Source organism: Oppia nitens, unplaced genomic scaffold (genome assembly GCF_028296485.1).
Source record: "Oppia nitens isolate AA-2021 unplaced genomic scaffold, nextdenovo-longstitch-racon4-pilon3 scaffold9_pilon_pilon_pilon, whole genome shotgun sequence".
In the NCBI taxonomy this organism is placed as follows: Eukaryota; Metazoa; Arthropoda; class Arachnida; order Sarcoptiformes; family Oppiidae; genus Oppia; species Oppia nitens.
The window spans coordinates 1,437,528-1,674,012 of record NW_026533253.1 but is presented as its reverse complement, the minus strand read 5'-3'; the positions used below and the strand labels follow the sequence as shown (position 1 = coordinate 1,674,012).

General features: G+C 23.0%; 23 protein-coding genes across 27 annotated transcripts; 13 read left to right on the top strand and 10 right to left on the bottom strand.

The window, feature by feature from the left end:
* Positions 1-18,611: 18,611 nt before the first annotated feature.
* Positions 18,612-19,430, top strand: LOC128964603 (uncharacterized). The gene has a single exon (XM_054311231.1). It carries the CDS (start codon positions 18,733-18,735, stop codon positions 19,315-19,317), a length of 585 nt encoding a protein of 194 aa, XP_054167206.1. The 5' UTR covers positions 18,612-18,732; the 3' UTR covers positions 19,318-19,430.
* Positions 19,431-26,764: 7,334 nt separating this feature from the next.
* LOC128964716 (casein kinase I-like) lies at positions 26,765-27,735 on the bottom strand. Its single transcript, XM_054311351.1, has one exon. The coding sequence runs from the start codon at positions 27,686-27,688 to the stop codon at positions 26,765-26,767; it is 924 nt and encodes a 307-aa protein (XP_054167326.1). The 5' UTR covers positions 27,689-27,735.
* Positions 27,736-27,921: 186 nt separating this feature from the next.
* On the bottom strand, positions 27,922-29,168 carry LOC128964865 (THO complex subunit 3-like). The gene has a single exon (XM_054311517.1). It carries the CDS (start codon positions 28,923-28,925, stop codon positions 27,960-27,962), a length of 966 nt encoding a protein of 321 aa, XP_054167492.1. The 5' UTR covers positions 28,926-29,168; the 3' UTR covers positions 27,922-27,959.
* Positions 29,169-29,403: 235 nt separating this feature from the next.
* LOC128964864 (E3 ubiquitin-protein ligase RMND5A-like) lies at positions 29,404-31,029 on the top strand. The gene is made up of 2 exons (XM_054311516.1): positions 29,404-29,738; positions 29,892-31,029. Exons 1-2 carry the CDS (start codon positions 29,594-29,596, stop codon positions 30,938-30,940), a joined length of 1,194 nt encoding a protein of 397 aa, XP_054167491.1. The 5' UTR covers positions 29,404-29,593; the 3' UTR covers positions 30,941-31,029.
* A 622-nt stretch (positions 31,030-31,651) lies between these two features.
* On the bottom strand, positions 31,652-34,964 carry LOC128964862 (putative pre-mRNA-splicing factor ATP-dependent RNA helicase PRP1). Its single transcript, XM_054311512.1, has 9 exons — positions 34,797-34,964; positions 34,585-34,740; positions 33,668-34,490; positions 32,914-33,427; positions 32,652-32,843; positions 32,454-32,576; positions 32,194-32,384; positions 31,929-32,098; positions 31,652-31,848 (listed from the first exon to the last, which is right to left on the bottom strand). Exons 2-9 carry the CDS (start codon positions 34,629-34,631, stop codon positions 31,734-31,736), a joined length of 2,175 nt encoding a protein of 724 aa, XP_054167487.1. The 5' UTR covers positions 34,632-34,740; positions 34,797-34,964; the 3' UTR covers positions 31,652-31,733.
* A 1,625-nt stretch (positions 34,965-36,589) lies between these two features.
* On the top strand, positions 36,590-39,074 carry LOC128964504 (E3 ubiquitin-protein ligase RNF103-like). The gene has a single exon (XM_054311116.1). The coding sequence runs from the start codon at positions 36,774-36,776 to the stop codon at positions 39,036-39,038; it is 2,265 nt and encodes a 754-aa protein (XP_054167091.1). The 5' UTR covers positions 36,590-36,773; the 3' UTR covers positions 39,039-39,074.
* Positions 39,075-42,461: 3,387 nt separating this feature from the next.
* On the top strand, positions 42,462-43,617 carry LOC128964715 (UDP-glucose 4-epimerase-like). The gene is made up of 2 exons (XM_054311350.1): positions 42,462-43,313; positions 43,393-43,617. The coding sequence occupies exons 1-2, from the start codon at positions 42,462-42,464 to the stop codon at positions 43,615-43,617; spliced, it is 1,077 nt and encodes a 358-aa protein (XP_054167325.1).
* A 6,062-nt stretch (positions 43,618-49,679) lies between these two features.
* On the bottom strand, positions 49,680-53,460 carry LOC128964713 (RNA polymerase II-associated protein 1-like). The gene is made up of 4 exons (XM_054311349.1): positions 51,041-53,460; positions 50,302-50,575; positions 50,067-50,232; positions 49,680-50,000 (listed from the first exon to the last, which is right to left on the bottom strand). Exons 1-4 carry the CDS (start codon positions 53,391-53,393, stop codon positions 49,680-49,682), a joined length of 3,114 nt encoding a protein of 1,037 aa, XP_054167324.1. The 5' UTR covers positions 53,394-53,460.
* Positions 53,461-76,371: 22,911 nt separating this feature from the next.
* Positions 76,372-142,618, top strand: LOC128964712 (probable serine/threonine-protein kinase DDB_G0282963). Its single transcript, XM_054311348.1, has 5 exons — positions 76,372-76,890; positions 119,190-119,316; positions 136,057-136,299; positions 137,554-138,189; positions 139,377-142,618. Exons 1-5 carry the CDS (start codon positions 76,615-76,617, stop codon positions 142,616-142,618), a joined length of 4,524 nt encoding a protein of 1,507 aa, XP_054167323.1. The 5' UTR covers positions 76,372-76,614.
* A 2,155-nt stretch (positions 142,619-144,773) lies between these two features.
* LOC128964546 (dentin sialophosphoprotein-like) lies at positions 144,774-147,427 on the top strand. Its single transcript, XM_054311169.1, has 2 exons — positions 144,774-144,908; positions 145,018-147,427. The coding sequence occupies exons 1-2, from the start codon at positions 144,845-144,847 to the stop codon at positions 147,375-147,377; spliced, it is 2,424 nt and encodes an 807-aa protein (XP_054167144.1). The 5' UTR covers positions 144,774-144,844; the 3' UTR covers positions 147,378-147,427.
* Positions 147,414-149,168, bottom strand: LOC128964549 (cytoplasmic polyadenylation element-binding protein 1-B-like). Of its 4 annotated transcripts, XM_054311175.1 has the most exons (4): positions 149,018-149,168; positions 148,524-148,948; positions 148,376-148,469; positions 147,414-148,315 (listed from the first exon to the last, which is right to left on the bottom strand). In XM_054311175.1, the coding sequence occupies exons 2-4, from the start codon at positions 148,886-148,888 to the stop codon at positions 147,446-147,448; spliced, it is 1,329 nt and encodes a 442-aa protein (XP_054167150.1). In that variant the 5' UTR covers positions 148,889-148,948; positions 149,018-149,168; the 3' UTR covers positions 147,414-147,445. The 4 variants fall into 4 exon arrangements, with proteins under 4 accessions (XP_054167150.1, XP_054167148.1, XP_054167147.1 ...); XM_054311173.1 differs by having other exon boundaries at positions 147,414-148,469; positions 148,524-148,951; XM_054311172.1 differs by having other exon boundaries at positions 147,414-148,469.
* A 2,985-nt stretch (positions 149,169-152,153) lies between these two features.
* On the top strand, positions 152,154-179,439 carry LOC128964711 (multiple PDZ domain protein-like). Its single transcript, XM_054311347.1, has 5 exons — positions 152,154-152,618; positions 174,759-174,969; positions 177,485-177,594; positions 178,583-178,657; positions 178,858-179,439. Exons 1-5 carry the CDS (start codon positions 152,154-152,156, stop codon positions 179,437-179,439), a joined length of 1,443 nt encoding a protein of 480 aa, XP_054167322.1.
* Positions 179,440-184,899: 5,460 nt separating this feature from the next.
* LOC128964710 (ventral anterior homeobox 2b-like) lies at positions 184,900-189,270 on the top strand. The gene is made up of 5 exons (XM_054311346.1): positions 184,900-185,138; positions 186,802-186,893; positions 187,425-187,612; positions 188,966-189,196; positions 189,259-189,270. Exons 1-5 carry the CDS (start codon positions 184,900-184,902, stop codon positions 189,268-189,270), a joined length of 762 nt encoding a protein of 253 aa, XP_054167321.1.
* Positions 189,271-189,566: 296 nt separating this feature from the next.
* On the bottom strand, positions 189,567-191,817 carry LOC128964548 (THO complex subunit 5 homolog B-like). The gene has a single exon (XM_054311171.1). The coding sequence runs from the start codon at positions 191,711-191,713 to the stop codon at positions 189,581-189,583; it is 2,133 nt and encodes a 710-aa protein (XP_054167146.1). The 5' UTR covers positions 191,714-191,817; the 3' UTR covers positions 189,567-189,580.
* A 364-nt stretch (positions 191,818-192,181) lies between these two features.
* On the top strand, positions 192,182-193,687 carry LOC128964554 (receptor of activated protein C kinase 1-like). Its single transcript, XM_054311180.1, has 2 exons — positions 192,182-192,913; positions 193,095-193,687. Exons 1-2 carry the CDS (start codon positions 192,365-192,367, stop codon positions 193,530-193,532), a joined length of 987 nt encoding a protein of 328 aa, XP_054167155.1. The 5' UTR covers positions 192,182-192,364; the 3' UTR covers positions 193,533-193,687.
* Positions 193,688-195,385: 1,698 nt separating this feature from the next.
* LOC128964709 (dolichyldiphosphatase 1-like) lies at positions 195,386-196,457 on the top strand. Its single transcript, XM_054311345.1, has 5 exons — positions 195,386-195,554; positions 195,626-195,726; positions 195,789-196,060; positions 196,151-196,282; positions 196,370-196,457. Exons 1-5 carry the CDS (start codon positions 195,491-195,493, stop codon positions 196,455-196,457), a joined length of 657 nt encoding a protein of 218 aa, XP_054167320.1. The 5' UTR covers positions 195,386-195,490.
* Positions 196,458-198,504: 2,047 nt separating this feature from the next.
* Positions 198,505-199,934, bottom strand: LOC128964551 (calcium-binding protein 39-like). Its single transcript, XM_054311176.1, has one exon. The coding sequence runs from the start codon at positions 199,885-199,887 to the stop codon at positions 198,508-198,510; it is 1,380 nt and encodes a 459-aa protein (XP_054167151.1). The 5' UTR covers positions 199,888-199,934; the 3' UTR covers positions 198,505-198,507.
* Positions 199,935-208,061: 8,127 nt separating this feature from the next.
* Positions 208,062-213,117, top strand: LOC128964552 (uncharacterized). Its single transcript, XM_054311178.1, has 6 exons — positions 208,062-208,368; positions 209,656-209,839; positions 211,174-211,364; positions 211,455-211,970; positions 212,277-212,427; positions 212,547-213,117. The coding sequence occupies exons 1-6, from the start codon at positions 208,329-208,331 to the stop codon at positions 212,782-212,784; spliced, it is 1,320 nt and encodes a 439-aa protein (XP_054167153.1). The 5' UTR covers positions 208,062-208,328; the 3' UTR covers positions 212,785-213,117.
* Positions 213,118-216,421: 3,304 nt separating this feature from the next.
* Positions 216,422-219,262, bottom strand: LOC128964547 (engulfment and cell motility protein 1-like). The gene is made up of 5 exons (XM_054311170.1): positions 219,106-219,262; positions 218,866-219,016; positions 218,345-218,778; positions 217,003-218,279; positions 216,422-216,943 (listed from the first exon to the last, which is right to left on the bottom strand). Exons 2-5 carry the CDS (start codon positions 218,932-218,934, stop codon positions 216,465-216,467), a joined length of 2,259 nt encoding a protein of 752 aa, XP_054167145.1. The 5' UTR covers positions 218,935-219,016; positions 219,106-219,262; the 3' UTR covers positions 216,422-216,464.
* Positions 219,263-221,239: 1,977 nt separating this feature from the next.
* LOC128964553 (mitochondrial chaperone BCS1-like) lies at positions 221,240-222,548 on the top strand. The gene has a single exon (XM_054311179.1). The coding sequence runs from the start codon at positions 221,241-221,243 to the stop codon at positions 222,477-222,479; it is 1,239 nt and encodes a 412-aa protein (XP_054167154.1). The 5' UTR covers position 221,240; the 3' UTR covers positions 222,480-222,548.
* LOC128964555 (60S ribosomal protein L35a-like) lies at positions 222,541-223,335 on the bottom strand. Its single transcript, XM_054311181.1, has 3 exons — positions 223,117-223,335; positions 222,883-223,035; positions 222,541-222,794 (listed from the first exon to the last, which is right to left on the bottom strand). The coding sequence occupies exons 1-3, from the start codon at positions 223,248-223,250 to the stop codon at positions 222,620-222,622; spliced, it is 462 nt and encodes a 153-aa protein (XP_054167156.1). The 5' UTR covers positions 223,251-223,335; the 3' UTR covers positions 222,541-222,619.
* Positions 223,336-223,670: 335 nt separating this feature from the next.
* Positions 223,671-227,217, top strand: LOC128964516 (mediator of RNA polymerase II transcription subunit 24-like). The gene is made up of 2 exons (XM_054311129.1): positions 223,671-224,508; positions 224,583-227,217. Exons 1-2 carry the CDS (start codon positions 223,789-223,791, stop codon positions 227,121-227,123), a joined length of 3,261 nt encoding a protein of 1,086 aa, XP_054167104.1. The 5' UTR covers positions 223,671-223,788; the 3' UTR covers positions 227,124-227,217.
* Positions 227,218-227,337: 120 nt separating this feature from the next.
* Positions 227,338-229,398, bottom strand: LOC128964517 (cyclin-T1-like). 2 transcript variants are annotated; one of them, XM_054311130.1, is made up of 5 exons: positions 229,123-229,398; positions 228,948-229,029; positions 228,322-228,441; positions 227,961-228,245; positions 227,338-227,896 (listed from the first exon to the last, which is right to left on the bottom strand). In XM_054311130.1, the coding sequence occupies exons 1-5, from the start codon at positions 229,275-229,277 to the stop codon at positions 227,468-227,470; spliced, it is 1,071 nt and encodes a 356-aa protein (XP_054167105.1). In that variant the 5' UTR covers positions 229,278-229,398; the 3' UTR covers positions 227,338-227,467. The 2 variants fall into 2 exon arrangements, with proteins under 2 accessions (XP_054167105.1, XP_054167106.1); XM_054311131.1 differs by having other exon boundaries at positions 227,339-227,896; positions 227,982-228,245.
* Between the last annotated feature and the right edge of the window lie 7,087 nt (positions 229,399-236,485).

The window sequence follows — 236,485 nt, the reverse complement described above, 5'->3', positions numbered from 1 at the left end:
ATTAAGAACTTAGTTACCATAAGGGGCGACCATTTCTAATGGATAGACTATTAGGAGAGAGAGAGAAAAACAAGACATTGGGATTCAATGCAAAAGCACTGTCTTATGGCATATCTTTTGCTAGATTTTGGTTAAACACGTATTGCAACGAAAACGGAGGGAACGGCAATATACTAAGCATTCAACAGGTGATGACTATAGGGCTTAATAGGTACGTACGGGTGCGTAGGTGTCCATCACTGCCAGCACTGGTTTTTCTTTGAGAGTCAATAAATTGGCCGTAAGTTTAAATACTGTCTTTCATTACTTATTGCATTTGGTTTTTGTATCGCATTTTAACAATTTAAGTATACATTTACTCTATTCTCAATATTATAGACTGTGAATAATATTAATATTAAAATTATAGCATATATGACATACAATTTATTATATATGACTTAATTGTGAAAATTCTATGATTATAATTACTTTATATTCTAATATTTTCTCATATAAATAATTTTTACATATATATATATGAAACGTTAGATATTGTAACTAAATTTTGCTTAATTATTGAGTGTCCAATAAGTTAATTATATTTGGAAAAACAATTGCCTTATTGATAATTATCAATAAAATCTATTTTTTAAATTTTGTATTTTATGAGATGAGTCGTTTAGTAAAATGGTTGCAATAAATGTTAAAATAGCAAAATAAATGGCAACTTATGATATACTGTAAGCCAATCCCAGCCACAAATGGTTAAAAGGCGTCAATGGTTTTGCTATTTTGTTATAATTTTTCTATAAAAGTCTTTAGTATAACTCTACCCTTTGGTTATAAATAAATAACAAATGATTTTATAATTTAGTGTACATTTTTACAATTTATATTAAATAAAATATATACTAATACTTTTTATTTTTATAAAATATTTAAATAAATAATTTACAATATAAATTTATAATAAATATGTTAAGATTTATTATTAGTATTAATTATAATAAATTAAAACAATTTTTATTGAGTTAATTTTTAAAATTTTCTATATTTGATATTTTTTAAAAAGATATACAGTATATATATATACAATTTGATTAATTATTAAAAGTATTTTTTATCTAGGTAGTTTTCAAATGAAAATATTGCAATTTTTCATACTTAGTTTATTTTTCTAAGTTTCATATCATATAAATATATTGAATTATACTTATTATCAAATGATTAATTTAGACATAGCATAGAATCAGACGTTTAAATCCCTTTTCAATACCGACTATTGACTCCAAATGTTTTAATACAAATCATTGATACAAGAGTTGATAAATTATATTATATTATAATAGTAATGCATAATAATAATAATAATAATAATAATAATAATAATAATCAATAATTTAAATATTTGTAATTATTGAATATTACGATTATGTTTAATCATAAGGCTTTATCTTAATATCAAACTCTCGACTCATGATTTATTTTGAATATCTAGTAAACCATATTTTACATATATAAATGACCAAATAATGTCAATATTATTAACAATTTATACTGTTTAATTTTTTATTTGATTATTTTTGTATTTAATTGTAAGATTAACTAAATAATTGCATCCGACCCCTTAAAAGTAGTTGAATGTAATTATTTGGTCAATCATACAAGTAAATAAAAATTAATTAATTTTAAATATATTCTGTTTAAAATTGTCTATAAAATTGTTATTATTAGTCATTTTTATATGTAAAATATGGTTAACTAGATATTCAAAATAAATAATGAGTCGGGAGTCTGATATTAAGATATTTCCTAATTATGACTATACATGTATTCACTGTATTATCTTTGAATTTATTATTTTTATTAAAACTTTTAATATAATTTAATTAATATATATTTTTCTAGCTAAATATTTATATTATTTTTTAATAAAATTTAGTTTATACGATGCTATAAATATACATTTTATTTTCATAACTATTTAGTACTGTATGACTCATTTAAAAATAATTTTTTTAATAACTCATTTAATAAAAAGTAAAAATACTTAATATGACGTTGACATTGGTAGTGGGGCTTTTAAAAAAAATATTTTTTTAATTTAACTTTAAAACAAACTAAAAAATATAATTGTAAAAAAAGATTGTCAACTATTAAGTCTACTATATTAAATAAAATCATTTTCTAATAAATTATGAAATGTAACATATTTTGACTTTTTTTGTGTGTAATTTAAGTTATAAATATATTTATACTTTATATGCCATTTTGAAAATAAGATGAAAAACCTGAATAAATTGATAGTCTTTTCTTGAATTTATGAGTCATAACCTAATCCACAGATACATTATAATTGAGATCCAGCCCTAAATGATATCTCTGATTAACATTACATCAAATCTTTATATTGCTTTATATGGTCTAATCTTTATTGTATTTCATGTATGATAAACAATCATTTATAATAAAATTACATGAATAAAATTGATCATTGTTTTGTAATACTGTTTTTTATGTATTAATACATATAATGTATAAACATGTTTATCAATAGATTATTCATAGTTACTATTAATAAATTTATTTAAAAAAACATCATTAGTAAATTTCAATATATTATTATTTTTATCTATTAATAACGGTTTGAAATTAATTATTGATTCATACGTTTACCTGTTTAGTTGTCACTCATATATAAAAACTATTACAACTTGTATTTTATGATTGTAAATAAATAAAATAAATTTAATGAATGAATGAGTAAATGAGTGATTATAATGAATGAAATTGTTGTAACTCATAGTAATCATATTATAAATACTGTATATACTGTGTGTATATATATATGAATAAAAAGATTAATCTGTAATAAATTGAGGACAAACTGCTTTTAAAAAGTAATAAAATATTGTATTTATTGCTGCTTTTACAGTATAATATGTAAAATAATTTGTAAAATATTATAACTAAAAACCAAATTAATATATCACTAAAAATATATACCATTTATAGTATTGTTTCATTTGTTTAGATACTGTACATCAAAATAGGTTAATATAACGGAAATTGTTTTGGAGTGAAATTAATTAAAAGAAAGAAAGAGATGGCAAGGGATTCACGGATTCGTTATTCAAAATTACATTATTATTCAATTGACTCATATATTATACACGCCTTTACTTTTTAATTGAAATATATATCATATGTTTAAAGAAATCATTTGATTATTAAATCATTAATTGTTACTTTCTTTTTAATTTTAGTCACATTTATTATTATTATTATTTTAAATAATAATAAAAGCTTATTATTTTCCTTAGTTTAATGCAAATATATATTTTTTTAAAACTTTAATTATGATTATTAGAAAGTAAAATAAAAAATAATAATTTTAAAAGTATTATACATTAATCGGCAATTATCTAATTTATATTTTAAAAATAAAAAATAATAATTATTTATTATAATTTCGTTATAACAACAAATAGTAATATTTTAATATGTTTAACTATAACCTAATCTATTTGTTTTATTTTAATAATTATACATTTATTTAATATAGATAGCTTATTTATAAGTTATTATATAAGTGATAACTAATAAAATTGAAGTCATAAAAATAAAGTTTTTTTTAACTATATACATGGTATAGTTAAAGTTTAAATGAATTATAATATAAATTAAAATACGAAATAATATAAAATTTGTATACTAAAATTTTTCTAAATAAAAATTATAGTCTAAATAGAAATAAAGTATCCAGATAAAATTAATAAAGATATAATAAAAATATAACGAAATCAATGTTTATCAATATTATACAATACATGAGTGTTAGACAACACATTAAATGGTAAATCATTTGAAGTCAACCCACGTCTTAGTCAAACATCACTATATATGATATGACCGATCATTTATCAGTCAATGAATATACAGGTATAGTATTTTGATGAACAAATAGGTTCATAAAAACGTTCAAAATTTTTTGTTAATTTTTGTCCCCCTTATCACTTAAACCCATATTAAGTCATTTTATAAAAATTATTTTACAATGCTTTAGATTTTAACGACATTACTATACAAATATTTATAAGTATTAGTATTTATAAGTTCTTTAAAGTAACTTATAGTTTTTCTACTATAAATATTTTATTTATTAAATTTAACAAAATAAGTTTATTTTATAAAATAAAACTATATTTTAAAGAAATAACAATATTATATTAATATTAAGTAAATTATTCTACACATATAAACAAAGTAAATATTTTATTTTATATACTTTCAAATAATATTACTTTCAGAAAATGTTTTATAAGTATAAAATAATTTTACTTTATTTTTGTTTACTATTTATATACAAATTATTTCATATTTAAAATAGAGTCAAAAATAAAATATAGTATTAATAAAACTAAAATATTGTTAAAATAATAAATCAAATGGTAAAAGAGCAACATAACAAATTTGTTTACTACATAAGTTTAAAAAATAAATTTAATAAATCAATAAATATGTATTTTTGTTGAATCAATGTCTATATATATAAAAAAGTTATCAAAACTTCCGTTTGTGTTGTGATATACTTTCAATCATTGAGTTAGACCCACACAACACAACATTAAATATCAATATTTAATGAACACTTAAATAAATGTATAAAATTTAACATTTAAAAAATAACATTTATATTAATTATTGTTCATAAAATAAAAAGATTTTCATTTAATCAATGTATATTAAGTACTGTAATTATTTTAAAATATGTTATGTTGATACTTGTACAATATTAAATATAATAAATTTTAATACATAATAATTTGTATTAATCAAATTAATCAAATAAATGTAGATTTATTACAGTATTAATATAGTATTACTATAAATATAGTATTATATTAAATCAATTAAAAAAACATTATATACTGTTTATAATTTAAATATGATATAATTCATATTTAAAAAAACAATTAAATAATATTGGGAAACACATTTTAAGTGTCTTACTAACCCATATAATAATAAAAATTAATTTAAATAAGCATTTAACTTGAATTCATCACATGTTATAAATTATTATATAGAGTTATACAATGAATTGTTGCTAATATTGATTTTATAAATTTTTTGTAGGTGTTTTGAGTGGGAATACTATTTATTAATTTTATGATATATCGATTATTTTTAAATATATCATATTATTATGATTTTACCTGTATTTTAATATTTTAATAAATATAATGTTAATAAAAAACTGTACAATATTTAATGTTAATATTGTAAATAAAGTCTTTAAAAAACATAATTAATTTTGTAAAATTAAATACAAATAATATATCAGGTTTTGACTTTTTTATATAATAATAGTTGATTTTATTCAGTATTTATTATATTATTTGTTTTACTTTTAACGTTGTTTTACATATATTATAAATAAAATTTTTAATTAATTTAATGATATAACTAACTACTTATGAATTTGATTTTTAAACAAAATATGTATTTAATATACATTTTCTATTATATAGTTAAAAAAAATACAAATTCTTAAAACAGATCTGAATTCGTTTTGTGTGATTGTCTGACTCTTTGTATCCATTTTTAAAATATATTTTTAGATTTTGACTTTGGATACGAATAAAGATAAAATGAAAATGTTTTTGAAATAAAAGTTGATATTTTTAAAGACTAAATGGTAAACAAAATTTGAAAATTAATATTTCAGAGAATATTATATGAATTAAATATAGAATTTTATAATTTAGTAAAATTGTTAAGTTTGTTTGTATTGACTAGAGATGTGAAATTAGAAAGTTTCTATAAAATTTCTCAGGAATAAATTTTTATAGAAATTTAACTTTATTGTTATACTATGGGATTCCTATATCTATAGCTATTTTAAAACTATATTAATAATGAGAAATAATACTATCCATATAACATTATACAGTTTATGCCACTTAAAAGTGTTTAAATTTGAGTAATATTATGTAATACTTTAGCCAGGGTACTTTATATAACTTACCTAATATTAGTTAACTGTATATCAAGTTACTGTACACTATATTACTCAAATTTAAACTTTTAATTGGCATTATCTGTACTATAGAATGTAATACTAATACTAATACATTACTATACAAAATGGGATACCTATATATAATAATTATAATTATTTAATAATAATCAGTTTTGTAAAATTTTAATAATCATATTATTGTATATATAAGAATTTAATGTAAAGAAAAACAAAATTAACATGGACATACGATAGATAGAAATTTTTTTTTGGAAACTTTCTAGAAATTTCTTTATTATTTTATAAATTTCTCTTTTTTACCAACACTAATATTGACCCTCTTTGACAAAATTATACTTTTTAATTAACCCCATTTGGAACACTTGACTCTTTTAAAACGACTCAACCCCTGACCTTATGCCACCCTTTGGTCACCTCAACCCCTGTAACAACTGATTCTATTCCGATACCTTTGACCCTTTCATCCTAAGAATATATGTAAACAACATTTAAAATGTGAAATTAAATTGATTTATTATGAATATGAATCATATTGTTAAATATTAAATATTAGACATTTTGCCATTTAATTAATTTTAAAATTTAATTTGGATAATATATTATGTTACACATTTGAATTTATAATATTAATGTTATTTAAAATTAGTTTTTTTAAACAAATTAATTTTGTCTCACATACTGTATAACATGTATATATCATTATATAGCGTTATATACACATACAATATAAAGTTTGTAAATAATACAATAATATAAAATAAAATTAATTATATATTTAAAAAGATCATGAAATATGATGTGATTAAACATTTACATTAAAGAATAAATTGTTGTATTAAATATTAATAAACATTATATAATTTTCATATATCATATAATGTTAGTTATATAAAATATTAATCACCATTTAGCTGAAAGCTATATATACAGTACTGTACTGTATATATCAATATATTAAAAACATTTTTAAATGTCAAATAGATTTTCAATGAATGAATTATTTTGTTTTACTTACTATGAAATTTCCCTTGATACTTTTATTTATGTTTTTATATAATAGTAACATTGACATTACAAGTTAGTTCTAAAGGTTATCAAATCTTTTATAATTTAAATATTTATAAAATACATTTTTTTCTTTTGAAAAATTGTTTGATTTATAAGTTTATAATATCAAATAAAAAAATAATTTTACTGATGTTTTTATATTTATTGAAAGTTAATAAAAATAATAATCTAATCATTTATTAACTTTATAAAAAAATTGTTTTCGATGTTTTTTTAGTTAAATTTTAATAAGATCTTAAAATTAATTATTATATACGTACAATATAATATTAAATTTTAAAAGTAAAAATATTTTTTGTATAGTTTATATCAATACTTAAATATACTTTTAAAATTTATTTTTTAAAATTTATTTCTGTAAACGTTTGACATTTTATAGTTAGTCTAATAGTAAATTTTTATACCTTAACAATTAAGTGAAACATTTTTGAATAATTAATGCTAAATTTGACAGTAGGATATTTGGATTTTAAAGTAAAGTAATTATACAATTATTTTTAAATAATATCTCTTAAAATTAAAATAAATAAATAAAATCAATGTTTGATTAGCAATTTCTTAGATTTACTTATTAAATAAAAATATATAATAATTATAAATATTTAGAAATTAAAAATATTTCTTTTACTCATAATATTTGAATAACTTTAAATAAATTAAATTTTTCTATTAATTAAAATTGTCTATATTTTGATATAAAGTACAAATTAGTACATCTATTTGAAAGTAATACTGTATTTCTCACTATTATGTTTATTATAGTATGAATTATAACTTTAATTTTTTAAAAACATATTTGCAATTATTTAATACAGTATATAGTATAGTAGTATAGTAAACTGCTATTGAATTTGAATAAATTAAGTAGATTTTAAATAAATAATTAAAATTGCAAATGTTTTTTAATAATTTTAATTTATTTAATAATTATAATTAAATTTAGTAAGTTCACCTTGGTATATGGACGCTTTTTTTGTATGATTGCTTGTATATTCTACCAAAAAATATACAGTACTTAAAATAAAATGTAATATTTATTGACAATCACTTAAAAGTTTTGGTTTAAAAATTAAAAAAAAATGATTTTATAAATTGTGTGATTTATACCTATTAGATAATAATACACGATATTGTATATTATAATATTGTAAAATATATATAAACAATGAATATTTAAAATATTTTACTCATTGTTTTTAAAATTAAACAATCAATTACATCGTGTTTATATATACTTATATTGTTAGACAATAATTTTTTTTTATTAATAGTACAAATTTTTAGTTCATACTATTAGTTCATACTATGCTATATACATGTATTTGTTGAACTAAAATATAAAATTATTATATTATAGATACAGTATTATCTATATAGCATTAATATACTGTATTTTATAATCTTAATATTAAATAAATTGCAATTAAAATACTTATAAAAAAGTTTTTTTAAATAAAAATAATTAGTAAATTATTAAATAATTATAGCAAACAATTGTCAAAACATTCACGCAATAATTTTTATAAATGTTGATATAATATTATACAGTATATATATACAGTCATTGAAATACTATATATTACAAACACCTGTCCTTTTAGTTAGTGTTTTTAATATTTCAAAATTGATGGAAAGTTTCAAAAACTATTTTATAAAGAAAGGTTATAACAAATGAAATTAATTAAAATATATTTTAGGTTTTAAGAATAATACATCTATTAACTTCATAATAGTTATATGTAAACTATAATAGTATTACATTTTGTGTAATAGAGTATATTAAAACCAAAGTAATTGTTTATTTTAAATTAATAAATACATTTATAGCATTATTAATAAATTAATTAAATAGTAGAATTTTAAACTAAAAATTAAATTAATAAAATAATTATCACATAAATATACAGAAAAATAATTAAATTAACAAAAACAATAATTTTGCCCTTTATATCACAAATAAAGATGAATTTACATTGTATGCTATATTCAACAATCAATTTCATTAAACATACAATTATGTTAAACAGTATTTATTTGGAAAATTATAAATTATTACATTATATACTGATTTAAGTGTTGATTAATAATATCATATATAGTACACTACAGTAAATACCGGTATATTGTTTATGTAAATAAACTGTTTTTACAATTTATTTTATTTAAAAGCATTATCTGATATTATACTGTAAATAAAAATCAAATTTTTACTATAAAAATTATTTATGAATATATTTTATTACTATCATTGAAAATGTTATGTCTAGTGTCTAGTATTGCCAAATAAACTTTTGAATGATATATTAATTATCATCTCAATATTATAATTTATAAATACTATAGAATTATTAAACTAAACATAATAAATATTTTATTAGACTATTGAAATGATCTTGGAGAGTAAAAATTTAATTTGTAAAGGTTTAAGTAAATCAATAGGTCAAAGGTGATCAAGGATTACCATAAAAAATCTAAATCTATAATATTTTAAATCTAAATATTTCATAAACTAAATAAATTTCACAAAAACTTCACATATTCGTAGACATAATTTTACATAAAAGTTATAGGACTTAAATATAATAGTAATATAATAACATTTCTATTATACATTTTAAAATTCTATATATATATAAATTTTTAATTATGGAAAATGTAGTCTAAATCTAATTATGGAAACACAGACACACTTAATAAATTCAGTTACGACTCGTTCACAAATTAATGAAAATATTTGTTTGAATAAAACATTTTCTATTTTGTCAACAAGTATTTATTATATTTATAAAAATATTTAAATTATCAACAATTATCAATTCATATGAAAAAGAATAAAATTTTTGTTTTTTAATCACTTTCATTAAAAAACATTTTTGTATAGATTAGGTTACAGCTATTGTTGTTAAAATAGCAAATTATTATTTATTTTTGTCATGAATTGCTTTAGGCTTTTCATGAGTTTTCAAAATCAATTTCATATCCAAATCATAGTATCAAAAAGTGATACACAAATTGGAGTAAATGAGAAAATATTTCAAATTGTTTTATATAGAAAAAAACAATCATCTCATTCACGATCTATGAATTTCATGTTATATTATGGATTGTTTATAAAAATGTATCAATGATTTTAGTTAAATATTGTAGTAAACACATGACATATTTTGTTGATAACATAAAATTAGTATATATTTATGATATACAGGTATATAAATTTATAACACAATTTACATCACAAACAATTACTTATGAATACATTTCATAATAATAAACTTTACTTAAAATGATATTTTATTAATTTTTTATCACATATTGTTTTATAAATATTTTAGTCATAAACTGTATACTGGTATATTGCTTCTTATATATATATATATATATATAATTATAATTAAATACTGATATATATATATATATATATATATACTGTATATATATATCAGTATTTAAAAATATCATATTAATATATTTTTAAAAAGTATTTTTATTATTTATTCTTATTTGTAAAGTTTTATTCAGACTAAGCTTAATATATTTTAATCAAATATTTTGAATAAGACAAATTTGCTATTAAAAATTTTAAATAATAATTTTTTTCTAACTTTCTCAAATTACTTAAAATAAAATAAAGTTAATAAATGGTTTGAATCAATTTTATAACTAATATAAAAATTATATACTTAAATTTTTAAAAAAATATTTATTAATACAATAGTAATATTATATGTTGAGTATTATATCTTAGATTCATAATATTATTGTTATATAAATATATAATATATAAATTATATATGTTTTTACAATTTTGATACTATAATTCCATTTCATATACTGTATTATTATTGTTATTATTATATAAATTAATAAACTAAAATAATTGGCATAAAATAAAACATTATTGACAGTTAATCAATTTATGGATAATTTTATGATGACTATATTTTATTATATTGTTATATTATATTATAATATTAAGTTTCTTTAACAATAAATATTGAAGAAATGATTAATTCACAAATAATAAATATTATTTATAGTTTATTATAATAATTATTTTTTCCTTTAAATCAATATTATAATTAATAAATAAATAATAAAATTGTTATAAATAATATCCTATTATGGAATAAATGCTTTTTTTATTTATTTATATTCTGTCAAAACAAATCTTATAAATAAAATAAAACTATAATTTCAAAACTTACTATTTTGTTGATACTTATAAATAATTGTAATTTATGTAAATTAAATTAAAAATAATTAATTTTTATTAGTACATACCATAAATAGACATGCGTTGAAATATAAACTTTCTATCTCTCATTATAATGTGTTTTTATTTAATAAATAACTTAACATTAGTGAACATAAAATTTAAATTTTCAAAAACATATAAAACATACAACAAATTAAAAACTTATTATTATTCATTTTTTAAAATATTTAATTAATATAATTATAAATTGCAATAATGTTGCATAAATTTATATATATATACAGTATGTTTGTATAATTAGACTCCATTTATTGTTAATCTAAAATTTTTCATAAAGTTTATAATAATAAGATAACATGAAAGAAACATTGGATAAAAGTGAAAGTAATTGTGTGTTTGGGATATATTGTTATGAGAGTAGAGTCAAAGCAATAGTTATGTTTTTTCATCCCTTTTTTGTTTTATATTTTATTTTTTATATTCACACCGCTCTTGTTTATATCATATCATACTATGGGTCCTATGCTATGCTATGCTTTGGGTCAATTCAATTGCAATACACTGCTTGCATACTATAATTTCTATTATCTTATATACAATTATCTATTTGTATGCATGTCTTACCAGATAAGTCTTCTCTCTCTCTCTCTCTCTCTCTCTCTCTCTCTCTCTCTCTCTCTCTCTCTCTCTCTCTCTCTCTCTCTCTCTCTCTCTCTCTCTCTCTCACACACACACACACACACACACACACACAGCGCGTAAGTTATATAACATATAAACAAATACACAATGGTGAGCACGAAATTGCATTTTATAAAAAAATGATAAATTCAAACATAAAATAAATATATTATAATGTATTTGAATTGCATGTTTGATATGTTTGATACCAATACCATAAGAGAGAGAGAGAGAGAGAGAGAGAGAGAGAGAGAGAGAGAAACCTCTCTTACATGCCGTTCATTTGATGTCTGATCCCATTGCAAACCACTGTCTTTAGACACAGGCTTTTGGAGAGTTAATGTTGTCTGTAATCAATCAGCCGTCCAATTGAATGTCAGATATCTTGTTGTTTAAAATAAACACTTTTCATAAATACATTATAAACTGAATCCTCTTTTTTATATTGCATTGCATTAGAACTGCAATACTCTCTCTCTCTCTCTCTCTCTCTCTCTCTCTCTCTCACACACACACACACACACACACATCTTATACAATACATTTCATTCATTATAATAGTGTACAACAAATATGTGGAAAATTATTTTAAAATTATTTTTTATTAAATATAACAAATGATTTTCTTACTAATAATTTCTAATTTTTAAATGATTACTAAAATAAATTTTTTAATTTAAGAAAATAATTTACCAAAAAATATTGCATTTATGATTATTCCGGTTTTTGCTCTCATTATTTTGTATTATACCTAAAAAGTTATAAATATATATAAAATAAGAGAAAAGAGGATTTGAAAGTAAAAATGTATGAAAATCACGATTTTCAAGATGACTATTAAGATGTCAGTTATAATATTGTAAATTTAAAATAACGTACAAATTTTGACTGTAATATTTGAATTGCTTTGCAATATCCATAACTATTTTATTTATTATAATAAATTTTAAAATAATGCATTTTATTATAATAAATATCAACTCTATTCAAGATATTTACAATTTATATATTTTAAAATATTTAATACAATGTTTTAGTTTATCAATAAATCTAAATAACTCGGATAATAGTGATTCTTAAATCAAAATTCATTTATTTTTAATAATTTTATAAGAAATTTTGATTAAGATTTTTAAACATCAGTTCATTTTCCTGTTAAGTCTTTTTATTTGATTGTCATATTGTTATAAATACTGTATAATATGTTTATTAATATCTCTAATATTTTTTAACAAAAAACTTTTTCAACTTTGTGTTTAATCAATTGAATTTATTTAATAATAATTAAATTATTTTATTTAATACATTAGCAATTTTTCCTCCACTAGTTTTAACATTTAATATAATATCATTTGTATCCATGTTAATATTTACAATACAAATTGAAAAATTTGCAATTTGCAATACAAATTTACAATACAAAACAATTACAAATGTATTATACAATAGTATTTATCTACACTATACAGTGTAATTCAATATATAGTATAAACATTAAGTATTAAAAAACATTATTTTTAAAATCAAATATTAGTTAACTAATAATTTAGTTATCTTTAATATTTGTGTGTAATTCAAAAAACTGCATTTTAGTTTATTTTTATACAATATATGTCAATTTTAATATATTTATATTTAAATAAATTTTAACAATATTATAAACATTCATATAACAATATGATGCTAACGATAATAATAAAGTTAATTATTATAATTTATATTTTTAATTAGTGATCTATTCTTGCAGTCTTAAAGTTGTACCATAAAAATAACAACATTTAATATGATAATAGTTTATAAAAACATGATATATTATATAAATAAATTTTATTTATTATGTATAATATATAATGCATTGAAATTTCCTGACGTCTGTGAGCTATATATAAACATAATAGCGTTGTTAAAGAATTGATTAAATGTTAGTCTAAATAAAATTATTGATAATTTACTGATACATACAACTTATAAATATATACTTTTAATACATATTATATGATATCTATAATATAAATTGTTCTCAATTAAGTTAATATTAAAAAAACCAATTATGTTTGCGTCACAGATATCACATAATTTTATATTATATTTTAAATGAGAAGCTATTGAATATAAATATAGATAATTATATTTTTTTTAAATATCTTTTCATAAAACTTATATAATTATTTTTTTCATCATTAGATATTTATTTGTTTGGATTTACTATAAAATGCTTAACAATAACCGTCTATTTACTGTAATGTATACATTTCTATTATTAGATTTAAATTTCACAATAAATTTATTTATTTACTAAATAAAATAATTAATTAAAATAATAAAATTAGATTTTGAAAAATTTTGATTTACACATGATAAATTACTTATTTACTAATAATTTTATTTTAAAACCTATTTATTTGAATTTTATTTTGTCATCTTATATAATTAAAAAATATTTTTAGGTATTTTTTTGCAAAAATTTACTATTTATTATTTAATGTGTTTTTATTGGGAGAATAACATTTATATTTATTTTTTTAATTTAAATTTAACAATATTTTGTTTTAACTGAAATAATTGCATAAATAAGACATTGATTATCTATTGATATTTAAGCATTTTTTGAGTAACTATGTTATTGATAATAGACAGCAATTTACAAAATTAAGTACAAATCTTTGGGGATTAATATCAAACAATTTAATCAAATGACTTAAAACAAAGAAAAACTCTCCAAAATTTTACCATAAATTTTACGTTAATTATCTCTAATAGTTTTGAAATCAAATAAAAAATAAATAAATAAAGTTATACTGTAAATAAAATAAATAATTTGTATGTTCACCAAATTGATATACAAGTTAGTGTTTTTAATTATAATATATTTTTTATTTATTTTAATATAACTACATAACTATTTTAGATAATTATTGTATAATTTATAATAATTAAAACAAATGAAAAATGTATAATCTTTATAGAATTTGATATTTATTTTAATTATTAATATATAATTATAAATAAATATTGAATTATCATGGTTTATTATTAGTATGTATGACATTATTGGATAAATTACAGTATTTCTAAAAAGCTAGAAAAACATTACTTTATTAGTAGATCATTAATTGATATAAATAATAATAATAATAATAAACAATATATCATATTATTTGACAATTGAGTTAAAATAGGATTACATGTATTAGAGTTTTAAATATTTGTTTATCAAAAACATAGGGAATATTCTATTCATAAATAGTTTTTACTGAATATAGTATTAAATTTCATGTAAATGAGTGTTGTTTTTATAATCTCGTTGAAAATATTTACTTTTTTTGCTCACTTTGAACGTCACTTTGACGTCAAATTAAACATTAGGTAAGTCTTCATTAAAAAAGACATACAAAAAAACATCGGAAAACATATTGAAGACAAATAATAATACATTTAAAGGAATATTTTGAATGAAATGTGTAAATATATTTTTATTGGTTTAATATTACAATAACTGGTAAACTATTTACATTTATATACAATATTCTATAATTAATTTGTATTACACAGTAAACAGTAAATATAATTTTATATACAGTATTGTATTAATGTTTGTTAATAATAAAATCTATTTTCTTTATAATATTTGTAATTTGTTTTTAGTCATTTGTAAAATTTAATTCATATAGATACCAGATAATTTTTATTTTTAAAATTTACAATTACAAACAGGAATTATAAAATTTATAAAATATTAAGATTATTATGCAAAATAATATTTTTAAAAATTTAAGATATTTTTAAATTAGTCAAACATAAACAATAGTTATTTTTTTAAAAAAAATATTATGTTTTTTATACTGTATATAAAAAATATATATTTAATATAATATTTTTATTATTGTTTCATATGTTTAGATAAAATTCTAAATCATTATAAATGTTTGTCTCTATTTAAAGACTTCAAACTAAGTTATGAGAAATATTTAAATATTGTTCATTCATTACGTAAGTATTGCTTACGTTTATAAATAAACTTAAAAAACTAAACATAAGTACACTTTTAGTTAAAAGTGTTTTCTAAAAACTCAAATATAACACTAAAATGATTGGTATTTTTATTGTCAATATATTGTTTATTTTATATAATATGTATGAAACGATTTTTAATCATAAAAACTAAAAATTCTGAACTATATATATATAACACTTTTACATCAAATGTTTAAGTTTTACAAAAATAGAAAGTTTGCCAGAATTTCCAGTTAAACGTTATTTTAGTTTCTCTATAAATAACTAAATGTTAAAAACAAAAATAAAACTTATTGAAGTATTTAAATTTATTGAATATTTTGACTTTTAAATTAGTATCCATTAGATAATTTTAAAATATTTGTGTAATCGATTCAATTTTAAGTATAAATTTAACTAACATTTAATAAGAAAATAACAATATCTTTAATTATATATAATTAGTGGTATTTCCTAATAATATTGTAGTTTAATTTAATAAAGTTATTATTTAAAAAATGTTATTCTTATATCTATAAATAGTATATTAACATTAACAGTATTTGAGCAATTTATAAAATCGTAGGCGTTTTGTAAATATTATTGTATGAAAAACCATTATTACTTTGTTTAAATATATACAGTATATATATAATAAAATATTTTTTATACAACTATTAAATATAATAAACAACTTATTTGTAAACTACAACATGCTACTATTATTACAACTACTATTAACCATGCTAAATTAGTATATAATTGTCTATAATTTATCTTTAATTAATAAAAAAAATTGATTTTCTATATAATTTATGTATAAAAAGTTTAAATTAACATTAAATTCATAATTAATAATTAAACATCATGATAAATATATCAAGCTGTGATTACTAAATATAAATTTATTTTAAAAATGCACGCATTGTTTATTATGTTAATAAAAATTTAACAGATAGTTAATAATAATTATTGTAGATTTTAACAATTACTGGGTATCGCCACTTGCACTGTTAGGTATTGTAAAAAAAACTATTACTATTATCATTAATTGATTATTTATGGCAATACAAAACCTTATGTCAGATTAAATTTTTATAATAAATTTTATATTTAACTCTTTAGATTTGTATTATGCAATTTAAAATTTATACTACATTAAATAATTAAATAAATTTGTTATTATATTTAAATAATTATATTATTAAGGAATTTAATAATAATACTAATTAGTGTTATAGTGAATATATTATTTATTATGCTGTTATATTATTTAAATATTTATAATTTTTTAAAATTAACTCAATGAAAATGACTCATATTATATGGATTTATTTTTAATATATTTATATAATAAACTACTCTATAATGTTATATAAATTTAAATTTTGTTACATATTATTAATATAAATTAAATAATTCTTTAAAATATATATATATATTACTAATTTTATCACTGATTATAAATCTGATTGTACTATCACTATTATACCTTTAAATAATAATAATAATACTTTAATAATAAGTGTAAAAAGTTTCAATGTCTCAAAAGTCTCATTAATACTATCAAACATTCACAATATACAGTATATTCACAATAAATATATACGAAATCTTTAAAAGTATAAAAAATATAAATTGTATTAATAGTTAAAAATTAATTTACATATAATAATGTATATAATATTTATTACAAATACTATACTTTACATAGAAATACAATATAAATTATATTATATAATACTGTATATTAAAAGTGTAAAACAGGATCTTAGTCTTGCAAGATCTTGTTTTGGTCATATACAGGACAGGACAGGACAGGACAGGACAGGACAGGACAGGACAGGACAGGACAGGACAGGACAGGACAGGACAGGACAGGACAGGACAGGACAGGACAGGACAGGACAGGACAGGACAGGACAGGACAGGACAGGACAGGACAGGACAGGACAGGACAGGACAGGACAGGACAGGACAGGACAGGACAGGACAGGACAGGACAGGACAGGACAGGACAGGACAGGACAGGACAGGACAGGACAGGACAGGACAGGACAGGACAGGACAGGACAGGACAGGACAGGACAGGACAGGACAGGACAGGACAGGACAGGACAGGACAGGACAGGACAGGACAGGACAGGACAGGACAGGACAGGACAGGACAGGACAGGACAGGACAGGACAGGACAGGACAGGACAGGACAGGACGAGATTTTCGGCTCAACTTACACAACTACTGTCTATATTAATGTACATATTAATATGCAATATATTAAATGCATAGTAAAGTACAGTAAAACAAATATATTAATACATATAATGCCATCTTTTGTTACTTAAGTTATCTATTCTATATTAAAGGCTTTATCTAAAAAGCTTACAATTAATAAAAATCTATTAAAAAGTTCATAACTGAATAAAAAAAACTAAACTATTGTTTTTGTTTAAAAATTTAAAGTTTAGATTAATATTTATAATGAGTTAATGAGTTGTGTTAGTAATGAATTATAAATCTAAATATCAAATTAAAAATAAACTTTTACTCTGTTTTCAACTTAATATGTGATAAATTTCTTTAAAATATTTGTATAAAAGGAAAGATTCAAACACTTTTCAAAACATTTTATAAATTGATACCAATTGAGAAACAAGTGTCGAGTTTTTAATTTCGATTGATTTTTAAAAATAATTCATTAAATTTTTATATTTTATTTTATTTAATTCATTATAAACTTCAAAAATGTTGAGATATATCATCGCTATAATACTGGTTGGTATGACATTAGTGCCAAATATGATGTCAGTGCCGACGCAAAGTCCAGTTAGCAATGATTTGTATGAATTGTTTTCCCAACCGATTGAATCCAACACTACATTATCATCATTGGTGTCAACTATGGCTACACTCATAGAGACGAACCAATTGAGTTTAAACACTGATTTTTACCCAACACTTCACTCGGCACTTATGGCACCGTTTACTTTATTGGGTCGTCTTTTACAAGATTTTCTAAACTTTTATGAAAACAAGTCGTTTACACAACTGTTAACCATTGAATCGCTTCGGTCGACAATAGTATCGGCGCCACAACAACTCATCGCTTACTGGAAAAGACTGATAGACATGGAGTTAGAGTGTATTCACCGAACCATTTGTGATCTCTCGGCCTATCTGTTCCCTCTTTTGCCGCAATGGGTTAACCAATTGTCAGGCGTCTACTTCGGGACATTCAGCGCTGAAAACTCCTATTACAGAGCCGTTACCAATGGTATGCTTAACAGGAATTGCGTCCACTATTATGCCAACTGTTCACTATTAGCTTAATATAATAATAATAATAATATAATTGAATATATTTAATATTTAATATATAATTTTGCATATTTTGTAAAATATATTCATTTCAAATAAAATGATTCATTTTTGTTTTTAACTATTTTAAACTTATTTTTTTGCGATTTTTTTAATTTTTAATTTTATGTATAAAAAAGTCATTAGAAAAGTATTGCTGTGACTACCCTTTTGTATACACAAAACGTTTCATAACATTATTGACCACACAATTGGTGTGTCGTTGGGATATATAACGTTATATAAAAAAAAGTTCACATAATGTGTTGAGAATATATAATCAATATTTGTTACGATAGAGTCGGCATATTTTATCAAATCATTAAATACTTTATAAGCAATTGATGCAAAACTACTGAAAAAAACATAAAACCTATTACCGTATTCCTGTCCCGATGGCTACTATATATATATATATATACAGAAAAACAAAACGCAGAATATATTTTATATAATATACATAAAAAATATCTATTTTATAATTATAATTAAATAAACTTAGATAACTGATAAGTTACTAATAAATACAGATAGTTTCTTTTTTTGTTAATTTAATAGACCCAAACATGTAGCTGATTATATAATATACTGTATTTTTTATTTTGAGACGATTATCATTATAATGAATACAATCAAACTAATTGCACCTATCATTACGTGATTTTGTTGTTTTTTCTAAATTTTGTCCAACATTTAATCAAAATAATTAATAATATAATATATATGTATATCTGAATATTTAATAATTTTTAGAAACTTATTAACAATAATTTTAGATATAGTAAGTGTTATATTATCATATTTAACTAAAGTTAAACATAAATCTTTCTAAAATTTACATATTTTGCACACTGTGAATAAAAATAAGTAGTTATTCAATTAAATTAATATTTTAAAAAATATTTTGTTTTATTTTAAATATTTGATTAGTATATTTACAATAAACTACTGTATTAATTTGTATAATAACTTATTAGCGCTTCAATAAATTAACATTTATATTTTAATAATAGCATTAAAATAATGTATTACAAACTAATTAATAAAAATAAATAATATTATAATTTGATCATTTTTTCATGGTTTTTTACAATAATTTATAACATAAATGCAGTTATTTATTTGACATTTAGCTAAAATATGAAGACGACAATTGTAATAATTAATCAAATTAGGTCTAAATTTTATTTTTTTTTCTTTTAAAAAAATCATTATCTGTTTTAATAAAAAATATATAAATTATTAAAATTTGTGTTTTTTTATAAATAATAATCTATACTGTTATATTTAATTTAGAAATATATTATTATGAAATACATATATAAAAAAATTGATATAGTATTTTTGATAAGTATAGTATTTTGAAATAACATTTATCATAATATAATTTGTATAATACTATAATATATATATATTGTATTTTTTACATAATTTTTATAATTTAATGCATAAACTTAACTGTTTTGTAAATTAATTATAATAAAAGGTTTTTATATTAAAGTGTTATTCCATTTATAGTTTGAATAGTTTATTAAAGCGAATAAAACATGAGTTAATTATATAAAACCATAACTTTATATTAATATATAGTATTTGTATATTTATACTCTTTATACTATTTGATATATATCTGTATATGAAAAATGCAATTAAATTATATTTTGATTTATACCAACTAAAGCTATCATATATTATATCGTAATCATTGTATACTTTTTTTTTACTTATTTTGATTATAAAAATTATTACTTTGTTTGTCTTAAATAAAATTATACTTTTAAATTAATATTGTAATTAAAATAATATGTTATTTATTGAAAAATAATATATAAACAATATTAATATATTAAAGTTTAGTCTTAATTAACTTTTATATATCTAAATATATTATAAATTTTAAAACATAAAATGATTATTAAAAAATAAGATTAAAACAATATGAATTACAATATAAATATAAATATTTGTTTTTGATATTTATGAGAAATAATTAATAATTAATTAATTTTTTGTTGTAGTTATTTTTACATATTTTACTAATATTTTATAAATGTTTGACGTTAATGCTAAATATTAATAGATACAGAATATTATTTGATAATCTCAATTCAATTTTATATTATTTATTTTTTGTATGTATTTTTTCAACTACGCTTTAGTAATTAATAAAATTTTATTAATATGTAACGTTTAAATTGTATTTAGATATTAAATCTATTAAATTATTGGTTGTCTATATTTTATACAAAATATTGTTAATATTATTAAATTTTAAAGTTACACAAAATTACATGACATTTTAATAATTTCAATGTAAACTTATATATGATTAATAATCTTTATGTATAGTTTTCTATATACATGAAAATGGTTTTGATATTTACATTTTTTTCTGGTGATTATAAAGTAATAATTTTAAATATATATATAATTTATTAAAAGTCATTGATGTGTCCGTAAACTGTATTGATATATGAAATGAAAGACAACGAGAGTATAGGGCGTTGTATTTAATATATACAATACTACTATACTTTTTCTAACATGAGTTCAAATATATTTTACTTACTTTTTCTTTACATAAAACAATAATTTTTTTATATAATATATAATGTTTCGCTAATACATATACATTATAAATAGATATATACAGTATTTTTTTAATCCATAAGTTAGCTATTCGTGTCACACCCGCTACTAATGTGCCGGTGCTTTCTAACTATTGTGTCTAATGTTGAGATGAACAAAATATTTTTAGTATCTAAAAAAATTTAACAGAATCTAACTAAAAAAGATGTCATACTCTAGTATATGTAAAAATCTAATGTCATAACTATAATTATTTTTAAATATTAATAAAAAGATTACTTTTAAAATTGATAGTTATGGTATTTCTAATTTCTACAAAAATGGTATCAATATAATATATATATACCGGTAAGGTATTAATAATAATAGTTAAAATTAATTTAAATACTGTATTATTTTATTTGTTAATCTTTTAATAAATTAGATGTCATTTTGTAATTCTTTATATTAAATATTAAATTATATTTATGATCAATATTTTTTCATCTTAAATTTTTAAAAATAAATTAATACTTTATTTAATATTTATAATAATAATTTTTATAATATAGTATTTATATAAATATTTTAATTTAATTTAATCTATTCCTTAGTAAGAATACTAAAAAAATGCAATTACTATGAATTTTTTGTGTGTATAATTTTGAGTGTTTTATCTTTTAGTCTTTTAGTGATTTAATATAACATTTAATAAAAAAAATAATTTAACTATAAATAAATCTATTAAAATATTTTGTTTTTATTTTACAGTATATAAAATTCCATAATTATTTAAATAGTAAATTAGTCAGTGTTGTAAAGTAATGTATTGATATAAAATTTATAATAAATTTAAACTATAATATTACATTTAGTATCACCTGCTCTCTCTCTCTCTCTCTCTCTCTCTCTCTCTCTCTCTCTTTCTTTCTCTATCTACCTATCTTTTACTCATTCACTCACTGTTATACCGATGCTATTGAATGTACCACAGATTCAGTTAATATATCAAACCTATGGTTTGAAACAAAGGTATACTTAACCGATAAGTATTGACATTAATCTAATAGTTTATTCATGACATCAATAGTTTTATCGCACAAAATAATACATTTGAACAATATTTTTGTCACAATTTTCACTTTGTATGTCATTTACAGTAATATACAATTTTTATAATTTATTATTTTTGTTTCATTGTATTTTTAATTAATTAATAATGATATAAAAGTATAGATGTGTTTGTGACTGAGAGAGTTAATGAAAGAGTGAGTGAGTGAGTGAGTGAGTGAGTGAGTGAGTGAGTGAGTGAGTGAGTGAGAGAGAGAGAGAGAGAGAGAGGGAGAGAGAGAAAGAGAGAGAGAGAGAGTTTTAGATAAAATTAAAAACATAGATAATATTGTAGAGAAACTAATGATTATTAGGGATCCATCAAAACTAGTGTGCAATGAATGACCAATGCTTTTATGATATACACAGTATATCTGTAATATAACTAATAGTAATAATCACATAACTGATCGCATATCACGTATTTTGCAAACTCTATGCATGACTTGATATATAACTGCATTGAGAGTGCATTTAATTTCCTTTTGTAACCAAAATATTAGCCCAAAAACTACTTATCCGCTCAATGACTATGACTCCACCGCAACCATCACTAACCAACACCACAACCAAACTAATACTTCAATTGTTTATTGGCTTACGATTAGCTATATATTAATATTATATAATACATATCAAAAACTAATTTTAATGTCTGTCCTCTTAGTTATTATATTATGCCATTTTTGGTTACAATTTGAGTGCTTTGGTGTCCACCAAAATATTATTGCATATAATTAACTATTATTTTATGACTACGTGAGCTTATATATAATATATAAAACTATGTAAATTTATATTATATATTATTGCATTTTTATCATAATATCAGTATTTTTATATAAAGTATATTCATGTATAGGGCTGTGCTTATAATGTATGTGCGCTGTCTAACAAATATTCCGATTACTATTTGCAATACTTTTTATACAATATCTATACATAAAATAACAGTACATAACATTTACATACAAACAAAAATCAAACAAATCGTAGCATTTAAATAACAGATTTGTATTTGTTTGCATTTTGTTGACAACAATACTTAAAACAATACACAAATTTTACTCTCAATATAGCAAATCATACAAACAATATATATATATGTAATCTTATTTCTATATACACACAGTATTTTAGTTTACAAATATAAACTATCTTTTAGAGAAAAAACTTAAAATTGCTAAAACCTTTTTATTAGTTTTAATAATTAGTTATTTTTTGCATAAAGTTTGTTTGACACGAAATATAAATATTGAATATATTATATTGAAAAATGTATATAAAATATGATAATCACTAATATTCTATATATAGCTTTAAATAAATGATATATAAAACTAATATAAAATTATTTGAAGTAATTTTTTAAAATAAATTTCCAATGATTTGAATTATTTTTATATAAATGGAATATAAACTATTATATTATATGTACATTATATTTAGTATGTATTATACAACTAAAATATAATATTAGTTTATATATTAATATTCGATGTACATAACAAAGATGAGTAATCAATATATCATCAGAAAGAGAGAGAGAGAGAGAGAGAGAGAGAGAGAGAGAGAGAGAGAGAGACATTTAATGGGTACATTGTAAAGGTTAGCAAATTTTACTCAATACATCTATTGGTAACCATTTAAGTCACACCCAACTATATATTATTGAGTTTTATATCAAATATGAGCTCATATTTATATATATGTATATATATGTATGTATATAATAGTTAGTTATGTAGAGTTCACAGTCACTCACTCCTCACTTGTGTTTACTATAAGTTTTATGGTTTATATGAGATGTTAGTCAGTCTATCAATTGTTTCACTGATGAGATTTGTCTCACATCTCATCATTTTATATGTCATATGCTCTCCAAATGACAAACTTTAACCAAAAAAGTGTAGTCTTTTGAAAACAAATTTCTAAAAATAAAACTTTCTTTCAGTCGTAATACCAGATTTAAACTGAAGCACAGGTAATATTGAAAACTTTTTGACTTTTTATTGCATTATTTTTTAATTTCATTAATTTTATTATTTTACATTATTTTATCATTTATAAATTATTTATGAATTTAAAATATAAATTTCATTAATAATTGTATAATTAATTAAAATATTATTTAATTTATTAGCACCATATTTTTTAGTTTACTATGGGTTTCTTAATTTAATAATTAATTTATTGTTTTTGTGTAATTTAATTTTTTTAAATTTATTAATAAATTAATTTTTATAATATTTTTTAACTTAATACTCAATGATAATTTTAAATAAATTTATAGCATATTGTCGTATAATTTAATTTATATTTTATAAATAATATTTATCTGAATTTAAAAATACTATTATTTTTATTAGTTATGCCATATATTAAATATAATTATTTTTTCATAAAAATGTGTGAATATTTTTACAACTATGACTAAAATAATTTTTATTAAAAAATGTTAAATACGTGAAAAGTATTTATTGAAAGTTTTAATATATAATTTAAATCATTTCTACCATTTTACTTTTTATATAAATATTATATATAAAACAATACAATCATATAATTATTATAAATTAATTGATTTACAGAATTATAAATAATAGTATTTATAAAATTAATTATTTTCATAATATTATAATTCATACATAGAAACTATTTATTATAATATTATATCTGAAAAAATTTTGTAAAAATTACAATATATATGACATTATAATAAATACTAATTAAATCAAGAAAATATAAATAATTAATTTATATAATTCATGACTAACATTGATTTACAATATTTTTTTGTGGTTATAAATGATAGCAATATATAGACCTTTGGTATTTAACAATGGGTCAAATAATGATAATAATAAAAATCTATTAATGGCACGAATATTCATTAAAATATACTATTAATAAATATAAAGATCAATAATCAATTGGCGTGTCTTCAAAAAAAAACTAACCCAACAAACGGATAGTTAGATCCAGATTTATAGCCATTAAATTGTCAGTTCGTTGGCATTTCATTTTTAATGCTTTTATTTCCCATTTTTTTGTATTATATCATATTATTATTAATGTTTATCGTCTAAGAAAATTATATAAACAACATTACATTTTCATTTGATTAAATTAAGCGCAATTAGTCTACTATTATAACTCTATTATTAAATTATTTAAATTTATTAAAAATATCCTTTTACTATGTTGTATATACAGTATATATAGATATATTAGACAACTTATAAACATTACGTTTATTTAAACAATTTTAAACTTTTATTTAAATTATGTAAATCATTAAATTAGTAAATTTATACTATATTATACTTTAACATAAATTTCCATAAATTATTTAAAGTTAAGTTATAGTTACAGTTAACAGTATACATCAATTTAGGCAATCTATTGCATATTTTTATATTTAAAAATTTCATTTATAGAGAGTAATAATAATTTATATTAAAAATCTTATTATCAAAAGTGCATTTGGTATGCAAGGTATATATATTTGAAATATTTTTTTAATTTGATTTTTTTGAAACGATTTGTGTTGAATACCTTTCTCTTGTTGTCCACTGTAACCAATCAGACCAGTGGACAACAGGATAATGGCGTTCAGCGCCTATCGACCACTAATTTGATTAATTTAATTGATATATAATTTAATTTTTAATTGTTTATTGCAAATGATTTTATATCAACATATAAAAAATTAATAGCAATTGTAAAGACAGAACTAATTTTAATCAAAATTATGACCAAATCTGTCCCAATCATACTTATAGTCAAATTCGTCGATCAATTGACCAAATCTTGTCCTCCAAATCTCATAATTGGGTTCTTCTTTGAAATCTAAATGTTTGCATTCAAAAAGAAAATCTACAAAAACATTGGACGCGTTTTTAAACAAATGTTTCATTGGTGTCGTCTCTTTAATCTCTTGGACAGCTTTTTGTCTGGAAATGGTTTGTCTAACTTTGATGCCCTGCCAGGGAAGTGAACCTAAATGCAAATAAGCCATAATATAGGCCAACGATTCCATATCATCTCTACGGCTCTGTTCATGTCCTTTATTAGCATTGATTGAACAATACCTGAGTGTTCCCGTCATTCGTGCGGTAGTATTAAAGTCGATATGTTGTCCCGTTTGGTTGTCCTTATATGGTTTGGAAAGACCAAAATCAATGATAAATAATCTTTTTGAATGTATACCTGAGCCCAATAAGAAGTTCTCTGGTTTGATGTCTCTATGTATAAGTCCCATACTATGAATGGTTTTCATGATTTCAATCATCTGAAAGGCAATCATTTGGATAGTCTTTTGCGAAAACTTTTTATCACACAATTGAAACAATTTTTCCAAATTAGGTCCTAATAATTGCATAACAATTACATTACCCAACTGTGTTTGGCTACCGTACCAATAGATCGCTGGTATACATGAATTAATGGGTTTTAGATAATCCCTATAAATCGTGATTTCATGCAAAACTGATGATTTTGAATTTCCTGTCTTTGAATCCAATTTGATGGCCACTTTCTCACCGGTTGTCAAGTCCTCACCAGCATAGCAAATACCAAACCCTCCCTTTCCTATCGGTTCGCATATCTTATACTTATCACAAATTAATGATCCCGTTGTTAAGTTTCGTTCATCTGATCCCATTTCTTAAGCTATAAATTTGTCGTCTTTCCAAAAAAATTCAACTTTTTAAAATTAATTTAATTGTTGAATAACTTAATTGTGAAAATTTTTAAATTACCGCTACTATACAAATCTATATATAATTTACATTTAATATCATTTTAATAAAAAAAACAGTATGTTAACAAATTACAAAAAATAAAATAAAAACAAAATGCATTAATTTATTTATAAAAATATCATTTTAATGATTGATGTGAATAAAAATAAAACAAAAAAAAACTAAATTAATTTAACTATTATTAGGAAATCCAAACACTTTGACAGTTCCGGTGTCTCTTTGATACGAGTCTTTGTCATCGCAAGCAAAGGCTAACAAATAGCGTTTCGGATGAAAAGCCACCGTAAAAGTTGGCGCTTCGGTCTGTATTTCGGTAACCCGTTCTCCGGTCTCGACGTAACAAATATCAATAATAAGATCCTCTGAAGCCGAAGCTAACAGTTGTCCGTCGTAACTAAAACTTATGGTACGTGCGGGCCATTCAAGTCGGGACATCGTTCGCAAACATACTAAATGATTTGCGTCCCAAATGCTGACCATAGCGTCGGCCGAACCGACAGCAAAATATTTGCCAAACGAATCAAATTCAATACAAATACAAGTGGCCGGATGTGCGTTCAGTACCATTTGCGGCTGTAATGCGGGATACGACAGCACGTGGACGTGTCCCTGACCTGAGGTCAAGAAAAACAAGTCGTTGTCGTTGTTCCAACTGATTTCATTTACTTCAAATTTGAACTGTTGTTCCTTTACTGTCTTATGTGTTCGCGTGTCGATGAATGTCACCCAATCCTCTTTGTTGCCGACGGCAATCGTATGGCCATCCGGTGACCAACAGATATTAATATTTTCGCCTTTTGTCTGTACAGTCGTAATACATTTGGTACTTCGGGCGTCCCATAAACGCACAGTTCGGTCGAGCGAAGCGGTCGCCAATTGGTCGCCATTGTTCGGGTGCCAACACAGCTGATCCACACTATCTGAATGGCCTTTAAATGTGTGTTCTTTTGTTAGTTTGTCGCTGTTTTGTGTCTGTAATGCAAACAATGACACCGTTTTGTCAAAACTTCCCGAAGCCAGTCGTCGTCCGTCACAATTCCAGTCAACTGAATGTACTTTTGACGAGTGGGCCGACAAATCGCGGACGCGGTTATTGGCCGACAAATGTTTGCGGACTGACTCTACATATTGACACATCTTCGCTAAATTACTTCTTCCAATGTTCTTCACTAAAAACTTGTGACCCAAACCTCTGTTGAAAATAACAACCAAATGTTGGATCAGTTGAAGTGATGGTTAAAAAAACAGATTCAAAAACTATAGATAAAGTAAATGATATGATATTTCAATCAACCAATCAATGCAAACATGTTTTTCCCATTCAATGATTGTTTTAGTTTTATTAATATTAACACTAATATAATGTTAACACTAGTCGTCACTACAAACATAACTATTATTATAATAAAACAATTTATATATAGTCTTAACAAAAATAACATAACATTTTTAACAACTATTTTAAGTTCCCATTAATACAATGTTATTATTATTATAGCATAAATTGAATATTACATTACGTTTGAAATGTAAAACCCGTATGAAATTTAAATAAAACGTAACGTTATATTTGTATGGATTTTATATATTATAAATAGATTTTTAAATGAAAGCACTAATCATATGACGAATGAATTGAAAAAAAAAATATTTATTTATTTATTAATAATAGAAAAGAAATAATTGATTGAATGACTGACTGATTGTTTTATTACTCAATTGTTTGGATCAATTGACAAGTGATTGAGTGGACAAACCATTTAATATTATTATCGACGACAAGACATACTCAGTGACCATACATTATGGCCGATGCAGTCATGAATGTTGAGAAAGATGTGGACAAAGTAGTGATGAAATTCCAAGAAATCAGAAATCATACGGAAAACACTTTGGATGATCTGATCCAACAGATCCAGAGCTATCAAAGAGATCTAATGCTACTGAGCTGTAAGTATTTATTTATTGAAATGTTTTCAAATAACTCTGTTTGACAAATGTTTAAACATTAGGACACATATGAATTGATTTAATTATTATCAATCATTTGATTTGAAAACACTATATATTTATTAAATGTTTTGTTTGTTTGTGTCTTTAAAGCGCCGACTAATGAGTTGACGGAAATTCAATGCGATTTACTGTACGATAATGTTATTAAAAAGACCCGAAACACTATCAGTCAGTTTTCCAGTGAGCACCGGGACATTCACGCATCGGTATCACGAATTGGTAAAGTAATTGACAAGAATTTTGTTTACGATTACTCGTCGGTCAATAACGAAGCGGTCTTCGAGAACCCGGCGAACGTAAACATCTTGAATCAGGTTATTGTCGAACACTTTCTCAGACAAGGAATGCTGGAAATTGCCGAACAGTTGACAAAAGAGGCCAAACTTGATATACCGGACAATAAAAAGAAACCGTTTACCGAATTGAATAACATATTGGACGCATTGAAGTGCCATAATCTTGAGCCGGCACTGGAGTGGGCGATCGCACATCGGGAACAACTAAGACAACAAAATAGTAATACAAATCTTGAGTTCAAACTCCATAGATTGCAATTTATTGAGCTATTGAAGGGAGGCGTTGAAAATCAGATGAAATTGATTTCATATGCGCGACAGTATTTTCAGCCGTTGGCTGACAAACACGAGAAAGAAATCCAAGCACTTATGGGTAGTCTTCTCTATCTGAGGACAGGACTCCAGAATTCTCCGTACAGTTATCTATTAGACTGTCTCTCATGGAATGAAATTTGTGATATATTTACGAGAGATGCCTGCGCTCTATTAGGTCTGAGCGTTGAAAGTCCGCTAACAGTCACCATAAATGCAGGTTGTATTGCATTACCAGCGTTGCTGAATATCAAGCATGTGATGCAACAAAGGCAAGTGACCAATGTTTGGAATACTAGAGATGAGTTGCCCATCGAGATCGACCTGAGCCGCAAATGTCACTTTCATTCAGTATTTGCCTGTCCTATACTAAGACAACAGAGCACTGAAAACAATCCTCCAATGCGTTTGGTGTGCGGACACGTCATATCTCGGGACGCACTCAACAAACTGTCTAACGGCACAAAACTCAAGTGTCCGTACTGTCCAATGGAACAGAACCCCAACGACGCCCGACTCATACACTTTTGAACAAATGCTTGCAAAACACTTTATTTCTCGTTTTTAATTATTTTATTAACATATTATGTATTAAAAAAATATATCTATATATATATCTCAGGACTTTAGTATAAATTTAATAAATTTGACTTTTGTATGATAATTATGATTACTGGTAAGCGTTATATAAAGCATAAAATTATGAAACTATGAAAATTATAATATAAAAATGCTGTTACTGTATAACAATTATTTTGATGTGAAATCATAGACCTATTAAATTATCGGTCAAAATAAAATAATCATTTATTATCTATTCTATCCCAACCCCCATATTCCTCCTAATTGTAAAAATATTTAAATACATTAAATAAATTCAAATGTACAGTAATATAATACGATATTTTCACAAATAATTTTACAATTTATTTAATTGTCATTTTGAAAATTTGATACAAACACATCATTTTCTGCAAATTTTTTGTTTAAATAATTAGCGAAAGTGCACAATATATTTGTTTTACAAATTATAAAATGAATTGGAGTATAAATTAAATAGATTTTTGTTTTTGTAATTACCGTAAGGCTTATCAAAAATTCAAATGATTTAATGAAAGTATGAATTTGAATGTCATTAATGATCATTAGTTAGAATTTCATGAAATAATTTCTAAACAATATCTAATTTTATATAATAAAAAAAACTGTCAAAATTTAATTATGTTTTAGTAAGGAATGCTTTTTTATTCTGCTTTCCATAATTTGTTGATTAAATTAATGACCAAAAAAAATGTAGACAAATAATTTTATCAAACAATTTAAGTCAAACTTGAAATTGTTTGGATTGAAGTTTAGTGATAATAAACTCTAACTGTCTTTTAGCTTCACATTGGGGAAAGTTATCCATATTATAATATGTAGATGCAATTCGGACCAACCTTTAAATTATTAAAAATAATAGTAATATATAAATTGAAAGATAGTTTTATAAATCAAATCAGAAAAAAATAATACAAACCATTCGGGTTTGATGTCAGTTACTGTTCTAATATAATTTTTTGTGGTCAACACAAACTCGTTATATATAACCCATTCTGGTTTATGGTCCAAACACGAGGACGGGTGTAATTGGACGATCTGATTGTCCTTAACCGTCAAATAGTGACCCGTTCTCTCTAAATGTGCGACCTGTTTGAATACATTAAGATAACAAAAATGTTATTTTAATATTCATTTAAAATTATAAATATTTTTTTTAATAGTATTTTTAAGAGATGTCATACTTGCATAAAATAACCAGAAATGAGTGCTTTTCTAATATTAATGTAATATTCTCTGGAAGTAAAGTCTGTTGAAATTCGTTTCAAATTAAATCGATCCATAATTCTGGACAACTGTTGTCTAACATTATCAGCACTTTTGAGTGAACGGAAGTTTATAAAGTTTTCATAACACCAATTGGGGTCGTCATGATCTGGTAAATGTGCAAATCATTCAAATAATTTAGTAAATCAATCAATAAATTAATTAAATAATTACATACTTTGTTTGAATGCATGGTAAACATTCAATAGAGTCAAGTGGTCGCCATCGATGTGCGCGAATCGCATCTTTGCGTCGTCCGCAGCCTTCTTCTGTTCGTTGGGTCGAACAAAGCATTGAGGAACTGGATGTCAAAGAATATGTGAGTAATACAGTATATTGTATAAATACTGAATAAAAAACTGATAAACACACATACCTGACAGCATAGCAGCGATGGATAATATCTCATTAGAACAGTTGTATTCACAAGAAGCGGTCAACATTTTAGACAACTGCGGATCCAATGGAAACTCAGCCATAATTGAGCCCAAGTCTGTCATCTCTCCTTCGTCGTCGAGTGCATTCAAATAGTTCAACAGTTCCAGTGCTCTCATCAATGTTTCGGGTGCTTTCAAAAGAAAAAACAAAATTAGTAATCAAAACTACAGTATATTATCTAAAAATAGTATGTATAATACCCGGTGGGTCCATAAAATCAAAGTGAACCAAATCATGAATTCCCAACTTTTTAAGTTGAAGAACAACCATTCCTAAGTTGGACCGCAATATTTCCGGATAAGTGTTTTCCTGCATTTCAGTCTTAAATGCCTTTTCAGTATACAGTCTAAAACATTTTCCCGGACGAGTACGACCCGCACGACCTGCTCTTTGTTGAGCCGATGCTTTCGAAATGGGAGAGACAAGCAATGATTCGACACGAATACGTGGATTATAGACTTTTTGTTTAGCAAATCCAGGATCAATAACATAAACCACACCATCGATTGTCAATGAAGTTTCAGCTATGTTTGTCGATACGACTACTTTTCTTCCAATAGCACCGTTCGCTTTCTTAGGAGGTGCCGCTTCAAAGATACGTTGTTGAAGATTCGGAGGTAATGTTGAATACAATGGTATACATTTGAGTTCACCGACATCTGAACCTAAATTGTCGATTTCACGTTTAATACGTTTACACGACTCTTCAATTTCCTGTTAATAAAAAAACATTATTTCGTTATTATTATTAAGTTATTATAAAAAATTAATGTTTGCAATGTTTGGTAGTAATATAATTACATTAATTAAGATTAAATACATAAGATTTACATTGAAAATCATTGCATTGTTAATATGTGCTCAATGAACACCATAATACCAATCATAATGGTATCATGACTTCAATTAAGCCATTTATAACAAGATTTACAATTTTATTCCCAAAAACTATACCTCTTGTCCCGTAAGAAATAGAAGGACATCCCCTTCGATTTCTTCACAGATATGAATTTGTACGACTGTCCGGATGGCAGCTTCCAAATAGTCCTTTTCGGGTTCGGGAGTATAAAAAATCTCAACGGCATGTGTCCGTCCGGGAACATTCATTAGTGGCGCGTCATCGAAGTATTGTTGAAACTTTCCGGCGTCGAGAGTGGCAGACATGATAACTATCTTAAGATCAGAACGTTTGGTTACCACTTGTTTGAGTACACCCATCAAGATATCTGTGGAAAGTGTCCTTTCGTGGGCCTCATCAAGAAGTATAATACTATAAGCCTCGAGAAGCGGATCAGACATAGCTTCACGCAAAAGCATACCATCTGTACAGTACTTAAGTATTGTTTTAGGACCCGAACAGTCTTCAAAACGTATACTATAACCAACTTCTTGGCCGAGAACTACATCCATCTCTTCAGCGACACGCGTGGCCACAGACATAGCGGCCACTCTTCGGGGTTGAGTACAGGCAACACCTATTTTGATGCATTTGTTACGGCAATACTCGACACACCACTGGGGTATTTGTGTAGTTTTGCCGGACCCGGTCTCGCCCACCAATACTATGATCTTATGGTTGTCCATCAAATCATTAAACTGTTCTTTATATTCCCAAACTGGTAATTGAATGCGTTTGCGGAACAGTTCGTAATATCGCTGAGAGAATGGCTGTCCGGTGCACGCGTTGATACCCGCGCTAGTCGTTGACTTTGCCGCCGATTTTGCATCTTTAAGAAGTGAATCGATGTCCGCATTGGATGAATGACCATCTGATCGACTGTTAATTTAATACAAAACAAAGAAGTGGTCAAAAATTATTGTCAATTGATAATCATATTCGGGTTTTTAATTAATTTTCAAAATATACAGACTTTTTCTTGGAGTTGGAATCATTCAAATCAATTCTTCGTTTAGACATCACTGGTGTCTTCAGAGAGATGAGTGCTTCGGCCAACTAATTGATTCAAATGGTTGTCCTAATGGACAGCACCTGACAGTCAAACGATGCGATTAATGTCTTCAATGGACTAAACAATGGATTAATTATTAGATAAAAACATAACATTTGTGTTAAAAGTGAGACCAAAATCAATGTCCGCTTTACGTATAGACCGCTCACAGCTCTATATATAACAAATTTGTTGAGAAAGCGCTGAGAAATGCTTTCTATATTTACAATACAATCAGTGTTTTTACAACAATACACACTAGTGGTATCAACCAATCACACATGTGGTATCAATGTAAAGGTAGTAATGACATCATAAGTAAATTAATGCACAAATGTTATATAGTATTAATAGTGCTTTTAGCAATTAATACAAAATATAATATGCAGTGTTACCAAATAAAAAAAATAACAACCCAAATTTTAAAAATTAAAAATATAAACTTAAAAATTATGTTGCTTCAATTTAATTAGGAAATAAATATATATAAATAAATATTAATAATAATTTAATAATAATTTAATAATAATTTAATAATAAATAATAATTTAATAATAAATAATAATTTAATAATAATTTAATAATAATATATAACATATTTATACAAAATTAATTAAAAAAATTTTTATAATATTTAATTATTAATTTAATTATTTATTTTATTTAATCAAATAAAACCAAAATACCTGTCTTGGATGGCAGTTAGATAATATTAGGTTCGAAGAGCGCAAACCGGTACTTAAAATGTCGCAAAGTGATGATAGCCCAGACCTCCCTGAGTCACACCATACTACTTACATACATATCCCTCTACCGCAATTGAGATTTTCGACAAGTTCAAAAATCGAAATTTTTTAATTCACGTTATTTATGCATATGATACATGATTTCAATGTATTTTTAATACTAATGATATATCTGAAAACAAAATATTAATGTCATTTAGTATTCGAAATATTCTACATTAAAATCGTAATTATTTAATGCGTTATTTATGCATTTGATAAATTATTTCACTGTATTTTTAAAAAATGATTTTTATACTCGTATAAACTGTTTTATTTTTTATTATCTTAATATCAAATATTTTAAAATTGTAATTATAATAAAAATAATGAAAATAATAAAATAATTAATTAAAGTAAAATAATTATCAAATATAAAAATAATACAATGTTAATTTCTATAAAGTAGTTTAATTATATAAATACTAAATACTAATTACTTTATTGAAATTAACTGTATTATTTCTATATTTGATAATTATTTCACTTTAATTAATTATTGTATTATTTTCATTATTTTTATTATAATTATAATTAATGTAGAATATTTCGAATACTAAATGACTTATTGATATTTTGTTTTCAGATATATTATTAGTATTAAAAATACATTGAAATCACGTATCATATGCATAAATAACGTGAATTAAAAAATTTCGATTTTCCAACTTTAAAGTTGAATATCTAAAACTGCGGTAGAGGGATATGTATGTAAGTGGTATGGTATGACTCTGGTAGGTCTGAGCTATCATACATTGCGGAATTTTCATTACCGGTTTGTGTTCTTCGAACCCTTTGGATAACATGTTCTTTCATATTATTGAAACAGTTATGTCAATATAATTTATTGTCACTTTATAAGTCTGAGTAAGTTTTCGTGAGTTTTTAATTGTTATTATAGTAATCTTAAAATCATCAAAAATTTATAATATATTGCTTACTAGATAATTACTAGTGTATTACTAAAGTATTATTTGGTCATTCTAGTTATTTCAATAATGACATCACTACTTTACCACTAGTGTGTATTCTACTAAAAACCCTGAATACAATGCATGCAATGTGTGTTCACTCAGTAGTAGAGATGTTGTACTACTCTATAGTAACAGTGTTTATGAGTGACCCATAAATACTGTATAACGCAATACATTCAGTCAATGAATGAATGAAAACAAAACATTGAATGCAATAAAAAAAGTGAAAGTCTTTGTCAATCAAACAAAACAAACAAACAGTGAAAACATCACCAAAAAGATCAACACAAAGACAATCGTTTAATGATTTAAAGACAACAATTAGATATCATATATCATCTAATGATCAGAAATGTGGTTAAAAGTACTTTTGATGACATCCTTTGTCTTGTTTATGCTTTTGTTGTCGCGATTGATGGAAATGACATTAAATGGCAATCAATTGATTTCGACGCAAATCTTTGTCAATACTATCGGTCTTAGTGTAAGACAACTCAAGTATTTGTTAGATATTAGAGGTGTTAGTTATGACGGAGTGTTGGAAAAGTCAGAACTGATCCAATTGGTAGATCAAAGTGGATCTGTTAGCGAACGACAACTAATGGACGCCGAGTATGATATTCAACAGCAAACGACTGCAGAGTTTGACAATAATGCAGACATCGGTAACAACAATGGCATGAATAGTGATGACACTCACACCAGGAATCAAATGTATGATATTGTGGCTAAAAGTGATCGACGATTCAGTTGTGGCGCTCATCTCTATGAAGAAGTTGAGGATACAAAAGATAGCGCTTGGATTCTGAATGTGATGGCCATCGATGGACACAATCGTATTGATAGTAAATTGTGGAAAAAAGTGGTCGACAAGTGTAATAAATATGGAATCAGAACCGCTATCTTTGACTGCGCTCTCGATCCCAAACTCTGTCAACGAAAGTCATGGAATACATCGCGACTGATATTAGCGCTTCCGCGGGAAGGACTTAAAACTAAAGAAGATGTACTTATGATTACCTATTTTATCGGACAAAATACCAAATTTCAACAGATTATTGATTGGATACATAAACAGTTGGTTACAAGAGTGACGTTCATCGAGTCTGAAGAAGAACTTGAAAACAAATGGTTGCAGTCATCGAGCAATTCATCAATGGATGTCTACAATGATATTAAAATGGTGTTCATCTCAAGTTTGAGTGCACCTCCTCTTATACTGTCGGCGTTGGCCATCAAGTTTAGTGGACGCATTAAATTTGGCTTTTTTAAGACATCTGCCAACAAAAAGAAATCGTTGGCCATTAAACTGGATAAACGTATTCCCAGTTATATAATTGTCTTATCCGACAGACATTACAATTATGGCCAAAAATCCGGAGAAAACCTAAAGTATTTAAGTATTGAACTAATGTTACGCACACTTAGACCCGAAACCAATGACGTGTTTCTATTGAGTCTTTTGCTAACAAACTTGAGTCTCGCTCTTCACTTGTTTTGGATGAAGTGTTCAAAATTGTGGAAACATTTAGTTTTCTGGTTTATATTAACTGTTAAATACAATTGTATACTATTTCTTATATGGTTAGCCATTCATACTTTGCTGGCTTGCGATACATTCCCAATGATAACACAATTGTGTACTTATGGACACCGATTCTGTCAATACTTATCGCTTACCGAAATGGCAACAATACTACGCTATGATATCCAATATAACTATAAGTTTCCATTTTTATTGATTTCTTTTATTACATTTGGTCTTCTATTGGCATTTATTCGCCGAAAACTAATAACGAGTGATGACAACGACGATCACCACTTATTCCACGATTGGACTCCTTGGGAGTCAACACTATTGACTTATATATTATTTCGACCAATAAGTATGACTTTATTCCGTTCACGAACTAACACATCCATTGATATTAATTTAGAAGAAGGTATGGAACTGCTTATTGAAAGACTAGCTGTTCCTAACTTATGGTTACAGACTGAGCTCATATCTAGCGATTACATTAAAGAATTGCCAATTTGGATACATCATAATCCTGTTGATGATTGCGATTTGTCGACCAATGAGACCAATGAAAGTGACAATAACTCGAGCTGTGATGACTTAGTGACGAATAGACAAAGTCGTATGCAATGCCAGACTTTGGTCACACAAATGTCATATCAAATGAACTCAAATCAATTGAATTCTAGTCAAATGTCCGGTAATTTTCATCACTCAGATGACTGCCATTGCATCGGGTCTTCCGACACAACAAAAGTAGCTTCAAATATACGATTGAAATCAAATAATGTTAACAGCAATGCCTGTCCTGCGAAGTGTCGTAAAGAAGTCGTTATAAGACACAGATCGCAGAAAAATGACGAAATATTGGCAAATAGTGATCATAACCTCAATAAATGTTTTATACCACAAGGTATGATCAAATGCAATGATTGTGCCATTTGTCTGGAAACATATCGCACAGGTATCTCCATATGTGGACTTCCATGCGGTCATAATTATCATCAAAATTGTATAATGCTTTGGTTATATAGAGACAATCATATTTGTCCGATCTGTCGGTGGCCAACATATAAACAAAAACCAAAACAAGAATAACATTTTTGATTTATTATTATTATTAACTTATAATTATATAATTATTAACCAGAATTTAAAATAATGTTATACTGTATTTTATGCAAAAATTGATAGTTTATTAACTGAATTTAAAATTCAATAAAAAATAAGCAAGGTAATCATTAGATTACTGTAAAAGTTATACATATTTTTTTAAAAAGTAGTTAACTCTAAAAGTTATCAAAAAGTTTTTTTTCAGAGATGAGATGAGATTATAAAATATCTTATTTAAAAAATTATTATTAATTATCGACTTTTTTACTTCAAAATTCAAGTTTACTAACTAATTATAAATATTATAAAAATTATATATAAAATAATAAAAATTAATAAATAATATAAAAAATTAATAAATAATATAAAAAATTAATAAATAATATAAAAATTATAAATATCTTTCAAAATGTTATTTTAAAAAATTGTTACCGGTATTATACAAATATTTATCTGTAAATAATATGTAATTTATGACTATTAATTAAAAAAAATGTAACTACTATTTATTAAGTGACTAATAAAAAGTTTTCATAGCAAGTAATTATTAAAATTAATTTTTGGAAAAATTGTGAAATACATGTATTGTATTTTTATCACTACTTTAATATAAGATAATATGAAAGATGAGATTTTTTGGTGAAAAAAGTTTAATTCTATGATAAATAAGTCAACAAAAAAAAAATAAATTATAAATACTGTATAATAGTTGATATTGAAAAACTTATGACATAAAATTACTTTTGTCATAAACATAATTTTAATGTTAATGTTAAGCATTAATTCAATTAATAATAAAGACAAGACAATGAATTTTGTTAAAATAATTATTATGATTTGCATGTGTGGCACATGTAGTGGAAATATTATAGACAATCGAAAAGATAAGTTTGTAATCAACGGTTCCCATCATTTGATTAGAAATACAACAAAGACTTTGGTGCCGCCGATCAATGAATTGGTGTCACAAACAAGTAGTGATCAGTCATTGTTGTCTACAGTAAGACATGCCTTAAATCCGGTCAATTGGTTGCGATATCTGTTTCAAAGTATACCAGAGTTTGGTTTTTGGTTATTATCCATACATACCGATGAATGCCGTTATCTGGCTGTTTGTGAGACATCAAAATTTATGGTCAATAATGTACCAAAAATGCTATCAAAATGGTTTAAAGGGATGTCTACTGAATTTTTAAGTAAAATTATCGGCGATACTACTTATATGGAGGCCTGGAGTCTGGGAATGATTGGATCACTTGAATGTCCAGTATTTTATAATTGTAATGAACATCCATTTGGAATGAGATTCAATATATTCGGGTTTTAATTATCTATTTTTATATATATTTTTAAATAATTGATTAAATTTTTTTTAATAATTAATATTTTGTATAACATTTAAATAATTGATATTTTGTCAATAAAATAATTTTTGTTGTTTATCATTTTATTTTATTTTTCATTTAAATAACATTAAAATAATGTGTAATATAAATTTACAACTTTTATATTAATAAAAATCAAATAGGTAAAATCGACAAATTGTTAACAATAAATTTGGATGTGATATGCAAAAAAAACCACTGGCTATTCAAATATATACCGTAAGTCACAAAAAAAATTTGAAATTGATAATTTTTACATTTTTGTGTTGTATTTATTAATTTTAAATGCAAAAAGTAGTATACATTATACCAATGATATAACCTAAAGTTCGTTTGAATACATTTGTATATTTATCATAAAATGATTCAATTAATGTTTATTATTTTTTGCACTGCAATTATAAATATATCTTTATTACAATAAACAAAATTATGACAAAATTTTTACATAAATATATCGATAGATAGAATTAGTTAAATTACATGTAATAATAATAATAATTTTACACAGTATTTTTTAATAATTTTTAGTAATTTTTAAAAATAAGTTTTATATAATTTTATTTTATTTTTTGTTTGTATTATGTTAACATTAGTATAGTTTTATTAAAATAGCCAATATAAATTACTACTGTATAAAACATTTTATTTTTAGATATATTTGAATACCTTTCTTTAATACAAAATTTAAAATTAATTTCAAACTCTACTCAATAATCAATGCTTAAAAGTGACATAAGTATCACTAATAGTTAAAATAAAAAATTATGATTATTGCAAATAATATATTAAAGTTTTTTGCTAAGTAATCGCATTTAAAATTTAAAAACATAGATACTTTATTTGTACTCACAAATTTTATTTTTTATAGTGTTTTTTACTTTGAATTTAAAAATAACATCTATTTATTTTAGCTATGATTACCAATTAATTTATTATAATTAAAAATTTATAATACTATATATGGTTTATATTTAATTTATATTTTACATTTGTATAAACCATATACGGTATTATAAATTATTGTAAATTAAATATGATATATATATTTGATATAATTTGTCTTGTTGTATTATTAATATCTATATTAAATTTTTTATTATGCTTAATAATTAATTAATTATCATTTAGTCTATAATTATATTAATTTATTCGATCAATATATCCACAAAAAAATAATAATAATATTGAGTACATTTAAAGTATTTTTGCAAAATATCTTTTAAGCATAAATGTATGAAACTGAATAAAGTTTTTGTTAATTTACTTGAGTTTAGCAAATATTTTTGACCAAACAATACAATGTAATATAAATAGCAAATTATAGTCCTATTATATATTCGCAAAATGTTTCCTATATTTGTATATTTATTGGAAGAGTGAGAAAAACAATACACTATTAACTGCGGATATCGGATATCCCTTTACATTACTATTGAATTGTTGGGTTCACTGAAATAGTAGAAAACCAGGAGTGCTGTCGACTTATATAATAACTTAATTTACTGTAAATATATTTACTTTTTTCAATAAACACAGGTTAGACCAAAATATAAAAAAAAAATATCTACTTATTTTTTAAATTAATTATTTTATTTGTAAAAAATAAATAAATAATAATAATAATATATTGTTTATTTTTGTTATAACTTTTTTTTCAACCAACCCCTCATAAGCCACCGACACGTTAATTATAAAAAATATATATTACTTTTATAGTATTTGATAAATTTAGTATTTTTTGTATTATTATTTTTAAAAAAAAATAATGTTGTTATTCAGCTACACTATAACATTTGAAATTATAAATTGTTTTATTATACAGCAAATAATTCATTTGAAATAAAATCTATAGTGAAATACTGTACTTTTATAGTGAATTTTAGAATTTTTATATATTAACAGTTATATAAACTTTTGTAATTATAATTAAAAATTAATTATTTTGTTAAACATCAAAGTAAAGTTCATAATATAGTATATAAATATATTATAATAATATATAATATAATTAATTTGAAAAATGTGTCGACTAGTGTTAGTGACGGGTGCGGCCGGTTATATCGGTTCCCATTGTGTTCTGAATTTATTATCAAATAACTATGAAGTGGTTGTTATTGACAATAGCAGTACATCTGCATTAATCAATGGCCAACAATTACCGGAAAGTTTGCGAAGAGTGGAACTGTTAGCCAATAATTGTGTGAAAGAATTTATTTTCGGTGATCTCTGCAACAGTGATGTCATTAATAAGATGTTTAAAAAATACCGATTCGATGCTGTCGTCCATTTGGCGGACCTCAAGAATATTACCGAATCTATTGAACAACCGTTAGATTATTATCGCAATAATATGATTTCAATTATCAATTTATTAGATGCTATGAAAAGGTTTGAAGTTTTTAATCTAATATTTGCTTCTTCTGCTGTTGTCTACGGAAAACCTAAATATTTGCCGTTAGATGAGTTGCACCCAACTGGCCAATCATTGACCAGCTCTTATGCCAAAAGTTTATATATGACAGAACAGATACTACAAGATTTATGTACAACTGATCCCAAGTGGACAGTTGTGTCATTGAGAATGTTTAATGTTGTCGGTGCTCATAACTCAGCTGATATCGGTGAACATACCACTGGTGTTCCTAAAAACCTAATGCCATACATCACACAAGTGGCTAATGAAGGTAGACCTGAGCTAAGAGTGTATGGAAGTGATTACGACACACCTGATGGCACCGGTATTAGAGATTATATACACGTTGAAGATGTTTGTGATTTAATACTAAAAGCCTTAAATAAAATAATTTCTGATAACTGGTCGCAATGGTATGCATTCAATGTGGCCAACGGTTCCGGACATTCAGTTCTTGAGGTTTGAATAATTGATAATTAGTATGTCTTTAATAGTTTAAGTAAAATTTAATACGACTTTATGTATTGACTTATTGTAGATCATAGATATTTTTGAGAAAAAGTTGGCACAAAAAATACCGTATGTTTTGGTAGACAGAAGACCGGGAGATATTGGCCATAGTTTAGCTGATATATCATTAAGTAAACAAATATTCAATTGGGAACCAAAACGAGATATTCATCTCATGTGTGAATCAGCTATGAATTGGCAAAAGAAACACATAAATGGTTTTGATTGCATCCATCAAAATGTTAATCAATAATATGAATGACTATTAATTAATTAATTAATTTTTTACTTAGATTTTAATCTAAAGTTTTTAAATACATTAAATTAAACTATAAAATAATTAAATAAACATCAGGTACAGTATATATTAAAATTAAATAATACTGTATTTTCTCTAAACAAATAGACAATTTTACAACCAAATGTTTTGTCATAAATTTTTTATTTGAGAGAAAATAAAAAAAAAATAATGTATTAATTTAGAAATTTATTTATATTATTGCAAAACAAACTTTTGTTTACTGTATATAACATGTAATGTGTGTGTAAATTATGTGGTGTGTATGTATAGTATGTATAATATGATAAATTATAAGAAATATAATTGTTATTAATTCCGCAAAATATTGGATGGATTGAGTATAGTATTTCATATAAATTTATTATAAAAATAATATTTTATTTCGAAGCAATTGTTTCCCAATTTGAAGATTATTTTCCAAAAAATTGCTAAAATAAAAAGTTATCGCTGAAAGAGAGAGAGAGAGACTAAAGTTTTTAGTTAGTAAACACAATGTTTATTACAAACTAAATGTATTCATTCTATCAATGATAATAAGTTATTGAGATATCAAGAATATTGTAAAGAATTTCATTCAATAATAATTAAATGCAAAACTAAAAATCTGAAGATTTGTGATAACTATTTATCATATTTGGAACAGAATCGGTATATGTAACCCATTTGTTGTTCAAGTTTTAAACGCTATTAAAATGACAATTTAACAAGTTTTACATACCAGCCCTCACCTCCCGTTCCTTCCCTCCACATACGCCACTTCCTAACCCTCTACACCCACCCCAACCTAACCTAACCTAACCTAAAGTAATTGATAGCATTTGTCATAAACTTAATGGTTATAACAACGCGCGTGAAATTTCAACAACAAATGGGTTACATATAACGAACTTTAGCCATTTATTGATAAAATATTTTTTATAACAAATTGTTTATTTTCATTATATTATTATCAGTTTTATTTCAAAATAATACATTAATATTCAATTAAATATTATATTTTATTTTTGTCAAACATTTATTATAATTAAATTGTAAAAAATATCTCGAGAAGTGATGTTCGAGACATTGACTCTATTGTTGTCTTCATATAAAAAGCAAAGTTTCGGTTGAATTGAAATCATTTCAATTTTTATTTCTTATTTCGTTTATCACAAAATTCAAATCAACTGAAAAAATGAAAACCATTGCTATCGATGTCGAGTCTGAAGAAAAGACACTTCCGTCTGGAGGTTCGGGAGGAGAGGTAGTAGAGGCCAGACGTCGCAGAAAGCATTCGGGAGGAGGAAAGAGAAGGCGTTCCCGATCCAGAAGAGGCCGATCGCGATCTGGTGGCCGAAAAGGTGGTCACCGTCGCAGACGAAGAAGAAGCCGAAAGAGTTGTGACGACGAGTAAAGAGAAAAGAAAGAAGAAGTGGAAGTGTGTCTCAGATTTCAATTGAAGATTCAATGAATTAAATTTTTGTCAAAATTCTTGTTTTTCTATTATTTATATTTCAAAATAAAACACTTTTTAAAATTGAATTATATTTCTATTTAATTTCATAACTAAATGATAACTAAAAAATTTATTCCTAATATTTGTCTTAAATTATCTTTTAAATGGTAACTGAAGACTGGTTTTGTCGTTAATTTCTTATAAAAAAAATCGTTAATTATATTTTATTAAAACCGTTAAAACATTTTGTAATTCAAATTTGAATTATTTGAAATTTTTTACTACAATTAAAGATTCAATAAAGTTATGAAATAATCGCGCGATAATTCTTTATATTTTAAATAAATCAAATATATATATAAATTTTAAATCATATAAAACTAATTACTTGGTTTAGACTTTTTTAAAAACATGATGAGAGGATCAATGCATAGATTCAACAAATATCTTCAAAGAGATGAAGCCATCAAACCTTTTGATCAAAAAGACTTAGATTGGAATTGCAATCATCTCTTCAGTCAATACAAAGATTCAACAAAACAACAGAATTTACAACAAATATCTGAAGACTATAAAGATGTTGAACACAATGATTGTCTCACTGATTGTGAACTAACGAGTGATGATATCACTTCACAGACATCATCCAACACTTCATCAGTCATTTCGGTCACTTCTGGTGATAGCAAAGACAAAGTTGTTTTCTCAAAAGATTCATTCTCTTCGTTGCCAAACAAGTCGTCTGAAGTGACTATTCAGACAACAGATATGTCTGTTATTTCAGTCAATACTACTCCGGATTTTTCAAATGGCAAGACATCAACAGACAAACCGTGTGACGTTACCCTTAGATCAAGACTTGTGATCAACAACTTCACTAATCAGTTGTTGTCACCAATTAAGCCGTCAGTTGTTTTTGTCAAAATGGAGTCAAATGAAGAAGAAGTCACAGATTCTTCTATCACTATCACTTCGTTTCATACAATTTCTGAAGAAGAAGTCAAAGAAGAATCTATTACTTCGTTTTCTAACATTTTTGAAGAAGAATTCAAAGAAGAATCTATCACTTCGTTTCCTACCATTTCTGAAGAAGAATTCAAAGAAGAATCTATTACTTCGTTTCCTATCATTTCTGAAGAAGAATTCAAAGAAGAATCTATTACTTCGTTTCCTACCATTTCTGACGACTTGCAGAATGATTTGCAAAAAAGCAAATCTGATTTTTCGACCCAATCAACAACTGATCTCTCATTTTATTCATTTTCATCACACAAAACAATCGCTTCTCCAATATATGACTCTGATTTCTGTAAGATATGTGAGAGTCCCGATGGCACTGGACTTCATATTACTGTCCGTCAAATTATGTTTTGAACTAAAATTTAGTTTATCGTTCAAATTATTATTCAAAATTTTCAATATATTCTGTAATAATATCAATACAGTACTGATATTAAATTTAAATTCAATTAAACTTTAAAAAGTAATAATAATCAGTAAACTTTATGTTTATTGACATTAAATGTTATGTATTTTTAAAAATGATTTATAAATTATATATAATATTTGCTAAAAAACTGATTCCCAATATAATTATTTTGGATCCAAATATCGATATTGAGAGTGAGTTAGACTTAGGATAAGTTAAAGTTAAATATTCATTAAACCATCCATTTCTGGCAAATACAGACGATTCTTATATTAGTGATCAGTCTATCTGTTAATACGAGTAATTAATTGAAATATTGATACAAATTTTAATGCAATTGTACGTATAATATAATTTTCATTACATATTAAATGTAATTTTTTTGAATTTAATATATTGAATACAATTTCAATGATATTGATAAGAAAGTGTTGTTTTAGTCTTCATTATTTTTATAAGTTTAGTTAATTAGTTTACTTTTTAAGTAAAAATAAATGAAACTAATAATAAATAATAATAATTCACGATTTACAACAAATAATTAAATTTAAAAAAAATTAGTATAAATAAGTTTGAGTTTGATTTTCAAACGTTTTTCGATTCAAAAGTCCAAAATTGAAATTAGATCTTCAAAATTGTTAACAAAATCAGTGAACAAACAAAATGAGTTTCAACACTAAAAGTATTGCTGACGAAGCCATTGAACCATTGGATCAAAATGAGATCGATTGGGGCAATGATGTCAATGTCATGAAATTGTATCAAAAGACTTGCTCGCAAAAGACATCAGTTTCGGTTGGATCAGTCAAAAGCGATGACTTGTATTCACAAACGGTTACTACAGTTCCCGGACAGTCCTCGCAAATGGACAGTCAGTTCCTAGGAATGAATTCAATGGACACTGAAACAAGTGGTGGACTGTTGTCAAAATCGTTGACAACTTCGGTCATATCGGCTCCTTCGACATCAAATGAAGAAAGGATTACTTCGATGTCTTTATCAAAGAATGCATTCTCGGCTTTGCCTTCAGATTCTGTTGAAGAAACAAAGATTGGAACCAATTCTTCGACCGAAACTTCGGTGATATCCGAGCTTTCGGATGATTTGAGCACTTCATCTGAACAGCCAGAATGCGAAGTCACAGTCCGATCAAAGTTCAAGTGATCCCAAATTCTTGTGGTCTTTAAGTAGTTGAGTCTGAATATCAAACAACAACAAAAATAGTTGAATATCAATGAAATAAATTTGAGATTTGAAATTGTTTTCACTATCAAAATCAAACTCTTTAAACATCAAAATCTTTTTTTTGTGTTGTTTTGATGAAACTGATAAATATTAATTAAATACAAATTCAAATAAATTATTAATATTTTATTTTAGTTTATTATTAATATTTTTTTTAATTTATTAATCAAAACTTATGCAAACATAACATAACAGAGCAAATAATAAGTTATATAAAACTGTAGATAATATCGACAAACTCGAGATTTTGTATAATAGCTGTTGTGTTAAACAATAAGAGTATTGAGAAAAAAGATTTTAATTTTATTTTTATTTTACATTTAAATCAATCAAATCGTTAAACGAAATAAATTAATATTTAAAAGAAAACAAAACTGAAGAAATCGCTACTTCTTTATGGAGAGATTACGTAATTTCATTGATAAAACCAAAAGAAAGTTTCAAAAGAATGGTCGACAGAAATCCAAGACTAAAACTAAAACCAAATTCGATGAAAATCAAAGAAAAAGTGGTAAAAAAAGTTTGATTGATATTAATAAAGAAGTAATGATTGGCAAACAGTTGGCATCCAATAAGTTAGTGAAGCCATCGGTCGAAAAATGTGAAAAGTCTTGTGAAGTCAAGTCATTGAAACAGGAGATTAATAAACAGATTGAATTGGTTGGCAATTATTTCAAGAAGAGTACTCACAAATCAACGGATAAATCAAAAAGTTTACCGATTGTTGACATCGATGACAATAACAATAACATCGAAGAAATTGAAGTACTCAGTGATGAAAGACACAAATCAAATGATGAGAAAAACAGTTATCATTTGAGTTCGCAATCAATTGAATTCAAAGTTCACAAAAGTCCTGAATATTATCTGAAATGTGGTAATCAATTGTACACAACGAGTCCAAAATCTTCATATGAAGAGTTAGTATCAGAGGTCAAAAGTACATCATTTGATTCTCACATCTTGAAGACTGTCGACAATTTTGGTGATTCTTTGAGTACAAGTGATTATATTTTACAATACAACGAATTTAAGTCCAATCATTTAAATGATAATCAGAAATCTGATGGTCAGATCTCAATTAAAGATATCGACATCAAGAGTGCCAAATGTATACTCTGCTGGAAATTGGTTTTCAAAGATATTCAGATAACCAATTGTAGTCATATATATTGTAGTAATTGTCTCAACAAATGGCTTAAGTTTAGTCAACACTGTCCTAAATGTCGTTCATTTATCACTTGTTTTGCACATTCATTGCAAATTGGATCCAATCATAGGATTGCTATTTATTCAGCTGATGACTACAAAGTAACTCAAATCTCAAGAAATGATGCCAATTATGTCGATTCGTTGTGCGCCTCATACTTATGGCATACCTATTGTTACAATCGCGAAGACTCGCAATTCTTGGACAATATTATTGGATCACTCACTTCAAAGGTCTCACAATTGGAGTCAGAATTCTTGCACTGCGAAGACATCAACAAAAAAGCCATCATTAGGTATGCAATCGATGATCACATGAATCGATTGGATGACTGGAGACAAATGAAGATGAAATCAGATGAAAGTCTTAATTATATCTCTGGCGAAACAAAACCTCAAATGATGTCATTTTGGAAACAAATGATTTCCACTAGAAATCAATCGGTTTTGTAAAAAACAAAATTTTATCAATAAATTAAATTATATCACATATTCCACAAAATGATAAAATTTTAATACAGTAATTATTATATCATTATCTTAATCAATTAAATATGTTTTGCCTATAATTTTTTGTTTTATTAAATAAAATAACAATTACAGGTAAATATTAGTATATATATCCAGATATAAAAATATAATTTACATGTTTAATAAAATACAATATCTTAACAAAAACCAAAATTATTGTTAAAATCACAAATGGATTGCTAAACCATTTGGTTTGTTTGGATCAAAATGTGAATATTTAAGTAAATGCTCTTTTAATAAAACATTTTTCGAGTTATGAATCGATCTAATTAGTCGATCAAATATCATATTTTCAGGTTTTTTCATTATTTTATCAGTGATTGTTTGCCTAAAAAGATTATGATTTAAATGATGAATACAAATCAAGTATAATATTGGACTATCATTGGGTTGAAGTGCACCACAAAGTAGTGCTTTCATATAGGACTCCAATGTTTGCGAATCGGATTCAATTGGTGTCAGAAAGTTGTCGATCGGAATCGATATCTAAAACAATATAATTAATTTATACCAAATTATATATAAATTTTTAAATAAAAGTTTATTTCAAACCTCATTGAATGAAATCTTTATTATTCTAAGAGTTGTTAAATATTCTGTAAATAGTTTAGTCCTGAATAGTGAACTACATTTTGTTTGACAAAATACAAGCAAATAATTGATAAATAATTTGTTGCCATAAGATGTTGATTCAAATTGATCCATAAAACGAACAAAACTATTGACAAATTATTTAATTAAAAATATTAAATATATTAATTGGTAAAAACTACGGTATAATACATACAAATCACCACAGGTTTCATAATATGGAACCCTATCTTGGATTTGACAATTGATTCCATCTGATAATAATATCTTCAAAATACCAAACATTAACTTTTGTATCGTTTCATCAAAAAACATTTCTTCTGATGTCAAAAATACGGATGAAATAAAACAAAATAAGACAGAAGTGGTAGAAATCATTTGTTTGTAATAATTATTATGTCGTTTAATAACTAATGACACAAACGTTAGGCAATCAGTCATCTCAAGAATTGTGAAACTTTTGTTTTGAACTGATTTCAAAAGTGGATCAAATAGCCAGTGAAGACAATCAAACTTTGAGTTTTTAATATATAATAACTTAATTGAATCCATTTTATTCAAATTTAAATTAAATTTATCTGTAAGACTCAATTGTGACATATTATCAGTTATTGACAATAAATGAAGTTCTTTGTTAAATATGACACAATTTAACAAATTTTGTTTAAATCTTTCACTCTTTATAAATGGTAACATCAGTATTGAACTGTTTATATACATATTTATGTCTTGATTGATCACCGATGCATTGGATCCAATGAGTCCACACATTTCAGACAATGCATTCAATTCATAACAATCGAAAATTGTAAGCAATGTTTCAAAATTAAGATTATTAATGGTTTTACTTATATAATCATCAATGATATATAACTCATTGGCTAATTTAATATTAGTCGATGTTTTGATTATTTGAATAAATGCCAAATATATACAAATAGGTGATTCATTGTTCAAAATGGGAACTGTATCTAAAGTTTGATTATAGACTGATCCATATGATGGTAGGTTTGATGAATCTCTTTTTCTTCCGCAAGACTGTGCATTTAGTTTAATCAAATTTGAATTATCAATCAATAAATTTAATAATTTGTTTTGAAAAGTTTTAGATTCAAGTATTTGTAAAATAATTGTTTGCAATAATTGTATTTCATATTTGGATATCAATAGGTATTCAATGACAGATAACAGACATAGATTTGCATCAAAATTGGGAACAATAACTGTATTTTTGATAAGAGTTAACCATTTCATTGCTGTCATTAAAATTAATTCATTAAATGCTTTAAATTCACGATTTTGATGAACACACGTCTTAATTGCAAAAACAAGTGTTGATGCGTATTGAAGATCAAAGTTATTTTGATGACTAATCAGATCCAGTGTCGAACAGTACTGAAGTTGTCTAATAATAATTGGAAACATTTGCCAAAAATCATTTACACATAAATTTTGTGACATCAAAGTAATCCAAAGTCGAAGCGATTCAATGGACACCTCAAGAATCTCACGACTGTTCAGACAATTATCGGGATTTAATGTTAAATAAACTTTTAACGATTCAATTAGTTGTGGAAATGTATTCACTAATGTATTGACAATTACTGTATGATTGTCATCACTGGTCAAAACACGTATTAATTTAATGGCCTTTGCATTTGGTTTATCATCAGTGGTATTCGTCAACGACATGACTGTTACTGGCATTAAATGTTGGATACTTTCAAAAAGATAGGGACAGTTCATCATATCATGTCTTAATTCAGATGAATGTCTAGCGATTCGTATTAATATATCCAACAAATCATTGATTGCTTTCAAATCCAATTGAGTTTTCATAATCTCTAACAAATATCTGATCCTCTGAAGCAAAGATGTTCTCTTTACTAAACAGTAAATTATATCCAATTTCAACAGCTCTTCATCACTTAACTCTTGTATTTTTGTTGAATCATACGATGGCTTAAGATTGTCGACATTATTGTCATGTTTAAGACATTGCGTGAATAGCGTAAAACCTCTGTCGAGGAACAGTTCATCGACTTGTGTATTGCATAACATAGCGTGCAATGCGCTGATGGCTACTCTCCAGACACTACCAGTGTTGTCATCGAGACAGAGACGAGTGACCAAAACAAGTGCCGAATTTTGCATCAATTGTTTGTTAAGACTTTCATCAAAACACTCATCATATAAGCCATTATAGGCTTTGGTTAACAATTTAGATAATACTTGAAGACCTAACACTTTTTGTGAACTAAACGTACTCTGAATTAAAGTATATAACTCTTGTATCGTATATCCAGCACTCGATTCATCCAATTGGTGATGAAATAGACCCGAATGGACATCAATATCGGACACACTTTTGTCAATTAGGTTTCCCTCGAAATCAAATCTGGCGTTAAATGTCTTTTCTGTAGAACTTATCACTTGTTTTGCATCATTAATCATACAATTGGTTTCTTTGATATTTCCAATCCACGACATCTTCTTAGGTTCGATGACATCCATGTGAAGCCATTTATTTTCCTCTACATCTGTCGGCTTAATTGGTAAATCATTTTCATCAATAGTATCATTCATCTCGATATCATTTGCCGTTTCATCAATAGTTTGTTTTTCTTCATTTTTCTTAAATTTATTCGTTAAATAGTTAATTGATTTTTCACTTAACTTTGTAATCAAATCTCTTCGCATTTCTTCAATCTCTTTTGAGTCCAATTTATTAATCATTAGTTCATTTTCTTGACGAATGTTATGGATATCATTCTTCCAGTTGTCTGAACCCAAACCAACGCCTGTAACCACACTTTTAGTTGATTTTATGTGTCCAACAATTGTCTTATTGTCTGTTAACTCAACATTGATATTGTCTTTTGAATTACTGCCAAACCGTTTGGCCATTTGCTGTGCAAACAAACTTTTGCCGCTTTTCGGCACTAAATTTCTATCTCTTATCTGTGCTTTCGGGAAACCAATTGACACATCTGTACGGGTCGTATCACTACTACTACTACTACTACTACTACTACTTGTAATAAACTGTTGCCAATTATCGACATTTCTTTCGACAATTGATGTGACAATCTTTGTCGGGATGTCGTGATTGTCTGCAATCGCATCCTTATCGTCGTTGTCTATGTCGTCAATCACTTCATTATCACACAAATGGGTGTCATTTTCATCAGTCTTTTGTAATTTATTTGCTTTGAGAAACTCTTGCTGTTGTTTCAGTATATCTTCAATTGTTTCACTGGTTTTCGGTCTCTTTAATGATGAAGACATTGCTTTTCATTAAATGATTGACAGATCACTTAAAAAACGTAAACACAATGTATTATAAACTTATAATAAACACATGTTTTCAATGTTTACTGCATTTAAATAACAAACATTTAAAACAATGTTTTTTTAAATGCATTCAATAGATAGCGCTATACATTAGTTACAATTTGTAATTTATAATCTATTCAATACTTTTTTTAAAAAAAATATTTTGTATTATAGGTATTGATAATTGATTCACACATTTATTGGGCAATTATTATATGCATTAGGGTCTCAATTATAGCGCTCTCACCTGTAGTTAGGTATTGATTATAATTATTTATAAATTATCACATAATAAAAAACAATAAAAATTGTTGAACAAATTACATCATGTAATTTACATGACATATGTTTTAAAACTAACATAATATTACTTTTTTTAAGACATGAAAACTAATTTTCAATACATGTATATATTTTTACTTTTTTAGTAAATTATAGAGTAATAAATTTATAGCAGCTGATTAAAAAAAAATTGTTACAATACAGTATATAAATATAATAATTAGTATATATATATGTTCATTAGCCAATTTAATTGACCAATATTATCAACTTAAATATCATAAAATTATATTACAGTTTAATAAAAACAATTTTGATAATGTTATAACTATCTATATTTTAAATAATTAAGATAATAAGATATATTAGTAAATTAATTAAAAAAAAACTTTTAGATTAATAACCAATTTGTAATTATTGTATTTACTGTATACAATATTATTATATTTTAGGACAAACAGTTAGTTACTGGAAATTGATGAAAATTACTATTATGATTTATTACCTAATTTTTTGGACATAGTTAAATATGTATTAAATTAATAGATATAAAAGTTTATATAAATTTTTTATATGAAATATTTTCAGTCACTATATTAATTATTTGAAAAGTCTAAACTAAATTTGATAATATTGATACGTTGAGGATATTTGGTAAAATTAATTTACTAATTATAAAAAAAATAATAAAATCAGACAATATGTAATTGTTATAAATATTGGTTGTATAGTTAGACTACAATTATGTTGAATAATATGTTTAATCCATTGAATGTGTTTGAAAACTGGTGTCCAATATATAGCAATCGCTTGACTGGTGTTTGTGCCAAATGAAGCACCACTTGCTATACCAATAAGTATTGCTTTAACTCTTTGATTGTCTATAGTCTCGTATAGGACTAAACCGGCACCGGAGTCACCCTTTGAAATAAAATTGTTAACTATTGAATTGAGAGACAAACTTTAACACTACACTACACTTACATAACAAATTGTAGTCACATTTTGTGGCCACCGATCAAGTCGGGCGCATAACATATTGAACCGACACTTACTTATGGCTTCAATTGAAAATTGTTGTCTTTGTAATACTCTTTTATATTTATGATTATAATTATTACTAAAACATTTTGCTGAACCCCAGCCATACATTGAAGCTAATTCATGATTAATATGTTCAACAGTGGTATTAGTGGGCAAACAAACCATATTTATTATATCATTAGTATTAAAGTTAATATGACCCACAAATATGTCGAAATTTATATCTTGTGTCAACTCATAAATAGCAATATCGTAAACACATAATAATTTGTTTGAATTGCATTTATTACTATAAAACGGGTGAATATAGATATTATTGACTGCAATGGTGTGTCCAGGCTTTCCATTGCCAATGTCACCAATTATTACATTTATATCTGATTTCACTCTCTCATTAAATCTAAACAAATGAAAACATTTAATTAAATTGTATACTATAATTATACTACTGTTACAGTACATTAAACATTTACTAGCCATACATAGACATAGTCAGTCAAACATACCTGTGCCGAGTACAATGGGCAGCTGTGAGCACCCATTTGCTTCCAATAATACTACCGGTACAGCGTTTATAAACTTCAAGTGAAGTATTATGAGTAGTTTGCGGGTAAATATGATAATTAATATGAACTGACCATGGTGACATTGGTGACATTGATGATACTAGATTTGATACACCATTTTTCGCCGTTAATACCATTTTATCCCTAATAAGCCACTTATTAGAGATCCCACAGTATTGTTGTAGTATTTCAGTATTATTATCATAAAATTTTACTGAAATATTATTAATAGATTTGAAATTTAAAACTAAATATACTATTATTATCAGTATTTTAATCATTGAGTAGATTTTTGTTTGTTTGATATTTGTTATGAATATTTGAATATATTTTACACATTATATATTTGTTATAACAAATTAAAATTTTTGTCAACAATCAACTGAGTTATTAATTAACAATTATTAATATAATAAAGAAAATTAATAAAATAATCATTTTTTATTTTTCAATTTCCTATTTTTATTAATTTTCTTAATTTAATTTATAAAAAAATTATCAGACAAAAAAAATACTAAAATTTTTAATAGAATTTAATTAAATTATATATACAGTTTATTTCAATTTAATAATAATAATAATAATAATATTTGAAATTTATTATTTAAAAATTAGAAAGCAATGCATTGTAAGTAATGCATTATATTGTAAATAATATTTTATCTCTCAAAATTTTAGTCTTAAATTTTAATAAAATGTAATTTATATTCATAACTTAATATATTAGATTTTTAGATACAAGATATTGTAATTATGATATTATTATAATATTATTTATGTTGTGTATGTTAGGGTCAATACATTTAAAGAATTGTATAAAAATATGTTTTAAAATGATTGACCGGAAAAATGATGCCAACGACCAATCAAATGGATAAATGACTAAAATCTCTCTCTCTCTCTCTCTCTCTCTCTCTCTCTCTCTCTCTCTTCAACTCTCTTTGTGTCTCTTTTTATGAGCCATTCACTCACTTTCAATATACTGGTGCACTGGTACACCTCAGCTCCACAACACAAACACATTAGAAATCGGTAAAAATAAAGTACATGATAGCACTGGGAGGTCTAACGTTTGATTCATATGCCATGTCATATAATGGCAAATGAAATGTTTACGAGATATAACATTGTGTTTAAGTGAACCATAGATTTCATATATACAGTCATCGGTTAGCACTGGCTTATGGAGAGAAAGAGAGAGAGAGAGAGAGCTTTCAATACCAGTAGGGATTATATTGAGGGAAGAGATAGACATTCATCTATAGTATGGGTTATAATTATATTTGATATTGTTTTAGACGAATATTAGATAATAAAATTATAAACGTTTTTATTGTTTTTATTAACTTATATTTTTGACATTTAAATGTTAATAGCATTCAAATAAAACAATTAAGTTATATTGAATGTTGAATGAAATCACGAATTAGTCTTAAATAATTAATTAATTATTTTAAATGAATAAATTAAATAAAAAATATTTTATAGTTATATTTATTAATTTATTAACATTTAATCATTTATACACTATGTTAATTGATTAATATTTTTTATATAATATCATTTATAAAATATAATGTATTATTAATAGTCTATTATATAATTAATATTTAAAAAATACATTATATTTTCTATTCAGTTAATTAATTTTAACATTTTTTAATTTTTCTTTAAGTATTATATATACTGTATATAGAAATTCTATATAAAAATATACAGTAACCTTATATGACAAATATAACAAATAGTTTAATGATGTAGTTTTGTTGATGTAATATTTTTTTAGGTAAAAAACATAACCAATAAAATAAATATAATATCGTTGTTAAGTATTGGTATTGTTATAAAATAAAAGATGTATTGTTTGTCAAATATAAATTGATATAAAATATATACTGTACTTTATATACTGTACTTTATTATTTATATATACTGTACAACACTATATATATATATACTGTAAATATACTTATCATAAAATTAATATTTGTCTAAATACACGATAAGCCAATTCACAAATATATCTATAATATTTATATATATAATATAACCAGTGATTACATTAGTTGTAACGAAAGCTACATTTTCTTTTAATATTGTGCTCTCAATGCGCTCTCAATTAAATTATTTCATATATTTGGTCCAACAAGAAGTTAGTGATAATTATATATACTGTATATACAGTATATATAGACTATACTCAATAGTATTGTATAGCAAACGATGTGTGTGTGTGTGTGTCTCGTCAACTGTCGCACCAATGGTACTGTAGGTCTGTATTGATAACAATGGAAATATGGGAGAGAAGTAGTCCATTGATATCGGCAGCAGAGGACACGACTTCACCAAATAAAACATACATTAATATACAGTACGGCTGTATATAGCACTGGCACTGTTCGTACTGTTCTCTTATTTTATCTCTAAAGTACTGTATATGACTCGTGTGTATAATTGGTAGTATATGTAAGCGTAGGGATAAAATACTAGTCAAGTAGTAATGTACTAACAAAACATTTAAATACTATTGAATAGTTATAATTTTTTTGTCTATTAATAGATCAAATTTATTATTCAAATAATTTTTTCAAATCTAATTATAATTAAAGCATAAAAATTACAATTAGTGTTTTTTGTTAAGAATAATTTCTATATATTAAAATAAAATTTTTAAAACAATAATACATAATTTTGAAGTTATTATAATACCAGTATAATTAATAGTGTAATAATATTAGCGTTGACGTATAAATTAAATCAGTTTTATTTTTTTACAAATCAATTATAATTTTTATGATAATAATTGATAAGTAAATTATTTCAAATTTAAATAATGATTTGTATCAATAATTAAATTGATTGTCCTATATATATGTGAAGCAAATAGTTATATATCTGCGTTTACATTCTCTAATAATAAGGATCCAATTCACGGCTTTTAAGCGAATCACTTGAAGGGAGGGGACATATACTTTGTGAGGGGAAACTTGTGTTTGGCTTATATACCAAACAAAAAGCTTATTATTAGACAAACATTTGGAAATTATTTTTTTTATCGACAAACTATTGAATTAAAAAAGTTATTATCAAACAAAACTAATTGCAGTAAAAAAGCTGTGGTTTTTGTTGTTGTAATAATATATACAGTGTTGTGTCAGTCAGTCATGTACTGTACAGTATATACTGTACTTAGATATCGTAATATTGATCTATGAATTAAACACATCATATTTGATATATAAATACACTTTATTATACTATATATGATATCACACAGTATATAGTTTATATAATTTATACTGTAGTATATCAGTGCCTCAATAGAGACACATTAAATGAGGGACCATTAAGACAAATAACTGGCTAATAGTGTACATTACAATCATAGACAATAAAATTGTTTGCATTAGAAGCACAAGTAGTCTAAGTCATGCAAATGGATGTTCAATATATTTGAATAAACTTATAAAATGATATTTTGTTATATTATAATTTGAACAAAAAAAAAAGAGAGAAGATATTTTATATTCAATGCAATGAAATTTGATAGAGACTTAAACAAATAAAAAAGATAAAAGAATATTATAGTAAATAAGTTTATAATATTTTGAATTCACTAAAAATTGCATTTATTTGAATACATTTGATTGCATTACACATTCAATTAGAGCACTGGTATGCGTGGCGTAGACACAGACACACACACACACACACACACACACAACATAATACAATACGCATAACATAAAATTAATACAAGAAAGCATTTTACGTAATAGTTAGCCCTATTGTAGCACAAAAATGTTGATTTTGTTAAGACAGTCATATCTAAGTATGCATTTGTGTGTATTTATAAAATATGATAATAATAAATAAGAGAAATATATTTTATGACACCCTTTAATTAAATCCACCCGTTTTTCTTATATCATTTAATGTGTATTCACTATATTTACTGAATATAAAATGTTTAACATATTGTATTGTATTATATTGCATAAAATATTATATTACAGTGTATTGCATAGATATTATACATATTATGATAGTATAGCCTATTATTTTTAAATCCAATATAAAAATTATAGTAAGCATTATAACAAAATAAAAATGGAATATTCTATTAATAATAACAATAAAAATTTCAAAAAATAAAATACACAAATAATATACAAAAAATGTATTAGTTTTTTAAAAATAACACACTTAATAAAAACATGTTTGTTCATAAAATGTTCAAAATTAGGATTAATTTTAAATGTTTTTTTTTGTGTTATAAACAGAAAATTTAATTTTATTATAGAAATAATTAAGTATAATATACATATACATTATAGAGTTTATTGTAAAAAAATAAATGATTATAAATTGTGTGTATAATAATAATAATAATAATAATATAAATTGAATTTTTTATTTATTTATTTGATAATATTTTCAACAATAAATCCCACGCATAAGTCACACCATATTTTTCAGCATTTATTAGTAACTGTAAAATCCAATAGTATTTCTATATTATTCTATACTATTCTATACTACTCTATGACATACCATTCCATATGATAAGTATATACAATATCTTTTGTCAACAATAACATAGTGTACTGTTTGTAACTACAGTCGTATACATCTGTATAGTTAAAGACAGCAATCACTGCTGAGTGTACTATTGGGTAGCAATGGTATGTCTTTTTTTTGAATAATGGTGGGCACAGGGATACGTCACTGATTAATAGACAGATTGCTCGGGAAGGGAGATCTCCTATCATGTATTAGTTCAACAAAAATATAGTCAAAATAAATACCTAAAAGCAATCACTAGTAGTGAAGGTTCATATGTTACAAATTCTTGTTATTAAGATATACATACAATTTATATATGATATATCATATTTATAAATATATATAATATTATATGATATATATACACACATAATATATATATATTAATATATACATTGTCTATATGTAATATATTGTATAACGAAAAAAAGACAGACAAATAAAAGGCCACACAATATGTTATGATTGGAAAAATATCATTAATATTAATGTGTTGACCAAAATTATGTTAATATAAAACTTATTTTAAATTAAATATGAGATCTACTCATTAATTTATTTTAAATTTCATAAACATGTTATTAATATATTATGCTATTAGCATATTAGTTGATATATACAAAATAAATTATATATGAGTTATTTTTATATCATTGTATAAAATTTTCATTAATATTTATATTTATTATTATGTATACAGTAAGATATTGTTTACTATTTTATTTATTATTAAGAAATATATTGAATTTTTTTAATAATTGAATTTTACTTATTGTTGTTGATAAATGTTTTTACAAAATTATTGTTTGAAATTAAATAAATAAACCAATTTTTATTTGCTTAAGATTTAGTTAGTAATAAATATTTAATAATAATAATTTGTGCTTATTAATTATTTTATAAAATTTAACTTATCATTTATATTATGCACTGTATTTCAACAACAAAAATAATTAACCATAAATTAAATTCACATTTCAAAATTAGAAACAAGTTCTTATATTAAAAAATAAAATAAATTTATATTTCATAATTAATGAATATATTTAGTTAGTTTTTTTTGCAAATATAATAAATAAGTAAAACATTTCACTTTTATGGTGTGAAATATTATATAGACTCATATGTTTTCATAATAATAATGTTTTGTGATATAAAATATTTTTGTGCACATCTGCTTTGACTCTAATCTCTACACTACAGCTAACTATGTATTTAGTAGTACTATATATACAGTATATATATATATATATATATATATATATTTGCAGATATCGTTTATAAATATGTTTTGACAAAAAAAATATATTACAAATATAAGTAAAAAATTTTTCCGGAGAGATAACTGAAAAGGGAATGAGTGGGGATTATCTGATAAAATCTTATTATATGATAGGATATCACAAATAAAACACAAATAAACATTTACTCATTTCAATAAAAAATAATATTTAGTTATTAACGTCTAATGATATTATTATTATGATTGTTGTTCAAAATATCATTTTTAAGCACTAAAATACGATAATTTATTTGATATAAAATGCATTAAATTTATATATCAAATCTAAAAGTTATATTATATAATCTGTTAAATTATTAAATTTATTATAAAAATATTAAATTTAATAATTTTTATTTAATATTCAAAATAAATTGTGATACTGGTATTAAAAATTATATATTGTCTATTATAATAGTAATTTATAAAATTACTGTATAAAAAATTAGAATTATAATTTCAAAATTTAATAATAAAAACAAATATATAAAAATAAATTAGTTATTGCTTTTTTGGCTATCAATATGAAGAATAACAATATTGTTAACCATTATATATATATATTGAATTTTTTACAGAAATTTTAAAGAAAAATTACAGTAGTTTTTAGATATATAGTTATATAGATATAGCGGCACTTTCACTACAGTGTTGAGTATAACAAGTCTGGTATTCATATTTAGATGTTGTTGTATATATGAAACACACACTTCAATACATTCAACACAGACTACAGTAATATTTTCACTCATTTTGATATACAGTACGAGTGAATGACTGAGTAAGAGAGTCAGGGATTGAAAGACGGGAAAGAAAGAGAGAGAGAGAGAGAGAGAGAGAGAGAGAGAGAGAGAGAGAGAGAGAGAGAGAGAGAGAGAGAGAGAGAAGAGAGAGAAAGAGAGAGAAAGAGAGAGAAAGAGAGAGAAAGAGAGAGAGAGAGAGAGAGAGAGAGAGAGAGAGAGAGAGAGAGAGAGAGAGAGAGAGAGAGAGAGAGAGAGAGAGAGAGAGAGAGAGAGAGAGAGAGAGAAAGAGAGAGAGAAGAGGGGAGAGAGACTTATAATAAGACTTTGTTGAGTGAATTTACAGTATTTTTAACTACATGTGCATAATATTAAATAAAATGTTAAAATCATTGAAAAAAATAACAAAAAGCGCTTCTTTATGTTTATCTACTTGTTTATTACAAATTAGTATTAATGTATTTTTCTAAATACAAATATTATTATTTTAAACAAGAGATTAAATAATTAATTTATTAATAATAATTATATTAATTTATGTTAAAATCAATTTTGTGTCTAATTTTGATAATTATTATTTTAAATTATATTAAATTACTTAAACTCCTATATGATAGCATCAAATATTATTTACCATATTTTCTAGAAAACATTTTAGTAGATTTTGAATTATATAATATAATTTATATTATTTTATAATATTATATTAAATAAAATAAATGCAATTTTATTTATACAATACTTCTATAATATATTGTCTATTATACAATACATAATTTGTCGAGTAATTGTATAATTATAAAAATTATGATTAAAATAATATCAATTTTATTTCACTATTTTTAATAATTATAATATTTTAAAATAATTATATATAAATTTAATTTGTAAACTTAAATTAATGCATTATTAAAAAATACTGTACAAGTACTAGAATATAATTTATATTATTAAATTAATTTTATTATACTACTGTTAATACATTAATAATAATAATAAATTTTTATTGACCCTCAAGCAATATCCTTGTGATTAACTTATCCTTAGAAAAACAAATATTTAAAAAAATATTAATTAATGATATATCATATATAATTGCATTTATAAATATTATTTTTATTAAATAAAAAATATATAAAATTATTTCTATTATTATTATTTAATATTACAGTAAACTTTATTACTTACAAAGTAAATAATATCAGTTTAGATAATTAATTGATTGAATTGTAATTGATGTACACTATAATTAATACAATACAATGTTATGCTACTGTACTCTACTATACTGTATAATATGCTGTAATCTACAGTACTTTATGATATTGTAGAGTATACTGTATATAGTAGTGGTTACTACAGTATAATATATATTAGTGTTATTGAATGTGAATAATAGCTTTAATAAAGTATATACAATATATATATATATATATGAATGTCCAACATTTTATAGCCTATTTAATGCTTGGCTCATACACTACCTGTACTGAACTGTATGTATACAAACACCGTAAAGCATATGTCATATATTATTAACACTAAAATTATGGTATTTATCTCTTCAGCAGAAGTGTAGATCCGGACTCAATAAAAAATAAAATTAACAAAATATTATATCATATATATATATATAAATTATGTGTATATTGTATATTGCTTTATATTTTAGTTTTTCATGTGATAGACATTATATATATATCTATTTCTATGATGGTATTCAGTAAATGTAAAGTAAATAAAATAAATCGAGTAAATGTTATTTTATTTTTCAAAATAAATCTATAGTAAAATGTTATTATTTGTTTGTTTATATTATTACAATTTATATATAATGTTTTAAATAGCACAAAATAATATTAAATGTTAGCACAAAAAATAGATTATATAATATACAGTATTATTACATATACCGGTAATAGTAATATTAATACAATTATTGTACAGTATGTGCATTACATTTAAACTACATTTTATATGTATATCAAAATAATATTGTTATATAATAGTTATTATCTTTAGTTTTAAAGTAAAATAAAAGTTTAAAATGAATATAATAATTTAAATAAATAATTTATTTAAAAATAATAAACTTACATACATAAATACATGCATAATAAATAATATAATACATTATAGTATTATATTTAACCTTAAAATATATATTTTTATTTTATTTAAAATTTTATTTTAGTATAAAAAACAATAAGAAAATAAAATATAAAATATATTTTTTCATTGCCCACATACAGTACGTACAATATATTGTAAATACTATATATTTACTATATATACAGACATACACTAAAAAACAGTCAGAAATTATTGATTATAAAAGACGTACGAATTGAAAGATTATATATATATTTATATATAAAGTTATATACGATATATATATAGAAAAATATCAAAACTCGTGAAAATGTCGTGTAATTTATTGCTTAACACAGATTTCGTATAAAAATCTAATCAATCAATAAAAACGTTGCGATAAAACAAAATGTTAGTCCTGTTAGCCCTCGCTATAGACATTTACTCACTTAACCCCAGCCTATGATATATAATATAAAAAAATATTAACAGACAAACACTTGATTTTAAAAACTTAAGATTTAAAATTATTTATTTTTATTTATTTTTATTTTTGTGTTTTTACTTTCATTGGCAAAAAAATATCAGACATTTATATTTATCGCTCTTACTTAATATATTAAATATTCATTAATATTAAAATTGTTACTGTATAATGCATTAAATTTAAATATAGCTAACTTAAATTATAAATTACATGTCTGAAATTACAGTGCTAACAAAATAAATTTTTTTTTTATAATAATATTTAATTTTAAATATTTACAATTATTATTATTAAAATAGGTAATTAAAATGTTTATTATAATTATCATTAAACATATGGGTAAACTAACATTCATCTGTATTGATTTTGTTAAAATCAAAATAATTTATATAAAATAATTAGTATAATGGTCATCAATATTGCTAATCAGTACAATATCTACTGTATATAAATTATATTAAGCATTTTCAACACATTATAAATTAAATCTATTTACATTCAGTAATCTTATATTGACCTACAATTAGAACCCCTATTTAAATCTATTATATATATTAAGAAAAATTTACTAAATTAAAACAATATTGATTTATTATTTTAATTTTCTAATGTAACAAAATATGATTGCAAAATTTCAATATGACTTATAATGTATTTTATTTATGTATTATTAATATTTTCAGAAAATTTAAATATTATCAAAAATAGTTTTGTACAGTATTGTTTTAAATTAATTAAATGCTATATACAATAAAAATATTATTATTTTTATATAAATGTTAAATAAATATATTATTAGTGTATATGATAAAATACAACATTTTATAATATATCTCAAACATTATATAATAACATTATAAATATAATTTATATATATAGTATAAACAATATGAATAATGCTATATATAATACTAAATATAGTAATAGAGTAATCATTTTAAAATATAGTGTAAATCATAAATTTATATACAATATAATTGTTTGTTTGACTCACAATAGTGCTTAACAATGTTTTCAACATTTTAATTAAAATGTTTTTGACAATTATAATGTTTGATAATAATTATATTTTACCACAATTTGAATATTTTATATATCAAACTACTTAACTAATTAAAATATAAAAATTTTTGTTGTTGAAAATACGCTTGTTTATTATTCTTTAAAAATTATATAAAACAAATGGATAATAATAATAATTATATAATTATATACAGTAATATATACTGTATAATGAATAACTTCCCTAATAACTAATTATAATGTCTCTATTGGATATTATATTTATATTATTTCAGTACAACCAGTAGATGTTAATAATAATATTTTTAATAATATTTACAGTAATAAGTAGTAAATTACAATACTAGAAAAATTATAGTAGATAAATGTCATATATTATTTTTTAAAAATATTATTTTACTATACTTTAGATTTTTACAATTATCTAAAGTTTTACTATTGAAACATTATGTTATAAATTAATAAACAAACAAAAAACTTAGTGATAAAAATCAATCTCAAAGTCATTGAATATTTATAAAAACAAAATTGTCGGCATATAATAATTTTTTATTTATAATATTATAACTTATATACCGTAGTATATGTGTACAGTGTTTGCTTATTTCAATTAATAATTTATGACAAATGGTGAACACATTGAATAAACATAATATCGTAATTTTGTTTCATTTATTTTGAGCACAATTTCCTTTTTATTTCTAAGTAATATCTTTGTTTATTTTACTAATAACATACAAAAACTATTATCAATATTAATCTAGTCGTCTATTTAATAAATAATAGCTTCAAATTACTACAAACTTTGTTGTAGTACACAGTTATTCAAAAATACTTAACTATGTTTTAGTTGTAATTATAGTTTTTTTAAATAATAAAAAATTATTAATTAATTAATTAACAAATCTTAATATAAATTAAACATTTGCTAATGACTTAATTAAAAGTTAATATAGCATTGATTTGGATCAGTATTTAAAAAACAAAATTGCTTTATAAAATACTTTTAAAAATCAATAAATAACATTAAAGTAAAAATTGCTAAAAATAGAATTTATATTACTTATTAAAAAATTTTTGTTTAAAATTATATATATACTGTATATCTAAAACAAAAAATGTCAGATATTATTTTAATTTAAAAACTACAATAATTAAAAAATAAAAATATGTGACTATAAAATCATTATCAATCGTGTTGTGGTCTATAAATAAAAATGTTTTTAAAAACATTCTCATATTATTATTATAAATAAGATTTTTATTATCCATTTTATTATTAGCTAATGTTGTTTTACAATATTATATTTGATATGTTGTCATACATGAAGCCAACAAACCTGTCTAACGATATATTTATTAAAGAAACAAAAAAACAAAAATATATACAAATGCAGTATATAGTAGTATAGTATATAATTTTATTGAAATAAAGAAATAAATAAAGAGAGAAAGAAAGAAAGAGAGAGAGAGAGAGAGAGAGAGAGAGAGAGAAGAAAGAAAGAGAGAGAGAGAGAGAGAGAAAGAAAGAAAGAGAGAGAGAGAGGAGTGATAGATCTGATTCAATGGTTATAACTTATGTAATAAATATATAAATATATGGTTAATATTTCTGAATTTTTTATATGCTATTCAAATAAAAATATATTAATAATATGATATAATAATAATACTGGTTTCACATAAAAGAAAATAGTTTAATATATTATAACATATAAAGAGTGTACATTTGTTATAATAACCACTAAATAATAGAAAATAAATTTTATTTTGTTAGTTAATAAAAATGATTAGTATTATAATAAAATATTCAATAATTTAAAAATTCAATAAAGTTTTAATAAATTAAAATTTATTTAATTGAAATATATTATATAAATAAATAGATAAAAAATAATTTAAATATAAATTTTGATTATATTATATATATGTTATATAAAAGCAATCTATTATATATTTTTATATACAGTATATATATATATATAGATTTTTCAATTTAATCTAAATATTTATGAGCAATATTTTGCGGTCAAAAGTTGTTGTGTCACTATTACTAACTACTTACTAGTAATACTGTAAATTTGGTTTATAAGTTATAGACTATAACTAACACAACAAAATAATATTACAGTATTTAATGTTAAAGATTTTAGTGTTATGTTAAACACAGACTCCGTGTTTCAATGTTTAACAGTTGACTGTGTATTCAAGTGACTGCCCTATGGTTTGCACTGTATTTTAAGCACTAATAGGATATAATATACCGTATATGTTGTGTGTATTGAATTAGTAGACGATATGAAACATAAGTCCACTGAAATGCGAGAGTAAGAGAGTCGTCATTGAAAGCCATATATATATATATATATATATATATATGCTATTTATACAAATAAATACATAGATATTCTCATTTTTACTATTATACACACATTTTTGTTATTATTTTACTTCGTTTGTCTATAATATCCGCTCTCTTTTTCTCTCTCTCTCTCTCTCTCTCTCTCTCTCTCTCTCTCTCTCTCTCTCTCTCTCTCTTTCCACTCTTTCCCTCCCCCTCTGCATTCATCCCTCCATTTATCTCTGTTTTGTGTTTAAAAAATAAGAGAAGAAAAACACATTACTATTATAAACTATTGTATAGTAATTTAGGTTTTGCAGTCATTTGCTTGTTTAGACGTCAACCCAAACAAAATAAATAAAAATACTGATATATTGACATGAATTACATGCAAATTAATTAATTGAAAATCATATACTTAACCTATTATATGGTATATGAGTATAGCAATAATAATATCGATATATTATTTTTACTGAATTAAATATTAATTTTTAAAACTTTATATTTATAAATAATAAACTAAAAATATTTAAAATATAAACACCTGTTTAAGATAAATAATAATAAAAATATAATATTATTATTCAAAATATAATAAATATAAAATATATTTATAATTTATTCATAAAGTACAATATTAAAATTATAAACATCTATGTCAATACAAATAATTAAGATTTAATTAATATTCTGTGTACTATATAATAAATATTTAAATAGTCTATGACTTAATTTTGTTGAATAGATTAACAATTTTAGATATTCAAAATATTTAAGTTTATTATTATTATTATTATTATTATTATTATTATTATTATTATTATTATTATTATTATTATTATTATTATTATTATTATTATTATTATTATTATTATTATTATTGTATAACATAAATATATATTGCAAAGAGTGGGAGAGTAAAGCTTAAGTGCAGTTTTAATAATAGTAAATAATTTAATCGATTAGAGTTTGCTTAGAGTTGCCACACAAGCAGTTAATGTCAATACTATATAAAATAATAACAAATTCGTCAAACAATTATTGTCTATCAAAAAAAAATTGTAACAAAGCTTTACTTTTTAAAAAAAGATTATTAATCGTTAAATCTTATATATATAAAAAATATATATTAAAAATTGTATAGAAGTAATAGTTTGTTAAAAATCTATATACATGTTTATTAGCCCTAAGCAGTTTTTTAAAAGTTAATATCAAATTTGTACAATTTATAGATTAATACTGTAAACAAGTTTTTATTAGATTTAGTACTTCAACACACAAACTAAAGTCTAAACATTTAATCTATATCTCTATCATTGTCATACAATATAAAGTGTATATTTAAATTATTAAAATAATAATAATTAATATTTAACAATATTTAAATGTGTTTAAAAATATCGCTTTATTTTATTATTTTAGTTTATTTGTTATAATCTTTGTGTTAACATTAATTAAATTATTAATTAGTTAAAACTTTAAATAGAAAATTTAATTATAATTTAATATTGGTTTTGCATTTAAAAATGATAAATATGATATAACAAATAATTGATAAAAATATTTTATAAATTATTTTAAATATATGATATGTATAATACATGATAATATATAATTAAATTACAATTTATTCATAACTATAAATTATTGATAACCTAAGGATATTACTAAAAATTAATAATATTTAAATCAAACTAATTGTATTAATCAATTTTATGAACAAATATAAATATAATATGTTTTTATTATAATTTTTATAGAGCTTTAAAATTTTATCAAACATAATATAATTTTAATTTTTATATCTAAATTTATATAATAAATAAAAAATATATATTTTAATTAGGATAATTAAATAATCAATTTTGTAATATTTAATGTTTTATTGTTTGCATGTGATTACAACAACAAAATTAATTTACTGTTTCCTCAAATTTTAACATAAAATTATAACATGAAATGCGAATATTGACTTAAAATTGTTTTTTAAAAAAATAAATACAGCATAAAAATGTTTGCCAAAATATTTGCAAAAAAATGAATATATAAAACACAAGTGTATGTCAAGATTTAAATTGAAATTTTGTGAATATATTGCAGATGTTTGCGATATTATTTCTTTATATTACTTTCGTATTATTTATATTATGATATTATGTCAGACATCGATCAAATTGGATGCCATCCAAACATATAAACAACTAAATAATATAAATATATAGTATATAATAATGTATGTCTTATATATATAATATAATATTATAGTATATTAATACACAAAATACAAATGTATTTAATATTAATACATAATAATATCAGGTGAGAGTTGAGATGAGTTAGTGTGTAAAACAAATTATATTTGGTATTTATATAAAATATTTATTATATATTTATTAATTTTATAATTTAATAATAAATAATAATACAGTCATGTAATAAATAAATATTGTATATCATAAATAAAATGTAATGCATGACATGCATTAAACCAATCGCTAAATGCCTGTATATATATGTTTTGTTTGTTAAAAGCAATAGTAAAAGTCTATCGATTTGTTATATCAATGGCTTTTACTATCATTTTAGTTGTTGTATAAAATTTATAAACACATTGACTAACCCATGAACTGGTATGAGTTAAATCTAGTATTTAAAAATTGAAGTTTTCTTAGTCGTCAACACATATATACACAGTCTATCATATTATGCCATATATGCCTATCTGTAGCTCATATACAGTATACACAATATGTATGGTCTATCAATCCTACAGTTCCCCTAAATTTCACAAAATTTCAATTCCTTTTTTCATTTTCTGTTTAAACTTTGTCTTGTGTTTAGCAAAATGTTTAAATCCCCTCAAAAAATAGTCGCTTTCCAGTGGATGCCTCCCCTTCCTCTTTGTTCACACAATACTATTACTACTACTATGACGTCTATACAACATAATCTCCCATACCTTTCAATATTCACTCACATATATTTTATACAATAATATTCAACTAATAGTACAGTACTATATACATGTATATATATATATATAATAATAAATATATAGTACTATATATAACATTTATTTTATATTCACAAAGCATTTACTATTATATAGTCAAATATTATAAATATATTACTCAACGAGTGATATTTTTACAAATATATATATATATATATATATAAAGTGATGGCATTAAATCAATATTTTATTTAGTTATTCATCACATTTCTAACAAACAATAAGCTTAGATATAATGGACTAATATATATATATATATAAAATATGTGTGTATATGCAAAATAAAGATACAAATAATGGAAATATTACATAAAAATATAAATAAATATAACGTTATATATATTAATAAAAATAAAATAAATATTTATTTGAATATATGACAATATAATTCAGTACATATTAGTAATATAATATAAAAAAATAAATAATTTATAATAATTAAATAATATTAAACAAAATGTTTTATTTATTTATAAATTTAAATTTGAATAAATAATGTATTTAAGAGCATTATATTTTTGATTATAATTTACTGAATCTACTGTATTTTACATAAAAGCAAATTAATTTTTAAATTAATAAAATAAATTAATAAATAAATGTTAAACAATAAATTATTTTATTTTTAATAGACAAACAATAATAACAAATTATTATATTATAATATTATCTTTTATTGCATGAAAATAGATAATAAAAATATATATATAATAATGTTTTCATACATATACAGTAAACATTGCCGCTTATAATATATAATTTAATACAATACTTATATAATAAAGCATATCATAATATATAAATTTATATTTCTAGCATATTTCTATATATTCACTTATATACTAAACAGTATATGTATATATATATACTGTACTTTATATATATATATATATATATATATGTGTGTGTGTGTTTGTGTGTGTGTGTATTGTACAATATATACTGTATGATAATGCATAATAATGATAATTTTATGTCTACTATATCTTACAATTTTTCTTAATATCTGTCTATCTATCTATCTGTCTGTTTATCTGTCAATAAATAATATGTTTTAAAAGAACTGGTGTTTCACTCATGTATTACAGTATATTATAGACTATATATATATACTGTATGTTTGAAACACACATCCATTAAATAATGGGACTCATTGTAAATACAGTACATTGTATTACCGTAAGAGTAAATATTGTAGAAAAATATGGCAAACGTTATACAGTATTATATATAAATATATATATAAATATATATATAAATATATATATAAATATATATATAAATATATATAGTATATTGAATCACAATTTCCATTTGTATTTATATTTAAAGCATTAAACTATAGTCAACATAAACTTAATTATTGCTGTTATAAAATTTTCTAAATTAATATTTTAATTAGTTTGTAATTAATTAATAATAATAATAAAACACATAATAATTAGCTTTATTATTATTATTATTATATATAGAGTATATTACACTAAAATAACTAATTAAAAACAATAGTGCTAACATTAAATTTTAATTGTTTATGTCGCTTAATTTAAAAAAAACTATTTTTATTATTTAAAAAAATATAAAACTAAAATTATCATACAATATTATAAAAATAATCGTTTAAGCAAATAATTTATATGAAAAAACAATATACTATCAACATTTTAAATATTAATTTGAAAAATCAAATAACAAGTTGACATTAATTTTCTATTAATTTATAAACTGTCAAATTTAATAGAGTCTAGAAAATATAATTAAATTTTTTTATCAAATAAAATAAATTAAAATCAAACCATTTATATTATATATATATATATATATATCTATAGCTTTATATTAATTGATATAAATTGCAAGTCAAGTGTCATTTGAATTATAAAATAAAATTATATATAATATAATATACAATATAAAGCGTTTTTTTAAACGCAATAACAAACTGAATATAAAAAAAGAGACACTAAAACACTACATAATATATAAACGACACAAAATGTGAACACAAATCAACCATATATTTGCTTCACAATCCCATTATGTTTACAACAACAACAAAAATTGTTATTTTAAAATCAAATTTTGAAACTCTCAGTATTGTATACTATTGTAAGTATTTTGTATTGTATATATTATTTGCAAATATTTACAAATATTTTTTTGGAATAATAAATAAATAAAAAATATTTTATAAAATAAAAATTTAAAAATTTAAATAATTAGCATACTAAAACTTTATATTTACATTAGATAATAATTACTATATTAGATAATAAATTATTGTTTTAATTATATAATTATTAATGATTAATACAAAATTTATAATAATAACAAACAAAAAGTATTAAATTTAAAAAAAATATTATATTACATTAAATTATTTGAATTGTAAATACTTTCAAATATAATTATTTAGTAGTTTTCAATATATAAAAAATATCTAATGTCTTTTTTGTTATTTTATTTATTTATATATTATGAAAGCTATTTCAATGTAATATTATACATATCGTATGTTTTGTCAAACAACCTCCACATTAATATAATGACTGTAATAGTCATCGCACATAAATTATATACAATACTAATCTAATAATACAATATATTATACAATAAATATAATAAAATATTTTTTTGTTGATATACGCATTATGTATATAATGTTGTGTAAAACATTTATATATTTATAAATATTAGTTGTTTTTAAGATTATTATGTAATATAATATATAAAATTGTAAATTTAATTAGTTATTAATTTTTAGCATAGAAAATTATTAGATAAGCAAATCAAAATTAATAAAAATAATGATAACAATTTTAAAAACAATTTAATACAAATAATTACTTTCTTTTTTGCTGTATAATAAATAAAGTATATAATAAATTTTAATATTAATTATAAATAAATTGCATGCATTATTTTCAAAATATGTCATTTAGTATACAATTATTATACTAAATAATATAAATACTGTATATGACATAAAATACAGTATAATATGAATAATACATATAAATTGTATTAAAACTGTTATATATTTTATTAGTGGCTTTTCGTTAAGTCCTTACTTTTATTGCTCTCTAACTTATTGGTTATAACTTCTCTATAATAAACTACTGAACTGTATTTATCCTCAATCCTAATGTATACTGAAATTACTGAATAATATTTAATATCAAACCGTTTTGAATAATTTACTGCTTTATCAGTGTAAATATATATATATATATATATAATATAATATAACTATTTAGATATTAGTCAAGTATGATATAAGCCATTTTGTGGCAATCATATTATAAAAATGTATTATGTTTTCAAAAAATGTACATGATTAGTACTCTATTTTGTATAATAAAAATAAATATATACATAAAGTCATAAATATTTTAATTTTAAATAATATTTCATTAAAAAAATGTTTATATATAAAATCTAATAAAATATGATATTATAACTACGGTAACTTTAATATGTTACATATTATTATTATAAGTTATTTTATTAATATTAGTTGTATAATTTCAATTGTATTTATGTTAACATTTTACTGTATGTTTGCAAGACATACATACTGTAGTAATATGAATAACATGTCTAATATATCAAATATCCACGAACTTAGAGATAGAGAGGAAAATGCGTGTATATATGTATGTGTATGTATGAGTGTGTGTGTGTGTGTGTGTGTGTGTGTGTGTGTGTGTGTGTATGAGTGTGTGTATTAGTGAGTGAGAGAGGAGAGGTTATTGCAGTGTAAAAGGATAAGGAGGGCAACGACAACAAAGTTGATGGCAAACCTCATATCCCCTCAACATTTGTTTGATGTCTATTCGCATATTTTTCTATATAAGCGTAACTAAACTTAACTAATCACATATATATTAAATATTATGGACACAATTTTTTTTGTCTAAATTTATATTTTAAAATAACACATAAATTGCTTAACGGACTATATGTTGTTTATATTATATTCATTATAATATTTTATATTATAATCTCTTTCGTTAAAAAAAAATTATGCAAACGATTAATATTTAATATACTGTATATTTAGCTATATATACAAACATTTATAATTTACTATAATTAACAACAAGAAAAAATCTAAATTTATTCATTTTTTTATTATTTCTTATTTATACGATTTTTATTACATGTGCTGCTGTTATAAAAAACATCCAAAATGTGATAATCGAAATAAAAAATTTCTTTAAAATTTAATCTCATATGACATATCAAAGACTCATATTTTATTGATTGCATCTTAAAGTCTCTCTCTCTCTCTCTCTCTCTGTATTTATTTATTTAATTTTAAAAAATTGTTTAAGTGCTAAATATGAAAGGCGTTTAACTTTTTTTTCGGGAAAAACATTTTATAAGTACTACTACTACTACTACTACTACTATACAGTATATTACTATATATATATCCTGATGTGTTAAATACGGATATATGTGTGGCTAATAACCTAATATTAACAATAAATAAATTATGTGTTGTTTTGTTCAACAATTTATATATCACATCCGATAAACAGATTTAAACCTAATTTCAAACAACAATCACAAGATTTTAATATGCGCTTCAATATGTAGTAATTTTATATATCATATTATATATTATATGCTATATATATATATATACTGTATATATATATATATATATATAGTATATATATATATTTAAGGTGTAAATAAAATATATGACAAAAGCTATTAATTATTTTTTTCTGTAAATAATTATTATATAAATATTAATCATTTGCTTAAATTTATTAAACAAAAAAATAAATTATTTATGACTTATGATTTAATAAATATAGTATAGTATATATACTATAGTAGTGATACTAAAAATTTAAAACAAACAACAAAAAAAGCACACAAGGCTTGTGACTCTCTGTTTGTCAAATTGACACTAATTTAATATAATACCAGAGCTACCAATATTACAATAGAGGGCACTGTTAGATGTTTAGTGGGGGACAGTCATGCAGTGTGTGTGTGTGTGTAGTGTTGAATGCAATGCAGTCCTACAACCAGTTTGTTGTATGCGTTCGCTCACAACGTATCGCAGCATTACTTTACAATCAAACTTGTGTTTCATTTACTGTAATATCGCTTTAATAATATTAATAATAAAATAATAATAATAATAATACTAATAACTACTGTGCTATCATTGGCTATAATAATATTTCGATAATAATAATATTTAATATCAATAAAACTGAATAAAACAATATTTAAAAAAAATTATTTATTAATATTAATAATATTTGTTATTAAATATTGGGAAAAAAATATTAATATTTGTTTTATTTTTTTTCTCTACAATATATACCAACAATTTTAGTGTAATTTTATTGATAATATTAATATTAAAATAATATATGATATAATAATAACAACAATAATAATAATAAATAAAATATTTGAAAAAACTTTATATGACATTAAAAAATAGTTTAAATAATAAAAATTTGTGTGGATTATTTGAAAGCAAACTGAGCATGATCATTTTGGGATTATATTATTATTATTATTATTACTATTGGACTATTGATAAATTGGACTAATAAAACTATATATAAATGATAAATGAACTTGATCAATATTGACATTTGTCTATTTTTTTAAATAAAAAAATTTGACAAAAATAGGAAAATATTATATATTGATAATTGAATTGACGGACAGGTATTAGTTAACTTTTATCTGTGGCAATGATACGTCCATCACTAGTGGGCGACCCGTGTGGACAACACGGAAACTATACCTTCTATAAGGCATTTCGGTATCAATTGAAAGGTGATTCTCGTATTAAAATCCTATCGTTGGGAGAGTTCTTCTTCTTGAGGATCAGTCCTCAAGACGATCCCTGTATTGGAGAACTACAGCTCCTATGGGATGACAGAAACAGTGATCAACTGTTGTCGTCCACTCGGCTCTACTTTTTGCCCGAACAGACACCTGAAGGACGACTGTCCACTCACGGAGAGGTATGTGTCTGTTATTATTACTCTATTACTGTATCATTAATTTGTAAACCCATTGCGCGCTTCAGCTTATATATCATATATAGTTTGTGTCAATATTTATGCCTCTATTTCACTGCTATATAAACTACAGTATAAATTTATATATAGCACAGTACAGTCTTGTATATACTATATATATATATATATATATATATATATATATATATATATATATATATATATATATATATATATATATATATATATATATAGCTATATTATATACAGTATATATTGTATGTATAAATATACATAAATAATATATAAATATATATATATATATATCGTATATATTCAGAATACTATATACAGTACAATGTATACAATACATGTATACTAAATATACTGCAAATATATAGATAACATATATATATACAATATTTATAGTAAGTTATACTGTATGTGGGTTTATATAGCATAATATGAGTGGTGAACGCTATCGTCCATATAATGTATAGTTTAGTGTAGTGTAAGCTATAATAATTGAATTGAATTAATGTACACCCTTTGTATTATCATATCACTCACGTTCAGTGCCTTATAGTTTAGTTATCAGTTATTATATAATTTATAAATAAAAATCATTTTATATTAATTATTAAAATACTATATAAATATAATTTATAAACATTGTGCAATTAAATATGTTGAAAAACAATTTTTTATTAGAAAAAAAATTTAATTTAAAACACATATGGTTTGTTGAGATGGTAGCTAATATATTGTATTAAAATAAATAATTCATTATATAATAATTTTAACTATTATAATAGATAAACATTTTTGATATAATAAAATCGATATTCAATATTCCAAAATAATAATTATAAAATGTTTATTTTTATAATTGTTTATTTTTTGAATTAAAAATATATTTATAATTTATTATTTTAAACTTATAAAATCTAAAAAAATAGTTAATAAAGCTTTTCTTAAAAAAACAAATATTTACACATTAGATGAGTTTATGTGCTATAATATCTATTTAAAGATTTCCTTGTAATGATATTATTATTATTATTAGTATATAATATAATGTAATATAATTTATTTTTTAGTGATGTTATATAAATAGTGACTTTTTCACAAATCCTTTGAGATAAATATAATATTATTTTACTCATATTTTATTTGATATTTTAGTCAATTTTTTCTATGTATTTTATTTCTATATGTTATTTTTATATACATTGTTTATATTTTATACATACAATAGTTTACACTACATTTTTATTTGAAAATATGCTTTTATTTAATGTAAACTTTTTTGTTGTTGTATTTCTATGACTATAAAACATAAAGATAGTGAGAAATAACAAAAAATACAGTTAAAAATAATAGTAAATTTATTTATTAAAATGAGAAAAATAAAGAAAAAATAAATTTATTACACAAAAACAATGAGACAAATAAAGGTTTAAAAATCAAACAAACAGTTAAACATTTTTATTGTGTCACTTAATTAATTAAGTTGTTTAAACTTTGGATATCTCACGGGAATAATATTTTTTAGATTTCCACGTTATATATAATATTATATATTTAGTATATATACTATATTTATATATATTTATTATATTATATACATATATATTAAGAACATATAATTTATTTTTAATGTATAATTTTGCCATAACGAAAATTAGTTCATACATATTTTTTTTATTATTAATAAATGAAACAAAATTAATAAATTAAATAATAATAATATAATAAAAAGTAATAATACTTTTATTTTATTCAGTAGTTGATATAATATCTTTATTGATATATATATATATATATTTATATTTATACAGTACTATAATTAATAGATAAATAAGCAATTTTAGTGATTAAATTAATTGGTAATTTTTTTTAATTTAAATATTTTGAAAATAAAAAAAAGCATTGATAATTTCTATGAAAAGCATCGCCTCATTATTAATGTTAACTTATAAAAAACAGTTCAGTATTTTATTTTATAGCTTTTAATAATATTAGACTCAAAATAATACACTTTTTATATTCATTTATATTATACGTTATATTTGATGATTCAATAAACTGAATATTTTATTTGATTATTATATAAATATAATAACTAAATGTTTGGCAAATTATTATTTACTATTTATTGCTTAACAAACTTATCATACTTTCGCTCAATTATATGAAATATATTTCTTAAGCATTAAACCACACAAATAATATATATATATATATATATATATATAATATAAGTAATACTTTAATATAGCACATGACTGCCAGTACTATACTATACTATACTGTATATAACATATCATAATAACCAATGTATTAGTCATCGAAACCTTCATTTGTTGATACGATATGCCGGACCTAACTATGCTGTGCAACGACTCATCAATTGATGTGACAAATGCTATGCTATTATTTTTGTTATAAGTATTTACGGCCAAAAAAACACAACAAACACAATAATGAAATTAATTTTTATTTGATCCTTAATTGAATTTTTTGTATTTATCTTTTTTTTTAATACATAGTATCTGATAAATTGCTTATTTTGATTGCGATTCTCTTACTATTAAAACAAATTATAATAATTACACAAACATGAGTTCAATAATATTTATTATTTATTAACTGACTTACAATATAATTTTTCTCATAAATTATTTAACATTTTCAATGTGACATTGTATTTTAATGCATGATATTTATTAAATATTAATTAGTTAATTATTGTTATTTATAATAATATTATAATAAGTTTGAATATGATATTTAGATAATAATTTTTGAATATTCATTATAATTAATTACATAATATATATATATATATAAAATATTACTTCAAATGTGTAATATCATACGGTATAATAAATATATATAATTAATTTATCAAATCATATATATTTAACTGAAATTATTTTTTATCTAAAAAAGTTTATATTGTATAAACACTTTTAACTGATAATTAAAATTATTGATTATTTGATGAGAAAAATATATATACATATGTTATATACATAATTACATATATATTTTTTTATTATTATTTAACTCTAAATGTTGAATATTTTTTACAATAATCCAATAAATTTAATTTACTAAAAATAAATAAAAGAGCATAGCTTTAGAAAAAATATAATAATAATAATATATTATCAGCAAAAATGTTTCAGTAAATGTTGTTTTTCTATCACTTGCTTTGAGGATTTCCTGACAAATAAATAATTATATTATTATTTTCAAATGTGTTTTATTTTATATATAAATAGTATTATGTATTATTGCTATGCATGAATAATGGGTACTGTTTTTTATATCATAAATTTTTTGTATGATTTCTATTTATTATGCGATTAATCAGTGAAAATAAATGCCAAACGTATAATATTATTATTATTATTTTATTGAATTACATTACGCTATATTTATAATATTTATTTATAAAATAATTTTTATTATCGTCAATATATTTATGACATAACAATAAAAATATGAAATATTATTGACACAAAAATAATCCAACAATATAATAATAATAATAGACTACTTATGATATATTATAATTTTCAATTATCAATTTATATTAATATATTTGTGATATATTATAATATTATTTAAGTGAATTGATTGTTTTATTTGTAATGAATTATCAAAATTAATTGCTTTTTTGTATTAAACATATGATAGTTAACAAAACAAAAAATAACTAATAATAAGTCAGTGTTTATATAGCGTGTCTATAGTAGCGTATTTATCAAATTATAATAACAATTGTATCAAAATATGTTATTACGTATGTATATTACAATATATATATATATATTATACGATATTTATAACATTTATAAATATGGAGGATACATTTATAATATTGATTAAAAAATATTAAAAAATAATATATATATAATATTAATATTAAACTTATTTTGTTTTTGTTGTTGACTTATTTGATTGTATATTTTGACGATTTTGAAGCCATTAACTGATAATTTAATATAACAATTGAATCACTTGAATGGACAACAATTTATTTATTATTTTTTTGTTAGTTTAATAACATGTCATTATACAGTATATTTTAGTGCATTTAACTATTTGCTGTTTTTATTGTTTTATGCATAATATACTATCTTTTATATATTTTTTCTTTAAAAATTTATATGTAAATATTATGTAGACATAAAAAAATATTATAGAGTAAAATGTATAGTTTATTATATATGAATATATAGGGAATTATATAGATATCTCTGTGATTTGTTAGGAAATTGTTTGAAATAAATGAAAAGAGTTGAACACAAATTGATTGATGTATTTATTACAGATAACAGACCAACGATTGCATTACTAGACATTATAGCAGTATAACAGACAAAAAATATATAACAAAGAATTTATGTAATGATTAACAGCACATATACTGTACTCTTATATACATACATATAATATTGTAGCCATATATACATTATATGTGTGTATATACGAGGAAAGGGAGGGCAAGTTAAGCTAAAAGGGAGCACTGGCAGTGCATTTGCGCTGATTTAACATTTATTATTATATTATATTATATAAACAACGTTAGTAGTCTTATTATTGTAAGAAATATATTTTATTATATACTGTATGTGCAGTATATTGATATATAAATTTATATATAGGAATATATATATATATATATATATCATAACAAATATATTTATACTGATAACAATTATTGAGAAATTTAGATAAAGAAATATTTAATTTTTAGTATACATTATATACTATTTATAATATTAAATATATAAGAAATAAATCTTATAATATATATATATATATATATATATATCTAGTTAATGGTTTATTACTAGTTTATATGGATAATAATAATAATAATAATAAAAAATAATAATAAATGGATTTGAATAATAATTTATAATAATTTAACGCAAAAATGGATATTTGGAGCACAAATTGGTTAAATAATAAATTTTTAACACAAACACCACACAAAATAGTATATTTTATAAAAAATAATTTTTATAGTTAATAAAAAATAATAATGTGCAGAAAATTAATAAATAACAACTTGAAAAAAATTTATCTAATTCATGTAAAATAAAAATTAAAAATAATATTTTTATAATCATTGGGTTTAACCACTAGTTTTTCATTAAGGAGTTGTATTGTTATTATGTTTTTTTTGTTGATATGAATGACTGAATGAGTTTGGGGTAAAAATATATACTAAGTTAGAGCATAAATAAAGTAATTTATTATTGAACACAACAACTACTACTACAACAACAATCAATATTTTGTATACAAAACGAGTGAAACAAATGAAATATTATTTCCTATCCTATTATTTCTGTGCCTTGTTTTATACATGTATATAGTTATTGCTAGCGATTGATGTATTATTTGATTTTAAAAATCTTATTATTCACATATAATATCATTAAATAACAGGTAATATTTAGTGTCATTGAAAAAATAAGCTAAATTCTAAAACAGGTTTATATTATTATTATTATTATTATTAATAACAAATGTTTTTGTTTTATATTTATTTATAAATTATAATACTGTATAGTATAGAGTGTTTAGTGATATACATGTATATTGAAGTTTATCGATAAAAGACTGCTATCATAATTGGTGTGTCCTTTTCAATAGTTTCAATAAAAACCAGATAGTATTTGAAGTTATAAATAATAGCTATATATACTGTATATACAGTACAGTAAAATGTATAAATTTGTTGGGTCAAGTTAAAATTGAGATAATTCAATCTTTAATTGATATTCCCATGATAAATAAAATTTTCAATTAAACATTATAACTGCCAGTATATATAAACAGTATACACTGTATATGATGCCTATATTAGCCTATTTCTAATGATTGGCAACATTACATTGTATTTATAACTTAAATTGGAAAGGGCTGTAAAAGCACTTATATATAATAATAATAATAATAAATTGTTTTCATAGCACTCCATATGTGCCATATTTTGTAGTTCAATATACTATTTATATCAGATTATTATTATTATTAGTATTGTTTTTTTCAACAAATTAATACTAAATAATAATAATAATATTATATTGCACAACAATAGATGTTTATTTAATTTGGTGAAATTTAAAAAAAATAAAGAAAATTAGTTAGAAAATAAAATATGACCGCAATTTTTATTTTCATTAGCTAAGTATATTAAAATAGCAAATATTATGGGAATAAAAGTATTTAAATATTTGTTGTTGTTGTTGCTGAATATGTATAATGAAAATTTAAATATTTTTTTTTACTAAAAACGATTAAATAATTTTTTTAATGAATATGTTGAAATTTACTATTACGTAATGTTTGATAACAATTTTATTGCAAAAAATTATGATAAGTCATTCATTTGTCTGACACATTATAAGAGTAATTAATTTAAGCACAAAGTAAATAATAGATAATTTATATCATATAACAGTATTTCATGTATATATATATATATATATATATATATATATATATATATATATATATATATATATATATATATATATATAGTAATAAAATATTTATTTTTAACTAATTATACAATACTACATATTGGATGAAACGATTGAATAATAAGTATTATTTAAATTAATTAAATTAAAATTAAATATATGATCGATAAGAAAAAAATTATTTATAGTTAATGATATTATCACAAAATGATTTATAATTAATAAATAATAAAACAATTCAATTTACTCAACATTTATTTTTGCTATAATATATACTATATTTTTATTATAGTTAAGCATACATTAATGCCAAAAATTTATATATGAGATCAGCAATAAAAAACAATTTACATTTATATATATAAAGAAAGTGAGAGATATTATAAGTTCACAGACAATTCATAACAATATATAATTTTAGTTTCAATTTTTGAGTCATTTTTTGATGTGAAAAAAATAAAAAGTAATTTATTTTTTTATACATATTAAATATATTATTGTGAAGTGTATATAAATAAAATAAAGTTTATAGTGAAGTGTATACAACAAGTACTACATATACACACAGTAGATATATTGTACACAAAATATTATTCACAAATACCACATACAGTATATTGAATAGTGAAATGTCTGGTTCTCTCTCTCTCTCTCTCTCTCTCTCTCTCTCTCTCTCTCTCTCTCTCTCTCTCTCTTTCTTTCTTTCTTTCCTCTCTTTCTTTAATTTTTCTACATTTCCAAAGTCTTGGTGTATATATGGGTGTATAATATAATGCTATATAGTTTATATATATAACAGTCACACACACTTACACACATACATACACACACTTACACTGGTAGGGACTGCAAGGCATACATAAATCAATTTAGTTTTTGTATTTGGTTTACAACGCGAATCCCAAACTTTTTTTTCTCTGCCAGTGTCTGAACCAAAACCATTGACGATGTTTTGCAGATGATGTCGATGTCTAAACACACGGGTTTTTATCCCTTTTATTATTGATATTGAAGTTCAATACAATTACTACCTCTTAGTTACTGATGATTTCTTGCTTATCTTTAAAGTAATAAAAGTCTATTACGATATGTTAACAATTTGTTTGATTACTATTATATATAGTATTAGAATGTAATTGAATTGAATAATATTAACAATGATAACTTAACTTTATATATTTTCTAATAAAAAATATATTATCTTTTTATATATTAATAATTTATTGTTAATAGTATCAAAGATTTATACAATTATATACAATATTTTATTTTTAAACTATAAAATAATGTTTTTTATCTCGACATTTATGTTATCGGTTATAAACTATATTATTATTATTATTGTATCCTTTGTTATAACAAATTACAAGTAAACCTAATTATGCAAAAAAATTTCCTCGTTATATACACACACATACATACAGAGATACAGTATATACAGTATATGTTGAATATATGCTCACTGGTTCTCCCGGTGCTGCTGGCGCTCAGTCAACGACTCCAATATATATATAAGTAATTTTTACTGAAAAGTCACACACAATTCAAATACTTTATTTCATAGTTTTATTTTCAAATTTCTTTCTCTCTCTTTCTCTCAAAATTTTTATCATTCATTCATTCATTGAATTTTAGTATATTTTAGCGATAAAACTTTTAGTTTGTATATTAAATAGTATTAAGGGATCATTTTATAGAGTGAATCGATGGGTCGACACAATAAAAATTTGAATAAATTGTTTTTTTCTCAATCCTCTCATTCATGACTCGGATATCAATTCATTTAATTTTCTGTACTCTCAATAGTATAATAACAGAGAGTTTGATGAAAATTATTTTTATTATTTTTTCTGTTTATATTGTATATGATATACTACACGATATTTAATGAGATTTTGTTTTTATTTTGCTATTATTGTATATAACAATAAAATTAATAATAATGTTTGGAAACTAATTATTTTAAAAATATTCTTATGATAATTAATTTTATAGATTTTATATATTAATAAATTCATTTTTACAATTTACTAAAATAGTTGTTTTGAAGATAAATTGTAATAATTTTGATATTAAATATAATTTAATTAATAAAAACAATAATAGTAAATTTTATTTAAAATTTTGAAAAAATTATTTATATTATATTAGTTGATATAAAATATATTCACTCATTTCCTGTCACATATTAATATTTTTGAAAATATGTTTTTTTATATTGAATTATATTTTGTACTACAATGTGTATACTTTTTACAATATATACCGTATATATATATATAGTTCAGATAAAGTACCCATACAAATGGTGAGAATATTTTTACTATTTTATATATATATATTATTGATATTATAATCAAAATTTAAATTAAAATATTCATATGTTAATAATTTGGTATTTAAAAAATTGATAAATATTCTCAAATATTAAAAAAATATTTTAAAAAATAATTTTATTAATAGTAATCCTCATATCTTTACACAAATATATTTATATATAATAATATACAGTATAAATTGCGTACATATAAAATGTTTATATGTTATGTATTTTTATATTTTAAAGACTAGGTTTACAAAAAAAAATTATTTACATTATATTTTGTGATAACATTTTTTGCAATGAAATGCCAGGAAATTGAAGTAAAAGGAAAATTGTTGGCGCTTTGAATGCATGACTGCATATAGTGATGGACCGATCGCTCTCACTCTCACTCACTCACTCACTCACCCACTCTATACTACAGTATATATCACTATAAAGTTAGGCTTTCAGTCATATACAGTATATTATATATTAGTTAATAATTTACATTTTTATGGGTTGTGTGACTTAATTTGATTGTATTAGCCATACGATACTTTTTAAAAATTAAAGCAAAAATATTATTTTTTAAACGACATTTAATTGGTATAATTATCTAACGTTGATAATGTTGTTAAATTATAATTACATTAAGTAAATATGTAATTATTTAAGTTTTTATCAAGTTGTTTTTTTGTATCATTTTAATTTTGAAAATTTGTTGAAAAAGACTGATATATATATATGTATTAATTCAAAATAAAAAAAAGTGGTTTAAATCGGTTAAATTGTTATAAAATATTTTTTTTATAGATTTATTATTTGCTGTTGCGATAAAAAATATTTAAAACAAATACGAAATAATAGAAACGTTTGAATGAATGATAACTTTGTGTGTCATTTATTGGGCGAAATCGATGCCATTTTCTATGAAAATATATTTGAAAAGTTAGATAAATAAAAAAAATCGTTCAAAAATATTCACATATATATATACATAATATATATATATATATTGACATAATATGATCTAAAATATGAAAAATAGTTTTCAATAAATACAGTACATATTATATAAATTTATATATAGTGTGTTGTGTGTACTTTATATATTTATTTTTTGAAAAAAATATTGCATAAATTCAATATTGTATTACTAAGTGTACAGTATATAAATATAATATACAATATATTGTATGTACTATAAATTTATATACTGTATATATATATATAATACAGTACTGTATGATATGAATCAAGTATTTTATTTATCTATTGACTTCTCTGACTAATCCTGTTTAAGCTATTTTCCTATTCATATTTTTTTGTGACTAAAATTAGACTTTATTTTCTAGTAATTTTCAATTGAAATACTTTATATTTATTTTTAATAAAATTGTATGGTATGTCAAAAAAAATTGTTTAATAGGACTAACAAGTAAAATAAGAAAATAAAATTATTTAGATAATAATTTTTATTTAGCAAAAAAAAAATATTATAAAACAATACAAACATAAAACATTTGTCACGTTTTTCGTTGTTAATCATTAAATAAATTATGTTATTTAAAAATAAATTTTTAGTTAATTAATTTTTATTTATTTTTATTAATGAATTTTATTATTAAACAAATGCAATAAAATCTGCTAAAAATTTTTCAACTTAAATTAAAAGTATTTAATAAATAAATAAATAAATAAAATAAGATTTGGTAGGTAAGTTGGTTTGGTTTGGTAGGTTAGATTGCATGATATCCACGTACGTGGAGGTCATGGCATTGAGCCCATCCTTAATCATCTACACACACACACACTGTATACACAATTACACAAACAGGCAGATGACTGTATATACTGTATATATATATATATATATATTCAAAATGAATTAATCACTCCATAAATTTGGTGAAATAAAATATAATTTGTTTTTCTTTCTGTCTTTAACTGTAGTAATAAAAATGTAATCGAGTTTTGCTGGCACTCAATATTATGTTTAAATAGGCGTTTACTTCATATTGTTTTGTTGTTTTTAGATATTGGTCTGTATGTGTATGTAAGTGTGTGTGTCTGTGTATATATATATATATATATATATATATATATATGTGTATGTATGTATGTGTGTGTGTGTGAAATTGTTTTCCTTCCGTTGACATCCGTTTATATAGTTATTCACTGAATTGAATGCAATTACTTTTTAATTAAGATATTTACTCATTAAAGTCATTACTGTACAAAACAGTATAGTTTTTTATATATAGACATATACTGTATACACATGTATTAAAATTTACTACAATTTTTTTAGAGCTACAACTTTGGATTTAGGATTATTGACTTAAATATATATATAAATTAACAAAAATAACTATTAAAGACAATACATTAGAGAGTGTTGATCACAATTATAGTAATGAATACATTGTATGTTTTTTTATTAGTTATTTTAATTATATTACAAAAAACTATTTAATAGATTAGATTTGACAACAATATAATTACAATGCAAGTATTGTATAAGATTATATTTTAATTTTGATTGCCTATAATAATAATATTTAGTGTTGTTTTAATATTATTGTTGTTATAGCTGTGATTAATTTGTTGTTTGCTTCCAATGAAAATAATACTGTTTTTTGAACCGTATTTCGTGTACTCATTAAATAAATAGAGAGAAAACAGTAAAACAGAGAAAAAGTTTCGGTCACTTCAAAAGCTATTACTTGAATGCCAGCTCTCTCTCTCTCTCTCTCTCTCTCTCTCTCTTTATATCACACACATACACACCTCACTCACTCACTCAATGGTTTAACTTTATCTGCAAACTAATCTGAAACACTAGAAAACCGGCCAAAAAGATTGAGTGTAAACTGTTTTTAGCTGAAAGAGAGAGAGAATCGGTAAAAATTGTTGAAATACCACATATAAAACACTTAAATGCCTTTTTGTTTGCAAAATGTGTTTATATTATACAAAAACTCTTTATTAGTTTGAAATATACCCCAATTATATTCAATAATTTTTTTATTTCTAATTATTTTAAATGATTTTTTACGATAATATAACTCTCATATATGTATAAAATAAAGTTTATTAATTGTATTTTTTTATTTGATTGTCCAAACAATAAATAAAATAAAAATGATAGTTAATATTTATTGTAATAAATATAACTGTCAATATGGATTTTCCTGTGAATTAAATGTCAATAATCATAAACACTAAATATTATTATTTATCAATAATATAATATACAGCACATATCTTCTCGCAATATTAGTTAATAATATTAATAATAATAATAATAATAAACATATAATTATGATAAAAGTGATTACTCTATATGTGATCACATGAATAGAGCTGATGATTATTATTACGGAGAGTTGCCGTAAAAGTCTAGAAAGCATACAAATTTTGGTTTGCCTTTTGTGTTAAAGTTTATTACTATTTGTTATGACTTTCATTAAGCACTTTCCTCTGCAATCTATATACAGTATATATTCCCTTAACTATATATATATATATATATATATATATATATATAAATATATATTCAATAAAAGTATTGGGAAGAAAGCATAGGACCCATAGTATTGCCATTTTATAATATATCACTACTAATACTACTACTACTACTACTAACACAATCAGACGCTCTACTCTACTATACAACAAAATACACTCAAAAATTTTGTTGTATTTTAAATATGTATTTATGTTTTTCATGGATATATTAGACAGAAATTTGAAAGAAAAAGACAGCCGAAGACGAGACAGGCGTTTGTTATGTTGAATGTTGTCTTCGCTTATATACTTTACACCAAATCTCTCTCTCTCTCTCTCTCTCTCTCTCTCTCTCTCTCTCTCTCTCTCTCTCTGAAAATTTTTCGCTATCTTTATATTCAAAACAAAGTATTGATTTTTGTAAACCTATTTTCTGGAGTCATAGACATCGAGAGGAGTGGAGGGGAAAGGGAGACGAGAGGCGAGAAAAATGAGGTTTTCTTAATCGCATAATTTATACATACATACCATATATATATACAGATATCTAATGCATACATATTGTTACTATGACTGACTGGTGGCCGACAGTCCTCACATGCGATACCAGTATATGTATAATGCGTTTTGTTATACAAAAATATTTTTGTCACACAATAAAAACTAGTACACAATGTCAATGAGTGTCGAAACAAAATGTTTTTTATTTTTGTTACATTTATTTTGTTGTTTATTTTAATAGCTTTTAAAACTTTTTAAGAACTTTATATTAAACCTGAATATTATATTAAGTAAATAAAATAATTATGAATATTTTAATTTAATATTTTTTTATTATTATTATAAAATAAAAAATAACAAAAATAAGTATTGTTTATGCAAAAAGTTATTATTTATAAATATTGTATAAATTTAGTTTATAATAATAAATGATAAATTTTATTTACTAAGAAAACTTGATTTAAAATAATAAGTATAAATAACAACTAATTATTAACTAAAATAATAGCACATATTTGTTGTTTTTATAATATTTATTGCATTTATAATACAAAACACCCAACTCTTTGAGGTCAACCCTAAATCTAGTAAACATTGAGAGATTAAACGCCAAAAATACCACAAAAGCGGATATTTATAAAAGATTTAAATTTTCAATGTTTAATAAATTAAGTTTATAATAAGTTAACTTTTTTTTAAAAATATATAATATTTTTAATATTTTATTAATTAGATTAATAAAAATAAAATATTTAATTGATTGATAATTTTTATAATGAAAGCGGAAATGAAATATTTTTTATTATTTTTACAATACATTCAATCAAATATGTATTCACAATATTTTATTATATTAAATGTAGTAATATATTGTATATACTGTATTTATATATAGAAATAAAGTATATATATATATATATATACTTTTTTATGTCATTTTTGTATAAACAGTAGTTAATAATAATAATGACAATAAAAAGACTTATTATATTATGACATTTGGTTGGGACTTGAAATGTATTTTTGTTATATAATGTATACAAAAATGGTTCGCTTGAAGGGAGAGGTAGACATTTCACAGCGACTGACAATAGTATCTGTCATTATAATAGGGATGTCATATATGCGATACACCAGACATGGGGTCAGGAACTAGGCTTAGAATTGAATAAAAAAATTATGAATTATTTTTAAGTCTATGTATATTATATAATTAATAAATAGAAAAAACAAATATTTATAATAATTGTGATATATTTTTAAATATACACATATATATTATACTGTAATTATAATATAATTGTTTTTAACATTGCTATTTATTTCTAATAAAATATTTACCATTTTTGTAATGATAAACATATAGCACAAGATTTATATTATATAAGAAAGTGTTTGACTAACAAACCAAAAAAAAAAATCAAATTTCAAAAGAAATATTGAGTGCGAAGGGAATGGAGGAGAGGGGACATCAACCCCTAAACCAGTCCTAAATAATATAAAGGGCCACAACTTATATACACTATAAACCCATAAGACTGAACTTGTATAACACAATAATCACAATAATAGACACATAACCTGAATGTATTACATAATATATATATATATTAATAACATATCAACTTATTTATTTTTCATTTTTACCAAAAAAATATTGAACAAATATTTTTTGTCAAAACTTATTTTTATTATTAATATTTTTTGTCAAAACTTATTTTTATTATTAATATTTTTTTAGTATTTTGAAGAATATTTTTATTAAATATAATTTAATGTCATTTAATTATTATACGACCAAAATTATAAATTGCATATTATTAATTTAAAAATTCAAATTTATTATGACATAAAACTGATAATTTATATTTCAACATTTATTTATACAGTATTTTTCAATTTAATATCATTTACGATTTCATAATATATATAAAACTTTTTTTTTAGTATTTTTATTAATATGATTTATGTCATAGATATTGGTTGAGAGTAGAGTAAAAAAGCAAAGTAACAATAAATGTGTGGAAATTTTATTTATGATATTTTCTAAATAATATATTATAGATATTTTATTATACTGTATATTTCAATTTAAAATAGTAGCTAAATTAGTGCAACTCAACATTATTTACTCATCAAAAGCTATATAACACTTATATAATATAGTATTTTTTAAAAAAATTTATGAAATTATTTTTTTCCTAAAACATGTTTTACTTGATTTTTTTTATTGTTTATCTTTGTTTTATAATAAAGAAAATTTATGAAAACAAAAATATAAACGGAATAAAATTAAATTTATATAATATTATGTTTATATTATATATATATATATGGTTTTAATTTAAGTTAACATACAAATTTAATCTGATTTAATCTGATTTTGAAATTCATAATTTTTATTTATTATGTGTTTATAAAAATTATTTTTGTTAAATTTTCTTTATATTATACATTTATATTATTTTTATGTACTGTATATTTGTGTTTATGTATGTATGCGCGCTATTATATAATTAGGGATAATAATTTTGAAACTGTTATTACTAAATATTGCATTCATAGAAGTTTATTATTATTTTATTGTTATAAAAATACTATATATTTATATATTATTTAGAAATCTATTATATGACTTATAATAATGTTACACTGTTTTATTTATATATATATATATATTTATAAAATGTTGAGACATATGAGTAAATTATTATTTTGAATTTGAGGCTAATTTTATTTGTTATTATGATTTTTTGCCAAAAGGAAGGATAAAATAATTATGTTTTTTATTGTAATATAAATTATTGAAATTATTATATTTATCAAATATATAAAGTTAAAACATATAAATAACTGATAAATTATATAACAATAAGAAAAGGAAAGATTTATATGTTTTTATATAATGGACTACACAATAGATTTAAAAAATAATATACGAGTTTTATTATTATTATTTTATTAAGTAATATTTAATATTGATAAAACAAATATCAAATTATTATATATTATTTTTAATTTATATGATAAAGTTGATTTGTCTTTATTTATGTGTTTATTTATTTTTTTATATTTATTTGACAAATAATATTATAGTATTGTTTGTTTGTTTGCGTTTAACAAATATATTATAATTTAATTAATTTAGTTTAAAATTTCTTAAGACAATTATAAAAAATATTATGTAATATGTATAACCAGATAGTCATTATCCGGTTTATGATTCATATCAAGTTATTATAGTTATAGTTAGTGTACATTAAAAGTCACGCATTTTACACTAATATCTGTTGTTTAACTCTTTTTTGCCTCCCTTTCCATTTGTTTATAATATAATCAACAAAAAAAAGTTTATTTTTAAAAATTTTTATTTCTTATATTATATAAGTCTTTGTGTTTCGTTTTGTTTCACACTCTATTCGCTTCTCATTTTTTGACTACAAAAAAGACATTTATTTCTACAAGTCTTAAGAGAGAGAGAGAGAGAGAGAGAGAGAGAGAGAGAGAGAAAGAGAGAGAGAGAGATTGCGAGGGAAAGGGACGACAGTACTGTGCCTTATGTTATACATAACACTGTATATAAAAACATTAGTGTATAAATATATTGGGATATGAAATCTCATATTATTTCCTGTAATCTGAAATCTATAGCAAATCTCAAATTGAAAATAAAGTTAAGAAAAAATAACTGAAAAATTTTGTGAAAAATAAAATGTTTTTCAATGGCTGCGGATGTTTGGCTTTTAAGTGTTAGCCATGTTTTGTGATAATTCACATCAGAAATAAAACAGTAAAGAAAATACTATTTTTATATAAATTTATATATAAAAAAATTGATATAAATATTAATGTATATCACACAACCCTAAAATACTGTATATTTAATGATAATAATAATTATTATCTATGATAATAATACAGTACTTAATAACTATATGTCAGATCTTTTTTAATATTCAGTAACAAAAAAAACATTAAACTCAAAATGTGATCATATTTTAAAAATATATCTATTTTTTATAAATATATATTTTTTCTTTAATTAATTTTTAAATAAAATGATAATTTAATATTAAATTTAGGCGACTTATTATTAATTTTATTTTTCGCGTAACGGAAATTATTATTTATTTATTTATTTTTAATTTATTTATATTTACAACAAAAAATACTATTGATTTATATCAAGCATTTTGTGTTTGAAATTTAATTGTCGCTTAAAAATTCTTAGTCTTTTTTTGTTGTAATATAAAACTAATTGAAAATATAGTGTTTTACAAAATGAATTAATTATGATTTTGACTGACTCTCCGTGGGCTTTATATTATTATATTATAGTAAAGTTTGTTGAGCACTACTACCACTAAAGCAATGGCATCTCGTTATTATGGCAATGGTCTCTCTCTCTCTCTCTCTCTCTCTCTATCACACAAACAGTATAATATGGTGTATGTGCTTACAATGCCTTACAGCCATATGTTATTTATATAACACATAATTTATTCAAAATAGTAGCAGAAAAACACATAAGCAATGAATGAGAGAAACATTTGCAGAAATTATTCATCGATACTATTCCTCTATAAATACATTTATATAACATATATATTTCATATTATATAATATATATATATATATATATATATATAGTCGTCTAATATGTTTATGTTAATGTCTCCATTTTATGTTTTATTTTTTCATACACTGTATATAAAACAACTATCATATAGTATTAATATAAAATTATTTTTTAATGCCAAAAAGCTAATAATTTTAAATATATGTATACAGTGTTTGCAGAGTTCAAAAGTACAGCAAAATTTTATTAGTAATATATTTATATATATATAAGTTGTCAGAAAATTATTATATTAAAAAACAAAATTTTTAGATTTGTTATACAATAATTATTATGTATTTAATCTATTATATTTTATAAATGAAAAACTACAATAGCGTTAATAATAATAATAATAAGCAAATATAAATAATTTTATTGTACATAAATAATTGACAAAACAAAATGTTTTAATTATATTGTTATAACTTATAAATATTAATTTAAATACATATAAATATTATTATTATATTTATGTCTCAAAACAGATTAGTCTCCGAAATATTTGTCTTTACTTTAGTGATAATAACATGAGATAAATATGTCGTTAGAAATAACGTCATTATAAGCTTATATATTATACATGTTGTTCACTAAATGAGTGTATTTTTTTATTATGAAAATCTACTTATTTATAGTTATTATTATTTTATTAAATGTATACATAATGTATATAAAGAGAAAAATTCAATAAAAATGTTTGAATTTTGGGAAAACACAAGAAATATCTTTTGATTGTGAGATAAATATTTTTTATATAAATGTTATTTTACGTTAATTTTTACGTTTATTGAATACTAATGAATTTGGTTATCAAATAATTGATTCAATAAATTTTTAAATAAGTATTTGTCGATTATTTATTTATTTTTATTTATTGAAAAAGCATTGATTATTACTATGAAATGTAGTTAAATAAAACCCAAAAGAGTGTTACTGTTTGTTCGTATGTTTATTATGTAAATATAAGAGACGTGTCTCTCAATTGTATTTAATAAGTGAGTGTAATCTCATAAATTGGGTCCGATTTAAGCATAACTTTAGCTCATATTATACAGTAGTCATATATACGGTAGACGTGTTGTATATCATCTCTCTCTCTCTCTCTCTCTCTCTCTCTCTCTCTCTCTCTCTCTCTCTCTTTCTCTCTTTCTGTGATTCATTTGTTCAGTAACTCATTCATTGAGGTTTTGACACAAAAATGGGTGAATATTATATTGAGAGAGAGGTTAGTGTGTGTTGTGTGTTAGAGAGAGCCATATGATTGCAATTGCGCTAAATTTATCATTTGATGAATACTTAAAATTGTCAGCATTTGGGTTCACATAAAATACACTTCAAAAGCCTAATCCGAAAAAATGTATAAATATATGATTAGAAATCAGAGGGAAACGGGGGTTATATTGTATATATGGATATATGGTATATAAAATAATAGGATATATTGTCGATATTGAAAGGCAAACACTTTCTTTCAGAGCACTGATAGTCACAAAAGTGAACGAACAGAGAGAGAGAGAGAGAGGACAGGGAGGAGAGTGAGGGCAAAGCAAATGCTTAGATTTTAAGCGATAGTCAAAGTGATAACAAAATGAATGAACACATAAAACGACTTATATTTTACTATATCTAACTTTCCCTCTCCTAACTCATAAATATTTGTTAGTACAGTATTATAAGCTTTCAAAATATCATAATTGAAATAATAATAATTTGTTTAGTGGTTTAAATAACATTTTTTAATATTAAATAAAATAATAAAAATAAGAAAAAAATTTATAAATTATAAATTTAACAAAACATATTGCTAAAAAATGTTATTTTATTATGAAATATCTTATTTATGTTAAGCACACATTTTTAGTTTTTTAGGGAGGGAAAGGTAGCCCAAAATATACTGTATATCTGGGAAATGGACTTTTTTTTATAAATAAAATGGCAAAAATTTATTTATGTTTAATAACCATACTATGTGCCAAACCCTGTGTTTTGTGTTGTAATTTTAACACACAAACACTCACACATACACACAACACACACACACGTAGAGCACCTGAAGGCTATCCGTTTATTTTTTCTCAATTCTCTCGCCTCTACTTCACATGACTTGTGAGGTAATTGTTGGCAATACTTGCTATTGAATTGTTAGAAAATTAGACGATAGTATAGATTAAAGAGGATATGAAAAGTTCAGTATTCACTTAATATGTTGTTTATTGTGAACATACATATTAGTCGTGCTATTCATTCATATTTTTATCTAAGTTTTTAAAAGTATATCTTATTAAACATTACTATATTTTTTTTTGCTAATATTATATTAGTAATATATCTAAAATATAATCTAATAATTTGTATTTAATTAGAATTTGATTGGTTTTTTGTTTTGCTTTTATTTGGATATTTTATTATAAATGTTTACTTGAATATTAAACATTATAAATACGAATATAAAATAGCTTTATTTAATTTAATTTTTATTTAATTTAATTTTTAATAAAGCAATATTTGCATATAAAATATAGTTGATTAAATACAATAAGTAAAATAAATATTTATTATTATTTTTTGTTTTAATATAAACGATATCTGATTAAAACAAATAAAGTGAAATGTATTTTTTAATTTAAAAAAAATGTTTTCAAATTTAGCACATAATTATTTATTAAATTATTTGAATAAATTGTGTATCACACAACTATTATCATTTACTGTTTATTATTATTATTATTAAAATTATTATTATTATTTTATCATTAATGTTACTTAAAGAATGACACAATTAATAGTGTAATAAATTAGGGGAAATATTTAAAGTTAATAAACTTAAAGTACATTTCAGTATTAAAACATAATTTTTCTCACTTGTTCTCTACTATAACAAAAACAAAATGAAAAATATAAAAATGTCATTTCATTTAATTTTTAAAATATATATATATCTTATTATTTGTTACAATAGTCACATAAAAAAGTAGGCCACAAATAGTTTTTTGTTGTTGTAATATAACGTATTTAATATTTTAAAATTTTTTGCTTTAAAACTATTTGATATATATATATATATATATATATAGTATATGTTTGAAAATATGATATTGTTTAATAATTTATTTTTGTTTTCTTCATATTATAACATTTAATATGTTTTTTGCACTTAATTTATTATTTAAAAAAAAATAATTTTCGTTATTTTCTCATAAAGACAAAAAAAATTAAATTATCGTTAATGCTATAGTTATTAGTATACAGTAATTAAATGTATAGTTTTTTATATATTATATATAATTAATATGTAATTTATTAATTAAGTATTATATGTATGAGATTTTAACGATAAATTTTTTGATAATGACAAATATCCCGTATTATAGTAGTATGAAAACGCATTTGATTAAAAATTATTGAGTTTCAAGTAAACAAATGTTTAAATATCATGACTTAAATTGTATAAAAAAATAAAGAAAATTATTATATTATTTTTTTTATTAACGTTAGGTTAGATTATAAGCGCATATAAAATGTTTGTAGTGCCATAAAACCTCAACAATAAAATATATTATAAATTTATATATATATTAAAATTAGAGATCATGATTGCGTGCAATTTCTCTAAAAAAGAAATTATATTACATTTATTACATACAATACAAACCACTGATATGCTAAGCTATAACCAGTATGTAATATACAGTATCTAATAATATAATGTTGTATACTGTATACTGTATTTATATATAACAGGCATATCTACTTCACATATGTAAACCCTGTATGTGGTATAAAATGTACACAAATTTTTATAAAAATGTTTGAGAAAGAGAGAGAGAGAGAGAGAGAGAGAGAGAGAGTATGAAAAGAAATATATGTATATATAAATAACTAAATAATATGTTTACGAGATGTGGAATTTCGATAAAAGCATTTCGTGTATTATAAATGTATTTATTTGAATGCAATTTTTATCATAGCATTAAAATTCATTTTATACACACAATATACAAGTGATTTGTTTGTGATTATATATATATATATATATTTATGTATTTTCAAAATATATTTCTGTATTTTAATTTAGTTAAAAAAAATAATTTAATATTATTTATGTATAATTTTATCAATAAATTAATTGTTTGTCAATTAATATCAAAATAAATAATTATTTGACACATTTTGTGGATTTTTTTGGTTATATTAAAATTATTTATTATTTATTTATTTATATATAGATCAAATTATCACTTGTTTCTAATTATATTTGTTTGCCAATTGTGTTTAAAGCACAAGTTAGGGGTAGGAGAGAGGGGATAGTAAGCAAAGATAAATATATTTTATGTAACTTTTTTTTGCCTCTTTATATTATACACTATATAGCATATATTAAAGAGACAGTATGTGTCTGTATATATATATACAGTATATACTGTACAATATATAGTGGTTCTCCACTAACAATAGAGTCCCATAAGAATTTATGATGTATTTTATTATTATTTTTCTTATTATACAATTTATATACAGTATATATATATATATATATATATAAATTTATATCAACTGTATTTTTTCTCTATTCTTTATTTTCCTATAGTCTATACTCGCCATATATTTTGGTATAATTTGTGTTTTCACTTTGTATTTAATATAAAAATTGTTTCAAAGCTATTTTACGACTAGTGTTATCAAAATAACTAAACAAAATAAAACATAATATAATGAAATATACAAAGAGAAACATTGGTTATAATATTGAATGTACCATGATGATTTTGTTATTATATTTATATATTGTTATAGTATATATATACTATATATTATTGGTAAACTAAACTGGTTATCGGTTGACTTGTTTTACCTAAAAACTAATATCTAACACAATTTCTAATATAACCTGCATTTTATGTTGTAATCAAAACTATATGTGATTTTTAATAGAGTATATATTTTACCACTTATTTCTCTAACAAAAACATAAACTGTTTTATTATTTTTGTTTTATTTATTATTTAACATACAGTAATAGAAGTATAAAAGTTTGATATTATTTAATGTAATTTTTGACACAATTTTCCGTTTGTCTTTCACTTACTTATTATATATATATTGTTAACAATAACTATTTTTTATAGATTTATATCTATATAATAAACGTTAAGAAATATATTAATATCTATAGATATTTTACACTAAACGTTGTGAAGGAAAAAGATTTTTCACGACATATCATACATTGATTTATTGATTTGTCTTTTTATTTTATTTTGTATATATATTGTATTATTTGATATAATTTTTATACACATGTTAGATGCTTATAAACACAATATTAACATAAAGTTAAGTATATATATATATATTATATAATTTATATATAATAAGTATATTTAAGTATATATGTATATATTAATATTTAATGTGCGAAATTTAATTAATATCGATTTTTTAGTTGTTGGTTAATATTAAAGAAATATAGTAAATAATATTTATATAATAATAATAAACAAATTTATAATTTAAAAAGCGATTTGACATAAAAAATGAAAATAACATAAATTACAATAATATTAATGACGACAATGTCGTTGGTGTGTAAACTATGCAAACAATTTACATTAGTATCTAATAATAGCGTTAAACCAATATATTCACTCTTCAATATAATATATTACATTTGTATACATTATATACCACATTAAATAAATCTATTAAAATATAAATACTTTTTTTAGTGTAAATGTATATAATATTTGAAAATAAATTGCTTTATAATATATACAATTTAAATATTAATATGTTATTATTTTTTATTTATTAGGTCGCTTACTAGTAGTGTTTATATATATTTAATTACATAGCAAATAATACAATCAATATAAATGAAAAATATTTTAATTTTATTAACACAGCATATAATTTATTAAAATAAATAAAAAAAATAAATATTGTGTACCCCCATACTAATCAAAATAGTGATTATACAGTAAATATCTAGTATTGAAAGAAACATTTAATGATAAGTATTAAATAAACATATAATTAATAATTATCTAAAATAATAAAATAAATGAACACAAAAGTGGTTTTATTTTATTTATGATTATATTATTATTATTATTATTATTATTATTACTTAAGCAACAAACTTAAAAACACATTATTCATTGTCTTGTGATTATTATTTTTTCTCTCTTTATAATAATATAATATAATTTCCACTTTTCAATACCATTTACTTGTATGTATAAAAAAAACATAGTATAAGGCCTATCAAAGGGAAGGCGTGATTGAAAATAATTAAATTGCATTAAAAACACATTTAGAAATCACGGGAAATATATCTGTAGTGTTAGTGTTTAAACACACGATATATAATCATATAAATTGTTAGTCAATAATAATAATATAATAATAAAAGAAATATTATTTTTTTCATATTATATAAATTAAATTTTGGCCAAACATTTCTTTAATATACTCTTTAAGTAAATGTCACTTTATGTTTGATAAGACAAAATTTATTATTATATCGCAAAGAAATTCATTAAATCATAGCCTAAACATGTTTTGTAAAATTAAAAAAAAATTGTGTAAATTATTGCCTTTCATTAGTTTTGCTAAAATGACGTTTGATTTCATGTATTTAATGCTCAACTAAATTATTTTATCACTTGTTAAAAATATAATATTTTTTTATATAGCAATTTAACAAAAATAAATTACAATATTTTTAAAACAATTTTATTGAATTAGTAATATAAAAATTATTAAATAAATAATGTTTATATAAATATTTTTAAAATATATATATATATATATTTTGAACATTTAATTTTTATTTATTAAAAATAATTAAAAAAATTATAATTATTATATTTTTATTTTGATATAACTTAAACATTATTTAATATATGTTAACAAATAAGTTATTTTTTGGCTTTGTTTCAAAAAAAGAAATATTGACTATAAATAAATATGTTTTAGGTTTTTGTCATTTTATGTGAAAATACTAAATATTATATTAAATATTTTGAGAGAAAACATTGGAAACTATGTAAACTAATAAAAAAAAACAAAAATAAAATATGATTTAATATTTAATAAAAAATTATGTATTTTTACAGTGATATCTATTAACTTTAATAGCTATTATGAAATTATATATACATTTTTATATTATCGTATATACAGTAATATATAATTAAAAATATATAAAATGCTGTTTAGTTTAGGTTTATTCATAGATATTATGAGAGAGAGAGAGAGAGAGAGAGAGAAAGAGAGAGAGAGAAAGAGAAGAAAAAGAGATACAGACATACAAGCAATGGAGTGGTAATTGCAATGGAAAGGGAGATATGGGGGATACGGCTCTGTTCACTGTATGTCAGGGGGAGAGGGATATTCTGTTTAGGATGAGACTGTGTTTTGGCTACCAGTCGACAAAAATTGCGAGATATTGTGAAATACATGTGCATTAAAGTGTATGGAGTGAGTGATAGGGAGGGTTTGCAATGCATTTGAGTTTTATTGATAACTACTGTGAATAATGTACACACTTATACGTTATGATGTTTTAGCGCATATTTTTACAAATAAAAACAATTGTGTTATATAACAATAATTTTGACTGTCTAAACGATCTAAATGATCCAGGCCATATTATACCATACCATACTATAATATGTTATGTTATGCCTCACTGTATGCTAATGTATGAGCATTGAAGCGCAAACGCATTTGCATTTTATTAATTATGTATTGTATTTATATATTTGTCAAATACTTTCAATTCAATACTGTTTGAAGTCCTAAATATAAATGCTAAAAATATTTATATATTAGGCTTTAGTATTATTATTTTTTTTTTATTTAAATTTTAGTAAAATTATTTTTCAATATTTTTTTATATACAGTATAAATATATGTTTACAAAATTTTCTAATATTTTTGTTTTATCTGATATTATAAAATAGATAACAATATGACTTATATATATATATATATATATATATATATATATATATATATAAACACAGTATATATAAATTCTGTGAATAAAATACAATTTAGAGATAAATAAGATACGAAAAGGAGAAACAATTTTTTTATACATATATTTCTTTAATGTTTTGCTTTATATTTTTCTGGTGAAACAAATTTTATTATTGTTTTTCTCAGTACTTCACTAAATGTATATTTCTTTATTCACCAGAAAAATCAATTCACACAACATTTCTATATATAAATAAAAAATATTCAAATATTCAATCTTTTTGTTGTTATATTTCACAAAAAAATACAAAGTTTAGTCTCTCAAAGGCAAGAGTTTACAAAAAAAAATATATTTATTTATTTATTTATTTATTTATTTATACAATAGTATATATAACTTATTATACTATGTTTAATGCCACTATATATATATTTTTTTTATTTGTTAATACTATACAATGATATCTAAATTTTTTGTCAAAAATTATCAATTGGTAAAATAAAAATAATTTTGTATTTACAATATATATGTAAAACACATTATAAATAAATTTTATTGCATTTATTGCTTCTCTATTTTATGTGGTTTTTCGTCATTTTTAGACAAACACTCATCCATTTCACTGCCATTACTATAGTATATATGGTATACACTGTATATCCATTTAGGGAGAGGGAGAGAGAGAGAGTATGAAGAGAGTCGTGAGCTTTGAGCTCTACATAAACACCCGGTGCTCTCTCTCCGCACAGTAATAGCTTAGGCTTTTTTATCTGTCTTTCCTTTATGTATACAATATATACAATACACAGACAAACCACACACACATACATAATATGAGAATAAATGATATTTTTTTCGATTACACACTAATTCTTGACTGTATTTGCTATAACTAACCTTCAGATTAAATTAATGGAAATATTTTTCACTTAAAATATTATCTCTTAATAAATATCATTATTATTATTATTATTGTAATATTTAAAAAAAATGTGAAAACATATTTTACAATAATTTTAAATATAAAATAACAAATTGCTTTTAACTTACTCTAAAATAGTTGACTAATGAAATACATTTTTATTTTTATTAGGATTTTGATTTTTTTCTTTCGTTGTTTTGTTTAAAATTTTTTTTATTGTGAAATAATATCTTTATATTGTTAATAAAACTATGATTTTATATGCCATTTTATTGTTGAACAGGTTTATAAATGTAATAATGATATTATAATAAAATAATATGGATAAAATTTCAATAAAAAATAATATTTAAAAAATAAAATTTTATTTAAAATTAATGAATATTTAAAAACATTGTGTTTTTTCCATTTTATACATTATTTAAGATAATAATAATAAATTATTAATAATAACATTATATAATATTTATATTATTAATTTTTAAAAATAATAATATTTAAATTAATGAGGAAAAATATTTAGATGTTTACAATTTGTTTAAAGATTTAAATTTGATACTTTATTATATAATTAAATTCAATACAAATTAACTGTTTATATATTATAAGAGATTTTTAAATATTAAATATGCTGTTCATTGAAAAATATAAAAGGGATAAAATGTATGTATGTTTGTATGTATTTGTGCTCTGAGTGTGTATTAGTGAGTGTTTGTGTTTAAATTTACTATAATTTAAATGCATTGAACATTCATTCAGTCACTCAACATGTCTTTGTCTGTATATTTAGGAAAGTTTACTATAGATTAGGCAAAACATTTAAATATGATTATCATTGGAGAGACAGTGAATAACAAATTATTTATATTATTGTTGTTTTGCTTTATATTCACTGAATCTCTCTCTCTCTCTCTCTCTCTCTCTCTCTCTCTCTCTCTCTCTYTCTCTCTCTTTCCTCTTCACTGAAGCCATAATTATATTTCAAGAGATATTATGACTGAGTGTTAGAGGCAGTCATTGTGAGACAAATAGAAAGTCGTTGAATGAAAACTAATATTTTGTTACAAAATACTAAATAACATTAAACTGTATTATATAATACTGTATATAATATTTTGAAAGTATGTTTCAAAAATAATGTAATACCAAACAGCAATATGTTAGCAGTCATACATATTTTAGGGTGTGATCTAATTAGACAAATATTTTATAATGTATTATTATTATTATTATTATTGATTTTTAACATATTTAAAATAGAATTTTATAATATAATTTAATATTAATTTTTTATAATATTTATAAAAATTGGCTATAATATTTATGAATATAACTAATAAATTATATTTAATACTAGTGTTATTAGTAATAACTTATTACTGTATATAAAATAAAAGATTTTGTTAGACAACTGGTTTTTAGCTAACTATGGATACACTCTACACACTGTTAACAGATAATTTATTACTTGAATGATAATTTAATTAAAAAATATAAAAACATATTTATCATAAAAAAATTTTGTTTGCATTTATTAATACTAATATAAGAAATTAACGGCAGAGAAATTTTTATAAATAATACACAAAATTTCTATTAAGATAACTACGAATGTTTGCAAATTATTTATAAATATTTTATTTAGTTTATTTGAATAATATTATACATTTTCAACATTTAGTCATTGAATTTTTATTTTATTTACACTTATTTTTTCCCGTTATATACATTATATACTGTATATACAAATTATTGAGTAATTAATATCAAATAATAAAACCGACTCTATTATCAAAACTAGTTTATAATTTAATAAAGATATTGAAAAGTTATATTTATTTTTACAATGTATATTATTGACTAACTGATTAAATTGCTGTTTGAACGTATTGAATAATTAACATATAAAATAAGTTTAATTAACAAATTCAATTTTAGTCACAAAAAACTATTTCAATATTTGTTTTTAAGTTTAGAAAATATTTTATTATAGAAAAAATAAATAAAAATAAAATTTTTATCTATATATAACAACTTAACAGTTGATCAAAACTGTGTAACAAAAGATATCGATTTTTTGTGGTATAAAATGAATTAATTTTCCGTCAATTTTCTTTAATTATTTTTTAGGATTTATAGGTTTTTATTTAAAAAAATGTTTTGTTGAATAAAGTTAGTGAATTGAATAATAATTTATATTTACATTAATATATAATATTTATATTTAAATTTTATAAAATTATTGTAAACTAATTTTAATTTTTTAAGTGCTATAATATTTATGTATATAAATATAACATCAATTTTAACATACATAACATATTTTTTCTAAATATTTGAGATGTTTACATTTATTAAAATAAAAATATTTTTGATATTAAAAAAATATAATTTTATATTATGACATTAAATAAAATAAAATTTACATTTTGTTGAAGAAAAAGTATTTTATTTGATAAAGCTAATATGTTATAGTTATTTATAAATAAACTATTATTATATATTTATTTTTTTCATGAATATAATATAATGTATATTCAATGGTTATATGAAATATTGAACGAGCTTTTTATGTGAACGACCCTATTATGATCTTATATATGCATTATATACAATATTATATACAATTTTATATACACACAGTTTATATATGATATTATATTTAACTATATATTAAATACTGTATATACAGTATATAGAGTCGGTCTCTATATTTATAGTGATATTTGTCAGCCAAGCAATTATGTTTGTGTTGCTTATGTTTGAATAATATTGAATTATGTTATTTTTATTTTGTTGTTATACAATTTATAGATATAAAGTATATATATATATATTAATTATATATTATTATCTCATTTATATTTAATATACAATATCACACTATTATCACTGGCAATTTGAGACATTTTTATATTTATAATTTTAAGTGATTAATTTTATTTATTTATTTTGTTATTTCTATAGTTCACATTCTCATTTTTATAATAATAATAATTTATTATAATATATAAGTTTATTGTAATAACTATTTGATCATTAATTTTTTACTTTTATATTGTTATATCAGACTTAGTTTATTATTATTATTCCTTATTCGTGATAATAATATAAAATTAATTGAAGTTTTTATTTTTATTTGTAGTTTCATTTAAATCTTTTTAAACAATATTTTTCAATTAATATTTTTTTGCTTGTTTAGTGTATCAGTAATGAATACGTAGTAATAAATTATAAACAAAAATATTTTTAGTACTTTATTATTATAAACAGTGTATATACTGTATACTATATATCGTATATATAAAATAAAATAACAAAACATTTGCCAAACACACAAATTTGTCGCATAACTGACTTTACGACATCTAAACTTTCTTTTTACTAACAAAACTCAATATTCAATGCAATTAACGTCAATTGTGTCTAACATATTAATACATTAGTATATACCGTATATACTGAATATATATCATAAATAATACAATTGAATAATTTGCTAATTATTATTTACATTATAATCGATTATTTTAAAGTATAAAAAAATATCGTATGTTATACTGTCTTTGACAGGTTTGACAAATACAAACCAATGTTTTTATGCTTTTATATACACAATATATATATATATATTATTTGATAAGTCTATTTATATATCATTACATTTGATTATTTAATAATAGACACATGAACTCAATGGATAGTTAGTTAGAAGTAAATTGTATATCTAATAGTAATTTACTTTTTTATATGATGTTATAGATTTATTTGATATTATTTTAGTAGATTTAATAGGGTAAATAGCTATAATTTATAACATAAATATTTTATAAATTATGATTATAATTGCATAAAATATTTTTGAGATTTACAATAAAAAATTTTATTCAATAATAGGATTTCACAATTCAAAATGATAAACAATTTTAAACTAATGTAAATATCCTTGAATACACATTTAAAATGTTTTATGTTTATTGAAATTTATTATTTTAGTTTTACTTGTTTATATAAAACTTTATAGTAAAGTGTTAATTAAGTTTATGTTTTGAAACAAACAATAAAATAAGGTGTGATTTTTATAAATAATATTTAATGCAAATAAATTATTAAATTTTAAAATATGATATTTTATGCATACATTTAAGCGAGTAATGGGTTTATTTCTAATTATTGTTTATATTAAATATATTTATTAAATAATATATATTTTAACATAATAATTATTTATTTTTTATTTTATAGGTATGTATTGCAAAACATTTTTCAATAAAATACATTATATGATGGTTGAGGGTAATTAATTTGATTAAATTATTTGATAATTTTTTTGTATTATAACAAAACTTTCAATTATAATAAAAAGTTAAATATAGCATTTATCAATTGTTTTAATATATATATAATATAGCATACAGGATATTCCTTAAATCAGTTTTATTATATTATATAATTTATATATATATAATAATATTTTTAACTCCGGGTACTGAATAATAATAATAACAAACGCATTATATAATTAATATTCATTAAAACACAACATCAGTATATATAATATAATGTATATATAATACTATATATATGTAAAATGTTTATGCAGTAGTGTTAGTATAGTTTGTATTGAAAATCTCAGGGATTGCTTTGTCATGCGTTTCACAACAAAAATTATTAGCTCATAATCTCATCCTTCATGTAATATGTTTTTTCTTTTATTTTTTTATATTATTATTATTACAGACTTATATTATATTTAATATAATAAATATAATAATAATAATAGCACTATTGATCACATAACTAGATAAAGAAAAAAAGTTGTTTAATGTTAAATATATTTAGAGAGAGAGAGAGAGAGAGATTTAATATTATATTTTTTCTCACTTCATTGATGACACATTTAAAAGACATGATGGGTAGATCTAATTAATATTGTATAATAAATTTATATACATATATATATAGGCTATAATATAGCATCAATGTAGAGATTCATTGATTTTTTTGTTGGAAAATAATTACATTAAATGTTTGACTTAAAAGAGGGTTAGAGAGAGAGGGGAAAAGGCATAACTTTACAGTCAATACAATTAACTATTTAATGTTTATCAATATGTTAGAGAAAATATATAATGAATTAATAATAATAATTAATGATTAGATTATTTTATTATTATTATTAATTGTTAGTTTATAAAGTAAATAAATATATAATATAAATAAAATTATTTTATCTAATTTTCATTTTAATTGAATGATACAACTGAAACATGTTATTAATAAACTTTATTTACTTGTATTAGTAAATTATATACAGTATATAATTTATATTATATATATAGTATGACTACAAGTTGTATATGAAATTTAGATATTTTAAATACAATTTATTTAATTAACATTTACAGTATTATAAGTATATCAGCAATTATAATTAGGTATAAAAAATTTTAAAAATTAAACTACATTTTAGCATATCAATTATATTATTATAAGCAACAAAAATTTTAAATATAATAATATAAATTAAATATCACGTAATATTATCTTTAAATATGTATAAAATAATTTTTTATGATTATTTTTCATTTATTTGTATTATTATAATATTCAACTTATTAAATGTAATGTTTAAGCAATTTATACTCATATATTTTTTTACTAAAATATACTATTGTTAATAATACGATTCAGTGATTTACTAATATAATACTTATAAGTTATATATATATATATATATATAATTAAATCAAATTAAACATAATTTATATTTTTAATATTGTCTGACATATTTTACTTGTATACAAAAGAATTACAATTGATTATACTATATGTATATATTTTTAATTGTTGTGTTAGTTAAGTTTTTCCCATGAAATATATACTTATATACAGTATATATACAGTATATATACAGTACTGTATGTAATAGTACAACACATACATACTATCATATATATATACGCATAATATACTGTATGTATAATAATATACAAACAGATAATCTAATAGTGAAATAACAGTGTCTATCGATCCACTCGTTTGTATTTTTATTACTTGTATTTCATTTCTATTTTCTTTTCCCTCATATCTCTAACCGATAGCGCTATATATATATATATATATATAATATGAGTAATATATACTATTTATATACAAAAAGGTGATTTAACTTTAAGTCGAGATCTCAATGTTGAAAAAATCTTGTTTTATATATAATATAAAAATCGAATAAATATATTGAAAAAATGAATGAATGCATTGTATAATAAAATATGAAAAATATTAAAATAAATGTTTGCCATTATATTAATATATATTTTATACAATTTGTACAATAGTTTTATATATATTAATATATACTATATATATATTTCCTGAACTGTTTTGGAGTACTTTTCGACATAAATTAAATGTCATTCCAATAATTTTTTTGAAATATATTTGAAATTCAAAAAATAACTAAAATATTATTTAATATTTTTTTGAAACTTATTATTTTTCTTATTACATATTTATCACGAATTTTGAATTTAATGTTATATATATGTTTCAGTGTAGAAATATTTTTGCAAAATGTTCAAATATTTTAATATGTTATCTCATCTTTTATTTAATAATATAATTTTATATTGTTTTGTTTTTTATCTGTATAAAATATTTTGTGTGTATTTTTTTGTAAAATATATTACTATCAATAAAACACTCAATAATGTTAGGAGAGAGAGAAAGAGAGTTCATATAATTGTATTATATGCTACTAATCGATATTATATAGCATTATATATAAATATGAGAGGTTTTTAGTAAAGAGAAATAAAATAAATTAAATGAAAACACAATATAACAGAAATTATATTTGATTTTTTGTGCTGTTTCTCATAAATCAATATAAAAAATTATTTGTCCATTTATTATTATTTTTATTTTTTAAAAAAACAATATAAATAATGTAATTTAATAATATTTAAAAAGCATATATTATTTTAACAAAAATGAATTTAATCAGTTAGATTATTTTAAGTATATTTATGATTTTAATTATAGTTAATTAAAAGAGAAATAAAAAATATTTTACTGATACATAAAACTATTTTATTTTTATTAACTAATTAATTGATAACTACAAACAATATATTATGTTTTGAATTATTATATATAATAGATTTTTATGTCTGTGAATAAATTAGCATAACAAATTTTTTTTAAAATTTACTATACATATATAATAAAAAATATGAATTTTAATTGTTTGTTTAACTGATTTATTTGTTTAAATAGGTTTAAGTTAATATACATATACAGTATTTATATATATATATATATTATGAAATAAAATATATTATTCAATTCACTGTATTTTTATCGATTCAAACGTAGGGGAAAATGTAAACGAATAATACACCTGATCTGGAAATTGACAAAAATATTTCAAATATTATATTATATATACATTTTTTTTGCGAACTCGAGTTCTATTACTATAAGATTATATTCAGAGTATATAACATACAGTACATAACATTGCAATATATATATAAACATATACTTATGCTATACTTCCCAATATTTTTTATTTGTTATATGTTTTTGAGGCCAGAATTTGGGTCAAAAACGACATTTTCTTTAATATAAACTAATGTATTGAATAACAAATTGTTAGAGAAATTGTTTTTTGTTATACAATAAAATAATAATAACAATAATTCTGCACCTATTGGCTATAGTTTGCGAACAAATTTTGTTAATTATGTGGGATTTTGTTTATTTGCTTTGCTTTTAACAACTCTTTCAAATTAAATTTACTTTAAAAAAAACAATATATATATAATATTAATGATTAGCAATAAAATTGGTTGCAATAAAAAAATTATAAATCGATTAAATTGTCTTTTAGTTTTTTTATATATTAAAAAATATCATTATAGATTTGTGATGAGAGTTGAAAACATCAAATATTATTTTATTTGTTATTAATATTATTATTGTGATTATTTAATTTTTTTCAACTAAATATGATATCTTATTTATCATATTTTGAGTTATTATTCATTTAATGAGAAATGAAATTATAATTACACATTTTTTATTACTCGAAACTATTTATTGAATTACATTATAACAATTTGAGTATACATTAAAAAAAATAAATTTAAAATTTGACGTCAATTTTTTCTTTTCTTTTTCATTTCATTGATTTTATTTATTTATTTTTTATATACATTTTAAATATTTTATAAAACATATATTTGATTAAAAAAATTATTGACAAATTATAAAATATTATTATTATTATTATTATTTTACATTTGCATGTTTGTTTATAATCACATGAATGTATCATTTTATTGTTTATGTAATTTAATTTATTCCCTTTTTCTTTGTACTTAAAATTCAATAATACCTTATATTCTCTTCAATAGTAACAAAAACAGCATATAATTACTATATAAGGTTTATACAGTGTATATAGTACTGTAAATACAGTATTATTATTATATACAGTATATTGTATTATATTATAGTGCTGTACACTATTAACACACGTTTATTACTACCAGTACTCGTCGTTTGGAGAGATAATCAAATAAAAAGCAAAAACACATTTTTATCAATAATATCGTATGATATATATATATATATATATATTGGAGTAATTTAAATGATAATTAAAGTTAAAAATGAATTTATAAATAATAAAAAATAAGAGGGTTTAACATATATTAAATTATAAAGTATTATAAAATATTATAATTTTAACTTAATTATAAAAAATATATGATTAAAACATTATTATTACATTTTATGCAACATTATATTAATTAATTTTAATAAATATTTTGTGACTTTAATTATAATATAATATTATTAATAATGTATTTATTTTGACTAAAGTATAGTAATAACAAATGTTAGATTAATTATTTCTATTATACAATATATTAAGTAATATAATAATAAAAATAATTTTATATTAAGGTTATGAAATAAGACAATATTGAACTGATATTATTTGTCTAACATTTGTATTATCAATAATATTATATAATGTATAAATACAGTACAAGATATTTATTGAATAGTGTTGTAGTGTTATAATACATAACTATGTTATGCAATATTATATGAGTTGATAAGCGAGGCTTAAGCCGTCTGACTGACCATTGAGTACAAGGCATGAGGTTTTTGTACAGACAGACACACATAAAACGGTCGATCCTTTTATTGATTCATATATTGTCACGAAAAACACGACATATTATGTTAGATCTAAAAGTTTGTATCAATTTTTTTAAGTCTTCAATATCTTCAATATTGTTATATCAAAGTCTATTTATTATATATAAAAAGTGACTAATAATATATATATATAGCTGTGTTTATTATTTATATACTATAGTATTAAATACTTTTATCTAATACATATATATATATATATATATATATATAGTATCACTATATTTGATTGATTTGACGACAAAACATATATTTAGACATTTAGTCTTTCTTTACTTTTATTTATGAAAAATGTATTTTATATATAGTATATCTATTTTTTATATTATTTGTTTGGCAAAATGTATTATTTATTGATCAGTTTTGTTTTATTATTATTTCATTGAACAAAAATAAATTTTTATTAAATATATTTTACTATTATTATTACTATTATTATTATTAAACATTTTAGACACGTCAACAATTTTTTTACTATAATATAAATTATAATTTATTATAAAAGCTTAATTTAATAATACTAATTATAAAACAATAACAATTTTATAAACTCTTAAACAATGAAAATACAATATATTTATTGTTATTATAAAAATACTTATAATTTTATTGAATATATTAAATATAATATAAGACGCAAACAATTATTTATGATATCATATATTTATTGACATAAAGATATTAATCACAATAATATACTATTATTGCAGACATTTTGTTATAGACCCTGTTTACACCATTTAATATATTGATATTTACTCAACCAAAACATACATTAATTTTATAATAATAATAATAATAACATTTTTTAATAATAAAAATATTGTCATTGAACTTATACAATTATACAATTAAAATAAAATAAAATAAAAATGTTGAAAACATATCACTTTAATTAAGAAAAGTCAAGAAATGTTTAATTATTTACAGTATTTTTAATGATATATAAAAAAATAATGAATAAAACATATATTGACGATAAAAAATAAAATAATGTATAATAAAAGATATATTTTGCAAAATATTATTTGAAATTGAAATGAATGGACAAAATACTAGTATATAAATGTTATTTTTTATAAGCTTATAAAAAGAGATTTAAAAACAAATTTCAATGTCTTTTCAATGCATTCAAGTGATTGTCTACTGATTTATATCTCTCAAAAAAATATTTAAAAAAAATTTGGTACTGTTTTTGAAAAGACTGAAAATTTATCTTAATATATAACTTATTATTTGAGAAATGAATTTTCATTTCAAATATATTTTATAAAATAATAAATAATAATAATATTATTTTTTTTAATAAACAGTTTAATGTTATGCTATTTATTAAATTGCATATTCATGTGATATTTGCCGCTATTTAACAAATCACATATTAGTTTATATATTACTTTATATATTACTTTATTTTTCAATACGACGTTTTCATTATTAATATAATTATTATATAATGATTTTTATGATATGATGATATCTCTCACATACAGATATTAATACATAAACTGCATTTTAATAAACTAATTTACAAAATTTATATATCAATGAGATATATATATATATACAGTATAAATGAATCAAATGAATGTAAATTCAATACATTGTGAAATGAACTCAATTTATTAAATTATAATCAATTTTAATAAAACTATTTATTTAGTTATTTGTTTTGTCAAGTATTGTAATCAATGTATATTTGTTTTATAATAAATAAATAATTTTCATTGATTTTAATTACACACATATATATATACTATATATATATATATATAGTAGTTTAATTCAATGATTATTTTGTTTTTTAAAAATTTATATTTTTATTTATTAAAGTCAATTAGCGTATATGTAGTAAATTCAAATTAATTAGCTTATTAAATGTAAGCTTTTATACAATATATATATATAGTATGATTATTATATTGTAGTATTACGTAATACATAGTACTATCAATAGATATTTATATAGTAGACGTATATAATTATTTAAAAATGTTTTATAAATATATTTTAAACATTTGTATAAATATATTTTAAACATTTGTATAAATATTCACTAATGTATATGTAATTTATTTCTTTATCTTAGCTAATAATAATAATAATAATAATAATAATACAGAGAATGAATTGCAAAATTATTTGATATTATATATGTTTTGTTTCAATTTTAGCATTTGTACGATATATTATATAATATTATTTATTATACTGTATATACTATTTGACTACAAATAATAATAATATTATTATTGTGCGAGTGCTAAAATTATATATGTCTGTAATATAAGGTATATAAAAAATATAGTAAAAGACAAAATTATTATTTTGGGATTTAAAAAAAATCATTTTATATTATGTTCAGTGTATACATATTTTTACTGTAATTTTTATTTTAAAAGTGAGTAACAAGAAAATACAACATTGATAGTAAATGAACTGCAAAAATGGTTAAAAATGGCAGAAAATTGCATATAATATGTAGAGTTGAGAAGGAAAGGGAGGACAGGCAGAGGGGAAACGTGTAATTATTAGCCTAAGCACTACTACCTGTTAATAAACGTATATTTTTATAGTTAATATCAGTGTCGTAATTATTAATTCAAGGCTAGAAATGCATTAAAATATATTTATTTGAATGTAAATGTTATTTTTATTTTTTTAATTTAATTTACATTTAATATTTTTGAAATATTATTTTCAAATATTAGCTATTTTTTGTCAAAACTAATTTTAAAATCAAAATTATTTAAATTAAATTTATTTTAATTCAAAATAATAGACAAAATAAAATATAATAAATTGTAAACCAATACTACTGTATTAATTTATTTTTATAGTATTATTCATATAAATTTGTTATTGAATTGAAATAAATGTAAATAAATTTTATTATAATTTCAATAAAAATATTACTTTATTTTTAAAATTAGATTTAGTTAGAAATATAAAAATTTATATTATCATATACTTAACAAGCATTTAAATTTATCATATTTAAATATAAAATGCATTTAGTAAATTACTTCATATTTTATTATTATTAAATACAAAAAAAAACATTTTCAGCTACTATAAAACAAATATTTTCTAATATATTATTTTATTATAGTATTTTGACATGACATATAGTATTTAATGATAATAAAAATAATTTAATTTTAACAATTTTTAAAAGTTAATGTTTTAAAAAGGATATATTTATTTAAAATAGTTTTTAATTAAATAATTAAATTATTATTTTTATGTCTTTTATAGTTTATATTTAATTATAGATAAAATTAGAAATTTTATTATACATATGTAAGTGAAATAATATAAAAGATTATTATTATATCTAATTTTTCTATATAATATAAAATATGATAAATAATAAATTTAAAAATTATTGAAATATCATATGAGTAAAAAAGTATTGTATTGAATTATAATCATATTTAAAATTTAATTAATTTTAAGTAATTAATAGTTATAAATAAACTTTTTATTTAATTACACAGTTTACATGTCTAATACTCAAAAATATTAAAGTTATGCAAATAGTTATATTAATTTAAATTTTAAAATCATATTTTATATGTCAAATTTTAAAAACGGCATTTTATTATTGTGAAGTGCAGTGATATTTTAAGTTGAATTTTTCACAATAGTATTAATAATAAAACTATTTTGCATTGAATTTTATTTATTGACAAAATCTTATTTATTTTATATTGAAAACGATATATTACTTTAGTTTGTATGACTTGACATACAACAGGATGTGATTATTTTAGAAATTAAATTGAAAATATAGTAATATTATATTTTTATTATATTATTTAATATGATAACAAAAAAAACTTTTTAAGTTTATTGAACTGACTTTAGTTTTTGGTATAACTAAATTTTCTATACTTTTTAAAAAAAATAATTTATACTTTATAATATAATACTGTTATATAAAATTATATAAAAGATATAAAATTAACAATAGATAGATGATAGAGATTAATAATTAGCAAATATTTGTATTGATGAATATATGCTTAACTAATATATATGTCGATCATATATAACCACCCCTTACTAACAATCCCACAGTTGTATTCAATTTAGTGACTCGTGTGTCACTAATAAAAACAGTATTTGTATGGATATGATGAGCACCAGTGCCTGTAATAAGCGCACTGTCAGTCAGTCAGTCCCCCACATCAGTAGTGGTAGTCATTGGCCGACCGATGCATTCAATAACTAATTCATTTGGTCTCTCTCTCTCTCTCTCTCTCTCTCTCTCTCTCTCTCTCTCTCTCTCTCTCTCTCTCTCTTTGTGATCCAATATTCACATAAGTAGTGCTTATATTATTAGTTTTAACACATAAACTGAAGGCCTAAATACCAGATGCCTTACAGTCTCCCCACTGCAGCCATCACTGAAAAATACATAACATTTGACATATAATTCATTGCCTCAACCAAAAAGGTCTGCCGTTTTTATGAACCATTGGTGACGTTCAGACCCTATTTCAATAGTATCATTGGTACTCAACATTAGACTATACTGTATGGCTGTTATTATGAACCAAATATTCAATTTTAAACAATCATATCTTTCACTAAAATATAAACTCCACCCAAATTATAGCATCTTTTTTATCTTATATTTAAAAAAATATTACTACTAACATATTAAACAAATTTATAGCTTAAAGTATTAATATTAAATGTTTATTACATATTTTATTTTAATATTAATAAGAAAATTATTTAAATTTTTGGTCTTAACTAATATGTTATATAATCAGTAACTTCATATAATAGGAAAATTTTGTTTTCTATTATTATTATTATTATAGATAAATAATTTAAATAATATTAATGTTTTAGTAACAGTATATTTGGTAGTTTTAGCATACAAACTATCTAATATTTGCATTAAATTGTACATTCACTATAAACAGTATAAATACAGTAAAATATACTGTACTGTACAAACTATATAATATAATATAATTGTATACTGCAATTAATATAATAATACAGTATTTTTTCCTTAAAAAATAAAAATTAAAAAATTATAATTAATATAAAATTATAATTACAAAAACAATTTATTTAGCATGAATTTCTTTTGGAATGTTTTACAACTTTTCATTTTTATTACTATTTTATTACTGATAAATGTGTAATATTAAGCATATATTTTTATTGAGTCACTAGTTATAATCATAATATAAAGGTTTGATTATTATATAATATAAGCATAAAGAGAGAGAGGGCTTATCATTAGATATTTTTTGTTATAAGCATTTAGCTATCAATAAATCTTAGGCTTATGTCTGCAAATAATTTTATTGTTATAATATAAGGTTTTTTGAGTCATACAAACACAGCACCGGGTTATAAGTGCCACCAAATTATTGTCTAATATTTCTTTTCTATTATATTTTAATGCTGTGTTGATGTTATTGTTGTTATTATTGTTGGTTATGTTAGATCTGCAGGAATCAGATCATAGGAAACAATAATTTTATCCTTAAATATAATATATATTTGTCTTTTAGTTTTGTCTTATATTCCTTGTAATAATTTTGTGTTTATTATTATTATTTTACTTTTTGTTGTTGTTTATGTTTTCATAATAATAATTATTTTTATTTTTATTACATAATTTATTATATTTTTAATAATTTGATTAATTATTTTTATTATTTCTAAATATAATAATAATATTAGAAATTAAAATTTAAACAATTATGTTGCTATTATTATCCATAAAACATAAATATCAATTATATTATATCAGTAGAAATTTTGTTTTTATCAAAATTTTTAATTATTAATTATCGTTGTGCAAATTTTTATAAACTCTATTATTATGTTTAATTTATTTAGTAAGATTATGTTTTTGTTTTTATTAATATTTATTTATTTTAAAATAATATATTAAACAAAATAATAACAATAATGAGAACATTTTTTTAATATAAAATTTTTGTTGTTTAATATATATATATATATAATTTATAACAGAAATGTATTAAAAGTTTTTTCAAAAGAATTTTTTATTCAATTAATTATTTTTTTAATGACAATGCATAAGGAAAACCTCAAAACCAGTTATTATGAAATTTAACACTTAGGGGGAGGACTTACTTATGTGAAAGAGAGAGAGAGAGAGAAAAAAAATGAAGTTTTATTTAAAAAATTTATGTAATTAATGTTATAAATAGAGTTATTTATCATATTTAATAAAAATTAAATTTTAGTTTTAAATGTTATTTTTTTAATAGAAATTTTATAATTTAGTTTATTTATTTTTTTGTATTTATTCTATATTGTATATATTGTATGTTATTATTTATGATAACAAAAAAATAAAACTAGATATAATCAGATTATACTGTACAGTACATCGACGACTAATTAGAAAATTAAATAATTTGCATGAAATTAATTAATTTGCATTAATTTATATTTATTGAATATACAATAATTAAAAATATTATGTTAAAAACTGTATATATAATTATTTTATTACATGATTATTTGATATATATATTAATAATTTAAATATAGAGCCATTTAAAAATACTGTATCTAATTATCAATAATATTTCATTAATATTATTATTATAAAAACTATGCTTTAATTTAGATATTATTATTTAAAATAACATATTTTCTAAATGATATTAATGTTGATATATTTATTATATAATTAATAGCACGAAGTATTGGCCGCATCAGAGAAGGTGATCCTTAGATTAAATGATTTGGTTTCGTGGATCACAGATCAGGTCGATTGGATGACTGGCCTCAAGACATACAGTTCATACAATAATAAAAGATCGGGTAAGACATCATTTTTTATTCATTTATTCATTTATTTACTATATTTTTAAATTTAACATTTTAACTAATATTATCAATTTTTATAATATATAAAATATAATGTATTTTTGAATAATTTATTTGAAATGTTATTTTATTTTATTTATCTGCAAATGTAATATTAATAATAATATACGCGTAATACTAAATTGAATTATCAGGAAAGTGATTTATCATAAACTTATTTATTGTATATTAATAATATTGTTTAAATAATAAAAGGAGTTATTATAAGAAAGCATACTATATTTACAAAATATAGATTTAATACAATATATTTTTATCTAAAAAATATTTTTTTAAATATATAAATAATTGGCAATACAGTATATACTGTATTAATATATATATATATATATATATATAATAGTAATACTTATATATGGTATTTTATTATTATATATTTAAATATTTTATGATGTATTTACTATAAGTTAGTGTAATAGAGAGAGAAATACATAAAAACATGATTTAATATATTAATAACCCACTGACCTATATAGTGATCTTATATAACAATATTGCATTAGTTCTAATACTTTATTTATATTGTAATAAGTAATAAAAATAAATTATAATGCATTAGGTATTTGTAACATAACAAGGATTTTTTTAAATTTTATTTTTAACATAAAATTTTATATTAAATTACATCTTTTTAAAACTAAGCTTTATTATATTTCTAATTATATATTAATAGTTAAACGTTGTGTTTAAAAATGTTATTATATTTTATTTTTACGTGAATGAGTGCTCTAAAAAATACAGTATTTGCATATATATATGATATATTCAAAATACATATTAATTATTTAATATTATTATTTAAGTATTAGACTAAGTACTTTATTATAACTATAATACAATAATAATAAAATGCTAATATTTATATATTTATATATTTATATGGTTATAATTTACTCTATATTATCTTTTTGCTTATATTTATAGAAATATTAAAAGCTATCATTATTTTATTGAAAGACATTGTTTTTTTTTATTATTATTGTTTTATTATTCATTTAAATAGTGTTGCAAACATAATTATATTTTTATTAACAGGTTATATAATATTGTATATATTTATTTGCAAATGTTTAACAAAATATCTATACAATTCTATATAATTATAAATCTATTCATTATATTTATAGTTTATTGTTGTAATTTTAAAAAATATAATTTGATTTATATTTGACACTTTAAATTTTCAGTATTGATATAAATAAAATCATTAATGTATTTTATTATTATTTATGATTACAACTATCTCTATAATTATATCTTATAAAATTTTGATATAATTAATATTGTAATAACGTATTAAACATGATATAAATTAAGTTAATAAATATACTTTCATTAACTATCATTACTACTAATATTTATTAATTTAAAAACAATATTTTATCTAATATTTTATTTTATTTTTTTTGATTTGGGGTTAATCAGTGATTACATTTTAAAAACCATATGTTAGGCTATATTATGAATCAATATAAGGTATTTTATACTAAATAAATATACATTATTTCTAATATATTTGTTATGTCTATTAATTTTTATGAAATGAGTACGTGTTATATAAGTGTGTGTGTATTGCCATTAATAATAGTAATAATAGTAATAAATAACAAGTTATGGATAAATGGCAGTTGTGTTGTTAGTATAGTATTTATATATTTTGTAGTTATTTTTTAAAAAACAGCTTTAATAATAAAGTGGTGTCAATTCACTTACATTTATTTAATTTATTTTTTTTGCTTTCGTTAGCAAATATATAATATATATATATTATATTTAAAATATTAGAAAAATATATATTTCATTTATGACTAGTGATAAATTTTTATACTAAATAATAAATGCATATTTATTAAGAAATCATTTTAATGTTTTTTATTTATAATTTTATAGCAATTTTATTTTGTAAATATATAATTTTTTATATAATATTGATATTGTACTGTATAGCAGTTATATACTTTTTATAAGAAATTATATATCTTTATTTTAAAATATTATTTTATATTATTTTTTACTTTATGGCAATTTATTTGTATTTTTTAAAAAATAAAAATTATTTATGAAAATGGAGTAAATTTATGTAAAATAATATTTATGATAAACTTTCACGAATGCCATAATACTGTTTTTGAATAATATTATGTGTATTTTATAATTTGATAATTTTAATTTAAAATGTTTTTAAATTTTTACAAAACTACTACTACTACTACTACATGGAAAAAAGTAATAAAATAAATATATATATATTATATTAAAGATAATAAACTATTACTACTGTATGTTACACATGTTTAACGGAATTTTTAATGACTTGCAGTTTTGAATAACTTTTTTAAAATGTTATTATTGTTAGTGATTTTTTTATATTAATTACATTTAATTTAATTACATTTAATTTTGAGAAAGTATTAGTCTGTTTAACTGAACAATAAACTATCATTTTTTAATAATATAAAAAATAGTTTTTTTAAAAAAAATAAATATAGTTTTTTAAAAGGCATTCAACATTTTATTTGGGACACTTCAACATTTAATTTAATTGTTTTGACATTTGTTATTTCAAGATTATTATTGAATATATATATATATATATGATAAACACATTATAAAATTGACTTTATAATACCTAAACCTTTTATATAATAGATTTCAATAAATATAAAATGATAAATTGTTAATAAATTAAAAAGTTGTTAACTTATTTGAATATAAATAATATAGCTTTAAGGTATATTTATATATTTTTTTTAATTAATGCGTCAAAAAAATAAATAAAAATAAATAAATTTAAAATGAAATAATTTTTATTATATATATAAAAAAATATAATTTGCGTTTGAATGCTTTTAGAAAAAAACAAAACTATCTAAACTTATATACATTATTATTTATGCCACATTGTGTATAAAACTATATTTTTATTATTATTATTAGTTTTTATATAAATATTTTTCTTTTTTGTTATTTTCTCAACTTTTATTTGTATACCAAAAACATATAAATAAATATACATTTAGTATATATATATATATATATACAATACTGTACTATACGTATACAAACATATAATAAATAAATATAGTACAGCTGTCACAATATCTAACTTTAGCTATAAAACAATGACTGAAAAAATTATGTATATATGTTGTGTACAATTTTTAATACAAATTTAAATTTGTTCTATTTTTTATAGATTAGTTTTAAATATTAATTTAAAAGATTAATTTTGTATAAAAATATAATTTTTTAAAAGTAAATATTGATAACATAATATGTAATGTTAATATTGATATTTGATTTTAGTTATAAAATGGCATATTTTATAAAAATAATATATATATTATAATAATAATTTTAAATAACATTTAATATTAAAAAATAATGACAAGTTTACGATTTTTATAATTTATAAATTGGGTGTTTATCTACAAAATAGTGTACTATATAATTGTTTTATTTTTTATATTATTTTTTAACTTAAAATAAATCTTGTATATAGTAGTAGTATTATGTTGTTTATTATAATAAAAAGGTCACAAAAAAAGTTTATTAATTTTTAATATTATTATTCATGCAAAATCATAAATTTAATTGTAAATAAATTTTAAATAATAATTGAAAAATGTGCTTTATAATATTATAATAGATATATAAACTAACTTATTATTAAATAGGTTTATTGAATGCACTGATAATAATTTTAATACAGTATTAAATAAAACAAATCATTAAAGCATATAAAGTGATGTGTCATTGAAATGCATTTCAAGTGGTGTTTGCATTTGAAATTTTGTTTGATTAACTTATTTTTATTTTATTTATTGTTGCATTCAATCACATAAACAATTTCAATATAACTGATTAGACAATTAATGAGTAATAAAAACAGTGATCGGAATAGCAATGAATATTATTTAGGGTTTGACTCGTGAAATGTCATCCGACTTAATGAATGGTCTCTCTCTCTCTCTCTCTCTCTCTCTCGTCTATTCACTCACTCACTCACTCACTCTCTATGTCTTTTATGTTTTATTTTTGTTTGTTTCTCATCCACTCATTAAATATCATTGCAAACATAGTAAACCATTAGCAGCACAACTATTACCCGAAAACTACTGATGCTCTCAGTGTTTGTGTTTTATGTTGTAATTCAGTCAACAAATTTTTTTACTTATATATTGCTATAGTCTTAATCCATTTATTTCTTTTATATACATGTATATACAGTATATATACAATATAAAATTGATTGACCATTGAATTTAAAATGATATAATATTAAGTGATATTAAGTAAACAATTAATTGGAAAAAATAACATTTGTTTAACAAGTGGTGTCTATAATATAGTATTGCATATTTAATATTTGATATTTAATATATAATACTATCATTGTGTGTACAGAATGTTTTATTTTTTTTATTGAAAACACATTTATTATTATTACTATTAGCAGTAATAATAAATAAGGGTCTATGACCTATTAGTTTTAATATGAGAGCAATTTTTTTTATATTATACATTACATTCAACAATAAAAAAAACTATGAATAGAAATTAAATTATATGAATATAGCCTTTAGTTATGTATATTAAATATATATATTATTTATGGGATTATAATTTTCTTAATATTTTATTTATTTAAATGTTTTTTTTCATATAATTATAGTACTGTACAATAAATACAAATATATCGCACATTTTGTTTTTTTCCACAGTCTAATAATAGTAGATTTTTTAGCCATCTTTTGAAATTATAAAATATTAAATTATAATAACAACAATCAATAAAATTAATTTATATACTGTACTATATATGTATTATTTTATTATATTATGTTTTCTTATAATAACATAATTTTTAGTTTTAAGAGTAAAATAAAAACAGTTTACTTGTTTTATTATCTAATCTGAAACCTTCAAAATATTATCACATTATAAAATAAAATATAATATAATATATATATATATTCATAGAATTTTCCAAAAAAAATTGAAAGATTATTATTATTATTTTAAAAATTATGTTACAAAGTTTATACTAATTTATGTGCATAATTAATTTATATAAATTGAAACCATTTGACAAAAATATTAGAGTAATTTTTTATGAAAATTAGATTTTAAAAATATTTTTATATACTATTTTAAATTAAGCGAAAATGACATTTTTGTTTTATTTTTATTTTAAGAACAACATTAGTTGAGATTGATTTAACATTATATAAATTTATTAATATTTATATTTTTAAACACAAAAAATATAAACATAATGAAAACAAATATAAATTTTATTTTACTAATGAACTTATTTTTACTCAACACGCTATAAAACTGTATTAATTAATTGAAACTAATTTTTAGTTAATTTTTTAGCACATATGCTGTATTATTATTATTGTAAAGTAAATTAAAATACACATATTTGTTTGTTTAATCTGATGTAAAATTTTATGCACATTTTAACTAAATTTTTATACATATTTTTAACTTATTTAAAAATTATACAAATAATTTCTAATTTAATAATTATTGATAATTGTTTTTGTAATATAAATGATTATATTATTTTATATCTAACAACAAGATATTGTTAACATAGCAAATAAAATATTATATATATATATATATAGAAAAATCGATAAATTGTTATAAAATTGATGCATCATTTCATTTAATATACAGTATGCGTGCATTTGTATAAATATAATAAATCTTTAAACATATTTTTAGTATTTCTTATACAGTATTATATACAATATATATTTAATTGATCACAAATTATATTCAGTTAATTAAAAAAAAATAATACTACTATTTACACCAAAATATTTTAGTAAATAGTATTTATTGTTGTAACAATTATTAATACTGTATATACTTATATTAAATATATATAATACCGTATATTTAGTAATACAATATATAATAAAACATGAAGTGATATTAAAATAATTTTCATTTATCTGCACTCATATAATATACAGTTTTATTAAATATACTCACTTACCAACTGATAAGTTACACCACATTTAACATAATGTGTTTGTTTTGTGTTTTATAATGCCGTTAGTAATTAACTGTAAGACCTTGTAATGCAATTACTTATAGTTTTTTGAAATTTGTTTTAATTTTTGGTTAATTATCTTTTAGATGTTGTCTATAAAAATAATTTAATCTTATCTTTAGAAAATATTTTTTAAATTTATATTTTTTATTTATTTATTTTTTAAATAATTACAATTAAAATCTGTAACAATTATATTTAATTAATGATTTTACTTAATTAAAAATATATGTTTTTATTTTTTTAAATACAAATGTTAATTAAATGTTTTAAATAAAAAACTTGAAATAATATTTTTGTTTTAAAGATTTAAAAAAAACGATTTAATAGATTATTTAGATATGTCTGCAGCCATTGAAAAATTACAAACTTGTATATGAAATAAATGTCACACAAATAGTGCACAAGAAATCACATGTAATATGAGATTGAATGTGAAAATTGTTGAGTTTGTGTTGATGTTTGTGATGTGAAAAATCGTGTGTAAAGAAAGAGAAGCGAAAAAATCTATTTTTATTTTAAAAGATAAGCATTTTTTTTGGTCGTTTCGCTCTTTACTTTCAGTGTCTGTTTGTATGTTATTATATATATATATAGTTTAGTATAGTATAGTATATACTGTATATACAAACCGATCGAGAAATAAATGAAGAGATGTTTGAAAGAAAACATACGGACGACGATTGAGATGAGTGAGTGAGTGAGTGAGTGAGTGAGTGAGTGAGTGAGTGAGTGAGTGAGTGAGTGAGTGAGAGAGAGAGAGAGAGAGAGAGAGAGTAAAAGTAATATAAGTTAAGCTATGGTTTGTTCATACAATACACATATAAGTAGCAAATTTTTTCAAATCCCATTTATTTCTATTGTTAACTAAAATTATTGTTATTATTATTATTGTATACATTTCTCAAAAGTCTCTTTGAGTTTTTTTTTATCAATATTTTAGTCAATAAAAATATACCTTATTTTCGTATAATCATTTATATTTCATTATAATTCAATTACATTATTATTATTGAATATACGGTATAATAATGACTATTGTTTTATTCATAAACATTATATTATCAGATATTATTTTTTAAATATATTTTTTTTATATATAATAATATTTAGCAAATTAAAAAGCTATTTTGATATATAAAATATTTTCTTATTAAATATTATTGTGATATATATAATAGAAAAACATACAATATTTTATATTATTTTTTATGAGTAAATATGCGTCAAATTGTTGGGCAATACGGTATATGATATAAGTTTTTTTAAATGCCTGGAGGAGTAAGGAGATGGGCAACTGTAGTGTAATTTTGTTGGCAAATATAATGATTACAGACATATATATATTTATATACAATAAACTACTCTTTGTTTGCCATAAACTATGAAATATAATTTTTAAAATTCATATAACATATAATAATTATGTGAGCATTTTATTTGAAAGGTTTTCTCTATTCATAATTTTTATTTGACGATATAGCTATAGCTGTCTAAAATAATATATACAATATATCAAATATTTATGAATAATTTTCTTATTTTTTTATTGAGTATATAGTAAATAAAAAAATATATTTCGAAATAACTAACCTATTTTTTGATACAATGTTTGATTTTTTTGTTGGAAATAAATATATAATGTTTACAATAAATCTTTTAGATTATTAGTATTATATTTAAATATTATATTTTCAATATTATTATTAAAAAGATAATTTTATACTAACATGATTTTTTTGTTAATAGTTTTTTAAAAAATTAATAAATATATGATAAATAATGTCTTTTGTAAAATTATATAATGGATGTTAATTTATACATATAAAATCTAATTAATATCAAATATTTGCTGCTTATAACATTTTATAAGCATTAACAATATTTATATAATGAATATTATTATTTTTAATTATGTTATTGTTTATTTTTATCATGTTATATAAAGCTCATTGCCTATTTTGATACAAATATCGATTTTTCCATCAAAAGATATATTATATATAATAAATGAATAATAGATTTATATATTGAATTATATATATATAGTATAAATGTGTTTGTTTTTAATAAAAATACTAACAATAGAGAAATATATATATAACGGAAAGCCTTAAAATAAATGTATAAAAATAGTAAATTGTAATTTCAATAGTATTTCGATTAATGATAGGTTTGTTGGTCTCAATGTTTAGTGTATTAACTGTTAAGTCCAGTGCATCACACATACAGACAATGATTGTATTGATATTTTTAGACTCTGGTGTCCACTCAAAACCTTTTTACTATTTATTTCTTGTATTTTATTGCTTTCTAATGAGTCTATCTCTATGTCTATACTTTTTAATACAGTATATATACTGTGTATACCATTAGTAATAAATATCTGTCTGTCCATTACTTTTGTTTTAAATTGAATAACCAATAAAATGTTTATTTGCTTAAATACAGTATTATAAAAGTGTTAATATATAAATAATAATATAATTAGCATATGTTTTTACAATTTGCTAGAAATTTTTATTTATTATGAGATAAAATATTACAGTTAATTATTTTATAATATACTAATCTAATTAGTAATTATTCTGTTTAGCATTAGTTATATAAATATCATTTGGCTTTTATTTATTTGATTTTTATTTATTTTTTCATTACTATTTTCATAATACTTAAGATGTCAAACAACACAAAAATATCAATTTTTTCATATATATATATAGTGTATATAATATTATCGTTTTTTTCAATACTTAGATTTCCTAAAAGTGTATGCATTACATCAAACAAACAAAAAATATTTTTAGTTTTTTGTTCACATAATACAGTCATTATATACCATAAATCTTTTGGTTTTGTCATTCAGTCATATGAATGTTTGAGTGAATGAATGTTTTGAGAAAATAAGAATCAGTTTCACTATTTTTTTGTTGATAAATTCACATCTAATATATACATGCAATGAAAGAGAGAGAGAGAGAGAGAGAGAGACGTGATGTGTGTGCATAAAAAATTTTATGATGAAAACAACAATATTTTGTACTTTAATATAACTATTGAAATAAAAATGATTTTTTTAGTGAAGCTGTAGATTAATCTAAAAATAAATGCTTTAAATTTACACATTTAAATATTAATGTCAAACCTGGCCTTAAAATGCTAAACAGTATTTATTTTAAGATAACAAATTAGATAATTGTTATTATTGGCATCTCTTAATTATTAGATATTTTTATATATTTTATATACATATAAAATGTTTGTTATTTTTATTCTATTTAAATATCATATTTATAATAATAGATTATAATAATAATAATAATGTTATTATGATAAACATTGTACATTACATTACTTGTTTTGTAAGTGTGGGATTAAAATAATTTTAAAATGTTTTAACATATTTTGAAATTTTTAATTTTAAACATTTCAATAATAATAATAATAATATAAAATTACACATGAATTTTTAAATCAACAAAATTTTACATTTTAAAAATTTTATTGATTATAATATACAATGTTTTGAAAGCAATTTAATAAGTTTCTAAAATTAGAAATATAAAAAACTCAATAACTTTCTCTCATAAAATGTCTATTAGTTATACAGACTATTTCTGTACTAAAAAGCATATACAGTATATATATAGTACTCTTATACTAAAATACTTTACAAATATTCCGACATTTTCTTTAATAACATTTCAATAAATTATTATTAAATTAATAATAATCATAATAATAAATTGTATATTATAAAGCATATGCATTTATATTAGATTGTAACATTAAAAGTACTATATTTATGAAATTATTTGTTTTTTAAATAGTTTATTTGAATAATACATGATATATAATATAATCTACATAATTATAATTAAAAAATAATTAGACATTTAGAAAAATTAGATAATATATATATATATATATATATATATATATAGACATAAAAATAGTATATATTTATTTTTATAATATATTATAATATTAATATATATACTGTCTATTATAACATCAATTATTTTAGCAGTTAATCATTTTTATATTATCAATTATTATTTTATTTTTATTATGTTATTATTAATAATAATATATTTTGAATAAAATTGTATAGTATTAAAAATGTGTAGGTGCTAAATAAATTTACAATATATGATTATTAAATGCATAACAAGTTTTATTATATATTTGACTCAAAATATTGTTAATGATATACGAATAGTTAAACGAAAATATTGATTAATAATATGATTTTTTTAAAACAAAAAACAAATACAATACCACAACAAAGTCATTAAGTGTTGAATCATTTTCACGTAATTAGCAAACCGTGTGAATAGCAAAAGTTTCATTTAAATGACAAGTAATTTGTATTTTTACACATATAATGTTACCAATGAATATAACATTTGTTTTGTTATTTAAATAATTTTAATCATTAATAATTTAATCATATAATTTGACACCTTAATAATTAATGACAAAAAAATATTTAAAAAATAATTTGAATAAATTCAGCCGATAAATAGTATATTTATCATATCTATAAATAATATAATTTTTATTATTTTATACTAATATAAAATTTACTTTTTTATGTAAGTCTAGTAATGTATAACTATAATAAAACTTGCTATTATAAATATTAATACTCTGTGGATATACAGTATAATAACTAAATACTTTTTTTTATATATACATGAGTTTACTCAACAAACAAATTAAATTAATTTGAATGCAGAGACATTATGATAATATTGTAAATAAAAAAACTATTATTTTATTACAAACTTTTTATTTAATAGCATTTTTATTTTATTTTCTGAAATTTCTAATGAATTTTAAATATTATATTTACTATTTATAAAAAAAAGAAAAGATTTTATATTTTTAATTTAATTGAAGTTAAAAATATTCCGTTTATTTATTCTAAATTACTATAATTTATTTGTTTTTAGATTACAATATAAAACCTTTTAATGAATATTTTGTTTATTACGATTTGTTGTATTATATACTGTATATATATATATATAAAGAAAATAATATATTATATAAGCTTTTTTTATAAATCTTTAAAACATAATATTATTGGCGTTGAACTGAAAATGAAGCAAAAATATATAATCTCCTGTAATGACATGAAAGCGTCAATATTTATTATTATCTATTTTTATATCCTTATATAGAGTGCGTGAATTGCTTTTTATTTGAAATTGAATTTTTATTTTTTATTCCCTCAATCATATTATATACCATATACTGTATACAATATATATTTATTATATGTTATTTTTTTCTGTGTATACTACAGTATATGTGTGGTTAAGTATATAAGTTATAAAATATTATTATTATTATTTGAGTCAAAAATTTAAAAAATAAAATATAATAAAATAATAATAATAAAAAATCTTTAAACATTTGACTCAATTATTGAAACCATAAAATTATAATAAATCAACAGTAATAACAAAAATATTTTTTATTAAAAACAACGATCAACTGATATTTTTACGATCATTTTATAACTTTTTTTTATAACTGAATATTCAATCGTTATATTATTGTTGTTGTTTTTGTTTAATATATGATATTTATTTATAGTAGAATACAATATGTTATTTCATGTAATTATTATTTTGTTTTAAAATGACAGGTTATATGAATTCAATGGTTGTTAACAGTATTAATATAATTTTTTAAAAAATTTATATTATTAGTTTAATAATAATAAAAATATACTAATTTTATACAATAAAAACAACATTATATATATATATAAAGACTGTTTAGCTACTATTGTAATAAAAGATTATTTTAACATTTAAGCGTAATTAACATTTAATTATCTATAATGTTATTGAGTGTGTTTTAACATAATAAGTAATAGGAGATTGTTATCCTGTTTTTAGCCATAATTATAATATTGGTTAGACTTGAAAGGAAATACTGGTCACACCCCAGCCTTCTAAATGTAGTATAAATGTATTGGCATTTCTGCTAATATTGTATATGAACTAAGAGATTGCCCGGTGCTATGATAACCAACTATATATATATATATATATATATATATATATATATATATATATAGAGAGAGAGAGAGAGAGAGAGAGAGAGAGAGAGAGAGAGGAATGTGGTTCGCATTTGTTAACTAAACAAATCAACACTTAAATGTCAAACCATAAGCCAAACTTTATTATTAAAACATTTTTGCTCATTATATTGCATTTGCTGCAAAAAAATATATATTTTGTTTAAAAAATCCCCATTATTTAAGATTGAAGTGAATAATTGGTTTTTACCCTCAAAACAGTCAAACATATCATTATTATTATTATTTTATTATTTTTTTTTGAAACTTTTTGGTCTTATTTTATTTTGCATTAAACACTCGGGTTATTATGAAATACATGTAAATAAATAAATAATTAAAAGTACTATGAATATAATACAAAAAAAGTCCCATTAAATCATAGCCTCATTTGTTATTTCATTTATTATTAACACTTTTTTAAGGTTACAAAAAGTATGTTTTCATATTTTATACAAAATAATAATTTTGTTTGGATAATTTTATTTATTTAAATTATTGTACATATGATTTAATTTTTATTATATTTTTAAAAAATATTATGATAAATTAGGCAATTATACTATTTGCTTTATTATTAAATTTAACTATAGATGTTAATCACAAATGATAACTAAATATAAAATTTGAAAATAAAATATAAATGAGTGATTTTGTTAACTGACTAATTATTAAATAATATCATATCTAATAATAAAAAGATAAACTTTTATATTCATTAAACATATATTATTTAATTAATTAATTTAATAAATTTTAAATGAAATTTACAGCATATTTGCTTTAATTCATATTTCTCTTATCTTGATATACTGTATATACTTTTTAAACATAAAAATGTATACAATTTTTTTTATATCTTGTATTTAATATATAGTATAGTGTTGTGAGCCGTAAAAACCCTTTAGGATAGATGTGAACTAAAAATATAAAATTTTATTTTAGTTATACTGAATAAACTATTGATATAATAAATTTGTATGTAATACATAAACATACACTTATATTATATATTTTATTTTATTATATTATATATATATATATATAGTCTGATTTATGCCATATAACATATAAATTGCTATTCCGGTGCCCACACATTGTCATTGACAGACATTTTACATATTATTTTATCTATTGATAAATATTTATATTCACTGAGATATATATATGTTTTGCAAAAATCATTATATTTTATATATTAAATGAGTAATTCTTATAATACTTATGCCATTCCTTACATCTATCGGCGTTTATATTGTATTAAAACATTTTATTGCTTACATAATATAATTTTGTTTTTATTGAGTTACAAATGTTACAGTATTATAATATAATTTAGTCTTTTTTGATAAATAATAATTACATTATTATTATTATTTAATATTTATTTTGATAAATACACATATTAATAATTAATCCCTATATAAAGTGTTATAATGTAATAAATGTATTTAAGAAAAAGTTAATATAAATAAATTTATAATGTTTGTTATAATAATATAAATAATATAAATAATATACAAAATGAGTGTAATTTAGGTTTGCATAACACGAATAAACATTTCATAACTATATATTTGATTAAAATGTAAAACATATTGACTGCCACTATAGTATTGATAGCAATAAATTTCTTTACGCTCTTTTAATATACACATAAAAAGCTTATATTTTTTAACTTTACTTTTTTGTGATCCCTTTTTTTGCTACAACTAAAACCTATTTTCAATGAAATATAAAGCAACTGCTGTTGTATTGTATAACAAAAAGAGGCGAATAAAATGTGTTTAAGGCTTAAAATCAATAATATAATACAATTTTGTTATTTAATTGATTTGAGTGCGCAGGGTCTTCATATATATATATATATATATCGTTTATTTATAGTGTATATATGTTATAATATATATTTATATATATAAACGTAAAATACAATCTTTTTACACAATATGAATGTTTCTAAACAAAAAATTATAAATTATATATTTATTTATATAATATATAAAGTCGTGCTTTGAATTGTTAATTAGCTATTTTACTAAAATAAGTAGTAATTTTTTTTTTGTAAACTCTGTGTGCATATTATATTAATATAACTAAAGATTTAAAACATGTTTTTTCATTGATTTTATTCAATATTATTAGTTATCATAAAAACGTTTGTTTTTTTATTTAATATTATCGCAAATGAGTTATTATTGCTTTTGATGTGAAACTTTGGGATGAGTGGGTGTCAGTAGTATAGAGAGACAGACATACAATCAAATGATTAGATAATATTATATTTGTTACAAACAGTTTTCAAAATGAAATTTATTTTATATTTTTCTATTTTATTTATTTTTTTATTACACTTAAAATTATAACATCAAACCTAAATTTTTATATCATATATCTATACTGTATATACTTGGTTATAATTGATGGATAAAAACGAGTCATATTAAACATAAAATATTGTATGCAATAAATAAATGTATAGTATTTTATTATCAAACTATACACTCAATTAATCATTAATGACAAATATATAAATAAATAAAATATTTTTTAATATAATAATAGATTTTAATGAATTAATAATATATTATGAATTAACTTGAATAAAGATTTTTTTATCACATTGTTTATTAATTGTATAAATACTAATTTTATTGTATAATATGTATATATTTATTTTTTGAGTTTTTAGAAATATTTATTTTTATTTAGTTGTTTTAATCTTTAGCTGTATTGTAATAGTATTAGTATTATCATACTAAATAAAAAAATTTAATAAACAATTATTAGCCAAAAATAAGCTCTCTTTGTTATTGTAAAATTGTTTTTTATTTTATACTATTAATATATATTATTATATATAAAACATTATAATAGTAATAATAAAAATAATGCGATAGATAAACAAACAATTTGTTTTGATTGGCTAAAAGCTCTATCATATACTATATAATAAAATTATTTAACAATACAATACAACATTTGATATCACATACAAACTGTTTATAAAAGTAGCGCATTATTAGACTGTTTTTGACTATTAGTATGCTTTTGAAAGTTTGCAATGAGAATAATGTATTGTATAAATCTATTATTATTATTAAATAAGAATTTTTTATTTTAACAGTAAAACATTGATTAGAAATTTATTTATTTATTCAATTTATACAATTTTTATGTATAATATTTTTCAATGGTAATAATATAATTATTATCAATCAAAATATTATTTTTCATTAAATTTATTAATAATAATGATTTGATTATATCTACATAATATAAAATTATAGATGTTAGATTGATTTTAACTTTATATTTAATGTATTATAAAATATATAATAAATCTTTTTAATAGAATATTTATTATATTTATATACTATAATATTTTATAATATTATAAACATATATTATATAAATAAATTTTATTTAATAATTACAACTGATATTATCTTATCTTTTTCTTTTAAAACAATTATTTTTGTTGTAAAACATGGTTTGTTATGAGTATTTTTATACATTTTCTTTAATTTGATAATATATAGTGATAATAATTGATGTTTATATAAAAATAAAATAAGTTGCTATAAATGAATTTATTTTGAGATTGAAAAATTAAATTTTATAATGAACTAAAATTTTATTTTGTTTAAAAAAATTATTGCATTAACTAATATTTTGATATATTTATTAGGAAATATAAATAAAAATTAATTATGTTTTTTAATGATTTGCATGAAATGTAATGTTGAGATTTGTTTTGAATATATATATATATATATCTATGATATCTTTTTCTCCATTGAATTCTACTTTTAAAACGAGTTGTTTTATAACTTATATACAAATAAAACAACAGATTAATGCTAATGATTAGTGACGGAACCCATTAGTTATATAATTATATACTGTATTCATCGTATTTATGTTATAACAGAGAGATGGGTTGGGCTATATATAGTATATATACATATATACATAGTATATGTATATAAACTATATTATATATATCACTAAAAAATAACAGTAATTAATTATTATAATTAAACTAATAATAATTATACTAATCTTAAGTCTTACATTAAATGCAATGGATTTTTTTATATAAAATATTAATAAATAGCAGAGATTTTTCCCTAACATTAATCACTATTTAATATTTATTTAAACTACAATTTAATCCATAATTTAATAATAGTAGAGTTTATATATTTTAATATTTATAAATTATAATTATTGAAATAAAATTTGATTGCTATTTATTGTTTAATAGATAATAACTATTTCAGTATTAATAGCATTAATACACTGTTTTTTTTGTATTTACATTAAACATTTATTGTTTTAATCATTAATATCATTGTAACATAAAATAAATTGTATTTGTTGTCACACACAGACACAAAGTAAAGCAAATCGATATCAATTATAACATATAAAACATTATAAGATTATTACTTTTATTAAAGCCAATGTAATTAAAAGCATCGTTTTTTATGTACTATAGGTGATGTCAGCTCATGTAGTTCATCAGCGGTGGTGCTGTCATATCCCCGATACTGTCGTTATCGGGCACTGTTGCGTCGTATTGAAGGCAAAGAGTTAGATTGGATGAACAGTCCGGGCATTCAATATGCTATCAATTCATTAGGCATACCGACCACCGCTAATAAGTTAAATATAGTGTTTTGCAGAGACACCTTTGAACACGAGGCACTCCTACAAAATGATCTCAATTGTGACCATTTGGGTAAGTTATCATCACTTTCATTATCATCATTGATGTCAACTATCATTTATTTACTGTATTTTCATTCATTCATTCATTCATTCATTTACCTAATATTAACGCAATCTATTTAATTGGTTGTAATATTATTAATTATAAGCACAACATTTTTACAATGTCATTAAAATTATTTTTTGTTGTTGAAAAAAACCATTTAAGTTAATATATTAATTTCTTAATTTTATAACTAGTAGTGATATTTTATTACTACTATATATGTAAATATTATTTACTAAGTAATTATATTTTTTTTATCAATTTAATGATCAATTTTAGAAAATCTATTAGATATGTCAAGTAATATTATAGCATAGTTAATACATATGAACATCATTACTATAAAATTAGTGTTAATATAATATAAATCAATAAAATATCAAAAATTAAAAAACGATTTGCTTTTTATTGTCAAAATATTATTAGATTGTATTGCTTTTGGATAATTTATTTTTATATAACATAAATTATGTTACATAACCATATACACTACATATATACCATATATATATATATATATACGTATATCTAATAATATATAAACAAATAGATATATTTATATTTATTGAAGTGAAAAAATTTTCAGACAAAAACATTGTTTGCATTACAGTAATGTTTAGCAAAAAATAGTTTATTTTATTATATATTTATTTTACTTTTTTGCGGCTATATATTGTAAGTTATTTTTGTTGTATATTTATTTCAATTGATTCAATATGTTTAGTGATACACAAGTCGTTTATTGGATTTATGGATATTGAGTTTTATATTAGAAATATTATTCTTGAAAAAAATATTTTTTTAAATTTATTTTTAGAATATATTATACAATAAATACAGTAAATTATATTTACTTTTTATTTATTATTCAATTTAATATTTTTATTAGTGTTTTGGTTAGACATATACAATATTTTATTTAATATTTTGATGAATTAAATTATTTATTTATAAATTACAAATACATTTTACTAATTAAGATTATATTGTATGCATTATTTTCTAATTAAAATATTCAACAAAAATACTACGGCATAACCATTATAATCTAAATTACATTATGTGTAATTATTTTTTGTTTATTTGTAATTAATATAAATGTTGCTTGCTGTTAATTAATTAATAATGTTATGTATATAAAATAAACTTAATTATTTAAATTGACATTGGTCATATTTATAAGTTTTATATCAATTTTTATATATTAATTGAAATTAGCACCAAAACTGAAAGGTCGACCCCGAAAGAGGACTACAGCTATTGTACGAAACAATAGCACTGTTAGCGGCGGCGCCGGTAGTTTAGGTGTAACCAATACCAGCACATCCAGTGGTGGCAATTCGGTAGCAAACGGCAGTTGTGCCCGAAGTTCTTCACCCGAATCCAATACCTCAGAGGAAAGTAAGACATCTCAACAAAGGACTACTCGACGGTCGGCTCTAAATAAGTCAAATTCAACTGAAAAGCCAACTGTCCAGAGAAGGAATAGTTATGGAAAATGTAATAATAATAATAATAGTGATAACCATATAATTAATAATAACACAAACTCTGATAATAATAATTGTAATAACAATACTACTACTACTACTACTATTACTTGTAATAATAATAATACAAAAAGCATTAATTGCACCCAAACTGACAGTGAAGACAGTAATGTAAATATTAATAGTAAAACAATTATAACCAATGATGAGAATAATTGTGCTTTTGATGGATTGCCCTTAAATGGCACCAAATTTAAGGAAATGTGTATTAAAGACGAACAAACATTTCTGAAACATTTGAAAAAGTTTATGAAAGATCGTAAAACACCGATTCAAAGGGTACCTCATCTGGGATTTAAACAAAGTATATAACATTTTTTTTTAATTTTAATTTCTAAAATATTTATTTATATAATTAATATTTAAAAATTTTACTATATTTAGTGAATATTTATTTTAATTTATAAATAAACTAAAAAAATATTTATTTTATTTATTTATTCCTGTATTACGACTAATTAATTTAATGTTATTATAGCGTAAACCTATTTTTCAAATATTCAACATTTTTTACAAATTAATTTATGGTGTGTGTATTTGTGTTGCCATAATATAATTAATCATTTAGTTAAATAATAAACGAGTTTATTATATATATATAATACAAGACTATTGTAATACAATAGACTTGACTTTTTTTATACCAAACACTTTGTGCTGATGTTGTTGTTATTATTATTATTATTATTTAGTTGTGCTTTACTTTTACGTTCAATTGTATGTTATTTTTGTGCCGAAAAGGGATTCACTTTCCTATCGCTATAACAGTATAACTAAATATTGATTAAACGATAGCTTTACTAGTATTACGGCTATTAATAGTTAGATTAATAGTGAAAATAGTCTGGTAATGTGTGACTGAGTTAGACATCACATTGGAGGGGAACGGTAGTTCAATAATCACTTTATTTGTTAGTTAACAAATACTTAATTACAGTCAATCACTTGTGATGAGAGATACATACATTGATATCTACGTGAAAGAGATTTTTATTTAATTTATACACAAATAAATTTATTTTTATTTTTTTCTGTTACTAATTCAATGTTAATAAATAATATATTAAATTAAAATAATTTCATGTTAATAATTAACAAAATTGAAATAATATATATATATATATACTAGAGAATATATTTTTTTAAATATCAATAATTTAATAATATTCTAATATATACAATAAATATATATTATTAATGATAGCAAAAATATTTATTAAAATTTATGACAACAATTGATTTATCGTCAATGATTTATATTGTGCTATTTTAGCCTTAATTTGCCAAAAATAAATTATATTATTTTATTTTTATATATTTATATATTTATATATTTATATATTTATATATAAAAATAATATTAGTTTATGAAATAAGGTTATTAATAATAATAATAATAATAATATAAACTGAATCATAAATTTTATTACAAGACAATTACATGAAACCGTGATATTAAAGATAAAATTTTTGTTTGTTTTTTATTATTAGTTGATCTGTTTTTCTTCTGGAGTTATGGTATGAAATTAGGTGGTTATGAAAAGATAACGAGCAATAAGTGTTGGAAAAAACTATACGACGCTATGGGTGGCGATCCGGGCAGTACTTCGGCGGCCACTTGTACTCGAAGACACTATGAAAGACTATTATTGCCTTTTGAAAGATATCTTAACGGTAAACAAGAAAAGAAAACGAGACGCAAGACTACGAGTACCAGTTCTGCAATAAAAAAGGGCAAAACCAAGGGCTCCAAGAACTCAACAGACATCACCAGTACTGTCGGTTCAGTCAATGTCACCAAAACTAAGAAAAAGGGCAAACAATGCATTAATGACGCAAAAGTCAAGTCAAAGTCCAGTATCAGCAATGAAGATGACGATAATGATAGTGATTCAGATGGATCTTCTGATGAAAAGCCATCGCAACGCGAATCTTGTGAAAGACTTGTGACGACATCAGAATTATTATCAAAAGACACGTCGGATGACGACAGAAAACAACCTAAACTTATAGTGAAACTGAATTTGACAAAAGTCAAGAATAATAGTCCAGAAGATGATGATGAAGAAGATGAAGAAGAAGAAATTAAATCGACTGATGAGGAAAAGTGTAATGATTTTGATGAACAAAATGATGAGGAGATGAGTGTCAGTGAAAATAAACACGTTTTAGATTTTATTAATAAGAAGGATATGAGCGAAGACTCGACTTCCAGTGTTATTAAACTCGATGTTCAGCGCATTGTTGACGATATGAATACCGACACTGAAGATGAATCCGATAAGAAACCACAGTTTGATCTAAAGCTTAAGTCTGAGCCAATTTCAATAAAAGTTGAGCCAATTTCAGTAAAAGTTGAGCCAACCGTTGCCATCGATGTCGACAAAAGCATTTCTGACAAACATAACACCTCTAATAGTGATTCTGTGATTCATTTAAGTCCTGTTAGCGATATCGAAGACGAAGATCAGGTCAGTGATAATATAACACAATCGATAACCACTATATCATCTTCAACAACGAAAGTCATTGAACCATTGAAAGCAACAGTTTCGCCAAAATTGGAAATAAATTATACGAAAATGGATTCAAACAATTCAAATGATATGGCAGATGAAAAGGTAACGACTAGTACTGCAGGCGCACCGGTATTACTTCCAGTGTCTGCTTCTCCATATCGAGTGTCTGCTTCTCCATTATTCTCCATTTCAACACTTGTCAACTCAGTCAAAGCCGAACAGTTGACATCACCGCCACCGACGGCCACTATTACACCAAATGTACCGACACTTCCTTACGGAAGTGTATACTCACCACCGAGTCTGACACCGCCTCTACAGTTGACCAGTCAGTTATCAATGATTTCGACAAAGACTAAACTCTACGACAAGATTGTTGACAAAACATTTTTTTCGACAAACATTTCTGACCCACCGTTAGACAACAATTTTGACAAATGTTTTGATAAATCAATGGACATATTAGGCAATAGCAGACAAACGGTGATAAAGCCAACGAATAATCTATTAATTACAGCTCAATGTCCAACAAAATTGCCACCAAATAACACAATGAAGAATAAATTAAGTATTAGTGGCAAAACATTTCCAGTTCCGGCCCATTCATATACAACACAATCGCTGTTTCGCATTGATTGTGATACCAGTAAAGTACCGGAAGATATCCTAAGCAATGATGTTCTTGATTTAAGTGTCAAAAAACGGTGTCTCGAAGCCGATAGCCGTACTTCTCCATCACAAATACTGATGGATGGATCAATTGGAGGACTTGACTTAAGCATTAAGAAACGAAAACACGATGTCATTGAATTGACTAAACAAGAAGTGCCAAAAGTCAAGCCTATTATTATTGATCAACAAATGAAATACTCATTGACACCACCGATGATGTCATCGCTTCATACATCTATACGATCGATAACACCGATGACACGGCAACAACAACAACAACAACCACTTCAGGACAAGTCATCGCCGCATAAACTAAGTCCTCAACTTGTAGTCAACAATGTTCCTCATTGTGTGCAGAAGTTGTCCACACATCAGACACAACAGACACATCACTACCACAACAGTAATAATAATAATAATATTAATAATATTAATCATAATATTAGTAATAACAAGAGTTATCCACAAATTAATACACAAAAATCAAATGCCAATAATTACAACAAACAGCAAATTAAAACACAGACTCACCAACAGTCCTATCAAACTGTCCATCAATTGTCACCGCATCAGACCTATCCTTCATCACAAAGTACACGCTATTATAACAAGTCGGTGACATCGCAACAACAAATGGCATATCAAACAAAACAAAGTCAAACGACAACTACATTACATCACTTGAAAGATCATATATTAGACAAATCTCATGACAAACAACATCATCATCAACAACAACAACAACAACAACAACAACACCATTACATGTCTGCAAGTCATTCATCGCCACAAATATCACATCAAAAACAACAGATGAGACAACATTCACAATCATCGGTTCCAATGGTAGTACAATCACAGCAAACACATCATCGGTCACTGAACAATACAGTTAGCGAGAGATACAATCCGAGTCCAAGTAGTCATCGCTCACAATATAGTATATCTAAGTCTTCAGGAGAAACACCGACATCAATGAAACAACACATTCAAACCCAGTCCAGTCCAAGTGTTAGATCAGAAGCTGATTTATCATCAAAACTGATGAGTCCAGCCATAGTGCCCTCACATTCATCGATGCCATCGATAATATCGTCCACCAGTGCATCCATAAGAAACACAACGACAACAACCACTCCGGCTATATCTGAGTACAATCCATCTCTTCCTACATTTAATCCCATATTATTTTCATCATTGGCAACTCCCGGATCAAATCTTTGGTGGCAAAATACATCATCACTTCACTCCAGCGGTGTATCTACTGGTACACCATATTTGTCGCCAACGAGTTCTGTTCCTATTAGTCAACTTTCGCCGCATATGTTGGCCAGTCATCCATTATTATCTGCCGCATATCCTATTGGTACTCAAGCTATAGCTGATCACATAATGGCCGCACAATTGGACAGCGCTAAGGCCGCCAACTATGCCGTATATAAGCAACTTCTGGAGCAACAACAGCAACAACAACAACATCACAGCCAACAGTCCGCTCCTAATTCATACCAACTCTTCCAACATTATTACGCAACAAAATAATAGTTTTTTTTTGTAAATTATTGCTGATTTGACATTTTATATGCTTTAAACTATCATTAATTATTTATATAAATTATATATATATATATATATACATAAAACAATTCAAACAAAATAATTTTATGGGAAATCAACTCATTATTTGCCGTTTATTGTGATCTCTAGTTTATATAGATTTTATTTTAATAGATAATTATAACTTGCTTTATATCATAATAATATTATAAATAATATTAAATATATAAATATATTCAAAAGGATTCATTAAAATGTAATTTAACTAATATTATAGTATATATATAAAGATAATGAATAACATAAAATATCTTTTGATAGATTCATTGGTTATTATCAAATTAAAATTGATTTATTGATATGATAGTGCTTTTATATATGATTATATTATATAAAGTAATTGTTAGAATTATATACTATTAATAAAAAATATCTATAATCAGTGATAATCTTTATATTATATACAGTATATTCTACATACATTCAAATATATATACATATATTATATTATAATAAATAAATAAATTAGTTTAGTTACTAATTAATTGATATTTGAATATATAAATAATTGTATTATAAATAAATTGAAAAAACATGTGTAAAGGTATATAAAAATATATAAAAATATAGTATATCTTATATATACTAAAATTTAATATTAAGATGTTTGTAGTACATTATGTGCCTATCAATTGATGTCTCATATTGATTATTATTGCATTATTATTATTATTATTATTAAATTTGGATATTATTATTAATTATTATTATTATTTACATTAGTTTTAATCAACACTTTTTTTATTATATGATTTTTAATTATTAATTATCTATTATTATTACTATCAAAAAATAAAATTAAAAATTAAAAAATTTGCCTAGTAATTAATTATTTTAATAATGATAATTTGATTAATAAAGTTATAACTTAATTAAATAATATGATTAAAGTTATAATTAAAGTTTAACTCTCTATTATAATTAATTGCAGGTAAGCTAATAATTATAACACATTGAATTGTTTGTATAAATAGTTAATTGTAAAATTATAAATTATCTACAGTATCTTATAAATGGCAATATACTGTATTGCATTTTTGCATCATGGTAAATTGAGATTAGATTTTAAATTTTTGGTATAGTTTTATTAATAAAAAATTTTAAACATTGAATTAAAAATCAGTATAAGTTTTTTATGTCAGGTTTTTATCATAAAGTTTTTAAAGTTAGAGTTAACAGATTGTCCGGTTTATTAACAACAACAAAATGAGTTGGCAATCCTAGATGTATATCTGGTATACATATCGAAAACAAGCAGATACTGTACAGCAGTTTTACATTTCATTTATTTATTTAAATGTTTTTAAAAATAGCTAACCGGACGTCGTTATCGTTATATACCATATATTAAAAAATATTTTTTTTAAATTTTTCAAGTCTTAACTAATTTATCTCCAAAAACATATTGATTTATTAGATTGAATATTTTTTAATTAATATGTTTACAAATGTACATAGGTGATTATTATTTTAAAATAATTTATATAAAAAATATATTATATGTAAAAATTGCTTACAATTTTGATGTGCGGTTTGGTTAATACAAACAAAAATGTTTAGTTTCGGGTTAACACTAGTTTCAAAGTTATACTTAATAAACACATATTTTTTTTATTATACAAATTGTTTAAAATAATAATAAACTTAATAATTAAAACTTTAATACAAATATTAATAAATAACAAATAGTTTGCAATATCTATGAATCAAGTGCTGCACTCAAGCGATCAATACTTTCATATATTGTTTGATATTATTATTAAATTTAATATAGGATTCAGTGTGTAATACAATATTAATAATACAGTCAATACTCAACACTGGAGTCTAATACTTATCCATTTAATTAATAACTAATTATTGATATAAAATAAATTTTATCAAATAATTATTATTACTTTATTTATTACTTTATTTATTGTATTCAACTAATAGTTAATTAAATTAATATAATTGTTGTAATATTGTTTATAATAATGTTTGTGAGACTCGAGTGTCAATTGAATAATAATAATAATAATAATATATTATAATATGTTTTGATTATATTTATTATTATTTGTTGTATTTATTTATGAATTGATTGATAGTATAATAAAATTGTTGTCCAAATTTGACACATCTATTGATACAAACATTTTGATTGAATGAATGGCTTCTCAGTCGAGGATATTATTGTTGAGAAGAGCTGATCACCACTCAAGACTCACATCAGGTTTGACTAACAATTGTCTCAATTTTTTTAGACAAACATATCATTTGTTTTATTTTTGATATATTTGTTACAATTGTTTGTAAACTATTTGATTGATTTGTTTCGACAGGTTTTGAGTGTCTTCTTGAGTCGGAAGCCATGACAGACGTGACTCTGGCCTGTGATGATCACGTAGTTCGGGCCCATCGGACAGTACTGTCGATATTCAGTCCATTCTTCAAACGACTGTTTGATTCAATACAAAATCCATTGCACTATCCGTTTGTTGTTTTGAAAGACATGCCATACGATGACTTAAAGGCCATCATTGACCTGATGTATAGGGGAGAAGTGACTGTCACTAGGGATCAGTTTCATTCTCTTAAGTCATCCGCTAAGACATTGGAAGTTTCAGAGTTATCTGATATTATTGACTCATACGAAGAGAAGACTGGAATTATTACTAAAACTGAAGACATTAACGCATTATTTGTAAGAAATACACGCAAAAGAGGTCGTCCGCGAAGATATTGCGATAATATCGAAGTTGACAGTGAAGAGGATGTTAAAGTGTTTTCATCGTCGGGACCGCCAACTAAAAGACAACAGGTTTTGCTATCAAAAACTACGGGAATGATTACTAAATCAACTAATTTATCAACTAATAAACCGCAAACAGCTATACGTGGCGGTCATTTACCGCAATTGGGTCGACCGGCCACTGCCATTCGTGGCGCACATTCATTTGGTTATAAACCGCAGACTGCCGTAAGAGGTGGACATTATGGCGGTGTTGTAAAACCGCAAACAGCTTTAAGAGGTGGAGTTCGTGGACGAGGAACTCGAATCAAAATCGAATCAGATGTCGACCCCAATGATGAAGACTATATACCAATTCAAGACACTGTTAGACGCGGTAATAGTCGACGAGGACGACGACCACGACTCTCGGCTGATCTACCGATGGCCAGTAATTTAATACAAAATTCAGAATCAGTGGACTTAGAGAATATTTTTCCAAATTACAATCCATCTGATGTCACTTCATCGACATCTGATACATCAAATACAACCAATAGACCCATTCCAGTGACATTTGAAACAGTTGTTAAACAAGAACCCGATTCAGATTCAGAAGTTGAGTGCATTATGTCGGCGACCAGTCCTTTGCCGAGTAGTGTTGAAGAGATTCCGATACCGAATGAAACACTCGACTCAATAGTCAACGATATTTCCAGTAATTCTGAATCACAACAAAATGAATTACAAACTAATGAATTATCTAACGATCTAACAGTCAGTGAAAGTATTAGTGTTTCAAAGTCAACGACCGAATCAATTGCTACCACTTCTGATGAAAACCAAACCATTTCATCGAATACTGTTTCTGACGTTAGAATTAAAACTGAAAGACCAGACACTCCTATCATTGATAGAGAGGTAACAACTTTACAACAAATACAACAATCTATTGATTCGGGATCTAACTCGAGTTCGATTGATAATCAAGTCATCAATAGTACTACTGCTATACAATCATCGGAATCAGTTTCAGTGACACCATCGACCATAAACAGTGTAATTAACACAACAAATGTCCCGCTATTACATGTTATTAAAACTGAACGATTCTCTCCAACCATTGATTCCCAAACATTCTCGCAATCTATTACTGATTTGGAGCCAAATATTAGCAATTCATCGGAACAGCCGATTATCACTGAATCGACAATACCTGTGTTGAGTACAATTAAAACGGAAAGATTGTCACCAAATAATATTGAAAACAATATTATCGACATCTCAGAGGAAAATAGTCAAACAGAAACAGTTGTTAGCTCTTCTCATACAACGGAAACAGTTGTAAATCAAGTGCTGAATGACGAACTGGTTATCACTGATTCTATTGAAACAACATTAGAGCCACAGCTGACTGATCAGATCATAACAATTGAAGACAACAATCTATTCACTGATTCTACCATTAGTTCAACTCCACAGACTGATGTTATTTCGCAAACATTTACTGATTATGATCAGCAAAATACATGTGAAAATAGTGGTGCTGTCGATGTCAATGTACAGCAGATAGTATTTGACGCATTTTATTCTGATAATAGTGACCAACCATTGCAGACATTAGCCACAGAAGCTTCTTCATCTACTTCTTCAACTACCAATCACTCATTAATTAATTTAAATATAGAAAATAATTCATTGAATGAACAAAATACTCAATTCATGGCAGCATCCGATTCTACTAATAATTATTTTACAAATCAAACTATCACCACATCTGTTCCAATGCAAGTCGCAAGTGATGAGCAAACAATTACAACAAATACCGGCAATTTTCTCGATAACAATATAGTTATGAATAGTCCCATACATTCTGATGAGGAATGTATGCTTTTAGATAGTCCTTCACAGGACTATCATAAAACTCTTGGTTCAGATAACTTGGATGACTCAATGGATGATAATAATTAGTTACTTCAAAATTTAATTTTTATTCAATAAACAAATTTCATTTTATATTAATATTTCAAATGTCGAGTTTAGGCGGTTTGTTGTTTGTTTTTGACGATCACTCGATGGTTCTTTGATTCGGGATCCGAGTGCTGTTCCTCCCAGCACTTCAAGCAAAAGTACTTGAACTCATCTCTACAATAGATGGGCATCTGTTGCTGTGTGTGACAAATAGCACACTCGCACTCGTTTTCAATGTAGGGATCAATTTGAATCTTTTTCTTGAATCGCGGAGACTTTATCTCAATGAAAGCCGCAGCGACTGCTTTGTCGTAACTGTCTTTGTTATCAAATGATACTCTTCCTGAACCTAATGGATACTTGTGTTTATCGGTGTCGAGTCCAGCAAAGACCACACCACCAAACAAATCGTCCATCACTCGAGCCAATCCCTCTGCTGACAACATACCATGAAGTGCTCCCACAAAGACAGTCTTCGAGTGTTCCATTTGTCCTGAAAAGGTGTTCTTCATATAGAAACGGTCGCCGATGTCGAATGGGATCACTTGAACTTCTTTTGCTTTTTGTCGACGAGACGACAGATTATAGTAGAAACGATAACCGGATTCAACATCTTTATAACTAACTGTACACTTCTGGAGCAAAGCAGTCACGTTGTCGTATGACTCGAATATAATGTAGACATAACCGGCTTTATTATGAGTGGCGCTATCGATAGCACTCCTGATGTCTTTTCCTGGCCATTGAATTTGAATATTTCCGTATTGAGCGAATGTGCAGTGAAGGTCACTATCGGTCAAATCGTATGGAATACCGCCGAGGAATACTTTGCACGAATAGATGGGATTCTTGTTACGTGTTTTTCGCGGCAGTTGTCCGGTCCAGTTGTAATTAGCCGTTGCCTTCATTTGCGAAATAAGCTTTTCTTCCATAATTCTCTTGAATGTCAATTGAGAATTAGTAAAACAATCTTCAATAGGTTTCCATATCTTATTCACCGATAGAGTACCAGATCCTCGGCCATAGACTCCATTGTTAGTAATATTGAAATTTCCATCGATCGACCCATTCAATGATTGGCTCAAATCAAATCTTGAGTTATTAAATCAATTTATATTATTATTTAATTAAAAGCAAATTCAATACATTTTATACATTTGTTTGTTTTGTCTTCCGTTTCCGTTTGAAGGCATGAAATTATCTCTTGGATTATCACCAGTCATGGGCTTAAAGTACGATGAGTTTCGAGTCAAACCAAAGCCCAAATCAATTGTGCCTCCGATACGACTCGACTGTCCAGTTGACGAGTCTTTCCCATAATCGAATCCATTGAAAGGATTGGATCGATTGGATCGATTGGATCCATTCAATTCATTCCAGAAGCCATTCATTACATTTGAGGTCGAGTTGTTGATATTCGGTGATCCATTTTGATCCACATTTTGACCACTAATTTTGAACTTCTTTAACAGTTGATAAATAGAATCGCATTCGAGAATAGTATTATCCATTGATCTTTTAAATTAGGACTTTGATTGTCGATAAAATATAAGAACAATTGACACAAAAGACTACTTTCGAGAATATGTCACAAAAGTTAAGACGCAATCAATTAAATCAAATCAAATATCAATGCTTACCGTTAAAGATGTCTTAAAGATGTCTTAAAGATGTTAAAGATATAAAATTGTATCAAAAATAATCTAAAATTATATTAACTTATAATTAAATGCGTTTAAATGTATTTAAGACACAAAATCGTTAAGAATTATTAAAAATAATAAAAGTTATGAAAAATAATTGATTTGTTTTTCCTTTTATACTGATTTGATTTCAACTAAACATCAATTGACTCATTCGTTTCAATGCAATGTTTCACTCTTTAGGTGTCCAGAAATGTCGGGAAATTAATTAAATAAGAGTTGAAATGATTTTTATATTATATTTTAATATAATATAATGAACTATATATTTTGTTTTATTATTAACTATTATTTGAGTAACAATTAATTTTCAACTGATTTCTTGTTAGTAAATATTCCTTTAAGTCTTATGACTATACGTTAAAATAATGTCAAACTAAGTATATATATATAAGTGAAATATGAAATTGTCTTTAACTATAAAAAGCTTACTATTAGGAATATATATAAGTATATATATATGTATATATATATATATGTGTGTGAAATTAATAATTAAATATTTTATGGACTAATTGATGACTCGTAAGGACTATAGTAATATAGTTGAAGTCATTTTTGTGATCACTTTAGAGTTGTCACAGTTAACAACAATTCAAAATATTTGATTGAATAAACCATTGATTCATCATTGTATTGGACAACCAATCATATTGAATAACCTAGATAGTTTAGCGTATAATTACTAATATTCAATTGATGGTGTATATGAGTTATTTAATCATATGATCAAAGTTACTGTTAAGCAAAGCACAAGTTTAATATTTAATATATTTCAGTATAAAAATTTATTAATGTTTGAATTGATTTCAATCAATAAGACAGTAAACATTACATTTTTTTAGAAATTATATTAACATTTGCATTTATAGTATTAAAAGTTTATAAAATATAATATTACAAATTAGTTTTATTTTATTAAAAGTATAAAGTTTTTGGAAATATAAGATTTAAGCCAATAGTAGTATCGAGACAATACACTAATACTAGAATTAAATGTTAATCATATTTATAACAATAAAATATATTTAGTGACTGGACTTTAAAATAAATACAGTTTATTATAAAATATATCATAAACTTGAATGCATTATTATTTATTATGATAATATTAAATATGTATAAAAATATATACCAAATAATAATAATAATAATAATAATAATAGCATCAACAAAAACATATAAATATTTTTTTTATCAAATATAAAAAATTATTACTACATCTTATATTTTGTTTAGTTTAAGAATTCTTTGCAAAATAAAGCAAACATATTGTTATTATAAACAATACTTATAATTAACAAAACATTCAATACTGAAATAGATTGACCCAGGTTAATATTTGTATACACATTTTATCAATATAAAAATTTGTATAATTAATTTCTAACAGTTTAATCACTTAATGATGATTTGTTTAGATAATTTTGAAATTGGTAAACAAATAATTAAATATATAAGTTTATACAGATAAAACTTTTTACGATCAATGATCTCTCTCTCTCTCTCTCTCTCTCTTCTCTCTCTCTCTCTCTCTCTCTCTCTCTTTCTTTCTCTGATTTATTCAGTTGAATATAAGTCATGCTCTGGTATATCAATTGGTGGCACTCATGCTCTACAGTAATGTTCTATCATTTATTGAAATACTGTATTAATAAAAATGCTTTCATTCAGTCTTTCAGTTGCTGTTAACTAATGATCACAAACTGCAAGTAATTTATGTCAATCACTCAGTTATCGCTGACTTTTTTTTAATCGCATAATAATTTACATACAGATTAACTATAAAATTAATTTTATAATATCATTAAATTAAGTAATTTAATAATATAATTATGTTGTATATACAGTAAAATATTTAGTAAAAATTAATTTTATTTCTATTATATCTAATTAAATCAAAATCTTATTATTTTAAAGTTTATGCTAAATATTTATTATTAAAGTGAATATTTGAAATAATTCATTCTATTATATATTCAATAAAATGTTTGTGTATATAAAAGTGACATTAAATGTTCAAAAATGGATATAAATATATAGGTACTAAACTTTATTTCTTTTATAAAAATAAACTAATTTTATTACAAATATTTATAAATCTTTGGAATTATTTTTTAATTGTATTTAATTTAATTATTTTTGAAAATTGTTAATAGATATTATTATAAATATTACAATTACAGGTATATACTGTATATTATATACATTTAAAAGCATATTTTTTATACCTTTATGCTTTATTTTTCAATCAATTGATTTATTATTAATTATTTATATATTATATAGTTTGCTTGTTTTTATTTTTGTTTTATTTGAATATCGTTGTTATTTTCATATTTTTTTTGCTTAAATCATTCAATTCAATCATATATCCATTTGAATAGATAATAACATCTACAAACATCTAATAACATCTGTATTTATTCAAAATTATATTTAACATAATATTATAATTACATGTAATTATATTTGTTTACTATATCAGTACAGTATATGAATGCTTAAAATTAATTTTCTCATAAGTCTTTATAGCGTGTATTTAAATAATTAGTTTGAAAATGCAATTGTTTTTTCTTACCTTATAATTAATAGTAAGAATAAAACTACCAAAAAATATATTAGAAAACCAAATATATTGTTTTTATATACAGTACATAATATATAATATATAAAAATTAATAATCTTTAATATAGATTCTATACTGTGACTATAATTTATATTAAATTTTATATTGTTTTTTATTGATTGAATTTTGCCAGTAGTGGTCATTTCTAGTTAATATCATAGTATATAACATTTAATATAGACTTATTAATATTTTACTAAACAATTTATCCGAGTTTTTGAATGCATTTTGATTATAACAATTCATAATTAATGCTAAATAAATTGAATTTTTTGTTATTCATTACATTTACAGACTCATTGAATAATTGTGAGAGAAAGAGAAAAAACTAATTAATTGAAAAAATGGCTAAAAATAGTTTATTCAAATTATTATTATTATTATTATTGAATTGTTTGACATATAAACTAATATATCAAATAAATGTCAACTAAACAGCAGCTATGAGTTTAACTAAAAGTAGTAGTGCTTCACAATTAACAAGTCTAACAAATGAGAGGATAGATCCGGTATCTGAGGGCTGGATATATGCCAATAAAGAGCACTCGTTTGGGTTCAGCGACGCCGAAGTATCGCTAATGGACATGGATTATGATAATGACGACAACGACAATCATAAACGATATGAAATATTATTATTACCCGACATAAAGCCAAGCACTGGTCAAATCACTGCACGACTATCGCCACCACTGATGACACAGTCATTATCGATGAGTACTGTCGTGTTTGATACAGATCTCGGTGTTTGTATGACTAGCGGTGATCACGACATCGATGCCGACGTTTCGCCCACAAGAATAGCATTAAGTAATATACAAGAGTTTGTTGAGACAACTGTTGTCTTAAGAAAAGATAAGAAAAATGAATTAGGAATCAGTATTGTTGGCGGAAATGACACTTATCTGGTGAGTACACCTCTATTGTCAACAATAATCGCATGATTACCATCTCATCCATCATTTTTTATATGCTTTTTTGATAACTAATTTCATACCATATATCATATATATATATATATATATATATATATATATATATATATATAAGTAATTACTATATTCTCTATTATATTGTCTACAGTGTGTGTTTGTGTCACACATAATGTACTCTATGTTATATAATTAAAGTAATGTAAGTGAAAATTGCATTATAAAAGCAAACAACTTTATACCTTATTAAGTGTCATATTTGTTGATGTCTTATAATATATGATAATAAATTAAATATATCATATAGTATAATGTTAGCAATATTTTTTTTATATTAATATATTTAATGTTGTGTGTGTACACTGTATTGTATATGATTGCTTTTTGTATAATTAAGTCATCAGTTTAAACAATTGTTTTCAAAAACTACATATTCTTAACAAATAGAAAATATGCAAAATTAAGTATATTATACATAAAATTATAATATAATATAAAAAACACATAATACTAAATTATTTAGTGACATATAATTTTACAAATAATTAAGATTAAATATTTAAGTAAAACAATGTCTCCTTTTTTATCGATCATATATATGAACACAATTAAAGACAATTTGATACCTAATGGTTGTTTAACGACAATTGTCTTAATTGAACTCTACTTTACTTTTTTTCTACTAAAATCTGTGATCATATATGAAGAAGAAGTTCATTAGGACTTAAGCATCAAAATAATAATTGCAAACAAACACATAATCTTTTATTAAACTACAAATAAAAACTAAATACAATGCAATCGATACAAATAATCTTTAATGTTAACTTCAATATCATTATAAAATTTGAACATATATTGATATAATAGTGGGATCAACCAATAGAGTATATGGAAAAAGGGTAAAAAAGGGAAAAGCATTTAATACACATAACGCTATTCAAATTATTGCATAATAACATTACAATAGAAATTTTATAATTGTTAATACAGTAAAAATAAGTAAAATTGTTATTATAATATTTTTGTGTCTTTAATGTTGTTTTAATTTAAAATTTATATATTTAGTATTTATGAATTTTTTATGTTAAAATAAATAGTTAATTAACAAATTTGTCTTATTTGTATATTATTATTATTTAAATGTTTTTTTGTATACTCTAAATATAAAATAAGTTGGTCACTCTAATTTTCTAGATTCTATTATCCCATAATATATAGGTCTAAGTGGAACCCTTGACTCAGTATACATGTAATAGTTATTAAATACAAAAATGCATTAAAAACATTATGAAAACAATTAGAGAGTTTGTAATGCCGTTCATAACTATCACTTAATTGCCTCTCATATCCTGAATGAAAATCAATTTAAAAATAATTTATATTTTTTTGCTATAAAAGTGTTAGAAAATATTTTATCTTTTTTAAAAAATATTTGATGAATAAATTAAATAATGTACAAAATTTATGTAATATAGAGATTGAAGTAGTTTTTTAAAATTGAAATTTATAAATTTACCATAATCCTTAATAATTATTATTTACACACACAATATTGATTTTAAAAATTTAAACTAAACAATTCATATATCATATTTGAAATTTCTGTAAAAATAATTATGATACAAAAATAGTTATCTGAAAATAATTAGTAAATTGAGACATTTTTTGATTATTTTTTATTTTTCAATAAATTGTCATTAATCTTATGCTTTTATTGGATATATTAATACTATTTATAGATTTAATTTGTTTTTAATATATTATTTGACATTTAGCTTATAGTTTAGTTGGGATATATTTTTATTTTATTGATAATTAAAATATAATATTAGCAAACTTATAAATATTGATGAAAATATTTTGTTAGTAAACAAATTTAGATATTACAAAACTTATTTAAATTATAAATAAAAGTATATATTTATTTTACCAGTATATTATTTTGTTGATTACTTATTTAGTAAACAAAATATTTACAAAGATTACAGTATTAAATATATTTAATAATTTACAACAACAACAAATTATATTAATCTTTTATATCAATATAAATATAAATGAATTACTGATTTAAAAAATAATAAAAAATATTTATCAAATTAATCCAAAAGTATATTATAAACTGAATAAACTTAAACTGTACTTATATAGAGAAAATCTTAAAATAAATATTATAATTTAATCTCATATTTTTTCTCTTATATTTAATAAATAAAATATTATTTTATAAATTGAAAATAATATTTATTATTAATTTATACAGTATAAAAGTAGCTATTTAATAATTTTTAATAAAAATTATAGGACATATAAAAAATAAATTTTAAATTTATAATAATCTTTTTATATTTTAATTTTTATTAATAAAATTTAAAAATAATTTTTATAAAATGTAAATATTTCCTTATAATTCAAATATTTAAAATATTAATATAATGAAAATATAATGAAAATATTGTATAATAATTTTTATTTTAAATTATATTTCTAAGTAAATAATAATTATTATTAATTATTTTTTTAATTTTTTAAAATAAGTTATTTCAATATTTACATATACATCAAATATTTATTGATTTGTTCAAAAATTATAAATACTATGAATGATATTAAATATATGTTCTTTGCTTTTTATTTTTAATACTAGCTATTTGTTTAATATACAGTAATATAGCATTATCTACAATACAGTGAGAAAATGCCTATTAATATGATTGTTACAAAAATGTTTTAAAATAATTTTAATCTAAAATAAATTAAGCCTATTTTAATCTGAATTTATAAATCATGTATCACTTTTTATTAGTACTTATTACTAAATAATAAAATTTATTTATTTATTAATTATTACAATGCTGTAGATATTAATATATTGCATAATCTATTTGTTAATAGAGGCTATATAAGTTTAAATAAAAATATTAAAATAAAAAATATTTAGATAAAAAATGTTTAAAGATTTTAGTATAATTTTATTTATTTGAATAAATTAGCTATTTTTGGTAAAAATTTATCTTTAAATTTAATAAAATATAGTTAACAAAATATAGATTTGATTTACTGTATCATTAACATCAAAATGTACTTTATTTATTTGTAGTTTTTCAATCTTAGTGACTATAACTTATAAATTATATTATAATATTTGTTTCTTAAATGATTTTTTATATATTATTATTTATATTTCATTATATTAATTTTAATTTTATATATTTATGTAAATATAATATCATAAATATTATTTTGTATAGAATTATATTTTTTTAAAAAACATTGTGTTTGGAATTAGAAACTAATAAATAATTTTAATAATATGTCTAAAAATGCAATTTCCGTTTAGGTTTTGCATTTAAAGTCTATATAATAATTATTTTATTGCGAAATTTTTATCTAAAATTTAAATAATAGTATTAAAATAGTAGGATTTTTAAATACATTTTATTAACAGTATTTTAAATAAATATAAAATTATACATGTATATACAGTACATTACAGTATATTTAATAATTTAGATGAAATAGTAATTTAAAATTTAAATAAACATTAGGAATCGTGGCATCAGATTATGTTTGTTGACTATAAGGGTTACACTTAAAAGTAATTATTAAAATTAAATGTCTTATTTAATATACAGTAGAAACAGTTTAGTTTAATAATAAATTAATTTTATTATTTAACTTAAATTTAGTGAATATATTATATAGTTGTTGTATAAAATAACGTATAGAATAATAATAATAATAATAATAATAATAGTTATAATACGGTATAAACAGATGAATCTCATTATACAAGATATATACTATAATAAGTGCAGAGACACACACATAACAAAAACATTTTTGTTGTCAATAAGTGAAATGCTTTTTATTTTATTGACAGAAATATAATATAGGATGAAAACATTTTATCTAATATTTTTGTTATAAATGTATATACTGTACAATATATATTTATTTGTATATTTAATATAATAAAACGTTTTCAAGACACAGTGAGAAAAGTGCAGCGGAAGCGCCACTGTAGAATGAGTTTTCAAAGCTAATGGACCAATGAGAGACGAGATTTTATGCGCAAAATTTGAAGCATGTTGGCGTAAAATTGTGAAAATTCAGTCGACCAATGAAAGTCGAGCTTTCAGGCGCTAACTTATAAAGTTGTTTGTGCATAGCGTTGAAAAGTAAAAATTATTCTCAAAAATAGTAATAAAAGTGTACACCAGATGTTGGGTCGAGTGTTTTTTGATTGATTTGATCGAAAAAGTAAAATCGTTACTCGAAACTATAAGTCATGTGATGTATTTGTTGTTGGAAATCGTTGAAAAGTAATAATTTTTCTCAGATATAGGGAAAATATTGTCCACCAGATGTTGGGTCGAGTGTTTTTTTATTCATTAGTTCGAAAAAGTAAAATTATTACTCAAAATTATAAGTCATGTGATGTCATGTGATGTTTTGTAATTTTGAAAAATGTTGAAAAGTAATAATATTTCTTAAAAATAGTAATAAAATTGTCCTCCAGATGTTGAGTCATGAGTTTTTTGATTCATTAGTTCGAAAAAGTAATATATTTACTCAAAATTATTAGGTCATATTTTATTTTGATAGCTTATTGAAAATTATTCTAAAGTAATTAAATTACTTTTAAATTATTAGTCATATTTTATTTGATATTTAATTTGTAATTATTATGAAAAGTGTGCTTATAATTATTAATTTGAAGTAAATTTTACATTTTTTATTTCAAAAAAAAATTTTAATTCTATAATTTTATTCGAAAATTTTAATTTTAACAACAAAATTTAATGTATTATATAGAAGTTTATTAAACTAAATTAATAAAAAAAATTAACTGTATTTGACTTTTATGAATAAAAATATTTTTTTAAAAAAATATGACTTACTCTATAATTAAAACGATTATTATTTTAGAAAGAGATGAAACTGTAATAAATCTAATTAATATGTATTCTAACATAAAATAAAGATATAAAGAAATATTTTTTCTTTGATAGTTTTTGATACAGTTTCAGCTATTTTATGAAAAAAATAAACTAAAATTATAGTCCAATTAGTTATTGGAATGCTTGCCGTTACGATACATCAACGAAATTGTCGGGTATGTAGTTCCGTATTGAATATCGAAAACGCATACTTTAATCATTGATATTGTCTGCCAAACTATCCGACGGATTTTCTTCTCTTTTATTACTGTTGGAATCAAATAATTCATAATATCCAGTTTTGTAGATCGACTTAATTTCAACTCAAGTAGACGTAGCGATGGCAAATCTAGTGAAATACCGCTAAAGAAATCATCAATTAACTGAGTTGTTCCAGACATTCGAATTGCAAGTTTTCGAAGTAATTTCAAATTACTGAGTTGTTCCGAATAGATATTCAGTTGACGGATTACATCAAATCCCAAATGAAGTGATTTCAAACACTTCATACTAGTATTGATTGCATCCAAAACAGTATCAACAGTAGATGTTGATCTGGTTACTATTGTGACATTAAATGCTTTCAATTTAGTTAATTGGTGGCCAATTGTTTGCAAATCAAATCCCAATTCAATGTTATCAGTAGTTTCATTGTATAAAATCAACGTCAATGATTTTAGTTCCGCAAAATTCGATGTATGTCTTAGTATTAGTGATTTCGTCTCTTGATTACATGGTTGGACACATGTTGGGAGTAGCGATAGTTGAGTTAACTGTGTCTTATATGTCTTGACAAACGAATAGTAATCATGAATCGAAAATGAAAATCCACGGCTCAAATCGATTGATTTGAGTCCTTTAAACACCATAATAGTGTTTAGTAAGCCATCGCTATCCAGTTGATTGTCAATTAGTAAACCATACAACGAAACGCTAATTCTCGGACCAAAGTCGACAGATAACCGATGAAGATTAGGCATTTGATTTGCCACCTTCCTAAGACAATTATCCCTGAAGTCAGTCTTCTTATTGGCACTAACGGGCCAGTCTTCGGGCCAATTGAGAAATATTAATACTTTTAGAGAATTAGCAAAATATGCGATAATCGAAGACAGTTGTTCAGATGTTATCAATGAAAACGAGCCAATAATTAGTTCTTCGATTCTATTTTGATGACAATTGGTTCTTATGGCCTCAAGCATTTCGTTATCGATGGGACGCATAATATTTGTGTATTGAATACTTTTGATACCAATACATTTCTTCAAAATACATTGAAGAATCTTGGCGTTGACTTTAACGTTTATGTGATCCAAAGGATACAAACATTTTCGGTAACTGAAAATGAGATTGTGTTGTGCAATGAAAATAACACGTTTCCATTGTTTTGATACAGATTCGTATTTAAATTTATCCATAATTTGCATCGGCGATAGTAGTAGTCCGGCCATATCGTCGCCGAAACGATCAAATGAATTGCGAGCCATCATAAATGGTTGTCTGATATGAATCACATGAATAGTTATATAAATATATATGTTAGTAATTATTTTATTTTTTTATAATTCAAAATAACAAAACTTACCTTTTAGTTTAATTATTATTATTATTATTTAATAAAGAAATGAAAAGTATTAATAAACTAAACTAAAAAATAATTTTTATTGCTTAATAATATTTTGAATAGTTATTAAAATATTATTAAAAAAAATAAAGTAAAGTAATATTTTTTTACTGTTATTTTGTATTCATTTGAATTTCTTTATATAATATATTAGACTTGAATAGCATAATAGAGTAAAGTTTAACTAAACTAACATAAAATACCGCTATAATAGGCTAATGTTGCGTACAGTATAACTTAATAAAATTTTTTGACTAAAGTTCACTAAAAATATTTTACTGTTATATATAACAGTATTATACAGTATATATATATACTGGTATTACTGTTATATATTATAAGCTTTACTATAGGTTTGAAACAGTATTATTACTGTTATTTAATACTATTTTCTTTGTTGCGCTTCAATGAAAACATTAATACTTAATTATTTTTGAAATATATTTAACAAATGTAATATTTAAGTCAATTTTTTACTATTTGTATCCAAAGTTTTGTGATAAAAGTTATGTCTAAGTCTACTGCAAACGTTTCATTAACATCATCTACAGCAGATATCAATAATGAAACGACAAATTCATCTGCAATACCGACAAAAGACGCTACTGTGGCTTTGAAACCAAACAACGGTTTTACTAAACAAGTAGTAGATATTAGTAGTTCAAGTGATGCTATGGTTCACTTTATTGAAGAAAAATATAAAGTACTGTCTATTGATGAAGACAATGACTTAAATAAGTCTTCTTCAGAAACGAGTATTGAAACTCATTTAGTAAGACGAGGAAGAAAAATGGTTTGTTTTTATAACAACCATATGATGGTCAGAGAACCACTCGAACTAAAGGAAAATGTATCGACAAAATGTCATTTGAGTACTTCGACTGGTCAACAAAAGAGTAATTTAGTCAATACCAGTAGAACAACTGAGTCCACTAACGCTAATGTTAGAGCCGAAAATGTTATGTCATCTAAACAAAAATTAGTAAACAATGAGTTGATTATTGAGGAAGATTTGATAAGTAATAAACGACCTATAGATGAAGTGGAAGTCATCGATCAAAAACTGCAAAAAATGAAAAAACTTCACAGCAATCCAACGCAAGATTATGTACCAACGACTAGTGGCCCAATCGAAGACAAAGTCAAGTCAACTGATAAACAATTGTCTAAACATGACAGTACCGAACATAACATTAAAAACTCAAACACAAGTGCTAACACTGATCACAAAATTGATGAAAATATCGGTAATAATTTTCTTACTTACAACTTAATTACTATATATAAACTAAAATATTTTCAATTATTTAACTTAGAAAAAGTTATCAGCAAATTGGATGACTCACTAAATCAAGTGTCGAATCGTAATGACAATCTGTCTGGAAGTAGTATTGCTTCTCTTAAAATTAGTCAAAATCCTAGCGATAATATTGTTAGCGAGACATTTGCGACCAATGAAATTAATGTGATAAACAAAGTACTCAAACAAATTGGAGACTTTATGTCTGGATATAATCAAAAGTGTAATCCGCAATTATCTAATCAATTCGATGAAGTCAGTGAAAACGCTAAAGTATCGGAAAAGTTTTTAAATGATTACACAGAAACTGTGAGCTCAACATCAGACTTTCAATCGGCTATGAAGTCTGGTTTGCAGTCATTTGATGTGATAATTAGTACTAAATTAGCGAATAGTGCAAAGAATCGAAAAAATTCTTCTGCTTATGAAACGGAAAAATTGAAAACCATTATTCTTTCAAATAGTTTTTATAAAACATTAGTAAAGCTTTTGGTATCCATTCGAATCAGACATGTCAAAGATATTAACATAGTCTCAATAAATGAGACTTACTCTAAAATGAAAACCGCCAGAGTAAATGAATTGAAAAATATTAGGGAAAATATACCGAAAATGTTGAATAAATATTCGAATAATAAGGAGATAATTGAAAGTAAAAATATTTCTTTCGTTGGTTCGCGGATCTTTCAAAAGTCTGGTCGGACAGTTATTAAGTTTTACTGCGATCACCATCCATTGTTGTATTTTGAACAAAATCTAAGTCATTATCAAACACCTCAGGAACAACTGTCAAACAAAATCGTTTCGTTGATTGAGTCGGAATGGGAGTCGACGCCTCTAGTGTTGTTGAGATACTGTATGATCCAAAAGAACTCAAACACTGATTGCTTTATGGTTCCACAGATTAACGGATGGCCAATAATTAACAATCTGCTGGACATTGTTAGACCGTATTTGCAAAACTTTGGCAAAAAAAAATCTCATCAAAGAGTACAAAAAAACCAAAAACTAATATTAAACGATAATTCAGCTTTAACTGTCGATGACTTAATTAAATGGATAGATCAGAAAAATGTTTACCAAAGCATTCTACTACTAGTTTGGTATGGCGACAATCATTTTATTGATACAAAATGTGTTTTTGTTGGAGCACTTTTGAACTGTCACATAACACCTCTTCAACACACAATTGATACTCTGTCGTCCATCAAATGTTCAACATCTGAACAATTGATATTTCGAATCGGTAACAGTTATTTGGATGCTGTCCAAAGCGCCGGACACATAAAGATAGCCAAAATATTGATCGAAAAAACTGTTTCAAAAAAGCCAAAAACCGAAACAATAGTTACTAACACGGATTCTATATCTGTTGATGGCAAAACAAATACTTTTGAACAAATTGTACCGTCCGATAAGTACCGTATTAATTTCGAGAAAACTTTTTTCTCTGCGACCGGTGGCTTCATTGTCGATAGTTATGTTAAAAAGGAAAGATTAACCAATATTAACGAATTTAGATTTGCTTTACTTGATTTGGAGGAAAAATCAGACTTTGATCGGAAAACTGTAATCAAGTCGATGGATAAAAGTAAAAATGAACTAATAGAACGATTATTACTTCCGTGTTTTACGACACTTTCTTCGGCATTCTATGGAATTATTCGTCTGCTGGAAAATGATACGCCGATAACTGATAAAGTATTGTTTGATAAAAAGTTTACATTAAACCAATATTATTTGCAAATCGAAGATTTAATGTCAAAAATAAGTGTTGACACAGACACGGAAAATTCATCGAAAATGTATTTTACCGAAATAATACAGTCATTGGTTTCAGTAGTTTTTTCGCTTAAAGTTTTTAAGCGCTATAATGATGACAACAGTGTTCCGGCCGCACTGTATCATATTGTCGAAGTTATTGCCAAGAGAATTGAATTTGATCGAAGAATCGCAAATCATACTAAAACAATATTTTTTAAGCAATTATGCCAAGAGAAAGGCCTAAATGGATTGAAGGAATGCGATTTCTGGGAAGTCGTATCTAAATTAATTAGATATTTCAAAGCGAATAACCATAAAAATCCTGATTTTTTTAAAAATTTTGAAAAATTTTTTGATAACGGTCGAAAGCTTTATAAGTTTGTCCGCAGCGATTGGTTCGACTCAATTATTGAAGTAATCTTCAAATCCATCTGTAAATCCAAGTATGAACTGTTTGTTAGGCTTATGCCCGAACATAAGTTTGGCGGACAATCTGAAGGAATCACTTACAAAGAGTCATTCCAACAACGTAGTAAGTAATTTATTTACTTTGCAAAACTAATACATATGAATTTTTTAAATTTTTAATCATTTAATAATTAACTATAATCCATAAATTATTTAGAAGAAGTCGAAGAAATCGTTAACAAGTACTCAGACAGTGGATTTAGGTTTCGGATGTTTCCAAATGTTGAAAACGTGTCTGATGATGATTACCGAAACTCTATGAATTTGGATAAAGGATTTTTACAAAACTATTTTTTTCAAAGTCTTATCATATTATCACCGGAATTGACTGTTAAGCAAACAGACAAAATTTGATACTAATTGTTTAAAATTCTATTATTTAAATGACTAATATTATTTTGGATACTCATTAATAGATTAGATTATTTTTTGATTTGACATCAATTTTAATAATAGAAAATATTTTTAAAAAAAATTGTATTTGAATTAAAATTCATTATTAAGAAATAAAATATTAAAAAAATAATTTTTTTTTTGAAATTTTTTTCTCAAGTTATAGAATATAATATTTATATAATATAAACTCCATTTTGATTAAAGTAAATAATTTTTTTTTTTAAATTTATTTATTGTAAGCTTTAATATTACTTTTTAAACAAACAAAGATTATTATTATAGTAATTTAATATTACTTTCTTTGTTATGATTCAATATTACATATATGTTAACATTAATAGTTGAATTTTTTAGTAATAAAAGTATTGAAATATTTTCAACAAATGTAATTATCATTATTATTGAACGCAATTAAAAGTAAAAATAAATTATTTATATCTTAATTTTTTTTTAAATTAATTAATTTTTTTTTATTTAATTTTTTTAATTAAATTAAACAAAAGATTATGGTAAAAAACAAAGAAAACAGACCTTATTTAAGAACGGGCTGTTCTTGTGGTGCTCCTCATCATTGCCGCAACATATTAGCACCGGTTAGCTGTGGATGGTTTGGGAAGAAGTGTGCTTTAATTTTCCACTATAACCGCTGTACAACATGCAGAAACTCGTATAATATTCATAATTATCGATATTAATATTTTAATTTATTAAAAATTATAACAGTTATTTCAAAAATTCTATTAAATATATATTTATATTTATTTAATAACTTTATAGTTGAATATAAACTATTAATTTTGTATCAATATTTAAATAATAATTAATTATATTTGTAATCAAAAAAACTAATTAAATAAATTAATTATTTAATTATTAATTGGTTAATAAATAATTATTTTTTTTGAAAGAATTTATAATACTTTTTTTTATTAGACGTAATTTATTTACAATTAAAGTAGATGTTTGTTGTGTTTATTTTCAAACATTGAGTCACCGAATTTTACATCTAATAAATTATCATCAGATTGTATAGAATCGGTTTAAAATTTAATTACTGCGGTCAAAGGTTTGTAATATAATATAATCAGATTATTTTAATGTTATAAAATTACTTATAATTATAACTATAAAAGTATGGCTGTTGTCGATCAAAGCAAAGAAATGGCAAACACTTTGCTTAACGTTTACCAACGATTCAGACAATTTGAAGATTGTCTTACAACAAACGTTTCAAATTGGGAATCGCTAGTCAATGGGTTAGTTAGAGACATGAAAACTACAACTATTGGTAAAAACTCATGTCTCGATGAGTTTGTTGTTGGATTTGATGGCAATATTGCTAAAGAACTTCAAAATCATCAACAACTTAATGATAAAGTGGTCAGAAAGAAACTATTAGGCTATGAAAACATTAAGCCAACACTGCTAAGACTTTGTATGGTTACTCGTCCGTGTTTTACTGTTGGTAAAATGCTTATCGACTGTATGTCGGAAAAAACAGATAAAAGTCGACAAACAATTGAACACCGATTGAGTTGTCTTAAGAAGACGTATGTTAGTCTCATTGATAAAGACAAGTCTTTGCCATTTGCCGAAGGAAGTTTCTATTTGGAAGAGTTTTCATTAAATACGACTAAAATGCAATCGGATTTTTATGAAGATTTTTTAGAATCACTAAATGAATGTCAACATTTTTATGAAATCAATCGAATAAGGCTTATGCATTCACTCGAAGACTATTACACTATTAAATTAAGAAACAAATTAGTCAGCAATATGTCGACTGTATTGTTGACTAAATCGTTTGAGAAAACAATTTCTTATGGACTTGTTTCTGGTTTGTTGGCTAATAATGATTTTAATGTCGGCAATGATTTCGAATCATTTATTCAAATGACTTCGAACAGTCTGTATGGATACAATAACAATCCAGAAGAAAATGTACATTATCAACTCATAACTGTTGATATACTCAACACATCAACCGAATGTATAAATGTTAATTTTTTATACAAAAGTAATAAAATTACTTCAGACAAAGCCGAAATTATTTACCGAGTCTCTGGTGTTTTTGTCAATCCGCTAAAAGAAGCTTATCTTACTGGTCATTTGCAGACGGCTAATATCTTGACAATAAATATGTCTCATCTGATAACGACAACATTTAATACTTCATCTGTTCTCGAAGACAAATGCGAACAAAGCTTTTTCAATAAGATTTCTGCATTACATTATTATCTACCCGTCGAGTATACTAATAACATTGTAATCAATTATGGCAAATCTAAATCAGATAATGAAAGAATTGAAAATTTATGGCAAATGATGACAAGCTCGTCACTTCACTTTTTACTGAATAGTGAACACGATATTGAAGATTCGTCGACAGTGGCTAAATTGAACATTGACACCCTTTACTATTGGATGTTGGCTACAGTAGAAATTTTCTCACTGTGTAGTGAATTAAGTGACGTATCCACCGAATCGATTGTCCGAGAAAGTTATCTTTTTGAACAATTCAATCGAATTATGGATGTCATGGAAATTGGTTGTCAGCTATTAGATAATAATTCCGTTTTTTTGGCCGAACTCAAATTCATAACAAATTTATTGGCAACTTTTATCAATCGATGGTCTATGTCTGTCGAAGATTACCGATCCGAACAACGATTGATTCGCCTACTAAGAGCTTTTATGTGTTATCGACAGTTTGCCAAAACTATTAACATACCGAACACCATTTATTTTAGTAACGACGAAAGATCTAATTATTTCAAACTAATGCATAAATTGAATCAGTCAATCAAAAGCCGATTTAGAAAATTCAGTAGTAATAATAATACTATCATCAAAGACGAGCCTAACAATTATCTATTGAAGCAAATTAACAACACCTGTTGGATGCATATGAAACAGTTTACCGAAGCGTGGGATTGTCAGTTGAAGGAACAAAATTTGAAAACACAAACTTGGTGGCCGACAATTTCACAGATAATTCAATTATCGTGGTCAGCATTTGAGACGAAAAATGTTTGTTATTTTTCAACAAAAATTTTTGCAAACACCAACCTTAATTTCGATGACGAAACATTTCTTAAATCAAATTAAAAGTCTGTAATTTTATTTTATTAAAATTAAAAAATAAATAGAAAAAAGTAATAAAAATACTTTTTAGATAAGTTTTCTGATCTATTACTTCTAGATTATATTGAATTAATACCAATTCTTTAGATTAAAATATTTTTAATCATCTGTTGTCTTAATGGCTCATTTTGGCTATGTACAGTTCGTTAGAGTCAGTTTTGCTTTCGTATTCGTATGTTTGGCAAAAATAAATAATATCGTCAACATTGAGCAAAATTAATTTGCTCTCGTCATTCAGTGAAGTATTCAATAAGTAGTCGTCACTGTCCATCTGAACTGATGGATGTTGATATAGCCGAGGTGTTATGGCGTAGGCGTGCAAGTTTGTTTCATATCTTAATTTTGTATATGAGATTGCAATCAAATAATAGGTTTTTGTTTTTTCATCGACAACTATACGTTTCAATTTGGCATACATGTCAACATCGCCGACTTTATGTATATAAAAGTTATTACATTTTAAGTGAACATGTTTTAGACAAATTTCATTCAACTGGGAAAATCGTTGATGATGTTGGTTAGTGCTGTCTTTAATTTCTTTGATAATTTCATTTCCAAGTAACTCTTTTTCTTGATCAGTAAGCGTATGTAGTTTCAGGTCTTTCATTAAGCATCGATTTGCATTCAGTTTAAAATTTTCGTCACATTCATATCGATTTTGATCAGACAAGATACCTGCAGCCATCAGTTGGCAACTGTTTACCAATGTCAGGCAAAGTTGTTTATAGTTGGTTTTTTTAGCCTTATTAGTAAAGTATTGGTGTTTTCTTTCAAATCGATGAGTTGTATAATAGATTAGTGGTCCATATTCTTCAATTGCGTGTACATAATGAGTTAAATAGTGAAATTTGGGTGTAATTGTCTGGTCAGGAAAATACTTCTGATATGATTTAAGAAATTTATTGATACATGTGTTTAGATCGTTTAGAGTCTGGCGACTGATTCGGTATGAAAATATTATTTCTATGCACCGTCTGAGTGGATTGTAAACGTTTTTATATGCAGCTAAGTCAAATATAGATTTATCTAACAATTCAATAATAAACGGCAGCCGATAGAAGAATTCCAATTTCTAATATATAAAAACAAGTATTAATATTTCTTTATTGTAAATAATAAAATCGTTTATTAAAATAATTATGAAATTAGATTTACCTGTACAGCGATACCATCGACTTTCGGTTTTTTATCTGTCAAACTTTTCATACGGCCTTCGTGAAAGTAAACATCTTTTTCGATAATTTTTCTAAATTTTTTGCATTGAGTCGTTGTTGTTATAATAACATTTGTTAACAAGTTATTCAATACTTTATCCAACACACCTTCTTCTATGTCGTGCATCAGATCTGGCGGACACAAACGAAACACATTGATTTCGTGCAATAACTTAGCAAAATAATGATTGTCTTTAATTCCTTTGTTTGTGTTCACTGATTTTTCTGAATCGAAATTTTCATAATCAATTGGCGATCTTAGTTCACTGTCATCATGTTTTTTAAATGGTTTCTCAGCCAATGTAATATCAGTAGCATAACAGGTTCGGCATATATGACCTTTTGAAAAGCATTCTTGCATTCCAAGCAACTGATGAACTGCTTTGTTGTCAGCAATAATGTGTGTAAGCTGTCCTTTTAGTTGCACCTTAGTCAACTCATTATCCGGCAAAACAATTTCAACTCCTGTCTCATATAGTTCATTTAGCTCCTGACAGATGTAGCGACTGAATAATTCTCGTAGATCTTCTTTATCGAAATCATATCTACTAACTTATCAAATTAATTGATTCTCTAGTTGCCTGACAATTATAGCCCAGGTTGTCGATAGTAAAATAAACAGCTGTCAAACTTTGTGTTCGAGTACCACGTCGGGCTGGATTAACAATAAAATCATCGGCGTACAATTGAAGTCTCAGATATGGCTGTTCAGACTTATTTTCATTGTCTAAGATGTTCTCATTGAAAACTTTTCCGTCCCGATAGGATGTCAACCATTTTTCATCGGGTTGTTTAACTAGTAATATTAAATAAAATCAAATTATTATAGTAATAATTTGTATTGTAAAAAGTAATAAAATTACTTACTTTTATCTGCCATCAATTGTTTGTAAGCACCAGCAATACTTAATCTGCGTTTCAATGTTTCCAGAATGGGAACATAATAAAACTGTTTTTTATCATTGCTACTGATAGCTCGAACAATTTTTGATGATCGTTGCTGCTGACATTCACTTGTTGATGCTAATGTCGATTGATTGTCTTGACTGAGTTTAGATTTTTGCTTCTTTGTTCCTTTGCTGCCTTTGCTACTACAGCTACTAACTTGACTGTCCGTATCATCTATAGTTGCTGCTGCTGTGGTTGACCAGTCTTTCTCGTAGCAAACGTATGGAACAAATGTTGGTAATGCTTTGATTGCTTGTTGTTGAAGATATTTGGATTTGATGATGCAATAGAAATAGTTATATAAATCTTTATCATAATATTGAAATACTGGTTTGAATACATTGAGAAATTCGAGTCCCATTTCTATTGTTTTTCTTTCAGGTATTTGATGTTTCATTTTATTCATTAAAAGAAGTAAATTTTCTTTCATATTAAGTTTATCAATGGATTCATTTGATCTATTATCTTGTGAGTGGTTTTTCTGAAAATATATGTGGTCATTGCTATCAGATACTGAATTAGGATTTATATGATCATTATTATTATCAATAGCTATACTGTTTAGTTGACTATAATCATCATTGTCATAATCACTAGAACTTGACAATACAATTAACTCAGTATCGACATTATCTTTCGAAGGCTTTGGTTCCAATTGATTGATTTTTGAAGTTGAAGCTATTTCTATTTGCGTCGAATAATCAATATTTTCAATTTCATTAACAACAGATTCCCATTCCATTGATGTCAGCGGTTCATATATATCATTAATTGATTGCATTTCATAATTATTACTATCGGCAATATCACTTTCATCGATGGGAACAGGTGTACATGTTGTTGTTAGTTTCGTTTTTGTCGTAGTACTAACATCAGTGACTTGAGAAACATTAGTACTTTTATTATAATTTCTAAATGAATTTTTGTTTTTTGAAACATGTAATCTTAAATGGTTTCCACAGCGGTTATCAAATTCACGATATAAGCATTTCTTTTTAGCTTCCAGAGATTCCAGTGTTTCAGTGTCTAAAACAATGATCATTGGTGAAATCTCTTTGCGACAATCAGTATGACAACAGACAAATTTTCCTTTATTAAGTCCTTTCGAATAATGTTCAATATAAACATGTTTTCGGTAACTTATCATATCAATAGATATGAAATTACATTGATAACACTTAAAATCAATAGACATTTTAAATTATATAATTTAATTTAAATAATATAATAAAACATTATTTTATAATAATTATTAGTTTAGTTTACTAAAAGTGCGTAATTTTTTGCTATGCATTAATATTATCCAATAATAGTTGAGCATCAATAATTGTTAACGCAAAGTTTATATCTACTGCTTATATTATTTGTTTTTAAACATTAGTTTAAAATAGTAAAGTTTAATAGTTTTTTTATTTTTTTTTTGATTTAATGTGCTTTTAATGTATTTCTAATAGTGGTTAAGTGAAGATAATACAATTCAAATATGGATGACAAGTCGTGTCGTAAATCGGGTCGAAGATCTCGAAAACCGATTAAGTTTGGGATCGACGACAACCAAACAGTTACCACTAGTAAACAACTCACTGAAGAGTTGTCGACAACTATTAGTCATTCACCGGAACGTAAGTAATTATGTTTAGTTTTTTAATTTATAAATTTTATTTTTATTATAATTAAATAACTAAATGAATATAATAAATATATGGTACACTAATAATATTATTTCTTAAAAGATATGATTAAGAGAAAACATTCGTCCGTTAGTGGCTATAAAACAAGTGGTTCAAATGCCGAAATACTAATGTCATTTTTGCCATCAACTAAAGATGATTGTGCTCTTGAATCGATAGACAATCTGTCATCACATAGTGATCAACAAATGGCTGATTTAATAATCAAATTAAGACCACAGTTACCGATATTCGATAGTACCGATGATGACGAAGAGAAAGTATTTTACTTACTTTCGTCGTCTGGCTATCAGTGCACATTGACCAATGACTCAGAAAAACAAGTCATATTCAAAGTATTCAATCGTCACTGTCAAGCCTATAATGAGTTAAGTTTAACAAATCTAATACAAATAATATTATATATTAATACTATATTTAATTCAAATTGAAGAGCTATGAAATTGCTATCGAATAGCAAAAATGAGCGTCACTTTACGGAAATACGCGGTATTATGGCTTATATTTTTGCTTTAAGATTTCCATTATTGTTTGGATCAGCAGAGAAAACGTTTGTAAGAGTTTAACAAAAATTGTTTTTTCAATACATAAAATAATTATTTATTATAACAAATAAATCGCTTAAAAAATTTACTTGTATTAAGGGAATGATTTTAACAACTGCACGAAAATGGCTATACAATAGACGTCATAGACTTAAGCAAAATGGTTAAAAATAATATAGTTAACAATTAGTTTTAATGATATAATAATTTTTTGGATGCTAAAATTATTAGGAAAAAAAGATGACAACCAACAACAGCAGAGCGATGATTCAGAGTCTAATGAGACTGACGACAACACAAAAACGTATAAATAATTAGATAAATTTATTTAATAGAAACCAAAAAAAACAATATAAAATTATAAATATATTTATTATTTTTAGCGAAGAAGATGAAGACTGATTTGATGGTCAAAAAAAGACGTGTTTCCATAGACTTGGATTCACAGCTTTTGGATAACGAAACTAACATCGGTAATTAATAAAGAAATTTAAATACTTAAATATTTTTTTTTAATTTTTATAAATTAGATATGCTTCAGACCGAGTTGTCCGAAAGTGACGAATCAGACAAAAGTTTACATAAACTGCAAAGTGGTATGGACAGTGATGATGAATCAGATACCATTTTCGAAGAAGTAGTTGATGAGTCTATAGAGAAAACAAAAATTAAGTAAAATATTTTCTCATAATTTCATACATTTATTGATTGATTAAAATTACTAATAATAGCGACGATAAGACTGAAACTACTGAAAAACAATTGACAAATTCATTGGTATCAGTGATGCCGTCGGCCGCGTTTCCTCCTAATGACGACTCACACACTGGTAATAGAATTTTAAATATTGTAACTCTGATAACAACTAAACTACTTACATCAATCGGCACTAGTTTCATGTGATGATTCAGCGAATGTAATCAATAAAACCGTTACGACAGCCGTAGACTAATAATGAAGAGTCGCCTATTAAAAGTGATAGTTCATCACCATTGATGAAAAATTTATTCAATAAGATTATTGATAAAAATCGAAAAAAACGACTTCGATTAGCTTATTTAGATTCAGAGGATAGCAATAATAGTGATGGCAGTGGTGAAAACAAATTTGTCAATACAGATGAAGAGATGAACTCATTAACGTCTTCGCAACAAGTAAACTTAATTTATAAACTAAATACAATTAATTTTACAACATTTTCGTCTAATTATAACATTGTAAGTCATTAATCATCTCGACAAACTCTGGCTTTGGGACCAAAAACGCAAAAATCAATACAACAGGTATAAAGTAGATTATATTTTTTCTAAATAATTTAAAATTAAATTTATTAAAATATTTTATAATTATTATATAGAAATTTCATTTATTAATATGATGATTGAATCAAATGATCTATCGTTTGAAACCTTAACAAAACTTATAGCAATGCCGTTACCGAATAACAGCAGATCTTTGATAACAACATTGGTAAAATCATAACATCAAAAATAACTAACTAACTAATTAATTTAAAAACAATACCTATTAATTAAAACTTATTTAACTTATCATCTATATTAACAAACAGATAATTGATAAATTCAATTCAACTCATTCTAATGACTGCAATAAATATGGTATTCTGGCGGTAGACGCGATTTGTTATGAGAAAATGAATAAAATTGCTATTTTGTTATTTGAATTGATTTCTGGTGCCAAACAAATGTTTACGGAAAACGAAAAGATTACTAATCTTATTGATATAGGTGTAAATTCGAAATCAAAAGGTATAAAAATTTCATACACTGATGGGTTCAATGATTTAAAAAAATGTTTTTTATTTAATTATTATCAAATTTTTTCTTGTCAATCAATCAGATTTAGTTGTTCCACTGGTTGTTCTATTGATACTCGAAGAGTTGACAATAGCTAATGACTGTCGCCGCATATTTGTCGGTTCCGATGAATCGAATAAACCGGATTTTGTAGTTGAAAACAATGACGGCATATCTACTAAAACTTATTTGCCTCACATACAAATTCATTGTTTTCGTTGCAATAGTTTGAACCCGAAAACTGTTGATCTAAACGATGAGATTTTGATTAAGTGTTCTCATTTTAATCTGATTTATGTCTCATTGTATGGATCAGATTTTAAGATCGCCGAAAGCCACTGCATTATGGGTGCAATAAAACTTGCAATAATTATACATAAACTGTTTAACATCAGCTACGCTCCGTCTGCAAGTCGATTCTGGTTATCAATAGAAATGTATATCATTTCGATCTTTAGAGATTATTCGGTAAATGAAGAAAATGACGTCAAATTTGTTGACAAATTATTCGAAGATATGGTAAATGTCGGCAAAATGAAGTCAACGGATATCGAAAACCCTACTAATAATTTATATATTTTGCCGACTAGCGAAGACCCTGACGCATATATTGAGCCAAATTTGTCCAAAGATGCCGATTACGAGAATCGATCGAATGTGTCGCCAACAATTAGCAATGACGACGCCGACAACTAAGTTGTTTATATTAATAATATATTGTTTTTTTATTGTTTAATTCAATAATTAATTAATGTTTAATTTTTCAGTAATTTTTTTTCTTTTTTTCATATTTCTAATACATTTTTAAAAGTATTTTAATTACTTTTTTGATAAGTAATTTTCTTTCTCTATTTTTATAATATCAAAGTAATTTTGTTTCTTTTTCATTAATCTCATTAGTAAAGTAGTTATGTTACTTTACATTTAATCATTAATTACGTTATTTAATAAATATATTGTTTTAAAACGTTATTTATGTATGTTTCTTAAGTAAATATATTTCTTTAGAGAAGAAGTAACTAAATTACTCCGATGATGAATTCAATGACTGAGTAACWAAATTACTCCGATGATGAATTCAATGACTGAGTAACWAAATTACTCCGATGATGAATTCAATGACTGAGTAACWAAATTACTCCGATGATGAATTCAATGACTGAGTAACTAAATTACTCCGATGATGAATTCGAACTAAAAGTCAAGTTCATTACAATTTTGTTGAATTCGAACTAAAAGTAATAAATTTACTTATGAAATTTTTTCAACAACAACAATTTCAAAGTAATAATAATACTTTTTGGTTGCTATTGGCTACAAATGTAGCGTAAAAAACGCCAAATACAGTGGCGCCCCACTTCCCACTGTGGAGAAATAAATAACTATAAATGAAATGTATGGCAAAATAAAATCTAAAAGCAAAAGTACTGTAGTTTGTTGTTTGTAATAGAAATAAGAAGTGAGAGGAAACACATATATATATATACTATTATATAAAGTTACTGAAAATAATGGAAAAATCGGTTTTCATATCTTTTATTATTCATCTTTCAATGCATTTCTAATCTCTATTATAGGTTTATTCAATATTTATACTCATCTCAGCTTAAATTGACTTTTTCTCAGATTTTGCCAAAAAAAACCTTTACTTTAGTCAATATGTAAGATATACAAAGTATTATACTATAAGACTATTTGAAAATTGAATTAAAGTTGATTACGTTTAATGTTTGAGATATAATGTCTTATTTTGTATATATATTATATATATATATATATATATATATATATATATATATATATACATCTATCATTATAAATTAGTATATTTGTATTTCAAATAACAAAAGTAATATTTTTTATGAAACTGTATTTATTTGCTATATTATACAAAACATTTGAATTAATTTACATAAAACTATATAAATAAGACTTTTGTAGATTGATTTTTTTTGAATTATAAAAACTTATTATTTTAGAATATATTTTAAATAAATGCTAAAAAAGTGCCTAAGTTTCTAAAACATGTAGTTTTATCTAATAATTATACAATACAAAATGCTAATTTGCGAGTATGCTTTATCTAAAACATAATAATAATAATTATTATTATTGAAGTCTATTAATAAATGAGAAAAAAATATTATTAGAAATTAGATTTCAGAAATAAGTGTTTGTGTTATGAAATGAATTTGAAAGCTAATGTAATAATCATATTATTATTAATAATAATAATAAGATTTGACGACAACTTTTTAGGAGTCAATTTGTGTTAAAGAAGTGCATAAAGACAGCGCTGCCTATAGAGATGGAAGACTACGTAAAGGTGATCTCATATTAGCCGTTAACGACCGATCAATGCGCGACATAACCTTCAAAGACGCCGTTCAAGTGCTCAGAGAGGCTCCCAGTCCTCTACGGCTGATTATACTGAGAGAAAACGCACAAAAGTTATTCACAACACATCAATGTAGGTATGCTTTTCATTCAATATCCATTAGAGACATACAATTACTAACTTATTTAATATTAAAAAGGTGTCATTTATTACTAATTCAATATATATATAACAAAAGTACGTTTTTATTAAAAACAAAACAGATGTCTATATATTTGTCAATTAAAGTTTGGATATATATATATTAGGATATAGAGTAAAACATTGTATAGTGAATATCGGTATATTTTTTAGTAGACATTGTTTCAAAATACTGTCTTAACAAATATCATAATAAAAAACATAACATTTAAAATATACAGTACATAAATCACAAATTTAAATCTACAATAAATTAATAATAATAAGCGATAAACGCAAAATTTTAATAGTAGTATAATTTCTAAAAATTGAGATATTTATAAATTAAAATGTTATTATTATTATATTTCAAAATTTTTCAAATAAAGCAAATACAGGTATAATTTAAATAAATATTTATTTCAATATTTTACTCGTTTATCACGAATTTTTGAAGAATCAATTCAAAATGTTTTTAATGCACTTTATTTTTAAAAATAAAATATTATTTTTAAATATTTTAAAAATAACAAATTTAATTTTTAATTTATTTTTGTAAATTATTTATTTAAAATATTCATTTGCATGAAATTTAATTAATTTTCAATATTTTTTCTAGATTTTAGGTTCGTTTTATAGAATATTATTTTATTGCATAAAATATAATTCATATAAAACTTTTTAATTTTATATAATTATTTATTTATTACAAGTCATTGCATTAGCGGTCATCTAATGTTGAATGCATTGTATGTATAAAATATTTGAATTTAATTTTTTTTAATGATTCAGATTTTTATTTGAATTTATAATACTTTCACTTCTTTTACATAATTTAGTCGCAAAATGAAAATATTATTCACAACTATAGCAGTATTGAAATAATTTGCATAAATAAATAAATTTTAAATCAAGTACTGTATCTAAGAGTATATTTTATAAATAAAATTATTTTAGTTTCCAAACTATGAATTTTGAAAATTAAAGCACAAATTTACAGAACTATAGAAAATTAGTGGAAATTTTATTAAATTTTTTAAAAAATAAATATGTTTTTAATAAATAAATTTAAGATATCATAATTAACACTTTATTTAATTGGTATATTGAATTAGTGTAATCAATAGGTACATACATTTATTTATACAATACAATTTTTATACATTTATATTTATATATAAATTTTATTTAGATTATTTATTAAAATTTATAACTTTTTGTTAAATCCAATTATTTTAATATTTTTGCAAAAACATGTTTAATTTGTTTATTAATATTAATTTAAATATATCTTTTAGTATTTATTTTGATAAGTTATAAAACATAAATAAATTACAAGTTAATTATATAGCTAACTTTAATTATTGCTGTATATCTTATATTAATTACTATATCATTTATTTTATTAAATGATAATTTTAGATTAAATAATTTACAGTTATAAATTAAATTATTGATTAATTGATGATTGTTTTAACAAAACATATTTGTAATTTTTGCTTAATTTTTTTCAAATGATTTAAATAAATTAATATCTTAATATTAATATTATAAAATTTTTATGTATGAAAGTGCTACACAACTCATGCTAAATAACATGTATGCAGTCTATTGTGTTAAGTCACAGATGTTAAAAATCAATTGAAAGTTTATATTATATAAAATTAAATGAAAAACAACTTTAAATGAAATATATCAGAGAGAGAGAGAGAGAGAGAGAGAGAGAGAGAGAGAGAGAGAGAGAGAGAGAGAGAGAGAGAGAGAGAGAGAGAGAGAGAGAGAGAGAGAGAGAGATGAGTACTTCAAAATAATGAGTAGATTATTAATTTTGATGGCACTTCTCTATTATTTGAATCATTAAATGATATTATGTGAGTCTATGTCTATTATAATAATTATTTTATTAATCGATCGCTTATTTTCTCTGTGTGTTTATCACTGACTTTTATAAATAACAATAAAAGAAAGATAAATCAAATGAAAAGTATATAATATATATAAATAATACATTATTTATATATTAAATCTAATTTTGCAATACGTTTGAGAATAGCGCACACATAGTCACACAATTTTGTTGTAAATATTTAATGGCATTAAAAGTATAGTAAAATGGAAAATAAATGAAACAAAAATAATGGTTTTTCTCATTTTCACAAATTTTCATTATATATAAGATTTAAAATGTTTGTCACACATCTATAAACAATGTTATTTGGTTTTATTCAACTATTCTCTACTAATTAGCAAAACAGTTGTTTCAACATTTAATTTTATATTTTATTTAGTACTATATAAGACAATTATATGAAAATAATTTAAGTAACATTTTTATCAAACTTGTTATATTAAATTTTTACATTATTTACTACATTTACATTACATTAGAAATATTAAATAAAGAGCATATTTTATTCATTATATCCGTTTAATTATATATTTTTATGTTTATATATTATATGTTTAGGTCCGACCAAATTCATTACAGTTGAACTAAGGAAAGGGAGTATTAAAGATAAATTGGGATTAAGTTTAATGCAAAGGACTAATGGAAGAGGAGTTTTCATTACATATGTTGTAAGTATCGGATAAAAGCAAACCAAAAAAATCGGTTTTGTTATTAAAACAAATACTATATATTTGATGCTAAAAACTAAGTTAACTTTTACTGAGTATTGATTTATTTTTCAAAGTCATCTCTCTCTCTCTCTCTCTCTTTCTTTCTTTCTAAACGCTTAACCATTAAGTCATACACAGGAATGCAAACTATAATATACACTGATTTAAATTATCCTCAGCTCAGAGCTATTTATTTAGAGTATATGTAAGCGATTCAAACAACATTGTCTTTCAAAGGGAAGTCCTTCTCATATATAATAAAATTCTCTCAAATATTTGTTAAAAAATAAAAGCCAAATATTTTATATTATTTGTCATATTTATAATACAAAAAAAATTAAGTAGACAGTGATTGACATTGATTTTATACTGAATTTAATATAATAACATTTAATTAATAAATAACCAATTAAGTATTTGATATAATATTTTCAAAATACAAATTTTTACAATATGTTTTAGTATTGTATGTAAAATTATAATAACTATATTTTTAAAAAGTAATTGAACCTGTAACTATATAAATTAAATTTTTACACTAAATTTTTAATATTTATTGATAAATCTAAATAATGGCAAAATTTTGTTGTATTGTTTGATATTTTAGAAATTTTATTTTTATAGAAATATATATTTTTTGAATACAGTAATAATTAGTAATATATTTTTAAGCAATTTGCTATTTTTAGATTCAAATGCAAATCCAATTGAAAATGTCATAAATATTTACACATCAAAATTAATTTATAAACTTTATTTACTCAGTACTTAACATAATTGAATGTAAATCAAGTATTTTTTAGTAAATAAATCATTTAATAGTATAATGTTTGACTAAAATGAATGTAAATATTAAAATATATTTAATATTTTATTGATAACGACTTCTAGAAAATATATATTTAATAATAATAATAATTTATTGAATTTAATTATCGATTGATAGCAACCAAATAGTATTGCCAGTCAACACCGGGCCATTAGTCAGGGTGACCAGATTCTTGAAATTAACGGACAAAATGTGAGTATATATTAATATTTTGTTTTATCCAATTTTTGTTGTCTCTATATTATAACAGTTTTACTATTGTATTTGAATTTTATGTTGATTTTGTAACTAAATATATAACCATTAAAAATAACATTACTAACAACTAAAGTAATTTTTTATTATTTAACATTAATTAAGTTACAAAACAAATTTTGTTTACAAAATGTTAGGTTAGGGAGAGTAACCAAAAGGACGTCTCACAGATATTGTATTCATTGGACGGAAATTTAGTACTATTGTTAGGTAGAGTGCCGTCACTACACGAGTCCATTAAAGAATGGGCCCGAAGAAGGGCACAGATATTTTTGAGGACCCGGACCAGCACCTGGTCGTCATCAGTGGGCAATTGTAATGAAAAACTTCAGGCACAGAGACCCAGCCTTCCCGTCAATAATAAAGACAAAAGTTATTTCCAAATGAATTCATTATCACCTGATAGTGACATAGGAATGACATTACCGACACTTATTTGCCAAACAATTAATAATAGTATGACTGATATAACTAATGAAACACAACAACAGTTATGGAGTAGAAGTTCATCCCTAAGGAGTCAGAAAAGGCTGAGTATTGTCGCCGAAGACTCCAAACAAAGGGAATCAATGGACAGTAATTCTGATGAAGAACTTGACTCAAAACATACGACAACTTATGATAATAATAATATTGTAACACAAGTTTCAAAACAAAATCCAACCTCAGATTCACCCGATAACCCATTATTGCCTTCAATTAAAGTCACAGAATTTTGAAACAGATTTTAACCACATTTTCATAATTATATTAAAGAGCTTAAAATTAGTTGATTGCCTTCAATAAAAAAACCTAATTAAATAAATAGATATTTTATAAACACAGCACTGTATTAATATTTCATATAAGGTAATTTCATTTATTTTAGTAAAACAATTATATAAACAGTTTTATATTACTAACTTATATTTAGTATTCAATAATTAGTAATTGTATATTATATTTATACAAAAAAAATTTGTTGATCATATTGCCATCGCTAAAATATCATCTCAATACATAATTATGAAAATAATAATTAATTTTTGTATCTTAACAATAACTTACTGCTAAATTAGCCGACTATACATTTATTATTATAATTGAACTTTTGATTAGCATATTTTCATTCATGTGTTAAATTAAAATAGATTTTATAAAAGCATAAGTAAAATATATAATAATTATTTTAAAAAACATAATGTAATTTATAGAGCTTAATATATGCATAAATTCAGTTTTATAATTAATGTTATAAAACTTATTTTTATTATATTACAAGAATATATAATATTATAAAATTGATTCACATTATTACTATTATTATTATTTAAATTTAGACATTTAATGGGACCAATTTGTGCAATAGTATTCAGAAATATATATAATATCTATCATTAATTATCAAAACAACTAATATTCTCATACTTATAACAAAAATGTGTTAAATTGATTATTTAAAAAAATAATTTTATGATCCAAATAAAATATTACTCATTTAAATAGAAAATTATATTTATAAATTTAGTAATTATTATACTATTATTATATTATAATTTTTAAAAATCTAAAAAAATGAATACAACTCGATTAAACTAATTTAATTTAGTTATTATTATAATTTAATTTATATTATTAATAGTTTATCTGTGTAGAGTCAAATTGTATTTGAATAAAATTATAATTATGTTAGGCTAAATAATTTTTTAAAACTCTCATCAATGATAACAGATATTGAAAACCATTAGTATTTACAATATAATATTAATAATGACCACTATATCAATAATAATAAAAACGACTAATAACTATAATTTAATACCACTATATACAGTATATTACATATGCTTTACAATAACTTTTTAAAAACTTATATTATATAACAGTATTAAATCTGTGAATAATAACAATAATTTACTATACATAGTAGTAAAATTTATAAAAAGATTTATTAGAAAACCTTACTAAAAAGTTTTTTAAATTGAGATATTTTATATAAAATAACTATTGATATATCATTTTAAAAAATACATTTAAGTTACCATAAAAAAGTATGTCACATAAAATTATATATATATTTGAAAAGTATAATAATTTAGATAAATCTGTAACATAAATATATATATATATATAATTTTTAGAAAATATTACAATATATAGAGTATGTAGATATGATTTTTTTAAAAATATTTTATCTTAAGTAACATATAATTTAGTTATGCATCGATACAATAAATCACATATAAATAATCTACAATATATACTGTATTTTTACAATAATAATAGTAATAACATACAGTACATACAGTAATAAAAAAGTCTTTATGAGTGAATATATGGAAAAATAAATAAAATTTTGTATTTGTTGTAATACCAAAATAATTGTACTAAAAGTATTTTTAGAAATTTTAATATTGACATTATAAAATTGATTTTTCTTATATTGTTTAAAAATATTGTTTATTATATATATATATTATGTTTGTTTAAGCTGTATATATTATAAAATATACATATAATAATAATACAAATATTATACAAATATGAATAGTAATTTTGGTATAAATTATTAATTTAACAATAAAAAAGTAATTTTATAAATCCTATATACTTTATGTCAATATTAATGTATTTAGTCGTCATATTTGATACAAAACTTAAGTAATTAATTGTATAAGAAATTAAAATTATCATTAAACTAAAATATTTCAGTAAATTATATTATATATATATAATAAATTAATGAAATTGTTAATAATCATATATGCTAAATCAACCAAATCTGTCTAATACATATTTAAATTTTTATTTATTTAAATTTAAGTATAATTGTATTTTATGATTTATTTTCATACAATTTATTATAAAATCAATAAATACATAATTTATAAGTTATATGTATATACTGTATAATGTATTACATTTATACCAAATTTCAAACAAAATATTGGTTAATGCTATTTAAAAATTAATAAATATAATAATAATGAATAAGCTTTGTGTGTATGGATAAGGAAAATGAAAAAAAATTCAAAATATAAAATTTCTACAAAGTTTCTAAAACTATTTTATAAAATTTTGATTTATGAAATAACTATAATTTTTTATTAACCATAAATTAGTTTATTATAATATTATATTAATATCATATAAAACCTTTTATTGTGTAAAATATAGCGAAATGAATAAGTTTTGTATAATTTTTATTTTAACACAACATTAAATTATATGTGTTTTAATTTTAATCAATTAAATCAATTAAGGAGTCAATGCTTTATAATCAATGACTGTAATTTAAAAACTTTTATAATAAGTTATATCCGAAAGTTTTTTTCGTAGATAATTAATAATCATTTTTATTTGTCTCAATCATTAAATTGAAGTAAATAGGTTTCATAAGCATCGAAATTAAGTTCATATTTTTTGCTTATTTTTCTGTAAATTATTTTTATTTTAATTATTTTATTTTTAAAAATATTGTATTAATTTATTGTATCAATAAAAATATGCCAATAAAATAATTATTTGTTATAATGTTTTTACTTTACTTTAAATGTCAATTGACTATAAATGCTAAAATTGTTATTTATAATAAAATAAAAATAAACAAAAAATATATAATATATTTACAGCAAATTTTAATATAGTATTAATTATTGTTAGTTATTTTTTAGTACTTTTTAAAATTTAAATTAATTAAAAAATTATTTATGCTTTGTTAGTTAACTAAGTTAATATCAATTGTAAATAAAAATTTTGTTAACAAATCAAAATTTATTCAAAAACATAACAAGCAAACTATTTCGAAACATTGCTAATTAATGCCCTGGATAATTCAATAAATTTCATTAACAAATGTTGCATAAAAATCAATGCTATTATTTTAAGTCTTAAATAGATTTTCAAAATCTAATGTAATTATTCTAGATTTAGATTATTATAATAAAAAAATGTTAATATTTTTAAATTAAATTAGCAATAATATACAGTTGTATATAAACATGTTTATATAATCAACAAAAAAAAGTTTACATAAAATAGTACATAAAAATTTAATAAAATTAATGCTATAAAATGATAGCAATTTAAATCTTGGATTCTTTATTTGATAATAAATTTATACAAAAATTTTTAATCAAATAATGCAAATTCTAACATTTGTAAAGTATTTTTAAAATTTATATATTATAAAAGTTTATTTTTTTATATTTTATTTTTTTAAAATTCAGTTAATACTTTTTAATCAATTATTATTGTTATTATTAAAAGAAAGTAATATAAAGTATAACATTTAATATATAATATTATTTTGTATACTGTATGTATAGTAAATGTATTTTAATGGTTTATTTTATTATATACAATAAATACTATATTATTATACTATAAATCAATTGCAATATAGTATACCATATTATTTCCTTTAATAAATCATTAAATATAATTACAAATGATACTTAATTTTATGTAATAACAACATTATTTGGCTAATAGTATAGTAAAGATATTTTATATATTTTATACTCTATTTATTAATATAAATTAATATAAAATATATATTTATCAACATGTATATGTAATATATTAAATTTTATTTATAAAGTTTGTATATGCAATCAAATAAAATTATTTATAATAACTAAATATTAAATAAAAAATAAAAGCATATTAAAAATATTACTTAAAATACATGGTTTATTTACTATACTATTAGTTATACAGTATAATAGTACTACAATAATAGAAAAAATCTTGTAATATATTTTTAAGTTTTGCATTTATATATCACATATCTATCTTCAATATATTGTTTATAAAGTTAATGACATTTGTTTTTAAAAAATAAATTTATATAACATTTTAGATTGCAAACAAATGATAAAATGTTAAATAAATATATTGAATATAATATATTTATAAACAAATATTATATGATTACATAAATTTATAATGTGATTGAATTAGAAAACCTATAAACTAAACGGAAACATCATATTTGGTTATTGAATCAATATATATAGTATTGATATGTTATCTAATGATAGCATAACAGTCTATAAACCAATTAAATAGATCGACACCAAAATATATAAATATTGCCATTACTATCGTTTGATTAAATTATATTATTTATTATTTTAAGTTATTCAATGATAGTATTGTTAACATCGTAGTTAACAAATATATAATATATATATATATTTATATATTAATAATATATATAAATATGTTAATCGACTATAAAAACACTCTTTAAGTATACTGTATATGATATGATATACGTGATTATAATGATGTTTGATAACCACACAGTATATATGATTTTAATAATTCTGATTTATAATTAGCTTAAACAGACACTTATATTGTTAGTGTAATGTATATTCATTTTAATAATAATTGCATTATTTTTATTATTTCTACTAAATATTTTTCAAGAAATAAATAATAATAGTAATAAATGATACTCTAAATGCCTTCAAATAATATACTCAACAAACTGTGAAATAATTAAATTTAATTATTTCAATTTCTTTAAATAATTTAATATTTCAATAATTACAGAAATTAATCAAAAACTAATTAAAAATTACAATAATTATTTACTGGTATATGTCTATTGCACTTATTTAACAGTTAAATATCAAAATTTTTAATCATTTGACAAAAATAGTGTTGAAAAAAGGGTTATTTAAAAGGAAAACTACTATCAAATAGTACTTTAATATAATTTCAAGTTATTATTTTCAAGTATATTTGAAAATTATTTGATTGCAAATAAGTATTCATATTAATATACATGTATATAAAATGTACTTTACTGTATAATAACAATAAATTTTTGGTACACATTATAACTTATAAATTGGTTATATTTGTGTAAATTATTTTGACTGTGTTGTCGTCGACTAATATTAAAACTTGTTTTGTTGTTGTTGTTTGTTATGTGTAAATAAAGTTATTATAAATATATTTATTTGTATGTTTATCAGTCATTTCCAGTAAAATCGTTTCAAGTAACACATTATATTTGTAACTTATATTTTTAGTGTTTTTTTTAATACTAAAGTGTTTATTAAATTAGATGTTTATAAAAAACCTTATTATTGATATGAATTAACTTTGAATTACTAAATAGTTTTTTAAAAAACTCTATAAATAAATTGTTTGAATATATTATTATTTGAATGAATAATACAATGACTAGTAGTAAGTGTTGCCGATATTGTTATGAGAAAAATTCAAAACTATTGAAAGTTTGTGAATGCAAGGGAACGGTAGGCTTTACGTGCGAGACGTGCCTTAAAATGTATATTAAAAGCAAAGTATTGACACAATATGAAGACGATTACAATAGTTATGATAAATGCGAGTTATGTCACACACCTTACGGATTGAACATTCAATGGCAAACACCCGGATATATGACAGCACTGAAGTCGAGGCCACTATTGAAACGACTTTTGCTAATAATTATGATATTTATATTAAGCACTTCATTGACAATATTATTGATTGTCTTATTAATACTTTTCAGAAACTATAGTATATCTATAATTATTATCATTTGTCTCTCAATTACGGCATCTTTTATGTCTGTCCGCGAATTTTACATAACTTTATTGCAATACAAAAGAGAACAGTCAGAGCCTTATATTACACTAATTGATGGACAGGTTGTTTAAAATATTAGTTGTTTTTGTTAAAAAAATATATATTTAAACAATTATTATATTTGTAAATAACTTGAATTTCAAATAATTATTTATTAGACAACACAATTTTTTTATCAACATTTTGAATATTTTAAAACTAATTTATAAATATTTGACATATTGTATATGAATATATTTATTATACTCATATACTGTATATATTGTATGATTTTTTATCTAAAAAATATTTTATTAATTATTTTTTATCCTATTGATATCAAAATTATTATCGATCATAAATTGTTTGCATATTTTTAATAATTCAATTTTACTAAAATATATTTTGTGTATATACTATAATTATAGTATTGTATTTATATATATATATATATAAATATACAATTACATCATAAGTAAATTTTTAACAAACAAGATTTTTGAAAATCATTATAACTAAAGTAATTATTTTTAATTTATATGTATAAATATTTGAAGAAATCTACAATTATATGTAATAAGATATACTTAAACTTTTTTTTTAAAAATCAATAAAAATATATATTTATTTTTCATTATTACTATATTATTAATAATTTCTATAGCTATGGAGTCTATGTTTAGCATTTAAATGCATATACAAAATGTATATAAAATATATAAGAAATTCAAATGTCAGTGAAATTTAACACTACATTAATGTTGTCCTTCAATAGCCAACAGTCCTATTGTTATAATTGTATTACAAAGGGATTGTGAGGTGATGTTAGGTTTCCTACTGCGAAAACTTCTTTAATAAATAAGCATTTAGTTTATGCTTGTATTTGATTACATAAAAAATAAATTTGTAGACAAAATATATCTACAAAAATGTCATTTAAAATTCATTTCTAAAAACTTGAAGAAATAAAAAAAAGGGAAACAAAAAAAATTGAAATTCTTGTTATGAAATCTGAGAAACAAACGCTCGGCTCAGGACTTCTCTCTCTATTATATCTCTACTCCAGATCTTGTCATACGTCCAGAGCTAGTCCTCTGTGATGTGCTTTTGTCTGTTTTCACTGACAAATCGTATGATCCCTTCATCGACTCGACAGACCCATCAGTACACCTCTCTCTCTCTCTCTCTCTCTCTCTCTCTCTCTCTCTCTCTCTCTCTCTCTCTCTCTCTCTCTAACAAAGATACTGAGACTGAATGTCAAAACGATTGCTTCACTTAAATAAGTAATTGCAATGATTGTGTTAACCACTGCACAGTAGAATTAGTCAATAAAAAATACTAAATATAAAAACGATTTCTAGATTTGAAAAACAGATTCAAAAGTTTAAAAAGTTATGATAACAAATGATTGTCCACTTTTTATTTGGTCATCACTTATGTTAATATTATTTAAAATATATGCAAATCTAATCTATTGAACAAAATATATGAAATGATATAATTATTAGCAAAACGATGGAAATCTCATCTTCTAATGAAAGTGTGGTCAACAGTGACGATGACTTTATTAACAATCACTGCCAAGTGTTAAGATTTACCGGTAAGTTATTACTTGAAATAATTTAATTAATTTTTATTATAAATATTAATTAATTATTAGATTATTTTCTTTCATAAAATAGTGCTTTTATAATATTTTATTTTTTTAATAGTAATTATTGTATTATAAATCACTTTAAATAACAATATCTAACGAAATCTTGAATTTAATTTAAATATAAAATATTTTTAGATGTTTAATTATGACATATTTATTAAACCAAAATTAATATAAATATTTAGTTAATTATATAATATAATAGTTATCTGTTAACATAATTTGATAAATACAAGTTGTTTATTATTTATTTATTATATAATAATAAACAATTAATCAAAATTTAGTAAATATCATATATTATCTTTTGATGATTATAAATTGCATATCATTTAATAATTATAAACAACTATTTAATTGGATTTTAAAAAATGATTTTATTTAAATTATTGATGTTTTTAATTTAATCTATAAAATAAAAATTTTAAAAAATTAGTATTAAATTCTAAATTAATTAATTGAAATTCAATTAAGATATGAAAGGGAAGACAAAAGAGATGTATTTTCCGAAAAGTCTTGATTTAGAGAGACCTAAGAGATCGCGAACTAATTTTACGACAAAACAATTGTATGAATTGGAGAAATCGTTTGCTAAAAATCAATATTTGGTGGGAAAAGAGCGCAAATTATTATCTAAACAACTGAATCTGTCTGAAGCACAGGTATGCTATTGGAAATCATATCTTATTTTATCTAATATACGGTATATAGAGTTAACAAACTAGTGATGAGAGAGATAATTAGTAAAAACGAGAGAGAAAGAGAGTTTAATATTTAAAGTAATATAATTGATTGACACTTATTTTCAAATGAAATGCGGTAATTATGTTATTAAAAAAAAGACTATATCATTATTTTATATTTTTTTTAAAAATACGAAAAAATAAATACTTAATTGTATGTAAAAATATAATTCAAAAGTAAAGCCGACGATAATAACTTTGAAGATAAGGTCTAAAAAAGCAACAAAAATAAATAAATAAAATAAATTAGTTTATTTAAAATATGAAAAAATAATCATTTTGTGAACTAATTATACTCTATACTAATTATAATGTATACTGTTTTTGATAGTAATCGTTATAATAATTAACGAGATCTGTTTGAAATCTGATAACAAAATTATTGCAATTATTATAATATTGTAATTATTATTTAGACAATAACTTAAAAATTCAGACACGTTTATTGAAAACAAATAAATATACTTTACTATTATTATTATTACCATTTAGTATGTATATTAATAAAAATAATATTATAAATTAATTATAAAATCTTATGTTAATAGAAGTTTATATTCAACCTTATAAAAGTATTCAAAAAAATAAAATAAGGTTTAAATTGGTTTATATTAATATATACAGTATTATTATATATATTTATATACTAGTATGTAATTAATTTTATAATTGAAAATATAGTATAAATTGTGGACATATTGTAGTTCAAAATATATTAATAGAAAAACATGTCCTATAGGTATGAAATTATCTTTTCATAATATGTTTTGTCCAAAATATTGATTAAAATCTTTTATATTAAATAATAGTTTTGTAACAAAAACCATATTTAAAATTGTTAGTGAATTTGTTTAGTTAAAAAAAAATAAAACGACTTCAAAGTAGTTAATAATTTATGTAATCAACAATTTTTATTGATTATTATATAAAATCAGCAAAAATAACAATAAATAATAATTTGCAGTAAGATTTTTATTTTATTATAAGAAAAAAATAGTTAATTTAAATAAAGATCATATAACCAAATGTCAAAAATAAAGTATTATAAATTTATATTTACTAATTTAATAATAACAAATATTTCAACCATACATTCTACTGTATAATATATAACATTTTATAACATTATGAAAAATATTTCTATTTGAAGTTATTATAAAATAACACTTGGATTGAAAAATAAATAAGATTTTAAATATTATAAAAAGATAATTTTGAAAAAAAAATTTTGTAACTAAAATCATTTAATGTTTTTAAAAAATAATTTTATAGATTAAGATTTGGTATCAAAATAGGAGAACAAAGCATAAGAAGGAACAGTTAAGACATAGACAACAATTGTCAGCAAATGCCGAGACTATCGCTGCCAACAATATCATGCAATTACTGGCACAACAAACACCGTCATCACCACCACATCCTATGCCACCACAACAACATTCACACAACAATACAACAACAATAACTGTGACAAATGCCAAACAACTACACCAACCATCACCAGTGCCTTCACTTTTAACAAACAGAATAAGCCTTAACTTTGATATAACAACACTTAATAATAGACTACAATGTAATGATACGACAAAATTAATTAGTAATACATTTATTTCTAATAATAACTGTTGGAATGAAACTAATTATCTGATGAAACCAATCGATATGCCTAACAATACTTATAATACAAATCATACTAATATTTCTATACCATTATTACCAAAATAATTGTTTGCTTACAAAAAAATTAATAATAATTTTTAATACATTAATTTAATAAAAATATTTTTTGATACAACTTTATTTAAAAATAAATTTCAATGAAAACAAATGATTCATTCAAAAGTTATATATTCAAAATAATTTTAATGTTATGTATATAAATGTGTTTTAATAATAAGCAATGCAATGGTCACGTCCTGTCATATATTTACTGGTCATTAGTTTCGATGAAAATTCTTTGGGTCCTTCAATGTCTGCAGTTATCGATTGACTATTTTCAACAAACATATCAAATCCGAGTCGCAATCTATAGATTTGAAACGACAGTAATAATGATTGATATGATTTTTGGCAATTTTGTGGACACCAACAATTGATCAATTGTTCCAAATCTCTTAGTGAAGTTTTATTATTATCATGCGATTGATTGCCAATTGATAAATGAAAAAATGGTGGATTCGTTGGATAATCTAATGGTAAAAGAATAAGTGCCTTCAGTGATGTCGATCCGCGTTCAACGGTTGCCAGATATATAAAACTATTGTCGACATCGAGTGAATCCATAACTATTGAATCATTTATTTGACACAAACTATAAAAGTATTCGCTTGTAATCTCTTTAAATTCTTTGATATTAGACACCGCCTGTGGACAAGACTTTAATGTTATCTCATTCGGCAAATCAATGTAATTGGTATCCAAATTACAAAGTTGTTTCTGAAGAGCTAGTCTTGACTCAAATCTTCTTGAAATAGCTTTGATTGTCTGATCCATTGAATTAACAGAAACTGAATTTGAAATATTTTTAGCATTACTTGAGATGAAATCAAGTCCTGATATCTGTTGACACCATTTATAAGAAAAGCCTAATTGATCCACTAATGAACTAAACTCTTGAACTCCATAGGCTTTAATTGTGTGATCATTGGATGGATTCGGCGAATAATGACTATCATCTTTAGTAGTCAATAGGTTTGTTAGAAGTGATTGATTAAGTACTTCAAAATGATTAATAGATTCCTTTTGTTCGACAATCACTTTGAGTGATATTATCTCAAGACGTAAAACAAAACTGAAAACACATTTAAGTGTGGATTCATTTGATGTAAACTTTAATTCAACAGTCAATGGATGGCATGCAATCAATTTGTTTAAAAGTGATGTCTTATTTGAATGTGAAATAGACTTTCTGTGACGGGATTTCTTACTCCTTCGAGTCGACACTTCTTCATCTTCTTGTTCTTCATTTTCCTCCTCTTCTTCTGCTTTTGTATTTAACTCAAATGTCTTCACGTCATCGATAGTGCCATTGATTTTAACAGAAAACTTTGAACGAGTCGCGTGTTTATATGATATAAGTTGTACATATAGTACATAAAGAGGTCGCGAGAGATATTGTGCCATAGCGTGTGTGACATCACTGACTTGAAGAGGAAGATTCAGTTCAGAATAGAGCGGTTGTGTCGCCTCAACGATCGACTTCAACATAGGTTGCAATTTATCGAGAGTTTCTCGTTTGACAACAATCTCTTGAGAACATTGGTTCTTAACTTCTTCAGCTTTTTTCAATTGCACTTCCAATTGTTTTCGTTGTCTTAATTCCCATTCAAGTCGAGCCAAATGTGTTGAGTGTGGATTAGTTGACTTTTCTAGTAGATCTTCATCGGCCACTGTTTTAAACTCTTGTAATTCAATTAAATCGATGTCTTCATCTTTGGAGTGAAACGATAGACAAGTGTTGGCCTCTCTCTGCAAATGCATCACTTCATACAACATATTCTGGAGCTGCAGATGAAAACAGTCGACCTTTTGTTTGGCAACTTGTAGTTTATCTTTGGCGTCACGACATCGATATTTGTCCCATCGGTTCAATGTTTTTAAAGCTAAAAAATGAAGACAACCCTTGACTCGCAATGAATTCAATTGTTTGGTATCATTCGTGTTCTTCGCCTCAAGAATTTGGTTACAAATATCGCGAATTGAGTTACATCTGAGTCGAAACTCTTTGAGATCCTGTTCGGCGCTCGAGTTATTGATGGCCTCGTCTTCTTCGGCTTTCATGGCTTCCATCGATAGCTTCAAGACATCAATTTTGGGCTCATTATTGGCCGGTCGGCTCTCTTTCTGACTGTTGGCCACTATTTTAGTCGACGACGACTGACTGCCACTGTTTTGCGATGTCTTCATCCGCTTAATTGATGGCGAAGATGTTGTAGTGGAAGACTGTCGCCGATCGCGACTTTCGTCCCGTCGGGTTGTGTCCCGATATCTATTGTCGCGGCCATCGTATGAACGGTTCATGTCTTTGATTACGAAATGATTTTCTGTTTGTTTTTTAATTACAATTACTTTCAAAACAATCGATTGTTTTTCAGTCAATGCTTTGCATTAAAAATGTATTCAATTGTATTGTCATTCAGTAATTACGTTCACAAATATTGTCATCAAATATAACAACAAAAAAACAAAAAACTATTGATTTTATTATTAACTAAATATTAATTAAATTAAAATTATTATTGTTATCTAATTAAACATTTTTTAGTAAATTATGTTAATATAATTAACATTTATATTTATAAAAATATTTAATAAAACTGTATATAAATTAACAAAAAAGTGCTATTAATATATATATAAAGTGTTCATAAAAACCGTAACAATAAAATTGAGTGTATGTTGTGTTGAGTGTGTATTGTATTTGAATAGAAATCAATAGAAAGTGTATGCAATAGATGTAACACAAAGTGTATCGTTATATGTGTTAACTGTTTGTCTGAAAAGTTTCAATCAATGGTCACGTGTTTTGCAGAACTAGTAAATGAAAATCCTTTTCCGTTTTGCCAATACTTCAGTTAAGACATAAGCGTGTCTTTTAGTGACACTTTGATCACAATTATCACCTGATTGTGACCACTGAGACCTGTCTAACAATACAAACAGTATCAGACAATGACATCGGCAGCGCAATCGTCGCCCAATGAGGAGCTCCTCTTGAAGGGCACTCTTATGGGACACAACTCATGGGTGACACAAATCGCAACCAACAACCGCTTTCCGGACACCATTCTGTCGTCTTCTCGGGACAAGACATTGATTGTATGGAAACTGACCAGAGATGACGCCAACTATGGTATTCCCCAGAAGCGTCTTCGTGGTCACGGACACTTCATTACAGACGTTGTCCTCTCGATGGACGGTCAGTACGCTCTGTCCGGCTCTTGGGATAAGACACTGCGTTTATGGGATCTGTCTGTTGGCAAGACTACCCGTCGTTTCGAAGATCACACTAAGGATGTATTGTCGGTTGCTTTCAGTGCCGATAATCGACAGATTGTGTCCGGAAGTCGCGATAAGACGATTAAGTTGTGGAACACTTTAGCCCAATGCAAGTACACGATTCAAGAAGAAGGACATACAGATTGGGTCAGTTGTGTCCGATTTTCGCCGTCGAACTCGAACCCAATCATTGTGAGCGCCGGTTGGGACAGACATGTCAAGGTATGTACTGAAGAAAATCAATTACCAATTATTGAATTAAAATGATTAGATTTTATACACCAATTCTGATAACATTTGTTGACAGTTGTTCTGCATTTATGATTAATATTCTAAATTTATTAGAAGAAGAATATTGTTTTTGAGAATATGTTTTTAATTTATTGATTTATTTGGTTAATAGGTATGGAATTTGACGAATTGTCGACTAAAGACCAACCATATCGGACACGCCGGCTATCTAAACACTGTTACCGTTTCACCCGACGGTTCTCTATGCGCTTCGGGCGGAAAGGACTTTAAGGCTATGCTCTGGGATTTGAATGAAGGCAAACATCTGTATACTTTGGATCACAACGACATTATTAACGCTCTTTGCTTTTCGCCGAATCGATATTGGCTTTGTGTGGCCACCGGTCCCTCGATTAAGATCTGGGATTTGGAAGGCAAACATTTGGTGGATGAACTCAAGCCTGAGGTTATCTCTGCTTCATCCAAGACAAAGGCTCCGCAGTGCATATCACTTGCCTGGAGTGCCGATGGTATTACATTATTTGCTGGTTATACCGACAATTTGATCCGAGTCTGGCAAGTGGTGCCCACCAGTTCTAAGGCATCATAAATTGATAACTAATAATAAATTAATTTTTATGTAAAGAACTTGTCATTAATTTCTGTATTTTAATGTGAATTATCCATAATTTACTTGAAATCGGAAATTAATGACATTTATTAATGATTTGAATAAAAATAAAAAACATTTGTTTAAGAAGTTGTGTTGGAAAAAATGTTTACAAAAGTTATGACAAAATATGATATAATGTTTAAATTACTATTTTGTTATCAATTGAGTAATAACTAAATTAATGAAAACAATTAATGTTAACAATCAACACTTAAAAACTAATTAATAAACACAATAATACGCTATGCAATGGCAATACTGTAAGTAATTGTTATAAAACGTGATTTAAAAAGATAATTGTTTTTTGAAAATTATAAACTATTACTATTTGATTATCACTTAACCGGCAGACGACTGTCAATTCAAATACGAAATTATTTTGAGATATCAAAAGTGTCGTAAATATATAATAATATTTAGTGGACGTCTCAGATATTTATCCCATAATTTCTATTGTGTTATTACAATCAATCAATCAATGGGTGCCGTCTGTTGTTGTGCAGGAAGTGGTGACTCTGAAGCCGATGTCGATGGTTCAGGAAATGACGAGACACTGTCCGTTAACTTTTCGGCATTGAAATCGACAACACCGGCGCCCACTAGTGATGCCGTTTCCAGTAAGACATCCAATAAATCGAAAGTCGTCTCCAAGACTTCTTAAAGAAACAAATTAAATGCATTTTTGCTTTATTTATATAATATATATATATTATTAGTAAAATTGCATTAACTTTATACAACTGTCTCTCAATCATACAATTGAATATTTTTTTAATGATATGGAAAACTAAATTGTATTAAAAAATTATTTTTGTTAAACGAAAAATTTTGTTGTTTTTTTACTCAAATTATATAAATTAAATTTTATATAACTGATGAATATATAATTGATGAATAATTTCAACTACAGTACTATCAATACCGTTTTATTTTGTATAAAAATTTGTTTTTTAATAAATAAATTTATTTAAGTATTTTTATTGGATTTTCTTATATATAAATTCTTAAATATATAAATAAATAAAAATTCTTTAAAATTTTGTTAATTACTTTTTATTATATACTGTATTATACAATATTATTCTATTTTAAATTTAGTAATAGATATTAAAATCAATTATTAGTTTTAATCAATAATATATATACCCATAACTACTATACTGGTATATAAATTAATGTATAAATTTAGTTTAAAATCTAAAATACGTCAATTAAATCCAAATTATATTTTTAATTGTTTTATTAATTTAAGTGTAAAACTCCTCAATTCTATCATTATATTGTTATTCTTATACATAATTATCTAATAATATAATCTTATTCTATAATATAAAGACAAATATGGTTTAATTATAACCTAATAATTAGTACATTTATATTCATATAATAATTAGTACAAAATTCATATAAATTCATTGTCTAATTATTTAAATAAATTATACTTTTAACTTATCTATAAAATAATTTTGCTTTAATTTTTATACAAGATATTCATAATTAATAAGTTATATATTGTGTATGTGTTATTTATCGCATACATAATATATAGTTTCATTTCATCGATTAATAATTTATGTATATTTAAATGCAAATCTGTAATTTATATGCCAATCAATAATCAAATGCACAAAATTATATGATTTGTAAGTGAAAATCATTTACATAATAATTATTTTATGAGTTATCCTATTATTTGACATATATTTCAATATTAATACATAATATGAAAAGTTATTGTCACGTGATTGCAATGCTATTATTATTATTATTATTACTATTACTGTATTAATGTTTACGTAAACACACAGTAATAGTGACAACAAATCACTAAACCATTAGTGCCTTTGCATTACATTTACAGTCACTTGACTTAGACATCCAGACTCAGGTCGTTAATGGACACCAATACTGCAGAAGAATGGATCCCATTGTCTATAACACATGTTTTATATCCAAAAGGTTTGTCTTAAATTAAATAATGATTACAATATCGATTGTGAGACTAATGATTGCATTTTACCACAAATCAGATGACACGACGGGTCAGTTGTTGGCATTGTTATCACTGACACCTTTCGGGATTGTCGTTGCATTCATTACATTGTCATTGTTTGTCCGCGACATTCATGTGGTAAGTCGTGTGCCGACAATTGTCTACAAAAAAATGGTTTAATTGATATATTTTTTGGACAGATATTCTTCTTTTGCGGTCAACTACTCAATGAAGTGCTTTGTTTAGTACTGAAGAGACTGTTTCGTCAGTCGCGACCCATTCAAGTGGTTAACCAGAAGTATCACTCTAACAGATCCTATGGGATGCCATCACAACACTCCCAGTTCATGGCTTTCTTTACATTTTATTGTTTACTATTCTTCATCTTTAGACTCAAACGAAAGTCTAACAAATTTAAATCACTTTTAGTTTTTGCCATAACTTTGTTATTTATTTTTGTGGTCTATTCCAGGTCTGTATAATAATCTGTTTGACAATCATATAACTGATTCAAATTTTATATTTAAAATTTTAATTAATCCCTAATTTGTTTTATTATCAGAATTTATTTATTATATCACTATTGGAGTCAATGTTTTGCTGGAATAGCCATTGGTTTACTATTTGCCATAATTTGGTTTTCAATAATTAATTATGTTTTTGAGCCAAACATATTTGTCTTCATTTTAAAGATGTATAAAATATTTTATATTAAATGAATATTAGATTTATTGATACTATAAAAAATTTATTTTAACATTTGTTTTTTTATCTATTTTAGGAAAATTAGTAGATTTATTGGATTAACAAATGTTTATATTGAACCAAAAAGAAGTCATAATAAAGAAATAATAAAAAAGAAGAAATGATTAGTACTTTTGATAATTAGATTTTGTATTATTTTGATGACACAAATTTAATAGATTTAGTTAAATTAAAATATTTGATATTTAGTATGCAATTATAAGTGATATAAATAATATTTTACATATATTTTACATTTTTATATGTTTGTATATTTTTTAATAAACTATTTTTGTCATATTTATTAATATGTGCAGGTATCTAATTATATTTACCGGTAGTATATTATTTTTATAGTTCTCAGGGGTCAAATTAATTGTAAGACATATACTGGTAAATTATTGTATCTTATTGTCATAAAAACTTTATGGTCATAATATTTATTAAAAAAATACATTATCGAAATTTATTTCTAATACTTTGATAGATAATTTTTGTAAATTATAAATAAAAATTTATATAAAATAAAATCTTTTAACTATTGTAATTTATAAATCTTAATTACAGGTTATGGTGAATATTTTATTAAATTTTTTTAAACGAGTATTAAATTTAGATTAAATGATTTTTTATAAGTTTTTTTTAAAAAATATGATAAAATTAATCAAATGAATATATTTAAACAAAATTAATAAATTCTAAATCAATATTGCAATCATAAATAAATAAATTATAAAATATCAATTTAAAAATAATTTAAAACCAATGAAGATAAATAAAAAACACAAATAAAATTTTATTTAAAACTGATATATTTTTTAATAATTTTTGATATAAAAATTAATTATTACACATTTAATTACAACTAAACAACTTCATAGATTGCGCTCAACATTTAGTTTTAACATTTTAAATATAAATTTAAATTTTATCTAATAAATTATTAGTAATAAACTATTATTAATAATAATCCAAATTATTGATAGATACCGATATGTTTGCATTGATTGTGAATGCAATCATTTATAATCAATATATCAATAAGTTTCTATACTGTATATATGTGATACTTAATACAGGTATGTAATATAATATTTATTATTAATAATATGTTATTTTGTTAACATTATTTAGTACAGTAATTGGACTGTTTAAAAATTTAATTAATATAAATTTAAACTATATATTGAGAAATAGATATCTATAGTTAGATGTACAGTTATAATTATATACGGTAGATAATTGTTAAATAAAATTAAAACTTAAATAATTTAAATGATCAAATATAATAATGTAAAATTCGGTCATTAATTATAATTTTGTATAATAATAATAATATACTGTATACAGTTTTTATTTTTTTTTTTAAATTTCAAAATTTCCCTCTTATAATATTAATATTATTTGATAAAATTCTTCATATAATTACGATAAAAATGCTTAGATATATTAATGCTTAGATAATAAATTATTTATAACAAAATAATTAAAGAATTTGAAATTAACTTTACAAAAGTATTAAATTTATTTCTACTATAAGACATAATTATTGAAATGATTATAATATTTATAATTTATGCGATAATAAGTGATACTACTGTTTAATTATTAAATAGATTTTTTTAATATTATATATTAGATATTATTTTTAAAATAAATTTTTAATGAGATCTATGTTAAACAGTACATTACATAACTTTCAACCAAATCATTATTATTATTACACAATATATATATTACTAAAACTTAATTCAAATTGATTTCCATAATATTTCAAGAATAACAAATAATTCCTAACATTTTATTTTAATATTTATAAAATATGACATTTTAAATAATATTTTAAATATACCTATATTATAACAAAACTGTTACAAAACTTTTATATAACAAAATTTTAATCATCTTAAAAATAATTTAAATTTAATTTATAAGTTTTATTTTAAACTTACTACCAATTAATTTCTTGATAATTTTCTAATATTTAAAATTTGATTTAATGATTAAATGTTAATTAAATTAATTAAAAAATACTTTTACTGATTATTCGAAAATTTAATTTTTATTAGATTTTTATTCACTATAAAAAATAAAACCATGTAATGTACAGTATTTGTAAAACATATAAATATTTATAACTATAGGAAATACAATCTAATGCTATTTCATTGTACTTTAAGTTTCATCTGTAGATGTATTGAAAAACTGAATCAATTTTCCGGCAAACGGTTTGAGAGCTAAAAAATATTTGCATTTCGTTTTGTAGTTTTTAAAATGATTCAACATTTCAAGCAACTTATCTCTATCTGATTGCGATAGTATAAAGTCCATAACATCAATGGACAGTTGGCTTTCGTTATTTATAAATACATGAAATATATTTAACGCCCGAAACCTAATGTGCCGATATTTGTGCCATAAAAGCTTGTATATTATTGCCATATATGTTGTATTTAAAGCAAATAATTTGCAAATAATAACACTTTGGCTCAAAATAATTGCCAATATTTCCAATGACTGGCGTTTTGTCACATAATTGTCTGAATTAATTAGTTGTATATAGTTTTGGAAGAATTTGACACCATTTTGGGTCATATAATCGTCGGTCAATTGTTTGTGTTCAGTCAATAGTGTTCTCAATGTAATGAAGGCATCCATTGCCACATCAAAAGTCTTTTGGTTGACAAACGTGAAGAATTCGTCAAATCGTTTCCAATTGAAAACTATTTTTGCCAAACATTGGTGTTGAAGACATTGTCGAAGAATGAGTCCGCTATTGAATGTCACATCACTTCTTCCGTATTTATATATATCAATCAATGAATAGATAATCTCCGGTTCCGTACAAATATATTCTACAGTTAGATACCTGTTCTCTGTTTGCAATAGTAATGCATTACAGATAACACTTGCCGTTAGTTTTCTGTTTTCAAAACCAATTTGTGATAACTTTAGGATCAATTCCAATAATATATGAGATGCAAAAAGCTCTTCACAAAGAGTTTTTATAACTTTTGTGTTGTGGGTGTCGTCACTATTGGCTTTAGTTTGCATTGAATTATCACTATTTTCTTTATGACTGACATTATTGTTATTACTACTACTACTACTACTTGTACCACAATTATTGTCTTCATTGTGTTTGTCATTTTTGGCTATACTATCGAAATATAATTTATGTAAAATAATATTTTGTCTCAGATTTTCCAAACAAATTCTCATATTATTTTCATTAACAATAATCTCAGCGTTAGTGACATTATTTGGCACATATTTAATGGTTTGCGTCAAAGTTTTACTATAATGACCACTACTACTACTACTACTACTACTAATATCATTGACATCATTAGTTATTAGTTGTTTATTATTGATATCATTGAATTGTTCATTATTTTTGTCCAAAATTTCTGACTTATTCAGCGCTTGTCTCAGCTTTTTGACGGTTTCATCGATTGAATCGATGGTCTTATAATCGGTGCCATTGAATGGACCCAAACTTTTCTTTTGCTGTTCCGATAGAGAGGCTGAGGATCTCTGCCTGAAAAACTTCATTATTATATCCTCTGATTCACACTATTAAACCATTTGTTAACAAACAAAAATATTTGATAATATTTTTTTTTATAATAACAAAAAATTATAACATAAATATCTGTTATAATAGCAATAATGATTTTTTCTGTTGAGATGCACACATAGATTAAGGACACAAATAATAATAATAGTAATAATAATCACTAAAATGTTATATAACATTAAAAATTTTTTAGTAACAATAATAATACTAATAATAGCATAAATTTTTCTCTCATTTAAATTGTGTGCTTTTATTTGAATGCTTTTTTCACTTTTATTTGTATTGAAAAATATATCACAGAATTCACTATATTATTTGAATCGCTTTATTGTCTGAAATTCAATTAAATGTAGAATAATAATAAAATATTATAAATTTAGTGAATGTTGTTATAACCTTAATTATAACAATAAATAATTATTTTTACTAAAAAATATTAAATATATTATGATTTCATAAATTCGTAGATTAAATCACTTATGAAAACACAAATCAATTATATAATTACTGTATTAGTAGTTGTTATTTTAATGTATTTTTAATATATATATATTGTATTGTTATTAGCATATAATAAAAAAATACAATAAAAGGATGAATATTATTATTATTACTGTATTAATATTTAAAATAATGTTGAAACAGTCAAACCACTGATAAAAGCATTGCGTTTTTCTTTATATATTATTATTATTATTATTTTCCTCAATAGTTGTGTGAAAAATAACAGAGTATTTGATAGAAGAGGTAAAAATTAATTAAATGGTTAACTATTTGTTTTCAGTACAAACTTTGCACTATTTGATGTTTGTGTGTATATTATGTTTGATAGTCAACCTTCAAATTAATCACAAATACAGTACCCACTGGTTGTGTGATTCAGTGGAACGGTATTAAAATTAGCGACAAAAACAACACCAACCAGTTCTTGGTCTTTATTGGACAGTTAGCTCTGGTTTTTTGAAGCAAATTATTTCAAAAATTAAGTGCATATTTTGAGTACTACTGTATGTAGTTTAAGCGTATAATTTAGACCTCAATTGTTGTTTGGTTTGCTATTACAATGTATGATATATTTGCACTCAAATTCCAGTAGTTAACCAAATAATTAGTTTGCAAACCATAGGAGACTACTAAACCAAATATTCACTATTTCCTATTAACAACTACTACTGGCACTGAATTTATAATATAAGTTGTGCGACAAGTTTTGCACATCAATATCATGACTTAAATTATTATACGGTATATATATATCATATAATATAAATATATTTATATATATTTTATTTGTATATATTGTGTTTGAAGTGTTGAATATTAATCACACGACAATACCGTGTTTATATTAATATTATAAACATATTTTTAATAATCAAATCGATAACATTTATACTTAAAAATTTTAATATTTACAGTATTTTCACAAACAAAAAATCACAAATAATTATCTAAATACATAATTTTTTTTTAGAAGTTTATGAATGTTTATGAAAATAAATTTTACGATAAAAATAGTTATTATTGAAGAAAAATATAGTATTTCGTATTTATATAAAATATATATTACATTTATGAATATACTTTCATATATATATGACACTATTATGACATAACTATTATATTATCGAAATATTTATGCACAAAATATTACAAAGTTAACAAAAATAATTTTACATTCAAAATATAAAATGCATTTAATGTTATAATGTGATGAACTCATTTCATTGCACACACAAATAAACAAAAATAATTTATTTGAATAAAACAATTTATATCACATATAATTAATACATAGAAATAGAGACTTAGTTACAACAGCTTTCTAATCAATTTTACAGAAAACTGTTTTCAATGATAAAAACTTATCGTCACTTTTTTTGTCAAATCAATGTTTGAACTAAATTGAATTATTTATTAAACTTAATGGTTAGAAATATGATTAAATAATTTATGTGTTGTCGTAAAAAAACCAATTTTTATGTATTATATCAAAATTATATCTAATTGACGCCAATTGAGTGCTTCAAATAGGAGTGAACACATTACAAGCAAAACCAATAACTATTATATATACTGTATATTTAATATAACTGTTATATGAATGTAGTGTTCACTTGGGGTTTGTTAATCATATGATATAACACAAGTAATACATATATATATAAAATATATCTATAAAAGTATATTATAAATAATATATATAAATATAAATAATATTTACAAAATCCAGATTTTTATGACTGACTTAAGTATCTATCATTTCACGAGACAATTCACTGCAGATAAAAATTGTCACTCAATTTAACAATATTTTCAAATGTATTTTTTTGAGGGTAAAAAATACATTTCAAATGTATTAAACTGTATATACTATTATAACTATATATATATATATATATAAATATTGTAAATATAAAAGTATTTTTTCTTTATAAATATTGAAGTTTTTCTTATGACAGTTAAAATTAATTCTGTGAATAGAAAAAATTTAGTTGAAACACAATATTTCAAATAAACCCTAAAAAACTTATTGATATATATTTTTATTATGAAAGCACACAAACAATTTTCACTATAATATTATTATTGCGGTTTCCGATGACATCTAAAAAAATATAGAGTAGAATATAGTTTGAGATTTCGTGTAAATCATTACCGAAAGTATCGACAGATTTGAAGGAAAAGTGGGTGAAAAAGAAAGAGAGAGAGAGAAGAGAGAGGACAGGCATATGAATGTGTGTGAGTGTGTGGATGGATGTGCTCACAGAGTATGTGTGTGTGTCTGCTATTGATACCAGACTTGAGCACAAAAATTAATAGTAAAATTCTTGTGTGTGAGTCAAACATACTGTACATATAGAGCACGCAAACGGTAAATATTATACAAGTCATTGAATATATATATAAATATTATTATTATTATTATAAAAGACATACAATTGAATGAATAGCAGAGAATTGAGAGAACAGATAAATTTCATCTGACTTTTCTCCAAATGATTCTCACTTTTTCTTGAGATCCCTTTTATTACTAAACAATTGCAACTTTTTTTACACATCCCTGTGTGCTATCAATTTCTAAGAAAAACATTGCATCTATTTATTACATTACAGTATTTAGTTTAATATGTATTATCTTTTTGTATTTAATTTTTTTGTTTGTTTGTTGTTGACTTGAAAAACACGACGACTCCTGGCTTTTATCTATATATATATATATATATATATATTAAATGTTTACCGTATGTCCAGTTAATTGCCTGATTGCAAGTCCTATGCTATAAACACGACATGTCTTTTAAACAAATGAGTATTTACTTGATTTTTTAGTCGGCAATTAATGATCTATATTTCAATTATAATTTAATTTTTTTTGCTGCCTATTGTCTATAAAATAAATTAATATAATAAATATTTTAATTTAAATAAATATAACTATTCAAAAAAAACATGTGAGAGTAAATAAATTAAAAAAATTAAATAAATAGCTAATATATTTATTACATTTACAATGATTTGTTTGTTTTATTTGATATAATTTATATTTATGCTTAAAAAAAGTACAAATACTGGTAGCACTGGTAATATTATCTAACTTTCCACTGACATAACTATCCTTCATAATGTTGACATATCTTTCAGTAATATTAATGTTTATTACATCACTTGATTCATGTTATCGCAGTTTTTTTATTAAACAAATTACTATTTGATTAACAAATAATAATTATTTGCAAAAATATGAAATGTTTGGTCTATTTTTGGTCAATCCTTTTATGGGAAAAATCAAATTTTGTCTCATTTTAATTTGTTATGATATGCATGTCATGTAGAGATCAATTTTATCAAAAATAATATTAAAATACAATTAATGTAAATTATATGTAAAAAATGTATTAATTAAAAAAACATAAAAACTCGGAAAATATCCACAAAAAAACTAATAATTAAATGATTAAATCAAATAAGTAGTAAATAATACTAATTATTATTAGTATAGAAAAACATTTGACTAATAATATTAAAATAATAATACTAATAATAATTAAGTGCAAAAAAATATTAGAATAGAATAGATATTTTCAAATAAAATCAATACTATTTAATACGGATTTTTATAAACTAAAAAATACTAATTAGATTAAAGTTTATAAAAAAATATATGTCATATAGAAAAACACAAAATCAATCTTAACCTTATACTTCTATATAATATAATATATATATATTAAGGAATATTTAATTTTTAAAATAAACATAAATTAATAATTTGTATAAATTTTTTTCCATATTTTACATTTAAAAAAACTATTCAATACTATTAAATATTAAAAAAAATTGTTTTCAAATTATTAGTATTTTTTTTATTATTGTTGGTTTTGTATTTTGTTAATAAAAAATATACCTTAATAAAGCATTACATTTACTTATATATACGTATATATAAATTATTAGTATTTTTTTTACTATAATATTGACAATAAAATCGTTATTAATATATTATTAACTATAAGATTACACTGTATTTATAATATATTATATATATATATTATATATTCATAAAGTTATATATTAAAATTTTTTTTATACCATTTTGTTTGTTGAAAACATTATTCAATAGATTGATGACAACTTTAGGTGCGGCCATCAATTGATACTCACATAGCGGTTGCCTATCAAATGGACAGGTATTTTGTTGGATTTATTGGCCACCACCGAATCATCATTAACTACCGGTGCTCTACTATTTAGCCATTGTCTAATACAACTGAAACAAAACAATTGTTTGCAACATAGCGTAACTACTGGTTTATTTATTGATAAAATTATTTCCAGACATATCGGACAGGTTAGGTCAGCTACCAGTGCCCGATGATAGGCGATCAATGGTTCGCTACCAGTCAGCAGGACAGGTAGCAACAGTTTGATTGGCGACGCCGACAATCTATTATCCATTGATTTTTTTTTTAATTAAAACCCGTACAGAAAAATTAAGTTTTTTAAAAAAATAATAAAATTTACTTATTATTTAGAATTTTTTTTAGAAATTAAAATAATAAATTTAAAATATCTAAAAATCGTTAGTTTTTATAGTAAAATAAATATTTATTTATTTAATCAAAAAATAACTGTAGATTATCAGCTATTGATTATTATATTATTATTATTATAAAGATTTAAATATTTTAGAAATAATAAATTTGATTAAAAATATTATTATAAACTTATTTTTAATTTTATTAACTTATATATGTAAATAAATTAAATCGTTTGTTTAAATATATTGATTTATTTTTGGAAAAATTTTGAAAAAATATTTTATTATTTTAGTAATTATTAATAAAGTTAATTTATATTTATTAAATGATTTTATTTATTTATCTATAAGTATAATATAAATATTAATTTGTTTGTTTGTAAAGTTAATGTTTAAATTTTTAATCAATCAAAGTAATCTCAATAATTAATAATAATACTTAATATTAGTTTAATTAATATTATTTATATTTATACAGGTGCACTATTTATTGTTTGAATCATGATTATTATTATTATTATAGTGTAGACATTGACCGGTTTGGATAAGCGCTTGTCTACCGATCCCGCACAGGGGTTGTGTAACATTTTGATAATGTTTAATAATTAATAAATTATTTATATAAGGCGTGGTTCACATATTACGTTCGCACTTGAGGGGAGGGGGGTTAGCCAAAGCGAACTTTTGCGAACGAAGGGGAGGGGAGGGGTAGAACGTTCGCATTTAGATATTTTATTTCTTGTGGATGATGGGGGGGGGGGTAGCGGTTAGGGAATGCGAACGTAATTTTTTTTAATGATTGCATGCGAACAATTGCGAACATAGGGGAGGGAGGGGGTCTAGATTTCTTAAAAAGTGCGAACGTAATATGTGAACAACGCCTAACTATAATTAATACTAGTTATTAAAATTAATAATAATAATAATTGAGTGTTTTTATAATATATTATAATACATGATGTCGTATTTTCTATAGAAATTACTAAAAAACATCATTCAACTATTGAAACAATTTAATTCATATTAATTATTATATGTTTGAATTTTCAAATATTTATTGTTACATATGCTAGAGTAGTTATTCTACTTTATATATAAATTAAAATTACTAAATATTTTAAATATTTTCTATTCAAAAATCGGGTTAAAAAACTTTTAACCAAATTTTTTAAAAAGAATCTTTATATATAAATTCATTGTAATTAAAATAACTTATTTTTTATATAAATTATTATTTCATTTCTCAATAAATTTACATAGTTTATATAAAAAAAATTAAACCAATAAATAATTAATAACTTAACTATTCATAATTTTAGTTACAAAAAGTAAATTAAAATATGACATTAAGTGTTGAACGACATATACAGTATTTAAATGAATTATATCAAACAATATTATAAATATTAGAGTAGTATTAAGTACTAAATTATATTTTGATCTTTTTTTCGCATTTTATATCAAATTATTTTTTTAATACCTAAATAATATATAATACAGTATTGTTGATTAAATGTTGATAAAATAACACAAAATTATTAAATAACAAACCTTTAGTAATATAATTTATAATATTATGACAATTTATTTATTTAATATTATACAATTATGTTTTAATCAAACATTAAATGTAATTATGTTTATTAAAATTGATGTTTATAGACTATATGATATATATATATATATATATAATTTATATGATATTTATTATAAAATAAAGTATACATTATATTATAAAGTAGAATTAGTAGAATTACTGTATAATATTATATTACTATAGTATAAATTACAGTATTATAAAAGTGTGATTTACTGTAAATAGTTTGTCTATATATATAATATTTATGATAATATTATAATTAAAGTTTATATAAGGTTTTGATTAATTATATTAATTAATAAAATATGTACGCAACTCTTTAATTACTGAAATAAACAGAAATAAAATAAATTATTAAAATTACACAAAAATAATGTTATTTGTATTAAATTTTAACAAAAATAAGTATATCATGTAATTTTGTTAATATAAAGATTTTAATGACTTTATAATATAAAATGAAAAGATATTTAATTTCAAATTAATAATAAACATTAAATATACATAATTTTAGTGGTAATATATGTCATTAAAAATAACAATTTTATTATTATTAACATTATTTTTACATAATATAAATTTTGCTATTATGGATAAAAATTTGACTTATTATAGTTAACAGCTTAATCAATAAATGTAAAGTCAATCAATTTAATAATAAAGGTTTATATGTAGAGCAATATATAAATAGTATTAAAATATTATTATATTGTTATTGCATTTGTTAAATAACAATATAAGTTTAATGTACTGTGTTTTATCATTTGTCTTAATGATAAATAAATAAATGATAAAAATCATTACCGGTACATTTAATGTATTAATTATAATAAAACTTGTAACTAAATAAGATAAAAAAAAGTATTTTATTTTATTATTATTACTTGAAATATTATAATAGCATATAAATTATATTAAAAATATTAAAAACCTATGTTTATGGTTTCAAATAATAACAAATTATTATTAAATAAAATATTAAAAGTAATTACAAGGCTAACAAAATAAAATATTAATATAAATTTTAAAAATAGAAAACGGTATAATTTTTATATTAATAATAATATTCATAACATTATAAGCTACTAATGTATGCACACATAAGTCAATTATTTTATAATTATTATTATACAAAAATTTTATAACACACACACAATTTTCACTGTATAGCACACACTCAAACACAAATTAATTTATTTAACCTTAAATAAATTTACAAGCAATAAAAGTTAGAGTTACTATAAATTATAAATATAATTTAATTATTTATTTTTAAAAAAATATAAATAAAAATTTAAATATATTAATTAAAACTATTTAACTATTTAAATAATCAAACATAAAATACAATACAAACATACAAGTTTAACTAATAAATAATAATGTAAATCCAAAGTGTGTTAACTGTATGTTTAGCTAATTTATAGGTAATACAATGTAAAATAGTTAGTAAAAAGGTGTACTTTACAGGTAATATTATTCACGATTTTTTCAAACATTTCATTCAATAGGTAGCAGTCGGTGCAGTTGTTTCTCTTATATCATATGAATTGTATGATTATTATGTGTGTCTGTATTATATGTATATATGAATGACAGCCCCAACAGTGTTGCTAACAGTGATCGCTAAAAAAGCAAAACGCATTTCTCTACAAAAATCTATCCAACAATTTGTTTCAAATTTCCCGATCACTAGTAGTGATCACTACTACCTATTATTATAATAGTTGTTGTGTTTGACAGTATAATTAGTTTTTTATTTTATTTAAAAAACTATGTTTTACTTATTATTCTCGCTGTTATTTTTCATATTTGGTGAGTTTATTGAATAATTTTATATTTTATTTGTTAGTTTTTTGTAGTTTTTCTTAAAAGTTTTCTTTTTTTAAATATTTAATATTCTGTATATATTTGTTGAAACTATTTTCTAAATTAATTTTTATGTTTTAAATATAAAATTTGTTTGAATATTTATGTTTTTAAATATATAATTTCAACATCAAACTTATTATTTTTTTATTGTTATTTTTATCAAATTTGAAAGCTATGAAAATGAAAGCTAAATGAATCTTAAAATAGCATTTATATACACAGCCATAGTATAGTTAGTGAAATATTGTATATAATATTAGTGTAATTTATTTTTTATGTCATATTTAATATATCGTAGCTAAAAAAATATAAAAAAGTATTATTAGCTATAAAAAACAATTTAGCAAACATTATCGTTGTCACAACATATAAAAAATCAATTACTTTTAAATCAATTGCTGTATCAACAATATATATATAAATATATATATAAGTTTTATAACGAAAGTTTATTTAAACAATAATACTAATACCTTGAATTAGTAAATTTAACTGAATCACCTTGATAGTTAGATTCAATTATTTGGATGAAAGTAAATACTTCATTATAATTAAAGTACATCTAAAAAATGAAAACCAATTATATTTGAATAAATTAAAAAAAACAAGAAATTGTTAATATGATATTTCACGTAATTTGACATTTTTATTGTATAAAAAAACTTTATGATATAAATCTCTTTAAATGTCAAAATTTATAAACAGTATTTACAAAATTGTTTCAACAAATACTTTCATAAGAGTTGTATTTTATTCTTTAAAAATAATTATCTAATAATTAAACAAATTTAAATTACATCTAATTAAAAACAATTACAATTTAAATTATAATTTTTTCGTTAACCTATTTGACTTCAAAAAAAAACATTGTATTACATTATCTTATGTTTCATGAATAGACTATGAAAAAAACATTAATATTAATGATGATTTCATCTAAAGTTAACACAACTTTAAACAAATAAGGCAAATGTGGATAATTATATGACACTCCTCTCTCTCTCTCTCTTAAATTCAATGACTAATTTCTAAAGACTAATCAATGAAAACGCAAATGAATTAACATTTTAATCATTTTCATTTCTAATTCAATATATACTGTATAAATAATAATAGTCTAATATAAGACATTTTCAATTTCAAAAGAGTTTAGATTTAATTGCATTTAATATGTTTTTTTTTGTTAAATTTTAAATAATAATATTAATTATTATTATTATATGATTGCAGTATTGACTCCAACGGGTGCACAATATTCAAGTCAAAGCTATTGTGATCACAATAGGCTTCAGCGCTGCCAACGGGACATCACTCAGAATGTTCAGGACATTTCCAATGCACAGTCGGGTAGCGGCTATAGTGGTCAGTCTAGTGGCTACCAGAGCTCAAATAATGACATACATTTAAAATGCAGGTGAGTGATGACATACCTGATCCCCTGTACACCCATTTACTTTGTGCCAATTGACAATCACTTTCAATATGTAGTTATCTATAATATAAGGGGCACTCATCTATACAACATTATAGTGTCATTAAATAGAGAGAATATTTTACATAATGAAACACTTGTTGTATTACTTAATACTACTAATAATAAATATAGCAAAATAACATGATTTACAAACACATAATTAAAATTATAGTCAATAAAATACTACAGGTATACTAAATGCTGTGCAAAATAAATTTTTCTATAAAATAGTGAACTTTGTTTAGCATTTATTGAAATAAATTATTTAGTTTTATATGGACTTTGATATAAAAACTTCATGACTGTAGAGATGTTTGTAAAGCTATGTTTCGCTATGTTTAACATACATTTTAAAATAACATATTTGTTGGTTAACTTTCTCTTTATATTATCACCTGTATTGCCACTATTATTATTATTATTATTATTATTATTACATAATGAATGCTGTATTCAATTATAAATACAGTGAAACAGAAAAATTATTTCAAATATTTTTTGACGAATCATTGCCAATACGGAAGTTGAATATATTATATAGTATTGTATCGGATGTTAGAATCCATTGTATTCTTAGTTTTTAACAAAATTTTTAAATTTTTATTTATTATAAAAATATGCTCTTTTTGAATACATTCATATAAGTATAATTAATAATAAAAATATGTTGTAGTTGTTATTGATGATGCTATTATAAATTGACATTTTATGAAAATATAGTATATATTGCTAACTGCTACAATATAAAGTAGCATATAATACTGTATATACTGTATATCACAACTGAAACATATTATATTATATAATTTATATAATATAATATATTTGATAAAGATATCTATAACATAAAATTTTATTTTTAAAAAATTACATATATATTATATACTGTATATATATATAGCCAATATTTTTTGCAATTATTATTTGCATATATTATTTGCATATATTTGTAATAAATTTGCTAAGAATAAAACTGATCTGTTATTTATAATTTACAAATTAATTATAGTTTATATGAAGTGAAAACTAAGATAAATAACAAAAATAAATTACATATTATAACATAAAATGCTAAAATTAACATCAATTAAAAGTTTATATTTTAGTATTTAATTCTATTGGTAATCTTTTTTTTTTTGCTTTTAAAGTATTTAATGTTTAATTTGTTAAAATATAGTACATCTCATTAATTAAAAACACTAAATTAAAATACAAAAATATAAAATATAAATATTTACTTACAAATCAATTATAACTGTATTATAAAAATATAGTGAAATCCGTCGAAATTTGGATTGTCTATTGAGAGATACCGCGCCCTGTATTACGAACACAACTCATCAAAGTTATGGCACTTCCGGTAGTAGTTATGTTAACAATATGAACACTGACCGTAACAGTGCCGGTGACTTTATAAGACGGGCTAAACAAACGTTAGAAAGATATTGTGAACAGGGAGGTGGAGGTATAGATTGTCAACTATAAAAAATACATAAATTAATATTATGTATTTTTTTGAATATTATATTATTTGATAAATTTTATGTATGAATAGGATGGAGAACTGCCGCTTGTTTTATGAGACAAGAGGTCAGAGACTGTGAAAATCGTTACGGTTTCCAATCAAATCCGCCCCCAGTGTCCACTTCTTCGTGTCGTAATTTCGAAGATCTTCGAGATTGTGTCCGACGATACGTTAGTCAGTCGTGTTCACAGGATCTGCAATTAATGGCCACTTACCTGATCGATAAGGGACAGGATCTTAGTTGGTCGTGCGTTGCCGGACAACAAGACTATGACAGCAATCGTAGATATGACACAAACAACGATCACAACCGCTATGATCAGGGACGCAATGGATATGACAACAATCGGGACAGATATGGAGGAAGCAGTAGTTATGGTAATCAATATGATAGAGATAGATACGGAGGAAGCAGTAGTTATGGCAATCAGTACGATAGAGACAGATATGGTGGAAGTGCTGGAAGCAATCAATATGATAGAGATAGGATTGATAGAGAAAGGTATGACAGGGATCGGTTAGGCGGCGGCTCATCCGGAAGTATTGGTAATTATTAAACTATTTTTTTTTATTTTAATAGTTTTTTTTAACTTTTATTTACTAATATTTTTATAAATGATGATAATTTTTTTTATTATAACGCTTAATTAACATTGCTAACTTTATCTGAATGCTCGCTATGTACATTAATAGGACCATATGATAATTTTAATTATGGTAATTTAATAAACTTAATTTAATATATTTTTTTTTTAATTATATTTAATATATTCTGTATTATAATTTAGTATTTTATTTAAAAATTTCAATCAATAACAATAATTTAATAAATAATGAATTAATTATCTATAGATCGGTTCGGTGGCGGTTATTATCCAACAACTGATTCATGTTTAGAGAGATCCCAATATTTTGTGAGGAGTTGTGAGGACACACTCGTCCAGAGACAGAGAGACGCCAGAGAAGGCAGAAGTAGTACTGATGTCGGCAGAAGAATCTGTTGGTTAGTATTTAATGAAAATTTTTTTTGAAAAATATTAATGACTACCAAAAAAATTAATTGGTTATAATTAACTAATTAAAAATAATTAACTAATTATTTGATTCCCCCCAACCTTTTAGTGCCCTATTTTTCTATCGCGATTGCATTAGTCGTGTAGTTGTTGACCGATGTCGGGATCCGTCGCCCACTGTTGTAGACGTTCTGATGGGTTCACGAAAATCAGATCTCACTGTCCGTTGTCGTGAATATTCACGGGACCAGTGCTCGCACTCACAGACAATCAAATCATCTTTCATTGCAATTATTATTACAACAATTTTTATTGCATTCAAAGCTATCAAATCAAATCAATTTTAGATGTAATTTATTATTCAATTTTAATCCATAAAATCTCAGCACAAATATGCCACAAATTTTTGCCATTGAAAAAAATCGATTCATTTATATATATAAATATAGATTTGATTCAATTAAATGTTTGGATCAAATATTTCAAAAGATCTGCCTTTTATTAGTGTCTTATGAATGAGTATTTTAAACAACAATATATATCTCAATTTCAACACAATTTTTAGCTAAATTTTTAAAAATTACAAATTGCCAATCACTTCATAAATATAATATAGGATTATATTTAAAGATAATTTTTAAGATGCAATATATCTACAATGCAATATATCGTATATCATATGTTATTAGTTAAATGTTAGCCATAAATGCAGTTTATTTTGCAAATATTTTTAACACAATATTTCATTATTCAATAGTTTTGTTATACTTATATAATAAATTTAATTAAACAGTAAATTTATTGTTTAATAATAATATTAAATATTTTTTTCATTGCATTAGATATGTAAATCTAATGCCTATAATATTTGCATTAGTAATTTATTATTGTTTTTATAAATTATACAATTAAGAAAACATTTATATCTTATATTGTTTTATATATATATACTGTATTATTCATTTAATTAAAAAACAAACATTTAAAAATTGTATGAATGAAGTATAAATAAACAAAATGTTTTTATAAAAATAAATTTTGTGGTAATATTAATATATTAATTACAAAAATATGTTTTTTTTAAATATAATAATTAATTAATATAATGAATTTTATTGGTTATAATAAGTGGTAATACGTTGAGTTGAAAAAAGTTATCCAAAACTCTTATGTAATAAAAAATATTTACTAAAATTATAAACATTTATTATATTTGATATTATTGATAAAATTTGAAATTGATTTCTATTAAAACAGTTTTGTAAACAAATATTGAGGTCATTGTAAAAACAAATTTACAATACTTTTTACAATAAAATCCAAATAAAATCTTTGAATTACATTTAAAATAAGTTTTAAGGCGTTTCTTAGTTTCAATGCCATAAAATCATAGTACTGTAGTCTTTAACTAAACACTCGGACTTTTTTGTGTTAGCATTCCTATGGCTTTGAAGGACAGGTAGATTCTGTATGTTTTTGTGATGAAAAGGTAAATCCAATGCCAATTGTTATTTTAGAAAAGTTATCAATTATTATAACTCATTATTCATATGAAGGAAACAAAAACAAGTTTTTTGTTTAGTGAAAGTCGTGTTTATACTGTATTTATTTATATTTATATATATATCCAACTTTTTAGCACTTGATTTGATTTGCATAGAAAATGATTCACACATTTAATAAAGTAAGCATTAAATAATTGAAAGTAATTTTTAAATATACGATATATATATTTATATTACTATGCAATTGCTATTTGAAATGTTAGAGTTATTGTAAGTTATGGTACGATAGAGTAGATTTGATATTTGTTGTCCACACAGATGTTTGTTATCACAACAAGTAATTTAAAACTAACTATAATAGTGAATAAATAAATGATTAAATGATTAATATACAGTAAATGTATTATAATAGTTTTATACTGTATATTTAAATCATAATATCTTTGTTATTACAGTTTATTGACCATAAATTATATATATATATTAAATATATAGTATTAATTTAAGAATAATTTATATGAATTGTAGAATTCATTTAACATTAAAAATGTGAAATATTTAAGTTATCAAATTCAACTGTTTTAAATAAAATGAAATAATATAAAACAATAATTAAAATATATATTATTATATTTTACAATTTAAATATTAAAATTGTTTACATTTCTGAAATGTTTCTTAAAATGAATTTTAATTATGTCTTAGTTTTTGTAATGTTTACACTATAATGCATACAGTATAACAATTTCACAAACTATATAAATCAGTATAAATATTATTTATTTATTTTTTAATTAAATGAACTAAATATTTTTAAAAATTTTAATAATATTTAAATTAAAATATTTTGTTTTAATAAAAAACAAATGTATAAAACAATTGCTAGAATTCTGTCATATAATACCCGTTCACTCAACAGAATTCCCATTCTTTGTGTTTGATTTGCTGTAGTTTTTCACTAAACTCGACAATCATTTGTGACAACTGTTTAATATGTAATAAAATGTTGTATTGTATATAAAAAAACTATAATATATATATTTCATTGTTTATAGACAATAATAAATTAATTATCTTAAGTTAATTTTTTAGAAATTAGCTAAAAATATTAATATTTTTTTAGAAAATATTAGAGAATTATTATTGATTTTGTTTTTTAATAAAATCAACAAAAAAAATCATGACTACTACTCTTTTTTAAACATTTAAAAAAAATCTATTTAAAGATATTGATTACTTCAATTTCTCTATTCAATTATATTTACAATATAAGTCTATATAGTATTTTTAGATAAATAGGCTGTTCAAATAAAATTGTCAATTATTTATTTATTTTTATTGTCAACTTTGTGTTTAAATAAAATTAAATGATACACAACTCCCAGTCGTTCAAATGATAAATATGTTATTATAGTATATAAGTTATATAATACAAATAGATTACAATTGATGACACCTGTAGTTTTTGACAATAAAGTCAATGTCTTCTAGTATTATAGTTTTATAATTTGTATAACAATTGGTAATAACTTGTTTCAATGAATGTATATTAATAATTGTGTACAGAAATTGTCAATAAGTTATTGACTTTTGATTACTATTTTACCTAAAAAAATAAATAAATATCATAAATAATAAAAATAAATTTTGTAAAATTTCTAAGCTATTTTAATATTCTGATAGCATAAATATTATTAATTTCAAATTATTTATTTACTTATTATTATAAATAATTTATATAAAAAACTTCAGACAATTTTCTATTGTTATGTAAAGCAATTGAATTTTATAAATTATTATTGATATTAAAAATAAGCATAAAATATGAATTTCAAATAAATATGATCACAAATTTTTACTGCAGTAGTTTCTACAATAATTATTATTGTATAGTTAAATCAAAAATAATTCAATAAAAAAAATAATATTAATATTTATATATATCTATTTACTTTTAAATAAAAATCTCAATCAAATATTAGAATATTGCTTATATCAAAAATAAATAAATAAATAACAAATCAAATTATAAAACCAATTAAATTCCAAGTCTGAGATAACCATTAAAGTAAACAACAATCAAATATATACAATATGTTTAGCATAAAACCCATTTTCAAATTCAACGAAATAAAATTTATTTGAAAACATATTATTGTAATGTAAATAATTTTTTTTAAATATTTATTATTTATGAAATCTATTTTATAAATATTATTTTAAAACACAATCATGTTTATAAAATTCATATTACATTAGATGATATACAGTAGGTTTATTAAAATTATGATTACCGTAAATATATATTTAAAAATTAATTAATATAAATATGTAAAATTGAAAAAATGTAAATATAAATTTTTAAAAATACTCAAAATGTGTAAATTCTTAAATACAATTTAAATACTATACAATCTAATCTGATAAATAAAAATCTCAATAACTATATATAAAATGTCTATAATTGATGAAACCTATGGGTACAGAAAAATTACGGTAATTGATGTGAAAAACTGTTTAAATCAATACTTAAAGTTAAAGTCATAGTTTGGCGGAGAGGGAGGAATATCTGGAGCTCTTTCGGGAATCATTATACCTTCCGTATCGAGTAATCTGATCTTAATATCCATCGATAGTAGTGTTTCACAATCATTCACTGTCTCTTTGCTGGTCATCTCCTGACCCAACAATGCATTTATGCCGTCAATCCAATAGTCAAATATGTGCTCATTTTGTGCCACAAAGTTAAGCGGTGTCTCCTGTTCCGCGTCGGGTATCACTGAAAAAGCCAACGAAAACGTCGACTTTTTACTCTTGGCCGACATATCTTTCATATGAGGACAGTCTTTGCCGACAACCAATTGTTTGATATCAATGATAGCAAACTTATGGGTTAACTCATCTACAGATAACACTTTATTTTCATCGCAATCACCAAAACATAAAAATTTTTGGTTAGACGATAGTCGACAGTACCAGAACTTGTCTTTAATACGTTGACCTAAAAATATATATTAATTAAGAGATTCTTGTCTTAAAAATAATGACAACCAAACCAACCTTTGTTCGAGTATTTATCAAACCGCGTGCCTTCCATAAGAAATTGAAGTCTTTGTTCTTTAATCAGTTCAATAATCTTTGGTTTAACCATATCTCTGAGCTCAAGTATAGCAAATGCCTTATTCTCCCATTCCTCTCGACTACTTCTCTCTTTTTGCCACAAAGAAGTGATTACTGAATAAGAAAGTGACGCCAATTTAAGTTTAAGCTTATCGAATGTTACGGTTGCTTCGGGATCGGCCATTGCACGAGTCAACTGTTGGCGCAAAACAGAGAACACTTTGACAAAGTCTTCAACAGTGGCTCTCATCTCTTTCCATGTCTTATTCAAAAGCGATACTACAATACAATAGAATTCTTCTAATGGATGGTCGTGTGTGAAGAACATGGGATAGAATGTCTTTCCCTCATCACTCGGCGCTTCATTCAGTTTAAGTATTTCGCAGAGAAGTCGTGTCAAATGTATTGTACTTTTGACGAGTGGGCACTCATGTTCTCTATCACTTCGGGAACAGTTTTCCAAAACAAATTTGACATAAGTTTCTGTATGATTGCGCGCTAAATAAATCAAAAGATCGAGTGCTAAGAGACCGGGATTTTCCGTAAAGTCTTGGATCGGATCTTTAGTACTCGTAAATCCTAATCGTTTATAATCTTCTTGAAAACCATCGCCTTTTGTCGATGAAATCAATGAAGAAGAGACCAAACTTTTAGAACTGGAATTCTTTTCAACGCCAATATCCGAATCAAAAGCAGTTTTGCGTAATTCAAGAATACGATCTCTGGTTTCGACTTCATTGTTGGCGTTAACCACTGTATTCATCCGTTCTTCGTGTAAATTAAACAATAATGTCTGCAAAACATATAACTGATGCGCCATTTCTGAGCCAACATTATAGATATGACCGCTCGAGTCACTGCCGACAGTGATCCGCGGATTTAAAACAGTGGTCAGTATAACATTTCGGATGTGTTTTGAACTAAGAGTGGCGGCAATGGCTTTACGTTTCGATGTATCCGACTTTGAAAATAAAGCGTTGATTAAAGCAATTGAGTTTTGCTGTATCTCTTGGTTGTGTTGGTTTTGGGACACAAGATATATCAGGTTTGGTAGTGTGACTTCTGCCTCGACTAATACATTAAACTTAGTGCTGGAAACCACTATTGACTCCAAAATAGCCAACGAATGGATCAACTCTTTCTTATCACTGGACGATACGTTTGATGTGTTCACCTGTTGTGCAATTTTACCGATAAATTTTGACTCCAAATTATCCCTAATTATTGAAAACATTTTTGTTGTTTTAAAAACATGTATAATATATTAGCATTCAATTCATACCAGGATATGATTGAGTGGTTCATAAGCTCGACATAGCTCTCGAGTGCAAACCCGAGGCCATCGTTACTGGAAATGGCATCCTTTTCGACGGACTCGACAATGAACTGTAGGCCCTGTTTGTTGATAAACTCATTGGCAAACGTATAATCAGTCGACAGTTTGACCAAACGCTTATATGTGGCCAATCGGGACTCGGATGACTCAAATTGTAGTTTATCGAGTATATCCTGAGCCGTACGCGATGGCGAATACGTTAGTCGCAAAACATCACCGTTTTTGATCTCATTTCTGTTTTTTTCGGTTATATAAACATTAGACGAGTCGTTAAACTGTAGCGAATACTGATCCGAATCGGTAAGTGACCAAACGGTACACAAATCGGCAATTATCAGAAACAATGTCCGATTTTGATCAAACTCGAGTAATTGTGGCATCTTTTGACAGATCAACAAATGGATCAACAAATGGATAAACAAATTGTGTGACAAATTATATCAACAAAACATTTCAAATATATTTACATAATTTCCACCAAAACTTGTGTCCATTTCGACGGCAATCTTAACAATGTTTCCATCTTTGGCCGGCATTGTTGTTGATGTTGTTGTCGTCTAAAATCAATACTTCTTAAATAAACAATATCTTCGGTGGTATTAATATCAGTCCAATTATCTGCAAAATTCAAAATATATTATCAATTATTGTCTGAAAAACATTAGGTGATCGACAATCAAAATATATAACATTTGGCCGACACTTACCTTTTGATATAATTCGCAAATATCTTCGAGACTGATAGTCAACTCATGAGGTAACGGATGAGTTGGTGTTTAAGACATTTAAAACCCAACACTGATGTGACGTTTGACACGCCTTTCAATACAAGTGTTTACCAAAACATTTGACATTTCAATACATTTCAATAACACTGTAATCGATAACTCAATAATTACGCAAACATTCAATAATATGATATAAAATTGAAATCCAATTACAGATAAATAATAACAAATTTATTTAAATATATTTTCCAATAATAAATGTTTTTTTAAAACTCAAATTTAACTATTATTTAATAATTTTATTTTAATTTAAAATATAACAAAATAAACTACACACAATAAACAAATATATAATAAACAAATATAACATAATAAAAAAGTTTTAAAAATACATAACACAATCGGTATATTTGTATAAATTGTAAAATAAATTTATTGATTAAATTATTATCCTTTAATAGTAATATTATTTAGATATCGTCCACTTGGGCTTAAAATAGCATTTAAATCAGTGTTTAAATCAATATCTTTAAAATAATATCTAAAATAAATGCCAGAATTTTGGTCAGCCTTTTGAATCAATAAATTAATCAATGATTCAGTTATAACAATACGATTATGAACTTCAAGTGTACGCAAATGTTTACATTTAACAATCAGATCCATTAGTGACGATTCAGTCATCGACATTAAATCCATGCCATGAAGTGATTTGATATTAAGTACTTGTAAATGCTTTAGTCTTGAAAACCACTCTAAAGTATTGTCTGTAATCTCAAAAATAGTGTCCACTTTAAGACATTTCAAATAAGGAAATATCACTGGAATTTGATCCAAAAAATCACCATTAATTTGGTCACTGTTTAAAACTAAATGAGTTAAATGTCGACAATTGGCAATACTTGTGATATCCAATAGTTGATCGCAATCGCTATGAAAGCCTTTAATGGACCAGAAATTAAGTTTAGTTACCGACGAAAAGTTTGTAAATTGTTTGAATAGTATCCGAAAATCATAATATTGTTGCACCGCTGCTGTCATTGAAAACGACTCTAAATATTGACAATTATTAGCAATTAATTTGATATTTTTGGCTAATTTGTCATCAAATGTGTTAACATTTAAATGAATTGACAATATTTTCAAGTATTTAAGTTTAGCGATCTCTGCAACAATAGGTGACACTTCATCTGTGTTTTCCTTATATAACGATATATCTAAATGTATTAATTTTGGACATTTGGCCACAAATATGGAAAACAATAATCTATTATCAACTCCAGACCGTCCACTAACTCGAAGATATTTAAGATTTTTAGTCAATACTTCATTATTCTGTACTAAAACATCCAAATAAACTCCGCTTAAAGAGACCAGATTTGGACACAAACTGATAAGTTGTGAATCCGCAGACCGCGGCCACAGCTCCAGTGTCTGCAACTGATGACCAAACTTTACAATCACTCGCATCAAGTCTTGGATATCATACTTAGAGTAAAGCCTTAGACCTTTAAGATGTAGACAGTTATCGATAATAGTATTGAAGACGTGATTCATATTATTTAGTTGACAACCAATTGTGACCTCATTTAATCGTTTGAAACATTTGAGGAAATTTTCAAGTTTTATGATATCCACACAATTGTCAAGCCATCCATCGGAGCTATTAGAGTCACACACAAGACTGTCGACAATATTCAGACTCTTTTCGCAATGACAAAGATGTCGAAGACATCGGTTAAACTGTTTGGATACTGCCATCAATCGGATCGTGTCTTCAGCGGTAAGTCTCTCAAGAATTACTTGACACAAATCATCGCAAAAATGATAGTTAAATGAGTCTTTCGTAATATATCTTTGAGTTATCATAACTGGTCATCACTTGTTGTTGTTGTCATCAATTGATGGTTAAAGTGATGCAAAACTAATGCAAACATAAGTCATATGTAATGACTATAATAAACATCAAGTTTTTGCAAACTATTTGACAAATTGTTTCAATGGTTTATGTATTAAAATCATTGAAAACCAATGACTTTACCAAACATTTAAAAACAAACATTATTTGTGAATAAATATTTGAATTGAAAGTCAATTAAAGTTTGTATCCGTCGATGGGTTTGACAGAGTTGTTGGCCTCACTGCAGACAAACCCCTATTTCGGGGCCGGCTTTGGCTTAGTTGGCGTAACGGCCGGTCTGGCCATTCTTCGAAAGGGTTTTATGCTCAGTGGCCACGGTTTTCAGCGGTACGCTCTGACCACATGTGAAGTGAACAGCAAAGACAAGAGTTTTCAATGGCTGTTGGCCTGGATTTCCCGACAGTCGCGAAACGCTCAACACGTGGCCGTCAATACAGACTTTATTGAGGACGAAGTTGGACGGGTCAGCTCACAGTTCGGGTTTGTTCCGGCGCCGGGAATTCATTTCTTTCGCTATAATCACCGTATATTCAAATGTGAACGAAGACGGGAACAAATGGACGCATTGGCCGGAGTTCCCTATGAAGTGGTGACACTAACAACACTAGGAAGAGACAAAAGTGTATTTTATGAGATCTTTGGTGAGGCCAGAGATATTGCACTTAAAGATTGCGCCGATAAAACAGCCACTTATATAGCTTACGGACACGAGTGGCGACCATTTGGTCGGTCGAGACCAAAGAGACCCATAGATTCGGTCATTTTGGCCGATGGGGTCGCAGAAATAGTCACAAATGATTTATATAATTTTATTACATCATCCAAATGGTATCACGAAAGAGGAATACCATATCGTAGAGGATATCTATTTCACGGCCCGCCGGGCACTGGAAAGTCGTCTTTCATTTTTTCATTGGCCGGACTCTTGCATTACTCTATATGTGTACTCAATGTTTCCGATCAATCCCTTACTGACGACCGTCTCATTCAACTGTTAAACACTGCACCAAAAGATGCCATTGTATTACTTGAAGACATAGACGCCGCCGCTGTCTCTCATAGTTCCCAAACTAATAGCAAACGATATGAAGGGCTGACTCGAGTTACATATTCAGGACTTTTAAATGCATTGGACGGCGTTGTGGGCAGTGATGGACGTATTGTTATGATGACCACTAATCATATACATCTGTTAGACAGTGCAATGACACGTCCGGGAAGGGTTGACCTCAAAGTGCTTATCGATAACGCGACCGACAATCAAATCAGACGCGCTTTCTGTAGATTTTATCCAAACAATAGTGATTTAACTGAAAAATTTTTAGCACACGTTAGGAGTGATTCAAATCCGGTATCAATGGCTAGAATTCAGGCGCACTTCTTGTTGTTCAGAGATAGAGCTGAAGAGACTTTAGCACATCCAGTGTTATAATAGGATGTCTTTATATTTTATGATAAAAATCATGTAATTTAGTGTCAAATTAATATATACACGTTTTCTTTGTTTAAGTGTTAATTTATTCAAAGATATTAAACAATTGAAAATTTTAATTCAATGACACGAAAATTACTTCATATCCTCGATGGATACAACATTACTCTAACTCGACGACCGATAGCCAGTGCCGGCAGATTACGGGCGAACTTTGCGCGGACGGCGCCGGAGTTTCCATGAGGTCGTGTGATTTTACCCCAAATGACCCGCAATTTGCTTTTCTTTCCTTGTCTTCGGGGAATCAGTGACTTACTGTTCGGTCACAAAATAAATCAGTTTAGAGATCATTTAGATGTCATTTTAAATAATTGATCACCAAATTGGTGGACAATATACAAACCTCTTTGCTTTGTAAACATAAGCCACACGTTTGCCTAAATAAAAGTCAGTCTCTCGTCTTCGGTTAACGCCTTCCAGACGAAGAAGTGAAGTATTTTCTCGTTGATTACGAAGAGACCGTTTGAAACCAGTGAAGATAGCCTTGACGTACAATCTGATCAATTGGTAAAAAATACAATACAATCGGTAAGATTTGATGATATTGTCGATCAAATTGTATAAAACTAATGCATACCTTCCCGGAGTGGCCGACTCGAACTTTCCCCGACGGCTCGACTTCTTAACCTTTTTGACCGGTGTTTCGGCAACGGGTGTTGTGGCCGCCGGTGCAGTCTTTGCCGACTTTTTCTTAGATTCCTTGTCTGCCATCACTTGTGAGGAACACTTGATTTACGCGTGTCTTCACTATTGATAGTATTATAGGAAAAGGAAGTCATATATTGATTGCTTTCACAAACATTACGTCCAAACATAGTGTCAGTTGTTTTTCAACTTTTACTTTAATTATTATTATTTGATATTTTTGTCAATTATATTATATTTATATATAAAACTATATATATATTTAAATGTTATTTATTTATATATTTTATTAAATTACAATTAAATTTTATTTTATTTACAATTTATATGAAATTTATTTTATTTTATTAATTTAAAAAATAAATAATTTAAAAAATATATTTAAAAACAAATTTAGTCCTATTCTATATGTAAAGCATAAGTAATAATCAATAAACTCTTACATATATCAAAAGATACTGAAATATTTGTCAATTGTTTGATGAGTAGTTTGAAATCAATGAATTCAATGCTATTATAATAATAAAAAAAATAATGTTTTAAAGTGTTTGACAAACATTACTAAAGAAGTGTCAATTAATTGTATAGATTTTAGGATGAATTAATGGTGACATCAATGGAACAATTACTTACATCTAAGACATCGTTGATTAAGTCATTACTGTTGAAGGGATGGCGCGAGCGTTGGACAGATGTCTTGTGGGGAATCAATATTAAGCGAGTCCTTCCTCGAGGAGTGTCCGGCGATGTCTATGATTTGGCCGATTGTATACTTGAACAGGCATTGATCGCACCTACACCTAACCACCTGTTCCTGTCATATCTGAACCACTGTATCAGTTCGCAAATGGTATCCTATGGATCTGTATTGGCCTCAATCGCTAAATACCAAGACTGGTCTAAACCGCAATGTATTCACTATTTGCTTGAGTTTCTCATCAAATATAAGGAACGGATCTCATGTCACGGCAATGAAGAAGAATGCATACTATTGTCAAAATCTGTTGTATCAGTGCTTTCGTGGATCCATTTGGTTCTCAACCAATCGCTGACTAAACTTCAAGAGTCTAAACAACAGCAAACAAATTTGACACAAAATCAGACAAATCTTCAGTCGTTACACACTTCAGACTCGACTCAATTCATATCAATCATTGAAAAATGCGCTGAATTTTTGTCATTCATGTCTTCGTCAGCTTTTCTCAAAGCACTTCTTTATGTGGGAAAACTAGAAGACAGTCAAACATTTAATCAATTTCTTCAAATCCAAACTGAAATTGAAAGCAAACTACCGATGGCTTCAAATTTATTATCAAATAGAGAGGTATTTATCAGTATTTTTTTGATGACAAGTAGTTGATATAGTAGTTAATATAAGTATTTTTAATTTATTTTAAGCCAATTGACGCTATTATTAGTTTCAAACAACGGGTTGAATGGTTTGACAGCAGTCCGGCTATCGTGGCGTGCAAACAGTTGACCACTTCTATAGATTTTAAGTCATCAAAGCCGACAACATATGCATCACTTAATACTATAATAGCATTTGATGCCATATTAAATCCGGCATCAGATATACAAGTTTGTGTCCAACAAATCTTAATGATTGCCAAATTTAATGACATATCACTGTCGGACCTGTACTGCGAGATTATTCGTTCATGTCTTGTGGGACTCGTAGATGCCAGCGGTTCCCATGAAGATCCTAAACATAACTCTTATCTAAACTCTTGGGCAGCTTTTCTTTTTCTAAAAGTTCCGCAACTTTTTGCAAAACTCAATTCACTTAAGTTATCGAAATCACAATTTTTCAATAATAACAAATCAAATGACGCTTCCAATGATTTGGAAATTGGTTTGGAAAAGTTGTTGACATATTCACCACTTCTTGATTTAACAGACAGTAAATCAAACTGCGATTGTCTTCAATGTCTGCTTAATGAGTTGACTAAAGCAGAGCTCATAAGTAGCGCAAAAGTGGAGAAAATAATGGCTAAACGCAAAAGCGATACACAAACTTTCAGAAATCTTCCGCGTCCTGATCAACAATCAGCACCACAAACGGGTCCACTACTTATATTAAGAGCCGAACCAACAGTGACCAGTATTTTGAAGACATTGGACTCGGATTATAGTAAAAATCAAGAGGCGCTCTTAGGTGTCTTATGTCATATGCAAAAAAGTTTTGAACTGATCCTATGCGCTGCCGCTGCTACCGGCAAACTGCAAAGTTTTACAACAAAACTCATTGAGTTTAATGAGTTTAACAAACAGGCGACCGGCGAAAGTGGAAAGGCATCGCAAACCAGAGCCCTTTTGTTTGACATAACGTTTCTAATATTATGTACAATAGCACAACATTACGGTACAGATATTATTACAATGAATGGCGAAACAAGTAATTCATTTTTTGCCACCTGGTGTGCCCATAATATGAGTGAGGGTGGAAAGTACCGGTGCCCTGATCTACTGCTTAGCAATTGTGATCCAAACAAAGTTGATATACTTTTGAATCAATTTACATCAACAGATAGCGAATTTCGTACTTCTTTAGTCAAATGGCACGAAGTCTGTATGAATGGGCCGCAAGCCATCAAAGAGATCCTATTGGGCTGGGAGTATGACTCCATTACCACTGATAATGTTAAACTAATACTCGATAATGTCAAAAGCAAGATGTGTTCACTACCGGTAGTGATAAGCGCCTGGTTGTGCTCTTATATCAATATATTACATCATAAGGAGCGACTCAAACCCGTGAATATGTTGAAACAATTTGCTACACCACTGGCCACTGATAATATCAATTTGGCTGCTAATAATAACAATAATAATAATAATAACAATACTGCTGTCGATGCTATCGGTAATAATCCAGACAACGGTAGAGGACAGCCAGCGCCTACTGCTGGATCAGATCAACCAAATACTTATTATAAAGAAAGATCAACATTAATGGCAAATATTATTAAGAAAATGTCTAATGATTTACATCCGCAGCAAATAAGTAAAAGTAAAACTATACCATCGTCTTCAAGTGGACTCACTGTTAAGACACCTCTTTGGGAACTAATGGAAAGCAATTTTATTGCTGCACACGAACGCTCGTGGCTCGACCTCAAGACTATCTATAATATGGACACATTATTATGTGTTGGGGGTCCGCAATGGTTTACCGATACGCTTATCAAACAAGTACTCAAGTTTGAGCACTTGAATGACTTGAATCGGGCCATTGATCTTGTATTTGGTTTGTTTCATATGGACATTGAACAGTGCGCTCTGGCACTCATTACAAACATATTACCCAATTATTTGCTAAACGAAAGCAAACAAGAATTCTTGTCGGAACCGAAAGTTTCGGCATTAATTCGTTTAACAATAATGACTATATATGTGGCCCTAAATGAAGTGCAAAACGTACGCAAATTACAGCATAAATCACGGGTTGGCCGTAAACGACATTATTGTCAAGAGATATCACAAGACTTGGAGCCAATGGATGTCGACTCGACAACGACTCGTACGGCCAAATCAATGCGTACCGAATCAGACTCAGAGCTCTTAGAAAACACTCCGATATATTTTGAACGCCAGACCAATGATGTCGACATTAATAATCGTCTAAATGAACCCATTTATAAAGCCATCATTGATTTGCTTCGTCTCTTCACTCTTATCGCTGCCGACTCGACAATAAGTCAGCGAACATTAGTTCCCATTATATTCTTGGAACAACTGATCCTATGTGTCAAAGAAGGCTCCTATAAGATCTTGCAATTGATGCCAATGAATATGATTGGATGTCTTATCAAAACAATACCAGACTCTATTTCGATGCAGTTTTTATTGGCCGTAAGCGATGTGCAAACAGTGCGCTCGCGTAAGATTACGGCCCGACTATTGTGTCAATTGGCTAAAGCAAAGACTATGTCTTAAAACATCTTAAGATATATATCGATAATAACAGAAAAACAGTTTAGTGTCACCAATACTGGTCCGGCGTCGATATCTTCTCTTTACATTTATATGTAATATTTGACTCATTTTTTTTATTTATAATTAGAAAAATGTACATAATTTTATATAAATACCCTAATTGTGTGGACAAAAAATTGTTTGACATAATTAACATATAATTATTTATAAAATATACAGTATTTAACACATGTTTATTTTTCAAAACATATTTATTAGATTATTGGTTTTTGTATATTCAAATAAAACATAATTTTTTGATAAATATTGAAGACTATGAAAAATAGATGAAAAAAATGTGATGTCTATTGATGACAGTCTATGGTAACAGTAATGTTGCCATCAGTAAGTCTATTAATTTTGCGCATCAATGAGAGTCCATTAGTTCTGGTGTTAGTATTGCGTCCATTAGTATTATCTTTGGATGATTGTATCACTTTGTTTTGGTCGTTATTTCCTTTACTTGAGTAGGTTTGTTGTTTAGATCTTTGTTGGCCACTGACTGCAGTCAATTCCACTATTGGCTTGTGTTTAGCTAAACCATTGGCTGCATTTGGATTAGCCGTTAGCTTACGCTTGAGTGAGCCGTTGACAGTGATTGAAGCGGTTGTTGGTTGAGTCATATATTTCGACCGATTGATTAATTTCATATACTTGTTGGCCACTTGCGCCACCATCTCTTCTGTTAAATTTGGATCAATTGTTAGACACCAATTGCTCCCATTTGTTGTGATCTTTTGGGGTCACATTTGAAAAATAAACAAAACTGTTCGGTCAACAAGGGATTCAACTCATTACCGATAAGGTCTTGTAAATTACCGGAACATTTTGGAAATGACTAGAGAGGTAAATGGCAACACAAGCCGCAAATGATGGCGTGTAATGAAGACATAGAGTAGTCAGCCTTAAGAGGTCGCCCGCAATCTTGTAAGCCATGGCGTAAAGGCATGAGTTTATCACAGTATTATTCCTCGAGGCGTTTCCGATCACATGATGCGAGTGAGTGACCATCAAATCAAAACCAAATGTCAATAGCATTTCATTTTCGTTTTGAATCAATTGGTCGGACTCTCTCTTGAATTGCTGTTTAAACAACAAAAATAGTAAACAAATTTAGTAATCAATATATGATATAATTATTTATCAAATCATTGACAACCTCTTTATCGATATGTTTTGACTTTAAACGACAAATGAGAGCCACTTTAACGATATCCTCCTTAATAATGGGTTGCTCTTCAAACTTGGCCGACAAAAACAGACTACAAATACCTATTTGCTGGACATTTAAAATCATATGTTAGACATCAGTCAAACTAATTAATATTATTGTCAAACATTAATCCATATAAGGTTTGTAAAATACATTTAAATATTTTATTAATATTACAACTATTTCCTAAATTAACATAAAAATCAACTAAATTTTTAATTATTATTATTATTTATACGTAATAAGTGTTAACCAAAACATTTATATTATGAAAAAACATGCGATAAATAAAGCATTTGATGAGTCATTGAAAATATTGCATTGCTTTTCAATGTCAATGCGTTTCGCATTCATTACTATTATTATCACTTAATTCAATCACTGAATGGCTATTCTTAACGATAATAATAATACTAATAATTAGCAATAAATTAGACAATAATTATAAGACAACTAATAATAAACACAAAAAACTAAACAATAATATTAGTAAACAATAAATGTCTTAAACATTATTCAATGATATTATCGATTGAAACGTTTCTTAACGTAATATTTAAGACAACACTTACGCAGACATCAAATAATTTGAGAGATCTTAAGGCAAAGAATCGGTGAAAGTAGACAATAGCCGTATTGACAGTTAAGGTGCGACTATATTAAGTAAAGGACAACAACAAGACATTAGATTTAGATGATTATGACCGCCGATGACCTCATTATGTGAGTCAATAAAACACGACTTACAGTTTGAGCACATCTGACACTTCTTTGATAAAATTGGTTCCCTTTTGTCTCAAATGCATCTCTTGATTGATACCAATGTTATGTCTCTTTGATGGCGATATCTGTTCCCAATTATCATTGAATATCCACCGATTGGTGATCACCGAAGAGGCCATAATTATATCAATCGATCCAAATGTGTGCCCAAAACGTGTGTTTATTGTCGAACACTCAGTGGAGCACTAAATGTATGGAATCACGTGATTCACAAACTCACTCATTGGTTGTATTGATTGGGCGCTCAAAACATATATACATATATTGGGCGCTAAATTCAAATACTTTTTCAATGTTCAAAGTTTTTATTATAATATTCAATACATATTACAGTAGTTTCTAATTTAATTTAATAGTTATGAAAAAATACTTAAAATAATTAAATAAAATTGTATATATATATAAAAATATTGTATATGTGAGTTTATTTTTACAAATTAACATGTTTAAAATAACAATTTAATATTAACTATAATAAATTATAATATTAAATTTGTAAATAATAATAAAAATAATTTGTTATTGATTTATTATCCTAACAATCATAACTTTAATGAAAAAAATATTTCAACATTTAAAACTCATATAAATTATTCAAATGTTAAACTTTTAAAAAATACATTAAAAACAAATTGATGTTATTAACTATAATAGACTATTATAATATATTATTAATAGTACTGTAAATATAATTAATTAAATTATTTAATAGATATTGTTTGTAATGACAAAACATGACTGAATTACCCAATGAACTATTTCTATATTAATTAAATCAATTAACTAACAATTGATATATATATATATATATATTACTTATATAATGGATTATAAAATGTATAAACTTATTACTGCTGTGTATTTAATAGTATAAAATTGAATTATAATAAAGTTAATGACACAATAAAAAATCGTTTTAAAAATTAATTTTTTGGTAATTTCATTTTTTTAAAATAATATATTTTAAAAAATTAATTCAATATTATTATGATATATAAAATATTTTATTAATTTATATTAAAAAAATATTATTAATGAAAAATAAGTTAATGATATTTATAACAATTTTACAGTAATAATAATTATTATGTGTAATTGACTTGTCGTGATGTTGCCAATTATTTAAATGTAATATATTTTAATTAAAAATTATACATTTATTTGATATATGTGTAACAAAAATTAATTTAATTATTAAATGATATACTTTAACAATATTTTAAAAAATAACTTCAAGGTATTTTGTTAAGACATTTGTATTTTATATTATATAATAAAAATATTTGATTTAATTAGTTATTATATTTATAGCATATATAATAGTACATAAAAATAGTCATTTCAATGTAATACTTTGCTCATTATAAAGTTTATTTTAATTAAAAATAATTTTATGTTAAATAATGATAATAATAATATATACAATTTTTATATTGATTTATCCTTCATTTAAACAATTTTGTACATTGTATACAAAAAAAGTTAAATTTTGGTTTATCATATAAAAACATTATATATATATACACTGAAACAAAATCTGTTTAATAAAAATATAGATAATTAATGAATGAATATATAAAAAGTAAAATGCAATGCCTTTCGGGTTATTTATTGGGAGTTAACTCTACTTCAATTGCAACTGATTTGCACACAAAATAAATCTATCATTAAAAATAAAATATCATTATCTTTAAAATAAATACATAGTTATATACATATAAATATAATATATTTTATTATTTAATTGTCAAAAAATATTATATTTTTTTATAAAAAAATCATATATTAATATGTGATCAAATTGTTTTCAAATTATAATACTATTTTACAAAAAAAAACACCACATCCTTGGCCTCCATTTCTAACATTCTCTCTCTCTCTCTCTCTCTCTCTCTCTCTCTCTCTCTCTCTCTCTCTCTCTCTCTCTCTCTCTCTCTCTCTCTCTCTCTCTATTATATTTTTAATCAGATATTCAATTGACTATTCAATATTTTTTTAAATAAAAAATACTATAATAGTTGTGATATTTAAAAAATAGTTTAACAATAATTAATCAATTTATAGCGTGTTATTTAAATTGATAATATTATAGCTGAATAATCTTATTGTATTTTTTGATAAATAAACTTATATATATATATATATAGATTTTAATATTTTAACAAAATTAATACAGTATATATATTTATAATAGTTCATTTATATTGTTGTATACTTAATATACAATATCTTTTATATATATTTATATATAATACAGTATTATAGTATATCATATAAAATGAGGGAAAGTTATCATATTTTTTAAATGTCTTTAATTAATAAAATAATATACAGTGTATATAAATATTCAAAGTAACAACACATGTAAATGTTTAACAATGTTAGAGAGCATATCAGTTAATGGCATAAAATATATACAATATTACTTAAATTTTGTGATATATATTAATAATTTATTTGATATAATTTTTTACTTTATTTTTATCGACAATTTATGTATTTAATTTATTTACTGGCTCAGAGATATACAGCTTTTTTGTATATAATAGACGGTTCAAAGTCTATGATATATTCAATTTTTGCTGACTTATTATAAATATTCATATAAATAGGTCACATAAGCTATCTTTTATAATTAATAATTTTTTTGATAATTTATTTGTATTAATTAATAAAATATTAAATTTAATTTTTTATGATATTTAAGTAAAATTAACAAAAATTGGTTATTATTACTAAATTAAAATAATAATAATAACAAACTAACAAAACTTATTAAACTTAATAAATTTATTAAACTTTAGCATATTTTAAAAAAATTATGACTATTATAAGCAGACAATATTAAGCACATATAACTATTGTTTTGATATTATTTATTTGTTTATAATTATGGTATTAATAAAATACACTTAATAATGTTACTCAAGTTACTAAAAATTTATTTATCATAATATAAATTATTTGATATTTAAAGTGTTATTTTATTTAAAATACGAGAATATAATATTTAGTAAATTATTATTATTGTATAATAAATATATTTAATAAATAATTATTATAATTAATAATAATGTTAAATAGATAAAAAACAAAATAAAAATTAAATTCACCTAAAATAGTATAAATGCTATTTTATTATAAAAGTCTCATTTCTTATTTATTTGAGATAAATTAATAAACTATGCATTTATGCTAAAAATAAAATGTAAAGTATAAATAATTACTAAATATACAAAAATAAATGAAATACTACTCATATATCGGCAGATGTTTGAAATATATTAATAATAAATAAATATTTATATATAACTGGAAGCAAATAATATTATTTCTGTCATCAAATTAATTTAATTTTCTACAGATAAACATATTATCAATAAAAAATAATATAATTACAGTATTTATCACACATTTATATTTAAATAGTAAGTCAATGACTAGATAATAATTAAGTAAATAATCGATAATTTTCATTATTAAATATAATATCTATCTATTTATAATATATAATTTTTTTTTTGAAAAAAAATCTTAAAATTGCATTTTTTAAACTAAAAAATTAATTAAATTAGTATTAATAGCTACTTTAAAGTTTGGCTCCGATGACACCCTAGAGTTAGACATCATGTCGTGTGTGTGGCCATTATATATGCAAATATATATATATATGTTATCACTTTGACCTAATAATTATTTATTTAAGGTAGTCATACGGCTATAATTACGGTAACATTTAAAGACAACCAACCAATAATACCCAACACTGTCTATTCAAATGGCTCTCTAGTTTGTCATCTATGTATAGCTGTCGGGGCATTAACTTTGTAGCCATCGGTTGTTTTTAGTCAACAAAAATGTTATTTTTAAGTTAATAACTATAATTTAAAAAAATCTATAGTTATGACATTATAAAAGTTATATATTATTTAGCTGTTTGTGTGTAAGTTATATATTGATATTTTTAAAATAAAAAAACCTGCAATTAATTTTTATATATTATTCACATTTAATTTGCATATAAATGGACTATAATTTGAATTTGAATACTACACTCATATCTTCATACTATTTCTACACTAATATAATAGTATAATACTATTAATTATTGTATTCAAAACATTGTTTATTGTATGATAATAAATATAATCACATTAACATAGAGAGTACATTGATAATTTACATTTAATGATAATATTATATACATATAACCAGTATACCGCGTGACATCAGATAAGCTGAGCTTTACAATATGCACTACTTTGTCATACTGTATACAAAACTTTTTTCAAAGATCGAAAAGTCGGTGAACCCGTTGACTCACCCAAATCTTGTCAATTACAAATTTATAGTACTATATATCTACTAATTAAATATTATTATTAAAGATTTTTATCAATTATAAATAAATTAAACCTTTCCCAAAATTCACCAGGTGGCGCTAAAAATCTGAAAATGGTCTGTAAAAATCTTAATTTATGTCTACTATAGCCTCAAGTAATAAAATTAATATAAGTCTGTTTTTGACTGAGTTATGACCAATTTTAAATTTTCAGTTTTTGAAAATGTTACCTTTTCGGGTTTTTATCTAATTTCCCGATGGGGTAGAAAATTGTTATTAATATAACTTATAATATCTATTGCTACATATATTATTGTCAGGTTTCCATATTTTTATCTATCACCGTTAAAAAGTTATGATATTTTTAAATTTTTTCAGTTTTCCGCTATTTTGACCACTTTCTTCATTAATGAGAGATTTTTCTACAGCGGGTTTTTTCATCATTTTTGACCCCCTAAACCATCCCGTTGAGAAACCTCGTCTACATCAAAATCCCGGACCCCTTGCAGGTAATTTCGACACATATTTTACTGGGATACGCGTCGGTCGACCTTCGGTCGACCTCTGTGTATCCCGCTTCGCTTCGCTCAGCTTATCTGATGTGAATTATACAGTATATACATGAATAGACTAGTAATTAAATTAGACAATTTTAATACAAACAATTTTATTTACATTTTTGATAATTAAGATACATTAAACTTTTTAACACAAAAAAATATATATTAACTATATTATTATTTATAATATTACCTGTATTTTATTAACAAGCTACTTTATTAAATTAGGTATAAAACAGTGCAAAAATAAATGTAAAAATAATTTCAAATAGAGGACGCAACCGGTTCCATGTAAAAAGTTGTTAACAAAATTGCAATACGTTTTTATGAGATTTTTTTTAACAAATATAATCAACACTATTAATATGAAAATAATAATTTTCACGAAAATAATTACTTTTTACGGATAATTTTGAGAGAAAAAAAATAATAATAATGTTTTTTTTTATAAAAGATAATGAATCAGAAAGAAAAAAATTGTTAACATCCCAACCCATATTGTAATATACAGTATATATATATAGTTAATTTGATTTCAAAATTAAAAAGAGATAATTAGTAAACTTATTATTATTATTACTAAATTATAAGTAACAGTAATATTTAAAAAAAACTTATACTAAAATATAGAGATATTAAAAATAAATTTTTATTATCAAATTTTTGTAATATAAAATACACAAATTTTAGTATTTAAATCTAGTTTAGTTTATTTTGTTATTATTATTATTTTATGGTAGAAATTTGGTATATAATTTTAAAAGTAAATATTAAATTCACAATAAATGCAATATTGATATCACATGCTGTAATGCAATTTTATTATTAATTCATAAATTATAAGTTTGATTTTGTGTCTAAAATATTATTAAACTATTTTAAAGATTTTCTAATTTAAAAAAAACAGTATTCACAATATTATATTCAATAGAAAAATACATTAAATATATATAATATAAAGATATAAAAGAGACTTTACATAGCTATGCATAAAATGTAATCGTTGTAAGCCCTCAGCAAAATTGTATTAAAATTATTATTTATTTTTTTAAATAGAGGAGAAAAATAAATTTATTAAAAATGCGTGATTTTGTTTGCAGTACTAATTTTATGGTGATATCGCCCCATAATCTCCCTGACCACCGGTGCTCACTATTAGTTATATTACAATATACTTGTACTTAATTTTCTTATGAAATTTACATCCTATATATATTATAATAATTATATGCAACCAAATTTTTAAATCCTCTCTCTTTCTCTCTCTCTCTCTCTCTCTTTCATATATATATATATATATATATATATAATATACATTATAAATATACATATAGTATTATATATATACACTGTTTTATATAAAATGAATAAATAGTTTAATTTTAAATATTGAAATGATTAAAGTAATTTTTTAAAATAAAAATATATGGCATAATATCCTATAAATAATGCAAATTATTTATATAAAAATTGTATTATACATGTACAGTATATTTATGTTATATAAATTATTAAATTATGTATATATATAAAAAAGATATTAAAGTAAATACATGCCAAAATTATGCATACATTTTATAAATAAGATCCTCTTCGAAGTGGAAAATAATTAAATATTATATAATATTTAATATAACTAATAGATCAAAAGGGAAATTTTCTGGAAAGTTTCTCGAAAAAACAAACAAACATTTATCTATGGGATTCTTATTCTAAATTTGATTTTTTCCAAAGTATTATACATTACTATAATATAATTATAGTAATATCTAATTGAAAGTACTTAAAGGTTCATGAGTTTGATTTACTTTATTATATTCTAATTAGTTTTTTAATAAATATTAATTATAATATATATATTATATATAAATTATTATCAAAATTAGAATATAACATTTAAATTGGAATCATCTTGGAACTTTAACATATATTAAATAACATAAAACTAAATTGCACTAAACATATACTCTAAATAACTAAATTGTAATTTATATCCAAACTTTTACCTTCATTTATTAAGTTTTAATTGTATTTATAAGTTTAATAAACAGGTGGGTACTACCTATTTACATGTAACGTCATGTATACATAACTATCATATAATGTATTATTTTTGATCTGTATTTTAATAAAAATAATTGAAAAAATAAAAACTTGTTGATCATTATTAAACTTTAGGTTTACATTTTGTATATTAATTGCATCTAATCCTACGCTTTAGTGAATATATTACACTTTAATTAGTGATCTAATTAAGAGATATATAGTTTTTCTATGTATTTAATAATAACTTTTTTAAATATTCGATAAAAAAATATTTTTAATAGATTTGTAATTAGGTTTTGGCCCAAAATATAAACCCATAAATGAATGATACATTAAAATTAAAATGTATATTAATAGAAAAATTATGATTCATTTATTA

Bases quoted from the DNA above. Each gene is read 5' to 3' on its own strand.
- LOC128964603 (XM_054311231.1), top strand. From the start codon at position 18,733: ATGTTGAGATATATCATCGCTATAATACTGGTTGGTATGACATTAGTG.
- LOC128964716 (XM_054311351.1), bottom strand. From the start codon at position 27,688: ATGGGATCAGATGAACGAAACTTAACAACGGGATCATTAATTTGTGAT.
- LOC128964865 (XM_054311517.1), bottom strand. From the start codon at position 28,925: ATGTGTCAATATGTAGAGTCAGTCCGCAAACATTTGTCGGCCAATAAC.
- LOC128964864 (XM_054311516.1), top strand. From the start codon at position 29,594: ATGGCCGATGCAGTCATGAATGTTGAGAAAGATGTGGACAAAGTAGTG. The intron at 29,739-29,891 runs GTAAGTATTTAT...GTGTCTTTAAAG, and splicing joins AGATCTAATGCTACTGAGCT to CGCCGACTAATGAGTTGACG.
- LOC128964862 (XM_054311512.1), bottom strand. From the start codon at position 34,631: ATGTCTAAACGAAGAATTGATTTGAATGATTCCAACTCCAAGAAAAA. The intron at 32,385-32,453 runs GTATGTAATTAT...CACATTTACCAG, and splicing joins TTACCATGCATTCAAACAAA to ATCATGACGACCCCAATTGG. The intron at 32,099-32,193 runs GTATGACATCTC...GTATTCAAACAG, and splicing joins TTTCTGGTTATTTTATGCAA to GTCGCACATTTAGAGAGAAC.
- LOC128964504 (XM_054311116.1), top strand. From the start codon at position 36,774: ATGTGGTTAAAAGTACTTTTGATGACATCCTTTGTCTTGTTTATGCTT.
- LOC128964715 (XM_054311350.1), top strand. From the start codon at position 42,462: ATGTGTCGACTAGTGTTAGTGACGGGTGCGGCCGGTTATATCGGTTCC. The intron at 43,314-43,392 runs GTTTGAATAATT...GACTTATTGTAG, and splicing joins CCGGACATTCAGTTCTTGAG to ATCATAGATATTTTTGAGAA.
- LOC128964713 (XM_054311349.1), bottom strand. From the start codon at position 53,393: ATGTCTTCATCATTAAAGAGACCGAAAACCAGTGAAACAATTGAAGAT. The intron at 50,233-50,301 runs GTATGTATTATA...ATTTGTCAATAG, and splicing joins TATGAAACCTGTGGTGATTT to TTTTGTTCGTTTTATGGATC. The intron at 50,001-50,066 runs GTTTGAAATAAA...ATATTGTTTTAG, and splicing joins TAAAGATTTCATTCAATGAG to ATATCGATTCCGATCGACAA.
- LOC128964712 (XM_054311348.1), top strand. From the start codon at position 76,615: ATGATACGTCCATCACTAGTGGGCGACCCGTGTGGACAACACGGAAAC. The intron at 136,300-137,553 runs GTAAGTTATCAT...AATTGAAATTAG, and splicing joins TCTCAATTGTGACCATTTGG to CACCAAAACTGAAAGGTCGA. The intron at 138,190-139,376 runs GTATATAACATT...TTTTATTATTAG, and splicing joins TCATCTGGGATTTAAACAAA to TTGATCTGTTTTTCTTCTGG.
- LOC128964546 (XM_054311169.1), top strand. From the start codon at position 144,845: ATGGCTTCTCAGTCGAGGATATTATTGTTGAGAAGAGCTGATCACCAC. The intron at 144,909-145,017 runs GTTTGACTAACA...TTGTTTCGACAG, and splicing joins CCACTCAAGACTCACATCAG to GTTTTGAGTGTCTTCTTGAG.
- LOC128964549 (XM_054311173.1), bottom strand. From the start codon at position 148,888: ATGGATAATACTATTCTCGAATGCGATTCTATTTATCAACTGTTAAAG. The intron at 148,470-148,523 runs GTATTGAATTTG...TAATAACTCAAG, and splicing joins AACAAACAAATGTATAAAAT to ATTTGATTTGAGCCAATCAT.
- LOC128964711 (XM_054311347.1), top strand. From the start codon at position 152,154: ATGAGTTTAACTAAAAGTAGTAGTGCTTCACAATTAACAAGTCTAACA. The intron at 174,970-177,484 runs GTAGGTATGCTT...TTATATGTTTAG, and splicing joins GTTATTCACAACACATCAAT to GTCCGACCAAATTCATTACA. The intron at 178,658-178,857 runs GTGAGTATATAT...ACAAAATGTTAG, and splicing joins TTGAAATTAACGGACAAAAT to GTTAGGGAGAGTAACCAAAA.
- LOC128964710 (XM_054311346.1), top strand. From the start codon at position 184,900: ATGACTAGTAGTAAGTGTTGCCGATATTGTTATGAGAAAAATTCAAAA. The intron at 185,139-186,801 runs GTCGAGGCCACT...TATAATTATTAG, and splicing joins GGATATATGACAGCACTGAA to CAAAACGATGGAAATCTCAT. The intron at 187,613-188,965 runs GTATGCTATTGG...ATAATTTTATAG, and splicing joins TGAATCTGTCTGAAGCACAG to ATTAAGATTTGGTATCAAAA.
- LOC128964548 (XM_054311171.1), bottom strand. From the start codon at position 191,713: ATGAACCGTTCATACGATGGCCGCGACAATAGATATCGGGACACAACC.
- LOC128964554 (XM_054311180.1), top strand. From the start codon at position 192,365: ATGACATCGGCAGCGCAATCGTCGCCCAATGAGGAGCTCCTCTTGAAG. The intron at 192,914-193,094 runs GTATGTACTGAA...TTTGGTTAATAG, and splicing joins GTTGGGACAGACATGTCAAG to GTATGGAATTTGACGAATTG.
- LOC128964709 (XM_054311345.1), top strand. From the start codon at position 195,491: ATGGACACCAATACTGCAGAAGAATGGATCCCATTGTCTATAACACAT. The intron at 195,727-195,788 runs GTAAGTCGTGTG...TTTTTTGGACAG, and splicing joins TTGTCCGCGACATTCATGTG to ATATTCTTCTTTTGCGGTCA. The intron at 196,061-196,150 runs GTCTGTATAATA...TTTTATTATCAG, and splicing joins ATTTTTGTGGTCTATTCCAG to AATTTATTTATTATATCACT.
- LOC128964551 (XM_054311176.1), bottom strand. From the start codon at position 199,887: ATGAAGTTTTTCAGGCAGAGATCCTCAGCCTCTCTATCGGAACAGCAA.
- LOC128964552 (XM_054311178.1), top strand. From the start codon at position 208,329: ATGTTTTACTTATTATTCTCGCTGTTATTTTTCATATTTG. The intron at 208,369-209,655 runs GTGAGTTTATTG...ATATGATTGCAG, and splicing joins GCTGTTATTTTTCATATTTG to TATTGACTCCAACGGGTGCA. The intron at 212,428-212,546 runs GTTAGTATTTAA...CCAACCTTTTAG, and splicing joins GTCGGCAGAAGAATCTGTTG to TGCCCTATTTTTCTATCGCG.
- LOC128964547 (XM_054311170.1), bottom strand. From the start codon at position 218,934: ATGCCGGCCAAAGATGGAAACATTGTTAAGATTGCCGTCGAAATGGAC. The intron at 218,779-218,865 runs GTAAATATATTT...ATCTGTCAAAAG, and splicing joins CAAGTTTTGGTGGAAATTAT to ATGCCACAATTACTCGAGTT. The intron at 216,944-217,002 runs GTTGGTTTGGTT...ATATATTTTTAG, and splicing joins TGATAAATACTCGAACAAAG to GTCAACGTATTAAAGACAAG.
- LOC128964553 (XM_054311179.1), top strand. From the start codon at position 221,241: ATGGGTTTGACAGAGTTGTTGGCCTCACTGCAGACAAACCCCTATTTC.
- LOC128964555 (XM_054311181.1), bottom strand. From the start codon at position 223,250: ATGGCAGACAAGGAATCTAAGAAAAAGTCGGCAAAGACTGCACCGGCG. The intron at 223,036-223,116 runs GTATGCATTAGT...CCAATTGATCAG, and splicing joins GAGTCGGCCACTCCGGGAAG to ATTGTACGTCAAGGCTATCT. The intron at 222,795-222,882 runs GTTTGTATATTG...GTGACCGAACAG, and splicing joins TATGTTTACAAAGCAAAGAG to TAAGTCACTGATTCCCCGAA.
- LOC128964516 (XM_054311129.1), top strand. From the start codon at position 223,789: ATGGTGACATCAATGGAACAATTACTTACATCTAAGACATCGTTGATT. The intron at 224,509-224,582 runs GTATTTATCAGT...ATTTATTTTAAG, and splicing joins ATTTATTATCAAATAGAGAG to CCAATTGACGCTATTATTAG.
- LOC128964517 (XM_054311130.1), bottom strand. From the start codon at position 229,277: ATGGCCTCTTCGGTGATCACCAATCGGTGGATATTCAATGATAATTGG. The intron at 229,030-229,122 runs GTAAGTCGTGTT...TACTTAATATAG, and splicing joins GTGTCAGATGTGCTCAAACT to TCGCACCTTAACTGTCAATA. The intron at 227,897-227,960 runs GTAATGAGTTGA...TGACCCCAAAAG, and splicing joins TAATTTACAAGACCTTATCG to ATCACAACAAATGGGAGCAA.